The sequence below is a fragment of the Triturus cristatus genome, chromosome 8 (assembly GCF_964204655.1).
Source record: "Triturus cristatus chromosome 8, aTriCri1.1, whole genome shotgun sequence".
Taxonomy (NCBI): Eukaryota; Metazoa; Chordata; class Amphibia; order Caudata; family Salamandridae; genus Triturus; species Triturus cristatus.
In genome coordinates, this window is record NC_140591.1 from 1341911573 (window position 1) to 1342199930 (window position 288358).

Sequence of the window (288358 nt, forward strand, 5' to 3'; positions counted from 1 at the left end):
CAGGGCCGGGTCGGGAGGAGTCCCAGACACCCAGCAGGCGTGGAGCCAGCTCTCAGGGAGGCCGGAGGGCCGATCGAAACCCATCGTCCCAGGGGAGTTCAGAGGTGCGACAGAAACTGCTCCTCCCTCTCTCATCCTCTGAAAGCGTGATGTCCTCCAGCCGGAGTGGCACCTCTAGGCCCGGGTCGCGCTGGGGCCGGGCGGCCATCTTGGTGCATGAAGTGGGCACGCGGGCCCGGGGTGGCCGAAGGGGGAGAGGCCATGGACGAGAATGTCCGGGTCGGGTGCGTGTGTTCTGGTGGAAAGGATCGGTTAGGCCGTGAGCTCGGGGTTGCAGGTACCAGGTGAGGTGGTGCGGGGACCAGTAGAGCCAGGCTACGAGGCCGGGTCCAACCGGAAACCTACCAAACCCATACATTTCTGAAAACTAGACACCCGGGGGCTTCCAGGGAAGCATGGCTTGCGTGGATCCCCCAACGTTTCCTTACCCAGAATGCCCTGCAAACCTCAAATTTAGCTGAAAAAATCACCTTTTTCACACATTTTTGTGTGGGAAAGTTGAGGCATCACCAGGCTGACACAAATTTCCTACCACCCAGCGTTCCCCCGGGTCTCCCGATAAAAACGGTGCCTCACTCGTGTGGGAGGCCCAAGTACCCGCGACAGGCAAGGGCCCAAAACGTATTGAGGCGACATGAAAATTGCCTACCTCAAAACGACCTGGTTTTGCAAGAGGGTCCCCTGGGTTTTTGGCCCGGTGCTCGGCGGCCACCTAGGGGAACCTAACAAACCCACACATTTCTGAAAACTAGACACCCGGGGGCTTCCAGGGAGGTATGGCTTGCGTGGATCCCCCAACGTTTCCTTACCAAGAATGCCCTGCAAACCTCAAATTTAGCTGAAAAAATCACCTTTTTCACACATTTTTGTGTGGGAAAGTTGAGGCATCACCGGGCTGACACAAATTTCCTACCACCCAGCGTTCCCCCGGGTCTCCCGATAAAAACGGTGCCTCACTCGTGTGGGAGACCCAAGTACCCGCGACAGGCAAGGGCCCAAAACGTATTGAGGCGACATGAAAATTGCCTACCTCAAAACGACCTGGTTTTGCAAGGGGGGACACCTGGGTTGTTGGCTCGGTGCTCGGCGGCCACCTAGGGGAACCTACCAAACCCACACATTTCTGAAAACTAGACACCCGGGGGATTCCAGGGAGGTATGGCTTGCGTGGATCCCCCTACGTTTCCTTACCCAGAATGCCCTGCAAACCTCAAATTTTGCTGAAAAAATCACCTTTTTCACACATTTTTGTGTGGGAAAGTTGAGGCATCACCGGGCTGACACAAATTTCCTACCACCCAGCGTTCCCCTGGGTGTCCCGATAAAAACGGTGCCTCACTCGTGTGGGAGGCCCAAGTACCCGTGACAGGCAAGGGCCTATAACGTATTGAGGCGACATGAAAATTGCCTACCTCAAAACGACCTGGTTTTGCAAGGGGGGTCACCTGGGTTTTTTGCCCGGTGCTCGGTGGCCACCTAGGGGAACCTACCAAACCCACACATTTCTGAAAACTAGACACCCGGGGGATTCCAGGGAGGTATGGCTTGCATGGATCGCCCAACGTTTCCTTACCCAGAATGCCCTGCAAACATCAAATTTAGCAGAAAAAATCACCTTGTTCACACATTTCTGTGTGGGAAAGTTGAGGCATCACCGGGCTGACACCAATTTCCTACCACCCAGCGTTCCCCCGGGTCTCCCGATAAAAACGGTGCCTCACTTGTGTGGGAGTCCCAAGTACCCGCGACAGGCAAGGGCCCAAAACGTAGTGAGGGGCAATAAATTTAGGACCCTTGCCTGTTGAGGCGCACTATGTTTTGGACCCTTGCCTGTCGCGGGTACTTGGGCCTCCCACACGAGTGAGACTGTGCATTATGGGAAGTGTAGTGCGTGTGTCATATGTTAAATGGCGAAGTGGGTTAGCGGTTCTGCACACCATTTCCGTTAAAGCCTCTGAAGAGAAGCATATGGTGCTTCGTAACGCGTCAGGCAAATCCACTACGGAGCTGCTACTACAAGCGGATCCCCGTCCTTACCTACACATAAATCAAGCTGTTGGTCGAGTGCTACTTACAGGTGGACAACTTTGGAGCAGAATATACATATATATATATTACCTACTGGCGGTCGCCAGTAGGTAGTTATAGTTAGGACCACGTTTCCATAGGAAAACCTCAACATTCTATTTTGAATAACTTTGGCGCCGGTCGACGAATCCTCGCGAATTTCTCAAAATAGGTGGGGCGCTACGCTCCGCTCCTACCCTGAAAGTCTCGGGGGGATCCGTCAAGCGGGGGCTGAGATAAAAGGGGGGTCCCAAAACGCGTTTTTCCCATGCATTTTTCCATAGGACCTTTAGAACGAGCTACAGCCCGAACGGCTGAACAGAATTACTCAAAATTTGGCAGAGAGGTAGTCCCTAGGTCAAGGAAGTGCCTTTTGTAGGTTTGGTGTAAATCTGTTCAGTAGATTCTGAGAAAATAGCCTTTAAATCAATATATATATCTAAGCCCGCTTACGGTACGCTTACCGTACGCTTACGGTAAGCGTACGGTGGCGTGCGCGAGCGCGATTCTGATTGGCTCTTAGATCTTAGTAAACATTCGAATCGGCCGAAACCAGGAAGCGGCGGCCGCCATTTTGTGTATTTCACTCTGAAAAAAAAGAGTGAAAACAAGGAAAGGGGGCAATGAGGAGAGTTACAGACCCCCTAACATTTGTAAGGGGGTCAAAGAAGGACAGAAAAGTACAAAGAAAACATTTATTGATTTTAAAAAAAATCACGGGGTACGCGTACGGTAAGCTTACGGTAAGCGTACGGTAGGAAAAAAAAAAAAAAAAATGAAAATCAGATTTAAGTGTTTAGATATTAGGGGGCTCTAAAAAGAGCCGTTGTGTTTATGAAATGATTTTTTAGTGGTACCTACAAGTAAGTACCGATGCAGAGTCTAAGGTTCAAGAGGAAGACTCTGTTCCCTTCATCATTGAAGTGCACACCATCTCCTCTATAAATGTCTTGCATGTCATAACGCAAGTTGTTGTGGTAAATGGCACCCATACCATAGTCACGGAGGAAAGCAGAAACAGATTTGTTGACGTGCTTTCTTGCTTTGTCATCGCACCGCGTGCCCACCGTGCGTGCACGGCACTAACTGCGTAAAGTGGGCGCGCGTTGCGCGAAGCGCACCGCGTGCTCACTGTGCGCGCACGGTGCGCGAAGCGCACCGTGCGCGCACGGAACGAACTGCATTAAGTGGGCACGCACGCCACGAATGGCGTAAAGTAACTTAGCATTTAAAAAACCGTTCAAATTCACTGAAAAAACCATAGGTTTCACACACGTTATAGTTAGGAATTAGCATTTAAAAAACCTTGCAAATTCACTGAAAAAACCATAGGTTTCACACATGTTATAGTTAGCGGAAATTTTACTGATAAAAAACCAATGAAATTCCCCCGTTATAGTTAGTGCAGGCAACTATAACTCACGCGACCGCAATCTTCTGCTGATGACATATGTGTCTTTATGAAAAAAAAATATTTGTAATATATGTATAGCTAAAAATGTATGGAAGAAGACATGGGCAAATAAGTGTCTAAATACAGTATTAGCATCAGCAGAGGATTGCGGTCGCGTGAGTTATAGTTGCCTGCACTAACTATAACGGGGGAATTTCATTGGTTTTTTATCAGTAAAATTTCCGCTAACTATAACATGTGTGAAACCTATGGTTTTTTCAGTGAATATATATATAGATATATATATTTGCAATCATGCTTGCTCTACAGATCCACTGCGGAGGGATATATCTATATATATATATGGAAAATTATGATGTGCATTTATTTATATTTTATATTTATTGGATGTGAAGATATTAATAGGCCATATTGCCTTTTATCTATCAGAATTTTTACATATGTATATTTAATATTTATTAGTATATATATGCTCTAGTTTGCACACAATAAAATGTATCAAAATTTTGGATAACTAGGTATACTATTATGAGACTCACCATATTGTGAGGAGAAGGGTTCAATGGTCTGAAACAGATGCGCATAAAGACTTTTCAAACATCTCACAGCAAAAACATATACCAATACCTAATGAGTAGCATATATCTGACTGCATAACGATTGAAAACCAGGAAATTACACCTTATGACCAAAAACATCGGAATTGGTTAAAGATTCCACCATTCAATCAGACCAAAGGAGTAATAATGTACTGCTCCAAATAAGTAACGCTCTCACGGAAAATACTCCCCTTTTTTATAATATTGCACATAGATGTACACATAGATAGCACACAGCACTTTGATAGTTACACAACATTGACTTGTTTACAGACAAAGAATGGGTCCAGTCATATAATTTATGCAATCAAAAGAGAGGGCATGAGATTTTAGATTGATCCAGAAATACAGATATTTATCCATTTTTAACAAGCAGATCACACTAATAAGGATAGCATCACTCTCATATATCAGAAGGAGAAAATGTGGTCTACGTCCTTCAAATGTGAAAAGTTTATTTATGTCATCTGCTGTTAATTAAATAACGATATATATTTTATTTTAACCATGTATTTGCAGCTCAAATGCACAAAGATACTTTCTATATATATGTATAACAAACATGAACACCAAATATATATGCTCTAAAGATGTTGTCTATGTCTATTTGAAGCTGCTATGACAAACGAATTATGTGGTATAATACGAACAAAGCACTGCCACTTTAAATAAGGTACTTTCCTTACTTGCCACTCTCATGTGATCAAGGCTAAAGCGAGTCGAAACGCATAATGGCGACGAATGAGGAATAAATGAATTTGCACAAACGCTTTGGGTCCGTGTCCATTCTTCAGGAGGAATTCTGACAAGTAAAACGGAAGGATACTTGTGATATATATATATATATATATATATATATATATATATATATATATATATATATATATATATATATATATATATATATTCAATGAAAAAACCAAAGGTTTCACACATGTTATAGTTAGCTGGACATTTCACTCGTAAAAAACCAATGAAATTCCCCCGTTATAGTTAGTTCAGCTAACTATATCTCGCGCGCCCGCAATGCACTACTGATGACGTCACATATTACATCACTCATGACATGGTCAGTGACATCACTCATGACATCACTGATGACATCTCAAATGACATCACTGATGACAACATCCAGTGAATGTGTGTTTTTCTGAAAATTAAATATGTTTTATATATGTATATCTCAAGGTCCATGGAAGAATAAATGAGTATATAAGTGTCTAAATTGATGATTTGTTTCTGAAAAATTGATTGTATAACTGACTGATTAAGTGTATCTTTTTGAATACATGGCTTAGTGAGTAATGTTTAAATGTGTAAATACCTGTATCAGTCTCTCACTTTGTATATAAGTGGCTGCATGGGTTGGTGAGTAGCTACATGAGTGTCTATATAGGTTAATAGTTGGTTTTTTGAGTATCAGTATGAGTGTCTGAGTGTCTTCATGGTGCGGTGGGGGGTATTACGTAGTGCATAGATGCATGAATGAGTGACTCACTGTTTGTATGTGTTGAAGACAGCATGTGTGCAGGACTGTATGGGTGGATGAGTGTGTGCATGGGTGTGTTAGTGAGTGAATGACTGTCTCAATAGTGTCTTCATAAGTAACTACATATGTTTTAAACAAGTATATGTGACTATTGGTGTATATAAGTGAGTATATGTGAGAGTGAGAGATTGGTAGACTTCCTGTATGAATAAGTATGTGTTTCTATAAGTGATTGTTCAAAAGACTAAGTATGTGTAAGTTTCTGTAAAAGTAAGTGTGTTGGTGTGTGTATAACTGTATATGCAAGTAAATGGATGTTTGATTCTTTATTAGCATGAGTGACTATGTGTGAGTAACTCTATGGATGAGTGGCATTGTGTAACAGGATTTATAGGTGTATGAGTACATATGATGTGTGAGTACATGTATGAGTGACTGTATAGGATTGTTGATGGATGAGTGGATGTGTATGTGGATCTTAGAATTACTGAATAGGTTGTTGTAACTGTTATTGGTATGTCCATTTTTTTGAAAATTTAAGTCTCTATTTTTGAATGTTTGTATCAAAGGTTATATTAGGGTGAGAGGAGGTCTACCACTCTGTCACAAGGATAATGTCATCAGTGATGTCATTTGAGATGTCATCAGTGATGTCATGAGTGATGTCACTGACCATGTCATGAGTGATGTAATATGTGACGTCATCAGTAGTGCATTGCGGGCGCGCGAGTTATAGTTAGCTGAACTAACTATAACGGGGGAATTTCATTGGTTTTTTACGAGTGAAATGTCCAGCTAACTATAACATGTGTGAAACCTTTGGTTTTTTCATTGAATTTCTAAGGTTTTTTAAATGCTAATTCCTAACTATAACGTGTGTGAAACCCATGGTTTTTTCAGTGAATTTCAAAGGTTTTTTAAATGCTAATTCCTAACTATAACGTGTGTGAAACCCATGGTTTTTTCAGTGAATTTGCAAGGTTTTTTAAATGCTAATTTTTTTTTTTTTTTTCTTTTTTGTTTTTTACATATTTTTATTTTAATTTTCTATCCTTTTTTAAAGACTATGGTTAAATTTTTAAAATTCTACAATATGTTTTTTTTTACATTTTTTATAAAATAAACAGGTAAAATTTATTAGCAATACATTTTTTCCTTTTTTTTTATTTTTTTTTAGTGCGCGTACGGTAAGCTTACGGTAAGCGTACGGTTTACGCAATGTCCGTAATTTATCTATGCTGTTTGCGTATAGTTACGCAATTTGCGTAGTCGTGCGTACTCCGCGTGGGGCGCGTACGCGTGTACGCTACACGTGTACGTTACGCGGAAGTGTCGGGGAGTGACTGTTATGCGCATGCGCGCGAGCGCGTGTCTTTTTTACGCGCATGCGTACTTTTGCCGTAAGCGTACCGTAAGCGTACGGTAGGTCATGTGATCATGAAACACAACTTTTGATTGGTTGAAACTACTTTCAGTTCTAGAACTCTCCTACACCACACCCATTCCCCTCATTTCTGCTTGTGATCCCTTAGGAGAAGGAGCTGGGTTGTCTTTGTGATACGATGGCAGAACAGCAGAGCTCTTCTGAGAGTGAGGCTAGCAGCACTACCTTGAGGCAGACAGCGAGGAAACAAAAGACCTCTTACGTATGGGAGTATTTTACTTTTCCAGAAGGCCAGCAAAAGGTAAATGCACCCTTAGTGACTTGCAAGCTGTGTAAGCGTGTACTTTCAAGAGGTAATCCTGACAGGAAGTATTCCTTTGGGAATCACACCATGATGAGACACCTTAAGGATGTACACAGAAGGACACATGCTCGACTTACTGAAGGTAACCCTTCAGTAAGTCAACCAAGCACATCCACAGCAGCTCAGCCTGGACCATCATCTGCAGGGCCGAGTCCTTCTTCTGCAGGTCAGGTGAGCCCTTCATCTGTGGGGGGAGCATCTCCTTTTTCTGGTCCTCTGGAAATTAACCCTCGGTTTGCGAGGGTTGAAGTACGGTGCGCCACTTGTCACGATCTAATTACTTATAGGCAGACCAGTATGTCCCTAGTGAACAATAAAATAGATCAGCACACTTGTCGTACCGTCTAATATTCCCAATCTTTCTTTCCTCTGTCCCTGCATGAACACAACGGCTCTTTTAAGAGCCAACCTTACCTTTCATCTATTTTTTATATATGTTTTTAAAAACTTTTTTTTTTTTTTTTTACCGTACGCGTAATTTTTTTTTTTTTTTTTTAAAAAACACTAAAAATCAATTATCATTTTACAAGGTCCTTGAGAGACTACAATTAAAAACTGAAAATGTGATTGTAGAGAAGTGGAAAAAAGGGACCATGACATTATTGACTTACCATACCCACTCAAAAAAAGGTTTATTCATTTAATTTTTTTTTTAATTGCTTTAAAAATGGTTCTAGTTTTCGAAAATTTTCTATCTCAATCTGAAAAAAAAGAAAAAAGTATTAATATTTAATAAAACATTTTATAATACAGTACACATATTTACATATTTTTCAAAAAATATTTTTGCCTTTTTTTTGCTGTTTTCAGAAAATATTGCATTTCACTATAAATTGTGAAAGCAATTGCATTCATCATTTAACAGCAGGCAAAAAAAAATTAACAATCTCAAAGATTGTTTTAAAAAAGCCCACAATCTCTTTTTGCATAAACATAACTTTTTAGAAATGCATAATATTCTTAAAAAATATCATCTAATATCAATACTTATTTCTTTAAAATACCGTCTGATATTTTTGTTTCAGAAGTATAATCACAATAATATATCTCAAATAACTCCACAATACATCTGGTTCCATTTCCTTTAGACCAAATAGTAATTTTAAAATTCTTTTTTTGTTTAATTTCCAATGGTAATCCAATAAAAATCTCAAGTTTAAATTGTACAGATGTCACCGATTCTCTGTAACATTTTGGTTTCCGAAAGATTAATTAATAATTAAATAAGTCCACAATAGAATTGTTTACTTTTCCGCATGGCCAAATAGTAATTTTAAAAATCTTTTTTGAAAAAATTTCCAATGGCAATCCAATAACATTCCAAAATTTAAATTGTGCAGATGTTACCGATTTTTTCTAAATTTTTGGTTTTCCAAAGTTTCCTTAAAAAATGGAAAAATTCCACATTACAATTGGTTACCTTTCCATTAGGCCAAATGATAATTTGTTAAAACTTTTTATTTGTAAATTCCAAATGGTAATCCAATAAAATGGTAAAATTGTTTTGTCCAGATGTTGTCAAATCTCTCTAAAATTTAGGTTTCAGGAAGATTAGATAGGAATTTGCTAAATCAAAAGGCAAACATTGCTTAAAAATCAATTGGGAATCATTACACAGTGTCCAGCCTTTTTCACATTTAAGATAAACTGTGTAATGACCAGAAGTTACAGTAGGTCCATCATGGAAAATTATTGCAACTGTTACAAAAGTTTTTCCTGAAATTGATAATTGCTGTCCTGTAAACTTCTTTATTAAAGTATCCAATTTTGAACCATCAGCTCTACATCGTTGCATCATTAAAATTACATACTGTCTGTATTCCTTTAAAATTAATGTTGAAAACATGTCAGATTTACACTCACCGCAATACATGCTATGATTAGCATCTTTAACTAATTTTGCAAAAGTGACTGTTTTACTCTCTGGCAATGTTAAATAAATAAACCTTTCAGAATCAACATTAGAGCCACATACATTATAACAGTTTTCACAACTATGTTCCCATTTATAAGAGAGACCAAACATATTTTCAATGGGAAACCCTTCTTCTTCCAGTACCTGAAGAAAATAAATCAAGAATTCCTGTGCGTCTTGCTGTACATTTTGAGAAAACTGTGTTCGTCCTGAACATACATCTAAAACTTTTCTAATTTCAGTAGCACTTTCTATTTGAGTTTTATCATTACTCAGCTTTTCAAAAAGGAAACTCAGCACAGAACAGAATCTTTTTCCCTGATTTACTATTATCTGCTCTTGCAAACTTTCCAGATAAAATGCAACATTCAGCACTACATTAGCGTAGCAGTTGACACCAGAGCTATTTTCAAAATAACATCCTACAACCTGTTCTTCATTTTCCTTATTCTTTTTGCTTGCAATTACATCACTCCTCTTTTTTTTCCTCCTCTCTACATCTTCATTACAGATATTCTCATTTCTCCTTTTACGAGAAACTACACGTTTCTCCAACACAGGATACTGACCTAAATGAGGAGCATAGCTTCTTCTTAATCTATTATACTCCTTTACACAATTTGTATCAGCACTCACTTTTGAATCATCAAAGTCTATCATGAATAAACCTGATAATGTTTTCACTCGTGACAAAGCAACATATGCCATACCTTCTTTGAACACAGTTGAACCAATGTTCACAAATGCACAATCTACAGTCAATCCTTGAGACTTGTGAATAGTTACAGCATATGCTAGCGATAACGGAAACTGCTTCCTACGTACATATAAGTCTTTCACAAGCATGAAACGAACTGAACAACGACAAATGTCTTTAACTTCTTCTATCTGATCAAATTTTATTTTTAAACATTCAATTCCATCTTTTTTCTGATAATTAATAAAACCCACAACTCTTCCCATAGCTCCATTAACTAAACCTTTTTCAACATCCAAATTTCTCCTTAAAAATACTCTACAGTTCATGCAAACATATAGATTTTTTTCTAATCCAGCTGTTTTGGAAATCTTCTTCTCTAGTGAATCCAATTTTCTTTTTCAGTGTGCCTGTTAATGTGACAGTAATTCTTCCATCCTCAATTTTGTCCACTGCTTCCAATTTCCTGATATCTTCCTTTTCCAATTTCAAAAGCTCCTCATTGATTATTGAGCATTCACGTAGAGTTGGCATTAAGCAGATGACACTTTTGTTTTCTGCAATGTTCTTGTATATCTTCTCTGCAACTATTTCTTCCTTTGGAAATAAATTATGTAGCAGCCGACTCTGTAATGCTTTTTTGCCAGCTTCTGTGAGTAGTCCAATCCTGATATCTTTCAGAATACTTCCATATTCTTCATCGTTTGCTTGCCTCATATTAGTTGTAAGTTCCTTGTACTCAAAGAAGGACCAAATATTTGTATTACCGATGCTTCCCAATGACTTCTTCGTGTCTTCATGTGTCACAGTATTAAACACTGGTTGTCCTTTAACTGGAGTAAGTTGCAAAAGATCTCCAAAAACTATGACGTGTTTTCCTCCAAATAACACGTCATAGTCTGTCTTCAGAATTTGCTGCATTCTTAAATGCACAAAGGCAAGCATTAAGTTTGATACCATGCTCACCTCATCAATAATGAGAACTTGCATCTTCTTCAATACTCTTGAAACTTCCAAGCATGCTTCTCCAGTTAGCTTGTTGTATTGTATTTTGTTCTCATGCTCCACTGGTAACATTAGCAAACGATGTAAAGTGATTCCTTTTATGTTATATGCTGCTAACCCAGTTGGAGCAGTAACCACACAAGACAAAGTAGAATCCGTTTTTTGCTGTAGGTAGCTTCTGATGACTTTTATTAGGAAACTTTTTCCAGTTCCAGCTTGTCCGCTTACATACATCCTGATTGGATGAAATGATGTGCATGAGCACTCTTTTTTTTCATGTAGAAATCCGTGATCAATTTTTTTTCTGATCTCTTCATAAATTTGTTGCTGCTCTTCGTTCAGTTGTCTTTCCAAATTTTGTAAGTCTATAAATTCTCCTTGAGCTTGATTCATAGCCGTTTCCACTTCATTCATGGCTATTGATGCTTCATTTTCAACGATTGGTTGTCCTAGGGGATCTTGACTGAGTGTTCCTGAACTTTGGCTGTCCTGAGAACTGTCTCTAGCTATTTCTGCTGCAATTGTAGTTTCCTGTTCAATTTCTTCATTTAACATTTGCAGATAAGTTGTGAATGTATTGCATTGTATGCTGTCTTTGCAAACATTAAAAGAATCTTCATAGCTTTGAAATTCTCCCAGTAGTTCATCCTCTGTACGCCATGGTTTAAACAGCTGTAAAAGAGCCAAGTAGTAAAATTCCTTTTTGTCAGTAGTGTCACAACTCAGCTTCCGGTGATTTATCAAACTTCCTTTTGTTTGCTTCACCAAACATCCTTCCTCACCAATGACTTTATATTTTCCATTGTTGATGTCTTCTGCGGCTTTCCGTGAATAAATGTAGTTCTGCAGCACTTCATAGAGACACATGTTCTCCAGATGATGACTTCTCTTGGGATAATATGTGCCCAACATGTTTGATTTCAAAATATCTGTACTTTCTGGGTCATTCTCGGCCAAATATTCAATTTCTCCAACAGATTTCAGTACCCGATTTCTCATTGCTGCAAGGCCTAAACTTGCCCAAATTATTCTTCTTGATTTCGAGTAGAGACTTGCAGAAGATAACCTATCTGAACATTCGTAGGATCCAATTTCTCGATGCGATAACATCTTCAAACTGAAACTGTACAGCTTCTTACTGACAGTTTTCTCGTGAGAAATCTCTTACCACATTTCCTTCAAATCTGTTTTTTCTGATTTCGTAATGTAAGACGTTACATATCGAGCAACAGCAATGGAATTGTCAGCTACATACTGTATATCCATGTTAGCGTTCCACATGGATAAAATCACTGGGTTGTAGTCATTTATATTTTTTGATTCTTCTTTTCTTTTAAGGTTGTAGGTATTCTTAGGTGATTTTCTTGTGATAGTATGTCTCACAGATGACATAAAACTGTTAACTCTTCCATTTGAAAGAACAGGTCTAGGAAATCCAAATCGACATTTAGTGTAGTATTTATCTTTGCTCTTGTATTTCCGTCGACAGTATTTTCCACACCGATGACTTTGGAAACGTAAAACTTGCTCCTTTAACTTTTTCTCTTCTGTGCTTTTTGGTATAGCACATGTTGCATATTCTTCAATGTAAGATAACACTGCTTCATCAGCATCTGTTCCAAACTTTGGGGCATCCTTAATCCACAACAGCATATGAATATGAGGAGCACCTCTTGCCTGGTACTCTTTTCTCCAAAAGAAATCCACTACTTCTCCTAGAGGTGGATTTTTTTTATTGCAGATGAAGGACATCATAGCCTCAAATCTATGATTGAAATATCTGCAAACATTAACCGGATCCAATGAGCACAGTTCTCCTGCTGTCTTGTATTAGATGTTTTTAATGTTTGAATTTGCCTCTCGTAGAAAATCCAGTAAATCATCCCAAACGTACTCCGCACAGCTTAGGGTAAGGAACCATGTTGGTGTTCCTAAATTCCGTAACATGCATTTTAATTCACCATGGCGTCGGTACCAATATTCATTTGTCCCACGCTGACAAGCCATCAGATTGATCAGTTGTGTTTCCAAATGATCATCTTGGTGCTGCACTTTCTCCATAAAATCCTTAGCAGACACATTTTGTAAATGTACTCCACTTTTTAAAATGTGATTTACTGCATAAGACAGTGCAGACAAGTCGCTTTCAAATAAAAGATGGAACAAATAAGGAATACTTTGTCGAAATCTGGGATCTTCAGCATATAGTCTTGTAGTCCGATACTCAGAAGCTGGAATCTGTTCCGGACGTTCATCGTATTGTCCTCCTTTTCCTTTAGGAAACAGCTGGGGAAAACATCGAGCTTCCAAGCTCTCCTCCCATACACTCACGGGAGTTCCTTTTGCTTTCTTCATCTGAAACAGATCAATATTGTCTCCCATAACTTCTTTTGAATGAAGAGGATGTATACTAAAATGTTCATAAATTTCTTCTTCCTTTGACTTGTCCACTTTTTCAATTTGTCCAGTTGGTGTTTCTGTGTCTTCTTGTAAATCTTCTTCTTCTTATTCTTCTATATAAATTGATTCATACCATTTGTTATTCCTTTTCAAATACAAATTTGCTCTTTGTACTTTCCGTACATCTACCAGCTCCTGCCTAATCTTCTTATTCTTTGTAGGTACACCATTAACCAGAATAATTAATGGTTCAGTTTCCAAAGTATCCGCATCAATAGTTTCCATATTTTTTTTCAAATCCAAGGGCAAATACACCACTCTACCTTTTAAACCTCTCAGTAAATCTGAAGGAGGTAATTTACCACTTTTGGGCTCCATACGTACTATGGTCTGGAACGGATGAACACATTGAATGAGTATAGACACATATGTATTTAATTCAGAAAGTTCAGCAGGAATAGCATCCAATTCTAAATTATTATGTACAGCTCTGGTCGGCATTCTATTTTCCTCTAACTTGTTGTAACAGTATTTACAAATACGCTGAACTTCACCCAATTCAAAACAATTTTCAAGAAATATATATGTGGCAAAATCCTTCCACTTATAATTATCTTCATTTTCACTCTTTCTGAAGAGATCAACATACCTGGTTTGTTTTCTATAATGAGTTCTGCGGCAACAAATACAAGTAACATTTGGTCTTTCATTAGAGATTATTTCAAATTTTGTTATGTGATCATTAAATGTCTTACTTACAGAGGGTTCTACATTCTCTTCCACTTCTTCCTCATTTACTGTGTCCTTCTCTGCAATGTTTTGTTCAGGACCAAAGTAACAAAACTGAATTTCATCAACAACCTTCTCTACATCTGATACCGTTCCACGGAACAGAGCCCTATTCAATTCATCTAACTTTATTGCTGGACTTTTAGCAAAATACAACCGTCTCACAAACTTTCTCATTTCAGTATGATGAACAGCCAGCATCCTAAAATGATGGAAAACACTATTACACACTTTTCTAGATAGACAAGCCAGAGAATGACCCTGCAAACCAGTATTCTCTCTCACTCTGCATGGATCCAAACTTTGAAGCACCTTAATCTTCTGTTTTACACTTTTTTTGCTATATTCTCTTAGAAACTCACGAAATTTATCAATAGATTCCTGACGCACAGTGCAAATACTACTACAATTCCAAGTGTACACTGGGGCTTTAGGACGTCTCCCCATAGCCTCATCCGCTATCACTTGTACCTCATCTCTTGGAACCATTATCTCCTTCTCCATTATGCAACCATTTTTCACTTCATAAGCACGACCTCTGGTGTCAACTGCATGCAGCAAACTATTACTTTGAAAATAACTCTCTTCATTAAAAAAAGGTTCACTACTTGAACTATGCATCCATTTTCCTAAAAACACTTTACAAAAGTTTGTTCTGTTCACTACTCTTTTCCTTTTGCTATGTGATTTCAGTACATTAACCATTTTGTCTAATGTACGCATCCTATTCAAAACTAAAATGAATAGTTTCCTTTTTAATTCTAATGCCTTTGCTGCAATGGCTTCAATTTCTTTTTTTCTCATATAAAACTTTGCCTTTTGCTTATATTTCTTCACATCCTTTATCAAATTGGACATAACTCTTTTCTGAAACATTTTTCTACGTATCTCTTTAAACGCTGTTTTTCTGTTTAAGTTTATCTTTTTAGTTGCAGAAGGTATATTTGCATTAACTAAATTCTCAATTTTTTCCTGTGCTTTTCGATTGAAATCATTCTTTCCAGTACAGACATTTTGTACATTTTTCCTTTTTTTGAATATGTTCCTTAGAAATTTTTTTGTCTGCTTACCAGAAGATTTTTTCTTCTTCCCAACATGAACATCTTCAACTAACTTAGGTCCTCCAGTTGTCTTCAAATATAGGTTTTTTTTGTGGTCTTTTTTTACTCTGGATTTTGTAGGCATCTTAAATTTTGTTCACTGCTCTTCAGCAATACCTGAAAAAAACTAAAAAAAAATTCCTTTATTTTAATTAAATATATTACTACATTTGTTTTTACATTAGTCACAAAACGAAATTTCTTTGCCAATTTGAAAGCACACTTACTGCTCTTTTTTTTGGCAAGTGATAATCACTTTTACAGACTGACACATTATGAATCCACTTTTCAGATTTTTTAAAAAGCACATGTCCAAACTGCTTTTTCAGACCAGCACCATTTGTAACCTGGGTGACTGCCTACACTCCAGCAAGGGCAACCAGCCTTAGTGATGCTGAATGTATTTGCATTACTGACTGAAACCTCAAACCCCACTCGCTTGTGAATACTGTGCATGATTCCACATGGTAAGCAGCTGGGTGTGTGCTAAGAGTCTGCTTCTGCACCAAAAAACTGGCTCCCCCTTTCCTTCTAATGCAACTGTGAAATCACCAGAGCAATACGCAATAAATCTCTGCCTGTAATTCCTATTTGCACACAGAGTCATGTTTTCACATTAGTCACAAAACGAAATTGCTTTGCCAATTTGAAAGCACACTTACTGCTCTTTTTTTTGGCAAGTGATAAACACTTTTACAGACTGACACATTATGAATCCACTTTTCAGATTTTTTAAAAAGCACATGTCCAAACTGCTTTTTCAGACCAGCACCATTTGTAACCTGGGTGACTGCCTACACTCCAGCAAGGGCAAACAGCCTTAGTGATGCTGAATGTATTTGCATTACTGACTGAAACCTCAAACCCCACTCGCTTGTGAATACTGTCCATGATTCCACATGGTAAGCAGCTGGGTGTGTGCTAAGAGTCTGCTTCTGCACCAAAAAATGGCTCCCCCTTTCCATCTAATGCAACTGTGAAATCACCAGAGCAATACGCAATAAATCTCTGCCTGTAATTCCTATTTGCACACAGAGTCATGTTTTCACATTAGGCCCTTAAACGAAATTTCTTTGCCAATTTAAAAGCACACTTACTGCTCTTTTTTTTGGCAAGTGATAAACACTTTTACAGACTGACACATTATGAATCCACTTTTCAGATTTTTTAAAAAGCACATGTCCAAACTGCTTTTTCAGACCAGCACCATTTGTAACCTGGGTGACTGCCTACACTCCAGCAAGGGCAAACAGCCTTAGTGATGCTGAATGTATTTGCATTACTGACTGAAACCTCAAACCCCACTCGCTTGTGAATACTGTCCATGATTCCACATAGTAAGCAGCTGGGTGTGTGCTAAGAGTCTGCTTCTGCACCAAAAAATGGCTCCCCCTTTCCATCTAATGCAACTGTGAAATCACCAGAGCAATACGCAATAAATCTCTGTCTGTAATTCCTATTTGCACACAGAGTCATGTTTTCACATTCGGCCCTTAAACGAAATTTCTTTGCCAATTTGAAAGCACACTTACTGCTCTTTTTTTTGGCAAGTGATAAACACTTTTACAGACTGACACATTATGAATCCACTTTTCAGATTTTTTTAAAAGCACATGTCCAAACTGCTTTTTCAGACCAGCACCATTTGTAACCTGGGTGACTGCCTACACTCCAGCAAGGGCAAACAGCCTTAGTGATGCTGAATGTGTTTGCATTACTGACTGAAACCTCAAACCCCACTCGCTTGTGAATACTGTGCATGATTCCACATGGTAAGCAGCTGGGTGTGTGCTAAGAGTCTGCTTCTGCACCAAAAAACTGGCTCCCCCTTTCCTTCTAATGCAACTGTGAAATCACCAGAGCAATACACAATAAATCTCTGCCTGTAATTCCTATTTGCACACAGAGTCATGTTTTCACATTAGGCACAAAACGAAATTTCTTTGCCAATTTGAAAGCACACTTATTGCTCTTTTTTTTGGCAAGTGATAAACACTTTTACAGACTGACACATTATGAATCCACTTTTCAGATTTTTTAAAAAGCACATGTCCAAACTGCTTTTTCAGACCAGCACCATTTGTAACCTGGGTGACTGCCTACACTCCAGCAAGGGCAACCAGCCTTAGTGATGCTGAATGTATTTGCATTACTGACTGAAACCTCAAACCCCACTCGCTTGTGAATACTGTGCATGATTCCACATAGTAAGCAGCTAGGTGTGTGCTAAGAGTCTGCTTCTGCACCAAAAAATGGCTCCCCCTTTCCATCTAAAGCAACTGTGAAATCACCAGAGCAATACGCAATAAATCTCTGCCTGTAATTCCTATTTACACACAGAGTCATGTTTTCACATTAGTCACAAAACGAAATTTCTTTGCCAATTTGAAAGCACACTTACTGCTCTTTTTTTTTGCAAGTGATAAACATTTTTACAGACTGACACATTATGAATCCACTTTTCAGATTTTTTAAAAAGCACATGTCCAAACTGCTTTTTCAGACCAGCACCATTTGTAACCTGGGTGACTGCCTACACTCCAGCAAGGGCAACCAGCCTTAGTGATGCTGAATGTATTTGCATTACTGACTGAAACCTCAAACCCCACTCGCTTGTGAATACTGTGCATGATTCCACATGGTAAGCAGCTGGGTGTGTGCTAAGAGTCTGCTTCTGCACCAAAAAATGGCTCCCTCCTATTTGCACACAGAGTCATGTTTTCACATTAGTCACAAAACGAAATTTCTTTGCCAATTTGAAAGCACACTTACTGCTCTTTTTTTTGGCAAGTGATAAACACTTTTACAGACTGACACATTATGAATCCACTTTTCAGATTTTTTAAAAAGCACATGTCCAAACTGCTTTTTCAGACCAGCACCATGTGTAACCTGGTTGACTGCCTACACTCCAGCAAGGGCAACCAGCCTTAGTGATGCTGAATGTATTTGCATTACTGACTGAAACCTCAAACCCCACTCGCTTGTGAATACTGTGCATGATTCCACATAGTAAGCAGCTAGGTGTGTGCTAAGAGTCTGCTTCTGCACCAAAAAATGGCTCCCCCTTTCCATCTAATGCAACTGTGAAATCACCAGAGCAATACGCAATAAATCTCTGCCTGTAATTCCTATTTGCACACAGAGTCATGTTTTCACATTAGTCACAAAACGAAATTTCTTTGCCAATTTGAAAGCACACTTACTGCTCTTTTTTTTTGCAAGTGATAAACATTTTTACAGACTGACACATTATGAATCCACTTTTCAGATTTTTTAAAAAGCACATGTCCAAACTGCTTTTTCAGACCAGCACCATTTGTAACCTGGGTGACTGCCTACACTCCATCAAGGGCAACCAGCCTTAGTGATGCTGAATGTATTTGCATTACTGAGTCCGACCTCAAACCCTTAAACTATTCTTTTATTATACCAGTACACCTTAATTTATTGTGAAAACATAGTCCATATTATTTTACTTGTTCCTCACATTTAAATTTCTCCCAAAACAGAAAATAATAAACACAACTTCAACAAAAAGAATTGCATTTCTATTATTCATTTCTTAATTTACCATATACATCCCCTCTCAAACTCTAAACTCACCTTTAAAATTAGTTAGTTGTGAAAGAAATGTGGCACTCAAACAGCAGATTATCAGAGCCAGGATCTCTGTTCTTTACACCTCTCTCCTCTCAGCAGAACCAGATAATGGCAAACTTTCCCTCTCTTTTTCCACACATATACATGTTAGTTTCAAATCTCAGTGCTTGCCCCTTTTTTTCAAATGTAATCACACATTTCTATTGGTTGAAAACCAACCCTTTTCCAAAAGTACCCTTCCCCCAACTTGACTTCTGCCTAGTACCCTTCCCCCAACTTGACTTCTGCCTGCTACCATAGCAACAGTTCATGGAACACTGCTGTGTGGAGTTAGGTCAGAAGTTCACCAAACAATGTTTCAATTCCACAGAGCAAGAGTGCTTGACTTTTCAAACCTAACAGCAAATCCATAGTACTGTTCTTTGGTAACACATTTTTCTGTACCAATACAAAACATGCTTCTATTAATTTACACATACAGCCTAGTTTTTATTCTAGAATGGTATGAAACAGCCAATCAGTTCTTTTTTTAAAAAAAAATATGTATGCCTCCATTTCCAAATTGTCTTTCTTTTCATATTGCCATTCTACTGAAAGACACCTCCTGAGTGCATCCAGTTCTCCTTTGAAGATGTTCACAGTGTGGATTGTAGGGCACAGCTATGTCTTCTGGAGTGAAAAGTATGCAGAGAAAACAGATATGGTGAGAGACCTTGCTTTGCCAAATGTAGACATTAAATGGATTGGTCAGAGAGGGTTAAAGTGGCACCAATTGATGCCATTGGTGAAATCCTTCATGCACATCCAACACCCTGACCTCATAATAGTGCACTGTGGTGGCAATGACCTAGGCACTTTGACTGGGGTAGGTCTGGAAATGCTTATGAAGGACACCTTTGCACAACTGTTTTCACTTTTCCCTAAAACTGCCTTTGTGTTTTCTAACATATGCCAAATGCAAAAATGGAACTGGTCCAATCATTTCTGTCCGCAGATTGACAAAGCAAGAAAGCACGTCAACAAATCTGTTTCTGCTTTCCTCCGTGACTATGGTATGGGTTCCATTTACCACAACAACTTGCGTTATGACATGCAAGACATTTATAGAAGAGATGGTGTGCACTTCAATGATGAAGGGAACAGAGTCTTCCTCTTGAACCTTAGACTCTGCATCGGTACTTACTTGTAGGTACCGAAAAACACTTCATAAACACAACGGCTCTTTTTAGAGCCCCCTAATATCTAAACACTTAAATCTGATTTTCATTTCTTCTTTTATTTTTTTTTTACCGTACGCTTACCGTACGCGTACCCCGCGATTTTTTTTAAAATCAATAAATGTTTTCTTTGTACTTTTCTGTCCTTCTTTGACCCCCTTACAAATGTTAGGGGGTCTGTAACTCTCCTCCTTGCCCCCTTTTCAAGATATCACTCTTTTTTTTCTGAGTGAAACACACAAAATGGCGGCCGCCGCTTCCTGGTTTCGACCGATTCGAATGTTTACTAAGATCTAAGAGCCAATCAGAATCGCGCTCGCGCACGCCACCGTACGCATACGGTAAGCGTACCGTAAGTGCACCGTAAGCTGGCTCAGATATATATATTGATTTAAAGGCTATTTTCTCAGAATCTACTGAACAGATTTACACCAAACCTACAAAAGGCACTTCCTTGACCTGAGGACTACCTCTCTGCCAAATTTCTAGTAATTCTGTTCAGACGTTCGGGCTGTAGCCCTGTCTAAAGGTCCTATGGAAAAATGCATGGGAAAAACGCGTTTTGGGACCCCCCTTTTATCTCAGCCCCCGCTTGACGAATCCCCCGAGACTTTCAGGGAAGGAGCGGAGCGGAGCGTAGCGCCCCACCTATTTTGAAAAATTCGCGAGGATTCATCGACCGGCGCCAAAGTTATTCAAAATAGAATGTTGCGGATTTCCTATGGAAACGTGGTCCTAACTATAACTACCTACTGGCGACCGCCAGTAGGTAATATATATATATATATATATATATATATATATTCACTAAAAAAGCCATAGGTTTCAGGGGCGTTTGCAGAGTGCTGCAAGGAGGGGGCGTGGCCTCCGGCGCGATGCCGGTCTTTTATTTATTTATTTTTAAGAAGGAGGGCTGTGTGGCCCCCTTTCTTTTTCTAATTTACTAGCCCTGGGGACCCCATCCCCCAGGGCCTGCACCCTCATTTTTTTTGTTGAAAGAAAATAATTTGGCCCTCCCAAGGCCTTAATCGGCCCCGGGGACCCCAACCCCCAGGTCATGGCCTTTTTAAAAAAAATGTATTCTTTAGGAGGGGGGCTGTGTTGCCCCGCTCCTCAGGCCACTTATGGCCCCGGGGACCCCATCCCCCAGGGCCGGCCTTTGTTTTTTATTTTTAAAAAAATATATATATTTATAGAAACACCTAGGACATGCTGGACAAACCGTATGTACCTATCACCATGACGATTTGCGTGATATTCATTAAAAGGCGACTATGCATACAATGAATCCACGTAGAATGTATTCACACGGCTAGTGAAGCTCTGACATGTCTGACACCCTACCGTGCCTAATCCCGGCGCCCCCGCTGGTGGGTACTCTCCAAGTAGACACCCTTGTCGTTTATTTATACAAACATGGGTAGCTATTGACGGGCACATTTAATACACATGCACACCAAGCCATTCAAAGGGGATTCGACAAAAATTCGACCAAACTATGCAAGAAACCCCCTCACGGTTAATAAAACACACATCCACCGCCGGATGTGTAATACTTTTTGTTTTACTCTCTGGAAAGGAGACAAACCTCACTTGAGAGTCACAGCGTGCTCCTGGCTGAGCCCAATGCTGTGTTACACCCACCAGTGCCCACCGAGTGCCACACACCTCTGTGTTGTATTCCACCAGCTAGTGCGTATGCTATGACACTATCTAGCCCATGTGCACTGTAACACCACCCCGTGAATATGTCATGCCACACTTGCCTTCGCACGGGTTATATTGCCCCATCTAACGTGCCTTCCTCGATGCCTATGTTGTAAAGCACAGCGCTATGCCATACATATTACAATCTGGGATCCATATCTTTGTCACTGTGCATATGCAATGTTACACTACCCAGCACATATTTTATACTACAACTTTAGAGACTACTTAGGTTACACAACACTGCCCTGTGCATATTACACTTGCTATGTACATATCACATAGCAAGCGCTAGTGCCTGTGCTATCTCGCGCTCTCCAATGAATCTGTCATTGCGCACAATGTATTTCATATTATATATCACGCCCCGGTTCATCTTATATCACACTTTTTGGTGCATAGTTTATACCATATACTATATCTAGTTTTCATTTTCAATCGTGCTCTCAGGACTATGTTCTATATAACACTGCGTCCACCTACCCTTTTCACGGGCATTACATTTTGCGATGGGGGGTGGAGGGTCAGGGGATGTTTCTGCCAAGTGAGCCTGGAGTCACAGTCCCAAACGTCCTCTTCTTCCTGAATAAAAGTGAGATTATGCTGCATACCTGTTCATATTTTAAGTAGTTCACAAAGACACACATTTTAAAAACAATAAAGTTCCTAATACCCACCTTCTATGAACAGTTAGCTGCCCCATCCACCTCCTCCCTATCATCTGTTGTCTGAATCCATGGACTAGCCTCCTCCCTCCTGCCATGCATGGTCTGATGTGCTGCCACTGCCCTGCATGTAGCATGATGTACCAGTCCACTCATCCTGCCCTCCATTGTCCAATTTTATGGCCCATCATTGACCTCCTGCTTAGCCTCTGTGCTTTGCTTGCTGCGCCTATTCTTCTTCCCCCTGCCCTCCGATGTCTTTGTGCATGCCCCTGCTCCATACTTTTTGACCACCATGTTCCATGGACCTGCCACTCCTATCTACTCTGAGTGTTCTGTTGAGCTGCCACTCCCCTACCACCTGCCTAGCATTGTCAGATGACTGTAACCTGTCCCTGCCACCTCCACCCTGCCTGTCCACATGCCATGCCCCTATCCCCTTCCTCCTGTCCTCCATGGTCCATTTTAGTGCCACACCCTTCTGCCCTCCCTGGTCTGTTGTGCTGCAACTGCTCCTCCTGCCCGCCCCGCGCGGTCTGTTGTGAGGCCCCTTCCCCTGAACTCTCTTGTCTGTGCCCAGGTCCTGACCCTCCCTTCTATCCTCCATGGTCCTTTGTGCATGCCCCTGCACCCTTCTTCTTGCCCATCATAGCCATTGTGCTGCCACTAACCCTCCCGCTTGCCATGCATGGTCTTCTGTGCTGCATTGGCCCCTCCCACCTTCCCTGTGTGGTCAGCTAGCTGCTCCTGACCCCCTCCCACCTTCCCTCCATGGTCTCTGTGTATGCCGTCATAGTCTTACTGTTGCTCTCCATGGTGTGTCTTGTTTCTAGTGCCCATCCTGCCTGACCTCCATGGTCATCTTGCTGCTCCTGCCCTGCCCCCTTGCCCCCAGCCCTCTGTTTCCATGTGCAGACCCCTATTCCCTCCCTCCTGGCTTGTCGGTTCCATTGTAATGCCCCTGATCCGTCCCTCCTGCCCTTTATGGTCTGTTATGCTGCAGCTTTATCTCCTGTCTGTCCATTATGGTCAGCTAGCTACCATTGCCTCTTTCCCCTCTGTTGTCTGTTGTCCATGTGCATGGTCCTGTCCCCTCCCTATTGCTTTCTATGTATTGTTGTGCTGCACTCCCATCCTGCATGCCCTGTGTGGTGTATTGTGCTGCTGCAAACCCTGATGCCTGCCCTGTAGGGTCAGTTTGGTGCACCTCTCAATGTCCCTCCTGTCCTCTGTTATCCGAGTCCATGTCCCTACCCCAATTCCTCCTGCCTACCATGATCCAATGTACCATACTTGCGAACATTTTGAACTTGGTAAGAGGGAGATTTTGAAAGAAAACTGGGGTATTGATTTTCCCCTTTGAGTTACATTGAAAAAGAGAAGATTGTAGACAGGAAACAGATCAAGTAAAGCCCATTTGAGCTTAAAAACATTGGACGTTTCCTGGCTGAAACGGGTCTGTTGGCATGTATGGTTGTATGACCACTGCCTCTTCCTTCTGCCCACAATGGTCTATTATATTGCCACAGCCTCTCTTGCCAGTCCTGTATTGTTGGTTTGTTGCCCCTGCCCCCCTTTCCACTGCCCTCCATAGTCTGTTGTGCTGCCACTGCCCTTCCTGCCTGCCTAGTGTGGTCAAATTGTTGCCTCTGCACTCTCCTACCTGCCTTCAATTTTCAGAGTCCGTGCCCCTGGCCTCTGCCTCTCAACAGTATCCCAATGAACAACTAGATTGCTAACATTCTATATTTATTACAAAAGTGTGGAATTCGTGATGTCATCTTGATGTAATCAAAACTGTAATGCCTAGAGCATTTCCTTTAGAAATTACATATATGAGAGGGTCTTATTTGCATCAAAATTATGGTTAGTGCTCTAAAAAACTAAAATGAGGACATTTTTTCTGAGTTTTCAAATAGCGACAAAGAACTTTTAAATTATTTGTAATCTTAGCTTTTTTTGTCCAGTTGACCACTTGATTAAATGTTGCATCCAAGGGGAGAGGGTGTGGTGTTACTTCCAGAGCTGCAGACTTTGCAACTGGGGAACCAGGTTGGACTTTCTGCTTCAGCTCAACATTCTGTGATTCTGGTCAAATCACTTAATCTCACCATGTCTACAACAAAATGAATTTGATCTTGTGTGATGTAACCAATGTTCATGTAAAGCACTCCAATACCTGACAAGTCTGCACTATATAAAACTGCAAATACACAAAAAATAAGTGTTTTGCACACTTCTGTCATTGGGCTACATTTGGACTACATCTGGGTGATAAATGGGGCTACATTTGGGCTCTTTTGTCTCTGGTGGCCATCTTGGGAGATTTATTTGTTATGAAGTTTCCTAATTTCCTCATTTACTGCAGTCTCCTCAGTAGGAAATGCTTTCAGTTTTTTACTTTGATTCCATCAAGAAGGTATTCAGATATGTCACACATTTGCCATAAATTCTGAATGTTAGCACTCTAGTTGCTCATTAGATCACTGTAGTAAAGCTACTGCTCACCACAAAAGTCTGCTGCTGGTATTAAAAGTGCATGTTTCAGTCTGCATGTCAGAATAATTTTATGAAATAAAAGAGGATTTCAGAAGTCAAAATGTGCCCTAGTTTTTCTTTCTGCAGCACTAATCATAATTTATATGGCAAAATGAACCCCCTCATTTTGTTCCTTAATAAATTAAATGTTTTAAGTGTTACCACTTTATTCCAATCAAGATGGCTTCAGGTGTGCCATACTTTTGTCATAAGTAAGACTGTTAGCGCTCTAGTTGTTCTTAAGAACACTCTGGGACATTCTGTCATTGGGCTATACTTGGGCTACATCTGGGTGATATTTGGGCTACATTTGGGCTCTTTTGTCTCTGGTGGCCATCTTTGGAGATTTATTTATTATGAAGTTTCCTAATTTACTCATTTACTGCAGTCTCCTCAGTAGGAAATACTTTCAGTTTTTTACTTTGATTCCATCAAGAAGGCATTCAGATGTGTCACACATTTTCCATAAATTCTGAATGTTAGCACTCTAGTTGCTCATTAGATCACTGTAGTAAAGCTACTACTCACCAGGCAAGTCTGCTGCTGGTATTCAAAGTGCATGTTTCAGTCTGCATGTCAGAATGTTTTTATGAAACAAAAGAGGATTTCAGAAGTCAAAATGTGCCCTAGTTTTTCTTTCTGCAGCACTAATCATAATTGATATGGCAAAATGAACCCCCTCATGTTGTTCCTTTGTAAATTAAATGTTTTAAGTGTTACCACTTTATTCCAATCAAGATGGCTTCAGGTGTGCCATACTTTTGTCATAGGTAAGACTGTTAGCGCTCTAGTTGTTCTTTAGAGCACTCTGGGAAGCTGCAGTAGAACACAAAGGAATCAACTGACAGTCTCTGCCCTTGTTGGATGTACATGTTTTACTGAGAATGTCAGACTTCATTCTTACATGACTGAGAAAGATAATGTGAATTTACAGAAAATATGCTCTCAGTTTAGCTTATAGATCACCTTCCAAACCTCTGTGGGAAAAGTATGAGAAAATAGTTTTCTCTCAAACATGGTTCGTGATATCACAGCAGAAGGCTTTTTCACATGGTAAAATCACCTTAGAACACACCACAATTCCTAAAATTAGTATGGTACCATCAACAAATGATGTATAATGTAACTAAAGTCTTAAAACCTTCTATTAACTGCAATGCTTTTTAATGAGGTGCTATCATGTATATTGGTCCCAAGATGGCTGCCAACACTTCTTGGATGAAGTACTGACAGCCAATCAGATCTCACGATGAGATGTGTGGTTAGGCTCCGCCCAGATATGTATGTGATTTTACTTTTGATTTTCTCAGGAACTACTGAACAGATTGACACCATATATGCAAAAGGCACATGCCTGACCTGAGGACTACCTCTTTGCCAAATTTCAAGCTATTCTGTTCAGCCGTTCGGGCTGTACCTTGGACTAAAGGTCCCTATGGAAAATTGCATGGGGAAAACGCGTTTTGGGACCCCCTTTTTTTCTTATCCCCTGCTTGACGAATCCCCCCCGAGACTTTCAGGGTAGGAGCGGAGCGGAGCGCCCCACCTATTTTGAAAATTTCGCGAGGATTCGTTAACCAGCGCCAAAGTTATTCCAAATAGAATGTTGCGGATTTCCTATGGAAAGACGGACTTAACTATAACTATCTACTGGCGACCGCCAGTAGATAATATAAATATATATATGTATGTATATATATGTATATTACCTACTGGCGGTCGCCAGTAGGTAGTTATAGTTAGGACCTATTTCCCATAGAAAATCCGCAACATTCTATTCCCAATAAGTCTGGAGCCGGTTGACGAATCTTCGCGAAATTTTCCAAACTTTAGGCCAGCTCGGGTCCGCTCCTATCCTGAGAGTTTCGCGGTGATTCGTCAAGCGGGGGTGGAGAAAAAAGGGGGGTCCCAAAACACGCTTTCCCCATGCAATTTCCCATAGGACCTGTTGACGCAGCTACAGCCCGAACTGCTGAACGGAATTACACCAAATTTGGCGAAGAGGTAGTCCTCAGTTCAGACTCATGCCTTTTGCATAAATGGTGTAGGTCTGTTCAGTAGTTCCTGAGAAAATTAGAGTAAAAAAGATAGATATATCTGTGGCCTCGGAGGATCCGCGCACCATATGCGCACCCTAAGCGCACCCTCTGCGAACCAAGCATGCACCCTCCCGATCACGCGCTGAATGCTAATTGGCTGTCAAGTGTCTGTCTACATTCGAAGCCAGGAACTGTTGGCAACCATTTTGTGCCTCGGTAGAAGCGAGGCTGATTAAGTAAGGGAAATAAGTGTTTGTTTTTTTAAACGACGAAATGCGTACAGGGTGCGCGGATCTGGACGAATTTTTTTTAAAAAACGAAGCGCGGGCTTCCACGCTTCGTTAATAATTAGCCCCCGGGTGGTCCAAATCCCGGGGGCAAAATATTTATAAATTAATGGGGGAGGGGGGCTGCGTGGCCCCCCTCCTGGATCCCTCGATGGCCCTGGGGTCCGCCATCCCGAGGGCCGGCTCGTACAGTGTCCTGGGGTGCCCACCCCCAGGACACTGTTGTTTGCTATGAGAGGGCGGGAGTATCCCGCCCTCCCATAGCAAACTTTGTTAGGATTTTGAAAGAGGGAGCAGGGAAACCTGCTCTCTCTTTCAAAATCCAAACGATATTGCTTTTCCACACGGGGAGCTGCATGTCAGCAGCTCCCCATGTGGAAAAGCAATGCCGGCTCCCGAAGGACGCGGAAGCCGGCTGGGACCGGGGGGGGGGTGTTGGAGCTCCCCCCACAGTCTCCAATGTTTTATTATAAGCCCCGGGGGATGGGGTCCCTGGGGATAATGGTGATAGGGGCTATTTTTTTTTTAAGGTAAAATTAGGAGTCGCGCATCCTAACGCGTTGGGTGCACGGTTTCTCTCACGTTGGGTGCGCGGTTCCTAACGCGTTGGGTGTGCAGATCCAAGGACAAAAAACTGACATTTCTGGGAGATAAACATCAAGCTTAAGTGTTTTGTTCTTGAGTGGCTCTAAAAAGAGCCGTTGTGTTCATTGAGAGTTTTTGGTACTTATAAGTAAGAGCCTACACAGAGTCTAAAGTTGTTGAGGAAGACTCTGTTTCCTTCATCAGTAAAGTGTACTCCATCTCTCCTATACATCTCTTGCATATGAAAGCGCAGATTGTTATTGTAAATGAACCCCATTCTATAGTCTCGGAGAAAAGCAGAAACAGATTTATTCACATGTTTCCTAGCTTTCTCAATTTGTGGACAAAAATGATTGGACCAGTTCCATTTCTGCCTTTGGCATATGTTAGAATACACAAAGGCAGTTTTTGGAAAAAGTGAAATCAATTCTGCAAAGGTGTCCTTCCTAAGCATTTCCAGACCTACCCCAGTCAAAGTGCCTAGGTCATTGCCACCACAGTGCACTATTATGAGGTCAGGATATTGGATATGCATAAAGGATTTTACCAATGGCATCAATTGGTGCCACTTTAACCCTCTCTGTCCAATCCATTTAATGTCTACCTTTGGCAAACCTAGGTCTTTGTGAATGCCTTTGTTTTCTACATACATTTGGCTCCAGAAAATATAGCTGTGTCCCACAATCCACACTCTAAGCATCTTGAAGGGAGGTCTGGATGCACTCAGATGGTTTCTGTAAATGAAATGGCAGTTTGAAAAGTTAGATTTTTCTAAAATGGTGGCTAAGATGCAGTTTTGAACAACCTTCTACACTGAAAGGTAGGGTGCATGTTTCTGTTTTTTAAACGCATGATTCTTATTGGTTAACAAAAACTTATTGAAAGGAACATTATATATGATAAGCTGATATGTTGAAAAGTCAAGCACTCTTGCTGTTTTGATTAGCAACATTGTGTGCTGAACTTGTGACCTGTGTGCTCAGTTCAGTGTTTCATGACCTGTTTCTATGGTAACAGGCAGAAGGCAGATTGGGGGAAGGGTTCACATTTATGTAATTTGGAAAGGGTTGAAATGTTTAACCAATAGAAATGTGTGTTAGCTTTTGAATTTATGTGGGAAGGAATGTGATTTGATGTGGAAAATGAGAGGGAATCTTTGCCATTCTTTGGTTTTGCTGACAGGTGCACAGTGCAGAGATTCTGTATAAGAAAATCTGGTGTGTGACTGATATACTTCTTAATCTACAAAACAACTTGAAAGGTGAGTGTTTTAATTGTGAGGGGATGTATGTGGTCTATTTTGATTTTAATCAGACTAATGTATTTCTCCTGCTAAAGTGCAGGGAGTACTTTTTTGTCTAACATCCTATTGATAGTGTGTGTGCATGTAGAAATCATTCTGTGATAAGCATTTGTGTTTTTCATGTGTTTGCAGACAGATAACTGTGCTGTTTTTATATTTTGGTACGATTAGAAATCAGTCATTGTTTATGAATTTGCAAAATAAGTCATGTTTCTACACTAAAATGTAGTATTCGTAGATTAAGAAATGTGTTTTGGTATAGTGCATGGGATAGTGTTGTTTGTCTAGAATTACACAGTGAATCTGTGCGCATTTAGGAATCATTTTGAGAGAAACATTTTGGTACTAATCTGTAGTAGTAGATTTTCTGCAATGTGTGCAGTCACCTTAGATCTTGTGGACTAGTAGATGTATTTTGTACAAGGGATAGTTGTCTGTGTACAATCACACGGTGAGTCTGTGTGTATTTGGGTAAGCATTGTGAGAGAAGCATTTGGTAAAATTATGTATTTGGTTGCAGATAATTGTTTTAAAACCTGTCATGTTGTCAAGTTTTAGTAGCATTAAAAGCCAGTCTTTGCTTTTGCATTGATAAAAGGAGTCAGCCTTTGACACTAAAGTGTAGTACGTATATATGTAGATTGTGTGCAGTCTCCTTACCTCTTCCACAGTAGTGAATGAGTTTTGGTAAAGTCCTAGTGATAGTGTTGCTTGTCTAGAATCACACTGTGAGTCTGTGTGCATTTGGGAACCACTGTGAGAGAAGCATTTGGTAAGATCATGTATTTGCTGACAGATAACTATTTTAAAACCTGTCATGTTGTCAAGTTTTAGCAGCATTAGAAGCCAGTCATTGCTTATGCATTGATAAAATGAGTCAGGCATTGACAGTAAAGTGCAGTACTGAAATATGTAGATTGTGTGCAGTCCCCTTACCCCTTCCACAGTAGTGAATGAGTTTTGGTAAACTCCTAGGGATAGTGTTGCTTGTCTAGAATCACACTGTGAGTCTGTGTACATTTGGGAACCACTGTGAGAGAAGCATTTGGGTACTTCATATCTTTGCATACGCATAACTGCTTAAAAACTTTCCTGTTCTCAAGTTTTGGTAGAATTAGAAGGCAGTCATTGCTTACGTATTCACCCAGAAACTGTCCTTGCAATACTGTAAACATTCAGTTAATTTTCAAGTGGTAACGGAGTGAGGCAGGCCTTAGCACATGCATTGATTCAAATGCTTATCCACTATGCATGCAGTCCTCTAACCATCTACACAGTTCTCTTTCACACCCTTAATTCCACAGTCAGTATCCATACACTTCCAGCAAACACCCTGTCACTCCCCATGTACTCCTCTAGTGACCCATTCAGCACCATGTACTAATCCATTCACTGTGCCAAACCCCAAACACTTATAAATTCACCCAGGCACTCTCTTTGCAGTACTCTAATCATTCAGTCAGTATCCAAGTACACATGCAGTGAGCCAGGCCTTACAACATGGCCTGCTTCAAACCCCTATCCAGTATGCATACAGGCCTCTAGTCACCTACACACTTGTCTTTCACTTCTTTAATTAATTAGTCAGTATCTATATACTTCAACAAACATCCTGTCACTCATCTTTCACTCATCCAGTGACTGATCCAGTACCATGTACTAATCTCTTCACTGCACCAAAACTGAAAAACTTAAAAGTTTTACCCAGGCACTCTCCTAGCAGTAGTCTAATGATTCAGTCAGTTTCCAGGTACTCATGTAGTGAACCATGCATTACCACATAGACTGCTTCAAATGTCTATACAGTATGCATGCAGTCTTCTAACATACTATGCACTTGTCTTTAACAGCTTCAATTCCCCAGTCAGTATCCATGTACTTCCAGAAAACATGCTGTCACTCCCCTTGCACTGTTCCAGTGACTTATTCAGCACCATGTAGTAATGCATTCACTGCGCCAAAACTGAAACACTTATAAATTCACCCAGGTACGCTTCTTGCAATAGTCTAATCATTCAGTCAGTACCTAAGTACTAATGGAGTGAGGCAGGCCTTAGCACATGGATTGATTCAAACGTGTTTCTACTATGCATGGAGGCCTCTAACTACCAACACAATTGCCTTTCAGACCTTCAATTTCTCTTTCTGTATCTATAAACTCCAATAAACACTCTGTCACTTTAATTGCACACCTCCACTGACTTATTTGGCAGTAAACACTAATCTATTCACTGCAATAGAATCCAAAATCTTGAAAAGATTCACCCAGTCACTATTTTTGTAGTACTCTAATGATTCAGTCAGTACTCAGGTAGTTTTGCAGTGATCCAAGTGTTACTCTATGGACTGTTTCAAACGTCTATCCACTATGCATGTAGGTCTCTAGCCACCTACATACTTGTCTTTCACACCTTCAATATCCCAGACACTATTCATACAGTTCCTGCAAAAACTCTGTCACTCTCCTTATACTTTTCCAGTGACTTATTCAGCACCATGTACTAATGTATTTACTGCACCAAAATACAAATACTTATAAATTCATCCTGGCACTCTCCTTGCAATACTGAAAACATTAAGTCAGTATCCAAGTACTATTGGACTGAGACAGGCCTTAACATATGGACGGATTCAAACACGTATCCACTATGCATGTAGGTCTCTAATCACCTCCACACTTGTCTTTCACACCATCAATATTCATGTCAGTATTCATACACTTCTAGCAAACACCCTGTCACTCACCCAGTGGGTCTCCTTAAAGTACTGCAATCATTCAGTCAGTTAGTATGTAGTGTTTTAGTGAGGCAGGCTTTAGGGCATGAACTGCTTCAATGTAGTATGCACTATGAATGTAGTGTTTTAACAATCTTCACACGTGTGCTTCAGGGCTATAGTTTCTTAGTCAGTTTTTATATAAAATGTGTTTCTACAGTAATAGAATAGTATAAATTTGAAAGTTATTAATATACATTTATTTGCGATTCTTTTTTACAGATACTGTTTTTCAACGTTAAAATAGGGAAATCATACAAGAAAAAAAAGAAAAAGAAAAGAACAGAGACAGGAGAATTACTTGAAGAAACATCAAACACAAGTATTGAATGTACAACATAATGTTGCTAATGAGAAAAAAACTTCTGGTAAGATCACAAAGGAATGTTTTAAAAAAATTTGTAGGACCAAACAGAATGTACAGAATGCTGAAACTACTGAGAATGCATCAACTAGAAAAAAAAATCAAAATAAGAGGAAAAGCAAAAAAGCAAATGGTCGGTCAAAGGAGACAAAGTATGGTAAAAGAAGGCAAAATCAGTATAATGAATTACGCAAAAAAATATTTTACAAGAAAGTAGTACATAATTTGCTGAAAGATGTGAAGAAATATAAAAAGATAGCTCTATTTTATAAAAAGAAGAAGCATATTGAAAACATTGTTGAAAAGGCTTTTGAAGTAAAAAGGAAACTATTCATTATAGTATTAAACAGAATTCGATCACTAGATAAACCAATCCATTTAATGAAGGCCAAAAGTAGGAGGAAAAGTGTAATTAATGGAAAAAAAATGTGATTTTATGGGGGGAGAATGGAAACACAGTTCCAGTTCAGAGCCTTTCTTTAATGAAGAGAGTTATTTACTGAGCAAAAAATTATTGTATGCAGGTTACACCAGTGGTAGAGGTTATGAGGTTAGAGATGGTTGTCCAATTGAGAAAGAGAAAATGGTTGAAAGAAATGCAGAAGAAGTGATAGCTGATGAAGTTCTAGGGAGACGTCCTAATCACCCTGTGTACACTTGGGATTGCAGTAGTATTTGTAGTGTACAACAGGAATCTATTGATAAATTATGTAGTTCTTTACGAGTATATAGTAAAAAAAGTGTTGAACAAAAGATTAAGGTGTTGCAAGGACTAGACCCTTGCAGAGTGAAAAATATACTGGTTTGCAAGGTCATTCTCTGGCTTGTTTTTCTAGGACAGTTTGTCAAAGTGTTTTTTACCATTTCAGGATGCTGGTAGTACATCATACTCAAATGCAGAAGTTAGTGAGAAGATTGTATTTTGCAAAAAGTCCAGCACTAAAGTTAAATGAGTTGAACAGTGCTCTTTTGCATGGGTCAGTATCAGATTTGAAGAAGGTTTGTGATGATATTGAGTTTTGTTACTTTGGTCCTCAGCAAGAGACACATTAGTAGAACAAAATGTTGAAGACAATGTAGAACCCGTAATTACAGAAAAATTTGAGGATGAAATCACAAAGTTTAAGGTAATTTCAGGTGAAAGACCAAATGTTTCTTGTATTTGTTGTTGGTGAAGTCACTATAAAAAACAGACTAGGGGTGTCAATCTGTATTTAAAAAGTGAAATAGAAGATAATGATAAGTGGATGGAATTTGCAACTTATTTGTTGGTAGAGGATTGTTTTGATTTGGGATCTGAGCAGCGTATTTGCAAATATTGTTATAACAAATTAGATGAGAATAAAATGCCTGCTAGAGCTGTTCATGATAATCTAGAGTTGGTTGCTATGCCTCCAGAGCTGATAGATTTAAATACGTATGAGTCTATTCTCATTCAATGTGTTCACCCGCTTCAGGCTCTTGTTTGTATGGAGCCTAAAACAGGTAACTTACCTCCATCAGAGTTGCAAAGAGGATTGAAAGGAAGAGTTGTGTATTTACCGTTAGATTTAAGGAAAAATATTAAACTATTGGTGTAGACCATGCAGAAAATGAGCCACTAGTCATTCTAGGTAATAGTGTTCCTATTAAGAATAAGAAAATCTGGCAAGAGTTAGTGGATGTTACAAAAGTGCAAAAGGCATCATTGTATCTGTTAAAAAATAATGAGTACTATAGAAATGTGTTTGTAGTAAAAGAAGAAATAGATTTAGCAGAAGATACTGAAACAGTAAGGGGCCGATTCCGATCCGGGTCGGAAAGCACTCCGACCGAGTCGGATCCAGAGTGTTTTCCGACCGAGCCGGACCCCTACAGTCTGACCGAGCGAGTATGATGCGCACATATGCTGTCGGACTCGGTTCGGTCGGACTCCCATAGAAGTCAATGGGAGCCGGTCGTATGACGCGTACATGGGCTCCCATTGACTGAATGGGTACGTCTCGAACAAGTGCGCCCCCTACAGTGGGTACGCGTCGGTGCCACCCGCACCGTACATGCCTGTGTTGGGGAGACCCATAGGTCTCCCCATGTGTCCGAGTCGTAGGGCTGCGGGTGTCAGGGGGTCCGACACGGACCCCTAAAGTCCAACTCCGGGAGCTTTTGCGAGCCGGACACTCCGGCTCGCACAGGCTGTCCGACGCATGCATCATACTGGCTCGGTTGTAAATCGCATCCATTGCACGCCACGGTTAGCTTCCGACCGGGACGTACGGAGCGGTTCGGACCCAGAAACGACTCGGTCAGTGAATTTCATGTAGCTCGCATCGTACTTGCTCGCTCATACACCTGTACGAGTCGGCCGGAAAACACACGTAAGGCTCGGTGTTTTTCCAGCCGAACCCGATTCAGTGCCCTTCCGACCGAGATCGGAATCGGCCCCTAAGTGGACAAATAGAAAAAGTGGACATGTCCAGATGTGAAGAAATCTATGAACATTACAGTGTACATTCACTTCATTCCAAAGAGGTGATGGGGAATACGATTGAGTTGTTTCAAATGAAAAAAGCAACAGGAAGTCCCATGAGTGTATGGGAAGAGAGCTTGGAAGCTCGTTGTTTCCCGCTGTTGTTTCCAAAAGGAAAAGGTGGACGATATGAGGAACGTCCTGTGCAGATTCCTGCATCTGAATATCGGACAACAAGAATATATGCAGAAGATCCAAGATTTTGACAATGTATCCCTTACATGTTTCATCTTCTGTTTGAAAGTGACTTGTCTGGACTTTCATATGCAGTAAATCACATTTTAAAAACTGGAATGCATCTGCAAAATGTAACTGCAAAGGATTTTATGGATAAAGTGCATCAGAGAGATGATCATTTAGAATCTCAGTTGATTAATCTGATGGCATGTCAGCGTGGGACTAATGAATATTGGTACCGTCGTCATGGAGAACTGAAATTTATGCTACGGAACTTGGGAACACCTACATGGTTTGCTACACTAAGCTGTGCTGAGTATGCTTGGGATGATTTACTTAGAGGCAAAATATTGAATACAAGACACCTGGAGAATTGTGCTCCTTGGATCCTGTTAATGTATGCAGATATTTCAATCATAGATTTGAAGCTATGCTGTCTTTCATCTGCAATAAAAAGAATCCTCCTCTTGGAGAAGTTGTGGATTCCTTTTGGAGAAAGGAGTATCAAGCAAGAGGTGCTCCTCATATACATATGTTGTTATTGATCAAGGACGCCCCCAAATTTGGAACAGATTTAGATGAATCTGTTTTGTCTTTCGTTGAAGATTATGCCACATGTGCTGCACCCAATAGCAGAGAAGATAAAAACTTAAAACAACAAGTCTTACGATTCCAAAGCCATAGGTGTGGAAAATACTGTCGACGAAAGTACAAGTCAAAGGATAAGTTCTATACCAAATGTTGTTTTGGATTTCCACATCCTGTATTATCCAAAGGAAGAGTGAACAGTTTTATGTCAGCTATGCGACATACCATCACAAGAGAGTCTCCGAAAAATACCTACAACTTAAGAAGAAGCGAAGAATCGAAATACATAAATGACTACAATCCAGTTATTTTATCCATGTGAAACGCTAACATGGATATTCAGTATGTTGCGGACAGTTCCATTGCTGTTGCTCGATATGTAACGTCCTACATTACTAAATCAGAAAAGACTGAATTGAAAGAAATGTGGGAAGAGATTTCTCATGAGAAGACTCTAAGTAAGAAATTATACAGTTTCAGTTTGAATATGTTATTGCATCGTGAAATTGGAGCATATGAATGTTCAGATCGGTTATCATCTGCAAGTCTATATTCCAAAAGTAGAAGAATCATTTGGGTGAGTCTAGGTCTTGCAGGAATACGAAATCGGGTACTGAAATCTGTTCAAGAAATTAAATATTTAGCAGAAAAAGAACCAGAAAGTACAGATATTTTGAAAACGAAAATGTTGGACACATATTACCAAAATAGAAGTCATCATCTTGAGAACATGTGTCTCTATGAAGTGCTGCAAAACTACACTTTTAAACTGAATACTACAGAGAACATCAATGATGGAAAATATGCAGTGATTGGTTCCGAAGGATGTCTGGTGAAACAAAGGAAAGGAAATTTAATTCATCACAGGAAACTGAGTTGCGACACTGCGGACAAAAGGGAATTTGACTATTTAGCCCTTTTGCAAATGTTAAAAACTGTGGCGTTCAGAATTGGAATTACTTGGAGATTATCAGTGCAATGAGGATTCATTTAATGCTTGTAAAGATAGCATACAATGCAGTGCTTTTGCAAATTATGTGAAAATGTTGAATGATGAAATTGATCAAGAAGCTACAATTGCAGCTGTGATTGCTAGAGACAGTTCTCAAAACAGTCAAAGTTCTGCTGCACTGAGTCAAGATCCACTTGGACAACCAATTGTTGAAAATGAAGCAGTGACTGCCATGAATGAGGTGGAAACAGCAATGTATCAAGCTCAAGAAGATGTAATACAGTTAGGAAACTTGGAAGAGCAACTAAATGTTGAACAGAAACAAATATATCAACAAGTGAAAGAGCACATTGACCATGTATTACTTCATGAAAAGTAAGGGTGCTCATGTACATCATTTCAACCTATCCGAATGTATGTGAGTGGTCAAGCTGGAACAGGAAAAAGTTTCTTAATTAAAGTAATTACAAGTTATCTGCAGAAAACAACTGAGTCGCATTTGTCTTGTGTTGTCACTGCTCCAACTGGGTTGGCAGCACAAAACATTAAAGAATTACTTAACATCTTTTACTAATGCTACCAGTAGAGCATGAGAACAAATTGGAATACCACAAGCTATCTGGAGAAGCGTGTTGTGAAGTTTCAAGAGTCCTGAAGAAAATTAAACTTCTCATTATTGATGAGGTGAGCATGGTCTCAAACTTGATGCTTGCCTTTGTGCATTTAAGAATGCAGCAAATTCTTAAAACAGAGTATGACGTGTTATTTGGAGGAAACCATGTCATAGTTTTTGGAGATCTACTGCAACTGACTCCGGTAAAAGGACAACCGGTATTTAAAACACTTGCACATGAAGATACCAGAAAGTCTCTTGGTAGTGTTGGTAATGTGAACATTTGGACTTATTTTGAATACAAGGAACTGACAACAAATATGCGACAGGCAAATGATGCTGAATATGGAAGTATTCTTCAAGATATAAGAATTGGAATTCTTACAAAACATGGCAAACAAGCTTTGGAGAGTCGATTACTTTGCAATGTGTTTCCAAATGAAAATGTAGGTCCTGCTAAAGTGTACATGAAAATTGCTGAAAATAAATCAATGATCTGCTTAATGCCAACACTGCTCGAGTGTTCCATATTCAACGAAGAACTATTGAAACTGGAAAATGAAGAAATTATAAAAATGGAAGCTATCGATAAAATAGAGCATGAAGGAATCACTATTATTTTGACGGGAAAGTTGAAAACAAAACTGGACTCTTAAGAAAAAAAAATATCTAAAACAGCTGGTTTAGAAAAGACACTATGGTGCTGATTCCGATCCATTAAAAAAAATTACCGTACGACTGGTATCCGTATTTTTTTACGTACGAGTCGCACAAGTACCGTACAAACGGCCAAGTACGATTCGTACGTGAAAAACATCTACAAGTAGCGTCGGGAAAAGTCTACGAGAGTGCGTCGGAAAGTTTTTACGTCCGAATATCGTCGGGAAAAGTGTACGAGAGTGAGCTGGACATTTTTACGTGCAAATCGTAAAACACAAGTCCGAGCGCGCAAGTACGATACCGACCGTCCGTCCAAATACACAATCGCACGGAAAATGGCCCGTACGGAGATAACGCAGTAGCACACATGTACACGGGTAAACCCATGCCCATGTACGAGCCGTACAGCCCTCCCACCCCCAAATCTGTCAGCACCGTACACCACCCTGTCCGCACTGTACCCCAGCCCCGCAACTGTACGCGCCTTACCCCCATGTACTCGCATCACCCCCACATGTACGTGCCGTACCTCCGCATGTACGTGCCGTACCCCAGGGCTGCACGTGTACGCACCGTACCCCCACCGCATGTACGCACTGTACCCCCAGCCCCCCACCGCATGTACGCACCGTACCCCAGCACCGCATGTACACACCGAACCCCCTGCCCCCCCACCGCATGTATGCACCGCATCCCCCCATGTACGCGCCATCCCCCCCTGTACGCGCCGTACCTCCGCATGTACGCGCCGTACCCCAGGGCCGCACATGTACGCACTGTACCCCCACCGCATGTACGCGCCGCACTCCAACACCGTACCCCAGCACCCTCACCCAGCATCGCGTATGTACGGATCGTACCTACGCGAAAAAGACTCATACAGAACCAGGACACTGTAAAACAGCACAAGGAAGGTCAATTCGACTCGCATAACACCACAAAACACGTCTACAAGACAAAATACATCTCAATGACTGACCTGGCACATCCAAACAGGCAAACAGAGGCCCCAAATCACAACCACCTCTTATAACACATCCACCAAAATTCAAACACAGCCACACCCAAAAATTGACCAATAAAAAGGGCCCAAACACACAACCCATGAGCCTTTGCAACAGACCCACTGCTGCCAGACCCCACAGAGAAACAACTCCACATTACTCATACCTTCACTACACCTTCACTCACACACCTTCACACAACCTCCTCCACAAACATCCCCCTCTTCACATTCACTCACACACACTCACATTCACACCCACACACCCACAACCATCCACACCCACACCCACACCCCACACCATGCCCACAGACAAGAATCCAAAGTTCACAACGGCGGAGCTGGACCTCCTTGTCAACAAAGTCATCAGAGTCGAGCCACAGCTGTTTGGAACATTGGTCAGACAGATCAGCATATCTGAAAAATCTGCCATGTGGCAGAGGATTGTCGATAAGGTGAATGCTGTTGCGCCCATCCGAAGGACCAGGCATGAATGCCAAGCCAGGTGGTACGATCTGCGCCGGGCGGTCAAGAGGAAAATGAATGAAGAATATGGCCAGAGTAACATCACTGGAGGTGGGAACCCCGCAGACCCGTACACTACCATCCCTGGGAGGAGAAGGTGATGGCCCTGCTACCGCCGGTGGGAGTACACGGAGTTGAAGGAGTCGCAGAGCCTGGTGAGTACACAAACAACTTACATAACATGGGGCAATGGGGTCCACACCACATATACACCAAATGCACGCAACTTCCCCCAAGCACTCACCGCACACAACCACACTCAAATACCATGCTCATGCCACTAACGTCTCCATGCACCCTTCACAAATCAAGGCAAGGCCATGTCCAAGGCTACAACAACCACAAACACAAGAATGGATGTCCAGGAGGCTGGGAGGGTGGGCCCCACACAACACATTGTGGAAATGAGATGCAGACAACAATTCCCTCAGCCCATATGGCATAGGTACATACCCATGCACAATGCACAGGGACTGGCAAACTGCTGACAAGGTAGCTGATACTGGGCCCTGCTGTATGCAGCACAAGGCCCTCCTGGGACCACTGTACACTCAAACACCAACTCCACAAGCACAGGTATCTAGCACAGGAACTCACACTCACTGTCATGCCAGCATGCACCATGAGGGGACAGACACATCACCTGGGAGACCCAATGACAACTCACACTACACACAACAGCACGCCCGGTCACCCCCCCCAACACAAGCACACACCCCCGGGGCAGGCAAGAGATTTACACACTCCCACAACGGACATGTGACACAACAAGACCAATCCAGAGCCAAATAAGCATCAGAGCCAACAATCTACAGGTCAAACACTCAGGAGAACATCCCAATCTGTCCCCCGCAACATGCCCATCCCCAAGTGGACATTGGGAGGAATGCTAGGGACATCCAACTACCTGGAGGAACTGTGTCAACTTGAATATGTATGAAACATACATGTGGCATGAAACACCATTAACATTGTCTCTCTCTCACACACAGGGCAACGTCGTCGATCTCCCCCCAACACTGGGGGGGAAGAATCACAGTCCCAGGCTCCGCGTGAAGACGATCCCACTGGCAGCGACGACTCTCCCCACTCCGTGGATGACCCCGACCAACCTGGACCCTCTGGTGCCCAAGCCCCTGCAGCACCTGCGTCAGGTACATCTGTGCCAACCACCACCCCTATTCCTGCCACATCCCAGGACACACCCAGGAGCCCTGCTCACACTGAACAACAGAGCCAGTCTGACCAGGAGGGACAAGGTTCTCTGGGCACCCAGGAGGAGGCAGGCAACCCTGCAAATGCCATCCCTCAGGGGTCCCGTAGACCCGATGTGCCCACAAGGGCAGGCCAGCCTCAAGTGGGCAGGGCTGGTGGGAGTGGAGGCAGGCGGAGGCGCGAACCTGACCAGCCAGCTCAGGACACCGGTATGTCACACATACGCAACATCCTGGACTCATACCGGCGTGACACCAGAGGCATCAACCCGGTCGTGTCAAGACTCTCCGAGATGCAGGGGACCCTCGATGAGATTAAGAACCCGCAGGTCGAGCATCATGCCAGTCATCAACAACACCTAGGACGGATGGAGGCAAGACTGGCTGAACTCCTGGCGGTGCACAGGGACGTGAGCCAATCACTCCGTCAGATCGCCCAAAGCATCAGCAACCCTCCCTGTGCCACCAGGTGTAGACCAGCACCAGACACAGGGAGGGAGGAGGAGGAGGAGGAGGATTCGTCTGACGGAGCGTCCCAAGCATTGTCAAGGCCTGCATCTGAGGGTCCCCGGAGGAAGGTGGGTCGTCCACGGAAAAGACCGTCAGAGTCAGCGGACCATCCACATCTCCCAGGTCACCTGGCCTGGCACCTGGCCCTCTGGCACAACAGCAGCACCTCATCCAATGACATTCTCTGCCACATGGACTTGCTGGTCACAGTCTGACCAATGATGACCAACACTGTGCTCTGGACTATGATGACTCCAACTGACAAGGATGCCATCTCCCCCTGTGAACTTCGGATTCTATGCACCCGGTAGAGCACCTTAGCACATCTACCAAAAGAGTCACCCCACCAAAAATAAAATCTTTTTTTCTTCTCATGAGATGTTGCTGTCATTTGGCATTATTCAACGACATATGTGTGTGGAAATGTCTAACTATGCCTGAGTGTTGAACTAACTGCAGCCATCCATACCCTGGGATCAGAGTCTGGTACAGGACACACATGGGTCACGAGGTATCATACAATGTAGGCATGGAGCACAACATTCACCTGTGATGGCCTCTGGCTGCTGAGGGGGTGCTTGCTAAACTGTGCGGAGAGACCTATTTGGGAGATTATCATCAAGGTGTAGAGGTCATGGCTCATGTGGAGGTTCCCGGGGAGGGAGTCCCAGGTATGTGTGGCCAGGTGGGAGAACAATGTCCTGTATTCTGGAGTACGGTGGATGTGAAGAACGGTGGCCAGGGCAAGGTTGGATGCACAGAGATGGCCCAACGGGATCTAGGATGACAGACGTACAAGGTTGGTGTGGGGTCGGGTTTGTGGACTGCCTCCTGAGTGTGGGTGGGGAGTGTGGAGGTCATCCTGCAGCAGACAGTGATCCATTGCAGCTATCTATGGTGGACGGTGAGGTGGCTGGGGCGCATGGTGTTGAAGCTGAGGTGTGCAGTTGCCCCCTGGAAGTAGACCAGTTTCCTGGGAGTTTGGATGTACTTGCTCCGTAGAGGGCAGGGCAGTATTTGAGACGGATGTTGTCATGGACCTGGGGGATGGTCTGTCTTTACTTGGAGTGGATCCATCTGTGGATCATGTGCATAATGCAGAGGGCGTTGCAGAGTGAGGTACAGATGCTGTGGACTAGCATGGCATATGTGAGCGAGCCAAACATGATGCACACCATCTTGTGTGTGTGGCCACTGGGTGCTTGTGCGGGGCTCTTGCGGGTGGGACACAGGCACTTGACCCAGCTGGAAGGGGGCAATCCTCAGATGCTCACCTCAGCCCTGTCCAAGTCCAGCCTCAGGTGGCTCGTGTTCAGCCATTCATCAATGGATCTCATGCATACTTGAATGATGGAACTGCGAATGTCTGTGTCTTTGTTGAGGGTGAGGAGCACCTGGCTGTCAATGGCATATGAGCTGATGATGAGATGCTGTGCGCATGTGATGGTGGAGAGGGGGGTCCTGGACACTCTGTAGATTGACATGCTGAGAGATGATACCTGTGCCATGTCCCAGACGATGACACCATACTACATGCTGAAGCCTTGAGTCCCACTCCTACTCCCATGCCCTTGCTGGGGTACAGAGCCTGTGGGGAGTATTAGGGACGTGACCAGGTTGGTGTGACAGGGCCTGGAAGGCGGGGCAGCGCAGTGTAGGCAGTTGGAGTTGCACACTCAGCATGCAAAGATGTCGTGTGTGTGCCCAGGGTATGTCTGACAGCAGGCGTTAGATGTGCGGATGGACATAGCTCGGAGTGTGGCTGATACATCAGACTGTAGTGTGATGTGGGTTATGCAAGGACAGGATGGTGGTGCAATGTGCACCTTGCATGTGCTGATGGTTCAGCCTTTGGCACCGCGTGGCGGCAACAGTGGCATAGACAAGCTGAGGACAGCCAAATGAATGGGTGGAGGGAGGAAGTGAGGAGCATATTGGAGGCGTGTCTGTTGCCAAACCTGGATACTCCATGGGCCCTTGCTGCAGGGGCCGCAGCAGCAGGCGGCATCTCCTTGCAAAATGACAGAATTTGCACACAAAGACTAGGATGTCAGAAGGACAACTGCAACAAGCGCGTGTGGAAAGTAAGGAGTGTCCATTGTCACATGGCACACCCAGAGACAATGCATGCACAATCACCAAAGAAGCATGACACCGGGTCATGAAACTGAAGGCCGACCTGCGCACAGGAGACACACCCTCAGCAGCTGTTGATGGCCCATTGTGTGGACCAACATGCCAAAATACATACACGACCATGTACTTCATGCCCAATAGGGAGCCTAATCCATGAGCTACTGCATGCATGTTGCTAAACTACACATGGACTCCTATGCATAATCTTCCACAACTATGCCAGATATGCTGCATGCAAAGTGGCAAGAGACCTGCATTGACAGAGATAAGGCACCTTGGAGTGTGACGAACACCTTTATTACACAGCCTCACACTAATGCAAATGTATCCATTGGAACAGACTCACAGGTCATTTGGCTGACCATGTGTGACCTACACTGGACACCCCCTTCAACACACAGATATGGTAAATCCTACTGAGCTGGCACACAAGTGAAGGGGTTGAGCCTAACACCCCTTGCTGCACACGGAGAGTCTGAAATTCCCCATTGAGCCTCATTTGGGGATGTCCCACACTATGTCCACCATTAGCATCCCGTATGTGCCTGAGGGACGTTATACACACATTGATGCCTTCATCAGAATCCACAAACCATGACAGATGACTGTCAGGAAGGGTGACCATCAATTCATGGGAGCCATGCAACACGTCATGTGGCCCATGGTGACTCGACATGTATGCATGGTAACACTACATGCACAGGAGCAGTTCCCACATATCACAAACATGTACCACCCACAAAATGCCTTGCTGCACTCCTTACCCCAAATGACTTTTTACCATGTCTGTGCATGTAACTCCGATCAAGCACACGTTGCAATACTCATGAGGAATAGCAGGAGGGCAATGATGACATGAGCAGACGACAGCCGCAAGAACCTGGGGAGGACAGACACACAACAAATCAGCGAAGAGCTAGTAATCCACAGACATGTACATGTACTCTACAGGAATGATGTTGTCACCATGCCCTTAATAAATTTAGTGTCCCAGCTAAAATGTGTGGACTGACATCATCACTTGAATGACACATCAGAACACACCTCCAAGTCACTTAGCACACAGTCAGCTCGACACACACATTGCAACACATGCCACACAAGGCTCAAAGCGTGCACACTCAGACATAGGGACTCACCATCATGAGAAGAAGTTGCGGATAAGCTGACTCCGGATGTCCTCATCCTCATCCTCATCCTCATCCTCACTTGCCCCGTGCCCGAGGCCTTCATCCTCCACGGGTGGATGATCCTGATCATCCGGATCAAGGATGAGTGGCACGGCTTTCTCCACTGCCATGTTGTGCAGCATGCAACACAAAATGAAGATTTTGCAGGCCTTCACCGGGGCATATGGGAGGGCGCCGCCGGTCTTGTGGAGACACCGGAATCTGCTCTTCAGGAGTCCAAATGTCCTCTCAATCACGTGCCTCATCTGCCCATGGGTGTCGTTGTACCGGTGTTCTGCGGCTCTTCTGGGGTTGCGGAGAGGCGTCATCAGCCATGGCATGTTGGGATAGCCAGAGTCCCCTACATGGAAACATCATGTGAAGAAGTGGGTCAGGAGATGCCGTAAGATACAAAGATAGCGCTGAACACAGGACCAACAGAGTATACCCACCAACAAGACATGCTCGTTCCCCGTGCAGCTGCAGCATCATTTCTGGCACCCTGCTACGCCTCATGATGTATGCATCGTGTGCGGACCCTGGAAAACGGGCACAGACATGGGAAATCAGCATGTTAGCAAGACACACCACAAGGGCATTAATGGAGTGGTAATATTTTCTGTTTCTATAGGCTACCTCCTGTGCCTGTGGTGGTACCAAAGCCACATGTGTCCCATCAATGACCCCAATTGCATGAGGCATCCCTCCCAGGGCATAGAACTCACCCTTGACACCTGTCAACTGCTCACGAGTGGGGAAATGGATGAAGTCATCCAGGTGCACCAACATGGCTTCTATAACATCATGCAGGACACGGCTGAACATTGTCTGGGACATGCCACCGACATCACTTATGGTCAATTGAAACGTGCCGGTGGCAAAAAAATGTAGGGCTGCCATCACCTTCATCTTGGGGGTCAGAGCTGTAGGATACCTGTGTTGTGGTTGGAGGTGTGGTGCAAGCCGGCAGGTCAAGTCCTCTATCAACTCTTGGGAGAAGCGGTATCTGCGTATGCAGTCATGTTCACGCATGGCATCCAGGTCTGGCAGTCGTCTGGGGAGAGGCGGTGCCCTGCAGAGATTTGGAAGGAATAACGAAGAGTGAGTACATTACCACACCAATTTCACTGAGGGGAGCACATGTTCAACATCTAATACACATCTGCTTAATACAGAGTCTGTGCTGTGCAATACATCCAGGACACGTAGGCCAGCCAGGTGATACTCCTACGAAGAGCCAGCCACAATAGTTGCATGGCAATGTTGACGTGACATGCCATTAAAATAGCTGTGGGCCAGTATAAGTGAAAAGCCAGACATACTACATGAGTGACAGACATCCACATATCAGCATTTGAAGGATGTCATCTCATACAGACAGCTGGCGGTAGTCTAGTCGCACAGGTCACATGTAATCTTGAAAAGGACAGATAACACACATTTCCATGAAGGGGTACATGTCAAAAACTGATGACACAGACATTGAGAGAATGCAGATATTGCCTCATGTCAGGAAGTCATCTTCGAACCATCATGACCCATGTAACGTGTGAGTCCACATGTGGCATGGTGTGCGTATATGTTGGATGCTGCAACAGCAGATGGATTTGACGGAACACCAACGGAAAGCTCATGGGAACACATTTATTTATTTTATTTATTTTATTTACGTAATTTTTATAGCGCAACAAATACCCTGGGGTGTCTCGGCGCTGTGGAGCTACTGGGGTCAGTCATCCTCTCACTGGTTAAATAACCACGTTTTTAAGAGCCTGCGGAAGCTCATCAGATTCGGGGCAGTTTTGATGGAATGTGGCAAAAGATTCCAGAGTTTTGGGGTGGCCACCAAGAAACGTCTATCTCCCCAGGTGGCCGTTCTTGTGCGTGGAACAGTGAGGAGGTTGGTATTGGCCGATCTTAATTGCCGTCTAGGAGTGTATGGCTGAAAGGCTTCCGTCAGGAACCTGGGTCCTATGCCGTGTACTGCCTTATATGCAATGCAGAGGGCCTTGAATTTAATGCGGCTCTCTACTCTCAGCCAGTGGAGTTGACGAATGCCAAGAGTGGTGGAGTTGCGGCGAGGAATGCTTAGGAGAATCCTGGCTGCCGCATTCTGGATGGATTGCAGCTTTGTTATGACACGCTTCTGGGTATGGAGAAAGAGAGCGTTTCCATAATCCATTTTGGAGAAGACTAAGGTAGAGACCAGAGTCTTCCCAGCTGAGGGAGGGAGATAAGGGAGCAGCTTCTTAATCTTTTTCAGAATAAAGAATGAAGACGACACAACCTTGTTTGTATGAAGGTCAAATACCAACTTGCTGTCAAAAATGACTCCAAGGTTTCTGGCTTTTTCTACTGGGAAAGGTGGATGGCCGAGCTTTTCCGGCCACCAGTTAGAAGACCATTCTGGAGAGAGTTTTCCAAAGGTCATAACCTTGGTCTTGTCCGAGTTGAGCCTAAGACAATTAGAGGCCATCCAGGTACTGACCTCAAGCATAGCTCTCTGGAAGTTGGCTGCCACAGTGCAGCCGTCCTTATGGATGCCCAGGACCAGCTGGGTGTCATCTGCATAGGATGTTAGCCGTACTCCATGTGCCTTTATTACCCTCGCTAAGTCCGCTACATAAATGTTAAATAGCATGGGACTTAGCAAGGAACCTTGTGGAACTCCACAAGGGAGTGCAGAGGTGGGTGAATAGAAATCTCCCAGACTTACAGTCTGAGTACGGTCTGCCAGGAAAGATGAAATGAGATCCTTGGCCAGACCGCTTATGCCCAGAGCTGTGACACGGTCGACTAAGGTGGCATGGTCGACCGTGTCAAAGGCCGCTGACAAATCCAAAAGGATGAGGACAGCCGCCCCCCCCTGATCCATGATTGCCCTGATCTCGTCAGAGGCCTTAATCAGGGCGGTCTCTGTCCCATGCCCTTTCCTAAAGCCAAACTGCGTTTCATCGAGAAGTTGGTGGGTCTCGACGAACTGTGAAAGCTGTCTATTCATCATGGATTCGCATACTTTGGCGGCAAAGGGTAGACACGCAATGGGTCTATAGCTGGCGACGGCTGTGGGGTCTAGGGAGGGTTTTTTCAGAAGGGGTTTTATAACAGCCTTCTTCCATATACTAGGAAATTGGCCTGTCTGAAATGCAGTGTTGCAGATCTCCATAAGGGGGCTTGAAATCACCTCTGTGAGTTTTTGCATCACAGAAGGAGGGCAAGGGTCCAAAGGGGAACCCGATTTAGTGGATGAGATGAGGGTGATAACGTCATCAAGTGAGGCAGGTGAAAAACATAAGAAAGAGTCATAATTATGATGAGAAGGTACCTCATTCACACTACCGCCTCTGTGTTCAGTTTTGGTATCCCCTTCAAATGAAGCATATATATCTGCCACCTTTGTGGTGAAGAAGGTGGATAAGTATTGCAGGAAACAGTGGTCCCTGAAAACAAACGATAGAGCAAGAAATGAATATAGTCAAAATTGGAACTATATTATAGCCAATGTCCAGCCGGGCATGGCAACTTTAATAAGTAGAAATTATTGACAGTAAACAAGGAAATGTAAGTAGAAATTCGGTGGGACACAAGCCTGTATCCTCTGACTTACATACCAAGTAGACAGAAAATGACAAAACACATTCAGGCAATTACAGTGATGTTTCTTTGAGAAATAATGAATAGCGAAACATCTGATATTCAGATTGCCACCTTCACACTATATTACATACAGCAATATTTAAGGTGTAGGGTGGGCAACAGAGTCGACGGCGTTTCGATCCTTATGAGAAAGATACAGGATCATCATCAGGACTAATTTAGTTAAATTGCCCTTATTTTGAATGCCTCATGTTGCCATGGAGGCAACGGAAAAGATGCCGATTCACGAAAAGGTAACGTTGAGTTAAGGTTTACGGTAGGACAATGCCTACGCACAATTCTTCCGGGAGGAAGGACACGGATAGGTCTCAATCAACTTGCAGAAATGGGTTCCGTGGCCATGCAGTGTGTACGGACGATGCCGGATCAACTGTGAAGAAGGTGGATAAATCATTACAAAAGGTCTGTGAGGGCTCTACCCCAGGGCCAGAGGGGGGGGTGGACAGGGTCGTAACAACGGAGAACAGCTCTCTGGCAGAGTTGGCAGCGGTTTCAATTTGTGCCGAAAAAAAGACTGTTTTTTGGGCCACAATTGCCTTTTTGTAAATCATAAGGGCATCTTTATAAATTTGTCTGGCTGTGGGGCAGTAAGCTTTTCTCCATCGCCTTTCTAAATTCCTACAGTGTTGGCGATGGAGTCTTAAATCTTCATTATACCAGGCAGCCGAAGGAGATGCTCTGTTAGGTCTTGTGAGTTTTTCTGGGGCCACTAGATCGGCGGCACTTCGGATCCAATCTTGGAAATCTATAGCTGATAATGCTGAAGAATTTCCTCCCTGAGGATGGGAGGAGGCAAGGGAGTCTAGCATCTGAGGAATGTCAGCGTTTTTCCAAGCACGTGTCCCCACCCTAGTTCGGGGTCTCGGAAGAGAAGAATGTAGGGCCCGTATATTTTGCTGAAATATAATAGCCCTGTGGTCTGACCACGTGATGGGAATAATGTCCAACACAGAGATGTCAGGATCATTGGTGAACAGACCATCAAGGGTATGTCCAGCTTGATGTGTAATGCCCTTGACTAATTAGTGAAGTCCTAAATTAGCGAGGTCAGTCGTTAGTTGAATTGTATCAAGATTATCCTTTTCTTCCAAATGAAAATTAAAGTCTCCAAGTATCGTGTAATTTTCTGAGCCGACAACATTGTCATTTAGGTCAGAGAGAGTGGAGAGGAAGGCGCTACAAGGGCCAGGGGGTCGGTATAATATTATACCCTTTAGGGCTTGTTTGGGGTTAATGCTGATCGCAAAGGCAGCTGACTCACAATTAGCAGAGTTTATAGGATCGAGTGTGGTCCGGTATTTGTCCTTGTAGATAATTGCAAGGCCACCGCCTCTTCCTATGGGCCTATCATGTCTAGCAACGCTATATCCATCTGTGATAGCGTCGCAAAAATCCGGACCAGAGCCGGCATCTGCCCATGTCTCAGTAGCGAACAGTACATCTAGGTTATGAGCACTGATAAACTCCTTGATGTGAAAACTGTGGCAAGGAAGTGAGCGCGTGTTCATAAGTGCGGCTCGACATCCATGCGAAGGAGCATTGTCTGGAACGTGTGACGAGATATAATTAGGATCTAGATGGGCTAGAGGGTGGGAATGAGGAAGTTGGTAGCCACAGCCTGGACATGGGGGGTGGCTAGTGTCCCTCCCAACAGTGAGAGGGACGGGGGTACAATCCTTATGAGTTTTACCAGGATTCAGCTCTCTTAAGTACAGAGATGAGTACAGCAGTCGGGGACCAGGGGTTATGGCCCTGGGCCGTGTCCGGCCGCGGACGGGCGCAGACGGGCTTGGCTTTGGCGCGGCTTCGGCGCGCGCCCGCTGCGCCAGCCCGTTGCGCCGTCTGTTATTAGTGCCCATTTATAGGCTGTGAGGAGGGTGGGAGGCCAGCGCGACTAGAGCGCAGCCCCAGCCCTCACCCAAGATGGCGCCCGCCGCCGCCTGCAATCAATGAAAGCGGCTGGCTAGCGAAGGAAAGGTAGGATAGCGTGGAGAGGGGTGTTAGAGTGCCTCTGACTAATTCCCAGTTAATCTAATACAATAAAAATGCCCCAGAAAGATTTTCAGCACGATTTAAAAATGATGATAAAAACGAGTGCAATCACGTTTAAAAGCAGCAATGACAGGTACTGGTCTCAGGTAGCTCGCAGCCCTAGTGCTCACACAGGGAGAGCTCACACACTTGACATAGTCACATCGTGGCACGCTGGGAGTCACATGTCAGGTGTAATTATCCGTGTACCTGGCATCAGGGGACAGTTGCGGGTGTTGCTGACTGTGCCATACCAGTGATGCAGTGCTTGACACGTGTGTCGTACATGCACATATGTGCAAAGTGTGAATGGGAAGTGTGCGACGTAGTGCCCCATCACACATGACATGTGTAAACAGCTCATCACACACCTATTGCGCCACAACATGAGGAGACATGTGCCACATCACTGTCTGACACACCTAGGCCCTGCACATGAAGGACTGCACTGACAATGACTTGATGTACAGCCTTGTGCGAGTCTGACGCCTCCATTCATTTCGTGTGCGCCTCCTATCACCAGTGTAAGCTGTGAAAGGCAGTACACACGCTCTGAGGGTGTGTGTAGGGCCCGTACTCACGCGAGTATGGCCCGTACACGCGTGAGTATGTGCCTATCACTATAGGAGGGGGTACCGTAGGTCCTAGTGATACGGCCCGTACTCACGTGTGTACGGCCCGTACACGCGTGAGTACATGCCTATCACTATAGTTGGGGGTACCAGAGGTCCTAGTGATACGGCCCGTACTCACGCGTGTACGGCCCGTACACGCGTGAGTATGTGCCTATCCCTATAGTTGGGGGTACCGTAGGTCCTAGTGATACGGCCCGTACTCACGCGTGTACGGCCCGTATCACTAGGACCTACGGTACTCCCAACTATAGTGATAGGCACGTACTCACACGTGTACGGCCCGTACACGCGTGAGTACGTGCCTATCACTATAGTTGGGGGTACCGTAGGTCCTAGTGATATGGCCCGTACTCACGCGTGTACGGCCTGTATCACTAGGACCTACGGTACCCCCAACTATAGTGATAGGCATGTACTCACGCGTGTACGGCCCGTACACGCGTGAGTACGGGCCGTATCACTAGGACCTACGGTACCCCCAACTATAGTGATAGGCACGTACTCACGCGTGTACGGGCCGTACACGTGTGAGTATGGCCCGTATCACTGTGGTGATGGTGCCCTAGGGGTACGTGTGAAACGCGCCGTACCTGTGTGGGGATTTAAGAATTACAATGGGGACACATGAGGGACAAGTATTAGGGCCTAAATGCATGCTGGTTGTCATGGATACCGAGTTTCACGTTCAAAATTTAACATCATGTGGTCTGGAAAAAGCAGTTGGCCACATTTAACATTGTTGCAAAGTGGTTGTTGACTTGACATGATGCTGCAAAATCGAAAGATGCAAAGGCTGTCACTGGTGTATGTTTAAAGGGATTGGAGGAAACGTAGGATGTAAATGAGTCTGACCAATCACTCTGTACTCCTGTAAAGGAAATAGGCCAGCAAGGCAGATATAAGGCAGCCAGAACCCAGGAGAGGGCACTTGCCTGCACAACATGTCAGTCGATACCACTGCTGCTGTATTGTCTCCCTCTGGCACCATGTCAAGGACTGTGGAGAGGGCCCAGCCTTTCACCCAGGAGGAGAACCAGGCCCTGCTGGATGTGATCCTCCCACAGTACCCTATGCTCTATGGTCGACCAGGGGAGCAGGTGAGTGCTGACTCCACTACCTTTGCCTGTGCAGCTTTCTTGTGTCTGTCACTTCTGGCATTGTGGCCAGGTGTGACAGACATGCAATGTTGGTTGGAGTGGGTCCCAGGGGGGGGGATGGCTTATGTCTCTCACGCAGGGCTTGATGTAGTTCATGTGTGCACTCCTCACTTGCATTCTGCTTACTGTGACATTCACTGCATAGTGCATGGCACATTCCGCCTGCCTAATCCTCTTGGGCATAATTGTTCTATTGTCCTGCGGTGATTCAGTGGTCACCCCGGTGTGACAGGTGACTGCACCCACAGATGTGTGTGAGAGTTGAGTGGAGCTGTGGTGAGAGTGGTGAGAGTGTCCAAATGATGTGTACGCCCCCTGGACATTGATGTGTGTGAATGTTTCTTGTCATGTGCATGAGTGTCTATGTGGAGTGTTGCACCACAGCTGCATGGAGGAGGCAACTGCTCAATCCATCTGATGTGTGATGTAAGCCGTGCTGTGTGTCTGACTTGCTGAGCTCGCCCCACACCTGTGATCCCCCCTGGCAAGAGGCACATGTGCAGAGTGAGGTGTGCATCCGCAGTTGGCAATGGCAGGTGATTGATGTGTGCCAGTGTGTGTCTGTGTACTCTGCTGAGGTTTTGTCAGTGTCCTGGGGCATGTGACTGATTTTCGTTGCTGTCCATCAGCCTTGTGTTGCTTGGGATGCACAGTGTGTGCCATGATCAGGGATTGTTTCGCACCCCTCATGCCACCTGTGCACTTACTATGCCATGTTGTACATTGGTGCGCCCACAGTGGAAAAAGTCCCTATGACTAAGGTGCTATTACTTGCCAGCATGCTATGCCCTGTTCAACAAATCAAAGATGTTCAAATGTAGTGATGTTGTCCCACTTTGTCATACACACAAGTATCCCCCTACCACAAGGGGAAGATCTGGAAGGATGTCGTCAAGGCCGTGCAATCGGTGGAGGGTCGCAGGCGGAGCCTGCCACAAGTGAGGAAGAGATGGCAGGACATCCGGTGCTGGACCTGGAGGATCGCCCGGGTCATGCTGAAGGACTCACCTCCTCGCAAGCATGGCGGGCGCCGGCGCCTGACCCACCAGATGCGGCGTGTCCTGGCGGTGGTCTTCCCTGACCTGGATGGGTGGATACAGGAGTTACAGCAGCAGGAAGGGGGTAGGTACATGTGTGTTTGATGTGTGTCGCCAGCTTTTGGATCTGCTCAGTCGCCTGCATACACAGCCAGGCTATATATGTGCAGTGCATATCCTGTTCCCCAAAGTCAACCTGTGCTGTTCTTCCTCCCTTCCCCTCGTTGACATGTGTTACCTGGTCTGTGTGCCATCACTATTGCACATGGTCATCTAGTCTGCCAGTTTATCAAGGTGCACACTGCTTTCAGCATCATGTGTGGGGGTGGTCTGCCTGTGCCCTGTCCTGTTCGGTCATTTGGGGGTGCTTAATTGTTGGCACTGATGCTGAGTCTCAACATAGGTGTGTGAGGGTTAAAATGAACAGACTTGCAGCATGCATTACCAATGTTGTGGCCTCAGACATGATGTGCATGAGTGGGACATATGCATAGTGCCAGGATGGTTGCTCCTGTAACAGTCAGCTCCTTCCAGGACCATGGAGCAGTGTGCACACTACAGTCCCCTAACACAGCCTGCCCTCCTACTCATGTGTGTCATCCATTAGCTTATTCGTTGTCCTGGGTGTGGACATGTGTGCCACTCCAGATGACAGTCAGTAGGTCATATGTGTAGCCAACTGTGTAATCAGGTGACGGATAGCCATGTGACAAATGACATTATTCAAGTTGTTACTCAGAGAAATTGTCCCTTGGCAATCACTACACCTGTCAACATCTCTCAATGTTTCATATGCTTGACCTTGTTGTTGTGTTGTGAAGGACAATAATGTGCCTGCATGACAGATGTCTCCCAAGGAAGTGCACAAGACACCACCTTTACACTTTCCTGGGAGCCGCTGGCACATTTTAAAGAAAGGCACAGTTTGAACAAAACTTGTTTGGAGTTCATACATATCCATGTTCCCACAGTGTGGTTGCATTTGGGTTAGTCCTTAGTTGTTGCCGATACCAACTTACGAGTGTCAAGTCATCCAGACCACCGTGGTGCCATGTATATGTACTTACTGATACCCCATTTCTGGCTAACAGTGACTTATTTGAATGAGTCTGGCAGCTCAGACAATGACTGTGTACATGTAGTTTGGTGTGCACCTGCTTGTGTGACTTCTGTTATACAGACACATGTGTTCTGTTCACAAAGTGGCACATTCACACATTCGAGACATGTTCATTGTGTAAAGGGTTGTGATTCTCCAGGAATCACAATGTATTCCTTTGGGGTTTCCTAAGTACTCACAGGTCTCAGAGTGTGGGGACACCTTCTGCATTGGCATGTGGTATTTGGCCTTGGGTGCGCCATTACTGTTGGGTTCACAGTGAAGAAGAGGTGGCATGCCTTCATAATCTTGCTGTGCTCAACTGATCCCAGACACTCGCTTCTCAGGATCTTGGTATTTCAAGTTCTTTGCTGTTGTGTCCTAATGTTCTTTTTTTACAAGGGGCATGGTGGGTCAACCAACTGGGGAGTGCAGGGCTTACATATGTGGGGGGTATTCTAGATGTTACTCATGATGCCTTTCCTGTTATGCACTGTTGCCTATTTTGTTTGGACTCATGTGTCAGATGTATACAGGTGACTGATTTTTTCCTGTCTCTTCACCTTGCCCACAGCATCATTGGAGGACACCGAGGGAGACACTGGCATGGATGTGGAGGAGGGATCGAGCACTGGTGCCACCACTGCTGAGGAGTCGGTGGAATCTAGTGGCACGGAGGGCGAGGGGAGTGAGGCGGAGGACCTGCCCAGTACCAACACTGACTACGAGGCAGACGGGTCCGAGGCTGAGCTCCCAGAGGGGGCGGATGCTGCTCCCACAGCTGAAAACAGCAGTACATCTCTCGCCGCCCCCTCCATTCCCATCACCGCCCTCCCACTTGCTCGGGTCCCTTCTGTCCGTGCTAGGCCACACCGTGTCTCCTTCGTGCCAGGCACCGCACCCCCTGCCCCTGTCCCCCCTGCTGCCCTCACTGCCGAGTCTGTGGACATTCAGCGGCAGTTGCAAGTTGGGCAGACATCGATACTGACTGTCCTCCATGGCCACACCAGACTGCTGACCCAGATGGTGTCGTACATGGAAGGCATGTCATCAGCGATGTCTGACCAACGAATGTTGCTGAGGTCCCTGGACTCAACACTGACGGCAGTAGCGAGTCACCTGCAGCGCTGCATCCCCCCCTACCCCTGCCCCATCCACAAGTCCCACACCCATGCCTGTCCCAGGCACACCAAGACATCCACACACACGCACCCCACCAGACAGTAGCAGCACACCACCACATAAGGGCAAGCGCACTTCTCCTGACACGCACACTCAGGGGGAAGCAGGCACACCCACTGGGTCTGGGGCACACAGGCAGGCACGCAGCCACAGTCCTCGTCCACATGACTCACTCCCCAGGCCCTCCGATCTCACACCCCTTGGCTCCCCTGCCCCAGATTCGGAGAAGGAGACCCACTTTGCTGGGCCTCAGCCCCACTAGTTCACCTGGACGCAAACGGTCAAGGCACTCCACGGGTAGGGGAGTTAAGTCCCCCGGCCCGTCCACCACCTCCCCCAGTAGTGCTGCAACCCATCCCTCCGACCCCCCCTCCCTGGGGCCTGTTGTTTCTCTGGGTGCAGGGGAGACACTTGAAGAACTGGCAGAAGTGTGCAGCGCCGAGCTCGCCTCCACCTTTGGCGCTGCCCCACCCCCTGTGGTGGAGTCATCCGTCCCTGCACCCACCACACCTACCCTTCCTCCTCCTGTCCCTGCGGTGCCTGGTCCTTCCCCACATGATGCCCCCCCAGTCGATGACACAGTCTTGTGATGTGCAGGCAAGCTAGGGGAGACGCATGGCCTTATGTCCCCCCCCAAGGACTGATGATATGGACTGGCCATTGGCCTTTGTGAATAGTCTTGTTTACACATTCTTATTTTCATGCTGAATAAAGCATTTTCTTTTTCGTTTGCAAAGTCTTGCATTTCAGGTATTGATGTTGATGCTGATGCTACAGGAGTTGGGGTTGTGGGCATGTGTTATGTTTCAGGGAAATGTTGTACTCTGCTGCTCATGGGGTGGAACCTGGTATCTGCGTGCCATCACAAGGTCTCTGCAAAGATTCTTTGTCGTGTATGCTCTTTGTGTTTGGAGACATTGTCCCAAGGAGTGTTCTTTCCTCAGTGTCACCTGACATCTCCCCTGCAGAGAGTTGCACAATTGTTGTGTTGCCCTGTGTCTACATTTCCTTTGCTGGTGATGGATCCCTTCAACTCTGGCCATGCCTGCTCAGCAATGTGTCCGGCTGCATAGTCTGTGCCATCCTTGGTACTCACTGTACTTGTGTATAGAGTGTTTTGCCATGCCTTCATGGAGACATTGTCCCTTTTCCGCACAATGCATGTGTGTAATCCCAGCCTAGTACACATATGGTACTTGTTCTGCTGGGTATTTGAACACCTGACTCACAATTGTGGCCTTTGTATCTGTGGGAGCTCCACCCGATTCCTTCCGTGACAGACAACATCTTGGTGGCTAGCCCAGCACCTGGGCATTCCTATTAGTCCTGGGATGTGCGTGTCAGTGTGTGTTCTCTTTGGCTCTCTTAGTTTATTAGGCAGTGGCATGACTATACAGTCTTGTGGCATGATCTCAGTGTGTGTATTGTGCTGCATCTGCCAGGGGTGGTTATGCATGTGTTATTTGTCCTCACACCCACTTGTGGTGTGTCATGCAGTGGGGAAAAGACATCCATTCTCCTGGGAGAGGGACACTGCTGTCAGTGATGTGTTGTTATGGCACTATCATCATTGTCCTAAGTTAGGGATATGTACATTCACCCATGGAGCTGTGGTCATCTGATAATGATGTACACCCCCCCATTTCTCTGTCCACTGCTGGGAGTACTCTGCACCCACACCCATGTCTCTGTCCACTGCTGGGAGTCCTCTGCACCCACCCCCATTTCTCTGTCCACTGCTGGGAGTGATGGGCACCCACCCCTCCCATGTCCCTGTCCACTGGTGGTATTCCTCTGCACCCACCCCATGTCTCTGTCCACTGCTGGGTGTCCTCTGCACCCACCCCTCATATGTCTGGGCACTGCTGGGAGTGATAGGCACCCACCCCCATATGTCTGGGCACTGCTGGGAGTCCTCTGCACCCATTCCTCATATGTCTGGGCACTGCTGGGGGTCCTCTGCACCCACCACTCATATGTCTGGGCACTGCTGGGGGTCCTCTGCACCCACCCCTCATATGTCTGGGCACTGCTGGGGGTCCTCTGCACCCACACCTCATATGTCTGGGCACTGCTTGGAGTCCTCTGCACCCACCCCTCATATGGCTGGGCACTGCTGGTAGTGATAGGCACCCACCACTCATATGTCTGGGCACTGCTGGGAGTGATAGGCACCCACCCCTCATATGTCTGGGCACTGCTGGGGGTCCTCTGCACCCACCCCTCATATGTCTGGGCACTGCTGGGGGTCCTCTGCACCCACCCCTCATATGTCTGGGCACTGCTGGGGGTCCTCTGCACCCACCCCTCATATGTCTGGGCACTGCTGGGAGTGATAGGCACCCAGCCTTCATATGTTTGGGCACTGCTGGGAGTGATAGGCACCCACCCCTCATATGTCTGGGCACTGCTGGGAGTCCTCTGCACCCACCCCTCATATGTCTGGTCACTGCTGGGGGTCCTCTGCACCCACCCCTCATATGTCTGGGCACTGCTGGGGGTCCTCTGCACCCACCCCTCATATGTCTGGGCACTGCTGGGAGTGATAGGCACCCACCTCTCATATGTCTGGGCACTGCTGGGAGTGATAGGCACCCACCCCTCATATGTCTGGGCACTGCTGGGGGTCCTCTGCACCCACCCCTCATATGTCTGGGCACTGCTGGGAGTGATAGGCACCCACCCCTCATATGTCTGGGCACTGCTGGGGGTCCTCTTCACCCACCACTCATATGTCTGGGCACTGCTGGGGGTCCTCTGCACCCACCCCTCATATGTCTGGGCACTGCTGGGAGTGATAGGCACCCACCCCTCATATGTCTGGGCACTGCTGGGAGTGATAGGCACCCACCCTTCATGTGTCTGGGCACTGCTGGGGGTCCTCTGCACCCACCCCTCATATGTCTGGGCACTGCTGGGAGTCATAGGCACCCACCCCTCATATGTCTGGGCACTACTGGTATTCCTCTGCACCCACCCACCCACTTGCGACCTTGCTGTGGTACACTGCTGTCCTGGCCATACACCACCCCCAATTTACAGCTGATGTACTGCACCAAGCCGTACACCTGCATCCGTGGCGTGTGAACGCCTTGTATCCATCATGTAATGGGGCTGTAGGGGTACACGTGGTACGGCCCGTACCCACGCTCTGAGGGCTTGGGAACGGTCCGTACATGCGAACCCCTACATCACCACTACAATGGTGGTACGGACAGTACCCACGCTCTGGGGGGCGTGTGTATGGTCCGTACCACCATTGTAGTGGTGATGTAGGGGTATGCGTGTACGGACCATACCCATGCTCTGGGGGCGTGTGTACGGTCCGTACCACCATTGTAGTGGTGATGTAGGGGTACGTGTGTACGGACCGTACCTACGCTCTGGGGGGCGTGTGTATGGTCCGTACCACCATTGTAGTGGTGATGTAGGGGTACGCGTGTACGGACTGTACCCATGCTCTGGGGGCGTGGGTACGGTCCGTACCACCATTGTAGTAGTGATGTAGGGGTATGCGTGTACGGACCGTACCGACGCTCTGGGGGCGTGGGTACGGTCCATACCACCATTGTAGTGGTGATGTGGGGGTACGTGTGTACGGACCGTACCCACGCTCTGGGGGCGTGGGTACGGGCCATACACGCGTACCCCTACATCACCACTACAATGGTGGTACGGACCGTACCCACGCTCTGAGGGGCGTGGGTAAGTCCCGTACCACCATTATGGTGGTGACGGATACGTGTCCACGTCCACTTCTGTTGTGGCGGGACGTGGGATTGGTGGACACGCCCCCCGAAGTGACCAGACCATGGAGGTAATTAATGTGCAGGTTGTATTTGTATTTTGTGGGGTGTGGGTTATGTTTCCTGCCCCTTGCACACCCCCCCTTTTTGCCCCTGGGGGTTGTTCTGACCTTCTGCGGCGACTGCGTCGGTTTCTGAACACGAGGTCGTAGGCTATGAGGGCCATGATGACGCGTAGGTTGGGGTCCATCGCTGTCCGTCGCGTACCGGTGCTCCTTGTTCACGTCGTCCTCAATTTCCCGGCAGTTTTTGGCTCCCGTAAAAAATACTATGTTCGGAGTGACGTAGGCACGAATCGTACTTGCTGGTCCGTAAAACGCTGCCTGACTCAGTCCGGACGTCGCGTATGCGCCGTCCAGAATCAGATTTGTATGTATTTTTTTGCCGGTCGGTGTTTTTTACGACTCGTACGGAAATGGTATTTCTGTGCGAATCGTACTTGCGAGTTTGTAAGGTGTTTTTCCCAGGTACGAGTCGGACGGAGAAAACGCTCCGTACGACCATTTGTACCCGGGTTTTACCGGATTGGAATCGGCACATATATGCGTGTGTAAACTGTCGAGTAATTTTAAGGCGTAATTTGGATGTAGAAAAAGGTTTAGTTAATGGCGCATTGGGTAAAGTGGTGGATTTTGTTAATTATCAGAAAAAAGAAGGAATTGAATTTTTAAAAATTAAATGTGATCAGATTAAAGAAGTTAAAGAAATTGGTTGTTGTTCAGTTTGTTTTTTGCTTGTTAACCTCTTCTGTGCCCATGACGAGATAGTCTCGTCATGGAGCATGGTTGCGCTGTGCCCATGACGAGACTATCTCGTCATGAACCCCGCCCGCTAATGTAACGCCCGGCACAGGAGGGGGAAAGGGCGGGGCACTGAAGGGGTTAAAGATTTATATGTCCGTAGGAAACAATTTCCATTTTCTCTGGCATATGCAGTGACTATTCATAAATCTCAAGGATTAAGTGTAGACAGTGCATTGGTGAACATTGGATCTACTGTATTTAAAGAGGGTATGGCATATGTTGCTTTGTCGCGAGTCAAAACATTATCTGGTTTGTTTTTGATTGATTTTGATGAGACAAAGGTTACTGCAGATGCAAACTGTGTAAAAGAGTATAATAGGTTAAGAAGGGTGTATGCTCCAAATTTAGGTCAATATCCTGTATTTGAAAAGCATGTGGTTGGTCAAAAAAGAAGGTTTCTGAAGGTGTCGAGAAGGGAAAAGAACAAAATAATGTTGTGATTGCAAGTAAAAAGAAATCGGACACTGTTGAAGAGATTGTTGGTTATCAGTTTGAAAATAGTTCAGGTGTCAACTGCTATGCTAATGTAGTGGTCAATGTTGTTTTTTATCTTGAAGGTTTGCAAGAACAAATTATGCAGAATTGGGAAAAAAGATTTTGTTCTCTGTTGCATTCTGTTTATGAAAAATTGACAACAGATACAAGTAAAATACAATCTGTTTCAGATGTTCGTAATCTTTTGGATGCGTGTTCTGGTTCTACACAATTTACACAAAATATCCAACAAGATGCTCAGGAATTTTTAATGTATATGCTTACCATTTTTGAATATGAAGGTGTAGAAATAGAAAATATTTTTGGCCTTTCTTACAAATGGGAACATCATTGTGAATATTGCATGTATACATGTACCACTAATGTAGACACTGAAAGATTTCTGTATTTAACAATACCAGACTGTAAATCAGTGTCTTTCAATAAATTAGTTATAGGTGCAAATCAAAACATGGAGTGTAGCCAATGTAAATCAGAAATGTTATCCACATTATTTTTCACAAAATATGGACAATACATCATTTTAATGATGCAACGTTGCACAGCTGATGGAAGAAAATTGGATACTTTAATAAAGCAATTTGTAGCAACACAACTATCAATATCAGGAAGGACTTTTGTAGCAATTGCAATAATTTTCCATGATGGTCCTTCCACCACATCTGGACATTACACTGCCTATCTAAAATGTGACAAAGGCTGGACACTTTGTAATGATTCCCAGTTGGTTTTCAAACAACGTTTGCCTAGGGAATTACCAAATTCCTACCTAATATTTTTAAAGTCAAAGTTTTAGGAAGATATTTCACTCTCTGAGTATTTTATTATTATAATTTAATAGGACTACCATTGGACAATTTATATAAAAAGGAGTGCATAAATATCATTCGGCCGCAAGGAAAGGTGTATGTTTGAATTATGGACTTTTTTGTGCTCATTGATTCGGTGAATATTTTAAAGCGACAACATTTACAGTTTTCATAAGTTAAAGTTATAAAATTGTGTTAGCCATAAGCATTTCATATATGTGTGATTTGTATTTTGTGGTATTTTACTGAGAATAGCATGTTGGGTTTTTTTAAACAATCTTTTTGATTGGTTTTTTTTTGCCCGCTGTTAAGTGATGAGTACAATTGAAATCCCTATTTCTAGTGAAATTCAATATATTCTGAAAATAGCAAAAAAGGCAAACAAATTAATTTGTTGAAATTATGCTGTTTTGTAAAAAATTTAATATTACATGTTACAGCTATTTTTCTTTTCTTTCACAGATCCTAATTCTAAAATAAGCAATTTACATCAATTTACATTGCAAAACAAATCTGAAAAAAAATTATACCATTTTTGCTTTCTATTACTGTGAAGGTAAGTTTAACTAAGTATTAATATGCAGAATGGGCAGATCTGCAAGAAGCTTCAAAGATTGAACAAGTTTTTAAAAACACTCTGTTTATACCTATGTAGTTTTGAAAACTCTCTGTTATCGGATATCATGTGACCTCCAAAAAAACAGATTTGAGTGGTTCATAATAATTCCCATTGTACCTATTGAAGGACCGCAATCATTTCAATCATTCTTCTTTGAGCATTTCTGCAGACAAAACTCTGTGCTTACCTTCCATCATTCGGAAGCAATTTTAAAACAGAAATATGTCACTTTTTGTAACATAGTTATTGCACAAGACACTCTTTTATATTTACAAAGAGAGGAAAAGGCACTCTGTGTACTTTTTCTACTCCATGTAGATACAACCTCATCATACACACCACTTTGCGCTGAAAGGGTGTTCTATAAGTGTTGTTGTGCATGATTGCACTGAATACTCATAGAACAAGACACCTCTCCAGATTTATCATAAATCATAAATCTCGATATGTGTGTGAATGCTGCACCATTCTCCAATTGGTGTACAAAAGCACAACAAGGAGAATTGTTTTCATTTCTCCTCATTTTTAAATCTTCAATGCATGCAAAAATGTTCAGCATACATTGAAGGAGAAAAATGTGTTTACTGATTGTTTTTGTGCAGGAAGGTGTGTCTTTCTGCACAAAAACAAACAGCACATGACACAGATATCCTTGCACTATGGTGCAAGGGTGCCTGTGTCACCACATGGCTGCAATTTAAGCAGCCGTGCAGAGAGAAGCATAGATTTTCAACATATTTATGTACATATTTTGCATCCCTGTGCTTCGGAAGTACTACAGCACACTGCAGTTAAAGAGGTTACTGTGTGATGCTGCAGCACTTCCTCATAGTTCTGCACTTCTACATTCACCATACACTACTAATGCATTAATTCAGTCAATTACATACTACACATACATTCATCTAAACTTTCACACACTAACAAACAAATATAGCTCTTTTTTTAAACCAGGAAAGTTAGTTCTTAGAAGAACTTTTTTTTTTCTTCTTTTTTCTTTTATATATTTTTTTTGTTTTTTTCAACGATTTTGTGATTTTTTTTTTTAAACAAAAAAAGGGAACATGAAGATCAAAAAAGTGAACTTTAGGAAAAAAATAAAATAATTAACAGTGATGGTTTCTCTGCGCCCTGCAGATAAGCTCAATACACTGCTCACCGTAACACAGCAGTTTGTTGCATTTAATGCAACTAATTTTAAGTTGTCCCAATTCGGGACGTATATCCGGGTGAACAACAGTTGGCAGTGCTGTAGATGTCCTTGCCACTGCTGGCGGAGGGTTGTGACGCATTCTTCTGCATTCTTCCCTTGCCAGGTTGATGGGGTGGAGAGTCCTGAGGTGTTTCATTATGCTTGCGGTCCCGCAAGAGTATTTTTTAGTTGGATCTCCCCTTGATAGGACTCTCTGGCAAATTTTGCACGTCACCTTCGTTGCATTTGTCTTGTTTCTCCATCAGGAAAGGCATACCACTGAACTATATCGTTGAGGGCGAGGAGCTTCTGGAAGAAACCCATCATCTGAAGAATGTTCTGAATCAGATGGTGCTTGCTGTCCAGAAGCCATTTTCTTTAGAATAAAAAGAATGGTAGCTGTGGAAATCTCCCCCAAAAAGTTCTTCTCTGCAGAGAGATGCTCCTCCAAAGAAGGTCAAAGAAGAATGATTGAAATGGGTGGGGTCTTACAATAGTTAGAAAAGGAAGTGTAGTGAACCAATCAAATCTCTTTTTTTCAGGTCACATGGGATCCGCGCACTGTGTGCTTATGCAGCACACACCCAGCGCGCATCCGCGAAATTGAATTTAAAAGGAATATAGGATTAGAAGTAAAAATACATTACTTTTAAGAGTAGTTTAGAGTTTGTCTTCAATTAATATTCACATGAAATACATATATATATGTTTTTTCAAAAGTAAAATATTTCGCGGGATTAGCGCACCCACCGCGTCATACACGCACATGACGTATCGCGGAAGCGCGCAAGCGTTGCATAACATGCATCATATTTGTGTCGCGTATAGGCTTGGAGTCGCGTACCGGTCGCATTGCAATCGCGCACCAAACACATACCCAATGCATACCGTACGTGGATGCTTTCACGCAGGGATCAAGAAAGGTGTATATAGGGTGCGCGAATCCCCCCAAAAAAAGAAAAACAAAAATTTAAAATAAAGTTTTGAAAATATCGATTAAAAAATATTTTAAAAAATATTAAAAAATATTTACGTTTTTTTTACAATTTTTAAAAAAAAACAAATAATATTTTTTTTATTTTTAAAAGAATTAATTGAAAAAATAAGTTTAAAAAATGGTGATAAAAAAGTATTTAAAAAAACATAATTAAATGAATTGACAAACTGAAATAGAAAAATTTAGAAATCCAATGAAAATCATTAAACATCATAGCTTTAGAGAAAAGTTATACATGGGAATTAGCATTTAAAAAACCTTTGAAATTCACTGAAAAAAAACAGGCTTCATGCACGTTATAGTTAGGAATTGGCATTTAAAAAACCTTAGAAATTCACAAAAAAAATCATAGGTTTCAGAGGCGTTATAGTTAGCTGGACATTTCCCTCGTACAAAACCCTAGAAATTCCCCTGTTATAGTTAGTTCAGCTAACTATAACACGCACCCCCGCAATGCACTGCTGATGACGTCACATATTACATCACTCATGACATGGTCAGTGACATCACTGATGACATCACTGATGACATCTCAAATGAAATCACTGATGACATCATCCATGTGATAAATTAGTGCATCTTCTCACACCCTAATATAACCTTTGATACACCGACTCAAAATTTCAGACGACCATTCTCAAAACCATAGATACTCCAATACCAATAACTACATACCCACTCATTGACTCTTAGGTCTACACACACATCAACTCACTCACCTGTACAGTCACTCATACTTACAGTCACTTAGTACAGGACTATCTTATGCATTTATACACCTATATAGACACTCACACACCGCTAATCATCCATAGAGGTACTCACACACATAGTCAGTCATACAAATAATTAATCATGCTCCCGTTTACTCACTTATACAATTATACACACAAAAGTTCACTTACTCATAAAAATAGTACCACATTCTTACGCTCTTATACAATTACTGATACAAGCACACACTCATCCATACGGCCGTCACACACTCTCACATATAGCCAGTTATATACTCTTACACATATATATACTGCCTTTCACATATGTAGTTACTCACACATGTACCACTGAGATATACATTCAATCACTAACACACCCATACATACACTCACCTAACCATACAGTCCATTACAGATACACTCTTAAAACCATGCACCCATATATTCACCCACTCACACATCTATGCACAGTCACATACACCCCACCCACACAAACACTCAGGCACCCATACAGATACTCAGACAACCAATCAATAAACCATATAGACACTCATATAGCTATTCACAAAACCATGCAGCCACTTATACACCAACAGACAGACAGATACAGACATTCACACAGTTTAGTCACTAGTCTGCAGTAAGATACGTTTAATGACACACTTATAGAGTCAGTCACGCACCTACAAAATCATCCATTCACACACTTATACACCCACTCATTATTCCATAGGTCTTTCCCTATATATATTAAACATATTTAAACTTTACAGAAACACAGACTCACTGGATGACGTCATCAGTGATGTCATCAGTGATGTCATATGAAATGTCATCAGTGATGTCATGAGTGATGTCACTGACCATGTCATGAGTGATGTAATATGAGATGTTATCAGCAGTGCATTGTGGGGGCGCGAGTTATAGTTAGCTGAACTAATTATAACGGGGGAATTTCTAGGGTTTTGCACGAGGGAAATGTCCAGCTAACTTTAACGCCCCTGAAACCTATGTTTTTTTTGTGAATATATATATATATATATATATATATAAATATATACAACGCTCCACTGCTGTTTGCACAAGCAGAAAGGACCAGCACTCCCGTTGGCGTTTAATCCAATTTAGGATTTATTCGGTGCAAGCTTAACAAACAGACGCGTTTCAGCCGTAGCCTTCGTCAGTGTCGGCTAACGTCTTTCGTCAAGGTGGGTGCTCTGTTCAATTACTCCCCAATTCTGCCTTGCAGGTATATATATATATTACCTACTGGCAGTGGCCAGTAGGTAGTTATAGTTAGGACCTATTTACCATAGGAAATCCGCAACATTCTATTTGGAATATCGTTGGCGCCGACTGACAAATCTTCACAGAATTTTCCAAACTTTTGGCCAGCTCCGGTCCGCTCCAATCCTGAAAATTTCACGGTGATTCGTCATGCGAGGGCCGAGAACAAAGGGAAGTCCCAAAACGCGTTTTCCCCATGCATGTTCCCATAGGACCTGTTGACTCAGCTACAGCCCGAACTGCTGAACGGAATTACACCAAATATGGCAAAAATGTAGTCCTCAGTTCAGACTCGTGCCTTTTGCTTAAATGATGTAAATCCGTTCAGTAGTTCCTGAGAAAATTAGAGTTAAAAGATAGATATATCTGGGCGGAGCCTAACCACACATCTCATCGTGAGATCTGATTGGCTGTCAGTACTTCATCCAAGAAGTGTTGGCAGCCATCTTGGGACCAATATACATGATAGCACCTCATTAAAAAGCATTGCAGTTAAAAGAAGGTTTTAAGACTTTAGTTACATTATAAATCATTTGTTGATGGTACCATACTCATTTTAGGAATTGTGGTGTGTTCTAAGGTGATTTTACCATGTGAAAAAGCCTTCTGCTGTGATATCATGAATCATGTTTGAGAGAAAACTATGTTCTCATGCTTTTCCCACAGAGGTTTGGAAGGTGATCTATAAGCTGAACTGAGAGCATATTTTCTGTAAATTCACATTATCTTTCTCAGTCATGTGAGAATGAAGTCTGGCATTCTCAGTAAAACATGTACATCCAACAAGGGCAGAGATTGTCAGTTGATTCCTTTGTGTTCTACTGCAGCTTCCCAGAGTATTCTAAAGAACAACTAGAGCGCTAACAGTCTTACTTATGACAAAAGTATGGCACACCTGAAGCCATCTTGATTGGAATAAAGTGGTAACACTTAAAACATTTAATTTACAAAGGAGCAACATGAGGGGGTTCATTTTGCCATAGAAATTATGATTAGTGCTGCAGAAAGAAAAATTAGGGCACATTTTGACTTCTCCAATCCTCTTCTATTTCATAAAAGAATTCTGACATGCAGACTGAAACATGCATTTTAATTCCAGCAGCAGACTTCCCTGTTGAGCAGTAGCTTTACTACAGTGATTCTAATGAGCAACTAGAGTGCTAACATTCAGAATTTATGGCAAATGTGTGACACATCTGAATGCCTTCTTGATGGAACCAAAGTAAAAAACTAAAAGTATTTCCTACTGAGGAGACTGCAGTAAATGAGGAAATTAGGAAACTTCATAACAAATAAATCTCCCAAGATGGCCACCAGAGACAAAAGAGCCCAAATATAGCCCAAATATCACCCAGATGTAGCCCAAGAATAGCCCAATGACAGAATGTCCCAGAGTGTTCTTAAGAACAACTAGAGCGCTTACTGTCTTACTTCTGACAAAAGTATGGCATACCTGAAGCCATCTTGATTGGAATAAACTGGTAACACTTAAAAAATTTAATTGAAAAAGGAACACAATGAGGGGATCATTTTGCCATAGAAATTATGATTAGTGCTGAAGAAAGAAAAATTAGGGCACATTTTGAGTGACTTCTCAAATCCTCTTCTATTTCATTAAAAAATTCTGATATGCAGACTGAAACATGCACTTTTAATACCAGCAGCAGACTTCCGTGGTGAGCAGTAGCTTTACTACAGTGATCTAATGAGCAACTAGAGTGCGAACATTCAGAATTTATGGCAAATGTGTGACATATCTGAATACCTTCGGGATGGAATCAAAGTAAAAAACTGAAAGCATTTCCTACTGAGGAGACAGCAGTAAATGAGGAAATTAGGGAACTTCATAACAAATAAATCTCCCAAGACGGCCACCAGAGACAAAACAGCCCAAATGCAGCACAAATATCACCCAGATGTAGCCCACATGTAGCCCAATGACAGAAGTGTGCAAAACACTTATTTTTTGTGTATTTGCAGTTTTATATAGTGCAGACTTGTCAGGTATTGGAGTGCTTTACATGAGCATTGGTTACATCACACAAGATCAAATTCATTTTGGTTGTAGACATGGGGAGATTAAGTGATTTGACCAGAATCATAGAATGTTGAGCTGAAGCAGAAACTCCAACCTGGTTCCCCAGTTGCAAAGTCTGCAGCTCTGGAAGTAACACCACATCCTGTCCCCTAAGTGCAACATTTAATCAAGTGGTCAACTGGATAAAAAAACATAAAGATTACAAATAATTTAAAAGTTCTTTATCGCTATTTGAAAACTCAGAAAATATGTCCTCATTTTAGTTTTTTAGAGCACTAACCATAATTTTGATGCAAATAAGACCCTCTCATATATGTAATTTCTAAAGGAAATGCTCTAGGTATTACAGTTTTGATTACATCAAGATGACGTCAGGGGTTCCACACTTTTGTAATAAATATAGAATGTCAGCAATCTAGTTGTTCATTGGGATACTGTTGAGAGGCAGAGGCCAGGAGCACGGACTCTGAAAATTGAAGGCAGGTAGGAGAGGGCAGAGGCAACAATTTGACCACACTGGGCAGGCAGGAAGGGCAGTGGCAGCATAACAGACTATGGAGGGCAGTGGAAAGGGGGGCAGGGGCAACAAACCAACAATACGGGACTGGCAAGACAGGCTGTGGCAATATAATAGACCATTGTGTGCAGAAGGAAGAGGCAGTGGTAGTACAACCATACATGCCAACAGACCCGTTTCAGCCAGGAAACCTCCAATGTTTTTAAGCTCAAATGGGCTTTATTTGATCTGTCTCTTGTCTACAATCTCCTCTTTTTCAATGTAGCTCAAAGGGGAAAATCAATACCCCAGTTGTTTTTCAAAATCTCCCTCTTACCAAGTTCAAAATGTTCGCAAGTATGGTACATTGGATCATGGTAGGCATGAGGAATTGGGGTAGGGACATGGTCTCGGATAACAGAGGACAGGAGGGACATGGAGAGGTGCACCAAACTGATCCTACAGGGCAGGCATCAGGGTTTGCAGCAGCACAATACACCACACAGGGCATGTGGGTCGGGAGAGCAGCACAACATTCCATAGAAAGCAATAGGGAGGGGACAGGACCATGCACATGGACAACAGAGAACAGAGGGGAAAGAGGCAATGGTAGCCAGCTGACCATAATGGACAGACAGGAGAGAAAGCTGCAGCATAACAGACCATAAAGGGCAGGAAGGATGGATCAGGGGCATTACAATGGAACAGACAAGCCTGGAGGGAGGGAATAGGGGTCTGCACATGGAAACAGAGGGCTGGGGGCAAGGGGGGAGGGCAGGAGCAGCAAGATGGCCATGGAGGTCAGGCAGGATGGGCACTAGAAACGAGACACACCATGGAGAGCAACAGTGAGACTATGATGGCATACACACAGACCATGGAGGGAAGGTGGGAGGGGGTCAGGGGCAGCTAGCTGACCACACAGGGAAGGTGGGAGGGGCTATGGCAGCACAGAAGACCATGCATGGCAAGCGGGAGGGTTAGTGGCAGCACAATGGCTATGATGGGCAAGGAGGAGGGTGCAGGGGCATGCAAAAAGGACCATGGGGGATAGAAGGGAGGGTCAGGACCTGGGCACAGACAAGAGAGTTCAGGGGAATGGGCCTCACAACAGACTGCGCGGGACAGGCAGGAGGAGCAGTTGCAGCACAACAGACCAGGGAGGGCAGAAGGGTGTGGCACTAAAATGGACAATGGAGGACAGGAGGAAGGGGATAGGGGCATGGCATGTGGACAGGCAGGGTGGAGGTGGCAGGGACAGGTTACAGTCATCTGACAATTATAGTCAGGTGGGAGGGGAGTGGCACCTCAACAGAACACTCAGAGTAGATAGGAGTGGCAGGCCCATGGAACATGGTGGGCAAAAAGGATGGAGCAGGGGCATGCACAAAGACATCGGAGAGCAGGGGAAATGAGAATAGGGGCAGCAAGCTAAGCACAGAGGTCAAGCAGGAGGTCAATGATGGGCCATAGAATTGGGCAATGGAGGGCAGGAGGAGTGGACTGGTACATCATGCTAAATGGAGGGCAGTGGCAGCACATCAGACCATGCATGGCAGGAGGGAGGAGCCTAGTACATAGATTCAGACAATCGCGGATAGGGAGGAGGTGGATGGGGCAGCAAGCTAACTGTTCGAGGAAGGTGGATATTAGGAACTTTAATGTTTTTAAAATGTGTGTCTGTGCGAACTACTTAATAATCTCACTTTTATTCAGGAAGAAGAGGACGTTTGTGACTGTGACTCTGGGCTCACTTGGCAGAAACTTCCCCTGACCCTCCACCCCCATCGCAAAATGTAATGCCTGTGAAAAGGGTAGGTGGATGCAGTGTTATATAGAACATAGTCCTGAGAGCACGATTGAAAATGAAAACTAGATATATTATATGGTATAAACTATGCACCAAAAAGTGTGATATAAGATGAACCGGGGCGTGAAATATAATATGCAATACATTGTGCGCAATGACAGATTCATTGGAGAGCGCGAGATAGCACAGGCACTAGCGCGTGCTATGCGATATGCGCCTTGGAGTGTAATACACTCAGGGCAGTGTTGTGTAACCTAACTAGTCTCTAAAGTTGTAATATAAAATATGTGCTGGGGAGTGACAAAGATATGGATCCCATATTGTAATATGTATGGCATAGCACTGTGCGTTATAACATAGGCATCGAGGAAGGCACGTTAGATGGGGCAATATAACCCGTGCGAAGGCAAGTGTGGCATGACATATTCACGGGGTGGTGTTACAGTGCACATGGGTTAGAGAGTGTCATAGCATACGCACTAGCTGGTGAATACAACACAGAGGTGTGTGGCCCTCGGGGGGCACTGGTGGGTGTAACACAGCATTGGGCTCAGCCAGGAGCACGCTGTGACTCTCAAGTGAGGTTCGTCTCCTTTCCAGAGAGTAAAATAAAAAGTATTACACATCCGGCGGTGGATGTGTGTTTTATTAACCGTGAGGGGGGTTTCTTGCATAGTTTGGTCGAATTTTTGTCGAATCCCCTTTGAATGGCTTGGTGTGCGTGTGTATTAAATGTGCCCGTCAATAGCTACCCATGTTTGTATAAATAAACAATAAGGGTGTCTACTTGGAGAGACCCACCGGCGGGGGCGCCGGGATTAGGCACGGAAGGGTGTCAGACACGTCAGAGCTTCACTAGCGGTGGAAATACATTCCACGTGGATTCATTGTATGCATAGTCGCCTTTTAATGAATATCACGCAAATCGTCATGGTGATAGGTACATACGGTTTGTCCAGCATGTCTGTTGGACAGGCCACACAGAGGGCTTGCTCCCTCCCCGCACGACAGGGCCCGAGCTCCGGCCCCCCCAGGCATACCCCCGTGACAAACCCCTGTACTCCGTCTCCCGACGGACCCTCTGCCCTCGGACCCCTACTCATCACGGGGTCCAGCCCCACCGGCGTCCCCGGCCGGGTCAAGCCGCCATCTTGGGCCCTGCACCACGCGGCCGCGTGGCCTCACCTCGACCCTAACCCCGGGCCTGGCCGGCCCCGACATCCCGGCACCACCATCCACCCAGGAGGTGAGCGGACCACTTGGCAGGTCAATGGGAGAACGAAGTGTCAAGAGCTCTTCCCCCGCCAGGTGCCGATCGACTCCAGCTCCCCCAGGCGCTGGCTCCACCCCCTGCTGGGTGTCTGGACACCTTCATCCCGGACCCTCCGACCTCCAAGTGCGAGGGTCCGGACATCAAAGGGCACCAGCCCTATAACTGGGGCAGCTCCGGAGCAGGAAGGCAGTTGTATCCTGGAGTCGAGAGACACCGAGTGAACTCAACCCTGACGGTCTACTGGCGCTGCCGTAGCCCGCTCTTGTGAACTATCGTCCTGCCTGCTGGCGCTGCCGCGGCCTTCTGCAACCTTCATCTTCCTGGGACCTGCTGGCGCCGCCGCGGCCCGTTGTAACGACCATCCTCACCGGGACCTGCTGGCGCTGCCGCGGACCGTCATCTTCCTGGGACCTGCTGGCGCTGCCGCGGCCCGTTGTAACGACCATCCTCACCGGGACCTGCTGGCGCTGCCGCGGACCGTACATCTTCCGGGGACCTGCTGGCGCTGCCGCGGCCCGTTGTATCGACCATCCTTACCGGGACCTGCTGGCGCTGCCGCGGACCGTACCACCTAACCACCAAGCTCGAGGATTGTGAGCTCATCATCATCTCATCCGAACTACCTGATTGGTAAATAGACTGACCCGCTACCCCCTTCCCTACCTTACGAGACTCTAATCGAGGGGACCCCTGCGTCCAGACCTCCTTGTACCATTCTACCGTATCATAACTAAGTACCTATAAAGAACACTGAACCTTATCCGTGTGTGGTATCTGTCTGTGGGGGGGAAGTTACTTGTCTGTACGATCGCTAGAGACGGCTCTCCCCGGAGACCTCTCCCCCTGACCCCGGCCGGCCCTCCCGGTCCGTCTACCTTTTCTAACATTGGTGGCCAGCGGCGCGATCCGAATCAACGCGTAATCGTACAGAAAGTAGCTCACCCCACGACATAAGCACGATGTCGACCAAAGATAGCAGCTCCACCGAGAAATTCCAAATGGAGAAATTAGAAGAATACAACCACCGCGAACTGAGACAATTTTGCATAGAACTTGGCATTGCTACCACCGGCCTGAGTACCAAGGATGATCTAAAGCGCGCTCTGGAGTCATGGACAGAAACGGGGGTCACAGGACCCTCCGACCAAAGCAGCGTCACACCAGACCAAACCAGCATCACACCAGAGGGGAACGCCACGACTCCCGAGGAGCGGGGAACGGGCCTCCCGCAAGAGGAGATCCGAGAAAGAGACAGAGTCAGATTACACGAGTTGGAGATGGCACGACTCAAGATGGATGGGGAACTCAAGTTAGCTGAACAGAAACTCAACCTCGAGCATATGCGGCTTCGAGAGGAACGAGAAGAAAAGCAGAGACAGAGAGAGCTGGAAGAGAAAAAAATAACGCTCGAGCACGAGCGCCGACTAGCGGAAATAGAACTGCGCAAACAGAATAAGGAACTGGGGGTGCCTGAGCGACCACACACCCCGGGGCCAAGTGAGAAGAAAGTTCACATCCCCAAGGATGTTGTCCGCGAATATGTCCGAGAAGACGACATACAACAGTGGTTTAAAGCCTATGAGATCGCCATGACCTCCCACCGGATCGACCGGAGTGATTGGGGAGCCGGACTTTGGGGGAGATTCATCAACGAGGGTCGCGATGCCCTGCTGCAGCTCCCCGATCACCAAATGTCGTCCTACGACCACATGAAGGCTGCCCTCCTCACCCGCTACGGCCTCACGCCCGAGATGTACCGCCAGAGGTTCAGAGATTGCACCAGGATCCCAGGTACAACTTGGGTAGAATACGTGAACTATTTCAGCCGGGCATTCGAAGGTTGGATCAAGGGAAGTCAGGTCACCACGTACGAACAACTCTTCAACCTTATGGTATGGGAGCACCTGTCAAACAACTGTTTCGTCGAGCTCAGGCAGCACCTACTCGACAGTAAGCTGACCGACCCCCGGCAGCTCGCCGCCGAAGCTGACCGGTGGGAAAGCACCCGAGTGGGCCGGAGAGGGCCCCACGACCAGAACAGAGGCAACCAAGGCCAGCACCGTCCTCGGGGAGGAGGAGGGGGCCAGGGGCGAGGGAGAGACGCCTTACCAGCAACACCCGTGGCCAGCACCCCGCCTCCGGCCGGCCGGGGCAACCCCCCGTTGCGGCCTGGGTACCGAGCCAACGTCACGTGCCAGCGACTAGGCCACTACGCCAATGACCCGAACTGCCCGTTGAATCAAACACCCAAGCCCCGCCAGGTAGCGGCCGCTGCCCTAGGGGAAGAACAATCATCGGAGGGACCCGAAGAGTACGAGCCGGCCCAGCAAGGGTGGGAACCGGCCGCCATGGTCCTGGCATGCCTAGGGGGAAGAGACATGGTTCCGCGGGCTCCCCTACCCGCCAACACCAGAAAATACGGTCAGTGGGTGACCATTAATGGACAGAGAGCCGAGGCCTTGCGTGACACCGGCGCCAGCGTGACGGCCGTCCGCTGTCATCTGGTGAAGCCCGAGCAGATCCTGCCGAACATTCTCTGCCCCGTCCGCTCGGCAGATAACTCTGAGAGTATGTGTAAGATGGCCTGCGTCCCGTTTGAATGGGGAGGGGTCTCCGGCCTACTGAAGGTGACGGTCCGGGACGATGCCCCCGTGGACTGCCTCCTGGGGAATGACCTCGAGAGTTCCCCGTGGGCCACCGTCGAGAAAAGAGAGCACCTGGGAATGCTGGGCCTCCCGGACTGGGCCTGCATAACCACCCGGTCCATGGCCGCCCGTGCCACCCCCCGATCAGAAGAAACCGAATGGCCAGAACCTCCGCCCCCGGTTGCCCCCGTCGAGGACAACGGCGAGTCCGACCTCCCGGACCCGACTATCGAAGCAGACGCGCAACACCCGGACCTTCCGGATCTGGCTTAGTGGCGTCAAGAGGGGGGGCCCACCCAAGAACAGTTCCGCCAGGAACAAAAGACCTGTCCCTCCCTCGAGGGACTCCGCCAACAAGCCGATACCCAAAACACAGGGGACACCACCGGAACCCACTGGGTCTACTGGGACAACTACCTGCTCTACAGCGAGCAAAGAATCGCCGAGCTGGGGGCCGGTCGAGTTCTGGTGGTACCGCTCCGCTTCCGAGACTTTCTGCTCAACCTGGCCCACGATGTCCCCCTGGCTGGACACCTGGGCCAGGACAAAACATACAGTCGCCTGGTGACCCACTTTTTCTGGCCAAAAATGAGGAATGACGTCCTGAACCACTGCCGATCTTGCCCCACGTGCCAAGCCAGCGGGAAGAGTGGTCGGAAGCTGAAGGCCCCTCTACAACCCTTCCCTGTGGTCACCACCCCGTTCGAGAGGGTGGGGATAGACATTGTGGGGCCTCTGGACCCCCGCACGGCACAAGGACACAGGTTCATCTTGGTACTAGTGGACCATGCCACCCGCTACCCCGAGGCGGTGCCCCTACGGACAGTGACAGCTCCGGTGGTTGGCCGGGCCCTGATGGGGATCTTCTCCAGGGTAGGCTTCCCCCGAGAAGTCGTCAGCGACCGAGGTACGAATTTCATATCTAAATACATGAAGTCCCTCTGGCAACAATGCGGGGTCACCTACAGATTCACGACCCCCTATCACCCCCAAGGGAACGGACTAGTGGAGCGTTTTAACCGCACTCTCAAGGGGATGATTGGGGGATTGGAAGAGCCTCTCCGTCGCCAGTGGGATGTGCTGCTCCCGTGCCTCCTCTTCGCCTACCGAGAAGTCCCCCAGAAGTCCCTCGGCTTTAGCCCTTTCGAACTCTTGTACGGGCACCCTGTGCGAGGGCCCCTCAGCCTAGTCAAGGAAGGTTGGGAGATGGCCCCCTTAACGACCCCTCCCGACGTCTTCAAATACATCCTGGCCCTACGAAACCAGACCCGGCGCTTCAGGGAGATGGCCAAGGCGAACCTCGAGACCAGTCAGGAGGACATGAAGAGGTGGTATGATCACAATGCCTCCTCCGTTGAATTCGAGCCTGGGCAGCAAGTATGGGTGATGTCCCCCACTGAACCATGTGCCCTGCAAGACAAGTGGACGGGGCCCTTCAAAGTGGTCGAGCGTAAAAGCCCCGTCACTTACCTCATCGACATGGGGTCCACCCGGAACCCCCTGCGGGTCCTCCACACCAACCGGCTCAAACCACACTTTGTGCGCTCCGAACTAAGCCTCCTGATGGCGACAGACAGTGGTACAGAGGAAGACTCCGAGCCCCTCCCGGATCTCTTAAAGACTCAGGAGAAGGACGGCTCCGTGGATGGGGTCCGGCTCTCTGACGCCCTCACTTCGGAGCAACGCCAGGACTGCCGGGACCTCCTGCTGCAGTTCGCTGCCCTGTTCTCCCTCACCCCCGGGGTCACCCCTTGGTGTTTGCACGACGTAGACACCGGGGACAGTCCCCCTGTCCGGCACCGGGCCTACCGCGTACCAGATCGGGTACGGGCCTGCATACAGGAGGAGGTGGCCAAGATGCTCACGATCGGGGTCATCGAGCCCTCGGACAGTCCCTGGGCCAGTCCGGTTGTATTAGTTCCCAAGGCCGCTGCCCCCGGCACCGCCCCTGAACTGAGATTCTGCGTCGACTACCGGGGCTTGAACGCTGTCACCCGGACCGACGCTCATCCCATCCCCCGAGCAGACGAGCTGATCGACCGGCTGGGGGCCGCCCGCTACCTTAGTATCTTCGACCTAACGGCGGGCTACTGGCAGATCGGCCTCACACCCAGGGCTCAGGAACGGTCAGCCTTCTCCACCCCCGATGGCCACTATCAATTTAAGGTCATGCCCTTTGGCATGAAGAATGCCCCCGCCACGTTCCAACGTCTTGTGAACCAGGTCTTGGCAGGGCTCGAAGAATTCAGCGCTGCCTACCTGGACGATATCGCTGTATACAGCCGCCACTGGTCCGACCACCTCCGTCACCTCCAAGAGGTCCTCCAAGCCCTCCAGCGGGCCGGCCTCACCATTAAGGCCGGCAAGTGCCAAATTGGCCAAGGGTCTGTGACCTACCTTGGGCACCAAGTGGGAAGCGGGCTGGTGGCCCCACTACAACTTAAGATTGCTGCCATCCAGTCCTGGCAGCCCCCCGTCACCCAGACCGAGGTCCGAGCCTTCTTGGGGCTCACCGGCTACTACCGGCGGTTCGTGAAGGACTACGGCAGCATCGTGGGGCCCCTCACGGGACTCACATCCAAGAATCAACCGAAGCGGGTCCACTGGACTCCTGATTGTCAAGCGGCCTTCGAGGAGCTGAAGGCCGCCCTGTGCACCGCCCCGGTGCTCCAGGCCCCCGATTACAGTCGGGAATTTGTGGTGCAGACCGACGCCTCCGACCACGGCATCGGGGCCGTCCTCTCCCAGCTGAACCCCGAAGGTCATGACCAGCCGGTGGCCTTCATCAGTCGACGTCTCCTGGCCCGAGAACAGCGTTGGAGCACCATCGAGAGGGAGGCATTTGCAGTAGTGTGGGCCCTCAAAAAGCTCCGACCCTATCTCTTCGGTACCCACTTCCGGGTACAAACCGACCATCGACCCCTGCAATGGCTGATGCAGATGCGGGGGGAGAACCCAAACTCTTGCGCTGGTCCATTTCCCTGCAGGGAATGGACTTCACTGTGGAGCACCGACCAGGCCAAGACCACGCCAACGCGGATGGCCTGTCCCGCTTTTTCCGCCTCGACGAAGAGAGTCCCCAAGGAGATGGGTGACTCTCCCCGCCTTCAGCTGGGGGGGACGCATGTTGGACAGGCCACACAGAGGGCTTGCTCCCTCCCCGCACGACAGGGCCCGAGCTCCGGCCCCCCCAGGCATACCCCCGTGACAAACCCCTGTACTCCGTCTCCCGACGGACCCTCTGCCCTCGGACCCCTACTCATCACGGGGTCCAGCCCCACCGGCGTCCCCGGCCGGGTCAAGCCGCCATCTTGGGCCCTGCACCACGCGGCCGCGTGGCTTCACCTCGACCCTAACCCCGGGCCTGGCCGGCCCCGACATCCCGGCACCACCATCCACCCAGGAGGTGAGCGGACCACTTGGCAGGTCAATGGGAGAACGAAGTGTCAAGAGCTCTTCCCCCGCCAGGTGCCGATCGCCTCCAGCTCCCCCAGGCGCTGGCTCCACCCCCTGCTGGGTGTCTGGACACCTTCATCCCGGACCCTCCGACCTCCAAGTGCGAGGGTCCGGACATCAAAGGGCACCAGCCCTATAACTGGGGCAGCTCCGGAGCAGGAAGGCAGTTGTATCCTGGAGTCGAGAGACACCGAGTGAACTCAACCCTGACGGTCTACTGGCGCTGCCGTAGCCCGCTCTTGTGAACTATCGTCCTGCCTGCTGGCGCTGCCGCGGCCTTCTGCAACCTTCATCTTCCTGGGACCTGCTGGCGCCGCCGCGGCCCGTTGTAACGACCATCCTCACCGGGACCTGCTGGCGCTGCCGCGGACCGTCATCTTCCTGGGACCTGCTGGCGCTGCCGCGGCCCGTTGTAACGACCATCCTCACCGGGACCTGCTGGCGCTGCCGCGGACCGTACATCTTCCGGGGACCTGCTGGCGCTGCCGCGGCCCGTTGTATCGACCATCCTTACCGGGACCTGCTGGCGCTGCCGCGGACCGTACCACCTAACCACCAAGCTCGAGGATTGTGAGCTCATCATCATCTCATCCGAACTACCTGATTGGTAAATAGACTGACCCGCTACCCCCTTCCCTACCTTACGAGACTCTAATCGAGGGGACCCCTGCGTCCAGACCTCCTTGTACCATTCTACCGTATCATAACTAAGTACCTATAAAGAACACTGAACCTTATCCGTGTGTGGTATCTGTCTGTGGGGGGGAAGTTACTTGTCTGTACGATCGCTGGAGACGGCTCTCCCCGGAGACCTCTCCCCCTGACCCCGGCCGGCCCTCCCGGTCCGTCTACCTTTTCTAACAATGTCCTAGGTGTTTCTATAAATATATATTTTTTTTAAATAATCAAAAACAAAGGCCAGCCCCGAGGGATGGGGTCCCTGGGGCCATAAGTGGCCTGAGGATGGGGGCAACACAGCCCCCCTCCTAAAGAATTTTTTTTTAAAAAGGCCATGACCCAGGGGTTGGGGTCCCCGGGGCCGATTAAGGCCTTGGGAGGGGGGCCACGCGGCCCCCTTCCAAATTAATTTTTTTCAACCGAAAAAATTAGGGTGCAGGCCCTGGGGGATGGGGTCCCCAGGGCCAATAAATTAGAAAAAGAAGGGGGGCCACACAGCCCTCCTCCTTAAAAAAATAAAATAATGATAAGACCGGCATCGCGCCGGAGGCCACGCCCCCTCCTTGCAGCACTCTGCAAATGCGCCCCCTGGTCAGTTGTAAGTTGGGGAATCAATTCCCCTTCAACGCTGAGGGTCCCTGAGGGCCAACTAGCCCAACAGGTATCTCCAGTATGCGCCAGGGAGCTGCGTTGCAGGCAGGTGTTCTAGGCCACGCCCCTTTTTACACCTCTATGCAATGCAGCTCTGTGGCGCTTACTGGAGGTACCTAGTTTGACCCTAGGTACCCTTAGGATTCAAGGGGACTTAATCTCTCAACTTAGAACGGCCACAGGGTGCGTTTACACAGTGGTGAAGGGAGGGGACGGGGCCTGAGGTGACGTGTGCAAACACGCCCTGTGGCGCGTTTTAGGTTGGGGAAATAATTCCCTTTCAATCCTGAGGGACCCTGGGTGCCAACTAGCCCACCAGGTGCTTCCAGTAAGCGCCACTGCTCTGCGTTGCAGAGAGGTGATGCAGGCTGTACCCATTTTTACACCTCTCTGCAATGGCGCTTACTGGACGTACCTAGTGGGCTATTTTGCCCCTAGGGACCCTCAGGATTCAAGGGGACTTAATCTCCCAACTTAAAACGGCCACAGGGCGTGTTTACACAGTGGGGAAGGGAGGGAACGGGGCCTGAGGTGACGTGTGCAAACTCGCCCTATGGCGCGTTTTAAGTTGGGGAAATAATTCCCCTTCAATCCTAAGGGCCCCTGGGGGCTAACTAGCCCACCAGGTGCTTCCAGTAAGCACCACTGAGCTGCGTTGTAGAGAGGTGGTCCAGGCCGTGCCACTTTTTACACCTCTCTGCAACGCAGCTCTGTGGCGCTTACTGGAGCTACCTAGTGGGCTAGTTGGACCCTAGGGACCCTCAGGATTCAAATGAACTTAATCTCCCAACTAAAAACGCCCACAGGGCGTGTTTACACAGTGTTGAAGGGAGGGGACGGGGCCTGAGTTAACGTGTGCAAACATGCCCTGTGGCGCGTTTTAATTTGGGGAAATAATTCCCCTTCAATCCTGAGGGACCCTGGGGGCCAACAATCCCACCAGGTGCTTCCAGTAAGCGTCACTGCGCTGCGTTGCAGAGAGGTGGTCTAGGCTGTGCCCCTTTTTACATCTCTCTGCAACGCAGCTCTGTGGCTCTTACTGGAGGTACCTAGTGGTCTAGTTGGACCCTAGGGACCCTCAGGATTAAAGGGGACTTAATCTCCCAACTTAAAACGGCCAGAGGGCGTGTTTACACAGTGGGGAAGGGAAGGGATGGGGCCTGAGGTGAAGTGTGCAAACACGCCCTGTGGCACGTTTTAAGAGGTAGTTTTAATCCCCTGCCATATTATATACTAGGGGCTTACAGAGGAGGTAATGCTAATCACAGGGGGACCCCAATGCATAGTGTTCCCTAGTGTATGTAGGTGTTTTCACTGTATTCTGAGTGTCTTTTAACATAGCACTGGCTCTAGGACTGGTTAGTCAGACTCAGTTACCACCAGTATCCGTCTGAAAAAGTTGAGGGTACAGGATGATTTTGCAACAAGGCTTCTTTCTGCTCTTCTGTTTGTTGTTTCTGCACGTTATCCTTCTTCCTGCACTTTTCTTCTTCTTTGAGGACTTCTGTTGCTTCTTTCTGCATTTCTTTTTTTTCTTTCTGTGTGTTTTTTCTTCTTTCTTCACATGTCCTATCTCTGTAGGCATAGTTAGAAATTAGCATTTAAAAAACCTTTGAAATTCACTGAAAAAACCATAGGTTTCAGGCACGTTATAGTTAGGAATTAGTATTTAAAAAAACCTTAAAAATTCACTGAAAAAAACATAGGTTTCAGGGGCGTTATAGTTAGCTGGACTTTTCACTCGTACAAAATCATTGAAATTCCCTCATTATAGTTAGTTCAGCTAACTATAACTCGCGTGCCCGCAATGCACTGCTGATGACGTCACATATTACATCACTCATGACATGGTCAATGACATCACTCATGACATCACTCATGACGTCTCAAATGACATCACTCATGACATCACTCCTGACATCTCAAATGACATCACTCATGACATCACTGATGACATCATCCTTGTGATACTTTGGCAGACCTCCTCTCCCACTAATATAACCTTTGATACACACATTCAAAAATAGAAACTAACATTTTCAAAACAATGGACATACCAATACCAGTTACAACAACCTATTCAGTAATTCTAAGATCCACATACACATCCACTCATTCACCAACAGTCCTATACAGTCACTCATACATGAACTCACTCATCATATGTACTCATACACCTATACATCCTGTTACACAACGCCACTCATCCATAGAGTTACTCACACACATAGTCGCTCATGCTAATAAAGAATCAAACATCCATTTACTTGCATATACAGTTATACACACACCACCACACTTACTTCTACAGAAACTTACACATACTTAGTCTTTTAAACAATCACTTATAGAAACACATACTTATTCATACAGGAACTCTTCCAATCTCTCACTCTCACATATACTCACTTATATACACCAATAGTCACATATACTAGTTTACAACATATGTAGTTACTCATAACGACACTATTGAGACAGTCATTCACTCACTAACACACCCATGCACACACTCATCCACCCATACAGTCCTGCACACATGCTGTCTTCAACACATACAAACAGTGAGTCACTCATTCATGCGCCTATGCACTACGTAATACCCCTCACCGAACCATACAGAAACTCAGATACTCATACTGATACTCAAAAAACGAACTAATAACCTATATAGACACTCATGCAGCTAATCACCAACCCATGCAGCCACTTATACACAAAGTGAGAGACTGATACAGATATTTACATATTTAAACATTACTCACTAAGCCATGTGTTCACTAAGATACACTTAATCAGTCAGTTATACAATCAATTTTTCAAAAACAAATCATCCATTTAGACACTTATATACCCATTTATTCTTCCATCGACCTTGAGATATACATATATAAAACATATGTAATTTTCAGAAAAACACACATTCACTGGATGATGTCATCAGTGATGTCATTTGAGATGTCATCAGTGATGTCATGAGTGATGTCAGTGACCATGTCATTAGTGATGTAATATGTGACGTCATCAGCAGTGCATAGCCGGCGCGCGATTTATAGTTAGCTGAACTAACTATAACGGGGGAATTTCAATGGTTTTGTACGAGTGAAAAGTCCAGCTAACTATAACGCTCCTGAAACCTATGTTTTTTTCAGTGAATGTATACATATATATATATATATTTCTTCCAAAAACACCCAAAGTTGAAAATGCACTCAAAGAACAGGCCGACCCAGCTGTTACTTGCAAAGTCTTTATTTCATTATCAACCGGCAGAGATCTTGGTACAATAGTCCAGCCCTACGCGTTTCAAAGCTAAATGCTCCTTGTTCACGGGCAAAGTGGAAAAGGGGGAAGGGAGCACCTTGCGTCAATGATTTAAATATCGCCTCCAGGTGGATTTGTCCCCAGTGCCTCATGGGACATGTAGTGCTCGTGTACCTTTTTCAACCCGAGATTTCCGCCGACCACACAAAAATAAAACTCTGAATGGGTCCCAATTGCTTCCGAAGGTTAATATATATATGTCATCAGTGATGTCACTGACCATGTCATGAATGATGTAATATGTGACATCATCAGCAGGTCATTGCGGGCACGCGAGTTATAGTTAGCAGAACTAACTATAATGGAGGAATTTCTATGGTTTTGTATGAGTGAAATGTCCAGCTAACTATAACGTCCCTGAAACCTATGGTTTTTTCAATGAATTTCTAAGGTTTTTTACATACTAATTCCTAACTATAACGTGTCTGAAATCTATGGTCCTTTCAGTGAATATATATAAATATAAAATGCATAGGCCTACTTTTATCTAGGCCTGGGCGAAAATTTCGTTCCGTTCGCGGAAATTGCGATAATTTGACATTTTCGCATTTCGCGTAGAGCGCGAAAATGTCAAAATTTCCGGTTTCCGCAGCTTGGCGATAATTTGTTTCTTGCTCGCGCTGTAAATCAATACATTCACGCGCGCGCGCGATCGCCTTACCTGAATCCCTGCATTCGCCGACAAGTTTTCTTGATCCGGTCGCGTTCTCCATGAGATGTTGTATTGTTTTTAGCCATTTGCGCTGTCTCGCGACAGTTCGCGCCCGCAGTGACGTCATGCGTCGCGCGATCACGTCTTTCTTCTCGCGATCATGCACTGCGAGACAACTCAAAACAAGATGGCCGCGCCCGCAAGCAACAACATGGGTAAGTTGGCGACCCGCAACCATGCAGAAAATCTCGCGAACATGCCGGAAAAAAACTTCCGCATCTTCGCGATATTTCCGCTTGTTTGCGATAATTTTAAACATTTTCGCGATAATTTGCGAAAGTTAATTTCGCAAATTCCGCCCACCCCTACTTTTATCCTGGGATAATAAAATAATTAACTAAAAGGATGTTACTAAATCGGAGCTATGCCGCTTGTCTTTTTGGGTCCCCCTAACGGAACTTGGAAGGCAGGACTCAGAGTGCAACATCTGAGATATATATATATAAATTAACAGTCACCAGTAGGTAGTTATGGTTAGGACCTAGTTACCATAGGAAAAGCGTTTTTTGTGTTCCCAATAACTTTGGTGCCGATTGACAAATCTTTGCAAAATTTTCAAAACTAGTGAGCTGCTCCGGTCAGCGCCTGTCTTGAAAGTTTTGGGGTGATTCTCCAAGCGGGGGCCGAGAAATAAGGGGGGTCCCAAAATATGTTTTCCCCATGTTATTTTCCATAGGAAACTTTAGACAAGGCAACAGCCCTAACTGCTGAACGGAATTACACCAAAGTTTAAATTGGCGTGAATCCGTTCAGTAGTTGCTGAGAAATTTAAAAAATAAAAGTTTTGATATCTAGGGCAGCGGTGGATTCGCAAACCCTAACGACCACGAGCTTCATTGTGATTGGCAGCCAACACTCCAAACCAGGAAGTGTTGGCAGCCATCTTGTGACTCGGTAGAACTGAGTCACAAGAAAACAGTGAAACAAAGATAAAAAACAAGAAAAGGGGGCAGAATAGAAACACCCTGACCCCCTAGGCCTGCTCAGGGGTTCCCACAAGGACCCTCAGGGCCAAAAAAAGCATTTTTTTGTTTATAATTTAGGTGGAATTCGTGCTGGGGTCGCAGATTCTGACGAAAGTATTTTAAAAAATGAACCGTGGGTGAGGCCCCCGGGTGGGCCAGGTCCCAGGGGCATTGCCCAATTCATAATTTAAAAATGAATGCTTAACTGAGCACATCTATCCTTGTGCATTCACTTGGGAACTAGGGACGTGCACACAGGTGCACTTCACAGAGTCTTTGTCAGCCTGCATTCTGCATACCTGGCACTTGGCGCAGGCGCACAGTACAGTCAGTCCACGTCTCACTGCAAGTTAGTCCATGACCAGCAGCTGAGTGGATGTTGGTTGTGTTCACGTCAGCAGAGATTTGGAGACGGTCCTTCACCAATTATTAGATTTTCCATGAGCAGAGCTCAGTACTTCAGTGGTCACAGCATACTGATATGAACACAGGGCGTCAGTCGCGTGTAGTATATTGAGATTTTAATCAGAATTCGTAAATGCCATAGAAGTCACGTGCGAGTTTGTGATCATAGAGCGTGGGGGTCGGACACACTGTCTACCAAACAACAGAGGTTGTTTGGTAAGCACTAGGCCGAGTGATCTTCACGAGTTTCTAAACTGTAGCCAGGGTGCATGCATGGGAGGTCTTACGCCTTATTCACCCCACCTCAACACGGGAAGCAAAATAAACTCACTTGAGGTCGAAATGGAAACCAGAACCTGGGTGATGCTTTGCAACTGAAATGTGCACGGTTCGTACCCTAAATTCATATTTAATGTAACTAAACATGTAAAAAAAAACAACTGGTCATTTTACCAGTAGAACCACACGTTGAATTATTCTGCAATAGTCCCATCGACATCTTACTAAAGGACACATGAGCAAAAGAGAATGTTATTTGAGGCAATTCACAAACATTCATACTTTATTCGGGACCCCAATGCTCCCCTCAGCTGCACAGTGTTTTTACACTGAAAATGACTCGGACTAGTATTACTAGTCATTATGTGAAATGAATGGTTTAAGCAGCGATTACTAGTACAGCCTACATCACAAACTAAAAGATGTCCCAATGCCAAAATAATGGGTCGGGTTGCGGGTACTTCTTTTTTAGGGTGGTAGCCACGCATTGACCTTTGAAGGATGAACGTCTGAGTGGCCTGTCGGGGTTTCATCAGTGCCGATCGGAGGCAGGCATGTGCTAATCACACTGGACTCCCTTCTGGTGTATGCACTTAGTAAGGGCAAACACCCGGTTCCCGGACACTCACTGGAAGGTGTTCCGGTCTCTGGAATGTCACGTGACATTGACTACAGTACCAGTGCTGATATAGGTGGGGTGTGTAGAGAGGGCGTGCTCTGCCCCTAACACCTCAGTTCTGGGACAGCCCCGGGCTGTCCGAGTGGTAATTGGTCCCTGACTTTGGAAGGAGACCCAGGTGGCCCTGCTCTTCTGCAGGCTGTGAGATACCCCCTTGCCATGGAGGGCTCTGTGGGAGGGTTGAGTGGGCTACCTCCGTGCGGCATTCCACTTGAAGCATCTCTGCAGCTGAACCCGCTGCTTCTCAGCGGGATGACCCGGGCCCCTACCACACTCGGTTCTATATATGTCAGGGCTGAGTCAGGAACCGTGCTCAAGGAGTACTGCGTGTAACACACATGACGCATCCTGGGGGTTGGTCACGGGCATCTGTTACTACACTTGGTGCCCACATACCACCACCAGGTAGGGTTTACACTATAGGTTTAATTGTGCTTATATACAATAATAACGTTTTTTTTTTATGAGCGCTTTAAATAGCTCACTGACTATCCTGCTGGCTATATAGTGACATTTATGTACATGGTAAAACGTGATGGTTGCCATAAAATTGCAGATTACAAACTACTGGTGCCTACTCACTCTGCCTAGAAGTTCACGGGCATGGGGTGCCACCTGTCGTACGTACCAGTGTGGCATGGCCACGGCTGTGGTTTGACATGTTAAAGCCCAAGTGTGGCACGTGCCCTTCTCCACACGCCCTGCAGCAGTGCAGTAAGTTGGTCACTTACTCTCTTTCGGATTTGCAATGGGCTCCATCGTAGCTAAAGTCATACTTCCGACAATCAGCAGCCTGGTCTTCCTCCCCACCATCAGCATCGCAGCCAAGAGGCGTTTCCACATGGAGTCCGTGGTTTATTTCTTCACCATGTTCTTTATTGCGATAAGACCCACTCTACTCTTCTATGGGGCGAGGGGGAGTTGGGGGGGTGGGTCTGGGTGGTAGGGATGGGATCACGGCCAGTCCGCTCTGCCAGAGCAGTGTCCTTGCTGTGATCGGGATATCTTCTCTCATTCTCTCTTTGTTTTGAAATCCTGTTTAGACTTTTTAGCATTACAGGCAGCAAGGCGTGCGGTTCCCCGCGGCGCGCGCATGCGCTTCTTGGCATTTGGAGATGTGGTTTTCCAGTGTAATAATAGAGCGTCTGCGCTCAAAAATGTGTCTCCATTGTTCCTCTGCTGGCAACACGATGAAACATAAAATGCATGAAAGAAAGAATGTTCAGACGTCCAGTTCCAGTAGCCACACAGCGTGAAGTGTCCCACTGGAAACAGCAATCGACAGGTAAATAAATCTACACTCCATGCGCGCTTTCCGGCCAGTGCCGGGTCTCTGTGTCACCGTCGTCTTCAGAGTTTTAAGGATGCAGTTCCGGAGTAAAACCTTCTGTTGCAGACATGGAAAGAACACACAACAACAACAAAGATTGGCACACTAAGTCAAAGCATCCCATTGTTTAGGGGTCCATGCCAAATCAGCTGTGCATAGTGCTCCACACAGTTAACAGGGAAAGGTGATTTGAAGGTGAAATGCGTGTTTTAACACCAATGACCAATTCTGTGTCTTTTATTAGGGGGTTCCCCTTGTTGGTGGGTCCTTGTTCCAACAGGCCTGCTTTAATTCACATTCTTCATTCTCCGCCTGTTTAGGGTCAGTGTTTACTTTTCCTGAATGGCCATTTATCTATGGCTGCCAATTTGACCCATCAACCCTTTGCCACTCTTTTGCTTGTTTACTCTGTATATATATCTCTTCCTTCAATTTAGTGGTCAACTTCTGGTGCTATTTCCTGCCTGGTTCGTCTTACGTCAGCCCAAGTCCCTCCCACTGTGGTTCCAGGTATTGATGACCTGAGCTCTGGCAGATAACCGGCCTATGGCAGCTCTCCATGAGGTGGGTGGAGCGATGTCCATAGACCCTCACACACTGCCGAGGTCTTCCTAATGACCCCAGGCAGGGCTGGACTTGTCCTATGGGGCAAAGGGGGAACTCCAGGGAGACTGAGGACCGCAGCGGTGGTTTTAGGCAAAAACAGCCCTGAGGTAAAGTGCAGCTTCTTTTTTCTAGACACATACATAATTTACCCTCCAAATTCAACTTCGAGTTGACTGGACACAATCATTGCTCTCACTCAGTACAATTTGGGGCCCATGTGGACAAACATTTCAGGGAGCATTCAGCTCCCAGTCCACCCCTGCAGGCAGAGCCAGAAGAAGGTGGTCAGAAATAGCCCAGATACCTGCATTGTACATCTGCTGGCTGACCCTATGTCTCATCGGTAAGCTTTGGTATTCCAGCCAACAGCACTAGCCATGCTGGGACATGTAATTTCACTTTTCTCATATTAAACTTTGACCTACTTGACTCAGCAACCAGGACCAACTGTAAGTTAGGCTTAAGACGCAGAACTAACCCACAGGCATTATTTCAGGCACCAGTCTGTTGGTCCACACTTTCACCAGTAGTGGTCCGTGGACGGAGTTCGGTGGGGCAGTGAGGCTGGCGGGGGAGGGGCAGAGTGGGGAAATGTAAACACCGGAATATGGATGAACGGAGGTAAGTACACATTTAAATAAATAAAACAAATTTTGCAGTGCAGCGCGCGCAAAGGAATTTGTTTTATTTATATAAATGTGTACTTACCTCCGGTTTCTGGCTCTCCCAGGCGACCGAACAACTGTCATCTGTGAACAAATTAAGGAGATGGTAACATTTGTCGAGGCACTGCTAGGCAAGCCGTCCTTGTTTTCATGTGGGTAGACAACAGGGGGCCAGGCAGCTGGGCCATCCTTCCTGACCCCAGTGTGCTCTGGGTTCCAACCTGCACCTCACACCGTCAGGCGCCCAACTCCACCTGTTCTGTTCAACCAACCTCAGCCACAGAGTCATGTCGGCTGTACACATCTGTCTACTGTGAGCCAGGGCTACTCTTAAAAATGTTCCCATGGGACTCACTTCCTGGTGTCCCTTTAAACAGGGGGGACATGATTAAGAGGGTCGTATACGGGTAACGTAATTTGCAGAAAAGGGGAATAAAGAGGTGTTGCAATTCTTGCAATGCCACAACGGTAGGTTGTGGCTGTCTGTTTTCAATGGAAGAAAGGAAGAATAGAAGCTAGAAAAAATAGCAACATAATATAGCTACTTCCACCACCACTACAATGCCCAATAATATTTATATCCAGTAAAAATATTAATATTTATTATTAGCTCCCGGGTATAACATGGGAAGCTGGCAAACAAATGACGATGCTTCCCCTGCCGGCTACAGCTACCATTAAAAGCCTGCAAAAGTGGCATTTTGTGGCTGCAACCTCACTGCTTCCATCGTTATCTCCAAGATTTCGAGGGCCCTAGGCAAGACCTACTTTAGGGGTCCCTTTTCAAAATAAATGTTATTTCTAATTTTCTGCTAATTAAAGCCCCACAATGCCAAGCAATACTGAATAATCTGTTCAAAGTTGATATAAACAGATGTGAGATAGTGAGAGAAAGTTCACTTTCCCAAGTGGTACCCATAGTTAAATGCCCACATTGCCCATGCCTTATAACATCTCTGCCTGCTCCTCCAGCGTGCCTTGTCTTGCTGGCCACAACTCACACTCATTCCAAGGACTTGGATAGTAGCATCTGGGGAAATTAAAGCCCAAACAGCACTATCCTTGCAGTACTCTAATCATCTAGTCACTACCCATGTACTTATGCAATGACCCAGGCACTAACACATGCACTGCTACAATCCCCTGTGCACTACCCACACAGACCTCTAACCACCTATACAGTACTGATTCACTCCTGCAATTATCCAGGTAGTACCCATGCAGTCCAACCATCGCCCTGTCACTACCCATGCACTCCTCCAATCACCAAGCCAGCACCATGTACTTATCCAATCACTCTGCCAACATCCAAATCACCATGCACTCTCCTTGCAGCACTCTAATCATCCAGTCACTATTCATGTACTCATGCAATGACCCAGGCATTAACTCATGGCAAATACAGAGGAGGTCATGCTAATCACAGAGGTATCCCAATGCATAGTGTTCCCTAGTGTATTTAGGTGTTTTCACTGTATTCCAAGTGTCTTTTAGCATAGTATTGTCTCTAGGCCTGGTTAATCAGAGTCAGTTACCACCAGTACCCGTCAGCAAAAAGTTGGGGGCACAGGAGGACTTTCTGCTCCTCTGTTGGTTCTTTCTGCACATCTCTTGCTTCTTCCTGCAATTTTCTTTGTCTTTGTGGACTTCTGTTGCCTCTTTCTGCATTTGTCTTACTTCTTCCTGCGCTTTTCTTCCTCTTTCTTCACATGTCCTACCTTTGTAGCCATAGTTAGAATTTAGCATTTAAAAAACTTTGACATTCACTGAAATAACCATAGGTTTCAGGGACGTTAGAAATTAACCTTTAAAAAACCTTTGAAATTCACTGAAAAAAACATAGGTTTCAGGGACATTATAGTTAGAAATGAGCATTTAAAAACTCTTAGAAATTCACAGAAAAAAATAACAGGTTTCAGGGACGTTATAGTAAGTTGGACATTTCACTCGTACAAAACCAGAGAAATTCAGCCGTTATAGTTAGTACAGCTAACTATAACTCACGACCCCGCAATGCACTGCTGATGACGTCACATATTACTTAATTCATGACATGGTCAGTGACATCACTGATGACATCACTGATGACATCTCAAATGACATCACTGATGACATCATCCATGTGATAATCTGATGCACCTCCTCATACCCTAATATAACCTTTGATACACTCACTCTAAAATACAGACTACCATTTTCGAAACCATAGACATACCAATACCAGTTAGTATATACCCACTCGCTAATTCCTAGCTCTACACACACATCCACTCATTCACCCATACAGTCACTCATACATGCAGTCAACCATCAATACAGCATTATCATATGCACTTACATATCTATACAGAGACTCACACAACGCTACTCATCCATAGAGTTACTCAGAAACCTAGTCAGTCATGCAAAGAATCAATCACACTCCCATTTACTCACTTATACAGTTAAACACACACCACCTCACTTATTCAAACATATACTAACCCATACTTACACTCTTATACAATAACTAGTACAAGCACACACTGATCCATACAGCCACTCTCACAATCACTCACTCTCACATATACTCATTTATACACTCCAACACTCACATATACTGCATTTCACATATGCAGTTACTCACACATGTACCACTGAGGCATCCATTTACTCACCAACACACCCATACACATACTCACCCACCCATACAGCACTTCACAGATGCACGCTTGAATGCATACACCCAGTGAATCATCCACTCACATATCTATATACAGAGTCAAATACCCCCAGCCACCCACACAGACACTCAGGCACCTATACAGATACTCAGACAACCAATCAATAACCCATATAGATCCTCATTTAGCTACTCACCAACCCATGCAACCGCTTACACACCAGCTGACAAATTAAACTGTGTGAATGTCTGTATCAGTCACTAACCCATGCATTCAGTAAGACACATTTAATCACTTACTTATACACTCAGTCACGCACCAACTAAATCATCCATCCAGACACTTATACACCCACTCATTCTTTCATACACCTTGGCATATATATAAAACATATTTAAACTTTATAGAAACACAGTCACTAGATGGTGTAATCAGTGATGTCATCAGTGATGTCAGTTGAGACGTCATCAGTGATGTCATCAGTGATGTCACTGACCAGATCATGAATGATGTAATATGTGACGTTATCAGCAGGGCATTGCGGGGGCGCAAGTTATAGTTAGCTGAACTAACTATAACGGCCGAATTTCTCTGGTTTTGTACGAGTGAAATGTCCAACTAACTACAACGTCCTTGAAACCTGTGTTTTTTTCAGTGAATATATATATATAGCTAAAGGTATATATCTATTAATAGATAGATAGATAGATAGATAGATAGATAGATAGATAGATAGATAGATAGATAGATAGATAGATAGATAGATAGATAGATAGATAGATAGATAGATAGATAGATAGATAGATAGATAGATAGATAGATAGATAGATAGATAGATAGATAGATAGATAGATAGATAGATAGATAGATAGATAGATAGATAGATAGATAGATAGATAGATAGATAGATAGATAGATAGATAGATACAATCTACTGGCAGTCAACACTAGGTAGTTATAGTTAGGACCTTGTTTACTGCAAGGGTAAAGGAAAGCTATGTAAGGGGCAGCAGAAAGGCATCCTGTCCCCCTACGTCTAGAGAGGACTTGTCCAAGGGAATTGTACCAATTATTTTGATCTCTGGAATGCCTCCCATGAGGTGCTTTCAATCCCACCTCCTCTTGTTTAATTTGCTTGGTAAATTACTAGGCCTGTCATAAAGTTTTTGTGTGATCCCACTGGAGTTCCACAATATCATATTGGGAGAAGTAAAAATAGGGCCAAGGCTCAGCTACTAGTTGCCATTCTTCTGACATGGTTGAAGAATTGATGTGATGTGATTGAGTGGAGAACCAGAGGTAGCTCAGTTTGTCCTTGGTGCTTCGGAGGAAAAGGAAATCGGTTTGAGTTGTACTCACCAGAACTAAAATTATGTGAGCTGAAAGAGACTGGTGTGTTTATCTGCATTTAAGTCCAAGTTCAGGAATTCGATAATATATTTTATAAACTTTGCTGTGAATTGTCAGCAAGTGTACTCATGTTGGTAAACTTATTCTATTGTATGTTTACAGAGTGAAAGGCTGTTTGGAGATGTGTAGTTGTGTTACTATAGCTTCTGAGAGGTATGCATTACAATGTAGAGAGATGTAAGCAAGTTTGCAAATTGTGTTAAAAATTATGTTTTTCATCTGTATATATTTGGCAGTAAAGTAATTATAAAAGAAAGAATAAAATGATACAACTCTATGAACCTCATTAAATGTATATTTTAACACTATGAGCTGTTTGAGTGGTGAATTTGCTATTTATAGAGTGAACACTGGTGAGTGTTACCAAAGGTGTGACAAGATGATTGTATTACAGTAGAAACTGTGTTGGAAGCAGAGTTCATGGCATGTTGTAATTTTTTGCAAAAATGTGTAAATAGACCGGTTAACCCCTTCGGTGCTCATGACGGAATGGTTCCGTCATGACCCACGGTTGAGCTGTGCTCATGACGGAACCATTCCGTCATGACCACGCCCGCGCAAGATTCCGTCAGCACAGCGGCGGAATCTGCGCAGCATCGAAGGGGTTAAGGGTGTGGTATTTTTCAGGAGAAAGGAATAACAAGTTAATGGCGCATTAGATGTAAATATATGATCGTGCGTGAAAAATGTAGAACGGTTTAGAAAATATACTTCTGTATCACTCTTATCAATTATTGACCTGTATGTAAGTTCTATCTGTTTGTTCATTTGGAAATTTGACTCTGGGGAAATAATTCTCTGCTTACATAAGCAGCAAAGAAGAGTCTTGTTAACAAACACAGGATTATTGTGTTCTTCAACAATTACTACCTCTTGAAGCATAGTGTATTCAAGTTGGAAGGATGTGACCATGACTGACCAGTTGTGCTGTTCAGCTGCATGAGTTAACTCTGCACGAGTTAGGCTTTCTGAACTGCAATATATATTTATGGTGCTTTGCTGAAACTTTCTTGCCACCCAGCCTGCTGATATATACTTAAAGCTAAACACTGAACAAGAATTGCTACATGGATCAAAATCCATTAGGCAAATAAAGCAAAAAAAGGACATTGGCTCCTGTTGACAAGTGTTGAAAAAATTAAGTTATATAGGGGCATATCAGCAAGGGCCGGCTATAATTATCGCTCAGCGCTCTTAGCGTGCGGATAATTATCGCTGGCCAACTCTGAATTTTATCGCGGAGATAGCCTGCTACCAGCAACGCTTATCTCCAAAGCGATAAAAGTCAGAGCACAAGCTGCCAATTGTGAGATTATCGCCGGAAATACAGCGATAATCCCACAAGGTTTGGCGATAGCTTGCTGATAGGGACAGACATACTTAGCCATGATACCCACCTTACATAGGATATCATGGCTAAGTCAGAAAAATACCAGACGTAAAAAAGCAGCGTTAACCGTGGTTAGCGCTGCTTTTTTAAAAATCTCTAACAGGGTTAGCGATATCCTTGATAATAGGAGATCTAAGCGACATTTCTCCTATTATTTTACTCTGGAACGCCCCCTTTGCAACTCATTAGAGATTCAAGGGGACGCGTAGAGTAAAAGGGTGCTAATATGCAAATTTGCGTGTTAGAACCCTGTTGCTGATAGGGTGCTAGTTTTATCTCTACTTTTTTGGCTTTTAAAGCCAAAAAAGAAGAGATAAAGCCCTTGTTGATATGTCCCATAGTTTTTTCTTTTGTTTGTTTAATAGTTGTTCATAAAGTTGTTCATATAGTTGTAGTTCTGTACTGTAACTAAATTGTTTTGTTGTAATAAAAAGTTTAAAGTTACTTTTGATTCTTTTGCTTATTATATTGCAATATTCACCCAAACTCTCAGTTCCATCTTGAGGTACTGTAAATATTCTGCTGCATGTATATGTATCTCTATGGTAGTGTGCACATCTTTTCTTCTAGGGACTCTTAGTATTAGAGAAGGCAGCTATTTTTTTATGCAGCTATAATGACTTGTCATGCAACAATAGAGAAGTCAGTACCTGGAACTCCCTCCCCGCACACCTGCAAATGACCCAGGACCATCTCAACTTCAGGAAACACCTCAAAACCTGGCTCTTTGAACAGTAGCAGCACCCCCCCCCCTTTCTTCCCGTCCAGCGCCTTGAGACCCCCACGGGTGAGTAGCGCGCTCTATAAATGCTTGATTGGTTGATTGTTCAAGCTGTAGTATAGGTACCTCTGATAGAAGAGGAATGTGATTTGAGATGTCATCATCGATGTCATGACTGATGTCACTGACCATGCCATGAGTCATGTAATATTTGAGGGCATAAGCAGTGTATTGCAGAGGTGTAAATTATACGTCACTCAAGTAAGTATAACTGCTGAATTTCACTGGTTTTGTATGAGTGAAATATGAACCTAACAATAACATCCTTGTAACCTTTATTGTTTAGTGAATTTCTAGTTTTTATTTAACATCAAGTAAGATGCCCATCCCAATGCATGGTAGAGAGGATTAGAAACAAGGCTAGGCCTGGCATTGTGCTGCCCCTACCCTAGCTGGCTGCTCTGTTTCCCTCCTCCTTGCAATCCATTGTCCAAGTCCATGCTCCTGCTCCCTCATTACAGCTCTGTGTGGCTGTTGTTCTGCCACTTTCTTACCTGCCTGCCATGCATAGTTAGATTTATATTCCATCTGCCTGTGTTGTCTGAGTCCATGCACCATCCTCCTCCCTCCTACCCTGCATGGTCCGATATGCTGCCATTGCACTCCTATTAGGTTGATGTCCCTGCTCACATCTCCTACCCTCTGTTGCACTACATGGAGACCCAGCATCCTACAGTGCCCGTGTGGATCTGTGAGTGGAGGTGTGTCTGAGTGGGTCTATAAGTGAGTGCATGAGTGTCTGAGAGGGTCTGTGACTGGATGCATGAGTGTATGAGTAGGTCAGTGAGTTAGTGCATACGTGTCTGAGTGGGTGGGTGAGTAAGTGCATCAGTCTCTGTCTGGGTGTGTGAGTCAGTGCATGATTGAGTTTGAAGGTTTATGAGTGTGCGGATGAGTCTCTGAGTGGGTGAGTGAGAGTGTGAGTGACTATCTGAGTGGGTCTGTGAGTGGTTGTGTGAGTCTCTGAATAGGTCTGTGAGTGGGTGAGTGAGTATCTGAGTGGGCTAGTCAGAGGGTGCATGAGCCTATGAGTGGGTCTGTGAGTAAGTGTGTGAGTTTCTGACTGGGTCTCTGAATGAGTGGATGACTATCTGAATGGGTCTGTCAATTGGTGGTTGTATTTCAGTCAGCCCGTGATTGGGTGCATAAGTCTCCAATTGGGTCCGTAAGTGGGTGCATGAGTCTGTGAATAGGTGTGTGAGTCTCTCAGTGTATCTGTGAGTGGGTGCATGAGTGCTTGATAGATCTCTGAGTGGGTATATGAGTGTCTGTCAGTGGGTGTGTGAGCCTCTCAGTGGGTCTGTGAGTGGGTGCATGAGTGTGCAAGTTGGTCTGTGAGTGGGTGCATGAGTGTATGAGTGGGTCTGTCAGTGGGTGTGCGGTAAAATAGTAGGAAGACACAGTGGAATAGGCCCCCTTGCCAGCTCTCCCTGAGACGGTCATCCTTGTCCAGCCTGCCCACAGTCCGCTACCCTGTGCTGCCTTTGGTTCTGTGCCTCCTCTGCTCATTTTTCTGCCTCTTTTCGGATCACATCTGACCTCTATTTTCCTTCTTTACGCTCGTTCTGCCCATTATTTTTACTCTTTCTGCTCACTCCTGATCTTTATTCTGCTTCTTGCTGCTTGTTTGCAACCTCTAGTTTGCCTCTTGCTGCTCATTTCGTACCTCTTTTTTGCCTCTTTCTGCTCATTCTGCATGTTATTGTGCATCTTTCTGCTTGCTCATGTGTGTTATTATGCCTCTTTCTACTTGTTTCTGACCTTATTCTGAATCTTACTGCTGGTTTCTGACCTCAATTTTGCCTCTTTCTGCTAGTTTCTGACCTTTACTCAGCCTCTTTCTGCTCCCTTCTGCCTTTATTTGCCTCTTTCTGAGAGCTCTGGCCTTTATTCTGTCTGTTTATGCTTGTGTCTGACTTTATTTTGCCCCTTTCTGCTTATTTCTGACCTTTAATCTGCCTCTTTCTGACAGTTTCTGACCTTTATACTACCTCTTTTTGCTAATTTCTGACCTTTATTCTGCCTCCTGTTGCTCATTTCTCGTCTTTGTTGTGCATCTTTCTGCTTGCTTCTGACCTTTATTCTGCCACTTTCTGCTTGTTTCTCACCTTTATTCTGCCTCTTTCTGCTCATTGTTGACCTTTATTCTGCCTCTTTCTGCTCGTTTCTCTCCTTTATTCTGCCTCTTTCCCCTCATTTCTGAACTTTATTTTGCCTCTTTCTGTGGTGAGTTTCCTACCTTTAATTTGCCTCTTTCTACTTCTGAGGCCCACTGGAACCAGAGTATTTGATTTTGCCTGGTGGGAACTGTCACAGCTCATTGCAAGCAAATGCACAACAGTTATGTCCTAGGGATGGGCACTCCGGGACATAGCAGGAGCCGGCCCTGGGGGATGGTGGTCCCCAGGGCCATTATAGGCTCCAGGAACATTGCCACACGGTCTCTCCTCCTTTGATGATCTTCACTGGCTGGCCTCAGAGAAGCGGTGGTCCCAGAGGCTATATATGGCCCAGAACAGGGGGTATGTGTTACACCCCTCCCACTTCCACTTATTTTGTAGGCCTCAGGAGGTGGAAGTCCTTAGGGTGTGGGGGTCCACGTGAACCCCTTTAAATGTTTTTACTTTGTGCTGGGGAGTTGGTGGTCCCTGGGGCATCAAACAGCTCCAGGAGGGGGGCCCGTAAGGGCCCCCCTTCTTTTTAAAAATAAAGTTCCAGGTAGGTTAGGTCCTCAGGGTTTGCTTGAGTCCGTGGAGGGGGGTCTGTGTGGCCCCCCTCCATTATATTCATAAAGTCTCCTAATAAGACCCTAGGTGGTGGTCCTGTGCACCAACCTCCTGTTCTTGCTTAATGCCCGCATGCCTCTGGGACCTGGCCCAACCAGGGGCTATAGTGTAAACAAGCATTGGAGACCCTGCTTGTTTTTTTTTTCTCAATTTTGCAACATATTCATTTATCCACCCATTAATTTGTGGCAAAATTGTAAGAAAAAATATTATTAATCTACGGCGTGATCCCTGGGGGCCCCCACCACCACACCTAGTGGGTCAGGTTATTGTTACCCTGCCCTCATGTCTTTATTTTAAATATTTTTTAAGGGGCTTGGCTGAAGCTGAATTCCAAGATGGATGGGAACACTTTCAGGTTGCGTTGTTAGCAGTTAATCAGATTTCAGCTCAGAGACTGTTGGATCTGTGGAGGCTCCGCACCCCAAGATATAAAAATTTGGATTTTGCTTATTATCTGTAAAATTACTGAATGTATTGACACTAAACTACTCAAAGGCACTACTCTGAACCAAAATTAAGCTATCTGTTACATTTGGTGTAATTCCATTTAGTGGTTCGGGCTATAATCCTCTTCAAATCCTTATGGGAATTAACATGGGGAAAATGCATTTTGGGACCTCCGGTTTTCTCGGCCCCTACTTCACAGATCGCCCTGAAACTTAACAGGCTGCAGGTGATGTGAGCTTCAAATTTCATGCAGATTTATGAACCGGCACCAAGGATATAGGCAAGTCAAAAAAACACTTTTCCTATGAAAATTAGGTCCTAACGATAACTACCTACTGGTGACCACCAGTAGTTAAAAAACATGTACATATATGTGTGTATGTCACTAGGAAGAGGTCTTTCAACACATCCAGGTACTGCTTACTGATATAGATGGACAGCATACGTTGTGGAACTTCTTCTGTTGTCGATAATCGCTTCTCATATGTCACTACACGTTTTGCCATTTCTTAATCACTACCAAAATATACAATTTTCATCAGAAACCTTTGCATTTTGCATGTGTAAGTCAGTCTTATGTGTTTAATGATTTTGTACAAGGCCTACAGACATTTGCCAAAGAAAATGTATCTGTGTAAATTGGCAGCACAAGCCTTAAGAGAAAATCACACTCTTTAGGGAAATACCAGAACCTATACATTCATTTATGTCAAGTTATCATTCCAATTACAGAGATAAATGTTACTTATCAACATCTCGGTTCTGCTAAAAACAATCAAATTGCAAAAAAAAGGTCATTTTATAAAAGTTATTGTTAGGTGTACCTTGTGAACAGGTGCTTAAAATATATGTCTGCTTCGTCTCAGTTCAATAATATTCTCAGAATCTGAAGTCATGCTGGTAGCAGACCAAAGAGAAATAATGACTAAAGGTGTTTTAATGATGTTGAAATCCCAGGCCACCCTTTGAAGTCCTAGTTTTGAAATCCCTTAAGCCAATGTCATTATTTCTAAATAGTTTTTTCAGCATCATTGGCCTGGTTCAAATACAATCATCTATATTTTAATGTGTTGTCTATTATAATGACATTATTCACATCTAAACTACAGAATGAATAGAGCTGCAAATTGACTCTCATTTCTAGCATATAAAACGTGTCTTTGGAATTGACTCATTATCTATTGCTTCATAAATGCATGAGCTTAATCAAAATTCCAGTGAAAAGTAGTTCAGAAAGTAAATCAGAACTGCAAATCAGTTAATATTCGAAAATTAAACTTATAGCTAACAGCCTAGGTATGAAGAATGCATTTTAGATAATTTTCAGATTCTGTGTCCCATGGTGTAAATGCTTCAGCTCAATACAAAATGGCTTACAAACTTGCACTTCCCATAAAACAGGTACACTATATTGATATGGATTTTGCATTTATTTTGATTGCAAATGGTTTTATTGTTGTCACTGAACTTATGCAACAATGCGTGTGTATGAAGCACCGCAGTGTTCTTGTTTATGGTCACAAGGCAAGACTTAGGGGAGAGACATAAAGATAGGTAGAGCAACATTCAGATTTCAGTGTTTTGGCTATATCCTTTGATTTCTGAAAGAAATAGGAAATCAACAAGACAAAAGGAAATGAGACATTTCACTAACCATTCTTTCAAGAAGGTGGAGCAATTTCCATTGATAGCTACTCCTCAAAGTGATAGAACTTTCTCAAGATGTTGCTGGATTCTCAGCTCACTGATCTTAAATCAGAGCCTTAGAAAATAGTTTGAGACATGTCCCATATGCATACACCTGGGAATCTCAGAAATCCACATATTATCATTAGTTTCTGTCATCTTGACAAACACACAGGCAAGAAGCTTAAGTAGAATTCAGAGAACCTTTCAAATGGAAAGGATATCAAGATAACAAGGGTAGTTGAGAGAAGAAAAAAAAAAGAGAAACGCTTGTCAGAAATACATCATAGTGTTTTGATCGAGAACACCATTTGAGATAGATATTTGTAAAACAACATTAAGGAAGAGGAGAAAGGGAAAAGGAGCAATTTTGCGCATTGTTGGAGAGGATTGTACAAAACATTGAGGTACACATGCCTATTCAATTTTATTTTGCAGGCGGATGGGCACTGGAAAGAACGTAATATGTACATTAAGCAAGGAAAGATTACTCAAGAGATATTTTCAACATGTACTTTAAGAAAAAAGAAAACAATTTAATGGTAGGGATAGGCTAGAACTTTTATACATTTTTTGACAGCATATAATGCAACACCCATTGCTTTTAATGTAATAAATGGATGTAGTATTACAAACAACATTTGGAGTAGTTTCATGATCAAGCAAAAAACGTCTGGATTTTCGTGAAATTCAATGACCCAAACATTTCACTAAATTATTTCACATTCTTGCTAATATGTTTGTATGTCACAAATATGTGTGTTGACAACAAAGACAATAAATATGCTGGTAGTTAGATAGATTATGTCATTGAAATATTTGGAAAATGATGGCACGATTTAGCAGTTTGGCAGGCATTCCGCTGTCTGCCAGGGGAGTGCAGGTAGTAACATTTGCTACCCTGGTAGACTGGTGTCCATCATATTTGCTTGGTGGAAATCTCTTTGCCGTCAGAGGACTTCACCTCGGAAGGCATTGAAAATTTGCTGAATATTGAATATTTGCTGATCGGCTGCCATGTTTCATGTGGCCATACACTGCCAAAGTGGGAGTCTATTTCTGTAAAAAAAAAAATCATGACTATGAGCCTCTGGGAGATTTGTTCCAGAATGTGGAGGTCATTTTCCGTTTAGGTTTCGCCTACACAGCACTTGTGCAGTGCTTCTAAAATCTATTGTAGTAAATATATCTTAAAAGGGACTTACAGCCCACCTTCACTTCTTATCGGTTCTTGACATTTTAATTTTCTAAATTTCTATTGGTTGTAGGTGTTCTCTTTTCTGTTCTTCTGTATGTTTCTCTTATCAGTTTCCCATCTGCAAAGTACTGTGTTCATGTGATTTGATGGAACTTCTTTTAAGCATCTCAAGCAACGATCCGTAAAACAATATTAAACCTAACAAGAGCTACACTCCTGCTTTAAAGTTACAGCGCTGCTCTGCCGTGGGCTCAGTGTGCTGTTATCTTGGTAGAGGCTGTTGTTTGATGATTAGAGCAGACTCATACTCTTCCTCAGATGACTTTAACTCTGTGTTGAATGATTCCTTCTCCTACCATGGTACCTGCCAGCTGACTTACCCATTGCACACTTCTCCGCAGGTGAGCTTTAAACACCCCTACCTAATCTACTCCTAAAGTGCGTTATGACCCCTCCAACTTTAAGTAAATGTGTCATCCTCACTCCCACAAACCCCATTTATGCCCCCCAACCCAATTTTATGCAGTCAGCAAACATTGTTGAAACAAAACAGCAGGCAAAATTAATAATTTTTAGAATTGACTTTTGGCATTAGTGTGGTCCGTCATTCAGGAAAGTGCAATTGAATGCATTTACTCCCACTAGCTTGCAAACATTTAACTGTGTTCATGCTAGAGCCTTAAGGGGTATCCCTCAGCTTGTGCTCATCTAGACACTGTCACCCTCCCAAAATTCGAAATGCTTTCCACAGACTACAGTGGGGAACATCTGTTTTCCAAATCTCATGCAACCTCTAACACTTCTAAAAAATGATTAATCTATTTACTTTAATCAGATTGTCTGCCACAAATGCTTGATTTCACCTTCTGTGAGTGTAGTAAATTTAGGCGGACCACCCCACTGTAGTTTACTGCAGTCACAGTATTTCATACATGCCAACATTTTAGAGCATGCTTCCGGGAAATAAAAAAAATAGTAGATAAAATGTATTTTCCCCATTGGCTTAGCTTGATAATTGATTGGACTCCGATTACAGATGTAAGGATTATCGGTCTTTCTCAGCTTGACTGCCACGGTGTCTGCTCTGATAGGGTGATTAACCCAAGGGGAAAAGGCATAATTATGCTTGAAGTGTATCTGAGCTATTTTGTTTATGAAGTTTTATAAAGAGCATGTCACATCAATGCCAACAATAATGCTTTACAAGGAAGAAGCCATACATACAATCATTTTAAAACAAAATGTGTTAGGGTCAACTTGTATTAAAAATAAGATGGTAGATTCAATATGTTACAGAGTGCGTGCACAATTTGTTATTCATGTACCAAAAGTCAATAACAATTTTGCTATTAAAAAAGCAGGTAGAAGAAAAGGAATCATGGAATATACATTGAACATCTTAAATCATATCCTAGCTGAAGGTCATTATTCAGGGCCACTAGAATAAAGCAGCAGGAGAGGACCAAATTTAGCAACAGGTTTGACTTAATAAGGTGGCACGAAAACGCAAACTATTTTGTGTAATGCAGCACATTTCAGTTCTTGAAAGAGCACAGTTTTGGTGGCATCTGTAGATTATTGGCATGTGTTTAGAGAACTTTCAATATATGTGCATTTGTAGTTGACATTTTGTATTTTTTATATCTTTCACTAGTTTCAGAGTAATGTCGTAAATGGTAATCAATCCAGACTTTCAGTGTGATGCAGCTTTTCTGTGGTGTTTATTGGAACCAGGTCAGTGTAACTTTGAGGCAGAATAGGAGGGGATCTATTATTGAGAGCACATGATCCATGAATGTATTGGGATTTTGGGAAGGCTGTGAAGGTCAGTCCAAAATATTGTATTCCACATTCGTCAAATAGTAAGTCGACACGCGGATGTTTCTTAAGCATTTTCAGTTCGTCTTGGTAGTTACATTGTACATGTTTTAAACTACTTTTTATATTGCTTTTCCATGCATGCCTCTTCATCATTTAAAAGTAACATAGGCAAAACCTAATGCATTTACCAATGCTTGTTTCTCTTTGGGACCACCAGACTTTCCCTGGCGGTCGCAAAGAGGAAAACATAGTGCATCATACCATCTGTTTGAACAGGGCAGACATCTTATGTGCTTACACCAACGGCCCCAAGTCCACCAGGCCATTGATGTAACATTTCCATTGCCGGAGTCAGTGGGGGCACTGCCAAGCAGAAACATGATAATATGCATGTTGGACTTGGTCCTTTTTGCAGGGCACTCCCAGAACCTTTTTGCCTTCCTCTGGTATTTTTTCTGACCTGTTGCTGGTGGTTTTAGGACTCTGGCCACTTTATCACTGATGTTCAGTGCTAAAGTGCAAGTGCTTCCTATGCAAAACTTGGTGAGATTGGTCTACACCTGTTTGACATATTTAATTTACCTATCAGTCCCTTGTAAAGTGGTATCTCATATACCCAGGGCCAGTAAATTACATGCTACTGATGGGCTTGCAGTGTGCTTGCGCCACCCACCAAAGTAGCCTTTTAAACTTTTCTCAGGCCGCTGCCACTGCAGGGCTTGCATGCACAGTTTACTGCCGCTGTGACGTAGCACATACAGTGGTTGCCGCGTCTGTGACTCCCCTTTTACTACCTATCAGTCACACCTAAGGTAGGCCCTAGCGAGTCCTATGGGCAGGGTGCGGTGTAGGAAAAAAGGATAGAACATGTGCCTTAACTTTGTGGCATATCCTGGCAGTCACAAACAGCCTATTTGGTTTCTCTCTGCTGTGAGGCTGCCCTCTCATAGGAATTCATTGGGGATTCCCTGATATGTGCTTAAGTGGTAATTCCTATGCTAAAACGAACAGTGGTCCCATACAAGTTGGATAAGTACAATATCACAATTTAGTAATCAAAAATTGGAATTGTATTGATGTGACAGGGTAAAGGGAAATCAGCCTATTTCCTTACCACAAGCAAGTGACTTAAAAAGTGACTTTTCAATTTGTGAAGATACAGGTAAGCAGAAATCCACAATCAGAGTTACATCTCATACTCCACAGTAGGATACAAATATAGTATAGAGTTGAAGATGTATGTGTCAACGACGTTTCAATCCCAATTGAGGTATAGGGATCTCATCAGACTAAGCGGTAAAACAAGTGCCTGGGAAGATGGCTGGATAAGAGTAAAAGATGGGGAAGGGTTGGAGAAAAAGGGGAAGCAAAAGGGTTAAGGGAGAAGCAGATAAAGAGAGTTTAGCATGGGTACATGGTCAAGAGGATTCATATCTGGCTATCGCGATATGGGGTACCAAAAATTAGGGATTGGCAGATGACCCCAGATAGGTCTCAATCGCGAAACGTATGTCGATATTATTTAATAAGTGCGAGGAAAGGAGGAGTGAGCATAAAGGGTGCCGGCTGGATGGTGTGGCCTGATTAAAGAACATAAGAAAGGATGGCAGGCACAAGTGGTACAAACAGTAGTGTATGGATAGCGCAAGTGATTCCGGATAAGGGCATGCATGCAGGCAATATGGATGATTAGGGGAAGGTTGGTGAAGTGAACCCGTCCGGAGAGAGCTTGGGAATAGCTATGTAGCTAAGTCCAGGCAGGAGCCGTGAAGATAGCCGGAAACACAGTGGAAGCTTAATGTGATTCACGGAGTATAGCTGCATGTAAAGTTACGCAAGTGAGTCGATCATGCGGGCAATGCAAGGGTCGGTGAGTGTGGCTCGGTGCGCTAATTATGCTTAGCAGAGGATGTAGAGGTAGGACATGAAAAGGAGGACTTACTGATGGGGTAGGCAACAAGGGCCTCGGAACCCCCGGAAAACAAGGGCAGCGGTAGGGTGGGCAGCCTGGGGATGAAGGGACAAGTGTTAATGGCAATGCGTAGGCTACAATTATGGAAGTAATGAGGTAGCGTGGTATGAAGCTTATCGGAGATGAAAGTTTTCAATTCTGCATTGGTAGAGGAATAAGGGACGTTCCCAGCCGGGAACAACCAAAATGGAGCAATAGCGTGTACGGGCCTGAAATAGAAAGGGAAGGGTTATGTAACGGGAGACCGTTGACGCTCAAATATAGAAAATGCACTCATCCATTGAGTGCGCTTACCTGATAAGGCGCCGTGTCAAGAATGGGAGGCAGCAGCAAGCGGGGAAATCAAGGTAGTACTGCCACGGTAGAGGAACGGCTAATGCCTGCAATCCAAACACCTCAGAGGTTGCGAGTGCTACACGAACCTAGGGGCACTGTATTTAAAGGGTGGCCGGATATGACGTAATCTACATGCGCAGTTCAACCTGAGTACAAGGAAGAAACGGGTGGCCATATTGGAAGGGAGTAGTGTGTAAGGGTGGTAGATGGTCCCAGGTGATGGAAGGGTATATTGAACCACAGTGCAGGGCGCGCATCAGCAAGGACCAAAGGGAATGGAATATAGAGGCAACTGGAGGTGAGCATACTAGTGATATAGAGTAAAACCGGTGAATTAGGAAGGGGGAGAATACTGAGAGCAGTTAAATAACGAGAATGGAGTAATATATGGTTGGAAAAGGAGTAATGATACAAATGGTTAAGACATTAAAGATATGAGAATATGGCAAGATAAGGAAAACGGAAAAGGAGATAGATGGTTTAAGGCTTACTAGTCATAAATAGTCTAATGCTAGAGAACAAGTGAGTGTACAGGGATTAATATAATACAAAAAGAACAATCCACAGGTGCATAGATATTTAAGTTATGCAGAAGTTAGATAATGGCTCAATTAGAGAGTAACAGGATTGAGCACAACACCAATTCAAAAGGACAAGAATTGAAAACTTTCATCTCCAGTAAGCTTCATTCCACGCTACCTCATTCCTTCCGTAATTCTAGCCCACGCATTGCCATTAACACTTGTCCCTTCATCTGCAGGCTGCCCGCCCTACCGCTGCCCTTATTTTCCGGTGTTACCTAGGCCCTTGTCGCCTACCCTATCAGTAAGTCCTCCTTTTCATGTCCTACCTCTACAGCCCCTACTAAGCATAATTAGTAAGGGTGGGCGTAGTTCGCGAAGTAGCACTTCGCGAAGCTACGCAAAGTGAAGTTCGCACTACGCGAGCTACGCGTAGCACTTCGCGAACTGCGAAGTAACATGTTCGCACTGTGCAAGATGTTGTTTTCAATGATTGCACAGTGCGGACAAGCAACCGGCACTGTGCAATCATTGAAAATGGCATCTTGCACAGTGCGAGCTGTAGTTTTCTGCTGCTCGAGTAGATTTTTACTCGAGCTGCAGCTTTCTCAACGCGAACTGGTAGTTTCTCATCGCGAGCGGTCGCGAGCATACGCGACCCCTCGCAATGAGAAACCTGACCTTCTCGCGTTGGGAATCTCGCCGGGAGGTTTATTTTCCATGCTCGCGATCGCGAACAAGGAAAAAGTCTCGCCAGGATGTCATTTTGCTTGCTCGCGGTCGCCAACGTGACGTTGAGGACCGCGAGCAAGCAAAAAATGACCGCAGCACTACGCAACACTACGCTACGCGTGTTCGCACTGTGCTACGTGCAGTTCGCGTAGCGCGAAGTAGCGCGAACTTCGCAAACTACGCGAGCGTAGCGTAGTGCTTCGCCCAGGCCTAATAATTAGCGCACCGAGCCACTTTCACCGACCCTCGCATTGCTCACATGATCGACTCACTTGCATAAATTTACACGCTGCTATACTCCGTGAATCTCATTAAGCTTCCACTGTATTTCCGGCAATTTTCATGGCTCCTGCCTGGACTTAGCTACATAGCTATTCCCAAGCTTTCTTCGGATGGGTTCACTTTACCAACCTTCCCGTAATCATCCATATTGCCCACAAGCATGCCCTTATCTGGAATCACTTGCGCTATCCACACACTACTGTTTGTACCACTTGCATCTGCCATCCTTTCTTACGTACTTTAATCAGGCCACACCATCCAACACGCACCCTTTATGCTCACTCTTCCTTGCCTCGCGCTTATTACATAATATCGGCATACGTTTTGCGATTGAGACCTATCTGGGGTCATCTGCCAATCCCTAATTTTGGACACACCATAATGCGATAGCCAGATATTAATCATCTTAACCATGTACCCTTGCTATACTACTCTTTATCTGCTTCTCCCTTAACCCTTTTGCTTCCCCTTTTTCTCCAATCCTGCCCCATCCCCTTCCTTTCTTTTACTCTTATCCAGTCAACTTCTCAGGCACTTGTTTTACCGCTTAGTCCTGATGAGATCCCTTTACCTCAATTGGGATTGAAACATCGTTGACACATACATTTTCAACTCTATATTCTATTTGATTCCTACTCTGGAGTATGAGATGTTACTCTTATTGTGGCTTTCTGCTTACCTGCATCTTCACAAATTGAAAAGTCACTTTTTAAGTCACTTGCCTGTGGTAAGGAAATTGGCTGATTCCCCTTTACCCTGTCATGTCCTGCTCACTCACCTTTTTTGTATATTATCCTTGCGTTTAACTCAATTGTTAATTAAAACCGTAATTGTAATTCCAATTTTTGATTATTAAATTGTGATACTGTACTTATCCAACTTGTAAGGGACCACTGTTCACTTTAGCATACGTCCACCCTTGGTCCCCTCAGACTTTTAGGGTCTCCTTGTTCCTTCTTTGAACTCAGTGGTAATTCCTTACATGAGAGGAGTAGCGTGATCAAATTTGGTATGTTTGGAATAGTGGTGAGAAATGCTGTGTAATGGTGATCGCAGAATTATTATCACTATTTTCTAAATGCCACTTTTAGAAGTAGGCATTTTTGTGTGCTATGTGTCTTTGTGCCTGCCTGCTGTGTATTGACTGGCTGGCCCTGGAGTGACAAGGGCTGGGGAGATGCAGTGGCTCCAGAGAGTCTAGCTGAGTCAGCGCTATGCTGAACAGGCCTGATCTGCATTTAGAGTGGTGGGGGGAGTAGCACCTGAACCTGAATAGGGCTGTGCCTGCCTTCCACAATGATGGTTCTGCGCCCCTGTGGTGTGTCTGGGGCCAGGTTCTACACTGACAATGGAGGTTGTGGTGCACTTTAAAAGAGCTGAAAGGACTGCCCTCTGCTACAGGGCCCTGCATGCTGGCCTGCCTGTGCCCTTTGCCTCTGCCCCTGTGCTGGGGGAAATTATAGTGCTGGTAAGCGCTTTTTCAATCCTGCTGCCCAAAGAGTGGGCTTAGGCAGAGCTGACTGAAAGCGGAGCGCTTCGTTGGTTTGCACTCAAGAGCACTGTGGCCTGCCTTCCACTTTTATTGGAAGAAGTTGCCTCTTTCTTCGAGCGTGGCTTCCAAACCCCCAAGTGGGTTGCTGTAGCAACAAGGGAGCCATGAGAGGAGCCACCAGAAGCCAGAAGAGGAAACAGGAAGTCAGGCAAAGGACGCCTGGCTATGAGCGGGGCTCCCGTAAGGAAGGGAAGTTCCCTGCTTGTCTTCTGGTCCTGCTGTGTGCGGGACCGGTGGTGAGAGTAAGACGGAGCCTTGTGGGCTCACCGGGCAGCCAGAAGAAGGACAGGGACCTCCATACTTGGGGTGGCAGTCCACCATCTGCCTCAATACAACTTTGAAAGTCATTGCACGGTGAACCACTGGCTGCAACAGGAAACAGTTGTTCCCTGGCGGTGGTGCATTGGAGTCACAATGTAAGATGCTCAGCAGGACTGGCGAAGAACCGCTGAGCATATTACGAGTCCTGCTACCGCCAGCCATTTCATGGAAACGGCTCCTGTTCGCGTTTGTACATGGTCACTACAGGAGGCTGCTGTGGTAAACCCTCTGTTGCGACTCCTTTGCTTTAGGAAAACGTTTATTGCAGCTTCAAGGTGGGGTGAAAAGAAACAGTCTTCTTAGTCTGTCGAAGTCCGCTCATCTGCTTACCCGAGGACGGTAATTGAACTATTGGGAGTGGCTCGAGCGGCAAGACGCTGCTGCAGGAGCAGGTGCTACTGCTCTGGGAACGCTATTGCTCGGGAAACGCTATTACCAAACTGACAGAGATTTGAACTCTTCGGATTCATACACAGGTACAAAATGCACTTTTGTGATCCAGCCAGCAGCAGAGAAAAAGCCTAAAATTGGTAAGGTTAACCTACTTTGCATAATATTAAAATGTGCTGTGAACCAAATGAGTGGAATTTGGTCCAGTGATCTTGTCACATCCGGCGCTGACCCCCTGTTTGTGAAGCCCGAGCGGTGGAACAGAGCTTCTCGCCAGGCTATGGCTGGGAGCTGTGGGTGCTGCCTGTGATGTTAGGCCCTAGGCCCGCATGCTGGGTATAATGATGGACACCAGACACATAGTTGGGGTAGTGGGTAATGGCCACGAGCATGTGCACTCGGCCTTTTTATTGACCTCGTCACCTGACCCAGTGACGTAGGTGGTGGGTGGGTGTACAGTGTAATACATACAGTTGGAACACTAGAACGTGTCCATGCTCGGACACTACATTCCTCCCAATCTTTAATGAAAAAACCCAAAGTCAAAATTCAACCTGTGAGATATACACATATACAATACAGTGACCAAACTTCTGCAGAGTCTCTTAAACCTCAGCTGCTTGGAGTCACAGACGATGTCCTTTCCGCCGTGGAGACCAACAGTTCGCTGTGGCACCAGCCATGGGGGCTCGATGGATCCAGTCTGTTGACGGCTCTGCCTTGAAGTTGTCCTCACAGTCTTTTCTTCAACTTGCTTCCGTGGCGACAAACGCAGTCAGAATTCTTGTGGTTCACCGCTAGATGTTGCCGTTCGTCTTTCAGTCCTGTCCTCTTCCTCGTTGGTGGCGTGTGTTCTGTTTTGGCAAAAGATGGAGTGGTTGCAGGACACCCCTCTCACCATGATGCCCCTCTCGCAGGTGTTCCCCTGCCACGGGATATCCGTTGAGGCCCTCTCTCTCGGACTTGTCCTGGGCTGGGTGTACGGTATCGTGTTGCTCGCATGCCGATCAGTGTGGGTGCAGAGGAGACGACACGTCTCACCTCAGATTCCGCAGTCAGACCTGGAGGGTAGCTATCGGCTCCTGTCTTCGCGCGCGATGTCTTCATCCTCCTGGGACCTTTGCTGGAGGGCGGCTGATGACCATCTCTCATTGCGGGGATGCTCTCTAACTGACATCAGTGAGGCCTTTGCCCCTGAGTCACCTGGCTGGCGTCGTCCAGTGACCGTGTGACCCCAAAGGTGGATGTTCCGAACGGTCCGGCTGGCTAACCTCTGCAGCACCCAGGTGTGCTGAAAGCACCGCCAAGCAGATGGTCTTTCTCTCTGTGCCACGGATGTTCTCAGGACTTGCTCTCCATGTTCTGGCACTTGTCGCCTTCCTTATCTTCGAGGAGTGAGTAGTCTTGCCACACTCCTCTCTCCTTCCTCGGTTCTAATCTCCGTGAGGGTGTCGAGTCACTCTGACTTCTCCTACCACTCTTAACAGTGGCCAACGTGCCACGGATCTATTTCCTTCTTCTCCTCTTGCAGTGGCACCTGTGCCACTCCGATCTCTTCTTCCTTCTTTCCTTGCAGTGGCAAACGTGCCACTCCGATCTCTTCTTTCTCCTTTTCTTGTAGTGGCAAACGTGCCACTCCAATCTCTTCTTTCTTCTTTGGCTTGTGGTGGCAAACGTGCCACTCTGCTCTCTTCATCCCTTTGCTTCACGACCTACTCTGGACCGTTTCTGTTCTCCTTTTGGTCTGGCCAGGCTTCTCCATGCAGCGCGCGCACTCTGCACATGTTCCCCCTGGTCTTGTCCTCGTCCGAGGACACTCTCTCCATCTTCCTCAGCATTCCGAGTTAGGGTCGTGACCTTCTCTTCGTCTTCTCCTTTTTACCAGCTACTTTGGTTGTTGAAGTTCGTGGGGCCATACTCTTGGTCCTCTTCGTTCTTCTCCTTTTCACCAGTTACTTTGGTTGTTGAAGTTCGTGGGGCCATACTTTTGGTCCTCTTCGTTCTTGAGCTTCGTGGACCACTTGACGGTCCACCCTGCCTGTCACTGGCAGGATACCTTCGGTCTTTCGTCAGACCTCTTGTTCCGTAGTTTCACTGACCCGTGCGTCGATCACCTCCTTTTGCCCCCTGGCGGGTTGGCTTCTGTGGTGCGACCATGTGGCTGGTCAGCTTCACGAGTGGCGTCACGTCGTGTGACTCCCTGTGTCTTCTGACTTGTCGGGCGCCGGTGCGTGCTTCTCTTCGTACCGTCTTGGTATATCTTCAGTGTAGCTTTGCTCCTTGCGCCGTGATCTCTTGATGTGGTGGCTTCTTGCTGCCACTGGGTGTGCCTCTGCATCCTTGCCCTTCAGTGTCGTTGGATACGTGCTGCGCACATCTTCTTCCGTGTAGTTCCTCTCTGGTAGGCGCTGCTGTGTACTTTCCGCTTCCGGGGTACATCTGCGCTGAGTCCTTTGGCTCTCTCGAGGGGTCACTCCACTTGATGCGGCGACAGCGCAGTCCTTGCTGGGGTGGATGTGGCTTGACCCTTTTCTTCTTCCTTGTCCTGCAGGTTCCTGTCGCTGTATCCCGTTCCCTGCTGGTTACTTGCTTCCTGCGCTTCTGTCGCGTTCCTGCGCTTCTGGCGTGGTCCTGCACCGAACCTCTTCAGTGATTTTTCGCCTCCGTCGCCTAGCCGCGTTCCAGTGCGCTCACCATAGCGCATCAGTCTGACCTTGCGGTACATGCCTTGCTGCCTCTTCTCTACCCTTTCTATTCTTGTCTCCTGCAGCTGGTGCACTACAGCCCTCCGGCCACTAGATGGCAGTGCAGGGAATGCTTTTCCCTTCTCTCAGCAGCAACCTTCTTTGCTGCCAGAACTTTCTGCTGTGTTGTCTTCTCTCTCTCCAGGCCTCACTCGGGCCATGGAGGGGAGCCGGAGCCACAGCAGAACACTTGGAAGCAGGACACGGGGCTAGACAGCAGGTAAGTCTCTTTTGCATGTTCATGCTGTGTGTGGGGGACTTTTGTTGCTGTGGGTGAGTGTCCAGTCACTGGGGCGCATGTAGTTTGTCGTGGGCTTAGCAGCCCTCTTCCCTACTCCGGTTCACTGTGGAGACCGCCTGGGGACACTTGTTTAATTTCGCTGCAATGCGACTCTGATTTACCGCCTGCCACTGCTGATTGTCCTTTATTCTTCCCAGCGCCTGTCTCATCATCCGTTTACACGGCCACGGGCCGTCCGCTGTCTCCGCTTCGCTCACCCCGCCCACGGCCGCCTCACACAGCCCACCTGCTGCACGGGGAGCGGGCGGAGGAGGTGGGATCGCTGTGCAATGCTGCGGGTGGGCTCCGCTCTCCAGCGGTGAGCCGCTTTTCAGTCACATCTCTCCCGTACCTCGTCACGGGGCTCACCTTCTGCCCGGCTGGGCTTCCTCTAACGCGGGTGGGCTCCGCTTGGTTCCCTCATGTACGGGGTCACGGCGGCAAACTCGGGGTGGGCACCTGACTTCCTCTTCACTCTGGGCAGCTTGCGCGCCCGCAGGCCTTCGCGGTGGTGCTGGGTGGGCTCCCGATCACCGCTCACGCCCGGGCTCTCTCAAAGGCGCAGGTCGCGGATGCCGGTAGGCCAACGCCACCATTGCGGGTAGGCTCCGCTGCGAGAATCGCCGTTATCCCTCCGGCGCTGCTGGTCCTGTTGGTGCGGGGTGGGCTCCCGGTCGCCACCGGATACGCTGCGGGCACTGCCTCGCCCCGCAGGCATCTCGGCGCATCGCGCCTTCATGCACCGGGGGGTGTCCCCACTGGGGGCAGTCCTCTCCCCCTCTTTGTTTTCTGTGTCCCGTAGCGCAGATCGGGGGTTGCACATGCGGGTAGAAGTACCCGCCTCGTCGCCAGTGTGATGTTGGGCCCTAGGCCCGCATGCTGGTTATAATGATGGATACCAGACACATAGTTGGGGTAGTGGGTAATGGGCACGAGCACGTGCGCTCGGCCTTTTTATTGACCTCGTCACCTGACCCAGTGACGTAGGTGGTGGGTGGATGTACAGTGTAATACATACAGTTGGAACACTAGAACGTGTCCATGCTCAGACACTACACTGCCAAGGTCACACTAATTACAGGCGGTTGTCACATTTTCGCCGCATATGGATATATAGGCTGAGATGGGCTCGCGATCCCGCAGTTACATGCCTTCACTCCTGAAATTCCCTTCTGGGTCATGCGCGAAATGGCTAAGTAGCACTGGTTATCAAAGTTATCAAGCTTTAAGGGTTGCCGGCTGCCTTCTGGACTATAGAGCTCGAACTGTGAGGGGGCCCACGACTACCAGCCTTCAGAGTGGCTTCCTGCCGCCAGTGTCATCACCAATGCCCTCTGACCAGCTCCAGCGCCTTGTGGTCTTGAAAACGTCCTGTGTGTATGACCTTCCAGCCAGGTTTGTCTCCCTGTACTGACTTGTTTCCATCACCCGCTGCTAATCCGCTCCTCACGACTATCATAGAAGCTGACTCTAGCTGGCGTGACCCAGGGACCTGAAGCCCAGCTGTGTGACTGACTGTTGGCGATTGCTCACTGTTTATTTATCTTGTTTTTTAATACAGCCTATCTACTGCATTTAATATTTTTTTGTCTATTTAACATTAACATTTAACATTGTTTGAGGGGCCACTTCCGATCCTAGCGGGAATGGTCAAAAAGAAGCATTTCGGGGGGCAACAAAATCCCCAAAAGCGACCCGGCCGTCTTCCTCAATCTTGAATTACATTACGGGCGCAATGGGGCATTGGAACCACAAATTACTAGTGTTGAAGAATTCTTAACCAACTGCGCCAATAACATTCCTGGTAGTAACTTCGTCAGTATATTTAGTCCCTGTTGCCCGCATTGTAACTCTTCCTGGTGCCCCTGGTAGCCCATTATCAAGTCCCCCTGACAAGCACACATTGAAATCACCACCCATTGTAATAACAAACACCCAACCTCCGAGAAAACGTTTTAAAACTCCTTCCACCACTAATCCTCAGGCTTCTTCCTTTTTACTCGGGGCGGGGGTGGGGGGGGACGTTCAAAGAAAGCATCATCTGCAAGGGAAACCTAAACACCTTGGCTATCAAACCCCCTAAATTATCAGTTGCCAACAGCACCCATAATATGCTGCTCCAATTGCTTCACTACAGACCTTTACTCTCACACTTACAACGGCACTTGGCTCTTTAACAGAGCAACTAAAAGGTTTCGAGAGAAATGTCCTATCCCGTCTAGATAAGCTGGGAATGACTCTGCCAAAATCAGCCTGTTCCCCAACTTGTAGGGAACCTCCAGTTCCGATTCCACATGCCCACTCGTTGGAATCTGCACAAACCCCTCATGGTATTTACTATCCACCCACAGTTTTGCCAAGGGCTGACGACACGAGTAATGCTCTGTGCCTTTTCCAAAAGGTTGCAATCGCCTTCTTCCAATTGCCAAGGAGAGGGCGGGTTCTAGAAATAAACCTTTTGCGACCAGTATTCATCCTGTTCCACTGCCTATGCCACCCCAAGCAGGTTCCAGAAATTCTTCATTTATACCACCCACTGACCAGTGGCAGCTCGCAGAGAGAGTGCTGCTGACGGTGGGCAGGGAGGGGCAGGTTGGGAGAGTGGTGGACTCCTACATACGGCAGAAGGGAGTAAACTGAGTAAATAAATAAATGAAACAATTTAAGTTGCTCGCGCTGCATCTCCAACTCGGCGATGCAGCTCGCACAAGGTAAATAGTGGTATTTATTTATTTACTTTATTTACTCCGTTCCACCGTATGCCAGAGTACACTACCGCCCCACCCTGCCCCTCCCCCACCTCGTCTCACCACCCTGCAGCACCACATCTACGAGCCGCCACTGCCACTGACTTGCAATTCCCCATCTATTCAAAGTATGCTACTTCAGAGCCACCACCCGTCTTCCCTACATCCAAAATGTATTGCCTGGAGCTTTTGCCAGCAGCTACTCCCTACGTGATAATTCTAGTCAACGTTTCTTGCTTAGTATCTGAATCCTGGGAGACCCTCCGGAATTAATCCTTGAACTGGCTTAACACAAGGGTAGGCTTTGGTAATGCACTCTTTGCTGACTTAAAAATGATTAGGAGATTCAAGTGGGTGGGATCAGGTTGCAAAACTCTGGAGGTAGAGTGTGTGGTGCTCTCATTTACATCTCCTAACTTAGTAAAGTTAACATTAGAGAGAGCTAGTTTGCCATCTCTTACGACTAAGCATATTGTTGTTTTACCTCTTGGTTTTTTCTATCAGCCACCAGTTCCTTCCTCTCTAGAAGTCCTGCCACAACACCAGATGCCCTTTCCTGCGTTACAATTTCCCTTGATAAATATTTCCAACAGATTCAACCCCCTCTCCACCCTATGTGGTGTAGATTGACTTAGGGATTCTAACCGGCCCTGCGGTGACGAACCGTGTAAACTTACCACACCTCTAGAATGTGCAGAGAGCTCTAGCCTGGACTCTGAGGAGATCCAAAAGTTCCACAAGCTGTGTCCTCCTCGGGCACAACATCTCAACACTGTTGTTTCCCCCACTATACTGACATCACCACACACTGTCACTGAGACTCCCATGGAAGCCAAAACGGTTTTATATTGGAATGTTGCTGGCCTACGCAATAAAAGCGTCATGAGGGAGTGGCTCGATTTTATTACCAAATTTCATATTTTATGTTTCCAGGAAGCTTGGTCTGTGAATCCAGTACTCTTAAATGGTTTTAGAACATATCACTGCCCGGTAATTCATCCTAATAGCGGACGTCCTAAAGGGGGCCTGTCTATTTATGAATCAAATTTACAGTCTCCCTTGAATACAACTGTAATTGCTACCAGTTCATTTGACCATAATGTCACTTTACAAATGTCTGCACACTCTTTCATTGCTATTGTGAATTTCTATAGCAATGCCTGAGGCCAGGAAATTACTGCTGTTCTCAATTGTTTGGACCATGACTTAGAAATAGCCTTCCCAGCCAACTGTAAGAACTCCCTAATCCTCTGGGGCAGCGATTTTAATTTACGTGCATGCCCGCATTCCTCTAACAAGATTTGTGGCATGACGTCCCCAGATAATAGTGGTATTACCCATTTTTCCCACACAGCTTACGGGGATTGTTCAAATGACATGCTTTGTAAGCATAACCTGTCTTTCTGCAACAAGCTTACTAGCCCATGGTTCCAGTGCGCTGCACCTATAACGGCAGAGGTGAGAACAGCGTGAAACATTTCTTACTGTTCTACCACCACCACTTTAATTTAGTACAAGAATTTACATTACACGACACTGCCATCAGCGACCACTTTCCTCAAAGTGTTACACTGAATATTAATCTCCTGGTCCAGAGGGGAGATGCACATAGAGCCAGAACTCTGAAGAATATTGATATCTCCCGCCGCAATGGGTATGCTCTAGGATGGTCTCTGGTGGATTCGTCTAACTTCCTAGCAACATTATTTCAAGAAAACAGGGAGGCTTTTGAACCATGTCTTAACGAAAACACCGAGGCTGATGAGTTTATCCAAGCATTTAACCTTATGAAAGAGGGCATCTGCGAAGGGCTCTATGTCCTGCACAATAATACTAGGACACCCCATCCTGGCTGGTTTGATGCGACATGCTCCAGAACACATACAATGCTAAAACGTGCCTTAGCTAGAAAACCGCGCCAGGTCCTGGAGGTACGGGAATGCAGAAAGGCATATAACGGCCATTAAGAAGAGGAAAAAATCCTTAAAGGAATGTGAGTGCCTACCAGGACATAATAGAGGAATTGGTAACATCGAGTCTAATTTCCCCACAAATTCCTTATTTTGCCCGGCACTTACACCCTCTGCGTGGAGGCTAAGACCCCCACCATGTCCCAGTGGATCTCATAATTGCAATGATGCCATTAACTGACGATACCTGACCCAATCATAATATGGAGGCAACTCCTAATCAGGACCTAAATCAGATTTAAGATTATGTATGTATTTCCTCAGCGGCATTCTGATCATTCTGGTGCGTTTTACATATCAATGTCTTGTGGCTTTCATTCAAATCAAATCATTTCCTCTGTCTTCCCATAGCGATTCGGTTTAATTGTTCATAAGCCTGTCCATCGAATGCCCCCATCTAAATGGATTGTAGTTTGCAAGTATTTGACTGAGGATGATGTGAATTTTTTGAATGTATCCCGATTGTGTGCCATGATCCGTGATTGCACTTTTTTTCACCTGTTTTGCCAATGTAAATCAGATCACCGGGGCATAGAATGGTGTACAATACATGCTGTGAGCTACAATTTCTTAATTCCATGTGTTTGAACTGCACAACCTTTACAGGAGGTATGGATCCTATTTCAGTGTAGCTAATTCAAGGATATTTCAGCCACCTATTTCTTGCTTGAGGTAGTTACCTTTCGCCCCAAACAAGCAGCCTCAAGGATCAAAACACAATGGATAAACCAATATAAAGAGGTATAAGTGCTCCTGAAACTATGGTTTTAAAGTAAGACAAATTCATGATGTTTTTCATAATTTGTATCATATGTAAAGGCATGAAAGGCGCAGTGTCTCGACAATTGAACAGTGGCGGCTCCTCCATAGGGGCGTTTGGGCGTCGCCCACTGTTTTCTCGCAATGCGAGAAAGCAGAAGTGCCTGGTTGGGGGTGGGAGAGTGGGCGGTCCTGCTCGAGGACAGGGGCGGAGTGGCTTACCCACTGTTGTGGGTACTGACTGTTTGGTCGGCCCCTGGAGCCGACCAAACAGTCAGTACCCACAACAGTGGGTAAGCCACTCCCCCCTGCCCTCAAGCACGACCGCCCACTCTCCCTTTCTCTCTATGTTGGAGAAAATGGCGTGGCTGGGGCGCTCTCCCCTGCGCCTCGCCGCGTTGTGATTGGCGAGGGGAGGCTGCCTTTCCGGATCACGAGGAGAGCTGCAGGACGGCGGGAGTCGGACCTATCTAGAAGCGGAGTAAGTTATTTGATATTTTTATTTCATTAAACCCCGTCCGCCTCCCCTGTGACGATCCCCATTTCCACCCCCCAACCGCCCGTAATGCCGGCCGCGACTGAGCACACCACAATCTGGCCTCAAGAGGTAGGTAAGCAGAACAACCTGAGGAGCCTTTAGACACACAGTGCTCACGGGGGCTGCAAATCAGTAATCACAGATTTTAGGGGGGGGCTATCCACTCATTCCAGTCAGGCCAAAGACTTGAGGCAATGCAGGCAAAACGACTTCCAGCATGATGGGCCCACTCAGGAGCCCTGGCCGGTCGGTCACTTCAATGGCAGGAGGCCCACCCGGTCAAACAATCCGCCCGTAGAGTACAGGACCGAAAGAGGGACGCAGGCCAGACGTAACCCCCGCTCTCTCGGGTGTCTCCGGACCTTTAATGAGGTGTGTCTGTGGGGCCTTCACAAGCAGGCCGGGCTTGTACTAAAACAACATGCGTCACGGGAGAGAGTGTAGCAGAATGACGGGTCATCGTTACCTCTAGATCCTCCTTTGATGTAAGTTCCTTCCAGACATCTGTACCGCTCAGTTCCAGACCTCCTTAAATATTTGGCCGCTTTAAAGTGCCGATTCTGGGGCTGGTGAAGTGCCCTCGGAGTCTGAATAGCCTGGTCTGTGTCTCGAGGACTGTGGCTAGAGTAAAAGTGATGTTCTGCCATCGTCAGTGTTTGAGTAAAAATTGTTTCATAGGGCCCATGTGATTGCCACAGCTAAGTGCCGCAGTCTCGATTACGTCAAGATCGGATGTATAGTACAGTGGTTGCTGCCTAGCCATTGCCAGAGTTATTCAGGGATGTTCAAAGGTGAAGAAAAGTGCCCTGTGTCTCGTCATATTTTTGCCTTTGCGTCTTTAACTTTGTATATTAACTTTTCATATGCATCCATTGTATGCTTATCTGAAAGCAATGTGCGGTAGGGGGCTACCATGTAAGCTTTCTAGTGGTTTAGTATTTCTACTTTCGCCTCCGTCAAAGCCGTGGACAACCAGCCATAGCTCTTTACATTTGTCTGAAGAGAAAGCCTACAGTACACTTTATACAGCCATGCCCTTTAGCTGTGTGAAATAAATTATTATAGCTTTGATGAGAAACTTGTACAAGCAAAATAATCTAGCCGGCAGTCCTATAAAACAGTTTCTTAACAAAAATAATCGACGGCACAAAATCTTTTATCTATAAAGTGAAATATGAAGATAAGAGTATTTTGTTTTGTTCCCCCCCTCCTCCCCCCCCCCCCCTCTGCGATGTTGGGATGTACTTTTTGAAATAACCCCCTTATGTATCATTCGCAGTACAAAAATCTTCTGTTTGTGTAAACCACTTATTGCTCTGTTCGTGTTGTTAAATTGTGCCTCAATTTGACTGTTCCAAAATCAATCTTTCATCAGTCATATCCAGTGACCGGAGTTCCCAGCAGGCAGAGAGTTGGAAATTATATTTCCTTTCAGGCTAACCTCTCGCCCGAACTTTGTGTGATTTGTGATCCAAATGTAAATTCATCATATATAAGAAACCCTTCCACAAATCTATTCCATATGTTCACCGACAGGAATAGCCCTCCATATATCAAGAAATAGCGCCGTGTGTGCCTAGACACTGAATGAGGGAGAGGATAGGAAACATGTTTGCGTGCATATCTGCCTTGCAAAGGACTGGAAATTGCCCTACTTTGTATGAAAAATAACTCTGTGTGTGCCTAAAGATATCCTGTCTGTAATTCGGAATAGTTGTGTGTAGAAAATGGGGGGTGACTTTGAGGCCCTGCTGCCATGGTGGAGTACGTTGTTGGTTTGGGCAGCCTTTGAGGCCCTGACTGCCGGCGCACACTGATAGGATATTAAAAGATAAAAATGGTGAAGCATGCAAACCTTTCATTGTGTATTTTAAACTAATAAAAAGTGCTGGAGACGTTTTATAGTTTAAAATCTTCTTTAGCGTTTAATATCCTATCAGTGTGCGCTGGCAGGCAGGGCCTCAAGCTGAGAATGCCAGGCACGGGAAACACAATTCGTGCACCTGCAGAATTCTAAAATTGTCTGTTATTTTAATGCATAATTGTTTTAGGCTAACAACTTCAAGTCTTGCACTTACGTTTTTGAGCTTAGCAGATATGCACATTATGTATTGCAACGCCACACTGGATTATGTATGCAGTAGGTATGTATGTCATCCAGGTACCATCCATTAAGTTACCCTAAGCAACTCCATGTGCCAATCTCATCAAGACTGAGACTGACGTTTGCTGCCTAGAGCATAAACAGAAGTGTGTCCGGCCACCATTAAGCTCCCACATTATGCATCATTGACAATCTGGTTTACCTCTTCACAGTTGCATCTGTATTCATTTGGGTGAAATACTGTTTTTGATGTGGCAAACCAATACTGAAGTATTCAATTATTTTAACTACAAAGGTAAAAAAAAAAACACACACATATTGATTTCACTAGACTCCCTCTTTTGCACTTGACCCACCCTAAGCCACCCTTCTGTCTGATCCCCAGTTCTAGACAATCACATCAGCGCACACTGCCCATTCAGCATGGCAGCTTGACTCCAATATGTGTGTTGCACCTAAGCACAGCGAGGACTGACTGCCTCCAGCGCAGTGACGCATGCCTACGCTCCCAGGCACATAAAGTAAGTAAACATGTCTGGGTTGTGAATGGGTCACTTCTCTCACCCCAGTGTAATTTTTCAACTTCGCTTTTGAAGTCATCTCACACAGGTATTGGATTGGATTTTTTCAATGTACAGTATAGAGGCTCTACAGTCTCGTTGAAATGCAGCTTGTTTGCAAATATATTTACAACATGACATGATTACAAACGGCTACATCAAAGACCGGAATATTCCAAATCAAAGCATACATCTACACTGTAAAATGTAAAATAATTTGTGAGTTCTCGTCCAGGAAACGTCCTGATGCCCAAAACAAATTCATATATTTGTCTGTCTTGATTTTATTAATGGGGCGTGTGTGTCTGTATGTGTACGACTATGCACTCTCAAGAACCACATAATTGAGCATGGATAGGGTTTAGCATCATATGGAAAAGAAAAAGGAGGCAAAATATGTAATATCTACCGCTGGAGTTACTTCCGTCACACAGATCGCAGAGGAAACTACAGAGGCAAAACGCACACATGCTAATTCATCTCAAGATATTGCATAAAGGTGATCCAGGTATGTAACTACGAAAAGTCGTATTCATTTTTTAATGTAGAGGGCCTTCACTCTCAAAATGTAGTTTTCCAAATCAGTTATTCATAAAAATGCTATGTTTGGATCCCCTTTTTTTTCAACAATTTGCAGTAAATATAGGGTGTAAAAACCACCATTTGAATACATTTTTTTCAAAACCTTTCTTGCACCCGCATCATCCTTTTGCAGTTCGGGCTCGCTCACTTTGCTCGATCGCTTATTACATTAGGGTACAATATTTTTCACCCCACCACTTTCAAAATCCACCAGCCACCACTGCAATTGAATACTTCAGATTATAATTAAAACATCTATTTATTTATTTAAACGCAACCACGATTGAATGGTATTTAATATTCAAAAACAAAACGCTCCCCCATTTGTGTGAGGATGGAACTCTCTTTCCTTTATAGGTTAAAATCTGTCAGTATCACATGAGGGTGCCCATCCCAATCCTGCCACAAAGTTCACAATCTGCAATGGAAACCTAATATTTATTGTTAATTTGCACAAGTTACGTGTCTGAGAAACAGTACCATCAGGACTGAATAGCAAATAAATGTGTTTTCTGTGATGGCTTGCACCACCAAGAATATCTCCTGTCTACCAGGTAGCACAAATTTGATCTGTGAATAGATCTGAAAATTACATGAATGTCAGCTCTTCTGCTGGTAGCTGCCAAACTGCAGCGCTGTGGTCCATTTCATAATCAGTAAGTGTCACTTTTCTTGGAAATCTGTGCAAATAGTTAGTATCAAGTGGAATAATGACCAAAACTTGTACAATAAAAAGATATCCAACAGTGGCCCAATAATGTGACATCTCATTGCCTCATCGATAATGGAGAGGAGGCGGTAATAAATGAAACATGATAGGTGGCTCCCTGAATGATGAACAGGTGAATTATTTGCAGTATCATACAAAATTGAAAGCTTATAGCTAGCTCTGACAATCATGGGGTATTCTAAGTCTCAGGCTCATTAGAGAAATAGGTGCTCATGATTACTAAAACCAACTAGTGATTCTGGCGAAAGGGTATACTACAGGCCTCTGGAAATAGACTGGTTTACACTTGAATTGACAACCACACACGCAGAGTTCACAATCTAGAAACAGGGACTGTAGTAAGGGCGTGACTTTTATCAGAACTCCTCTTTGGGTGGACACATTTTCCATTAAATATTCACGAAGAAAGTATAATGCCATAGATAGTTTGGGAGTTGGTGACATGATGACTCTTGCTTAGCAGGATGTCATAGTCACCCTAAATTGAATAAACTGATTTTGTCCTAGGGATTGAACCCTACACCTCCTTCACGTTATGTTAATACAAAACTGCAAAACCATAGATTATATATGATGGCTGATATCTGACATTTATAATGACCACTTACACTGTTAGTCTGACACTGCTGGAACATATTAATAAAACATGATTAGCCTAATTAATTGGAGATAAAACAACCAAAAATGGACAGGAATATAAGTTCAGCTAAAAACACACGTAGATGAGCTAGATGTGAATGAGCTAGTCGGTGTGGTGTACTGCTGTCTCTAATTTATGCAGATATGTGCACAATGACAATGATTATAAATGTAGATAAGCTGTTGATATCATTACAATCAATCAATCAATCAAAGGCATTTATAGCGCGCACTACTCACCCGGAGGGTCTCAAGGCGCTTGGGGGGGGGGGGGGGGTCCGCTACTGCTCGAACAGCCAGGTCTTGAGCTTCTTCCTGAAGGAGAGGTGGTCTTGGGTCAGGCGTAGGGAGGGAGGGAGGGAGTTCCAGGTCTTGGCGGCCAGGTGGGAGAAGGACCTTCCTCCTGTTGTCGCTCTTCGGATGCGGGGGACGGCGGCGAGGACGTGACTGGTCGATCGGAGATGGCGTTTGGGAGCGTAGAAGTTGAGGCGGCTGTTGAGGTAACTCGGGCCTTGGTTGTGTAGGGCTTTGTGTGCATGGGTGAGGAGCCGGAAGGTAATTCTCTTGTTGACCGGGAGCCAGTGCAGGTCTCTCAGGTGTCTGGAGATGTGGCTGTGTCTGGGGATGTCGAGGATGAGTCTCGCTGAGGCGTTCTGGATCCGCTGGAGTCTCTTCTGGAGCTTGGCGGTGGTTCCGTCGTAGAGGGTGTTGCCGTAGTCCAGACGGCTGGTGATGAGGGCCTGGGTGACCGTCTTCCTGGTCTCGGTGGGGATCCACCGGAAGATCTTACGTAGCATGCGCAGGATGTTGAAACAAGACGAGGAGACGGCGTTGACTTGTCTGGTCATGGAGAGGAAGGAGTCCAGGATGAAGCCCAGGTTGCGTGCGTGGTCTGTCGGTTTGGGTGCGGTGCCCAGGGCGGGGGGCCACCAGGAGTTGTCCCAGGCGGAGGGCGAGGAGCCAAGGATGAGGACTTCCGTCTTGTACTTAACCTTTCCTGTAATGCAATACCTAATTTTTACTACCTTTAGCTAGTCATAAAATCTGAGAACAAAGTTATTTGTTTCATTTCATTACATTTATTTGAAATTGATCTAGACCGCTACTGAGATTTACAACACAGTGCAATACAATGGATAACTAATTGATGGGAGGTGGCTTCTATTAGGTGCAGGTATGTACTTGCAGCTAGTAATAACATCACAATCACAAATAAGGTCCAGTCAAGCTCTCAATAAATGAATCCTTGAGCAACCCTTAGTATCTTGTATATGAGCAGACAAGCTAAACTTAGGAGACAAGTGTGTAAAGCATTTAAAAACAACAATACATTAAATGAGTAATAGACAACGCGCAATAAAAATCCAACACCCATTTATAAAAATAGGAAATCATTTTATGATTAGAAATACACAAAAACTAACAAAATCCAATGTACGGAACCAGAGATATGACATTTTTTAGATTAAAAGTATAACTACCGCTTAGAAGGAAATAGTGCTCAAAGGGTAAAAAAAAGGTTGCACAAGACCGGGACCAAGTCAACAGTCCAGCCTGCCAGCAATGTAACACTTTTGCACTTACTTCCAGAAGTATTGCTTGATGCAGGAAAGTGGTACTCAGCACCAGACAAAGGTTCAGAAGCTCTGGTTTGCCTCCTGGGTTCTGGGATTACAACTCCCGCAAAGCACCTCGTCAAACCAACTAAAATCCAGGTGAAGTTTGTCAGCTGGAGTTGTCCTAGTTGTTGATGATGTAGGTAGCCTTTCCAGCACTATTCCACCTGTTGCTGACCAGGGAATTCACTCCTTATCCTTTAAGACAGGCAAAATCATTTTGTTATAAAGCCTTTTGAGTGCAGCAGGTGCATTCCTTATGAGTGCAGTCCTCTCTTTACCAGTCCAAGGGTCGAGCAAGTCAGTCTTTCTTCTTCAGATGTTTCCTATGGGGTTTTGAGGGTCCACAACACCAATCCAATATAAGACCCACAAAGCACCTGGCCAAATCCTTAAAAGTCCACTGAACGCTATCCACCTGAATCCTCCTTGGTGGATATAACGCAGGAGGAGCTCTTGTAACCTGTTGCTTTCAGGAGTTCACTCCTTCAGCTTTCAGAGCAAGGCAAAGTCCTTTCTGGGCTATAGACCAAAGTGTACAGCATTGGCAGCCCTTATGAGTGCAGTTCTTATGAGTGCAGTCCTCGCTTGTGCAGTCCAAGAGTCCATCAGGGCAGTCCTTCTTCTTGCAGTTTCAAAGCAGGGATCTAAGTTGCTGGCCATCCCTCCCATATGTATCAAGTGTTTTGGTTGACAATTGGGGGGCACCTCTGACCAAGGAAGTACAGGGTGCCACCCAGAAGTATGACAGCTTCCTCCAAAGTGTGGCATATTCTTTTCACAGAAAGTACTGTTCTTTAAAATCTAAAATGGAGAAACTCTCTCCTGGAGGTTAAGATCTGGCTAATGCAACCTACTGGCATGGCTAAATTTCCTTACCACTCCCCTTCCAGCTCCTCTGCTAATTCAATAACCGGGGCTTTGCGCTATACATTTGCCCTCTGAATAATGTATACAGTTACTGAGCAAGCCATATTTTGAAGAGCAAGAGAACAATTGTGTTGATTATCATTTTACAAAACAGGTATTTCTTGATTTAATTTGTTTATAGCCTCATAAGGAACCAGAATATCTCTGGTGGGCTTTGTTAGGGAAAGGACAGGGAACACATCAAATCAATTTTTTCTAGAAAAGTTGTCAGTACTCAAGAATATTTGGCTTTTACTTTAGTGAGATTTAAAGTTTTTATCATAGAGCAATACCATTTTAATCTCTGCACATGGCGAGGATTTAAGCAAAGATAACATATTCAGCGAATTCAGTAGTCTTGACCCTATTAAAGGTCCAGAGTCCACTGAAAACCATTCTCTAAACTTCAGCATATGGGAGGTAGCAATTTTTAATGGAATTAATGTTGGCCTTCCATTTCAGTTAACAAATGATTGATTTCAAATTCACATGCTAGAGGGTTTAGATTTGAGCAAACATTTGGTGTATCTTTTCCATTTTCAGGTGAAATATTCTGGTATGATTTCCCACTCCCTACATTAACTACCTCCAGGGACTGATTGTTGCCTGCGGAAGATGATATATTTTCATCACAAATAGATTAATTATTTTCTCTGATTTGTTCTGTTCCCTGCACAAACATAGCAAAAACAAGGAGATGATGGACAGAGCACTGACACTTTTCAGACACTCACCCCCAGTCATAGATCTGGGTTGAATCCATCATCGTTCTTTAACTCACTTTGCCACCCTAGATCAGACACAGCTATATGCATATCAGTCTTGACCTTTGCCTCATTGGAACAGTCCAGCCCGAACTGCCAAGCCATGTCTTCCCTGGATCGGAAACAGGCATCCTGGGACCGGTTTCGGGCTAACAGCCCTCATAAGCCAGGCTAACTTGAATCCAGTGTCACATTGAGCAAGGGACCCATGTCTGGGCATAGCCTGCCAACTTAGGGTGCACAAAGCAAATACAAGGAGATGATGGACGGACCGCTGAAACTTTCCAGACACTCACCCCCAGTCACAGATCTGGGTTGAATCCATCATTGTTGTTTAGCTCACTTTGCCATCCCAGTTCAGACACAGCTATATGCAAATCAGTCTTGACCCTGTGCCTCATGGGAACAGTCCAGCCTATACTGCCAAGCCATGTCTTCCCTGGACCAGAAACAAGCATTCTGGGAGCAGTTTTGGGCTTACAGCCCTAATCAGCCAGGCTAGCTTGAATCCAGTGGCAAAGTGAGCAAGGGATCCACGTCTGGGCATACCCTGCCAACTTAGGGAGAACAAAGCAAACACAAGGAGCTGATGGATGGAGCGCTGAAACTTTTCAGACACTCACACCTAGTCACAGATCTGGGTTGAATCCATCATTGATGTTTAGCTCACTTTGCCACCCCAGTTCAGACACAGCTATATGCAAATCAGTCTTGACCCTGTGACTCATGAGAACAGTCCAGCCTATACTGCCAAGCCATGTCTTCCCTGGACCAGAAACAAGCATTCTTAGAGCAGTTTTGGGCTTACAGCCCTCATCAGCCAGGCTAACTTGATTCCAGTGTCGAATTGACCAAGAGACCCATGTCTGGGCGTAGCCTGCCAACTTAGGGTGAACAAAGCAAATACAAGGAGATGATGGACGGACCGCTGAAACTTTCCAGACACTCACCCCCAGTCACAGATCTGGGTTGAATCCATCATTGTTGTTTAGCTCACTTTGCCACCCCAGTTCAGACACAGATATATGCAAATCAGTCTTGACCCTGTGCCTCACGGGAACAGAACAGCATATACTGCCAAGCCATGTCTTCCCTGGACCAGAAACAAGCATTCTGGGAGAAGTTTTGGGCTTACAGCCCTCATCAGCCAGGCTAGCCTGAATCCAGTGGCAAAGTGAGCAAGGGACCCAAGTCTGGGCATACCCTGCCAACTTAGTGAGAACAAAGCAAACACAAGGAGATGATGGATGGAGCGCTGAAACCTTTCAGATACTCATCCCCAGTCACAGATCTGAGTTAAATCCATCATTTTTCTTTAGCTCACTTTGCCACCCCAGTTCAGAAACAGCTATATGCAAATCAGTTTTGACCCTGTGCCTCATGGGAACACTCCAGGACGAACTGCCATGCCATGTCTTTCCTGGACCGGTGAAAACAAGCATTCTGGGGCCAGTTTTGGGCTAACAGCCCTCGTCAGCCAGGCTAGCTAGAATCCATTGAGCAAGGGACCCACATCTGGTCATACCCTGCCAACTTAGGGCGAAAAAAGCAAACACAAGGAGATGATGGACGGAGCGCTGGAACTTTTTTGACACTCACCCCCCAGTCACAGATCAGGGTTGAATCTATCAGCGTTCTTTAGCTCACGTCGCCACCCCAGTTCAGACACAGCTATGTGCAAATCAGTCTTGACCCTGTGCCTCATGGGAACAGTCCAACACAAGCCATGTCTTCCCTGGACCTTAAATAAGCATTCTGGGACCGGTTTCAGGATAACAGCCCTCATCAGCCAGGCTAGTTTGAATCCCAATCTTATTCACCTTCCTCCTTTTTTTTTGTTATTTAACTTTTTTGCATTTTCTCCTTCTTCAATTGTTTCTTTGTCTTTTTTCTAGAGACATAATTCTCCCAGCCTCTTGTGTGTTCTTCCGGATTATCTGAACATGATTAGTATACAACTGGAGGTTTTCTTGTTAAATAAGGGGTGCAGAGAAATACATTCATTAGTTTATCCTCCCTTTTCTTCTGGAATTTTCTGTTAATTTCTCAGCCAGGGTTTACCCTATTGGATTGCCATGGTTCCTATTTTCGGATACTGGACTGGCCTTTTTTGATTCTAATAACATTTCCAGAGATGTTTTTGCCAATGATCCCTTCTGCTGTGTTTACCCCAGGCAGTTGTGAGAAGGAGGATGGATAAAAGAGTTTCCAGAATGTGATCAGAATTAAGAGCTTTTTACCTAGACGCTTTAAGATTGACTCCAAAACACTTTGTAATGCAAGAGGAGCTTCTGACACAAATGTATTCCCCTGAGAAATGTGCACTAGAATTTAGTTGAACATCTGGTGTATTTTAAAGTTTCTGTAATTGGAGGCGACTGCTATCAAAAGACCCAGGGCCCTTGTTGGAGTAGGACATTTTTCAAGTGGTTCTAGAACCTGCTTTTGTTCTTTGTTTGAAGTTTAATGAGATAGGCAGTCTAGATCAATATCCGGTAACATAATGTCCACAGAAGATGGTAGGGGAGGAGACCCCCTCAAGTCTCTCTTCTGTTTCATTGTTTTCAGGTGACATGATCTTATGACAAAACATTTCAGTGATAGAAGATCTGAATAATGGACTCATGTCTTGAGGGACTATTGCGATTCCTTCCATAACCTGTTTTCTCCAGAAATTACGGTCACACAATTTTTAGGTATTGTCTTTCCTGCTATTTTTCGAAAAAAATGTCAGATAGATATTTGTGGTGAACTGACCAGAGAACAAGTATGGGGAGGTGTATATCCAGCTTAGACTGAGCAGGTCATCCCTTCGTTACTGAGAGTGCTCAGTCTTACTTTCTGATGGGTATATGGGAGGGCACCTTGGACTCAATTGTGATGTTCCTGGTAAGTTAACAAGATTTCGAAATACTGATAAGGTCTATATGTAGCTGAAACTGCAGCCTCAGTGTATGTGTGAAATGTCTGTGAATTAGTATCGTCTTCAGGAAAAGCAACCGGGATAACAAATTTCACATTTAAACATTTTGTGAGCCTCAACTGCAAAGGTAACATCACCACTGCCATTGGCGAGCCCATATCTATTTAAATGATTAGTTACTACTTGTCTACAATAATAGCAATATTCACTTGTTGTGCTGCTGTACTAATGAACGGAAATCAAAGAAAGGAAACACTACACGGGACTACCCTTTTAAAAGATCAAGCTGGGTGAACCATCAGAAATAAATGGGTGCTTCTTATCTCCATATAAAGGCAATAAAGGACCGTTCTGTACACTTAATAAACAACGCGGGAGACCCATTAGATAGGTACCAAACCTAAAAAGTTGGGGGCTCCATATTATACATTACTACAAATTTAGAAGGACTGAGGATTGGATCAACAAATCTTCATATTATAGGGACTGAGTCTTCTTATATCATCAGTAAATGTTGGTATGGCTAGCTCACAGTACAGCAATTAAACTCCTAAACCTTCCTTGTTGTATATGCTGTTAGAAACCTTGAACATGACCACTTTTATTCCCAAGGTGTTTGTGGAACCAGATCTAACCCTTATCACTTTTACATGCCCAAGGTTTCACAAAGAGAAGATACAATAATACATTTTCAAAATGTTTCGAAAAGGTCTAATCCTTACAAGTAAAACTTGAAATGTGATTATTAGACAGATGAGACACACAATTGCTATAAGCTTTATTAGAATAGTGAAAAGTTCAAACAATTCAACTATGTTGATTATACTTAATATTACTCCTACCTATCACTAATACCCCTAACCCAGTGAGTAGATTGTGGGAGTAGCCTTCTGCCAGACCCAGTTGGAATGACCAAATGCCAAACCTTGGTGTAATGTCTCAGAAAGCCGGCCTGAGTATATTAACAAATGCACTCCACATCAGTGTGCAAGCCTGCACACATCTACCTGCACAGCTATCTCCCTTCTTAGGATGAATATTGGGCCTATGGAGCTGCATTTCAATCACAGCTCTCAGCAGCTTCCTTGATAACTCCGGTGTGAAGTGCCTCTCACTGAATTCAAAATGGAGCAGTTTAAATAATAAAACACTATCCTTATCTCATTCTGCAAGAAGCACAGAAAAATAGCTAGTATTGGCAGAGGGCAGGGACCCTCATCTCCATTACACAATGCCTAAGAGGAGTGGGACTCTCCTGCCGCTGGAAGAAGGCTAGGGGCTACTTGGTTGAGGGATTCTGTGATACTTTTCCATAAATTAAGAAAAAAAGTGCTAAAAGGTAGGTGGAAATTCTGTGAGAAAGTAGTCAGGATTGGTGTAGGAAAGTTCCGAGTCACTGACTGTTGGACTAACTAAGACGACCAACTCACCTCCTCAGAACCATCCTAGACCTGAGAAGGCAATACCTGTAAAATAAAGATTCTGCCTAAAAGCTGGGTGAAAGAAAGCCTGAGGCTTTCTATCTCCTGCTGTTACCCAGGGACTAGAATGCTCTCCAACACCAAATGGATAGTCTCCTGTTACCTGCTACAGGCGCACAAAAAACAGAAGAACTCCTGACTTCAAGAAGGTCCATTTGACAAATATGGACCTAACCATGCAGGAGTCTTGGGTACAAAGAGATAGGGGCCTAGAAAACCACTCTGGGGATCTCAGGTTTGCCAGAGTTACCAGAAGAAAACTTTGCAACCCATTGGAAAAATTTGGGATTTTTTTTACCTCCAGAGCACCATGACATGGTGGGAAGGAGTCTCAGAGAGTCCCCACCCCTTTGGGAAAGAAATCCAGGTTTTTACCATAACTAAAAGCAGTTTCAGAGAAACCTTGCGGTAAAAATATTTGGCCCTGCCTTGTGAAAGCTTCTAGACTTGCTCCATTAAAAGGATTCAAGCAAACAAAAGAGATTAAGTCTGAGGATAAAATGTTGGCAAGGCGACAAATCTACACAAATGTTGAAGTGACTTCAGTGGTTATAAAAATCCTGCAAAGTTCTTCTCGATGGCCCAAATTCTGAATGCTTTGAGGAACTTCAACAGTATTTGTCTTTGAGGGACCAATTACAAAAGGAGGAAGGAGCACACTGCCTGGCATACCAACACACAGTTAGCCCAGATGCATTGTGGTAAATGCAGTTCATGATAACACTCACTTCAGTTGAAAGTCTTCAGAATTCCCCATTGTTGGTGCAGCTAGTGCTGTGTATCTCTACACGTGTTTCAGTATCGGTGTCCTTCAGTAGAGAGTAACCAGTGAAATGTGTTGAAAGTCTTTAGTATTCATCACACGTGTCTAGAGATACACTCACTAGCTGACTGGATACATTTATACATTATAATTGAATCACCAAAGACACACTATTACCCAGTCAAATGTTGGACAGAGACAGGAAGCAATTTTTCATTTGAAACAATGTGTTAACAGGCCTTGTTTTAGTCCAGTGTGTTCATCTACTTTTTCACAATTCTGAAATATGGCAGAAGTTAAGCATTTAGACATTGCTGCATGAATCGCCCAGTTACAGCACACACACTCTAACTATATAATTTCCAACTTTCTAATGCAGCGCCAAAACCGAGCTCAAGCACTTAAAAATGTGTGGACTGCATTATGGCTACTCACTGCCCGCATGGATCACAGCCTGACATCTCAAGATGGAACCACAGGTCATCATTTGCAAAATATTGGCATAGGCCAGAGCCACAAGTATTTTTGCTGCAATGCCCAACGCCAGTTTGAAAGAGCAGGAATGCACCGTATTTACGAGATACGGTGCATTCCTGTCCTTTCAGCCAGTGCTGGTGCAAAATGTGGTGCCTAGCGCCAACGTGTCTGCATTGTTGGCAGGATAGTTTTTGTTCAGGAAGAAGCACCTTCATTTGTAAAAACAATCCTGAGATGTGTTTCCTCATTCTCTGTGTGCGGCAGAATGAAGCGCACATGGTAAGAAAAAAAAGAGGCAAATGCAAGATATTTCTCCTTGTTACGCTTGCTCTGTGAAGGTGTAAGCATTTGGTGCTGCTCCAGGTTTACGTGATACCCTGAGGCAGCATCAACATCCATGGGTTTTGCATAGGAATACCCACTGCAATGCCCATAAAACACCTCCTTGATGCAGAGTAAGGCAAAGGAGCACTTTGTACTGCCTTGCCGTACTCCATTTCTATGAGACTATGCAAAGCTACTCAGGGTGGTTTTGCTTCACCTCAGATATGATTGAGAGGCCTGCATCACCAAAGTGTCAAAAAAAGAGATGCTCCAGTGCTGCATGTCTCTTGTAAATAAGCTGCACACTGTATAATCTCCAGCTCTACCAATACAATCATTTTCAACAGTATTCTTTCAGACAATGACACTGAGTGGCAGGCAGTTATAAGATGATATTCTCCTACATTGAGTTGAAGACAGGTGGTCAAATAAAAGACGTGTTTCCTTGGAAGCCTACTGGCAAAAGCTATCTTGAAGATTATGGCAAGGTTGCACATGTAGGTGAACCTGCCACACTGAGTTGCTACGATCGAATTAAAACATATATTGTACAGGCACTCGCTGAATGTTAAACCTACTTTTTGGAAGAAGTGTCTCTGACTCTTTGGAAACTATCATGGAATTCTTACTTTAGCCATTTGGTGCCTGCTGCCTGCTTCTGATAAACATCTGGGAAGGGTGACAGCTGTGCTTTTTGTTTTCCCCCACAGACAATAGGAGCTTAGGTGTGACTTGATGAGTCATCCTGCAAATGCAAAAACAACAATTGATGGACAGAATGCAGAACAATGTCATACATTCACCCCAGTACAGAGATCTGGGCCTAAATCCATCGTTTTTTTGCTCACCATGCCATTCCAGTTTGAACCCAGCCATATGCAAATCAGTCTTGACCCTGTGCCTCATGGGAACAGTCCAGCCCGAACTGCCAAGCCAGGTCCTCCCTGGACTGGAACCAAGCATCCTAGGACCGGTTTCGGGGTTTCACCCCTCTTCAGCCAGGATAGCTTGATTCCAGTGGCATGGAGAGCACGGGACTCACGTCTGAGCATACCCGTCCCACTCGGGGTGACAAATGCAAAAACAACAATTGATGGACAGAATGCAGAACAATGTCATACATTCACCCCAGTACAGAGATCTGGGCCTAAATCCATCGTTTTTTTGCTCACCATGCCATTCCAGTTTGAACCCAGCCATATGCAAATCAGTCTTGACCCTGTGCCTCATGGGAACAGTCCAGCCCGAACTGCCAAGCCAGGTCCTCCCTGGACTGGAACCAAGCATCCTAGGACCGGTTTCGGGGTTTCACCCCTCTTCAGCCAGGATAGCTTGATTCCAGTGGCATGGAGAGCACGGGACTCACGTCTGAGCATACCCATCCCACTCGGGGTGACAAATGCAAAAACAACAATTGATGGACAGAATGCAGAACAATGTCATACATTCACCCCAGTACAGAGATCTGGGCCTAAATCCATCGTTTTTTTGCTCACCATGCCATTCCAGTTTGAACCCAGCCATATGCAAATCAGTCTTGACCCTGTGCCTCATGGGAACAGTCCAGCCCGAACTGCCAAGCCAGGTCCTCCCTGGACTGGAACCAAGCATCCTAGGACCGGTTTCGGGGTTTCACCCCTCTTCAGCCAGGATAGCTTGATTCCAGTGGCATGGAGAGCACGGGACTCACGTCTGAGCATACCCGTCCCACTCGGGGTGACAAATGCAAAAACAACAATTGATGGACAGAATGCAGAACAATGTCATACATTCACCCCAGTACAGAGATCTGGGCCTAAATCCATCGTTTTTTTGCTCACCATGCCATTCCAGTTTGAACCCAGCCATATGCAAATCAGTCTTGACCCTGTGCCTCATGGGAACAGTCCAGCCCGAACTGCCAAGCCAGGTCCTCCCTGGACTGGAACCAAGCATCCTAGGACCGGTTTCGGGGTTTCACCCCTCTTCAGCCAGGATAGCTTGATTCCAGTGGCATGGAGAGCACGGGACTCACATCTGAGCATACCCGTCCCACTCGGGGTGACAAATGCAAAAACAACAATTGATGGACAGAATGCAGAACAATGTCATACATTCACCCCAGTACAGAGATCTGGGCCTAGATCCATCGTTTTTTTGCTCACCATGCCATTCCAGTTTGAACCCAGCCATATGCAAATCAGTCTTGACCCTGTGCCTCATGGGAACAGTCCAGCCCGAACTGCCAAGCCAGGTCCTCCCTGGACTGGAACCAAGCATCCTAGGACCGGTTTCGGGGTTTCACCCCTCTTCAGCCAGGATAGCTTGATTCCAGTGGCATGGAGAGCACGGGACTCACGTCTGAGCATACCCGTCCCACTCGGGGTGACAAATGCAAAAACAACAATTGATGGACAGAATGCAGAACAATGTCATACATTCACCCCAGTACAGAGATCTGGGCCTGAATCCATCATTTTTTTGCTCACCATGCCATTCCAGTTTGAACCCAGCCATATGCAAATCAGTCTTGACCCTGTGCCTCATGGGAACAGTCCAGCCCGAACTGCCAAGCCAGGTCCTCCCTGGACTGGAACCAAGCATCCTAGGACCGGTTTCGGGGTTTCACCCCTCTTCAGCCAGGATAGCTTGATTCCAGTGGCATGGAGAGCACGGGACTCACGTCTGAGCATACCCGTCCCACTCGGGGTGACAAATGCAAAAACAACAATTGATGGACAGAATGCAGAACAATGTCATACATTCACCCCAGTACAGAGATCTGGGCCTAAATCCATCGTTTTTTTGCTCACCATGCCATTCCAGTTTGAACCCAGCCATATGCAAATCAGTCTTGACCCTGTGCCTCATGGGAACAGTCCAGCCCGAACTGCCAAGCCAGGTCCTCCCTGGACTGGAACCAAGCATCCTAGGACCGGTTTCGGGGTTTCACCCCTCTTCAGCCAGGATAGCTTGATTCCAGTGGCATGGAGAGCACGGGACTCACGTCTGAGCATACCCGTCCCACTCGGGGTGACAAATGCAAAAACAACAATTGATGTACAGAATGCAGAACAATGTCATACATTCACCCCAGTACAGAGATCTGGGCCTAAATCCATCGTTTTTTTGCTCACCATGCCATTCCAGTTTGAACCCAGCCATATGCAAATCAGTCTTGACCCTGTGCCTCATGGGAACAGTCCAGCCCGAACTGCCAAGCCAGGTCCTCCCTGGACTGGAACCAAGCATCCTAGGACCGGTTTCGGGGTTTCACCCCTCTTCAGCCAGGATAGCTTGATTCCAGTGGCATGGAGAGCACGGGACTCACATCTGAGCATACCCATCCCACTCGGGGTGACAAATGCAAAAACAACAATTGATGGACAGAATGCAGAACAATGTCATACATTCACCCCAGTACAGAGATCTGGGCCTAAATCCATCGTTTTTTTGCTCACCATGCCATTCCAGTTTTAACCCAGCCATATGCAAATCAGTCTTGACCCTGTGCCTCATGGGAACAGTCCAGCCCGAACTGCCAAGCCAGGTCCTTCCTGGACTGGAACCAAGCATCCTAGGACCGGTTTCGGGGTTTCACCCCTCTTCAGCCAGGATAGCTTGATTCCAGTGGCATGGAGAGCACGGGACTCACGTCTGAGCATACCCGTCCCACTCGGGGTGACAAATGCAAAAACAACAATTGATGGACAGAATGCAGAACAATGTCATACATTCACCCCAGTACAGAGATCTGGGCCTAAATCCATCGTTTTTTTGCTCACCATGCCATTCCAGTTTGAACCCAGCCATATGCAAATCAGTCTTGACCCTGTGCCTCATGGGAACAGTCCAGCCCGAACTGCCAAGCCAGGTCCTCCCTGGACTGGAACCAAGCATCCTAGGACCGGTTTCGGGGTTTCACCCCTCTTCAGCCAGGATAGCTTGATTCCAGTGGCATGGAGAGCACGGGACTCACGTCTGAGCATACCCATCCCACTCGGGGTGACAAATGCAAAAACAACAATTGATGGACAGAATGCAGAACAATGTCATACATTCACCCCAGTACAGAGATCTGGGCCTAAATCCATCGTTTTTTTGCTCACCATGCCATTCCAGTTTGAACCCAGCCATATGCAAATCAGTCTTGACCCTGTGCCTCATGGGAACAGTCCAGCCCGAACTGCCAAGCCAGGTCCTCCCTGGACTGGAACCAAGCATCCTAGGACCGGTTTCGGGGTTTCACCCCTCTTCAGCCAGGATAGCTTGATTCCAGTGGCATGGAGAGCACGGGACTCACGTCTGAGCATACCCATCCCACTCGGGGTGACAAATGCAAAAACAACAATTGATGGACAGAATGCAGAACAATGTCATACATTCACCCCAGTACAGAGATCTGGGCCTAAATCCATCGTTTTTTTGCTCACCATGCCATTCCAGTTTTAACCCAGCCATATGCAAATCAGTCTTGACCCTGTGCCTCATGGGAACAGTCCAGCCCGAACTGCCAAGCCAGGTCCTTCCTGGACTGGAACCAAGCATCCTAGGACCGGTTTCGGGGTTTCACCCCTCTTCAGCCAGGATAGCTTGATTCCAGTGGCATGGAGAGCACGGGACTCACGTCTGAGCATACCCGTCCCACTCGGGGTGACAAATGCAAAAACAACAATTGATGGACAGAATGCAGAACAATGTCATACATTCACCCCAGTACAGAGATCTGGGCCTAAATCCATCGTTTTTTTGCTCACCATGCCATTCCAGTTTGAACCCAGCCATATGCAAATCAGTCTTGACCCTGTGCCTCATGGGAACAGTCCAGCCCGAACTGCCAAGCCAGGTCCTCCCTGGACTGGAACCAAGCATCCTAGGACCGGTTTCGGGGTTTCACCCCTCTTCAGCCAGGATAGCTTGATTCCAGTGGCATGGAGAGCACGGGACTCACGTCTGAGCATACCCATCCCACTCGGGGTGACAAATGCAAAAACAACAATTGATGGACAGAATGCAGAACAATGTCATACATTCACCCCAGTACAGAGATCTGGGCCTAAATCCATCGTTTTTTTGCTCACCATGCCATTCCAGTTTGAACCCAGCCATATGCAAATCAGTCTTGACCCTGTGCCTCATGGGAACAGTCCAGCCCGAACTGCCAAGCCAGGTCCTCCCTGGACTGGAACCAAGCATCCTAGGACCGGTTTCGGGGTTTCACCCCTCTTCAGCCAGGATAGCTTGATTCCAGTGGCATGGAGAGCACGGGACTCACGTCTGAGCATACCCGTCCCACTCGGGGTGACAAATGCAAAAACAACAATTGATGGACAGAATGCAGAACAATGTCATACATTCACCCCAGTACAGAGATCTGGGCCTGAATCCATCGTTTTTTTGCTCACCATGCCATTCCAGTTTGAACCCAGCCATATGCAAATCAGTCTTGACCCTGTGCCCCATGGGAACAGTCCAGCCCGAACTGCCAAGCCAGGTCCTCCCTGGACTGGAAACAAGCATCCTAGGACCGGTTTCGGGCATTTCAGCCGTCTTCAGCCAGGCTTGCTTGAATCCAGTGGCAAAGTGAGCAAGGGACTCACGTCTGAGCATACCCTGCCAACTTATGGCGAACAAAGCGGTACAAAAGGGGTGGTGATGGACGGAGCATCAGAACCAATCAAACACTCACACCCAGTCAACAGATCTGGCCATGTCTGAACTGGGGTGGCAGAGTGGGCTAAAGAACGGTGATGGATCAAACCCAGATCTGTTGACTGGGTGTGAGTTTTTGATTGGTTCTGATGCTCCGTCCATCACCACCCCCTTTTGTACCCCTTTGCTCGCCACAAGTTGGCAGGGTATGCTCAGACGTGAGTCCCTTGCTCACTTTGCCACTGGATTCAAGCAAGCCTGGCTGAAGACGGCTGAAATGCCAGAAACCGGTCCTAGGAAGCTTGTTTCCGGTCCAGGGAAGGCATGGCTTGGCAGTTCGGGCTGGACTGTTCCCATGAGGCACAGGGTCAGACTGATTTGCATATGGCCATGTCTGAACTGGGGTGGCAGAGTGGGCTAAAGAACGGTGATGGATCAAACCCAGATCTGTTGACTGGGTGTGAGTTTTTGATTGGTTCTGATGCTCCGTCCATCACCACCCCCTTTTGTACCCCTTTGTTCACCACAAGTTGGCAGGGTATGCTCAGACGTGAGTCCCTTGCTCACTTTGCCACTGGATTCAAGCAAGCCTGGCTGAAGACGGCTGAAATGCCAGAAACCGGTCCTAGGAAGCTTGTTTCCGGTCTTGTTTGATGAGTCATCCTGGCAGGATGGGAGGGAAGAGCTGGACCCAGCCTCACTTACAGCTGGATAGGCTGTTTCCTGTCCCGAGACATAGGACTGCATACTCCCCTGCAGTAAGTCTAGTGTTAGGGCAGGAAAGGGAGGACTTCTGTGCACTTGACTTTGAGGTCTCCCCACTTCAGTCACAACTGGGTATAGGTACTGGACCTCTGACACCACCACGTCATTACACTTCTGGACCTGTGAAGATTCCACCAAGAAGAAGGACTGTTGTGCTGCTGAAGAACTGCCACTGTTTAATGGCCCATCAGGCACACTTAAGCTCTCTTTGTGTGTGGCTGTCTAGAGGAAATGCACAAACTGTAGCTGTAACCCACACTAGATGTGTATTCAGAGACAGGCAGAGGCATAGAATGGTTTAGATAAGAAAATGCCAACTTTCTAAAAGACTTCCTGTAGGAAAGTAGGATCTGCTTTTTTTGGTTACCCCCACCTTTTTGCTAAAATGTGATACTGTTTTTGACTAATCTGACTGGGATCCTGCTAATTAGGACCCCAGACTATCTGCTTTCTCCTTAAACTGTTATGCTATGTACTTAGGTACACTCCAGATTGGATACCGGGGTACCTTTGTCAGTCTCTCGTATATGGTACCCTTGTACCCAGGGCATAGGTACCCCAGAGGCCTCCCATGGGCGGAAGCATATATTATGTCACCCATGAGAGGCCATGCAAAATGGAACTACAGGCCTGTCATTGAAGCCTGTGTAAGTTGGTGCATGCACCACTTACTTAAGATATAGGTTTACTGTATCTAAGGGTCACTGCACTTAAATCCAATAAGTCGCAGGTCTTTACAATCCTGTAGGCAGGGTGTTTGGTTTTAAGTGAGAGGGTGCCACTGCATGAGCAGAGGACCCCTGCAGCCTACGGAGTCCATTCTCCCAGGTTGTCAGTGAAACCGCCATTTACGACATATAGAGTGGCATTGTGTGACCACAAGATGACCAACTCTAAAACGGCTGAAATAACCCTATCATGTTTGGTGTCAGACATGATTCTACCCCTCAGAAACAAGCCTTGTGGGGTCCCTGGTGTTTCCAGTACCAGCCTTCCAGCCCCAGACAGCACCAAAATGGTTCCTGCCGACCAGAGACATATTTCTGCCCTCTTGCTGCTGACTCAAGCTCGAGCAGGGAAAGGTAGAATAATAGGCATCCTGTCACAGGGAGGTGTGACCACCTCCCAGACAATATTTAGTGTATTAGAGCTGGGTGGGTGTGCTTGCAAGCAACTGAAAGTCTGCTTAGGGGCACATTTGGTGTCCCTGTGCATATTCCAGTTCAAACCAGTCCTGGGAGCTATTGGCTCCTGCCCTGGCTTGAAACTGGACAAAGGACATGGGAGTAACCTCCCCACTGTCCAGACCCTCCCCTAGGAGGGTCCCCTGAATCTTGTCAACCCTCTTCCTTGGGTAAATAAGGGTTTACATGGCTGTAGGACCTTAGATTCGACATGGACAAGATTCTGAACCAGAAACCACTGAACTTCGACCATCTGGACACTCTGGACTTTGCTGGACTTCGTTTGGGACCGACTTCATCTTTCTCTCAGTCTGAAGCATCATCTGTGCCTGTATACAATACAGGATCCATGCAGGATCCATGCAGGACCTGTGGAGCATCAAGGACCAGAAGGGGGTTGGCTCAGCCCTTTTGAACGTCTGTTTGGGCACCAAGTTAGGGGTCCTCTGTGTTTGGTGAAGGAGGGATGGAAGTTACCTCTCAAACCTCCTAAACAAGACATTGTGGACTATGTTCTTCGTCTCCACTCTAGGATGGCTGAGTACATGAAGCAGGCCAGCAAAAACCTTGAGGCAAGTCAAAAATTACAGAAAGCTTGGCATGATCAAAAATCTGTTCTGGCTGTTTATCAGCCAGGGCAGAAGGTGTTGGTGTTGTCCCCAGCAGCTCTCCAAGACAAATGAAGTGGACGCCGTACTATAATTGAGCAGAAAGGTTAGGTCACTTACCTGGTGGACTTTGGCACTCCTAGGAGCCCCCACAGGGTGCTCCATGTAAACAGGCTCAAACCTTTTGTAGACAGGGCTGACATGGGCTTGCTTATGGCAACTAATGAGGGACAGGAAGAAGAGAGTGACCCTCTCCCTGATCTCCTCTCTCAGAACCCTGATGATGGGTCAGTGGATGGTGTAGCTTTGGCAGGCAGCCTCACTGACCAACAGCAGATTGATTCCAGGAAATCATCAATCAATACAGGCAGTAGGCACATGTTCTCTCTGACTCCTAATCAGACCACCTGGTGTACCCATGAAGCGGACACAGGTGAGAAGTCAGAGTTTGCATCAGGACAGAGGTCCAAAAGATGCTGGAGTTGGGAGTAACTGAGCCCTCAGATAGCACTTGTGCTAGTCCAGTGGTCCTGGTACCCAAACCTTGCACCGAGGGTGGTAAAAGAGAGATGAGGTTTTGTGTGGACAACAGGGCACTCAATGCAGTCACTAGGACTGATGCTCATCCAATTCCTAGGGCAAATGAGCTTATCGATACTTTGGCATCAGCCAAGTTCTTGGGCACATTTGACCTCACTGCTGGCTATTGGCAAATCAGACTAGCTGAGGATGCCAATCCAAAAACTGCATTTTAGACCCCTAGTGGGCATTATCAATGTATTGTAATGCCCTTTGGATTGAAGAATGCACTGCCATATTCCAAAGGCTGGTGAACAAAGTCCTTCCAGGACTGGAAGCCTATAGTGCAACATATCTTGAAGTATAGCTGTCTTTAGCTCCACCTGGGAGGATCACCTGGTCCACCTAAAGAATGTTTTGGAGGCTCTGCAGAAAGCAGGCCTCACTATCAAGGCTAATAAGTACCAGTTAGGGCAGAGCAAGGTTGTGTACCTGGGCCACCTTGTGTGCATAGACCAGGTTCAACCATTACAGAGCAAAAATTCAGATCATAATGGACTGGGTTGCTACCACTACCAAGACTCAGGTCAGAGCTTTTGTGGGCTTGATTGGGTACTACAGAAGATGTGTGAAAGGATATGGGTTTATATTGACTCCCTTGAATAATCTCCCATCATAAAGAATGCCCAAGAAGATTCAGTAGACAGTTAGCTGTCAGCAGACATTTAATGATCTCAAGCAGGCCATGTGCACTGCTCCCATCCTACAAACTCCTGACTACTCCAAGCAATTTATTGTCCAAACAAATGCATCTGAGTTGCGGGTAGGGGCTGTGTTGTCACAACTTAATGCAGAGGGTCAGGATCAACCTTTGCTGTGGTCTGGGCGCTGAAGAAGTTGAGGCCATACCTGCTTGGCCCTCACTTCATTGTTCAAACAGACCATAAGCCCCTACTATAGCTAAAACAGATGAAGGTTGAAAACCCCAAGCTTTTGAGGTGGTTCCATTTCCCTACAAGGAATGGACTATACAGTGGAACATAGACCTGGGAGTAACCATGCCAATGCAGATAGACTCTCCAGATATTTCCTCTTAGAAAATGAAGACTCAACTGGGCAAGGTTAGTGTCATCTCCTTACGTTTGGGGGGCTGTGTAGGTAAGTAGGATCTGCTTTTTATGGTTACCCCCACTTTTTGCTAAAATGTGATACTGTTTTTGACAAGTCTGACTGGGTTCCTGCTAATCAGGACCCCAGTCTATCTGTTTTCTCCTTAAACTGTTATGCTATTTACTTAGGTACACTCCAGATTGGATACTGGGATACCCTTGTCAGTCCCTAGTATATGGACCCCATGTACCCAGGACATAGGTACCCCAGAGGCCTCCCATGGGCTGAAGCATGTATTATGCCACCCATGAGAGGCCATTAAAAATGGAACTACAGGCATGCCATTGCAGCATGTGTAAGTTGGTGCATGCACCACTTACTTAAGATATAGGTTTACAATATGTAAGGGTCACTGCACCTATGGCACCCCTCTTTCAGGCCTTTACAATCCTGAAGGCAGGGTGCTTTATTCTAAGTGAGAGGGTTCCACTGCATGAGCAGAGCCCCCCTGCAGCCTACCGAGTCCATCGTCCTGGGTTTTCAGTGAGAAAGCCATTCACGACATAGAGAGGGGCATTATGTGACAGCGTGATGACCAACTCTAAAACGGCTGAAACTAACACTATTGTGTTTGGTGTCAAACATGTTGGAATCATTCCCCCACACCAGTAACAGGCATGGGAGGTTTGATTCCACCCCTCATAAGCAAGCTTTGTGGGGTCCCTGATGTTCCCGGTACCAGCCTTCTAGTCCCGGCCAGCACAAAATGGTTGCTTTTGACCAGAGACACATTTCTGCCCTTCTGCTGCTGAGTCAAGCTCAAGCAGGGGAAGGCAGAACAATAGGGATCCTGTCACATGGAGGTGTGTCCACCTCCCAGACAAGATTTAGTGTATTAGGGCTGGGTGGGTGCGCTTGCAAGCGACTGAAAGTCTGCATGAGGGGCACATTTGGTGTCCATGTGCATAGTCCAGTTCAAAACAGTCCTGGGAGCCATTGGCATAAAACTGGACAAAGGACATGGGAGTAACCTCCCCACTGTCCAGATCCTCCTCTGGGAGGGTCCCCTGAATCTTGCCAACCCTCTTCCATGGATACGTAAGGGCTTACCTGGCTGTAGGACCTTAGATTCGATGTGGACAAGATTCTGAACCAGAATCCACTGAATTTCGACCGTCTGTACACTCCGGACTTCGCTGGACTTCGTTTGGGCCCAACTTCGTCTCCCTCTCAGTCTGAAGCATCGTCTGTGCCGCACAACATACAGGATCTGTGCAGGACCTGTTGAGCATCAAGGACAACCAAAGATATCTCCCTTGGAGTGAAGGAGTAAGGCACCACCACACTGCTGTCTGGACTGCTGACCCTGAGCTCCAAAGGGTGCAGTAACACAGGAGGTGGGTTTTCATGTCCCTCAAGGTCCAAGCTGCCCTCTCACCAAGTTGGAGGTAAGAATCTTTTGTGGGGGCTGCAATACTCGAACCCCTTTGCACCGGGTACATTTGCATGCATATGCTTGTTGGCATTTCCTGAACAAGTGCATTGGGTGCCAAGTAGCCTCAACCTCTGGCACCATTTCCTACCAAGAACTTTGGCATCCGTGTACCGAGTGCTCTGTGGGCTACTGTTTGGTGAAATTGCCTGAGGTCCTCTCACAACTCCTGTGCCTCCTGCTTGTAAGTCCACTTGAGGGTCAACTTTTCTTTTCTTGATCTCCCCTAGTTGCTCCAGACCTCCCCTGACCCCCCCCCCCTTACTGTGGTGAGTCTCCTGGACCTTGCTGGTCCGAACCGTACACATCTTTGACCTTCTGCCCAGGTTGCCATTGCAAAGGTTTGTTAGTGCTCCCACTGGACACCGAGCCCTCAGCACTCAACATCCTTTGTGGGACAGCACATATCCGGCTCCGAGTTGTTCTCAACATCTCCTGTTCCCTGTAGCTGCAGAGTCATGGACTCCACCAATGAACCTGAAGCACCCAACATCAGTGGGCATTCGTCTACCAAGACCCTGGTCACTCCTGAGTCACCCTGACTCTGTCCCCTCTGCTTTTAGGTACTCTTCGACAAGAATCCACCTTTGAATTCCAACGGACACTCTTCTTCCTTCCAGCAGCAGTTCTTCTTCGAAGTCCCCTAATGTGTTTGACGGCGTTTTCCGATGCAACATCAGACCTATGCACCAGGCTTCCCTGGGATAGATAACTTGGGTACCTCGGTATCTATGGGTGGGTTGGCTCTCTAACCTCCTATCTTTCACGGGGTTTCTTCGAAGTCGACTGAGGGGCCCTTAAACTCTAAAAATTCAACTGCGTCTTTCCCATTGAATTGTATGGAGCACCATGTAATGTTCCCGCACTGCACCCATCCTCCATGGGGTCCCTACTTACTCGCCTTGGGTGGTTCCTTGGGGTCCCAATGATTCTACATCCTCTTGACACTGTCTTGACTCGAGTCGTGGTTCTTATTAGGGGTGGGCGGAATTTGCGTAATCGCGTTACGCAAATCTCCGCGAAACGGTAAAAATCTCCGCGAACACGCAGAAATTCCGCGAACACGCGGAATTGCTTGTTCGCGATACTTTTTTCCTGTTCGCGATCGCTGTTTGCGTGCTCGGGGTGAAATATCTCGCGAACACGCATATTGAGAACGCGAACAAGCCAAAAATTTCGCAAAGTCGCGGAACGCAGATTTTTGGTCAATTTCGCGTTCTCCGCGAAACGCGAAATTACTCAAATTCCGCAAATTCCGCGAGCGGAACGGATTTTACCGCCCAGGCCTAGTTCTTATACCACTTTCTTAGTATATGGTTTGGTCCCCCCCAGGGCCCACCGTGTATTAGTGCTATTTACTGTCATTTCTGTGCTTTAGTATTGTGTGCTTTGTGATTATCTCCATGTAAGAGATACTGTGTTGTACTAGATAGTGTTATATTAATAAATACATATTTTTAGAACTACTGTGTGGTTCTCCTTTCATTTAACCAATACTATAAGGTTGCATTCTGGTAAAACAAGCTGCTTAACATTCCTTCAAGACTAAGCCTGAAGGCTGCTCTTCACATCTCCCACTTGGATAGCTTTCTCAGGTTATCTTTGAGCTCTTAAATCACCATAAGGGTTGTTTGGACTGGTGCAAGGTGCCCACTTTAATTAGTGGACAGCATTAAGGGTGGGTGGAAATTGCGTATTTAAGGGTGGGTGGAAATTGCGTAAGGGGTCTATGCGGAGAGGCACGGAGATGGAACCAATCTCTGCACTCTCCGCATCACTCTGTTATGCGCCGCCCACCTCCCGCCCGCAGTATTAACAGTTTCCAAAACATTATGAATACCAATACTGCGGGCGGGAGGCGGCCGGGTGGGAGGCCAACTCAGATTCCGCCCGAGTGTGAGGAGATTTGCCTTGTTTGTCCGCCTACATCGTGGAAGGCATAAGGGGCAAATCTCTGCACATTCCGTGGGCAGAACGAAGTTGTCCGCCCACCCCTAGAAAGCATATACCAGGCTAACTCCTCACGCTTACAACTTAAAATCCAACTTTACCATAAGTGGTGATTTTAAATTGTGGGTCCAAAGACATCAAACTCAAAATAGCTATCTTTTCACAATTGAAAATTGCACTTGAAATATACAATTAGGTAGTTCCAAGGTTAACCTATAGAGGGATAGGTCATGCAGTAATGAAGAATGAATTTTTGAGTTTTTCACTATCTGGTCATGTAAAAATTAAAAGTGCATGCCCAACGTTTTAAATACCCTGCACCCTGCCCTTGGGGCTGTCCATGCCTACCTTTGGGTTGACAGATGAATTAAAAAGGAAGGGTTGGGCCTAGCAAGACATGAGACAATTTTAAAGGGCAACTTGAGTGGGTAGCACGGCCAGTGCTGCAGTCCCACTAGTATCATTTAATTTACAGGTGCAGAGCACATGTAGTGCACTTTAATTGGGACTTATAAGTAAATTAAATATACCAATTGTGGATAAGCCATTGTGACCACATTTTTGGGAGAGGACACATGCACTTTAGCACTGATTAGCAGAGTTACTGTGCCTAGAGTCCTAAAGCCAACAAACATGATTTCAGCAAAAAGGGGAGGAGGAATGCAAAAGATTTGGGGGACCCGCAGAAAGGGCCATTTCCAACACCTGCCAAGCGGTGCCAACCCAGTCCTGGACCGTTGGAAGTCATGCCTAAAGTGCTTGCTTCAACAAATCCTGAGCATCCTCTGTCGAACAGGTGCATCAGCGATGTTGTGGGGATGAGAAATGGTGCATCACCCCTGTTGCATGGATCAGAACCTGTGCATTGCTCCTGTTGCGGAGACCGGAACCAGCACATTGCTCCTGTTGCGTTACCAGAACTGGAGTATCGCCTCTGCTGCATGGATCGGCTTGATGCATTGCCTTTGAAACAACTTCTGCACAAGTTCTCATATCTCCATCAATGCCATGCTTGACAATGACGATGAATCTCCACATCACAGATCTTGGCTGGCTCAACACTGATGCATCACTTTGGCTTTGATCTCGACACAGCGAGGATCAAGGTACTTTAGTTCAGCAGGACTCACTGGTTCCCTGTATCTGGCCAGTGCTCCATCACGATCAGCCTGAACATTTGTCGTTGTGCCAGTCCAGCACGACCAGATATCCCAAGTAAGCGCTCATTGTATTGCATTTATTTTAAGTTCATTTAAATAGCACTTACTACCACTGACGCAGTGTCAAAGCACTTTTTCAGCAACTGGCACGCTACTCTGGAACCCATAAAGGATTAGTGGTGAATTAGTATAGCAAAATATCAAATGAGTTTGAGCTGTGGATATGTTAGTCTGTAATTTGGATTGAGAAGGATAGTGGAGGGATAGAAGAGGGGAAAGGGGTACTTGCTACCCCTGATGAGGTGTTGAAGAGCTCTCAGGCAAGTAACACACTCATCAGAAACCAAAAATAAATTGTGGACAATTAGTCTGCGGAAATAGGAAAATTATTTGAGCGGTTGACAAGTTAGTCTGTTATTTGGATTGAAAAGGACAATGGAGGGATAGAAGAGGAAAGGGTCTAGAAAGTTTTGTGGGTTTCTTTTAGGTCTAACCACACATTTACAATTTTAACAAAATATGCCTATAATGAAGCCTGCATTAAAATCTGGGCTTGGCAGACAACAGTGTCATACCCCAGGGGACAACCTTCTTTACATCTTGCTATCAGAACCACACCCACATCTGTAATCTAGTGAGTATTTTGGAAACAGTGGAACCAGGGGAACGTTTTTTAATCCTGGTCACCGAATGGGACTAAGTTGTGTAATCTTAGACATTCATTTTCTGTCTTTGGTTATCTTTACAAGATTGGACAAATTTAGAATTCCGCTTAGAGTTTGTAGAAGTGTGTGATAATAAAACTGGATTGGAACTCAACACATGCTCTTTGAATATTATATCTTTGAAGAATGAACCCAGTCTTTTGGTTCACTCATCAAAATGTAGTGGGAAAGCCAAGATCCTGAGAACAAGTAACAATGTTAGTTTCGGTTCTTCAGCTTCACCAAACTGTCTGATCTTGTGCAGATATGAAGAAAGGTGTATAAACATTTTTATGCTTCCCAACAGTCCAAATAGCAGTGTACGCCCGCAGAAACGTTTTTTGCTATTTACTAAACCTATTTTTGCACTTATTAATATTTTAACGGCTTTTAAATGGGTTTGGACTTCATATCGATTCATTACTTGGAAGGTCATATTGGGAATGTTCCTTTCAAAAGCTCAATTGATATGAGTTCAGCCCCATTTACTTTAACCCGTTCACTGCGTTCGTCGGCCAAGGGCTGTTGCGAGCAGTACCCCCGTTGTGCTGCGCACGTTCGTTGGCCGAAGCGGCCCTGCCTGCGCACGGAAACACACCCACCGCAGCGGATTTTACGCTGTGGTTAAAAGGTTAAGGAAAATGGGCTGATTTAAAAAAATATATAGAATAATAATACTTATCCTCATTTGAAAAACTATCAGAGACCCTTGCATATTATTATCCCTTTGATTGTGTCCAATCGAATCGAGTTGCTATTTGTGACCTATCTCATGCATATTAATTTTGACTCATTCAGATTTGGAATTTGTACATAGTTTAGTTCCACACAGGCAGGAAAAATACTGGTCGCAAATTGAGACTACTTTATGCAATGTAATAGTACACCTGACCCTTAGTTATCCCAATGTCTTTGCTCCTTTATCGTTTGATGAGAAGTTTGAGACAGGCTCACTACCAAATTTGGGTACAGTTTTAAAATCAGGCATGTTTAGAATGTTCTTTTTTATGGCTAAAATAGAACTAATGGCAGGTAATGACTATCTGGTACACCACGGTCCCTGGATAAAGAATCACCATGTGTAAGAAGGAGCCCTTTCTGCATGGTTGCCCCCTAAACTATTTGTCAGCTACCTCATGCAATTTGACTGAATGTGCCCTGGGTTCCTGCCAATCAGGTTCCCAGGGCCTGTGTTCTTTCCCTAACCTGTACCATTGTTTCTGCAACTGGAACAACACTAGCCTACCTGCAAGGACGTTCTAAGGGGTACCTGTGGATCGAAGCGCATGGTAGCCACAGTATGGCCCCTGAGGGTTGCAGCATGTATGATGCCACCCTCAGAGACTTCTCACCAAAAACAGGCACCACTGCCATTGTAGCCTGTGTATTCTGGGTCAGCTAGAAGTAAAGAGTCGACATGGCACACATCCCTGTGTGCCAGGCCTGCCCAGTTCTGCATGAGGCCTAGGTAAGTCACCCTTAAGGCTGGGTGCCCCTATACCTCATGTGAGGACCTATCTGCACGAGCAGACAGGTCCCTATAATATAAAAGGCCATTGTTAGATATTATAAGTGTGCAGTAAAGCCATCCTGAGTATATGTTCTAGAATCTGGTCATTACGAGTTTCATAGCACCATAATGACTTTACTGAATTCTGGGATGTTTGGTATCAAACATCTCAGAATGATAAATCTGCACTGGTTTCAGTGTCAGATGTATTATTCCATGCACTCAGGGGTACCTTCTAGAGGGGACCCATGAGCCAAACCAACAGCTGGTGGGTTTCTGACTGGTGAACACCAGGCTGCCACCACAAGAAAGATTTGTGGACAACTGGAGTGGGAGCCTTCGCTCCCTGGGCCCAGAAACAACACCTTTGCTGGGTGGAGGGTTCACACCTACCCAGGTCAGGTAGAGCCATCTGTGGCAGGGAAGCTTCAAAGGCCTTGCCACCTTTGCAACATGACCCCCAGCCTCTCCTGCTATCAGGAGAAGGCCCCCTTCCTGTCTCATCCCCTTTTCGGTGGGAAGACAGCGGGAAAAAACAGAACAGGCCAGCAGGTGTGCCCACCTCTGCCAACCCCACCCCTCAGGTGGGGGAGGTGAGGTGAATCCCACTCGTCAGTGCCCGTCATTTTGTAGATGGCAATCAGCCTTAAATCAGGGTCAGGCATTGTGCCCACTCCATCATGTGGGGTGAGCACACTAAGGGTGTATTCATCCTAAGGAAAGTAGCCCATTGGTTACTACCTCGAGAACCCTATAAATGATAGAAATGTGTCATACTAATTACTCATAAACAGACAGAAAATTTTAAATAGCATTATAAAAGAAGAGAAGATGTTTACATTGGAAGGAAAATAGTTGAGTTCCTTATCCCAACTGATCCTCACCTTGAGTATTGATGGCACTTGAAGTCAGTGTCAGTGAAATCCAATCAGGAGCTTCAGGTATACTTATCTCTGGGGGTTTTTTCTAAGCATTATTTTACTCTTTATTATTTAAAAATTCATAACTCAAGCTCTACTTATTCACTTTTTGTACTTTTGATCTTCTTTTAAGTATTAAATTAAGTTCTATTTTCTAACTTGGTATGGCATTTTTTGTATGTGGTGTTTTCACGGCATTACTGTTTGAAGTGTTGCACAAATACTTACACATTTTCTCAAGTTAAGCCTGGCTGCTCTGTGCCAAGGTACCAGAGGGTGAGCACAGGTGAATTTAGGATTTGCCTGCTTCTGACACTGATTAGGATTGTAATTGCTGCCTCACTTGGTCTCATACCCTAGTCAACCAACATCCCAGGGCCCCATTTATGGGAATTTGGCGTAGGGAAGCACAGCAAGTCACCTTGCTGCACTGCCCTACATCAAAGTGTACCTTTACCTTTACCTTACAGTGGCAGGAATGCACAGTATTTATCTGATAGAGTGCATTCCTATCCTTTCCCTCTGTGCAGGCACCATTTTGGCATCCTAGTGCTAATGAAGGCACACTTACATCATGGTGCAAGGGTGCCTGTGTTGTCATCAGGATTGTTTATGTGCGGGAAGGGGCACTTTCCTGAACAAAAGCAAACCTGGGAGGCTTGTTCCTCTCTTCATGTGTGCTGCAGAATGCAACACACATTAAAAGAGGAAAAAAAAGGAGTAATGTAGTTATATCTCCTCTTTGAGCCTCCCCTGGGGAGGCCTACGGTTTTTGTACATCCTCAGGTTTACATGTTTTGTAAATCTGGGGAGGCATCAACATTCATGGGTGTTGCATAGGAACATCCACTGCAACACCCATAATACGCATCCCTTTCACAGTGTAAGGCAACACTGCCTTGCCTTACTGCATATTCATGATGCTATTCAAAGCCATGCAAAGTGAGTTTGCTTGACCTTCTAAATATGATTTTAGAGTTTGCACCGCCGTAGCCTCACAAAAGTAACTCTACCTCGGAGCACGGGGCCCATATATATGCCCCCACCCCAATTCTAACAGTTACAATTTGGAATTAATGTGTAGAAGTAGCAAATGCATTGCTTCATCTGATATTTGATAAAGGAAAGTGATGAGTCAGCCCAGGAATTTCTTAATATTCAATCCAGTTTTCATCTGTCACACCTGGCAGAAAACAATGCAGACTTAATTCGTATTCAGTTTCGAATCGAGTGTGCAAGAACAGGTATATAACGTTTGAATATTGTTTTGACATTGCTCTTTCATTATGCACTTTATTTGTTACTTCTTGTTGTCTTTGTGTGCATTTTTATAATTCTTTGAGGTATCAGCATAGAAGCATTAAGAAGAAAAATCCTCGTTTAGCTTTCGTCATCAATCCATGAAAGACATGTAATGATATTCACCTATAAGCTTTCACTTAACGTCTGCGACTCTTCACCTCATTAATTGTATTTCCATTTGGAGCAACGTTGGTCAGCCAATTGAATAAAGCAGAAGGGAGAACGTTGATAACAAATGAGACTTAGTCAACACATTAATCCTCGGATGCTTTAAATGTATATTATGCAAACAACAAATGTATCTAAGGACCCATGTAACGTACATGCCACTACCCTCTGTGCTTCTAATTGATTGCTCCATGTATTTTACTAAAGGAGTTGTTGCCGGAGCAACCGGTATATGACGTCATACGGCCATTAATAAACTGCAAATTTAAGGTAAAGGAGCGAAAATAATGTTCTAAAATAAGTTTGTGTCTAGCAGCAAATGGAGATAGTTAGAGGTACTTGGATTTATATTGACAGTTATTTAATAAATTAGTTCTCAGCCGTGGTATATTGTATTGAAGGATTAACACAAAAGATTTATAACACTGAATTCAAGAAACGATATGACAACGAAACGAAAAGTAATTAACAAATTAAGTAAAGAGTGTGTTATGGAACACTGATTGATGGGAAAAGAGATGTGCAGATGCAAAAGGGAAAAGAAATGTATTTTTATGACATGTAGGTTCTAAATAGTAAACAAAAAACTGGATGACTCTAGATGTGTTTTTTCGTGCACCCTGCGAAAACCAGCTCAATAAATTCAGAGGTAGTTTAAGACATAAAGGGGGATATTCACAAAGACTTATCTCTGATTTATCTCCACCTTAACGCATCAAAAGTGGAGATAGATTTAACACCCCATTCACAAGCTGGTGCAAACTGCAGACATCGCCAGTATTACCGCGATAACTGCCCCCCAATTTATCACCACGGCGGACACCATCAACTAACCCTAATGAGATGCAGAGTAGGCGTTCCCGGGCAAAAACACATGAAAAAACCACAACACCACTTTCACAACGATCTGCCAGATCCTCGATGCGAACCAAAAACAGACGATAAGCTGCAGTAGCCGCAGGTATTTAACATCTGCCTCAACCAGGTGTAAAGACAGACGACTACCTTCAGTAGGCAACACAGCCACACCAGAAGAACAAACAACACCATGGAGCTACTCATCATGAAGCTCGGAGCCCCAACAGGGCCACAACACCTACCGCCACCCCCCCAGGACTGCCACCACCCCAGGACCCGGACCCAGCCCCCCAGACCACCACAGAGGCAGCGCAGAGTGAGATAGCGGACCTACCGAAAAAGCACCACTCTCACAGACCTAACGCCCGAGGAAGTCATTGCCCAAAACTGGCTCAAAAGGCAACCATCCTCCGCATCATGACCCACATCACCCACAGGCTGACGGTCCCAACATAGGGGAGAACCAACATCCCTCCGCATACAAAGCTGCTGGCTGTGCTGCACCTGTTGGCCTCTGGTACCTTCCAACCAACAACTGTCAGAGTCTGAGGGGTCTCACAGCCAGCCCTATCAAAGTTCATCACACCTGTCCTGGATGCCATCCTCAACTTCATACCCCAGTACCTTCACTTCCCCACACTGCGCATGAATAGCTGGACACAAAGCAAGGCTTCTACGCCATAGCCGAATTCCCGGCCGTGTTGGGGGCAATCGACTGCACACATGTTCCACTTGTGCCCACTGCAGATACTGCACACCACTACCGCAACAGAAAGCATCAGCATTCCATCACTGTTCAGGCAATAGTGGACCACCGACGACTCTTCATCAATGTTGTCGCCAACTACCCAGGCAGTGTGCATGATTCCTTCATCTTCCGACTGTCCATCATCAACCAGCGCTTCCAGGATGGCACATATGGAACGGGACTGCTCGTTGGTAAGTGCCAAATCAACACATCACACACCCAAAGCTACCAACACACAACACACAACTGTGGGAATGCACACGTGACCAAACCACATACAACATGTCAAACTAAACAACCACCTACCAAACATAACAACACCACTCCAAGGCCATCCTAGGCTACCCCAGCACCCAACACAGACATTCCATGGCACCACAGCCACACAAAAGCTGAGCGTGTGGAGAAGTGGAATGCAGCCATGTGCGAGGATGCGACTGAGCCATGACTGGGAATGTACACAATGAGAAGTGAGGCGTGGGTGTGCAGGACAGACATGGGAATGCAAACAACTGATATGTCCATGCAGACCACAACTGCTGGTGACTGGAGAGTACTGAGCAGTGGACGCAACCATATCATTGCAGGCCGTGGGTCAGATAGCGGAAGTGTCGCAAAGCTGTGTCCCCCCCTGTGTGTGTGAGCGTAGAAGGTTGGCCATGAGTACGCCAGGGCTGCAAAGGGGTGTGGTGACAAACCCCGTTGCGCAGGAAGTGGTCCACTCCCGGGAAGGCCAATGTCACTGACAGTGCGGCCCCACGTGGCCTGCCACGAGGTCGACACCATGAGCAGCGGGGCCTGCGACCCTGTGCGCCTGCTGCACCCCAGGACGCTGATGCACAGACCAGGCCTGCCCGCCCCAGTGCACCTGTGCCACACTGCTCACCTGCCGACAACGTTGTGTGTCAACGAGGGCCCAACATGTGCCGGTGCAAGCACCAAGCCCCAGTCCCGCAACCTCTACAGCCTCCGCTGACCATCGCTGGCCCCCCGACGCTGGTCCACAGCACTCCTTACTCATTTACATGCCCCACCGGCGTGCTCTTCGGACCAGTAGGTCCCACATGTGGAACAGTGTCCTGAGTCCTGAATGGCAGTGAACCCAAATCATTGGCAGTGACCACAGCACAAGACTCCCACCGATCAGTGAGGCATAATTCCATATGACAGGCCTGCGACATATGGTGCCACTAACCCTGTGCGCCATGAGTGACCGTCATTCTCCGGCAGAACGTCGTTAGTGTCTGAGCCTGTGGCCTGGGGGTAATCATCAGCAATGGACAGGCACGGACTTGGTGTCTGGCCTGGGTCCGTGGCATTCAAATCCACCATGATGCTGGACACAGCTGGCATGACTCCCCTGCATCATGCCCTGGGGGTAGGCCTCCCATTCTCTCCAGTGACACTCGGTGAAAGGCACCCATGACACTTGTGAGGCCCTGCTCTGCCCTCATGACCTTAGGCCAGTCTCCCGCAGGTCACCCTCCCGTGGCGGTGGGCCCATGTCGGCCGCTGTGCATCCGGGGCCACTAGCCCTGGTGACTCGTGTCATTCCCCCTTGTTATACTAAAATTGCATTTCTGAGTGCCTGATGACTGTTGGAGTTGTTGCCAGCACCAGCTACTCCCTGAGGGCTGGCTTACACTCACCCCACACACAGCCATCACAGGCGTCACTGTATTAGTGGGCCTGCCATCACATCCTGCTGAACTAAGTATTGACTCTTTTCTCCCTGCAATGTCACAGGTGATCAGGATATGCACTCTGCCCTTGGATGATGACACCCCTCCGAGACCCAAACACACCCACCCAGAGGCAGCACAATGCGGCCCACATACGGTATACCCAGACGTGGGTCCCGTGCTCTCCATGCCACTGGAATCAAGCTATCCTGGCTGAAGAGGGGTGAAACCCCCAAACCGATCCCAGGATGCTTGTTTCCAGTCCAGGGAGGACCGGGCTTGGCAGTTCGGGCTGGACTGTTCCCATGACAGAGGCACAGGGTCAAGACTGATTTGCATATGGCTGGTTTCAAACTGGAAAGGCATGGTGAGAAAAAAAACAATGGATTGAGGCCCATATTTCTGTACTGGGGTGAATGTATGACATTGTTCTGCATTCTGTCCATCAACTGTTATTTTTGTATTTGTCACCCCGAGTGGGATGGGTATAACAAGACGTGGGTCCCGTGCTCTCCATGTCACTGGACTCAAGCTATCCTGGCTGAAGAGGGGAGAAACCCCGAAACTGACCCTAGGATGCTTGTTTCCAGTCCAGGGATGACCTGGCTTGGCAGCTCGGGCTGGACTGTTTCCATGAGGCACAGGGTCAAGACTGATTTGCATACGGCTGGTTTCAAACTGGAAAGGCATAGTGAGCAAAAAAACGATGGATTTAGGCCTGTATCTCTGTACTGGGGTGATTGTATGACATTGTTCTGCATTCTGTCCATCAACTGTTATTTTCACATACGCACCAGGGGCATCGTTGAACGCACATTTGGCGTGTTGAAGTCACGTTTTAGGTGCCTGGACGGCACAGCTGGTAAGCTCCTGTACAGCCCAGACATCGTGTGCAAGAGGATCGTTGCATGTTGTGTGTTGCACCACATCTGAGATTGCACCAATGCCCCATGGATCCCACTTCCAGAGGTACCGGACTATGATGGTGATGATGGGGCAGGTGGCCCACATCCCACTGCAGCTGCAGCAGGAATGGCCTGTAGGAACTCCATCATTGACACTTCTCATGAGCATGTCACATTTTGGCCGTCCATGGCACTCATGGGACAATTGAAGATGTCCAATTGCACTGCATGTGTGATTAAAACATATTTGCATGTTACAAGTTGTACTTGTACATTGTCATGTTACATTTTCATGTGGTTTCAGGTGTCATTTGCCATGATGTGCACATTTGCGGAACCGGTTGTGTCCTGTGTGGAGGGTTTGCTGTTTGTACCGGGATGTTGTCAATGTTAAGGTGCACTCCTGCTTATGTGTTGTAAAATTCAAGTAAATGGGTGATGAGGAGACTCCAAACGGTGAAAGTAAAGATTAAGTTTATTCCAGCAAAGTGATCCCATCCATCCAGCAAGAGATGTCAGGTGCAACTGACCATTAACAGTAGAGGCATCACTACACCAGGTTCTATCACCATGGTGCACATTCAAGCATAAGCAACATGACTGCAATATGAACAACATAAAAGAAACTTATGAATTTAAGGATATTACACACCTTTCCCCTATATACAGAACGGAGAAAATATATTTATATAAAAAAACACAACAAGAAAAAAAAAGAGCAAAGAGAAAAAAAAAATCATTACATCTGAAAATCATCAAACCTCGCTGGTAACCTGGAGGTCCTTTTATCCCTTGAATGGCTTTCCTTTCTGCGATCCACATCAGGACTGACTCTGGAAGTAACTGAAGATGGTTTATCATTGTTGACATTCAATTTACTGTTATTAATAATTACCACTCTGTTCAGATTCCAAACACGGGAATCTTCAGTCTTGATAGCATTAGTGAACACTTTGATAACTCTATGAGGCTTCTGAAACAAGTCAGATCCTTTCCTAGCAATAGGAGCTCTAATCATAACTAAGTCACCAACCTTGACTTTTGTGATTTTCAGAGCTTTTCTTTGATCATAATACATTTTCCGTGCTTTATTTTTGTCACTCTCTTTGAGTTTCCAATCATCATTAGAACTCACCGAACCTTTCTTGCATTGAATGTCATTGACCCAAAAAGGAGTCCGACCAGTTATGGCATGAGGAGTACCTCTGTAAATTTCAACCTTTCTAATGACCTCCTTTTTCTAATCCAAACTATTCAGTTTAGTTAAGTCAATAGTCGCTTTTAGAACACGGTTAAAGCGTTCCACCATTCCATTGCTTCCTGGGTGATATAATGCACACTTCTTGTGTTTAATGGAACACTTCAACAAGAAATCCTCCCTATCAGATGAGACCAATTGCGTACCATTATCGGTCAATATAACACAAGGTAATCCTTCTCTCCCAAAAATCTCCTTAAGAAATTCAATCACATGCAAAGTATCAATGGACTTAGTGATCCTCACTTCTGGCCACCTGGAATATAAATCAACCAAGACAAAGACATAACACTCACTACCATTTCCACGAATGGGTCCTAAAATATCAAAGGACAAGTCTTCCCATGGATTCTTCGGTTTTTCTCTGATTACCATGGGTTGGACCCTTGGTTTCTGACACTTTTCACTCATGCAACAAGGTATGCAATCTCTCACAAGTCGTTCAACTTGTATGTCCATTCCTGGCCACCAAAAATTAAGTCATAACCTCTCCTTAGTCTTGCACATTCCAAGATGACCCTCATGTGCTATAACAAGATGTTCTTCACGCATTGAGGTGGGTGGAACTAACCTAGTACCTCTAAAAATAAGTCCTTCACTTTCAGCTAACTCATCCCTTACCAGCCAATACTTATCACACTCGCCCTTCACTTTCTATTCCCAACCATTTTTAAGAAGGGATATTAACTCAACAAAAACTTTATCTTTAGCACAATCATCTCACCATCTATTTTCTTTAAGCCTCAATAGTGCAAACCCATTCATTAATATGATCCTCCTCTAGTTCATCCTTATCATTACTTTGTACAACCAATCTCGACAAAGTGTCAGCAACACTGTTCTTCTCACCTGGTAAGTACTCAAACTTAAAGTTATAACCTTGAAGAGCTACCACCCATTTCGAAATCCTTCCTGAGATGGCATCTATACCTTTTTTGTTAAAAACCTGACATAGTGGTTTGTGATCTGTCCTTACATCCAATTTCACACCCCAGAGCAAGTTCTTGAGTTTCTTTATCGCCCAGTGTAGAGCTAGTTCTTCTCTTTCTATCACAGAGTAATGTAATTCTGCACCTCTGACACTTCGAGATAGGAACAGAATGATATTCTCTGAATTACCATCATTTTGTTGTAAAATACCACCCAAACCTTTCATGCTGGCATCGGTGTTGAGTACAATTCTTTTGGTTGGATCAAAACTTTTTAACTGTGGAGTTTTCTCAATCATGCTCTTAACAGCAAGAAATTATTTTTCACAATCATTTGACCAAATAAAATTGACACACTTACACAACAATTTCCACATATTCACACACATTCCAGCAAAGTCCTTTATGGATTTGCTATAATATTCTGCCATTCTAAGAAACTTCATCAATTCCTCCTTATTGGATGGAGAAGCTAGACTCTGAATGGCACTTACAAGTTCAGCCTTGGGTTGCAGACCTTGACCTGAAATTGTGTGTCCAATGTAACACAATTGATGACTTTTTGAATTTACATTTGTCAATCCTCACAGTAAGATTGTGTTCCTGAAATTTCTTAAAAACTTCTCTGAGTATCTTGTCATGTTCTTCTTCATTCCTCCCGTATACAAGCACATCATCTTGATAATTTTTTACACCCATTACGCCTTTCAAAATCCTTTCCAAAGCTCTCTGGAATACAGATGCTGCAGACACCAGTCCAAATGGAAGCCTAACAAATCTGTAGGTCCCAAAGGGTGTGATGAATGCTGTGAGGTCTTTGGACTCATCTTCCAATTTGATCTGGTGATAAGCAGATTTTAAGTCCACAGTAGAAAAAACACTTGCCCATGTAAAAGCATTAACATATCAGATATTTTTGGCAAAGGATATTTATCAATAATGACCTGTTTGTTCAATTCTCTTAAATCAATACAAAGACACAAATTTCCGTTATATTTTCATGCGGCTACAACTGGCACTAACCACCTAGTGCCCCCTATTTCCTCAATTATGCCATCTTTCTTTAACTTCTCCAGCTCCCCTTTCATCCCATCTCTCGCCAATAAAGGGACACTGCGTACTTTGCAGGCTATGGGAACTGCTCCAGTTAGTAATCTTATGTTGTGAGCATAGCCTCTCATACACCCTAATTCATCTTTAAAGACGTTAGGAAACTCTCTCTTCAAAAATGTGGTAAAATGACTTTCTCCATTTTGAACTAATACATCGTTAACTTGAAAATATTCTCTTAATAAAATGGGGGGATCGCTGTTGGGGTCTAACATCACCCCAAGATCTTTCTGATGAAATCATCTGAGGATGCTGTCTTCTTTATGTGAAACATATATCTTCCCCGTGGAAAGCCTACGTTTGTATTCTATCAATCCAGTGATGTACCCTAGCAATTTTATGGGCTCATCTCCATATCCAGTAGGACTTATGTCAGTTTTGATGAGCTTTACTCCTTTAGTAAGCTTTTTCATGAAGAATTTTCTAGAAATTATGTTGATCTTCGCCCCTGAATCAAACAAAACTCTAGTTGCCTCGCCTTCTACTTTTCTGTAATCTATTGGACCCCTTTTATGATTATCAAAAATTTTTGAAACAACTTGTCCGCAAAAACAATCGGACTCATCGTCACTATCACTGTCACTTTTGTTTGCTACACTAAGAACTTTACCCTTGTTTTTCTTAACATTGCAAGCAGAGGTGAAGTGCCCTACCTTTTTACAAATTGAACAAGTTTCCTTAAGTCCAGGACACTTCCCATCATTGGCTAGATGATTTTTACTGCCGCATCTGTAACATTTAAGTTTTAAATCTCGCCTGTTCTTTTTCTGAACCCTTCCTATGGAGCTTTTCTTAATGTCTTTTTCTTTGGAGCTCGTTTTTACTGACTGAATGGCATTATCTTTGTTCTCACGTTTTGTAATTATATCCAAACACTTCAAGGAATGTTCAATCTGTTTGGCAATAGACAAAACCTCATCAAGAGTGGGTTCATCTTTTTGCCAAAGATCACTTCTGACCTTTTCAACGTTACACCCCAGCATGAATTGGTCCCTAATTCTTTCTTCTAGAAGGGCACCAAATTTGCACGATGACGCTAACTTCCTAAGTGTGGGGACATCATTTTCAACTGATTCTCCTTCAATTTGTGTCCTTCTACACACATGGTACCGTTCTAAAATGGTACTCACCTTAGGTAGATATTGCTTATCAAGTTTCACAATGCAAGTCTCATATTGTATGCTGCGCGGTAGGCGAGTCGCTCCTGTGGCTCTGATTTGTCTGCCTCTGGTCTCTTTCATGCAGTGTGCCTGTCGGTTCTGTTCTTCCACAGTGCTTGGATGTTGTGGTGTACATGTTGTCCTCTGCAGTCGGTCAGGGTGCATCCATGGTACTCCGCTGTTGATGTATTTTTTTATTTGGCATTTTCCGTATGCTGTTCTTGTGCTTTTTCCCGCATTATGCCTTGGTATTGCTGCCCTCGTGCTGGTTGTCACTGTTTTCTTATCGCACTTTGGCCCATCACAGGTTTTTTGGCATTGGGGTTTGTGTTTTTATCTCCGTCGAGGTGGTTGTATCACGGGCATTGGCCGCGGTTTAGGCATACTATCGCATGGGGCCGCCTTGTTGTGAATTCCAAGTTGACACGGGGTTATTTTCCCGTGATGGGCTGCGATGTTGAGAGTTGTGTTAAGGTTCTCTTGCGGTAGTTATCACACGTTCTTGTGAATATACCCCAAAGTCCCAGGAGTAAAGGCTTCGAGTCCACTGAGTAAGCAGAGTGAGCAAAAGTTTTCATAAAATAATATGGTGCCTGATTTAGAGTTTGGTGAACGGTTACTCTACCAGAAACTTGATCAAGAGCCTGTCTTCTACATTATGCATGTGTAACAAGGCGGACTAGATACCTGTCAGGTTTGTGAGGAGCATACTTCCGTCAACCTCAGAATCAGGCTCATAGTTTTTTTGTAGATTTATATAGTGCAAACTCGACCTGAAGGCATTGGAGCGCTTTACATGAGCACCAGTTACGTTACACAAGGATATAATAATTTTTTAGTAGGCATGGGGAGATTACGTGTTTTGCCCAGAATCACAGGAAGCTGACCCGATGCTGAGACTCAAACCTGATACCCCAGCTCAAAAGTGGGCAGCTCTGGCCCTTTGTCCACAACCTCTCCCCAGTGCCACCCTTTTGAGGGAGTTTGCATACTGCGTTCAGTCATTCTGAAAAGTCTGAATTATCCCTGAGATCGTAATAGTGGGAGAAGTTCCAGCATCATTTTTTGAGTACTTGGTACCACTGCCCTGAGACTGCCATTTTGGGTGGATCTATAACCACTACACCATATTCGGATGATTCTGCACGCCATACAGTTAACCCTTTTTATGTGAGTGTATGTCCTGGTCCACGACTATATCCAGTGTGAGAAATGTGTGTTGTGCTAGAATGTGACCACCTACCAGACAAGACAACACCCCTCCAAAGTGATCCTGGGCTACCCCTGCACCCAACACAGACATTCCAAGGCGCCACAGCCACACAACAGCTGAACGTGTGGAAAAGTGGAATGCAGCCATGTATGAGGATGCGAATGACCCATGAGTGGGAATGTACACAACGAGAAGTGAGGCATGGATGTGCAGGACAGACATGGCAATGCAAACAACTGTTATGTCCATATAGACCACAACTGCTGGTGCCTGGAGAGTACTGAGCAGTGGACGCAACCATATCACTGCAAGCTGTGGGTCAGATAGCGGAAGTGTCGCAATGCTGCGTCCCCCCGTGTGTGTGAGCGTAGTAGGTTGGCCCTGAGTACGCCAGGGCTGCAAAGGAGTGTGGTGACAAACCCCGTTGCGCAGGAAGTGGCTGATTCCCGGGAAGGCCAATGTCCCTGACAGTGCGGCCCGCATGGCTTGCCACAAGGCCGACACTGTGAGCAGCGGGGCCTGCGACCCTGTGTGCCTGCTGCACCCCAGGACGCTGATGCACAGACCAGGCCTGCCCGCCCCAGTGCACCTGTGCCACACTGCTCACCTGCCGACACCGTTGTGTGTCAACAAGGGCCCAACATGTGTTGTTGCAAGCACCAAGCCCCAGTCCCGCGACCTCTACAGCCTCCGCTGACCATCGCTGGCCCCCCGACGCTGGTCCACATCACTCCTTACTAATTTATATGCCCCACCGGCGTCCTCTTCGGCCTAGTAGGTGCCACATGTGGAACAGTGTCCTGAGTCCTGAATGGCAGTGACCCCAAATCCTTGGCAGCGACCACAGAACAAGACTCCCAACAATCAGTGAGGCATAATTCCATATTGCAGGCCTGCGACATGTGGTGCCACTAACCCTGTGCGCCATGAGTGGCTGTCATTCTCCAGCGGAACATCGTTGGTGTCTGAGCCTGTGGCCTGGGGGCTATCATCAGCAATGAACAGGCACAGACTTGGTGCCTGGCCTGGGTCTGTGGCATTCAAATCCACCATATTGCTGGACACAGCAGGCATGAGCCCCCTGCATCATGCCCTGGGGGTAGGCCTCCCATTCTCTCCTGTGACACTCAGCGAAAGGCACCCATCACACATGTGAGGCCCTGCTCTGCCCTCATGAATCTAGGCCAGTCTCCCGCAGGTCACCGTCCCGTGGCGGTGGGCCCATGTCGGCCGCTGTGCATCCGGGGCCACTAGCCCTAGTGACTCGCGTCATTCCCCCTTGTTATACTGACATTGCATTTCTGAGTGCCTGATGACTGTTAGAGTTGTTTCCAGCACCAGCCACTCCCTGAGGGCTGGCTTACACTCACCCCACACACAGCCAGCACAGGCGTCACTGTATTAGTGGGCCTGCCATCACATCCTGCTGAACCAAGTATTGACACTTTTCTCCCTGCACTGTCACAAGTGATCAAGGATATGCACTCTGCCCTTGGATAATGACACCCCTCCGAGACCCAAACACACCCGCCCAGAGGCAGTACAATGTGGCCCACACATGGTATACCCAGACATGGGTCCCGTGCTCTCCATGCCACTGGAATCAAGCTATCCTGGCTGAAGAGGGGTGAAACCCCGAAACCGGTCCTAGGATGCTTGTTTCCAGTCCAGGGAGGACCTGGCTTGGCAGTTTGGGCTTGACTGTTCCCATGAGGCACAGGGTCAAAACTGATTTGCATACGGCTGGTTTCAAACTGGAAAGGCATGGTGAGCAAAAAAACAATGGATTTAGGCCCAAATTTCTGTACTGGGTGAACGTATGACATTGTTCTGCATTCTGTCCATCAACTGTTATTATTGCATTTGTCACCCCGAGTGAGATGGGTATACCCAGACGTGGGTCCCGTGCTCTCCATGTCACTGGAATCAAGCTATCCTGGCTGAAGAGGGGGAAAGCCCAAAACCGGCCCTAGGATGCTTGCTTCCAGTCCATGGAGGACCTGGCTTGGCAGTTCGGGCTGGACTGGTCCCATGAGGCACAGGGTCAAGACTGATTTGCATATGGCTGGTTTCAAACTGGTAAGGCATGGTGAGCAGAAAACGATGGATTTAGGCCCATATCTCTGTACTGGGGTGAATGTATGACATTGTTCTGCATTCTGTCCATCATCTGTTATTTTTGCATTTGTCACCCCAAGTGGGATGGGTATACCCAGATGTGGATCCCGTGCTCTCCATGTCACTGGAATCAAGCTATCCTGGCTGAAGAGGGGTGAAACCCCGGAAATGGCCCTGGGATGCTTGTTTCCAGTCCAAGGAGGACCTGGCTTGGCAGTTCGGGCTGGACTGTTCCCATGAGGCACAGGGTCAAGACTGATTTGCATATGGCTGGGTTCAAACTGGAAAGGCATGGTGAGCAAACAAACTATGGATTTAGGCCCAGATCTCTGTACTGGGGTGAATGTATGGCATTGTTCTGCATTCTGTCAATCAACTGTTATTTTTACATATGCACCAGGGGCATCGTTGAATGCACATTTGGCGTGTTGAAGTCACGTTTCAGGTGCCTGGTGGTAAGCTCCTGTACGGCCCGGACATCGTGTGCAAGAGGATCGTTGCATGTTGTGTGATGCACCACATCTGAGATCGCACCAATGCCCCATGGATCCCACTTCCAGAGGTACCGGATGATGATGGTGATGATGGCGCAGGTGGCCCACATCCCACTGCAGCTGCCGCAGGAATGGCCTGTAGGATCTCCATCATTGACACTTCTCATGAGCATGCCACATTTTGGCCGTCCATGGCACTCATGGAACAATTGAAGATGTCCAATTACACTGCATGTGTGATGAAAACATATTTGCAGGTTGCAGGTTGTACTTGTACATTGTTATGTTACATTTTCATGTGGTTTCAGATGTCATTTGCCATGATGTGCACATTTGCGGAACCGGTTGTATCCTGTGTGGAGGGGTTGCTGTTTGTACCGGGATGTTGTCAATGTCAAGGTGCAATCCTGCTTATGTGCTGTAAAATTCAAGTAAATGGATGATGAGGAGACTCCAAATGGTGAAAGTAAAGATTAAGTTTATTCCAGTAAAGTGATCCCATCCATCCAGCAAGAGATGTCAGGTGCAACTTTCCATTAACAGTAGAGGCATCACTACACCAGGGTCTATCACCATGGTGCACATTCAAGCATAAGCAACATGACTGCAATATGAAGAACATAAAAGAAACTTATGAATTTAAGGATATTACACACCTTTCCCCTACATACAGAACATAGAAAATATATTTATATAAAAAAACAACAAGAAAAAAAAAGAGCAAAGAGAAAAAAAAAACGTCATTACATCTGAAAATCATCAAACCTCGCTGGTAACCTGAAGGTCCTTTTATCCCTTGAATGGCTTTTCATTCTGCAATCCACCTCAGGACTGACTCTGGAAGTAACTGAAGATGGTTTATCATTGTAGACATTCAATTTACTGTTATTAATAATTACCACTCTGTTCAGATTCCAAACATGGGAATCTTCAGTCTTGATAGCATTAGTGAACACTTTGATAACTCTATGAGGCTTCTGAAACAAGTCAGATCCTTTCCTAGCAATAGGAGCTCTAATCATAACTAAGTCACCAACCTTGACTTTTGTGATTTTCAGAGCTTTTGTTTGATCATAATACATTTTCCGTGCTATAATTTTGTCACTCTCTTTGAGTTTCCAATCATCATTAGAATTCACCGAACCTTTCTTGCATTGAATGTCATTGACCCAAAAAGGGGTCCGACCAGTTATGGCAAGAGGATTAACTCTATAAATTTCAACCTTTCTAATGACCTCCTTTTTCAAATCCAAACTATTCTGTTTAGCTAAGTCAATGGTCTCTTTTAGAACACGGTTAAAGCGTTCCACCATTCCATTGCTTTCTGGGTGATATAATGCACACTTCTTGTGTTTAATGGAACACTTCAACAAGAAATCCTCCATATCAGATGAGACCAATTGCGTACCATTATCGGTCAATATAACACCAGGTAATCCTTCTCTCCCAAAAATCTCCTTAAGAAATTCAATCACATGCAAAGTATCAATGGACTTAGTGATCCTCACTTCTGGCCACCTGGAATATAAATCAACCAAGACAAAGACATAACACTCACTACCATTTCCACGAATGGGTCCTAAAATATCAAAGGACAACTCTTCCCATGGATTCTTCGGTTTTTCAGTGATTACCATGGGTTGGACCCTTGGTTTTGGACACTTTTCACTCATTCAGCAAGGTATGCAATCTCTCACAAGTCGTTCAACTTGGATGTCCATTCCTGGCAACCAATAATTAAGTCATAACCTCTCCTTAGTCTTGCACATTCCAAGATGACCCTCATGTGCTATAACAAGAAGTTCTTCACGCAGTGAGGTGGGTAGAACTAACCTAGTACCTCTAAAAATAAGTCCTTCACTTTCAGCTAACTCATCCCTCACCAGCCAATACGTTTCCCCAACCATTTTTAAGAAGGGATATTAACTCAACAAAAACATTATCTTTAGCACAATCATCTCACCATCTATTTTCTTTAGGCCTCAATGATGCAAACCCATTCATTATTATGATCCTTCTCTAGTTCATCCTTATCATTACTTTGTACAACCAATCTCGACAAAGTGTCAGCAACACTGTTCTTCGCACCTGGTAAGTACTCAACCTTAAAGTTATAACCTTGAAGAGCTGCGACCCATTTGGAAATCCTTCCTGAGATGGCATCAATACCTTTTTTGTTAAAAACCAGACATAGTGGTTTGTGATCTGTCCTTACATCAAATTTCACACCCCAGAGCAAGTTCTTGAGTTTCTTTATCGCCCAGTGTACAGCTAGTGCTTCTCTTTCTATCACAGAGTAACGTAATTCTGCACCTCTGACACTTTGCGATAGGAACAGAATGATATTCTCTGAATTACCATCATGTTGTTGTAAAATACCACCCAAACCTTTCATGCTGGCATTGGTAATGAGTACAGTCCTTTTGGTTGGATCAAAACTTTTTAACTGTGGAGTTTTCTCAAGAATGCTCTTAACAGCAAGAAATTCTTTTTCACAATCATTTGACCAAATAAAATTGACACCCTTACACAACAATTTCCACATATTCACACACATTCCAGCAAAGTCCTTTATGAATTTGCAATACTATTCTGCCATTCTAAGAAACTTCATCAAATCCTCCTTATTGGATGGAGAAGCTAGACTCTGAATGGCACTTACAAGTTCAGCCTTGGGTTGCAGACCTTGACCTGAAATTGTGTGTCCAATGTAACACAATTGATGACCTTTTGAATTTACATTTGTCTATCCTCACAGTAAGATTATATTCCTGAAATTTCTTAAAAACTTCTCTGAGTATCTTGTCATGTTCTTCTTCATTCCTCCCATATACAAGCACACCATCTTGATACATTTTTACACCCATTACACCTTTCAAAACCCTTTCCAAAGCTCTCTGGAATACAGATGCTGCAGACACCAGTCCAAATGGAAGCCTAACAAATCTGTAGGTCCCAAAGGGCGTGATGAATGCTGCAAGGTCTTTGGACTCATCTTCCAATTTGATCTGGTGATAAGAAGATTTTAAGTCCACAGTAGAAAAAACACTTGCCCCATGTAAAAGCATTAACATGTCAGATATTTTTGGCAAAGGATATTTATCAATAATGACCTGTTTATTCAATTCTCTTAAATCAATACAAAGATGCAAATTTCCGTTCGATTTTCGTGCGGCTACAACTGGCGCCACCCACCTAGTGCCCTCTATTTCCTCAATTATGCCATCTTTCTTTAACTTCTCCAGCTCCCTTTTCATCTCATCTCTCACCTATAAAGGGACACTGCATACTTTGCAGGCTATGGGAACTGCTCCAGTAAGTAATCTTATGTTGTGAGCATAGCCTCTCAAACACCCTAATTCAACTTTAAAGATGTTAGGAAACTCCCTCTTCAAAAATGTGGTAAAATCACTTTCTCCATTTTGAACTAATACGTCATTAACTTGAAAATCTTCTCTTAATAAAATGGGGGGATCGCTGTTGGGGTCTAACATCACCCCAAGATCTTTCTGATGAAACCATCTGAGGATGCTATCCTCTTTATGTAAAACATATATCTTCCCCGTGGAAAGCCTACGTTTGTATTCTATCATTCCAGTGAAATACACTAGCAATTTTATGGGCTCACCTCCATATCCAGTAGGACTTATGTTATTTTTGATAAGCTTTACTCCTTTAGCAAGCTTTTTCATGAAGAATTTTCTAGAAATGATGCTGATCTTCGCCCCTGAATCAAACAAAACTCTAGTCACCTCTCCTTCAACTTTTCTGTAATCTATTGGACCCCTTTTATGATTATCAGAAATTTGTGAAACAACTTGTCCGCAAAAACAATCGGACTCATCGGCACTATCACTGTCACTTTTGTTTGCTACACCAAGAACTTTACCCTTGTTTTTCTTAACATTGCAAGCAGAGGTGAAGTGCCCTACTTTTTTACAAATTGAACAAGTTTCCTTAAGTCCAGGACACTTCCTATCATTGGCTAGATGATTTTTACTGCCTCATCTGTAACATTTAAGTTTTAAATCTCACCCATTCTTTTTCTGAACCCTTCCTATGGAGCTTTTCTGAAAGTCTTTTTCTTTAGAGCTCCTTTTTACTGACTGAATGCCATTAACTTTGTTCTCACGTTTTGTAATTATATCCACACACTTCAAGGAATGTTCAATCTGTTTGGCAATAGACAAAACCTCATCAAGAGTGGGTTCATCTTTTTGCCAAAGATCACTTCTGACCTTTTTAACGTTACACACCAGCATGAATTGGTCCCTAATTCTTTCTTCTAGAAGGGCACCAAATTTGCACGATGACGCTAACTTCCTAAGTGCGGTGACATAATTTTCAACTGATTCTCCTTCAATTTGTGTCCTTCTACCAAAATGGTACCATTCTAAAATGGTACTCACCTTAGGTAGATAATGCTTATCAAGTTTCACAATGCAAGTCTCACATTGTATGCTGCACGGTAGGTGAGTCGCTCCTGCGGCTCTGATTTGTCTGCCACTGGTCTCTTTCATGCAGTGTGCCTGTCGGTTCTGTTCTTCCACGGTGCTTGGATGTTGTGGTGTACATGTTGTCCTCTGCAGTCGGTCAGGGTGCCTCCATGGTACTCCGCTGTTGATGTATTTTTTTATTTGGCATTTTCCGTATGCTGTTCTTGTGCTTTTTCCCGCATTACGCCTTGGTATTGCTGCCCTTGTGCTGGTTGTCACTGTTTTCTTATCGCACTTTGACCCATCACAGGTTTTTTGGCGTTGGGGTTTGTGTTTTTATCTCCGTCGAGGTGGTTGTATCACGGGCATTGACCGCGGTTTAGGCATACTATCGCATGGGGCCGCCTTGTTGTGAATCCCACGTTGACACAGGGTTATTTTCCCGTGATGGGCTGCGATGTTGAGAGTTGCGTTAAGCTACTCCTGCGGTAGTTATCACACGTTCTTGTGAATATACCCCAAAGTCCCAGGAGAAAAGGCTTTGAGTCCACTGAGTAAGCAGAGTGAGCAAAAGTTTTCGTAAAATGATATGGTGCCTGATTTCGAGTTTGGTGAACGTTTACTCTACCACAAACTTGATCAAGAGCCTGTCTTCTACATTATGCATGTGTAACAAGGTGGACTAGATATCTGTCAGGTTTGTGAGGAGCATCCTTCCGTCAAGCTCAGAAACAGGCTCCTAGTTTTTTTTTTGTAGATGTATATAGCGCAAACTCGACCCGAAGGCATAGGAGCGCTTTACATGAGCACCAGTTATGTTACACAAGGATATATTAATTTTTTAGTAGGCATGGGGAGATTACGTATTTTGCCCAGAATCAGAGGAAGCTGAGCCGATGCCTAGACTCAAACCTGATTCCCCAGCTCAAAAGTGAGCAGCTCTGGCCCTTTGTCCACAACCTCTCCCCAGTCCCACCCTTTTGAGAGAGTTTACATACTGCATTCAGTCATTCTGAAAAGTCTGAATTATCCCTGAGATCGTAATAGTGGGAGAAGTTCCAGCATAATTTTTTGAGTACTTGGTACCACTGCCCAGAGACTGCCATTTTGGGTGGATCTATAACCACTAGACCATATTCGGATGATTCTGCACGCCATACAGTTAGCCCTTTTTATGTGAGTGTATGTCCTGGTCCACGACTATATCCAGTGTGAGAAATGTGTGTTGTGCTAGAATGTGACCCTGAACGGAAAACAATCAATTTATGCTAATCTGATCGGTACTTTCTTATGTCAAGATTAAAGCAGCAAATAAAAGGCAACTAAACTGGAAGAATGTTAGATGACACCAGTTCATCATTTATGACTTGAGTCAAAGAATGGTTTGAATATGAACTATCAAAGCTGTTAATGCCATCTTTTCTTATATATTTTGAAGGTAGGATACTCACTCATTGGTTATCTTCAACCCATTTTGAAATGTGTCAATTTAATGATTTGATGTTGTGTAGCTATGTTTTTTTTAATTCTATTTGAAACGCAATGTATGTTTCATGTACCTCAAATTCTTAATTTTTTGCTCACTGGCCTTTCTTTGCTTCTGTCCTTCATTCTGTCTTTTTTTCTTTCTTTGTTTTCTTTTAATTTTTAATTTGCATACTAGATTCCACTTAAAAAATGTGCCTTTTTTGACCTAATGTAAACAGTAAATAATTTGCCACATGATCTTTTAAAGATGCAGATAATGACCATTATCTCTAGAATAAAAGCAGGAGACCACAAACATGAGAAGCAGCACAGAGGTTTGTGAAGTGTTGCAGAGGGTGCTCACTGGTCATGTAGCACATGAAGAACAAAAACCTACTTTTATTATCACCTCATATTAGACTCCTGGGGCTGCAAACAGCGCACTTTTACTGTTTACGCCATGGCGCCCCTTTCAGAAGGTGCGCTGGGCACCATCTGGAACAGTGCACTGTACTACAAAGAATTTGCTGCCCTTAGGGCAGTCACAAACTGTTGTTTTGCTGGGGGCAATGTGTTTCCCAGTGAAGGCTGCATGCTGCCTGTCCTTTGAAGAGGAGAGAAACATCCCCTTGCAGACGGGTGCTGTGACTGCAGAGGGATCAATGGGACCCCCTTTCTCTTCTTCAGAGGGCTGCCTTTTGAGGCACAGTGCAGCACCTTTTTTGGGCCGCACTTTCAGTGCACCTCCTAAGTGCATGTTTGCTTCTGACCCAACGTCCAATAATATGGCGCAGGCAGAAATGTTATTTCATGAGTGATGTAATATGTGACGTCATCAGCAGCACATTGCAGGGGTGTGAGTTATAGTTAGCTCAGCAAACTATAACGGCTGAATTTCTGTGGTTTTGTTCAAGTGAAATGTCAGCCTAACTATAACTTCTTTGTAACCTTTGTTTTTTTCCATGAATTTCTAAGGTTTTTAAATACTAATTCCTAACTATAATGTCCCTGAAACCTGTGGGTTTTTTCAGTGAATTTCTAAGGTTTTTTAACTAGCTGTCACATTTGTAAAGTGGTGAAGAAAGGGGTCTGGGCCTCCGCTCAGCTCTCGGGAATTCCAATGCGTAGGACTTGCAGGAGGTACAATTTCTTTCTTAGTGCTTCAAAGTCCCATCAATCACCTTTTAACCTCATGTCAAAAACTAGACTGGAAAGAAATTTTACTCCTTCAGCTGCAGAACCGGCATATGCACTGAAATCAGCTTTTAAAACAATATTATTCACAGTACTCCTGCCTTTTAAGTTCACTTAAGAACACCTATCATATAAATTTATATATTTTATCTTACTGCTCAAAAATAGTGCATCATCTATGTTGATTGATTTTAAAATATAAAAAGAAGAACGAACATGGCGCACCTCAGATTGAAAAATGCAACGTTACTGCCGAAATGAATCTCTCTGATGTTGCAGTGCCTTGTGTGACCTGACTGAATAAACAGGATGCAAATCACTGATTTGGAGTACAAGCTCCCTCTCTCATAATGGAGTTTGGGGTGATTTCTTGGATATTTTAAGCGCTTGTGGTGGCACTGATTATCCGTGTACCACCAGTAAACCGCAAACCTTTCTTTTGGATATATAAGTTGCATATATATATATATATATATATATTTCAGTCAAGGCTCCTGGTCAGGAAAAAATCCACACGCACTCCCTGGTATGGTGCAGTTCCAATTCAATTTAATAGCATCCCAGACATGGCAAGCAGGTTTACAAAACCCAACGCGTTTCAGTCAACTTTGACCTTGCTCACGGGTAACAGTTATTTTTCACTCTTCTATTTTTATACTGGTCACATGATATTACCATTTGCTTAGCCTTATGGTCCTTGTAGTGTAGCGACCATCGTAGGATTGTTATTAACCAATTTATCAGGTGTCAATTCATGTGTTAAATACGTTTATATCACCAATCAAAACAATATAAATATAGGTGCATGTACCAATACAGCTATTTAATAATCAAATCGTCATATTGACTAATGTTAGTAATCAACTTGTACTTTGCTCCTTCGCCCTCTGGTGGGCCATGAATGAATATATCCATACACTTATTCTCTCTGGTGAGTGATATACTTTTAAACAATTTACTTTAGAGTTTTAACACCTGATTATGTGAAAATGAAACAATAAAATATATAACCATTTTTTTCAGTTACTTCAAAGAAAAAAAGAGAAGGAAAATTTCAGATGGAAAAAAGGGGTACGAAAATCATAATGGGGCATGTTTGCCTGTGTCCAGATCATTTCATTCTTTCATAAATGTGAGTGCATCTCCTCGTCTTTATTCAAACCGTACGGGGTCAAAGTCCTGAACCCTAGGATGTGGCGTGATTCTTTCTGTCTAAGTGTCTTTTCACGGTTGCCACCTCTCACATGACAACCCACCATTTCAACAGCATAGAAATTCAATTGTTTCCAGTCACTTGAATGATATTTTTCCATGTGTTCCGCTACTGCATAGCTGCGGTCTTTATTGATCGTTGCTCTCACGTGTTCTAAAATACGTTTTTTCAGTTCGCAGACTGTGCTTCCTATGTATTTCAGCTTACATGGACATTCGATAATGTATACTACATATTGCCTTTTACAGTTGATCATTTGATTGATTGTCCATTTCTTTTTATTTGCCATTCTGATCACTTTAGTGTTTTGTGCGATCTGACATACTTTGCACGTCGAGCATTTATAAAACCCTTTCAGTTGTAGCCAAGTTGGTTGTTTTGCTGTTGTTACAAAGTGACTGTGTACCAGTTCGTCCTTTAGATTTTTAGCTCGCCTGTATGTTATTTTTGGGTGATTTCCCACTATTTTTGCCATCGTAGGGTCCAGTGTTAGTATATTCCAGTGTTTCCGTAGAATCTGTTCGATTTGTTTTGATTGAGTTGATAATGTGGTGATCAAACGAATCGGATTCTCTTCCTGTTTCTCACAAGAGTTTTTGTCCTTGATAATATCTTCTCTGTTTTGTTTTTCTGTTCTTTTAAGACAGTCTGATAAGATACATTGATGATCTCCTTATAATCTGGAACGGATCGGAACAGGAATTTGAATCATACTTTAACATCTTGGCAAAGATCAGAATGGCAAATAAAAAGAAATGGACAATCAATCAAATGATCAACTGTAAAAGCCAATATGTAGTATACATTATCGAATGTCCATGTAAGCTGAAATACATAGGAAGCACAGTCTGAATTGAATTTCTATGCTGTTGAAATGGTGGGTTGTCATGTGAGAGGTGGCAACCGTGAAAAGACACTTAGACAGAAAGAATCACGCCACATCCTAGGGTTCAGGACTTTGACCTCGTACGGTTTGAATAAAGACGAGGAGATGCACTCACATTTATGAAAGAATGAAATGATCTGGACACAGGCAAACATGGCCCATTATGATTTTCGTACCCCTTTTTTCCATCTGAAATTTTCCTTCTCTTTTTTTCTTTGAAGTAACTGAAAAAAATGGTTATATATTTTATTGTTTAATTTTCACATAATCAGGTGTTAAAACTCTAAAGTAAATTGTTTAAAAGTATATCACTCACCAGAGAGATTAAGTGTATGGATATATTCATTCATGGCCCACCAGAGGGCGAAGGAGCAAAGTACAAGTTGATTACTAACATTAGTCAATATGACGATTTGATTATTAAATAGCTGTATTGGTACATGCACCTATATTTATATTGTTTTGATTGGTGATATAAACGTATTTAACACATGAATTGACACCTGATAAATTGGTTAATAACAATCCTACGATGGTCGCTACACTACAAGGACCATAAGGCTAAGCAAATGGTAATATCATGTGACCAGTATAAAAATAGAAGAGTGAAAAATAACTGTTACCCGTGAGCAAGGTCAAAGTTGACTGAAACGCGTTGGGTTTTGTAAACCTGCTTGCCATGTCTGGGATGCTATTAAATTGAATTGGAACTGCACCATACCAGGGAGTGCGTGTGGATTTTTTCCTGACCAGGAGCCTTGACTGAAATTCACAACGGCTGACTCTGCCGTCTCCACATTTCTCGCACCGCCAAGAGCGCCGAATGCCGTCAGTAACGAGTCCTCGCTGTGGAAATATATATATATATATATATATATTGAACCAATCCTGAACTGCAGGCATACGAAGACAGGCGCTGACACCGTGGGACGATATATCAAAGAAATATTTATTTCCAAAGGATGCCCTGACGCGTTTCGACGGATACAACCGTCTTCTTCACTACATCAGGTCCCTCTATAGTGTCTACTTATATACGAAAAACAAGGCACAATCCACCGTGGTTGTCACAGCAACACTAGTCATAGACATAAAAGAAATTTCAGTTGTGTCTGTGTTGTATAGCGACAATTAAGGAACAGTGATTTGAAAATGTGCTAAAAGAACACTGTGGTTTCAACCAAATGAAAAACAATTAATACATTGTGGCATAATCAAACCAAGACCTGCTGAAGAAACTGAAATGGTACACTAGTGTGTAGACGTTATACAGTTAAAGCTTTGGCTTTCATATGAAAATAATTGCAAACAGTGTATTATCAATGCAGGTTAACAATTAAACAGTTCGTCAAAAGATACAATATGCCATATTTATAAAATGTTCGTTAATTGAGCCCAAGTGGGCCGACATACAGAGTGTTCCAAAGAGATAAAAGGAGAAATTAACAGGTGTGGGTGCCATAGAGATAAGAAAAAGGTTATACAAAAAAGGAAGGAAGGAACCAATGTTTCGGATCAGAATACAAGAGCGAGATACAAGTCAAGTCAAGAAAGCTTTATTCGACGATTGTCATAAAAGCATACAAAATTTATATATATACACAGTTTACAAATAACATATTAAAAAAATAATTTAAGACAATAAATAAAGGCATTTGCAGAAAGATTGACATTACAGAATATCGGGATGATTATCCCGCCAGCATTTTATTCCTGATCACCCATGCCCTGCCTAAAAACTTGGCAACAGATATGTAAACAAATGGGATTTCAGCAGAACGCATAATACGCACTGCCACCTTAGCATTTCTGGTACCTAGCTGTCGGCACATTGATTTTAACCAGAACTTGCGGGGAATTACATAGGATGGACATTGGAACAGAAAATGATTGACCGATTCAATAGGTGCGGTACAGCCAGGACAGTTAAGCACATTAGACACGGCCCATCTAGCAGTAAACTCTCTAACTGGGAGACTGCCAACCCTAAATTGAAAGTACAGCTTCCTGTCCAAAGGATTTGTAATGTCATCCCAAAAAGGTGCCAGAGAAATAGTATCCTTAAAATCAAGAAAGATACCAGACAATGAAAGCGGGGCTGTGGAACAAAAAACTCGGGTTGCTACCTTTTCCCAATATAGAGCCTTCAATACTTGTTTAGGCGGGAAGCTAGCATTTAGTGGATCCTCCCACAAGTTTTTTAGGCCCAGGTCTTGGAGCGAATCACGCAAGAGCGAGATACATACACAGCAGGTAGACATTTGTAGTGATTTTCTAAAGATGTACATTTAACGCTTCGTCAGCGTTCATCCCATTGGGGATCTTGCTATCCAGAAGTATGATATATCTGGATTCTAATCGTCTCAGACATAATTGTCTGTTCCCTCCCCTTATGTTTTTAGGAATGCTGTCAATGACAAAATAGGATAGGTCATCTATTTTGCCATCGTGCTGTAAGTTGATATGTCTCGCTACCGGATATGTCTGGTCATCATTAGTGATGGCCCTTAGATGTTGCAGTATCCGGACATGTACAGGATGTATCGTACTCCCTACATATGTTTTGTTGCAGGTACAGCGAAGGACATATACTGCAAAATCTGTTTTGCAAGAAAAACTACCCCGGATTTCAAAAGGGGTTTTTCTGAAAGGAAGAGAGATGGATCTAGTGTTCACACCGTGTTTACAGGCTTTGCATTTAGAACATTTCTGAAAGCCTCTCTGTGGTTTAAGCCAAGTACCTCCCTTAGTGAGTGTGGGTGCATTGGTGACCAGTTCCTGTTGCATACTTTTTGCTCTTCTGAAAGTCAATTGGGGAAATTTTTGGCACGTGGGACCTATTGTAGGGTCATCACGCACTAGAGGCCAGTGTCTGTGTAGAATCTTTCTCAGATTCATGTGGTAGGTATTATAACCCGTAATGAGTCGGGGAGTGTTGTCAACTGTTTTGTGTGACGATTTTTGGCTGTCCTTGAAGATCAAATCTTCCCTTTTAAATTTTTCACACTTGTGTTTGGCCGAACTTAATGTTGTGGTGTTATAACCCCTGTTTTTTAGGCGTTGAAACAGACTGTCTATAGATCTCTTAAGACTGTCTTGGGTGCTGCAGTTAAGTTTCATCCTTATGCATTCAGCGTAAGGGATGCTATTGATAAGACTACGTGGGTGAAAACTGCAGGCATGAAGGATGGCATTGCCAGAAGTGGGTTTCCTGAATGTTCTTGATTGTATATGTTGATTATCTATATACAATTCCAAGTCTAGAAAACAAATGGACTCATTACTGGTGGCACACGTAAACTTCAGGTTTAGCGAGTTCTCATTAATAACAGACACAAAGTCAATAGCGCTCTGTTCAGTGCCTTTCCATAAAATAAAAATGTCATCTATATATCTTTTGTATAGAATGACATTATTCATGAAAATACTTTCGTGCCTTTTCCTGAGTACCTGCTCCTCCCACCAGCCCATATGCAAATTAGCATAGCTGGGGGCAAAGCAGGTACCCATGGCAGTTCCCTGTACTTGTTTATACAGTAGCCTGTCAAAAATGAATATATTGTTCTCCAGACACCACTCAGCCATATGTAAAAGCATGAGTTTATGGTGATGTAACCCTATGGGTCTGGTGCCTAAATAATGATTGAGTGCATTCAGGCCGTCTTTGTGTCTGATACTCGTGTACAAACTTGTACATCGAGAGTCATAAGTATATAGTCGTCATGCCAGGCTAGGTCATACATTTTTGCTAGGAAATCGCCCGTGTCTTGGATATAGGCTGGGAGTTCTCTAACAAAAGGTTGCAAGAAATGGTCTATAAATCTGCTGGTATTTTCAAATAGGCTGCCAATTGCAGATATAATCGGCCTGCCTGGGGGGGTCTGAGCATTCTTATGGATCTTGGGAAGGAGGTACAGTTGGGGCATGACGGGGTAATCATTTTTCAAAAAATCAAATTCCACTTTCGAAATGAGTCCGCCACATCTCCAATCATATAAACACTTGTGGTATTTCTCTTTTACACTAATTATACCTGTGGTGCTAATACGAGTATAACATTCTTTATCATGCAATTGAGATAGTGCCTCCTTGTTATACATTTCAATGGGCCAAAGAACCACGTTTCCCCCTTTATCGGAACAACGTACAACAATGTCAGTTCTGTCTTTGATTTTCTTCATGACATTAGCATATTCAATCCTGATGTTGTGCTTCGTTTTGATGAAATCACTGCTGCTCATTACAGCCAAATCTTTTAGATATTTGATTACCCTTTCTGCGAAAATATCAATGCCGTCCTTAGGCATGAGTGGCGTGAATACAGACTTGGGTTTGAAAGGTGTTGGAGCAGATTCGAAAATATTTAAGTCAGAACTGATTGCCGCCTGTGTTGTAGTAATGGGGCAAGTTTCTTGATCATATGCCAATTCTGTGATGTCTTTGAGGATGGTCATGTCAGCTACATTAAGTCCTTCAGATCGTGAGGTGCTGGATGTCTCATTGGATACTTCAGTAGTGGTATTAGTACTGGTGAAGAAGTATTTACGTAATTTTAATGACCGTGTAAAGTTATATAGATCAATCCTGGTTTGTGTGTAATCAAAGTTTGTGTTGGTACAAAATGATAAACCAAGGGAAAGAATACTTTCTTCTTCTTTAGTTAGCGTCATGTTAGTGAGATTGATAACTGTGCTGCGGTTATCGCTGTTCATGTCTATCTGCGTCTGTTCCTCCTGTACGACGGTTTGCCTGTTCTTTGCGGAGCGCTTGCCCCATCTCCTGTCTTTCCTTCGTCTCCTTTTTGGCTTTGTGTTCTTGGTATTTGGTCTTGGCACATAGGTCTTGGTCGTAGACTCATTATGCGCTCCATACGTAAAAAAACAAATTCCTCTACAGGTGTTGGCGCGTTGCAGGTGTTGGTGATGTTGCTCATAGCTTCAGTGTCAGATTCTAGTTCTGAACTCAGTTCAGATTCACTGGGTACCACTGGTCTGGTTGTGCTGGTGCTTGCTGATGACATTTGTTGACGGCGAATATTATCAAACTTTCTCGAGAAAGTATAGATCCTTCCCTGCAGATAGTCATTTCTGTCACGTTGGAACTTCACGGCTTTGCGCTCTTTGATGACTTGTTCATGTTTCATTACTCTTACTTTAATTTCTTCAAGATTTTTGTTGACTTCCTCCTGGTCCAATTTCTTTAATTCATTGAGGATTTCTTCAATTCTGACCATTATTTTCTCTCTATCGGTGGTGGCATACTTAATTAGGATTTGTAACATGTTCCTAGAGGATTGCGCGTTATTTTCTGCCCATTCCTGTAGCATTGCTGGATCTGGATTTTCATATGTGGGTGCTACTAGGATCCTCAGCCCCCTGGGGATACGGCCCACATCGAGGTAACGTTTCAGAGATGTGCATTCCCACCATTTGGAAACTTCGTGTTTACGTAGTTTTTCAAGTTCAGCTGTAAGTTTCTTGAGGTCGCTGCCTGTCGGTGTTATCGGTACGCCGCTTGTATTGGGCTGTACTGTAGCGTTGGATGTATCGCTGAAAATGTCCACTGCTGCAGCCTCTCGCTCTTTTATCCAATCCTCGGAAATAGTGATTCTCTTTGATTCCCACAGCCCGTATTTCAATATATATATATATTTTTTTATTTTATTTTTTTATTTTGTCGGGTGTTTGTTTTGTTTGTGGCAAAGAAATCTACTAAAATATATATCTCCTGGTGTGCGCCTCAATTAAGGTCCTTGAGAGGAATCATTGAATGGGAATATATTAGCTACTGGCGCTCGCCAGTAGATAGAGTTAGGACCGAGTTCCCATAGGAAATCTGAAAATTCTATTTTGAATAACTTTGGCGCTGGTTGACTTATCTTCGTGAAATTTTCAAAACTAATGGGGCGCTCCGCTCAGCTCCTACCCTGAAAGTCTCGGAGTGATTTGTCAAGCGGGGGCTGAGAAAAAATGGGGGTCTCAAAACACGTTTTCCCCATGCATTTTCCCATAGGACCTTTAGTCAAAGGTACAGCCCGAACGGCTGAACAGAATTACTTGAAATTTGGCAAAGAGGTAGTCCTCAGGTCAGGCATGTGCCTTTTGCATATATGGTGTCAATCTGTTCAGTAGTTCCTGAGAAAATCAAAAGTAAAATCACATATATATCTGGGCGGAGCCTAACCACACATCTCATCGTGAGATCTGATTGGCTGTCAGCACTTCATTCAAGAAGTGTTGGCAGCCATCTTGGGACAAATATACATGATAGCACCTCATTAAAAAGCATTGCAGTTAATAGAAGGTTTTAAGACATTAGTTACATTATAAATAATTTGTTGATGGTACCATACTCATTTTAGGAATTGTGGTGTGTTCTAAGGGGATTTTACCATGTGAAAAAGCCTTCTGCTGTGATATCATGAATCATGTTTGAGAGAAAAGTATTTTCTCATGCTTTTCCCACAGAGGTTTTTAAGGTGATCTATAAGCTAAACTGAGAGCATATTTTCTGTAAATTCACATTATGTTTCTCAGTCATGTGAGAATGAAGTCTGACATTCTCAGTAAAACATGTACATCCAACAAGGGCAGAGACTGTCAGTTGATTCCTTTGTGTTCTACTGCAGCTTCCCAGAGTGTTCTAAAGAACAACTAGAGCGCTAACAGTCCTACTTATGACAAACGTATGGCACACCTGAAGCCATCTTGGTTGGAATAAAGTGGTAACTCTTAAAACATTTAATTTAAAAAGGAACAAAATGAGGGGGTTCATTTTGCCATAGAAAGTATGATTAGTGGTGCAGAAAGAAAAAGTAGGGCACATTTTGAGTGACTTCTCAAATCCTCTTCTATTTCATTAAAAAATTCTGACATGCAGACTGAAACATGCACTTTCAATACCAGCAGCAGACTTCCCTGGTGAGCAGTAGCTTTACTACAATGATCTAATGAGCAACTAGAGTGCTAACATTCGGAATTTATGGCAAATGTGTGACACATCTGAATGCCTTCTTGATGGAATCAAAGTAAAAAACTGAAAGCATTTCCTACTGAGGAGACTGCAGTAAATGAGGAAATTAGGAAACTTCATAACAAATAAATCTCCCAAGATGGCCACCAGAGACAAAAGTGCCCAAATGCAGCACAAATATCACCCAGATGTAGCCCACATGTAGCCCAATGACAGAAGTGTGCAAAACACTTATTTTTTGTGTATTTGCAGTTTTATATAGCGCAGACTTGTCAGCTATTGGAGTGCTTTATATGAGCATTGGTTACATCACACGAGATCAAATTAATTTTGGTTGTAGACATGGGGAGATTAAGTGATTTGACCAGAATCACAGAATGTTGAGCTGAAGCAGAAACTCCAACCTGGTTCCCCAGTTGCAAAATCTGCAGCTCTGGAAGTAACAAAACATCCTCTCCCTAGGTGCAACATTTAATCAAGTGGTCAACTGGATAAAAAAACATAAAGATTACAAATAATTTAAAAGTTCTTTGTCACTATTTGAAAACTCAGAAAATATGTCCTCATTTTAGTTTTTTAGAGCACTAACCATAATTTTGATACAAATAAGACCCTCTCATATATGTAATTTCTAAAGGAAATACTGTAGGTATTACAGTTTTGATTACATCAAGACGTTCCACACTTTTGTAATAAATATAGAATGTTAGCAATTTAGTTGTTCATTTGGATACTGTTGAGAGGCAGAGGCCAGGGGCACGGACTCTGAAAATTAAAGGCAGGTAGGAGAGTGCAGATGCAACAATTTGACCACACTGGGCAGGCAGGAAGGGCAGTGGCAGCACAACAGACTATGGAGGGCAGTGGAAAGGGGGGCAGGGGCAACAAACCAACAATACAGGACTGGCAAGAGAGGCTGTGGCAATATAGTAGCCCATTGTGGGCAGAAGGAAGAGGCAGTGGTAGTCCAACCATACATGCCAACAGACCCATGTCAGCCAGGAAACGTCCAATGTTTTTAAGCTCAAATGGGCTTTATTTTATGTGTCTCCTATCTACAATCTCCTATTTTTCAATGTAACTCAAAGGGGAAAATCAATACCCCAGTTTTTTTTCAAAATCTCCCTCTTACCAAGTTCAAAATGTTCGCAAGTATGGTACATTGGATCATGGTAGGCAGGAGGAATTGGGGTAGGGACATGGACTCAGATAACAGAGGACAGGAGGGACATGGAGAGGTGCAACAAACTGACCCTACAGGGCAGGCATCAGGGTTTGCAGCAGCACAATACACCACACAGTACATGCGGGACGGGAGTGCAGCACAGCAATCCATATAAAGCAATAGGGAGGGGACAGGACCATGCACATGGACAACAGAGAACAGAGGGGAAAGAGGCAATGGTAGCTAGCTGACCATAATGGACAGACAGGAGAGAAAGCTGCATCACGACAGACCATAAAGGGCAGGAGGGACGGATCAGGGGCTTTACAATGGAACAGACAAGCCAGGAGGGAGGGAATAGGGGTCTGCACATGGGTGGGGGCAAGGGGGCAGGGCAGGAGCAGCAAGATGACCATGGAGGCCATGCAGGATGGGCACTAGAAACAAGACACACCATGGAGAGCAACAAGGAGACTATGGTGGCATACACACAGACCATGGAGGGAAGGTGGGAGGGGGTCAGGGGCAGCTAGCTGACCACACAGGGAAGGTGGGAGGGGCCATGGCAGCACAGAAGACAATGCATGGCAAGCGGGAGGGTTGGTGGCAGCACAATGGCTATGATGGGCAAGAAGGAGGGTGCAGGGGCATGCACAAAGGACCATGGAGGATAGAAGGGAGGGTCAGGACCTGGGCACAGACAAGAGAGTTCAGGGAAAGGGGCCTCTCAACAGACCGCGTGAGGCAGGCAGGAGGAGTAATTGCAGCACAACAGACCAGGGAGGGCAGAAGGGTGTGGCAGTAAAATGGACCATGGAGGACAGGAGGAAGGGGATAGGGGCATGGCATGTGGACAGGCAGGGTGGAGGTGGCAGGGACAGGTTACAGTCATCTGACAATGCTAGGCAGGTGGGAGGGGAGTGGCAGCTCAACAGGACACTCAGAGTAGATAGGAGTGGCAGGTCCAGGGAACATGGTGGGCAAAAAGGATGGAGCAGGGGCATGCACAAAGACATCGGAGGGCAGGGGGAAGGAGAATAGGGGCAGCAAGCTAAGCACAGAGGCTAAGCAGGAGGTCAATGATGGGCCATAGAATTGGGCAATGGAGGGCAGGAGGAGTGGACCGGTCCATCATGCTAAATGGAGGGCAGTGGCATCACATCAGACCATGCATGGCAGGAGGGAGGAGGCTAGTCCATGGATTCAGACAACAGAGGATAGGGAGGAGGTGGATGGGGCAGCAAGCTAACTGTTCAGAGAAGGTGGGTATTAGGAACTTTATTGTTTTTAAAATGTGTGTCTGTGCGAACTACTTAAAATATGAACAAGTATGCAGCATAATCTCACTTTTATTCAGGAAGAAGAAGACGTTTGTGACTGTGACTCCGGGCTCACTTGGCAGAAACATCCCCTGACCCTCCACCCCCCATCGCAAAATGTCATGCCCATGAAAAGGGTAGGTGGACGCAGTGTTATATAGAACATAGTCCTGAGAGCACGATTGAAAATGAAAACTAGATATAGTATATGGTATAAACTATGCACCGAAAAGTGTGATGTAAGATGAACTGGGGCGTGAAATATAATATGCAATACATTGTGCGCAATGACAGATTCATTGGAGAGCGCGAGATAGCACAGGCACTAGCGCGTGCTATGCGATATGCGCCTTGGAGTGTAATATGCACAGGGCAGTGTTGTGTAACCTAACTAGTCTCTAAAGTTGTAATATAAAATATGTGCTGGGGAGTGTAACGTTGCATATGCACTGTGACATAGATACAGATCCCAGATTGTAATATGTATGGCATAGCGCTGTGCGTTATAACATAGGCTTCGAGGAAGGCACGTTAGATGGGGTAATATAACCCGTGAGAAGGCAAATGTGGCATGACATATTCACAGGGCGGAGTTACAGTGCACATGGGCTAGAGAGTGTCATAGCATACGCACTAGCTGGTGGAATACAACACAGAGGTGAGAGGCACTCGGTGGGCACTGGTGGGTGTAACACATCACTGGGCTCAGCCAGGAGCACTCTGTGACTCTCAAGTGAAGTTTGTCTCCTTTCCAGAGAGTAAAATAAAAAGTATTACACATCCGGTGGTGGATGTGTGTTTTATTAACCGTGAGGTGGGTTTCTTGCATAGTTTAGTCAAATTTTTGTTGAATCCCCTTTGAATGGCTTGGTGTGCGTGTATATTAAATGTGCCCGTCAATAGCTACCCATGTTTGTATAAATAAACGACATTGGTGTCTACTTGGAGAGTCCCCACCGGCGGAGGCGCCGGGATTAGGCACGGTAGGGCGTCAGACACGTCAGAGCTTCACTAGCGGTGTAAATACATTCCATGTGGATTCATTCTATGCATAGTCGCCTTTTAATGAATATCACGCAAATCGTCATGGTTATAGGTACATACGGTTTGTCCAGCATGTCCTAGGTTTTTCTATAAATATATATTTTTTTAAAATATTAAAAAACAAAGGCCGGCCCCGGGGGATGGGGTCCCTGGGGCCATAAGTGGCCTGAGGAGGGGGGCAACGCAGCCCCCTCCTAAAGAATAAAAAAAAAAAGGCCATGACCCAAGTGTTGGGGTCCCCGGGACCGATTAAGTCCTTGGGGCGGGCCAAATTTTTTTTTTTTAAGAAAACAAATTAGGGTGCAGGCCCTGGGGGATGGGGTCCCCAGGGCCAGTAAATTAGAAAAAGAAGGGGGGCCACACAGCCCTCCTTCTTAAAAAAATATAATAAATAAAAGACCGGCATCGCGCCGGAGGCCACGCCCCCTCCTTGCAGCACTCTGCAAATGCGCCCCCTGGCCAGTTGTAAGTTGGGGAATTAATTCCCCTTCAATACTGAGGGTCCCTGAGGGCCAACTAGCCCAACAGATATCTCCAGTATGCGCCAGGGAGCTGCGTTGCAGACAGGTGTTCTGAGGCCACGCCCCTTTTTACACCTCTATGCAACGCAGCTCTGTGACGCTTACTGGAGGTACCTAGTGGGCTAGTTTGACCCTAGGGACCCTTAGGATTCAAGGGGACTAAATCTCAACTTAGAACGGCCACAGGGTGCGTTTACACAGTGGTGAAGGGAGGGGACGGGGCCTGAGGTGACGTGTGCAAACACGCCCTGTGGCGCGTTTTAAGTTGGGGAAATAATTCCCTTTCAATCCTGAGGGACCCTGGCGGCCAACTAGCCCACCAGGTGCTTCCAGTAAGTGCCACTGCTCTGCGTTGCAGAGAGGTGGTGCAGGCCGTGCCCCTTTTTACACCTCTCTGCAATGGCGCTTACTGGACGTACCTAGTGGGCTATTTTGCCCCTAGGGATCCTCAGGATTCAAGGGGACTTAAGCTCCCAACTTAAAAAACGGCCACAGGGCGTGTTTACACAGTGGGGAAGGGGCCTGAGGTGACGTGTGCAAACCCGCCCTATGGCACGTTTTAAGTTGGGGAAATAATTTCCTTTCAACCTGAGGGACCCCGGAGGCCAACTAGCCCACCAGGTGCTTCCAGTAAGCGCCACTGCTCTGCGTTGCATAGAGGTGGTGCAGACCGTGCCTCTTTTTACACCTCTCTGCAATGGCGCTTACTGGACGTACCTAATGGGCTATTTTGCCCCTAGGGACCCTCAGGATTCAAATTAACTTAATCTCCCAACTAAAAACGGCCACAGGGCGTTTACACAGTGGTGAAGGGAGGGGATGGGGCCTGAGTTAACGTGTGCAAACAGGCCCTGTGGCGCGTTTTAAGTTGGGGAAATAATTCCTCTTCAATCCTGAGGGACCCTGGGGGCCAACAAGCCCACCAGGTGCTTCCAGTAAGCGCAGCTCTGTGGCACTTACTGGAGGTACCTAGTGGTCTAGTTGGACCCTAGGGACCCTCAGGATTCAAGGGGACTTAATCTCCCAGTGGGAAGTGAGGGGACGGGGCCTGAGGTGACGTGTGCAAACACGACCTGTGGTGCGTTTTAAGAGGTAGTTGTAATCCCCTGCCCTATTATATACTAGGGGCTTACAGAGGAGGTCATGGTGATCACAGGGGGACCCCAACGTACAGTGTTCCCTAGTGTATGTAGGTGTTTTCACTGTATTCTGAGTGTCTTTTAACATAGCACTGGCTCTAGGACTGGTTAGTCAGACTCAGTTACCACCAGTATCCGTCTGAAAAAGTTGAGGGTACAGGATGATTTTGCAACAAGGCTTCTTTCTGCTCTTCTGTTTGTTCTTTCTGCACGTTATCCTTCTTCCTGCACTTTTCTTCGTCTTTGTGGACTTCTGTTGCTTCTTTCTGCATTTCTTTTTTTTCTTTCAGTGTGTTCTTTCTTCTTTCTTCACATGTCCTATCTCTGTAGGCATAGTTAGAAATTAGCATTTAAAAAACCTTTGAAATTCACTGAAAAAACCATAGGTTTCAGGCACATTATAGTTAGGAATTAGCATTTAAAAAACCTTAAAAATTCACTGAAAAAACCATAGGTTTCACACACGTTATAGTTAGGAATTAGCATTTAAAAAACCTTGCAAATTCACTGAAAAAACCATAGGTTTCACACACGTTATAGTTAGGAATTAGCATTTAAAAAACCTTGCAAATTCACTGAAAAAACCATAGGTTTCACACATGTTATAGTTGGCTGGACATTCCGCTCGTACAAAACCATTGAAATTCCCCCGTTATAGTTAGTTCAGCTAACTATAACTCGCACGCCTGCAATCCACTGCTGATGACGTCACATATTACATCACTCATGACATGGTCAGTGACATCATTCATGACATCACTGATGACATCTCAAATGACATCACTGATGACATCACTGATGACGTCATCCATGTGATAAATTACCACATCTTCTCACACCCTAATATAACCTTTGATACACCGACTCAAAATTTCAGAGTTCCATTCTCAAAACCATACATACTGCAATACCAATAACTACATACCCACTTATTAACTCTTAGGTCTACATACACCTCCACTCATTCACCTGTACAGTCACTCATACTTACAGACACTCCATACAAGACTATCATATGCATTTATACACCTATATAGACACTCACACACCTCCAATCATCCATAGAAGTACTCTCACACCTAGTCAGTCATGCAAATAATCACACTCCCATTTACTCACCTATGCGGTTATACACACTCAAGTTCAGTTACTCATAAAAATAGTACCACATTCTTACGCTCTTATAGAATCATTGATACAAGCACACACTCATCCATACAGTCACTCTCACAATCACACACTCTCACATCTACCCACTTATATACTCTTACACGCATATATACTGCCTTTCACATATGTAGTTAGTCACAAATGTACCACTGAGATATACATTCAATCCCTAACACACCCATACATACACTCACTCAACCATACAGTCCATCACAGATGCACTCTTAAAACCATGCACCCATAGAATCACCCACTCACACATCTATGCATAGAGTCACACACACCCTACCCACACAAACACTCAGGAACCCATACAGATACTGAGACAAGCAATCAATAACTCATATAGACACTCATATAGCTATTCACAAAACCATGCAGCCACTTATACACCAACATACAGACACATACAAACATTTACACAGTTTAGTCACTAGTCTGCAGTAAGATACATTTAATGACTCACTTATAGAGTCAGTTACGCACCACAGAAAATCATCCATTTACACACTTGTACACCCACTTATTCTTCAACAGGCCTTTCCCTATATATATAGAACACATTAAAATTGTTCAGAAACGCATACTCAATGGATGATGTCATCAGTGATGTCATCAGTGATGTCATTTGAGATGTCATCAGTGATGTCATGAGTGATGTCACTGAACATGTCATGAGTGATGTAATATGTGACGTCATCAGCAGTGGATTGCTGGCGCGCGAGTTATAGTTAGCTGAACTAACTATAACGGGGGAATTTCAATGGTTTTGTACGAGTGAAATGTCCAGCTAACTATAACATGTGTGAAACCTATGTTTTTTTCAGTGAATATATATATAGCAGCGTGATCAAGGCGAAAGCTGAAACATGTTGCTGTGCAGCCTGAATAAACTTATTGCTGCAACAATCACCGATGTGTCCGTGATACTTCTGGAATTTGAGAGTTGTTTAATAATATATATATATATATATATATATATATATATATATATTACCTACTGGCGGTCGCCAGTAGGTAGTTATAGTTAGGACCACGTTTCCATAGGAAAACCTCAACATTCTATTTTGAATAACTTTGGCGCCGGTCGACGAATCCTCGCGAATTTCTCAAAATAGGTGGGGCGCTACGCTCCGCTCCTACCCTGAAAGTCTCGGGGGGATCCGTCAAGCGGGGGCTGAGATAAAAGGGGGGTCCCAAAACGCGTTTTTCCCATGCATTTTTCCATAGGACCTTTAGAACGAGCTACAGCCCGAACGGCTGAACAGAATTACTCAAAATTTGGCAGAGAGGTAGTCCCTAGGTCAAGGAAGTGCCTTTTGTAGGTTTGGTGTAAATCTGTTCAGTAGATTCTGAGAAAATAGCCTTTAAATCAATATATATATCTGAGCCCGCTTACGGTACGCTTACCGTACGCTTACGGTAAGCGTACGGTGGCGTGCGCGAGCGCGATTCTGATTGGCTCTTAGATCTTAGTAAACATTCGAATCAGCCGAAACCAGGAAGCGGCGGCCGCCATTTTGTGTATTTCACTCTGAAAAAAAAGAGTGAAAACAAGGAAAGGGGGCAATGAGGAGAGTTACAGACCCCCTAACATTTGTAAGGGGGTCAAAGAAGGACAGAAAAGTACAAAGAAAACATTTATTAAAATCACGGGGTACGCGTACGGTAAGCTTACGGTAAGCGTACAGTAGGAAAAAAAAAAAAAAAAATGAAAATCAGATTTAAGTGTTTAGATATTAGGGGGCTCTAAAAAGAGCCGTTGTGTTTATGAAATGATTTTTTAGTGGTACCTACAAGTAAGTACCGATGCAGAGTCTAAGGTTCAAGAGGAAGACTCTGTTCCCTTCATCATTGAAGTGCACACCATCTCCTCTATAAATGTCTTGCATGTCATAACGCAAGTTGTTGTGGTAAATGGCACCCATACCATAGTCACGGAGGAAAGCAGAAACAGATTTGTTGACGTGCTTTCTTGCTTTGTCATCGCACCGCGTGCCCACCGTGCGTGCGCGGCACTAACTGCGTAAAGTGGGCGCGCACGCCACGAATGGCGTAAAGTAACTTAGCATTTAAAAAACCGTACAAATTCACTGAAAAAACCATAGGTTTCACACACGTTATAGTTAGGAATTAGCATTTAAAAAACCTTGCAAATTCACTGAAAAAACCATAGGTTTCACACATGTTATAGTTAGCGGAAATTTTACTGATAAAAAACCAATGAAATTCCCCCGTTATAGTTAGTGCAGGCGACTATAACTCACGCGACCGCAATCTTCTGCTGATGACATATGTGTCTTTATGAAAAAAAAATATTTGTAATATATGTATAGCTAAAAATGTATGGAAGAAGACATGGGCAAATAAGTGTCTAAATACAGTATTAGCATCAGCAGAGGATTGCGGTCGCGTGAGTTATAGTTGCCTGCACTAACTATAACGGGGGAATTTCATTGGTTTTTTATCAGTAAAATTTCCGCTAACTATAACATGTGTGAAACCTATGGTTTTTTCAGTGTATATATATAAGTGACCTAGAGGGAGATCCAACTGAAGCAAGAACAAAGCGCTCTTTTTTAGGGGAAATGAGACTGGCCCTGCAACAAAAGAATTGGGAAAAGACAACGGGAGGACCATCCCCCAATCGAGGAAGAGGCAGGGGATGTGGCAACGCCCGCAGAAACCAACAAGGAGAGGCAAGCGAAAGTACAAAACAAAGTTTCAGCGCAAACCGAGTGGGAACGATGACACGGAGCATGCGACAGAAATGGACCTAAAAAATCTTGATAATACTGTCACCAAGGACACAAATGAATTACAAGTCATCAACCTCTCAAAAAAAGTCCTGACGGAAACCGAAATGGAACTCCTTAAACGTGGCTTCAATTTTTGTCCCACTAGTGGCCTGGACCTAGCGGAAACAAGAATAGATCTATACAAATTTATCAGAAAAATCAAACTAGCGAAATTGTTCACTGAAAACCCAAAAATGGCCAAACTCAGTAGAACCACTACAACACCGAATATGGATCTAATTGCACAGGATGCAGAACACTTCATCACCCTAATGGAATTGGATAAAAACCCTGAAGAAGAGAGAGGGGACCTACAAGCTTATTGTGACCAACTGGGAGCAGGAACCAGTCGGAAGAAATCGCAATCTAAATTCTATCCGCAATTGCCACACGGAAATAAAATTGATTTGTTTCATGAATGTGTGATACGAGATCTTTACAAACTCAACCACTCAAAAAAACGAGACAATTTGACACATGAAGAACGAAAAGCGCTGTCCGTTCTAAAAAATGATGATACCATCGAAATAAAAATGGCAGATAAGGGAGGAAACGTCATTGTTTTAGACAAAGAGGCTTATATGAAAGAAGCATACTCACAACTCAGAAATGAAGAATACTATGAAAAATTGAAAACCAACCCTACTAAGAAATGGAAAGAAGAACTTGATATCAAATTGGACACATGGAGCAAGCAGGGATTATTGGATGAGGACGAAGTAAAATATCTTAGAACGGAATATCCCAAAATGGCCACAATTTATTTTCTGCCGAAAATACATAAGAACTCAAAACACCCTCCAGGCAGACCAATAATTTCAGCTAAGGATGCTTTATTGGAACCAATGGCCAACTTTCTGGATGTGTTCCTTTTACCATTTGTCAAGGGCCTCCCCTCATATCTTCAAGACACAGGAGACTTATTGAGACACCTACTAGACACCCCATGGCACTCGACATACAAACTCATAACTATGGATGTTATATCACTATACTCTAACATCCAGAACGACATTGGACTTAATGCGTGCAAACACTTCTTGTCGGAGAGAAACATTCATTTTTCCAACCATAACAAGATGTTGTTAGAAATGATCCAGATGTGTCTGGAACAGAACTCGTTCATGTTTGGAGAGGAAATCTATCGCCAACGCAAGGGTACCGCTATGGGATTTTCCTTTAGTCCATCATACGCTTGCCTAACCATGGGACAATGGGAGAAAACCTGGGCATGGAGTATGGAAAATGATATCTTTGTCAACAAAACCATAGCCTGGTTTAGATATATCGACGACTTGTTGATTGTCTGGGAAGGAACTGAGCAGGAATTTGCGGATTACTTTGAAATCTTGAATAACTCATATTTCAATTTAAAGTTCACATATACCATCAGTGACCAGAGAGTGGTATTCCTAGACACTGAAATCTATATCTCGGAAAACATTGTCCACACTACCTTGCACCGTAAAAACACAGCGACCAATGCAGTTCTTCACGCTGGGAGTTTTCACCAAAAAAGTTTAATTGACAACATTCCTTACGGCGAGTTCCTGAGGATCAAAAGAATTTGCTCTAAAGAGGAGGAGTGGGTTAAACATCGAAATCAAGCCATATCAAGATTCAAACAAAGAAATTACAGCACCAAGACGATTCAAACCTCATTGCTAAAAACGACCAACATCATCAGGCAGGACCTGTTGAAAGAAAAACCCAAAGAAACAAACGAAGAAAACAAAATAAGATTCATTACTACCCACTCCACGGAAAATTCAAAAGTGATGCAAATACTTCGCAAAAACTGGCATATCCTCCATATGCACACTACAACAGCTACATTAATGGGGGATCACCCAAACATCACGTACAGAAGGGCTAAAAACCTAAGAGATCAACTGGTTCACAGTCATTTTAGAAATCCTAGAAAACAAGACACTTGGCTCAAACCCAAAGGATTTTTTAAATGCACAAGCTGCAAAGTATGTACTATCGCACAAAACACTAAGGAAGTAATGATGGCAAACAAACGTACATGGCAAATTCAACAGCTGATTAACTGTAAGACCCAATTTGTAATCTACATCATAGAATGTCCCTGCTCTATGAAATATGTAGGGAGCACAAAATGCGAATTGAAAAAACGCATTTTGGAACACGTAAGGGCCACCATTAATATCGACAGGAGCAATGCGGTGGCCAAACATATGGAGAAGGTACATAAAGGAAACTGGAAAGATCTGAAATTTTATGCCATCGAAGCAGTGGGGACACATCCCAGAGGAGGAGACCGTGAAAGAGTGATGAGGCAAAAAGAATCGAAGCACATCCTTAATTTCAGAACTTTGACCCCTGACGGTCTAAATCAAGACGAGGAACTCCACTACCATCTATAAAATGCAGAACTATTTTTCACCATGAGTGACATTCTCTGTAACTGTCAGCAAATTGTGCTGTTTTAATTTTTAATTTGATTTTTGATTGTTTATTTTCATCACAGTTTGGGTAGACTCGGGAGCACTGGGCAGAATAGTATTAATCTTAACAAAAACAAGAATCGAAAAACAAACTGGGAAGAAATTTAGTTATAAAACAATGTGTTACAAATAAGGGCCCACCAGAGGGCGAATTCGACACCCAGCTAATTTAATTATGAGTGTATTACTTTAGCCAAAAAGGATGACCCACCAGAGGGCTTTATTTTCACACTAATGAATTAGTATTTCAGTTATATTATTGAATTATTCACTAAGGCTGTCGTAATCATGTGCATATAACCATTTTGCCTCCTTATTCAAAGGGTTAGAATCCCAGTACTTGTTTTGTTTAATTTAATGGGTGACAGTATGAACTCTTTAGTTAAAACTGTTTGAGCTTCATGAACCAGAATGCCTAGCTCCGGAATAGGAAGTGATGTCACTGTTGATTGTAGAGGTGGATTTAAAACAAACAAAAAAAGTCTGAGCAAAGACCAGTCTCGTGAACAAGGTCCCTGGTGGGACTGAAACGCGTAGAGTTTTTTATAACTGGCATGCTGTAAATAAAGAAAGAAACCTGACAAACTGATTTGGTGACGATCTGTTCTTTCTGGGAGTGCGCGAGAACCCAGCCCTACGGGGAAACGAATGAACAATTTAATCACGGCCTGACCCTGCCGTCTCTGAACGCACCGCCTGAGAGCGCCCAGTGATTTCTGAAGTGTGTCGCTTTGCAGAAAAAAAAAAAAATATATATATATATATATATACATATATTTATATATATATTTTTTTTCATCATAGTGCTCTTGCGCTCTTGAGAGGGCACTCATGGCATCCCAGCAGTTCAGCTTACTCGACTCTCTCAGCTCTCATGCCCTTTCTCCAAGCATGTATCCCAATTCCCGATGCGTTTCGAGGCGATTCCGCCTCTTCATCTGGGGACAAACACAGAAGCAGACAGGAAACTCGCCTCTTGTTTCCATTACTTTTTATTGGAAATCACCGCCCTGAGTGGGCGTGGCTCGCCATGTTCACCATCAAGCATGATGGTATACGTAGTCCCTGAGGTGAGTTGTAAGTCTCCCTATAGTAGGTTGTATGTTTCTGTGTTGAATTACAGTCTATTTTGAAGCCTTTAGTAGGAAAGGAAAAACGGGCAGTTGAGCTGTTTATTAGAAACGGAACGTCGTATCCGAGGGTGATGAGCAGTTCTCCACCACGGTCTCTCTGCTAGCAGTATCGTCTTCTGCAAACAGAGCGGTGCACCTCTCCACGGCCAAGGGCAGCCGTGTAAATATTTTTCATCAAATTGCTCTTGCGCTCTTGAGAGGGCACTCACGGCATCCCAGCAGTTCAGCTTACTCGCCTCTCTCAGCTCTCATGCCCTTTCTCCAAGCATGTATCCCAATTCCCGACGCGTTTCGAGGCCATTCCGCCTCTTCATCTGGGGACAAACACAGAAGCAGACAGGAAACTCGCCTCTTGTTTCCATTACTTTTTATTGGAAATCACCGCCCTGAGTGGGCGTGGCTCGCCATGTTCACCATCAAGCATGATGGTATACATAGTCCCTGAGGTGAGTTGTAAGTTTCCCTATAGTAGGTTGTATGTTTCTGTGTTGAATTACAGTCTATTTTGAAGCCTTTAGTAGGAAAAGAAAAACGGGAAGTTGAGCTGTTTATTAGAAACGGAACGTCGTATCCGAGGGTGATGAGCAGTTCTCCACCACGGTCTCTCTGCTAGCAGTATCGTCTTCTGCAAACAGAGCGGTGCACCTCTCCACGGCCAAGGGCAGCCGTGTAAATATTTTTCATCAAATTGCTCTTGCGCTCTTGAGAGGGCACTCACGGCATCCCAGCAGTTCAGCTTACTCGCCTCTCTCGGCTCTCATGCCCTTTCTCCACTCAGGGCGGTGATTTCCAATAAAAAGTAATGGAAACAAGAGGCGAGTTTCCTGTCTGCTTCTGTGTTTGTCCCCAGATGAAGAGGCAGAATGGCCTCGAAACGCGTCGGGAATTGGGATACATGCTTGGAGAAAGGGCATGAGAGCTGAGAGAGGCGAGTGAGCTGAACTGCTGGGATGCCGTGAGTGCCCTCTCAAGAGCGCAAGAGCACTTTGATGAAAAATATTTACACGGCTGCCCTTGGCCGTGGAGAGGTGCACCGCTCTGTTTGCAGAAGACGATACTGCTAGCAGAGAGACCGTGGTGGAGAACTGCTCATCACCCTCGGATACGACGTTCCGTTTCTAATAAACAGCTCAACTGCCCCGCTTTTCCTTTCCTACTAAAGGCTTCAAAATAGACTGTAATTGAACACAGAAACATACAACCTACTATAGGGAGACTTACAAATCACCTCAGGGACTACGTATACCATCATGCTTGATGGTGAACATGGCGAGCCATGCCCACTCAGGGCGGTGATTTCCAATCAAAAGTAATGGAAACAAGAGGCGAGTTTCCTGTCTGCTTCTGTGTTTGTCCCCAGATGAAGAGGCGGAATGGCCTCGAAACGCGTCAGGAATTGGGATACATGCTTGGAGAAAGGGCATGAGAGCTGAGAGAGGCGAGTAAGCTGAACTGCTGGGATGCCGTGAGTGCCCTCTCAAGAGCGCAAGAGCACTTTGATGAAAAATATTTACACAGCTGCCTTTGGCCGTGGAGGGGTGCACCGCTCTGTTTGCAGAAGACGATACTGCTAGCAGAAAGACCGTGGTGGAGAACTGCACATCACCCTCGGATACGACGTTCCGTTTCTAATAAACAGCTCAACTGCCCCGTTTTTCCTTTCCTACTAAAGGCTTCAAAATAGACTGTAATTGAACACAGAAACATACAACCTACTATAGGGAGACTTACAAATCACCTCAGGGACTACGTATACCATCATGCTTGATGGTGAACATGGCGAGCTACACCCACTCAGGGCAGTGATTTCCAATAAAAAGTAATGGGAACAAGAGGCGAGTTTCCTGTCTGCTTCTGTGTTTGTCCCCAGATGAAGAGGCGGAATGGCCTTGAAACGCATCGGGAATTGGGATACATGCTTGGAGAAAGGGCATGAGAGCTGAGAGAGGCGAGTAAGCTGAACTGCTGGGATGTCATGAGTGCCCTCTCAAGAGCGCAAGAGCACTTTGATGAAAAATATTTACACGGCTGCCCTTGGCCGTGGAGAGGTGCACCGCTCTGTTTGCAGAAGACGATACTGCTAGCAGAGAGACCGTGGTGGAGAACTGCTCATCACCCTCGGACACGATGTTCCGTTTCTAATAAACAGCTCAACTGCCCCGTTTTTCCTTTCCTACTAAAGGCTTCAAAATAGACTGTAATTGAACACAGAAACATACAACCTACTATAGGGAGACTTACAACTCACCTCAGGGACTACGTATACCATCATGCTTGATGGTGAACATGGCGAGCCACGCCCACTCATGGCGGTGATTTCCAGTAAAAAGTAATGGAAACAAGAGGCGAGTTTCCTGTCTGCTTCTGTGTTTGTCCCCAGATGAAGAGGCGGAATGGCCTCGAAACGTGTCGGGAATTGGGATACATGCTTGGAGAAAGGGCATGAGAGCTGAGAGAGGCGAGTAAGCTGAACTGCTGGGATGCCGTGAGTGCCCTCTCAAGAGCGCAAGAGCATTTTGATGAAAAATATTTACACGGCTGCCCTTGGCCGTGGAGAGGTGCACCGCTCTGTTTGCAGAAGACGATACTGCTAGCTGAGAGACTGTGGTGGAGAACTGCTCATCACCCTCGGATACGACGTTCCGTTTCTAATAAACAGCTCAACTTCCCCGTTTTTCCTTTCCTACTAAAGGCTTCAAAATAGACTGTAATTGAACACAGAAACATACAACCTACTATAGGGAGACTTACAAATCACCTCAGGGACTACGTATACCATCATGCTTGATGGTGAACATGGCGAGCTACGCCCACTCAGGGCAGTGATTTCCAATAAAAAGTAATGGGAACAAGAGGCGAGTTTCCTGTCTGCTTCTGTGTTTGTCCCCAGATGAAGAGGCGGAATGGCCTTGAAACGCATCGGGAATTGGGATACATGCTTGGAGAAAGGGCATGAGAGCTGAGAGAGGCGAGTAAGCTGAACTGCTGGGATGCCGTGAGTGCCCTCTCAAGAGCGCAAGAGCACTTTGATGAAAAATATTTACACAGCTGCCCTTGGCCGTGGAGGGGTGCACCGCTCTGTTTGCAGAAGACGATACTGCTAGCAGAAAGACCGTGGTGGAGAACTGCACATCACCCTCGGATACGACGTTCCGTTTCTAATAAACAGCTCAACTGCCCCGTTTTTCCTTTCCTACTAAAGGCTTCAAAATAGACTGTAATTGAACACAGAAACATACAACCTACTATAGGGAGACTTACAAATCACCTCAGGGACTACGTATACCATCATGCTTGATGGTGAACATGGCGAGCTACGCCCACTCAGGGCAGTGATTTCCAATAAAAAGTAATGGGAACAAGAGGCGAGTTTCCTGTCTGCTTCTGTGTTTGTCCCCAGATGAAGAGGCGGAATGGCCTTGAAACGCATCGGGAATTGGGATACATGCTTGGAGAAAGGGCATGAGAGCTGAGAGAGGCGAGTAAGCTGAACTGCTGGGATGTCGTGAGTGCCCTCTCAAGAGCGCAAGAGCACTTTGATGAAAAATATTTACACGGCTGCCCTTGGCCGTGGAGAGGTGCACCGCTCTGTTTGCAGAAGACGATACTGCTAGCAGAGAGACCGTGGTGGAGAACTGCTCATCACCCTCGGACACGATGTTCCGTTTCTAATAAACAGCTCAACTGCCCCGTTTTTCCTTTCCTACTAAAGGCTTCAAAATAGACTGTAATTGAACACAGAAACATACAACCTACTATAGGGAGACTTACAACTCACCTCAGGGACTACGTATACCATCATGCTTGATGGTGAACATGGCGAGCCACGCCCACTCATGGCGGTGATTTCCAGTAAAAAGTAATGGAAACAAGAGGCGAGTTTCCTGTCTGCTTCTGTGTTTGTCCCCAGATGAAGAGGCGGAATGGCCTCGAAACGTGTCGGGAATTGGGATACATGCTTGGAGAAAGGGCATGAGAGCTGAGAGAGGCGAGTAAGCTGAACTGCTGGGATGCCGTGAGTGCCCTCTCAAGAGCGCAAGAGCATTTTGATGAAAAATATTTACACGGCTGCCCTTGGCCGTGGAGAGGTGCACCGCTCTGTTTGCAGAAGACGATACTGCTAGCTGAGAGACTGTGGTGGAGAACTGCTCATCACCCTCGGATACGACGTTCCGTTTCTAATAAACAGCTCAACTTCCCCGTTTTTCCTTTCCTACTAAAGGCTTCAAAATAGACTGTAATTGAACACAGAAACATACAACCTACTATAGGGAGACTTACAACTCACCTCAGGGACTATGTATACCATCATGCTTGATGGTGAACATGGCGAGCCACGCCCACTCAGGGCGGTGATTTCCAATAAAAAGTAATGGAAACAAGAGGCGAGTTTCCTGTCTGCTTCTGTGTTTGTCCCCAGATGAAGAGGCGGAATGGCCTCGAAACGCGTCGGGAATTGGGATACATGCTTGGAGAAAGGGCATGAGAGCTGAGAGAGGCGAGTAAGCTGAACTGCTGGGATGCCGTGAGTGCCCTCTCAAGAGCGCAAGAGCACTTTGATGAAAAATATTTACACGGCTGCCCTTGGCCGTGGAGAGGTGCACCGCTCTGTTTGCAGAAGACGATACTGCTAGCAGAGAGACCGTGGTGGAGAACTGCTCATCACCCTCGGATACGACGTTCCGTTTCTAATTAACAGCTCAACTGCCCCGTTTTTCCTTTCCTACTAAAGGCTTCAAAATAGACTGTAATTGAACACAGAAACATACAACCTACTATAGGGAGACTTACAACTCACCTCAGGGACTACGTATACCATCATGCTTGATGGTGAACATGGCGAGCCACGCCCACTCAGGGCGGTGATTTCCAATAAAAAGTAATGGAAACAAGAGGCGAGTTTCCTGTCTGCTTTTGTGTTTGTCCCCAGATGAAGAGGCGGAATGGCCTCGAAACACGTTGGGAATTGGGATACATGCTTGGAGAAAGGGCATGAGAGCTGAGAGAGGCGAGTAAGCTGAACCGCTGGGATGCCGTGAGTGCCCTCTCAAGAGCACAAGAGCACTTTGATGAACAAAAAAAAATATATATATATTATATATATATATATATATATATTCAGTGAAAAAACAATAGGTTTCACACACGTTATAGTTAGGAATTAGCATTTAAAAAACCTTAGAAATTCAGTGAAAAAACCATAGGTTTCACACATGTTATAGTTAGCTGGACATTTTACTCGTAAAAAACCAATGAAATTCCCCCGTTATAGTTAGTTCAGCTAACTATAACTCGCGCGCCCGCAATGCACTGCTGATGACGTCACATATTACATCACTCATGACATGGTCAGTGACATCACTCATGACATCACTGATGACATCTCAAATGACATCACTGATGACATCACTGATGACATCATCCAGTGAATGTGTGTTTTTCTGAAAATTAAATATGTTTTATATATGTATATCTCAAGGTTGATAGAAGAATAAATGGGTATATTACTGTCTAAATGGATGATTTCTTTTTGAAAAATTGATTGTGTAACTGACTGATTAAGTGTATCATAGTGAATACATGGCTAAGGGCCTCATTTAGGTAAATAAATTTTACCGGTTCTTAAATACCGAGCCGTACCGAATCGGTAAATTAGAATCGGTAAGTTATATGTAGGTAAAAATTCGGTAACAGTTACCGATTCGGTAACAGTCGGTAAATACGAATCGGAATTCACCGAATCGGTAAATACCGAGGTGATAATTACCGATTCGGAAAATACCGAGGTGGTATCTACCGAATCGGAAAATACCGAGGTGGTATCTACCGAATCGGAAAATACCGAATCGGTACGTACGGATTCGGTAAATAACATCACATGACTTGACGAAACAGCTAATCCTGTGCAACGACAGCCCACCCAACCAGGAACTGCCCACACCCAGGCAGGTGTACACAATTAGCCGAAGTGGCCACACCCAGGCAGGTGTACATAATTAGCCGACCCTGGAGAGGCTTGGAGTGCAGAGGAGAGGCAGGGAGCAGTTGCATGTGCGAGCGGGAAACGAACAGCATGTCCAGCCAGAGCACACAGAAAGACGGAGGGGAAAGGAGGAGGAAGCTCAAATTCAGCCCCAAGGAACTCCAGGTGCTGGTGGAGGAGGTGGTGAAGCAGCACCAGAAGCTGTTTGGGAGGCAATCCCTGCAAGTGCCTGAGGCCGAAAAGCGCAACATATGGCTGGCCATCCAGGCGCAGGTCAATGCTGTGGGAGTGACCCACAGGGAAATTGAGGTCCTCAAAAAGCGCTGGTATGACCTGAGGATTGTGACCAAGAGGAAGATGGGCGACATCCAGAAGGAGGCCAGCCAGACCGGAGGTGGAACCAACAGGGCACCTGCCCTCACCGAACTGGAGGAGCTGGTGGCGGCCACACTCGAGCAAGAGAGCGTCGTGGGTCTTGGGGACGCCGACAGCTCTGCCAGAGCCGCAACACACCAAGGTAAGACGAAAGCACAGCAATGTAGCCGCCCCTACCCCTATCCCACATCCCCCATTGTGAAACGAGAATCACACTGCAGTCCACACGTGTCAGTGCAGACAGGCAATGCATTCCGGGAGATGTAGTCAGGGCAACACTAACCATGACGTAAATGTCACAGGGCAACAAGGCATGTCACGCACTCGAGGCACAAGGAGACAGAGGACAGATTGGAATGTGAAATGATTTATTGTGACGCTTGCAATGCAGCCCTTCGGGGACACTGAGCCAATGTTGTTTTTCTGTCCACAGATGTGACATCATGCAGTACAGGGCATGCTGCAGGGGGGACGGCACACCGGCCACAAAAATCACCTCTAGCCAGCACGAGTTCAGACCAGGGAGCAGGCCCACTTTCAGCCGCACCACCTACGCAGCCAGCCGCGCCGCACACAGAGCCACCATCACCTCACCGAGAGCCAGCATCACCACCACCAGAGCCAGCATCGCCACTCATGTTCGATTCACCGGCCACATCTCCGCTTGCAGGTGTGAGAATGAGGAGGCGTCCAGCAGCCAGGCTACGAGCCTTAGACACCTCGTCAGACGACAGCATGGGCCCAGAAGACCGCACCGGGCCCCAGGAAGGGAGCCATCCCACTGTGCCCCACACCTCACAGGCAGCACAGACGGGAGCAAGAGGGCGCCGCAGGTCGCGTGTCCAGAGTCCACCAGCACCCACTGACGGCCATGGTGTCTTCTTGGGGCTCGAGGGCCAAATGTTGAAGCAACAGCGCCTGCAATCAAAGGCAGTAATGTCAGTCCAGAGGCACATGCGGGTGATGAGGACAAGCTTAGTCAACATGGACACAAACATTGGCGGCATGGCTGCGGGCATTCGGGACATGTCCCAGTCAATCCAGCAGTTGTGCAGCAAATTAGATGCTGACATCGAAGCACGGCGCCGGGAACGCCAGAGAAGGGACACTACCAGCAGGGCACTCAACCGTCTGGCAACTGCGACTTCCCTACTTTGCCGGCGCTCTGTGACGATGCAGGAGGGCCTAACACAGTGCTGCAGCGACCTGTCACGGGGGATGGTGCAGGTGACAAGTGCACTAGGGGTGCTATTGACTAGTCAGGCGTCGACAACTGCTGCAGGGGATGCTGCGGAGAGCATCGACACCAGCAGCAGCATCACACCCCCCGTCCCAGAAGCACGCAGGAGCAGCAGGCGGCTTGGGGTTGGCTCTAGTGAGGATGCACAGGCCGTGCAATCCACCACTACAGCGCGTATGCGCAAACATTGATGTGGCCCTGCTTATCCACTTGCCATTGGGTGACGTAACCCTGGACATACTCATTGTATAGATGGCATATTGCCAGATTGGCCTGTTCATGTGTTCATGGCGTGGTGCCACATTAAACTACGTCATGACTTCTCACGACTCGCTGTGTCCCCTCACTTACTCAGAAATAGTTGCAGGTGATCTCTGCCCGTCTCTCTCTCCCATCGATTGCAGTTGGCACTCTAGCTGCGCTGCCCTCTGGCTGGCCTGACTCATCCTCGTTGTCCTCAAAATATGTTAGTTCCACATCTGTACCTTTTTTCGTGGCAAGGTTGTGCAGCATTGCACAAGTGGCAATTATCTTGCAGCAGGTGATGGGTTTGTACTGGCGTGCGCCTCCGCTCTTGTGGAGGCAGCGGAACCTGCTCTTCAGCAGTCCAAACGTGCGCTCCACCACATTGCGTGTAGATTTGTGGGCCACGTTGTATCGTCTCTCACTCTGGGTTGCTGGGTGTAGGTAGGGAGTGAGGATGAATGAACGGCATGCATATGCACTGTCTCCTGGATGAGTAAAAGGGAACCATCAGTTACATGCCTCTATACACTCTGATTTGCAGGTTTCAAGGGGCGTCACTGTTACTTACCCAGCAGGTATCCCTCTCCGAATTCTCCGGCTCTCAGTCGTGTGTAGATCCCACTATTCTGGAAGATGTAAGAGTCGTGGGTGCTCCCAGGAAACTTTGCAACAATATCTGTGATGATGTTCCCTGCATCACAGATCACCTGCACATTGATGGAGTGGGTGGACTTCCTGTTCCTGTAGATGTGCTCTGTGTCAGCTGGAGGACAGATTGGGATGTGTGTACCATCAATACAGCCGATGACATGGGGGAACTGTGCCATGTGATAAAAGTCTGTTTTTGTTTTCTGCAGTGCAGCCTGTGTGTTTGGGAAGCTTATGTAGTGGTGCATTCTCTGCATCATGGCATCCAGGAACTTCCTGAAGAAACGTGACAGGCAACTCTGGGATACCCCACCCACCGCAGCTATCACCACCTGATAACTGCCGGATGCCAACAGATGTAGGCTGCAGAGCACCTGCACATGTGGGGGTATGGCGTGCGCCCTTCTTATTGGCTGCTCCAGGAGTGGGTGAAGGTCCCTGATTAAGTCCATGATGGTTTCGGGGTGTAGCCTGTACCTCTCATGTATCTCTGCATCAGTCAGCTGGAATAGTGTGATGCGCTGTCTGTAGATTTGTTCCTCCCGTCGCCACACCCTCAGTCCTGCTGCCTGTAGACGTAGGCGCCTTGCAATGACGTACATGGCGGCCATGTTGTCCACGCAGTTGCATTTTGGGATTGCTTATGTGCATTGTTGATGGTTACCACCTGCTTTCCATCCGTGTTAATTACCGACTCTTATTTACCGATTTTCCTGGATTTCTTAATTACCGACTGCTCCTACATGTCATTTTAAATTTTTACCACTTCATATTTACCACTTCATATTTACCGATTCGTTAATAATGTATTCGGTAAATATGAATCGGTATTTTAGAATTCGGTAACTATGAATCGGTATTTACCGCCTCATATTTACCGAAAAGTGGTTTTTGGACTCCTACATCTCACTTGTCTGAATACCGGTCGGTAACGGCATATTTACCGAAAATCGGCCGTTACCGACCGGTATTTGGCTACCTACATGAGGCCCTTAGTGAGTAATATTTAAATATGTAAATATCTGTATCATTTTTTCACTTTGTGTATAAGTGGCTGCATGGGTTGGTGAGTAGCTACATGGGTGTCTATATAGGTTATTAGTTGGTTTTTTGAGTATTAGTCTGAGTGTCTGCATGGTTCGGTGGGGGGTATGACATAGTGCATAGGTGCATGAATGAGTGACTCACTGTTTGTATGTGTTGAACAGAGCATGTGTGCAGGACTGCATGGGTGGATGCGTGTGTGTATGGGTGTGTTAGTGAGTGAATGACTGTCTCAATAGTGTCTTTATGAGTAACTACATATGTTTAAAACTAGTATATGTGACTATTGGTTTATATATGTGAGTATATGTGAGAGTGAGAGATTGAAAGAGTTCCTGTATGAATAAGTATGTATTTCTATAAGTGATTGTTTAAAAGACTAAGTATGTGTAAGTTTCGGTAGAAGTAAGTGTGGTGGTGTGTGTATAACTGTATATGCAAGTAAATGTATGTTTGATTCTTTATTAGCATGAGTGACTATGTTTGTGAGTAGCTCTATGGATGAGTGGCATTGTGTAACAGGATGTATAGGTGTATGAGTACATATGATAAGTGAGTACATGTATGAGTGACTGTATAGGACTGTTGGTGAATGAGTGGATGTGTATGTGGATCTTAGAATTACTGAAGAGGTTGTTGTAACTGTTATTGGTATGTCCTTTGTTTTGAAAATTTTAGTCTCTATATTTGAATGCGTGTATCAAAGGTTTTATTAGGGTGAGAGGAGGTCTGCCACTCTATCACAAGGATGATGTCATCAGTGATGTCATCAGTGATGTCATTTGAGATGTCATCAGTGATGTCATGAGTGATGTCACTGACCATGTCATGAGTGATGTAATATGTGACGTCATCAGCAGTGCATTGCGGGCGCGCGAGTTATAGTTAGCTGAACTAACTATAACGGGGGAATTTCATTGGTTTTTTACGAGTAAAATGTCCAGCTAACTATAACATGTGTGAAACCTATGGTTTTTTCACTGAATTTCTAAGGTTTTTTAAATGCTAATTCCTAACTATAACGTGTGTGAAACCTATGGTTTTTTCACTGAATTTCTAAGGTTTTTTAAATGCTAATTCCTAACTATAACGTGTGTGAAACCCATGGTTTTTTCAGTGAATTTGCAAGGTTTTTTAAATGCTAATTGTTTTTTTTTTCTTCTATTTTTTTTAACTTATTTTTATTTTATTTTTCTTACCTTTTATAAAGATTATGGCTAAATTTTTAAAATTCTTTAATATGTTTTTTTTAAATATATTTTTTAAAATAAACATGTAAAATTTATTTGCAGTACTTTTTTTTTTTTTTATTATTTTTTTAGTACGCGTACCGTAAGCTTACGGTAAGCGTACGGTTTTCGCAACGCTCATAATTTTTCTACGCTGCTTGCGTATAGTTACGCAATTTGCGTAGCCGCGCGTACTCCGCGTGGGACGCGTGCGCGCGTACGCTACACGCGCACGTTGCGCGGAAGTGTCGGGTAGTGTCTGTTATGCGCATGCGCGCAAGCGCGTGTCTTTTTTACGCGCATGCGCACTTTTGACGTAAGCGTACCGTAAGCGCACCGTAAGCGTACGGTAGGTCATGTGATCATGAAACACAACTTTTGATTGGTTGAAACTACTTTCAGTTCTAGAACTCTCCTACACCACACCCATTCCCCTCATTTCTGCTTGTGATCCCTTAGGAGAAGGAGCTGGGTTGTCTTTGTGATACGATGGCAGAACAGCAGAGCTCTTCTGAGAGTGAGGCTAGCACTAGCAGCACTGTTTTGAGGCAGAGAGCGAGGAAACAAAAGCCCTCTTATGTATGGGATTATTTTACTTTTCCTGAAGGCCAGCAAAAGGTGAATGCACCCTTAGTAACTTGCAAGCTGTGTCAGCGTGTACTTTCAAGAGGTAATCCTGACAGGAAGTATCCCTTTGGGAATCATACCATGAAGAGACACCTCAAGGATGTACACAAAAGGACACATGGTCATCTTTTTGGAGGTAACTCTTCAGAAAGACAAGCAAGTACATCCACAGCAGCTCAGCCTGGACCATCATCTGTAGAGCTGACTCCTTCTTCTGCAGGTCAGGTGAGCCCTTCATCTGTGGGGGGAGCATCTCCTTTTGCTGGCCCTCTGGAAATGAACCCTCGATTTCGGAGGGTTGATATTCGATGCGCCTTTTGTCAAGATCTAATTTGCCACAGGGAGACCAGTGTTTCCCTAGTGAACAACAAAATAGATCAGCACACTTGTCGCTTTGAATAATTTTCCCATTCTTTCTTTCCTCTGTCCCTGCATGAACACAACGGTTCTTTTAAGAGCCAACCTTATCTTTCATCTTTATTTTAAATATGTTTTTAAAAACTTTTTTTTTTTTTTTTTTACCGTACGCGTACTTTTTTTTTTTTTTTTTTTAAAACACTAAAAATCAATATTCACATTACAAGGTCCTTGAGAGACTACAATTATTATTATTGACTTACCATACCCACTCAAAAAAATATTTATTCATTTGTTTTTTAAAAAAATAGCTTTAAAAATGGTTCTAGTTTTCGAAATTTTTCTATATCAATCTGAAAAAAAAGAAAAAAGTATTAATATTTTTAAAACATTTTATAATACAGTACACATATTTACATATTTTTCAAAAAATATTTTTGCCTTATTTTTGCTGTTTTCAGAATATATTGCATTTCACTATAAATTGTGAAAGCAATTGCATTCATCATTTTACAGCGGGCAAAAAAAAATAACAATCACAAAGATTGTATTAAAAAAGCCCAGAATCTCTTTTTACTTAAACTTAACATTATAGAAATGCATAATTATCTAAAAAAATATCATCTAATACCAATACTTATTTCTTTAAAATACCGTCTGATATTTTTGTTTCAGAAGTATAATCACAATATTATATCTCAAATAACTCCACAATACATCTGATTCCATTTCCTTTAGGCCAAATAGTAATTTTAAATTTTTTTGGGGAATAAATTTCCAACGGTAATCCAATAAAATTCTAAAGTTTAATTTGTTCAGATCTCACTGATTCTCTGAAACATTTTGGTTCACGAAAATTTTTTGAATAATTTATTAAGTCCACAATAGAATTGGTTACTTTTCCACATGGCCAAATAGTAAATTTTTTTAATCATTTTTGAAAAAATTTCCAATGGCAGTCGAATAACATTCCAAAATTTAAATTGTGCAGATGTTACCGATTATCTCTAAATTATTGGTTTTTGAAAGTTTCATTAAAAATTAAAAAAGTCCACATTACAATTGGTTATCTTTCCATTAGGCCAAATGATAATTTAAAAAATCTTTTTTTTACAAAATTGCAATGGTAATCCAGTAAAATGGTAAAATTATTTTGTCCAGATCTTGCCAAATCTCTCTAAAATTTAGGTTTCAGGAAGATTAGATAGGAATTTGCTAAATCAAAAGGCAAACGTTGCTTGAAAATCAATTGGGAATCATTACACAGTGTCCAGCCTTTTTCACATTTTAGATAAACTGTGTAATGTCCAGAAGTAACAGTAGGTCCATCATGGAAAATTATTGCAACAGTTACAAAAGTTTTTCCTGAAATTGATAATTGCTGTCCTGTAAACTTCTTTATTAAAGTATCCAATTTTGAACCATCAGTTCTACATCGTTGCATCATTAAAATTACATACTGTCCGTATTCCTTTAAAATTAACGTTGAAAACATGTCAGATTTACACTCACCACATTTCATGCTATGATTAGCATCTTTAACTAATTTTGCAAAAGTGACTGTTTTACTCTCTGGCAATGTCAAATAAATAAACCTTTCATTATCAACATTAGAGCCACATATATTATAACAATTTTCACAACTATGTTCCCATTTATAAGAGAGACCAAAAAAAATTTCAATGGGAACTCCTTCTTCTTCCACTACCTGAAGAAAATACATCAAAAATTCGTGTGCATCTTGCTGTTCATTTTGAGAAAACTGTGTTCGTCCTGAACATATATCTAAAAGTTTTCTAATTTCAGTAGCACTTTCTATTTGAGTTTTATCTTTACTCAGCTTTTGGAAAAGGAGACTCAGCTCTGAACAGAATCTTTTTCCCTGATTTACTATTATCTGCTCTTGCAAACTTTCCAGATAAAATGCAACATTCAGCACTACATTTGCGTAGCAGTTGACACCAGAGCTATTTTCAAAATGACATCCTACAACCTGTTCTTCATTTTCCTTTTTCGTTTTGCTTGCAATTACATCACTCCTCTTTTTTTTCCTCTTCTCTACATCTTCATTACAGATATTCTCATTTTTTCTTTTACGAGAAACTACACGTTTCTCCAACACAGGATACTGACCTAAATGAGGAGCATAGCTTCTTCTTAATCTATTATACTCCTTTACACAGTTTGTATCAGCACTAACTTTTGAATCATCAAAGTCTATCATGAATAAACCTGATAATGTTTTCACTCGTGACAAAGCAACATATGCCATACCTTCTTTGAACACAGTTGAACCAATGTTCACAAAAGCACAATCTACAGTCAATCCTTGAGACTTGTGAATAGTTACAGCATATGCTAGAGAAAACGGAAACTGCTTCCTACGTACATATAAGTCTTTCACAAGCATGAAACGAACTGTACAACGACAAATATCTTTAACTTCTTCTATCTGATCAAATTTTATTTTTAAACATTCAATTCCTTCTTTTTTCTGATAATTAATAAAACCCACAACTCTTCCCATAGCTCCATTAACTAAACCTTTTTCAACATCCAAATTTCTTCTTAAAAATACTCTACAGTTCATGCAAACATATAGATTTTTTTCTAATCCAGCTGTTTTGGAGATGTTCTTCTCTAGTGAGTCCAATTTATTTTTCAGTTTGCCTGTTACTGTGACAGTAATTCTTCCATCCTCAATTTTGTCCACTGCTTCCAATTTCCTGATCTCTTCCTTTTCCAATTTCAAAAGCTCCTCATTAAATATTGAGCATTCACGTAGAGTTGGCATTAAGCAGATGACACTTTTGTTTTCTGCAATATTCTTGTATATTTTCTCTGCAACTATTTCTTCCTTTGGAAATAAATTATGTAGCAGCCGACTCTGTAATGCTTTTTTGCCAACTTCTGTGAGTAGTCCAATTCTGATATCTTTCAGAATACTTCCATATTCTTCATCGCTTGCTTGCCTCATATTAGTAGTAAGTTCCTTGTACTCAAAGAAGGACCAAATATTTGTATTTCCGATGCTTCCCAATGACTTCTTCGTGTCTTCATGTGTGACAGTATTAAATACTGGTTGTCCTTTAACTGGAGTAAGCTGCAGAAGATCTCCAAAAACTATGACGTGTTTTCCACCAAATAACATGTCATAGTCTGTCTTCAAAATTTGCTGCATTCTTAAATGCACAAAGGCAAGCATTAAGTTTGATACCATGCTCACCTCATCAATATTGAGAACTTGCATCTTCTTCAATACTCTTGAAACTTCCAAGGATGCTTCTCCAGTTAGCTTGTTGTATTGTATTTTGTTCTCATGCTCCACTGGTAACATTAGCAAACGATGTAAAGTGATTCCTTTTATGTTATATGCTGCTAACCCAGTTGGAGCAGTAACCACACAAGACAAAGTAGAATCCGTTTTTTGCTGTAGGTAGCTTCTGATGACTTTTATTAGGAAACTTTTTCCAGTTCCAGCGTGTCCGCTTACATACATCCTGATTGGATGAAATGATGTGCATGAGCACTCTTTTTTTTCATGTAGAAATCCGTGATCAATTTTGTTTTTGATCTCTTCATAAATTTGTTGCTGCTCTTGATTCAGTTGTCTTTCCAAATTTTCTAAGTCTATAAATTCTTCTTGAGCTTGATTCATAGCCGTTTCCACTTCATTCATGGCTATTGATGCTTCATTTTCAACGATTGGTTGTCCTAGGGGATCTTGACTGAGTGTGCTGTGTGTGAATTGCTGCTCTGCTCACTCGTGGACGCATTGGGGGCTAGTACTGCTGCGGAGCATCTTCATTAGCATATCCTGAGACCTGGGAGCACATCGGCTCGGTCACCTCGGCAGGGGGAGAGCCTGGACTACAATCTGCCGTGGGAGCGCGACTGCGAGGTCCAGAAGTGCTAGCGCCGTCCACCGCGCGCACCTGGTTCCTCTTCCCGCCCCCTTCTCCCTCCGACCTGCTTGACAACCTTCATAACTCCTCGCGGCCCCCGCTGGCGCGGGTGCCGCTCGCGCTGTGTGTGAATTGCTGCTCTGCTCACTCGTGGACGCATTGGGGGCTAGTACTGCTGCGGAGCATCTTCATTAGCATATCCTGAGACCTGGGAGCACATCGGCTCGGTCACCTCGGCAGGGGGAGAGCCTGGACTACAATCTGCCGTGGGAGCGGGACTGCGAGGTCCAGAAGTGCTAGTGCCGTCCACCGCGCGCACCTGGTTCCTCTTCCCGCCCCCTTCTCTCCTCCTCTATTTCAACCACGCCTGGAACGCGTACGCGGGACGCGCGCGGACGAAGAAGCGGGCGAAGACCGGGCCAAGAGCGGGCCCGTTTGTGCCCGTTCGTGACCGGTAGTGACCGGACCGGGCTACCCCCCTGTACCCCCCTGAATCCTCCTGCTGCCTGATTTCCTGTGGATCATGGTCGGACGCGAAACCAGGAGCAAATCCCTGTTGGCTGGAGGATCACAATCTGCCGCAGGAGGTATGGAGAAGTTTCTTACTAGGGCTAACAATATTATTGACAAAGAAATTGTCACACTGGAGAAACGATTGTCCAAGGAACTAATGTCTTTCAAACGTTCCAGTATGGGCCCTTTTGCTAATGCTAAAACCCCTGAAAGACCTACTGACTGCTTGCCTGTGGTGGATGCCCAACTTTTACTTTCCGATTCTGCCCCCCAGCTAAGTGTAGACTCTGTTGTTATATCTAATCCCTCCATCGTCATTGCTGATTCTAGCCATGTCTCCGATTGTGCAAATGTTTCTCTTATCTCTGTAAATGATGGAAATTCTACCCTTCTTACAACTCAGGGGGGAATAGAAGGGGCTATTAAGAAACGGAAGAGTCAGTATTACAATAAAGGTAAAAATAACGGGAGGGCATCTAAAACAGCTAGAATAGATCGAGTATCTGCATTGTTGAATTCCGAAGGTGGAGGGAGTTTACCTAGTAACGATATCTCCATGGATAAAATAGCAACCCTACTAAAATCGATTATTTTTCCTTTAGAGGCCAAACTAGATAGGCTTGATTTTAGAATGTCTAATATAGAGAAATCAACCGCTATACTTTTAGCTAACTCCTCCAAGCCTAATAGTTCTGGTCTCCCTCCTAGCATGTTCAACAAAAGGAAGGAGAGTGAAAGGTGGGCTATTTTTAACGAGGTCCTACACATAGGCCCTAAGTAACTGTATCAACAAGAGATGTGTAGTTCCTGCAGGACAGGAAGTCGACAGGGAATAAAGTATTCCAATTCAGACTTCAACCTAACGAAAGAAAGTGCACAAGGGAAGGGGATCCCTTCAGGGTGGAACTAGAACCCTCACACACCCAGCAAGCTAGGTGTCATGCTTCATCATCTGGGTTCTGCTCCTCGTCGGGTCGGCGGTGCAATACCCGACGGGCACCCATACAGGGGCTCTTTGTCGGAGATCTTTTGTTCCCTGCCGTATGGTGCATGCGTGTGAGGGCCCGGGAGTGTAGATGTAGGTGATTAAAAAGGTTGGTTAATCTGAAATTGAAGTTTATTGGCTCAGTCAACCACCTAGTTAAAAAAGGGGAGTGAGTGGCGTAAAAGCTATCTATGCTCACAACGGATGAGTGGCTAGCTACGCTCGACTCTTATGGTCAACATGTTTCGCGCGCATTGAGTCAGGAGGATCTCGTGGCGCTTCGTCAGGACCTTTAATGAAGTGAAGTGTGCTCGAAAAAAACTATCTACAGTGTGGTGAGAAAAACAAGGGTGAGAACAATTATGTCGGTCAACCCTTAATAGGCGCCCCTACCTTATGTATTGATTTAAGAGGGGGTCACCTAGAGAAAGGAAACAATCAACAAAATATATATGAGAACCCAAAGCCACCCTTGGAATTGTAGGCATTATAACACAAAAGTTGAGTCGAACACCACTCGTGCAGTAAAGTGGTGATCATATTCATATAATCCAGATTATCAATTATACTGGATGCCTACCAGTTATCTGATCAGTTAATCATTACATGACATGAGACAAGGTAGGGCAAGGTAAAAAACGGTTAAAACAAGTAGCACAGTCAGGTTCTGGTTGGAAGTACAGCCCTTTATAAAAGGAAAGAAGTCATGGTTACGTCAGGACTCACCAATTCATGTTAAAAAGAGCTCCTCATCAGGTGCATGGCGCGTCCACAGGGGGAGAAACACATTCGTTCCCTAAAGTATAATGGTGTTATGGGGAAAGGTAGAGGCATAGGAAGATATCATAAACATGAAGTCATAGGAGAGAGATCTCCACTATGTAACACGAGAACATATTGAAATGAGCGTGTGACACCTCTCATGTGCACTGGTACTCTGATAGTAAATGTGGTTACCCAGGTGCAGTTAACCGGGGATGGGACTGAGATGTGCAAGTCCCGGATGGTGAAAAGTCTAAGTTTAAAAAGTAATGAATCGTAGTGACGGATTCTAACTTATTGTGAGCTTAAGTTAGGAATCAGCATTTCTTCGCTGCTGAGCCCAGTGTAATTTGGGCGTGTCGAAGTGCTCACATGCAAGCTATACAACCGTGTACCGATGGTGGGCAGTGATCCGGAAACCTGCGTTTATTTTATAAGTGTCTAGAGCGCCCAAGGTCTGCCCAGGTATTAGGAAACCACCCTCCAAATTGCGCGCCGGTATGTACTTACTATACAGACATCCCCTGGAGGTTATTCAACCTGCCCGCGTCGCCGAACCCGGAAGCTGGATAGTGGGTCGGTTACGCATACATTTATTCAGGTCAGGATTGGATAAGAGCCCGACACGTGACTGCAAGCGGACCAATCACGGTCTTGATGACACATCTCGTTGGCCAATTGTATGGGTTGGTATGGCGTTGATGTGTCTCTAGCATTCAATGTGAGATGGAGGCACGTACATAATAGCGGATATAGAGAGGTTTTATGTGGTGGGCGCCATGTTGGCACGGGCAAAAAGTGGAGCGTATCATGTGTTTGAAATGTAATGTTTCCCCATGTGGGGGATACGTCTAAAACAATCTCCACAAAAAATGAGATCGAGACGTCGCTCTTCATGATCGCCATGTGGTGACCGGCAAAAAGTGGTCCTCTAATACTTTATGGGATTGAAAGACGACAGTCATGTGTGTGTGCTGTGGATGACTAACGTATCTCACACCCCACAGTTACTGTTCTTAGTAAGTGGTTCTTCACCCACGTGCTGAGTCGGGGTAGTAAACTCGGGGGCCATGATGTAATGGTGTTGGTCTACAGAACCAAGATGGTTAATAAATCACGGGCAAAAATGATAATGTATATAAGAAATATATACAGTAAAGCGGGTCCTTGAAGATTATATCCCTGGTATGTCGTACAGAGGTGGGTTTAAGTCGAAGACCAAGTATCAGTAGGTACCTAGGGTAGTGTGAGTATTATCCTGCCCCCTCATCTATATCGGAAGACCCGTATCCTATCGGTTAGATATCATTGACCAGGGTATATCATCGTTGAGGCCAAGTCTATCCAACGAAAGGCGATGTACCCAGCGTTGTTCGAGCCTGAGTAGGGCATGTTGAGACATAACCGGTTGGCTCTCAAGGACAATCCAACGTAGATCAGTCGGGCTGTGTTTGCATGCAAAACAATGACTGTAGAGTTTTGTGGTGGTTTTACCGCATCTAATGTTGCTCTTATGTTCGGTGATGCGTGTTTTCACAGCTCGTGTCGTCATCCCTATATAGTGGAGGTCACAAGGGCAAATTAGTAAATAGACACAGTTCGTAGAATTACAATTAGTGTGTCTTTTGAGGGCCCATTCGAAAGAGTCAGTGAGGCGAATAGATTTGGCCACAATTGTTTGCCCACAGCAGGAGCACCCTCCACAAGTGTAATGCCCCTGTACAGGTGGAAGGTTCCAGAGGGTATTGTGTGCTGGATTTGTTTGTTTTTTCGGTCTCGTGTGTATCAGGGTGTCCTTCAAATTGTTAGTCCTTTTGAAAGCGAAACGTGGAGGGGGAATCGTGAGTGTGCCTGCAGATAGTATTCCCCAGTGTTTCTTTATCACTTTCTTAAGGTTGTTGGACTCTGGTGTGAAGGATGTGACACATGTGATGATCTCTCTGGTGTCTTTTGGTCTTACTTCCAGAAGTGCCTCACGGTTGTTATTTCTTGCTCGTTTCATTGAGTTGTAAACCACTCGGGGAGGATAGCCTCTTTGAGTCAAGTTCCCTGACAAGATGTTGGCCTCAATTTTGTAGTCTGTGATAGAACTACAATTTCTCCTAAGTCGAAGGAATTGGCCGAACGGCAAATTGTCGCGCAGGGCTTTGGGGTGATGACTGTTATAGAGGAGTAAACTGTTCTTATCAGTGGGTTTTCTGTAGAGAGTAGTGCTTAACCCTGTGGGTGTCAATCTGATGTTCAAGTCCAGGAAGGGGATATCTGAGTTAGAGATATGACTAGTGAATTTTAAAAACTGATTTTTGGTGTTGATCCATTCACAGAATTCGTGACAGGTAGTTAAATCACCTTTCCATAGAATCATGACATCATCGATGTATCTTTTCCACAGGGTTAGATTAGGTCCAAAGGGGTTGTCCTCGTTCATTATTACTGTCTCTTCAAATGCTGCCATGTACAGGCAGGCCACACTGGGGGCAAAGGTACTCCCCATCGATGTACCTTGGGACTGATGGTAAAGGTTGTCTTTAAATGCAAAATAGTTCTCGGTGAGAGCTAATGTTGCCAGATCCATGATAAATGTTATGGGAGTAGGAGATGTCCATTCCTTTTTCCGTAGGGCCGCCTCTATCACCGTCAGAGTAATCTAACCCTGTGGAAAAGATACATCGATGATGTCATGATTCTATGGAAAGGTGATTTAACTACCTAGTCATATCTCTAACTCAGATATCCCCTTCCTGGACTTGAACATCAGATTGACACCCACAGGGTTAAGCACTACTCTCTACAGAAAACCCACTGATAAGAACAGTTTACTCCTCTATAACAGTCATCACCCCAAAGCCCTGCGCGACAATTTGCCGTTCGGCCAATTCCTTCGACTTAGGAGAAATTGTAGTTCTATCACAGACTACAAAATTGAGGCCAACATCTTGTCAGGGAACTTGACTCAAAGAGGCTATCCTCCCCGAGTGGTTTACAACTCAATGAAACGAGCAAGAAATAACAACCGTGAGGCACTTCTGGAAGTAAGACCAAAAGACACCAGAGAGATCATCACATGTGTCACATCCTTCACACCAGAGTCCAACAACCTTAAGAAAGTGATAAAGAAACACTGGGGAATACTATCTGCAGGCACACTCACGATTCCCCCTCCACGTTTCTCTTTCAAAAGGACTAACACTTTGAAGGACACCCTGATACACACGAGACCGAAAAAACAAACAAATCCAGCACACAATACCCTCTGGAACCTTCCACCTGTACAGGGGCATTACACTTGTGGAGGGTGCTCCTGCTGTGGGCAAACAATTGTGGCCAAATCTATTCGCCTCACTGACTCTTTCGAATGGGCCCTCAAAAGACACACTAATTGTAATTCTACGAACTGTGTCTATTTACTAATTTGCCCTTGTGACCTCCACTATATAGGGATGACGACACGAGCTGTGAAAACACGCATCACCGAACATAAGAGCAACATTAGATGCGGTAAAACCACCACAAAACTCTACAGTCATTGTTTTGCATGCAAACACAGCCCGACTGATCTACGTTGGATTGTCCTTGAGAGCCAACCGGTTATGTCTCAACATGCCCTACTCAGGCTCGAACAACGCTGGGTACATCGCCTTTCGTTGGATAGACTTGGCCTCAACGATGATATACCCTGGTCAATGATATCTAACCGATAGGATACGGGTCTTCCGATATAGCTGAGGGGGCAGGATAATACTCACACTACCCTAGGTACCTACTGATACTTGGTCTTCGACTTAAACCCACCTCTGTACGACATACCAGGGATATAATCTTCAAGGACCCGCTTTACTGTATATATTTCTTATATACATTATCATTTCTGCCCGTGATTTATTAACCATCTTGGTTCTGTAGACCAACACCATTACATCATGGCCCCCGAGTTTACTACCCCGACTCAGCACGTGGGTGAAGAACCACTTACTAAGAACAGTAACTGTGGGGTGTGAGATACGTTAGTCATCCACAGCACACACACATGACTGTCGTCTTTCAATCCCATTAAGTATTAGAGGACCACTTTTTGCCGGTCACCACATGGCGATCATGAAGAGCGACGTCTCGATCTCATTTTTTGTGGAGATTGTTTTAGACGTATCCCCCACATGGGGAAACATTACATTTCAAACACATGATACGCTCCACTTTTTGCCCGTGCCAACATGGCGCCCACCACATAAAACCTCTCTATATCCGCTATTATGTACGTGCCTCCATCTCACATTGAATGCTAGAGACACATCAACGCCATACCAACCCATACAATTGGCCAACGAGATGTGTCATCAAGACCGTGATTGGTCCGCTTGCAGTCACGTGTCGGGCTCTTATCCAATCCTGACCTGAATAAATGTATGCGTAACCGACCCACTATCCAGCTTCCGGGTTCGGCGACGCGGGCAGGTTGAATAACCTCCAGGGGATGTCTGTATAGTAAGTACATACCGGCGCGCGATTTGGAGGGTGGTTTCCTAATACCTGGGCAGACCTTGGGCGCTCTAGACACTTATAAAATAAACGCAGGTTTCCGGATCACTGCCCACCATCGGTACACGGTTGTATAGCTTGCATGTGAGCACTTCGACACGCCCAAATTACACTGGGCTCAGCAGCGAAGAAATGCTGATTCCTAACTTAAGCTCACAATAAGTTAGAATCCGTCACTACGATTCATTACTTTTTAAACTTAGACTTTTCACCATCCGGGACTTGCACATCTCAGTCCCATCCCCGGTTAACTGCACCTGGGTAACCACATTTACTATCAGAGTACCAGTGCACATGAGAGGTGTCACACGCTCATTTCAATATGTTCTCGTGTTACATAGTGGAGATCTCTCTCCTATGACTTCATGTTTATGATATCTTCCTATGCCTCTACCTTTCCCCATAACACCATTATACTTTAGGGAACGAATGTGTTTCTCCCCCTGTGGACGCGCCATGCACCTGATGAGGAGCTCTTTTTAACATGAATTGGTGAGTCCTGACGTAACCATGACTTCTTTCCTTTTATAAAGGGCTGTACTTCCAACCAGAACCTGACTGTGCTACTTGTTTTAACCGTTTTTTACCTTGCCCTACCTTGTCTCATGTCATGTAATGATTAACTGATCAGATAACTGGTAGGCATCCAGTATAATTGATAATCTGGATTATATGAATATGATCACCACTTTACTGCACGAGTGGTGTTCGACTCAACTTTTGTGTTATAATGCCTACAATTCCAAGGGTGGCTTTGGGTTCTCATATATATTTTGTTGATTGTTTCCTTTCTCTAGGTGACCCCCTCTTAAATCAATACATAAGGTAGGGGCGCCTATTAAGGGTTGACCGACATAATTGTTCTCACCCTTGTTTTTCTCACCACACTGTAGATAGTTTTTTTCGAGCACACTTCACTTCATTAAAGGTCCTGACGAAGCGCCACGAGATCCTCCTGACTCAATGCGCGCGAAACATGTTGACCATAAGAGTCGAGCGTAGCTAGCCACTCATCCGTTGTGAGCATAGATAGCTTTTACGCCACTCACTCCCCTTTTTTAACTAGGTGGTTGACTGAGCCAATAAACTTCAATTTCAGATTAACCAACCTTTTTAATCACCTACATCTACACTCCCGGGCCCTCACACGCATGCACCATACGGCAGGGAACAAAAGATCTCCGACAAAGAGCCCCTGTATGGGTGCCCGTCGGGTATTGCACCGCCGACCCGACGAGGAGCAGAACCCAGATGATGAAGCATGACACCTAGCTTGCTGGGTGTGTGAGGGTTCTAGTTCCACCCTGAAGGGATCCCCTTCCCTTGTGCACTTTCTTTCGTTAGGTTGAAGTCTGAATTGGAATACTTTATTCCCTGTCGACTTCCTGTCCTGCAGGAACTACACATCTCTTGTTGATACACTCCCTCCTAGCATGCCTGCCCCCCAAATTATCCCTCCTACTACTGTGCCCCAAATTCCTGTTTCAACGTCCACAAGCATCCAACATGATCCCCAAGTTCCTAGCTCTGTTAGCCTAGTTGCCTCTCAGAATATCCAAGCCCCCCCCCCAGGTTCGCATATCCCACCCGCACTTTTGTCTATCGATACCCAAGGGCCCCCACCCGAAGACCTCAAAACTCCAAGAACTAGACGGCCTGACCTACCACCGGAGGCCAACCGGTTCATGGTAATTCTGGCAGGAGCACCTCCATTAGATAGGGGTGAAACCGAAACTTTTAACTCCCTTAAAAACCAAGTCATAAAATGGCTTAATTGGAACCGACCCTTACCGGCACACCTGCACAATGAAGTCATCATGGTGAGGAGGGTACCATGGATTGGTAAAACCCCTAAATCCATTAAGGGAGACTGTATCACTGTCAGTTTTAGAGACCCACGTACTGTGTCTTACATATGTGCGGGTGTTAATAGGTCATTAGATTCCACTATCCAGACTCTCCCTGTCTCCTTTTTCTTCCCCCCACCCATTAACCCCATGTACTATGATGAAAGCAATGAATGGACTATGGTTGAACGTAGGGGAAGGCCTTTTCGCCCAAGTTACCCCAGATTGCCCCCATTTCAGCCCCCGCAGATCACCTTCTGGGATTATAATCGATATAGTTGTCTCGATGGGCTAGAGGGAGTCGACTGACTACCCAGTGCTTCCACCACTGTTCCCCCTCTACCCATCGAGACTAATCCTGCCGATAGCGGGGCTACTGTGGAGTATTATACCTTACCAGTAACGGTTGGCAAAATAACTTCTGATCTACTCGATCTGACCCCCTTAACTCTCGATAAACCAACTGAAGTCCACCTTTCACCACTCGATGAGGCTATTGCTGATAGGGGATGTACAATGATTTCTCCCTTGGAAGAGATATCTACCCCAAGTGATCAAGGGTATTCCATGGTGAGCTGGAATATAGCTGGCTGGCGTCAGAGAGCTTCGGCTCTAGGGTGGAGGGAACTTATCCTTGGGTTTGATATTCTATGTTTACAGGAAACATGGTCCACTTTAGACATTCATTTTGATGGTTTTGTTTCTTATAACTGTGTTGCCCAGGAATCTGCTATGGGGAGGGCTAAAGGGGGTCTGCTTGTTCTTATATCAGTTGATCTCCCGATAACTGTAGGTTCGTATTCTACTGTTGGCACACATTCACAAATCCTGGAATTACAATCCAAAAAGGGTAGGAACACTTTACTGATCAATCATTACAATAACACATTTGATCCGACCAGCACCCTGGTTGTGGACGAACTGGAAGCCTTCCTAAATAAAATCTGTAATAAATCCCACACATCTTATGACATCATATGGGGAGGGGATTTCAATATCAGAACGTGCCTGCACTCTCAAACCCCAGTTTGTGGGTTTGATGGGGATTCGGGGGAGTATTTAGCACATTTTCAACACACCCCATATGGGACTTCCCTTAATGGTCTTCTGTTAAAATTTGATTTAGTTATTCACCAACCAGCTCTTGATAAAAAGGGCAACATTGTTCCAACGTTCAAAGGGAGGGATACTGAGTCGGTTATTGACCATTTGTTGATTTCAACCCATTTGATGCCATTCTGCACAGTGCCAATAATTAAGGACTATTGTCTGAGCGATCATAATGCCCTAACTATGTCTATTCTTATCTGGGGCCCCAGAATTACGCCTACAGGCAGGGTTGTTGACAATATTGTCCCAAGTAGGCCTAATGGAACCCGGATAAAGTGGTGCACAGAAAAATCAGAAAAACTACATAGTGCAGTTGTGGTAGGTGGTTCCAGGCAGATATTTCGCTGTCTGGAAGTCAATGCCCTCCCTAAGGGTATTATAGCGGATTTTGAGGATCTAGGCACTATTATTAATAGAATTTTTACTAACAATAAGATGAATTCTAGACGGGATAAGGTTGGCTGGTTCGACCAAGCCTGTACAACAGCGCTAAAAACCCTTAAGCAAGCACTATCCAATCTTCCAAGAGACAGGGAAGTGATTAAAACCTTGCGGTCCAATTATAACATTGAACTTAAACGCAGGAAAAACGAACTCCGGGAACAAGCCTGGGACAATCTGGATTGTGCCGCAGCTCTCCGGGATTGTAAATTGTTTTGGAGTACGATTAATGCCCCATTCCTCCAGAAAGAAGATTTCCCAGTACTTACCGCATTAGTAAGCGAAGATAGCTGCGTCCGATATTTTTCAGGAATATTTGACCCCCCTGAGGAGTCTTATGATAAAATCTGTATGAATCCCCAGCTGACCCCGCAGACTTTGGGAATCACCATCCGAGAAGTAGTCACGGCAATTAATTCTAGTAAAGGAGGTAAAGCCCCGGGACCTGACGGGGTCCCGATAGATCTTTACAAACATGATCTGGCCCTTTGGAGCCCCCTATTGACCCAGGTCTTTAATGCTGCCACTGATCTCTCCACCCCGGCAACCTGGAGTGAATCCGTTATTATCCCGATTTATAAGAAGGGAGATAGAGGGGAGGCCAAAAACTACCGTCCCATCTCCCTTTTAGACTCCTCCCTTAAAATCATGAGCCGGGTACTACTACTACGCCTGGAGGAGTGGGCGACCAATAACAATATCCTGGCACAATCCCAATATGGCTTTAGAAAGGGTTTGGGGACCATTGACCAGTGCATTAACCTCAACCTTTTAATAGGTAAATATACCAAGGTCAAATCGGGCTCCTTATTTCTTTGCTTTGCGGACCTCTCTAGTGCCTTCGACCTGGTGAACCATTCCCTGTTGTGGACAACCCTTCTCGATATGGGAGCTCCCTCAGCCATTATCCATTTCTTAGCTAGGTTATATTCCAACCTTACCACTCAGATACGATATGGACCAGCAGGAGAGTGTACGAGAAAGATTATGGTAAAATCAGGCATTAGGCAGGGGTGCGTATTGGCCCCCTTGCTTTTCTCCCTTTTTATTAATTCTATGGAACAAGAATTAAAACAGGTCCAAGCAGATGCACCACAAGCAGGTGGCCTACCAATTCCAGTGTTGTTATATGCGGACGACACCGTTTTATTATCTAGAACCCCAATCGGCCTACAGCGGCTAATGAACTGTTTTTATGATTTTATCCAGGGCAAGAAACTCAAAATTAACAATTCTAAAACATTCATTATGGTCTGTGGCAAAAAGGTGAATCACCCCAAGTCTTTCTATTTTAAAGATAACAGAATTGAGGTTGTAGATAACTTCTGTTATCTGGGCATTACTTTTAACAGTCGGGGCTCATGGACACCTGAACACATTAACATAAAAGCCAGGTTGGGGAAGGCTACACTAGGTGTCTTCCGATTTGCCAACAAACTGGGTAGCCGACGGATTCCAGCAATGCTAAATATTTATAGACACAGATGTTCATCAATAGCACTTTATGGTTCAGGGGTATGGGGGTACGGATGTAACGAAGACTTACAAATTCTGGAAAATTTGTTTTTGAAACGGCTACTTTGTTTACCCTCATCGGCATCTAACTACCTGGTCCACGAGGAACTAAGGTTGGACCATATAGCCGATTTAATCGAATTGAGACCCCTCCTGGTATGGAGGTCTATTTGGCTGAAGGACGAAACAAGTTTCAAAAAGAGCATTATCAAAGATTGTCTGTCTTTGGATAATTTCAAGAATATACCATGGATAAAGTATGTGACCACTACTTTTAGAGAACTCTTTGATTTGGATGTACGCAAAGATCCCGAGATTGTAACCACTTTATCCAAAAAGGAGGTGAAAGAGGAATTTATGAGGGTAAAATTCGTTAAACGGAAAGCAGACACAAGTAACTACTCAACCCATGCTTTCTATTCCTCCAATGCAAACGAGGGTCCTGGTTTGCCTATCTATCTCAAAATAATCTACAGGCAATCTCACCAATTCGTCCTATCCAGACTTAGACTTGGTATTGTCCACAACCTTGTGGCCTTTCCAAAAATGAAATATTATACAACATCTGCCTGTCCATGTGATGAACTAACCAAGCAAAGTACCCTTCATTTTATGTTAATCTGCCCCCTTTATAAAGCCCTACGTATTGTTTACTTGAAACCGCTATTTAAAAAATATTCCGTGTCTTCTACTTCAAATGCCATGAAATTGTTATTTTCACTTGCTAGCCCGGATTTGTGTTTTTTTATAGCAACTTTTATCCTGAAATCTGTTGCTGCAAGAAAAAGTATGGTTTTTTAGCTATTTCTTTTTTTTTTTTTTTTTTTTTTTTTGTACTGCTGACTTCTGTATGCCCTGAAAACAACCCATGATGATATGTACTTTCCCTGTGTAATGTCACATGTATGATTTTATCTGTGTACTTTTATGACGTTTTTTAAACTGTCGAATAAAGTTTATGACTATGACTATGACTGAGTGTTCCTGAACTTTGGCTGTCCTGAGAACTGTCTCTAGCTATTTCTGCTGCAATTGTAGTTTCCTGTTCAATTTCTTCATTTAACATTTGCAGATAAGTTGAGAATGTACTGCATTGTATGCTGTCTTTGCAAGCATTAAAAGAATCTTCATAGCTTTGAAATTCTCCCAGTAGTTCATCCTCTGTACGCCATGGTTTAAACAACTGTAAAAGAGCCAAGTAGTAAAATTCCTTCTTGTCAGTAGTGTCACAACTCAGCTTCCGGTGATTTATCAAACTTCCTTTTGTTTGCTTCACCAAACATCCTTCTTCACCAACGACTTTATAATTTCCATTGTTGATGTCTTCTGCGGCTTTCCGTGAATAAATGTAGTTCTGCAGCACTTCATAGAGACACATGTTCTCCAGATGATGACTTCTCTTGGGATAATAAGTGTCTAACATGTTTGTTTTCAAAATATCTGTACTTTCTGGGTCATTCTCAGCCAAATATTCAATTTCTCCTACAGATTTCAGTACCCGATTTCTCATTGCTGCAAGGCCTAAACTTGCCCAAATTATTCTTCTTGACTTCGAGTAGAGACTTGCAGAAGATAACCTATCTGAACATTCGTAGGATCCAATTTCTCGATGCGATAACATCTTCAAACTGAAACTGTACAGCTTCTTACTGACAGTCTTCTCGTGAGAAATCTCTTCCCACATTTCCTTCAATTCAGTTTTTTCTGATTTCGTAATGTAAGACGTTACATATCGAGCAACAGCAATGGAATTGTCAGCTACATACTGTATATCCATGTTAGCGTTCCACATGGATAAAATGACTGGGTTGTAGTCATTTATATTTTTTGATTCTTCTTTTCTTTTAAGGTTGTAGGTATTCTTAGGTGATTTTCTTGTGATAGTATGTCTCACAGCTGACATAAAACTGTTAACTCTTCCATTTGAAAGAACAGGTCTAGGAAATCCAAATCGACATTTAGTGTAGTATTTTTCTTTGCTCTTGTATTTCCGTCGACAGTATTTTCCACACCGATGACTTTGGAAACGTAAAACTTGCTCCTTTAACTTTTTCTCTTCTGTGCTTTTTGGTATAGCACATGTTGCATATTCTTCAATGTAAGATAACACTGCTTCATCAGTATCTGTTCCAAACTTTGGGGCATCCTTGATCCACAACAGCATATGAATATGAGGAGCACCTCTTGCCTGGTACTCTTTTCTCCAAAAGAAATCCACTACTTCTCCAAGAGGTGGATTTTTTTTATTGCAGATGAAGGACATCATAGCCTCAAATCTATGATTGAAATATCTGCAAACATTAACCGGATCCAATGAGCACAGTTCTCCTGCTGTCTTGTATTCGATGTTTTTAATGTTTGAATTTGCCTCTCGTAGAAAATCCAGTAAATCATCCCAAGCGTACTCGGCACAGCTTAGGGTAAGGAACCATGTTGGAGTTCCTAAATTCCGTAACATGCATTTTAATTCACCATGACGTCGGTACCAATATTCATTTGTCCCACGCTGACAAGCCATCAGATTGATCAGTTGTGTTTCCAAATGATCATCTCGGTGCTGCACTTTCTCCATAAAATCCTTAGCAGACACATTTTGCAAATGTACTCCACTTTTTAAAATGTGATTTACTGCATAAGACAGTCGCTTTCAAATAAAAGATGGAACAAATAAGGAATACTTTGTCGAAATCTGGGATCTTCAGCATATAGTCTTGTAGTCCGATATTCAGAAGCTGGAATCTGTTCTGGACGTTCATCGTATCATCCTCCTTTTCCTTTAGGAAACAGCTGGGGAAAACATCGAGCTTCCAAACTCTCCTCCCATACACTCACGGGAGTTCCTTTTGCTTTCTTCATCTGAAAGAGATCAATATTGTCTCCCATAACTTCTTTTGAATGAAGAGGATGTATGCTAAAATGTTCATAAATTTCTTCTTCCTTTGACTTGTCCACTTTTTCAATTTGTCCAGTTGGTGTTTCTGTGTCTTCTTGTAAATATTCTTCTTCTTCTTCTTCTATATAAATTGATTCATACCATTTGTTATTCCTTTTCAAATACAAATTTGCTCTTTGTACTTTCCGTACATCTACCAGCTCCTGCCAAATCTTCTTATTCTTTGTAGGTACACCATTAACCAGAATAACTAATGGTTCAGTTTCCAAAGTATCCGCATCAATAGTTTCCATATTTTTTTTCAAATCCAAGGGCAAATACACCACTCTACCTTTTAAACCTCTCAGTAAATCAGAAGGAGGCAATTTACCAGTTTTGGGCTCCATACGTACTATGGTCTGGAACGGATGAACACATTGAATGAGTATAGACTCATAAGTATTTAATTCAGAAAGTTCAGCAGGAATAGCATCCATTTCTAAATTATTATGTACAGCTCTGGTCGGCATTCTATTTTCCTCTAACTTGTTGTAACAGTATTTACAAATACGCTGAACTTCACCCAATTCAAAACAATTTTCAAGAAATATATATGTGGCAGAATCCTTCCACTTATAATTATCTTCATTTTCACTCTTTCTGTACAGATCAACATACCTGGTTTGTTTTCTATAATGAGTTCTGCGGCAACAAATACAAGTAATATTTGGTTTTCCATTAGAGATTTTTTCAAATTTTGTTATGTGATCATTAAATGTCTTACTTACAAATGGTTCTACATTCTCTTCCACTTGTTCCTCATTTAGTGTGTCCTTCTCTGCACTGTTTTGTTCAGGACCAAAGTAACAAAACTGAATTTCATCAACAACCTTCTCTACATCTGATACCGTTCCTCGGAACAGAGCCCTATTCAATTCATCTAACTTTATTGCTGGACTTTTAGCAAAATACAACCGTCTCACAAACTTTCTCATTTCAGTATGATGAACAGCCAGCATCCTAAAATGATGGAAAACACTATTGCACACTTTTCTAGATAGACAAGCCAGAGAATGACCCTGCAAACCAGTATTCTCTCTCACTCTGCATGGATCCAGACGTTGAAGCACCTTAATCTTCTGTTTTATACTTTTTTTACTATATTCTCTTAGAAACTCTCGAAATTTGTCAATAGATTCCTGACGCACAGTGCAAATACTACTACAATTCCAAGTGTACACTGGGGCTTTAGGACGTCTCCCCATTGCCTCATCTGCCATCACTTGTACCTCATCTCTTGGAACCATTATCTCCTTCTCCATTATGCAACCATTTTTTACTTCGTAAGAACGACCTCTGGTGTCAACTGCATGCAGCAAACTATTACTTTGAAAATAGCTCTCTTCATTAAAAAAAGGTTCACTACTTGAACTATGCATCCACTTTCCTAAAAACACTTTACAAAAGTTTGTTCTGTTCACTACTCTTTTCCTTTTGCTATGTGATTTCAGTACATTAACCATTTTGTCTAATGTACGCATCCTATTCAAAATTAATATGAATAGTTTCCTTTTTAATTCTAATGCCTTTGCTGCAATGGCTTCTATTTCTGTTTTTCTTTTATAAAACTTTGTCTTTTTCTTATATTTCTTCACATCCTTCATCAAATTAGACATAACTCTTCTCTGAAACATTTTTCTACGTATCTCTTTAAACGCTGTTTTTCTATTTATATAAATCTTTTCAGTTGCTGAAGGTATATTTGCATTAACTAAATTGTCAATTTTTTCCTCTTCTTTTTTTTTAAAAACATCCTTTCGAGTACAGACATTTTGTACATTTTTCATTCTTTTGAATATATTTTTAAGAAATTGTTTTTTTTGCTTACCAGAAGATTTTTTCTTTTTCCCAACATCAGCATCTTCTACTAACTTTGGTCCTCTAGTTGTCTTCAAATATAGGTTTTTTTTTAGCGTTTTTTGAACTCTGGATTTTGTAGGCATCTTAAATTTTGTTCACTGCTCTTCAGCAATACCTGAAAAAAACTAAAAAAAAAATTCCTTTATTTTATTTAAATATATTACTACATTTCTTTTCACAATAGTCACAAAACGAAATTTCTTTGCCAATTTGAATGCACACTTACTGCTCTTTTTTTTTGGCAAGTGAAAATCACTTTTACGGACTGACACATTATGAAACCACTTTTTTGATTTTTTTAAATGCACATGTCCAAACTGCTTTTTTCAGACCACCACCATGTGTAACCTGGGTGGCTGCCTACATTCCAGCAAGGGCAACCAGCCTTAGTGATGCTGAATGTATTTGCATTACAGACTGAAACCTGAAAACCCCACTCGCTTGTAAATACTGTGCATGATTATACATGGCAAGCAGATGGGTGTGTGCTAAGAGTCTGCTTCTTCCCCCAAAAAATCGCTCCCCCTTTTTCCTACTAATGCAACTGTGAAATCACCAGAAAAAAACGCAATAAATCTCTGCCTGTAATTCCTATTTCCACACAGAGTCATGTTTTCACATTAGTCCCAAAACGAAATTTCTTTGCCAATTTGAAAGCACACTTACTGCTCTTTTTTTTTGGCAAGTGAAAATCACTTTTACAGACTGACACATTATGAAACCACTTTTTTGATTTTTTTAAATGCACATGTCCAAACTGCTTTTTCAGACCACCACCATGTGTAACCTGGGTGGCTGCCTACATTCCAGCAAGGGCAACCAGCCTTAGTGATGCTGAATGTATTTGCATTACAGACTGAAACCTGAAAACCCCACTCGCTTGTAAATACTGTGCATGATTCCACAGGGAAAGCAGATGGGTGTGTGCTAAGAGTCAGCTTCTGCACCAAAAAATCGCTCCCCCTTTTTCCTACTAATGCAACTCTGAAATCACCAGAAAAAAACGCAATAAATCTCTGTCTGTAATTCCTATTTCCACACAGAGTCATGTTTTCACATTAGTCCCAAAACAAAATTTCTTTGCCAATTTAAATGCACACTTACTGCTCTTTTTTTTTGGCAAGTGAAAATCACTTTTACAGACTGACACATTATGAAACCACTTTTTTGATTTTTTTAAATGCACATGTCTAAACTGCTTTTTCAGACCACCACCATGTGTAACCTGGGTGGCTGCCTACATTCCAGCAAGGGCAACCAGCCTTAGTGATGCTGAATGTATTTGCATTACAGACTGAAACCTGAAAACCCCACTCGCTTGTAAATACTGTGCATGATTATACATGGAAAGGAGCTCGGTGTGTGCTAAGAGTCTGCTTCTTCCCCCAAAAAATCGCTCCCCCTTTTTCCTACTAATGCAACTGTGAAATCACCAGAGCAAAACGCATTAAATCTCTGCCTGTAATTCCTATTTCCACACAGAGTCATGTTTTCACATTAGTCCCAAAACGAAATTTCTTTGCCAATTTGAATGCACACTTACTGCTCTTTTTTTTTGGCAAGTGAAAATCACTTTTACAGACTGACACATTATGAAACCACTTTTCAGTTTTTTTAAAAAGCCCATGTCCAAACTGCTTTTTCAGACCACCACCATGTGTAACCTGGGTGGCTGCCTACATTCCAGCAAGGGCAACCAGCCTTAGTGATGCTGAATGTATTTGCATTACAGACTGAAACCTGAAAACCCCACTCGCTTGTAAATACTGTGCATGATTCCACAGGGAAAGCAGATGGGTGTGTGCTAAGAGTCAGCTTCTGCACCAAAAAATCGCTCCCCCTTTTTCCTACTAATGCAACTGTGAAATCACCAGAAAAAAACGCAATAAATCTCTGCCTGTAATTCCTATTTCCACACAGAGTCATGTTTTCACATTAGTCCCAAAACGAAATTTCTTTGCCAATTTAAATGCACACTTACTGCTTTTTTTTTTGGCAAGTGAAAATCACTTTTACAGACTGACACATTATGAAACCACTTTTTTGATTTTTTTAAATGCACATGTCCAAACTGCTTTTTCAGACCACCACCATGTGTAACCTGGGTGGCTGCCTACATTCCAGCAAGGGCAACCAGCCTTAGTGATGCTGAATGTATTTGCATTACAGACTGAAACCTGAAAACCCCACTCGCTTGTAAATACTGTGCATGATTATACATGGAAAGGAGCTGGGTGTGTGCTAAGAGTCTGCTTCTTCCCCCAAAAAATCGCTCCCCCTTTTTCCTACTAATGCAACTGTGAAATCACCAGAGCAAAACGCATTAAATCTCTGCCTGTAATTCCTATTTCCACACAGAGTCATGTTTTCACATTAGTCCCAAAACGAAATTTCTTTGCCAATTTGAATGCACACTTACTGCTCTTTTTTTTGGCAAGTGAAAATCACTTTTACAGACTGACACATTATGAAACCACTTTTCAGTTTTTTTAAAAAGCCCATGTCCAAACTGCTTTTTCAGACCACCACCATGTGTAACCTGGGTGGCTGCCTACATTCCAGCAAGGGCAACCAGCCTTAGTGATGCTGAATGTATTTGCATTACAGACTGAAACCTGAAAACCCCACTCGCTTGTAAATACTGTGCATGATTATACATGGCAAGCAGATGGGTGTGTGCTAAGAGTCTGCTTCTTCCCCCAAAAAATCGCACCCCTTTTTCCTACTAATGCAACTGTGAAATCACCAGAAAAAAACGCAATAAATCTCTGCCTGTAATTCCTATTTCCACACAGAGTCATGTTTTCACATTAGTCCCAAAACGAAATTTCTTTGCCAATTTGAATGCACACTTACTGCTCTTTTTTTTTGGCAAGTGAAAATCACTTTTACAGACTGACACATTATGAAACCACTTTTTTGATTTTTTTAAATGCACATGTCCAAACAGCTTTTTCAGACCACCACCATGTGTAACCTGGGTGGCTGCCTACATTCCAGCAAGGGCAACCAGCCTTAGTGATGCTGAATGTATTTGCATTACAGACTGAAACCTGAAAACCCCACTCGTTTGTAAATACTGTGCATGATTATACATGGCAAGCAGATGGGTGTGTGCTAAGAGTCTGCTTCTTCCCCAAAAAAATCGCTCCCCCTTTTTCCTACTAATGCAACTGTGAAATCACCAGAAAAAAACGCAATAAATCTCTGCCTGTAATTCCTATTTCCACACAGAGTCATGTTTTCACATTAGTCCCAAAACGAAATTTCTTTGCCAATTTGAATGCACACTTACTGCTCTTTTTTTTTGGCAAGTGAAAATCACTTTTACAGACTGACACATTATGAAACCACTTTTTTGATTTTTTTAAATGCACATGTCCAAACTGCTTTTTCAGACCACCACCATGTGTAACCTGGGTGGCTGCCTACATTCCAGCAAGGGCAACCAGCCTTAGTGATGCTGAATGTATTTGCATTACTGAGTCCAACCTCAAACCCTTAAACTATTCTTTTTTTTTCCAGTACACCTTAATTTATCGTGAAAACATAGTCCATATTATTTTACATGTTCCTCACATTTAAATTTCTCCCAAAACAGAAAATGATAAACGCAACTTCAACAAAAAGAATTTCCATTTCTATTATTCATTTCTTAATTTACTATATACATCTCCTCTCAAACTCTAACCTCACCTTTAAAATTAGTTAGTTGTGAAAGAAATGTGGCACTCAAACAGCAGATTATCAGAGCCAGGATCTCTGTTCTGTTCACCTCTCTCCTCTCAGCAGAACCAGATAATGGCAAACTTTCCCTCTATTTTTCCACACATATACATGTAAGTTTCAAATCTCAGTGCTTCCCCCTTTTTTTCAAATGTAATCACACATTTCTATTGGTTGAAAACCAACCCTTTTCCAAAAGTACCCTGCCCCCAACTTGACTTCTGCCTAGTACCCTTCCCCCAACTTGACTTCTGCCTGCTACCATAGCAACAGCTCATGGAACACTGCTGTGTGGAGTTAGGTCAGAAGTTCGCCACACAATGTTTCAATTCCACAGAGCAAGAGTGCTTGACTTTTCAAACCTAACAGCAAATCCATAGTACTGTTCTTTGGTAACACATTTTTTTGTACCAATACAAAACATGCTTCTATTAATTTACACATACAGCCTAGTTTTTATTCTAGAATGGTATGAAACAGCCAATCAGTTCTTTTTGTTTTGTAAAAAATATGTATGCCTCCATTTCCAAACTGTCTTTCTTTTCATATTGCCATTCTACTGAAAGACACCTCCTGAGTGCATCCAGTTCTCCTTTGAAGATGTTCACAGTGTGGATTGTAGGGCACAGCTATGTCTTCTGGAGTGAAAAGTTTGCAGAGAAAACAGATATGGTGAGAGACCTTGCTTTGCCAAATGTAGACATTAAATGGATTGGTCAGAGAGGGTTAAAGTGGCACCAATTGATGCCATTGGTGAAATCCTTCATGCAAATCCAACACCCTGACCTCATAATAGTGCACTGTGGTGGCAATGACCTAGGCACTTTGACTGGGGTAGGTCTGGAAATGCTTATGAAGGACACCTTTGCACAACTGTTTTCACTTTTCCCTAAAACTGCCTTTGTGTTTTCCAACATATGCCAAAGGCAAAAATGGAACTGGTCCAATCATTTCTGTCCGCAGATTGACAAAGCAAGAAAGCACGTCAACAAATCTGTTTCTGCTTTCCTCCGTGACTATGGTATGGGTGCCATTTACCACAACAACTTGCGTTATGACATGCAAGACATTTATAGAGGAGATGGTGTGCACTTCAATGATGAAGGGAACAGAGTCTTCCTCTTGAACCTTAGACTCTGCATCGGTACTTACTTGTAGGTACCACTAAAAAATCATTTCATAAACACAACGGCTCTTTTTAGAGGCCCCTAATATCTAAACACTTAAATCTGAATTTCATTTATTTTTTTATTTTTTTTTTCTACCGTACGCTTACCGTAAGCTTACCGTACGCGTACCCCGTGATTTTTTTTAAAATCCATAAATGTTTTCTTTTTACTTTACAGTCCTTCTTTGACCCCCTCACAAATGTAAGGGGGTCTGTAACTCTCCTCATTGCCCCCTTTTCTTGTTTTCACTCTTTTTTTTCTGAGTGAAACACACAAAATGGCGGCCGCCGCTTCCTGGTTTCGGCCGATTCGAATGTTTACTAAGATCTAACAGCCAATCAGAATCGCGCTCGCGCACGCCACCGTACGCGTACCGTAAGCGCACCGTAAGCGTACGGTAAGCGTACCGTAAGCGGGCTCAGATATATATATTGATTTAAAGGCTATTTTCTCAGAATCTACTGAACAGATTTACACCAAACCTACAAAAGGCACTTCCTTGACATAGGGACTACCTCTCTGCCAAATTTCTAGTAATTCTGTTCAGCCATTCGGGCTGTAGCTCGTTCTAAAGGTCCTATGGAAAAATGCATGGGAAAAACGCGTTTTGGGACCCCCCTTTTATCTCAGCCCCCGCTTGACGTATCCCCCCGAGACTTTCAGGGTAGGAGCGGAGCGTAGCGCCCCACCTATTTTGAGAAATTCGCGAGGATTCATCGACGGGCGCCAAAGTTATTCAAAATAGAATGTTGCGGATTTCCTATGGAAAGGGGTCCTAACTATAACTACCTACTGGCGACCGCCAGTAGGTAATATATATATATATATATATATATATATATATATATATATATATATATATATATATATATATATATATATGTATATATATATATATATATATATATATATATATATATATATATATATATATATTACCTACTGGCGGTCGCCAGTAGGTAGTTATAGTTAGGACCACGTTTCCATAGGAAAACCTCAACATTCTATTTTGAATAACTTTGGCGCCGGTCGACGAATCCTCGCGAATTTCTCAAAATAGGTGGGGTGCTACGCTCCGCTCCTACCCTGAAAGTCTCGGGGGGATCCGTCAAGCGGGGGCTGAGATAAAAGGGGGGTCCCAAAACGCGTTTTTCCCATGCATTTTTCCATAGGACCTTTAGAACGAGCTACAGCCCGAACGGCTGAACAGAATTACTCAAAATTTGGCAGAGAGGTAGTCCCTAGGTCAAGGAAGTGCCTTTTGTAGGTTTGGTGTAAATCTGTTCAGTAGATTCTGAGAAAATAGCCTTTAAATCAATATATATATCTGAGCCCGCTTACGGTACGCTTACCGTACGCTTACGGTAAGCGTATGGCGGCGTGCGCGAGCGCGATTCTGATTGGCTGTTAGATCTTAGTAAACATTCGAATCGGCCGAAACCAGGAAGCGGCGGCCGCCATTTTGTGTATTTCACTCTGAAAAAAAAGAGTGAAAACAAGGAAAGGGGGCAATGAGGAGAGTTACAGACCCCCTAACATTTGTAAGGGGGTCAAAGAAGGACAGAAATGTACAAAAAAAACATTTATTGATTTTAAAAAAAATCACGGGGTACGCGTACGGTAAGCTTACGGTAAGCGTACGGTAAAAAAATAAAAATAGATAAATGAAAAGCAGATTTAAGAGTTTAGAAATTAGGGAGCTCTAAAAAGAGCTGTTGTGTTTATGAAGTCATTTTTTTAGTGGTACCTACAAGTAAGTACCGATGCAGAGTCTAAGGTTCAAGAGGAAGACTCTGTTCCCTTCATCATTGAAGTGCACACCATCTCCTCTATAAATGTCTTGCATGTCATAACGCAAGTTGTTGTGGTAAATGGCACCCATACCATAGTCACGGAGGAAAGCAGAAACAGATTTGTTGACGTGCTTTCTTGCTTTGTCAATCTGTGGACAGAAATGATTGGACCAGTTCAATTTTTGCCTTTGGCATATGTTGGAAAACACAAAGGCAGTTTTAGGGAAAAGTGTAAACAGTTGTGCAAAGGTGTCCTTCATAAGCATTTCCAGACCTACCCCAGTCAAAGTGCCTAGGTCATTGCCACCACAGTGCACTATTATGAGGTCAGGGTGTTGGATTTGAATGAAGGATTTCACCAATGGCATCAATTGGTGCCACTTTAACCCTCTCTGACCAATCCATTTAATGTCTACATTTGGCAAAGCAAGGTCTCTCACCATATCTGTTTTCTCTGCAAACTTTTCACTCCAGAAGACATAGCTGTGCCCTACAATCCACACTGTGAACATCTTCAAAGGAGAACTGGATGCACTCAGGAGGTGTCTTTCAGTAGAATGGCAATATGAAAAGAAAGACAGTTTGGAAATGGAGGCATACATATGTTTTTAAAACAAAAAGAACTGATTGGCTGTTTCATACCATTCTAGAATAAAAACTAGGCTGTATGTGAAAATTAATAGAAGCATGTTTTGTATTGGTACAAAAAAATGTGTAACCAAAGAACAGTACTATGGATTTGCTGTTAGGTTTGAAAAGTCAAGCACTCTTGCTCTGTGGAATTGAAACATTGTGTGTCGAACTTCTGACCTAACTCCACACAGCAGTGTTCCATGAGCTGTTGCTATGGTAGCAGGCAGAAGTCAAGTTGGGGGAAGGGTACTAGGCAGAAGTCAAGTTGGGGGCAGGGTACTTTTGGAAAAGGGTTGGTTTTCAACCAATAGAAATGTGTGATTACATTTGAAAAAAAGGGGGAAGCACTGAGATTTGAAACTTACATGTATATGTGTGGAAAAATAGAGGGAAAGTTTGCCATTATCTGGTTCTGCTGAGAGGAGAGAGGTGAACACAACAGAGATCCTGGCTCTGATAATCTGCTGTTTGAGTGTCACATTTCTTTCACAACTAACTAATTTTAAAGGTGAGTTTACAGTTTGAGAGGGTATGTATGTGGTAACTTAAGAAATGAATAATAGAAATGGGAATTGTTTTTGTTGTAGTTACACATGGTGGTTTCATAATGTGTCAGTGTGTAAAAGTGATTTACACTTGCCCCGAAAAAAAAAAGAGCAGTAAGTGTGCTTTCAAATTGGCAAAGAAATTTCGTTTTGGGACTAATGTGAAAACATGACTCTGTGTGCATAGAAGAATTATAGGCAGAGATTTATTGCGTCTTGCTCTGGTGATTTCACAGTTGCATTAGATGGAAAGGGGGAGCGAATTTTTTGGGGAAGAAGCAGAGGCTTAGCACACACCCATGTGCTTGCCATGTATAGTCATGCACAGTATTTAGAAGCCAGTGGGGTTTTCAGGTTTAAGTCTGTAATGCAAATACATTCAGCATCACTAAGGCTGGTTGCCCTTGCTGGAGTGTAGGCAGACACAGAGAATACACATGGTGTTGGTCTGAAAAAAAAACAGCTTGGACACGTGCAATTAAATAAATCAAAAATAGTGGTTTCATAATGTGTCAGTCTGTAAAAGTGATTTCAAATTGTAAAAAGAGATTTTCACTTGGCCCTAAAAAAAAAGAGCAGTAAGTGTGCTTTCAAATTGGCAAAGAAATTTCGTTTTAGGACTAATGTGAAAACATGACTCTGTGTGCATAGAAGAATTATAGGCAGAGATTTATTGCGTCTTGCTCTGGTGATTTCACAGTTGCATTAGATGGAAAGGGGGAGCGAATTTTTTGGGGGAAGAAGCAGAGGCTTAGCACACACCCATGTGCTTGCCGTGTATAGTCATGCACAGTATTTAGAAGCCAGTGGGGTTTTCAGGTTTAAGTCTGTAATGCAAATACATTCAGCATCAGTAAGGCTGGTTGCCCTTGGTGGAGTGTAGGCAGTCACAGAGAATGCACATGGTGGTGGTCTGAAAAAACAGCTTGGACATGTGCATTTAAATAAAAGAAAAAAAAGTGGTTTCATAATGTGTCAGTCTGTAAAAGTGATTTCAAATTGTAAAAAGAGATTTTCACTTGGCCCGAAAAAAAAAGAGCAGTAAGTGTGCTTTCAAATTGGCAAAGAAATTTCGTTTTGGGACTAATGTGAAAACATGACTCTGTGTGCATAGAGGAATTATAGGCAGAGATTTATTGCGTCTTGCTCTGGTGATTTCACAGTTGCATTAGATGGAAAGGGGGAGCAAATTTTTGGGGGAAGAAGCAGAGGCTTAGCACACACCCATGTGCTTGCCGTGTATAGTCATGCACAGTATTTAGAAGCCAGTGGGGTTTTCAGGTTTAAGTCTGTAATGCAAATACATTCAGCATCACTAAGGCTGGTTGCCCTTGCTGGAGTGTAGGCAGACACAGAGAATACACATGGTGGTGGTCTGAAAAAAAAAACAGCTTGGACATGTGCAATTAAATAAATTTTTAAAAAAGGTTTCATAATGTGTCAGTCTGTAAAAGTGATTTTCACTCGGCCCGAAAAAAAAAGAGCAGTAAGTGTGCTTTCAAAATGGCAAAGAAATTTCGTTTTGGGACTAATGTGAAAACATGACTCTGTGTGCATAGAGGAATTATAGGCAGAGATTTATTGCGTCTTGCTCTGGTGATTTCACAGTTGCATTAGATGGAAAGGGGGAGCGAATTTTTTGGGGAAGAAGCAGAGGCTTAGCACACACCCATGTGCTTGCCATGTATAGTCATGCACAGTATTTAGAAGCCAGTGAGGTTTTCAGGTTTAAGTCTGTAATGCAAATACATTCAGCATCACTAAGGCTGGTTGCCCTTGCTGGAGTGTAGGCAGACACAGAGAATACACATGGTGGTGGTCTGAAAAAAAAACAGCTTGGACATGTGCAATTAAATAAATTTTTAAAAAAGGTTTCATAATGTGTCAGTCTGTAAAAGTGATTTTCACTCGGCCCGAAAAAAAAAGAGCAGTAAGTGTGCTTTCAAAATGGCAAAGAAATTTCGTTTTGGGACTAATGTGAAAACATGACTCTGTGTGCATAGAGGAATTATAGGCAGAGATTTATTGCGTCTTGCTCTGGTGATTTCACAGTTGCATTAGATGGAAAGGGGGAGCGAATTTTTTGGGGAAGAAGCAGAGGCTTAGCACACACCCATGTGCTTGCCATGTATAGTCATGCACAGTATTTAGAAGCCAGTGGGGTTTTCAGGTTTAAGTCTGTAATGCAAATACATTCAGCATCACTAAGGCTGGTTGCCCTTGCTGGAGTGTAGGCAGACACAGAGAATACACATGGTGTTGGTCTGAAAAAAAAACAGCTTGGACACGTGCAATTAAATAAATCAAAAATAGTGGTTTCATAATGTGTCAGTCTGTAAAAGTGATTTCAAATTGTAAAAAGAGATTTTCACTTGGCCCTAAAAAAAAAGAGCAGTAAGTGTGCTTTCAAATTGGCAAAGAAATTTCGTTTTAGGACTAATGTGAAAACATGACTCTGTGTGCATAGAGGAATTATAGGCAGAGATTTATTGCGTCTTGCTCTGGTGATTTCACAGTTGCATTAGATGGAAAGGGGGAGCGAATTTTTTGGGGAAGAAGCAGAGGCTTAGCACACACCCATGTGCTTGCCATGTATAGTCATGCACAGTATTTAGAAGCCAGTGAGGTTTTCAGGTTTAAGTCTGTAATGCAAATACATTCAGCATCACTAAGGCTGGTTGCCCTTGCTGGAGTGTAGGCAGACACAGAGAATACACATGGTGGTGGTCTGAAAAAAAAACAGCTTGGACATGTGCAATTAAATAAATTTTTAAAAAAGGTTTCATAATGTGTCAGTCTGTAAAAGTGATTTTCACTTGGCCCTAAAAAAAAAGAGCAGTAAGTGTGCTTTCAAAATGGCAAAGAAATTTCGTTTTGGGACTAATGTGAAAACATGACTCTGTGTGCATAGAGGAATTATAGGCAGAGATTTATTGCGTCTTGCTCTGGTGATTTCACAGTTGCATTAGATGGAAAGGGGGAGCGAATTTTTTGGGGAAGAAGCAGAGGCTTAGCACACACCCATGTGCTTGCCATGTATAGTCATGCACAGTATTTAGAAGCCAGTGGGGTTTTCAGGTTTAAGTCTGTAATGCAAATACATTCAGCATCACTAAGGCTGGTTGCCCTTGGTGGAGTGTAGGCAGTCACAGAGAATGCACATGGTGGTGGTCTGAAAAAACAGCTTGGACATGTGCATTTAAATAAAAGAAAAAAAAGTGGTTTCATAATGTGTCTGTCTGTAAAAGTGATTTCAAATTGTAAAAAGAGATTTTCACTTGGCCCAAAAAAAAAAGAGCAGTAAGTGTGCTTTCAAATTGGCAAAGAAATTTCGTTTTAGGACTAATGTGAAAACATGACTCTGTGTGCATAGAGGAATTATAGGCAGAGATTTATTGCGTCTTGCTCTGGTGATTTCACAGTTGCATTAGATGGAAAGGGGGAGCGAATTTTTGGGGGAAGAAGCAGAGGCTTAGCACACACCCATGTGCTTGCCATGTATAGTCATGCACAGTATTTAGAAGCCAGTGGGGTTTTCAGGTTTAAGTCTGTAATGCAAATACATTCAGCATCACTAAGGCTGGTTGCCCTTGCTGGAGTGTAGGCAGACACAGAGAATACACATGGTGTTGGTCTGAAAAAAAAACAGCTTGGACACGTGCAATTAAATAAATCAAAAATAGTGGTTTCATAATGTGTCAGTCTGTAAAAGTGATTTCAAATTGTAAAAAGAGATTTTCACTTGGCCCTAAAAAAAAAGAGCAGTAAGTGTGCTTTCAAATTGGCAAAGAAATTTCGTTTTAGGACTAATGTGAAAACATGACTCTGTGTGCATAGAGGAATTATAGGCAGAGATTTATTGCGTCTTGCTCTGGTGATTTCACAGTTGCATTAGATGGAAAGGGGGAGCGAATTTTTTGGGGAAGAAGCAGAGGCTTAGCACACACCCATGTGCTTGCCATGTATAGTCATGCACAGTATTTAGAAGCCAGTGAGGTTTTCAGGTTTAAGTCTGTAATGCAAATACATTCAGCATCACTAAGGCTGGTTGCCCTTGCTGGAGTGTAGGCAGACACAGAGAATACACATGGTGGTGGTCTGAAAAAAAAACAGCTTGGACATGTGCAATTAAATAAATTTTTAAAAAAGGTTTCATAATGTGTCAGTCTGTAAAAGTGATTTTCACTCGGCCCGAAAAAAAAAGAGCAGTAAGTGTGCTTTCAAAATGGCAAAGAAATTTCGTTTTGGGACTAATGTGAAAACATGACTCTGTGTGCATAGAGGAATTATAGGCAGAGATTTATTGCGTCTTGCTCTGGTGATTTCACAGTTGCATTAGATGGAAAGGGGGAGCGAATTTTTTGGGGAAGAAGCAGAGGCTTAGCACACACCCATGTGCTTGCCATGTATAGTCATGCACAGTATTTAGAAGCCAGTGAGGTTTTCAGGTTTAAGTCTGTAATGCAAATACATTCAGCATCACTAAGGCTGGTTGCCCTTGCTGGAGTGTAGGCAGACACAGAGAATACACATGGTGGTGGTCTGAAAAAAAAACAGCTTGGACATGTGCAATTAAATAAATTTTTAAAAAAGGTTTCATAATGTGTCAGTCTGTAAAAGTGATTTTCACTCGGCCCGAAAAAAAAAGAGCAGTAAGTGTGCTTTCAAAATGGCAAAGAAATTTCGTTTTGGGACTAATGTGAAAAAATGACTCTGTGTGCATAGAGGAATTATAGGCAGAGATTTATTGCGTCTTGCTCTGGTGATTTCACAGTTGCATTAGATGGAAAGGGGGAGCGAATTTTTTGGGGAAGAAGCAGAGGCTTAGCACACACCCATGTGCTTGCCATGTATAGTCATGCACAGTATTTAGAAGCCAGTGAGGTTTTCAGGTTTAAGTCTGTAATGAAAATACATTCAGCATCACTAAGGCTGGTTGCCCTTGCTGGAGTGTAGGCAGACACAGAGAATACACATGGTGGTGGTCTGAAAAAAAAACAGCTTGGACATGTGCAATTAAATAAATTTTTAAAAAAGGTTTCATAATGTGTCAGTCTGTAAAAGTGATTTTCACTCGGCCCGAAAAAAAAAGAGCAGTAAGTGTGCTTTCAAAATGGCAAAGAAATTTCGTTTTGGGACTAATGTGAAAACATGACTCTGTGTGCATAGAGGAATTATAGGCAGAGATTTATTGCGTTTTTATTTGGTGATTTCACAGTTGCATTAGATGGAAAGGGGGAGCGAATTTTTGGGGGAAGAAGCAGAGTCTTAGCACACACCCATGTGCTTGCCGTGTATAGTCATGCAAAGTATTTACAAGCGAGTGGGGTTTTCAGGTTTCAGTCTGTAATGCAAATACATTGAGCTTCACTAAGGCTGGTTGCCCTTGCTGGAGTGTAGCACTGTGGACATGGGCTTTTTAAAAAATCTGAAAAGTGGTTTCATAATGTGACAGTTTGTAAAAGAGATTTTCACTTGCCCAAAAAAAAGAGCAGTTTGTGTGCATTCAAATTGGCAAAGAAATTTTGTTTTATGACTATTGTGAAAACAAATGTAGTAATATATTTAAATACAATAAAGGATTTTTTTTTTAGTTTTTTTCAGGTATTGCTGAAGAACAGTGAACAAAATTTAAGATGCCTACAAAATCTCGAGTTCAAAAAACGCTAAAAAAAAAACTATATTTGAAGACAACTGGAGGACCAAAGTTAGTAGAAGATGCTCATGTTGGGAAAAAGAAAAAATCTTCTGGTAAGCAGAAAAAACAATTTCTTAACAAAATATTCAAAACAAAGAAAAATGTACAAAATGTCTGTCCTCGGAAAAATGTAACAAAACATAGAGAACAGCAAAAAATTGAGAATTTAGTTAATGCAAATATACCTTCTGCAATTGAAAAGTTTAACATAAACAGAAAAACAGCGTTTAAAGAGATACGTAGAAAAATGTTTCAGAGAAGAGTTATGTCCAATTTGATAAAGGATGTAAAGAAATATAAGCAAAAGGCAAAATATTACAAGAGAAAAAAAGAAATTGAAGCCATTGCAGCAAAAGCATTAGAATTAAAAAGGAAACTATTCATATTAATTTTGAATAGGATGCGTACATTAGATAAAATGGTTAATGTACTGAAATCACAAAGCAAAAGCAAAAGAGTAGTGAACAGAACAAACTTTTGTAAAGTGTTTTTAGGAAAGTGGATGCATAGTTCAAGTAGTGAACCTTTTTTTAATGAAGAGAGCTATTTTCAAAGTAATAGTTTGCTGCATGCAGTTGACACCAGAGGTCGTTCATACGAAGTAAAAAATGGTTGCATAATGGAGAAGGAGATAATGGTTCCAAGAGATGAGGTACAAGTGATGGCAGATGAGGCAATGGGGAGACGTCCTAAAGCCCCAGTGTACACTTGGAATTGTAGTAGTATTTGCACTGTGCGTCAGGAATCTATTGACAGATTTCGAGAGTTTCTAAGAGAATATAGTAAAAAAAGTGTAAAACAAAAGATTAAGGTGCTTCAAAGTCTGGATCCATGCAGAGTGAGAGAGAATACTGGTTTGCAGGGTCATTCTCTTGCTTGTCTATCTAGAAAAGTGTGCAATAGTGTTTTCCATCATTTTAGGATGCTGGCTGTTCATCATACTGAAATGAGAAAGTTTGTGAGACGGTTGTATTTTGCCAAAAGTCCAGCAATAAAGTTAAATGAATTGAATAGGGCTCTGTTCCGAGGAACGGTATCAGATGTAGAGAAGGTTGTTGATGAAATTCAGTTTTGTTACTTTGGTCCTGAACAAAAACAGTGCAGAGAAGGACACAGTAAATGAGGCAGAAGTGGAAGAGAATGTAGAACCCTCTGTAAGTAACACATTTAATGATCACATAACAAAATTTGCAATAGTCTCTAATGAAAGACCAAATGTTACTTGTATTTGTTGCCGCAGAACTCATTATAGAAAACAAACTAGGAATGTTGATCTCTACAGAAAGAGTGAAAATGAAGATAATTATAAGTGGATGGATTTTGCCACATATATATTTCTTGAAAATTGTTTTGAATTGGGTGAAGATCAGCGTATTTGTAAATACTGTTACAACAAGTTAGAGGAAAATAGAATGCCGACCAGAGCTGTACATAATAATTTAGAATTGGATGCTATTCCTGCTGAACTTTCTGAATTAAATACATATGAGTCTATACTCATTCAATGTGTTCATCCGTTCCAGACCATAGTACGTATGGAGCCCAAAACTGGTAAATTACCTCCTTCAGATTTACTGAGAGGTTTAAAAGGTAGAGTGGTGTATTTGCCCTTGGATTTGAAAAAAAATATGGAAACTATTGATGCGGATACTTTGGAAACTGAACCATTAATTATTCTGGTTAATGGTGTACCTACAAAGAATAAGAAGATTTGGCAGGAGCTGGTAGATGTGCGGAAAGTACAAAGAGCAAATTTGTATTTGAAAAAAAATAACAAATGGTATGAATCAATTTATATAGAAGAAGAAGAAGAAGAAGATTTTCAAGAACACACAGAAACACCAACTGGACAAATTGAAAAAGTGGACAAGTCAAAGGAAGAAGAAATTTATGAACATTTTAGCATACATCCTCTCCATTCGAAAGAAGTTATGGGAGACAATATTGATCTCTTTCAGATGAAGAAAGCAAAAGGAAATCCCGTGAGTGTATGGGAGGAGAGCTTGGAAGCTCGATGTTTTCCCCAGCTGTTTCCTAAAGGAAAAGGAGGACGATACGATGAACGTCCAGAACAGATTCCAGCTTCAGAGTATCGGACTACAAGACTATATGCTGAAGATCCCAGATTTCGACAAAGTATTCCTTATTTGTTCCATCTTTTATTTGAAAGCGACTTGTCTGCACTGTCTTATGCAGTAAATCACATTTTAAAAAGTGGAGTACATTTACAAAATGTGTCTGCTAAGGATTTTATGGAGAAAGTGCAGCACCGAGATGATCATTTGGAAACACAACTGATCAATCTGATGGCTTGTCAGCGTGGGACAAATGAATATTGGTACCGACGCCATGGTGAACTAAAATGCATGTTACGCAATTTAGGAACACCAACATGGTTCCTTACCCTAAGCTGTGCCGAGTACGCTTGGGATGATTTACTGGATTTTCTACGAGAGGCCAATTCAAACATTAAAAACATCGAATACAAGACAGCAGGAGAACTGTGCTCATTGGATCCGGTTAATGTTTGCAGATATTTCAATCATAGATTTGAGGCTATGATGTCCTTCATCTGCAATAAAAAAAATCCACCCCTTGGAGAAGTAGTGGATTTCTTTTGGAGAAAAGAGTACCAGGCAAGAGGTGCTCCTCATATTCATATGCTGCTGTGGATCAAGGATGCCCCAAAGTTTGGAACAGATACTGATGAAGCAGTGTTATCTTACATTGAAGAATATGCAACATGTGGTATACCAAAAAGCACAGAAGAGAACAAGTTAAAGGAGCAAGTTCTATGTTTCCAAAGTCATCGGTGTGGAAAATACTGTCGACGGAAATACAAGAGCAAAGAAAAATACTACACTAAATGTCGATTTGGATTTCCTAGACCTGTTCTTTCAAATGGGAGAGTCAACAGTTTTATGTCAGCTGTGAGACATACTATCACAAGAAAATCACCTAAGAATACCTACAACCTTAAAAGAAAAGAAGAATCAAAAAATATAAATGACTACAACCCAGTCATTTTATCCGTGTGGAACGCTAACATGGATATACAGTATGTAGCTGACAATTCCATTGCTGTTGCACGATATGTAACGTCTTACATTACGAAATCAGAAAAAACAGAATTGAAGGAAATGTGGGAAGAGATTTCTCACGAGAAGACTGTCAGTAAGAAGCTGTACAGTTTCAGTTTGAAGATGTTATCGCATCGAGAAATTGGATCCTACGAATGTTCAGATAGGTTATCTTCTGCAAGTCTCTACTCGAAGTCAAGAAGAATAATTTGGGCAAGTTTAGGCCTTGCAGCAATGAGAAATCGGGTACTGAAATCTGTTGGAGAAATTGAATATTTGGCTGAGAATGACCCAGAAAGTACAGATATATTGAAAACAAACATGTTGGACACATATTATCCCAAGAGAAGTCATCATCTGGAGAACATGTGTCTCTATGAAGTGTTGCAGAACTACATTTATTCACGGAAAGCTGCAGAAGACATCAACAGTGGAAAATATAAAGTTGTTGGTGAAGAAGGATGTTTGGTGAAGCAAACCAAAGGAAGTTTGATAAATCACCGGAAGCTGAGTTGCGACACTACCGACAAGAAAGAATTTTACTACTTGGCTCTTTTACAGTTGTTTAAACCATGGCGTACAGAGGATGAACTACTGGGAGAATTCCAGAGCTATGAAGATTCTTTTAATGCTTGCAAAGACAGCATACAATGCAGTACATTCTCAACTTATCTGCAAATGTTAAATGAAGAAATTGAACAGGAAACTACAATTGCAGCAGAAATAGCTAGAGACAGTTCTCAGGACAGCCAAAGTTCAGGAACATACAGTCAAGATCCCCTAGGACAACCAATCGTTGAAAATGAAGCATCAATAGCCATGAATGAAGTGGAAACGGCTATGAATCAAGCTCAAGAAGAATTTATAGACTTACAAAATTTGGAAAGACAACTGAATCAAGAGCAGCAACACATTTATGAAGAGATCAAAAACAAAATTGATCACGGATTTCTACATATAAAAAAAGAGTGCTCATGCACATCATTTCATCCAATCAGGATGTATGTAAGCGGACAAGCTGGCACTGGAAAAAGTTTCCTAATTAAAGTCATCAGAAGCTACCTAAAGCAAAAAACGGATTCTACTTTGTCTTGTGTGGTTACTGCTCCAACTGGGTTAGCAGCATATAACATAAAAGGAATCACCTTACATCGTTTGCTAATGTTACCAGTGGAGCATGAGAACAAAATACAATTCAACAAGCTAACTGGAGAAGCATCCTTGGAAGTTTCAAGAGTATTGAAGAAGATGCAAGTTCTCATTATTGATGAGGTGAGCATGGTATCAAACTTAATGCTTGCCTTTGTGCATTTAAGAATGCAGCAAATTTTGAAGACAGACTATGACGTGTTATTTGGTGGAAAACACGTCATAGTTTTTGGGGATCTTTTGCAACTTACTCCAGTTAAAGGACAACCAGTGTTTAATACTGTGACACATGAAGACACGAAGAAGTCATTGGGAAGCATTGGAAATACAAATATTTGGTCCTTCTTTGAGTACAAGGAACTTACAACTAATATGAGGCAAGCAAACGATGAAGAATATGGAAGTATTCTGAAAGATATCAGAATTGGACTACTCACAGAAGTTGGGAAAAAAGCATTACAGAGTCGGCTGCTACATAATTTATTTCCAAAGGAAGAAATAGTTGCAGAGAAAATATACAAGAATATTGCAGAAAACAAAAGTGTCATCTGCTTAATGCCAACTCTACGTGAATGCTCAATATTTAATGAGGAGCTTTTGAAATTGGAAAAGGAAGAGATCAGGAAATTGGAAGCAGTGGACAAAATTGAGGATGGAAGAATTACTGTCACAGTAACAGGCAAACTGAAAAATAAATTGGACTCACTAGAGAAGAACATCTCCAAAACAGCAGGATTGGAAAAAAATCTATATGTTTGCATGAACTGTAGAGTATTTTTAAGGAGAAATTTGGATGTTGAGAAAGGCTTAGTGAATGGAGCGATGGGAAGAGTTGTGGGTTTTATTAATTATCAGAAAAAAGAAGGAATTGAATGTTTACAGATAAAATTTGATCAGATAGATGAAGTTAAAGATATTTGTCGTTGTACAGTTCGTTTTATGCTTGTGAAAGACTTATATGTACGTAGGAAGCAGTTTCCGTTTTCTCTAGCATATGCTGTAACTATCCACAAGTCTCAAGGATTGACTGTAGATTGTGCATTTGTGAACATTGGTTCAACTGTGTTCAAAGAAGGTATGGCATATGTAGCTTTGTCACGAGTCAAAACATTATCAGGTTTATTCATGATAGACTTTGATGACTCAAAAGTTAGTGCTGATACAAACTGTGTAAAGGAGTATAATAGATTAAGAAGAAGCTATGCTCCTCATTTAGGTCAGTATCCTGTGTTGGAGAAACGTGTAGTTTCTCGTAAAAGGAGAAATGAGAATATCTGTAATGAAGATATAGAGAAGAGGAAAAAAAAGAGGAGTGATGTAATTGCAAGCAAAAAGAAAAAGGACAATGAAGAACAGGTTGTAGGATGTCATTTTGAAAATAGCTCTGGTGTCAACTGCTACGCTAATGTAGTGCTGAATGTTGCATTTTATCTGGAAAGTTTGCAAGAGCAGATAATAGTAAATCAGGGAAAAAGATTCTGTTCAGAGCTGAGTCTCCTTTTTCAAAAGCTGAGTAAAGATAAAACTCAAATAGAAAGTGCTACTGATATTAGAAAACTTTTAGATGTATGTTCAGGACGAACACAGTTTTCTCAAAATGAACAGCAAGATGCACACGAATTTTTGATGTATTTTCTTCAGGTAGTGGAAGAAGAAGGAGTTCCCATTGACATTTTTTTTGGTCTCTCTTATAAATGGGAACATAGTTGTGATAATTGTTATAATATATGTGGCTCTATTGTTGATAATGAAAGGTTTATTTATTTGACATTGCCAGAGAGTAAAACAGTCACTTTTGCAAAATTAGTTAAAGATGCTAATCATAGCATGAAATGTGGTGAGTGTAATTCTGACATGTTTTCAACATTAATTTTAAGGGAATACGGACAGTATGTAATTTTAATGATGCAACGATGTAGAGCTGATGGTTCAAAATTGGATACTTTAATAAAGAAGTTTACAGGACAGCAATTATCAATTTCAGGAAAAACTTTTGTAACTGTTGCAATAATTTTCCATGATGGACCTACTGTTACTTCTGGACATTACACAGTTTATCTAAAATGTGAAAAAGGCTGGACACTGTGTAATGATTCCCAATTGATTTTCAAACAACGTTTGCCTTTTGATTTAGCAAATTCCTATCTAATCTTCCTGAAACCTAAATTTTAGAGAGACTTGGCAAGATCTGGACAAAATAATTTTACCATTTTACTGGATTACCATTGCAATTTTGTAGAAAAAATATTTTTAAAATTATCATTTGGCCTAAAGGAAAGATAACCAATTGTAATGTGGACTTTTTTAATTTTTAATGCAATTTTGAAAAACCAATAATTTAGAGATAATCGGTAACTTCTGCACATTTTAAATTTTGGAATGCTATTGGACTGCCATTGGAAATTTTTTCAAAAATGATTTAAAAAATTACTATTTGGCCATGTGGAAAAGTAAGCAATTCTATTGTGGACTAAATAAATTATTCAAAAAATTTTCGTGAACCAAAATGTTACAGAGAATCGGTGAGATCTGGACAGATTAAACTTTAGAATTTTAATGGATTTCCCTTGGAAATTTATTCCAAAAAAAAAAATAAAAATACTATTTGGCCTAAAGGAAATGAAATCAGATGTATTTTGGAGTTATTTGAGATATAATATTGTGATTATACTTCTGAAACAAACATATCAGACGGTATTTTAAAGAAATAAGTATTGTTTTTAGATGATATTTTTTTAGAATAATATGCATTTCTGTAATGATAAGTTTAAGTGAGAAGAGATTCTGGGCTTTTTTAATACAATCTTTGAGATTGTTATTTTTTTTTGCCCGCTGTAAAATGATGAATGCAATTGCTTTCACAATTTATAGTGAAATGCAATATATTCTGAAAACAGCAAAAATAAGGCAAAAATATTTTTTGGAAAAAAATGTAAATATGTATACTGTATTATAAATTGTTAAAAAAATATTAATACTTTTTTCTTTTTTTTCAGATCGATATAGAAAATTTTCGAAAACTACAACCATTTTTAAAACTATTTTTTAAAAAAACAAATGAATAAATATTTTTTTGAGTGAGTATGGTAAGTCAATAATAATAATTGTAGTCTCTCAAGGACCTTGTAATGTGATAATTGATTTGTAGTGTTTTTTAAAAAAAATAAAAAAAAGGTACGCGCACCGTACGCGTACGGTAAAAAAAAAAAAAATAAAGGTTTTAAAAAACATATGTAAAAAAAAGATGAAAGATAAGGTTGGCTCTTAAAAGAACCGTTGTGTTCATGCAGGGACAGAGGAAAGGAAGCATGGGAAAATTAGTCTCTGTGACAAGTGTGCTGATCTATTTTGAGGTTCACTAGGGAAACACTGGTCTCCCTATGACAAATTAGATCATGACAAGAGGCACATCGAATATCAACCCTCAGAAATCGAGGGTTAATTTCCAGAGGGCCAGCAGAAGGAGATGCTCCCCCCACAGATGAAGGGCTCACCTGACCTGCAGAGGAAGGAGTCAGCCCTGCAGATGATGGTCCAGGCTGAGCTGCTGTGGATGTACTGGCTCGTCTTTCTGAAGAGTTACCTCCAAAAAGATGACCATGTGTCCTTCCGTGTACATCCTGGAGGTGCCTCTTCATGGTGTGATTCCCAAAGGAATACTTCCTGTCAGGATTACCTCTAGAAAGTACACGCTTACACAGACAGCAAGTAACTAAGGGTGCATTCACCTTTTGCTGGCCTTCTGGAAAAGTAAAATAATCCCAAACATAAGAAGGCTTTTGTTTCCTCGATCTCTGCCTCAAGACAGTGCTGCTGGTGCTAGCCTCACTCTCAGAAGAGCTCTGCTGTTCTGCCATCGTATCCCAAAGACAAACCAGCTCCTTCTCCCAAGGGATCACAAGCAGAAATGAGGGGAATGGGTGTGGTGTAGGAGAGTTCTAGAACTGAAAGTAGTTTCAACCAATCAAAAGTTGTGTTTCAAGATCACATGACCTACCGTACGCTTACGGTACGCTTACGGCAAAAAGTACGCATGCGCGTAAAAAAGACACTCGCTTGCGCGCATGCGCATAACAGTCACTCCCCGGCACTTCCGCGTAACGTGCGCGTGTGGCGTAAGCGCGCACGCGTCCCACGCGCAGTACGCGCGGCTACGCAAAGTACGTAACTATACGCAAGCAGCGTAGATAGATTACGGACGTTGCGTAAACCGTACGCTTACCGTGAGCTTACGGTACGCGTACTATAAAAAAAAAATAAAAAAAAAAAATCTGGTAATAAATTTTACATGTTTATTTTAAAAAATATATTAAAAAAAATATTTAAGGATTTTAAAAATTTAAGCATAGTCTTTATAAAATGAAAGAAAATTAAATTAAAAATATGTTTGAAAAAAATGAAGAATAAAAAAAAAAATTAGCATTTAAAAAACCTTGCAAATTCACTGAAAAAACCATGGGTTACACACACGTTATAGTTAGGAATTAGCATTTAAAAAACCTTGCAAATTCACTGAAAAAACCATGGGTTTCACACACGTTATAGTTAGGAATTAGCATTTAAAAAACCTTAGAAATTCACTGAAAAAACCATAGGTTTCACACACGTTATAGTTAGGAATTAGCATTTAAAAAACCTTAGAAATTCAGTGAAAAAACCATAGGTTTCACACATGTTATAGTTAGCTGGACATTTTACTCGTAAAAAACCAATGAAATTGCCCCGTTATAGTTAGTTCAGCTAACTATAACTCACGCGCCCGCAATGCACTGCTGATGACGTCACATATTACATCACTCATGACATGGTCAGTGACATCACTCATGACATCACTGATGACATCTCAAATGACATCACTGATGACATCACTGATGACATCATCCTTGTGATAGAGTGGCAGACCTCCTCTCACCTTAATATAAGCTTTGATACACACATTCAAAAATAGAGACTAAAATTTTCAAAACAATGGACATACCAATACCAGTTACAACAACCTCTTCAGTAATTCTAAGATCCACATACACATCCACTCATTCACCAACAGTCCTATACAGTCACTCATACATGTACTCACTCATCATATGTACTCATACACCTATACATCCTGTTACATAATGCCACTCATCCATAGAGTTACTCACACACATAGTCACTCATGCTAATAAAGAATCAAACATACATTCACCTGCATATACAGTTAGACACACACCACCACACTTACTTCTACGGAAACTTACACATACTTAGTCTTTTAAACAATCACTTATAGAAACACATACTTATTCATACAGGAACTCTTTCAATCTCTCCCTCTCACATATACTCACATATATACACCAATAGTCACATATACTAGTTTAAAACATATGTAGTTACTCCTGAAGACACTATTGGGACAGTCATTCACTCACTAACACACCCATACACACACTCATCCACCCATACAGTCCTGCACACATGCTGTCTTCAACACATACAAACAGTGAGTCACTCATTCATGCACCTATGCACTACGTAATACCCCCCACCGAACCATACAGACACTCAGACTGATACTCAAAAAAACAACTACTAACCTATATAGACACCCATGTAGCTACTCACCAACCCATGCAGCCACTTATACACAAAGTGAGAGATACACTTAATCAGTCAGTTACACAATCAATTTTTCAAAAACAAATCATCCATTTAGACACTTATATACCCATTTATTCTTCCATCGACCTTGAGATATACATATATAAAACATATTTAATTTTCAGAAAAACACACATTCACTGGATGATGTCATCAGTGAGGTCATCAGTGATGTCATTTGAGATGTCATCAGTGATGTCATGAGTGATGTCACTGACCATGTCATGAGTGATGTAATATGTGACGTCATCAGCAGTGCATTGCGGCGCGTGAGTTATAGTTAGCTGAACTAACTATAACGGGGCAATTTCATTGGTTTTTTACGAGTAAAATGTCCAGCTAACTATAACATGTGTGAAACCTATGGTTTTTTCACTGAATATATATATATATATATATATACGCCATGGTGTATTCAAAGAATGAGTGGATGTGTGAGTGTCTGTATGGATGGTTTGTTGAGTGCATGACTGACTGTATGAGTGAGTGTTTAAAAATGTCTTAGTGAATGTATGGGTGTGTGACTATTCTATGTAAATGTGTGTATCAGTCTTTTAGTTGGTGTGTAAGTGACTGCATGGGTTGGTGAGTAGGTACATGAGTGTTTATATGGGTTATTGATTAGCTGTGTGAGTTCCTGTATGGGTGCCTGGGTGTCTGTGTGGGTGGGTGAGGGGCTGTGTGACTGCCTGCATGGATGTATGAGTGGGTGATTCCCTGGGTGTATGGGTTCATGAATGCATCTGGGAGGGATGGTGTGGTTAATTGAGTGTGTGTATGGCTGTGTCGGTGAGTGTATGGATGTCTCAGTGGTATATGGGTGAGTAAATGCAATGTGAAAGGCAGTATATTTGAGTGTTGGAGTATATAAGTGACTGTATGTATGAGTGTGTGTGTGTGGTTATATGGGTGAGTGTGTGCTTGTGTCAGTGATTGTTGAAGAAAATAAGTATGTGTTAATATCTGTATGAATAAATGAGGTGGTGTGTGTATAACTGTATAGGTAAGTAAATGCAGTGTGATTGATTCTTTTGTTGACTGACTAGGTGTGTGAGTAACTCTATGAGTGAGTGGCAGTGTGTGATTGTCTGTATGGGTGTATGAGTTTATTTATCAGTGGCTGTGTTGATGAGTGACTGCATGTATGAATAACTGTATGGGTGAGTGAGTAGATGTATGTAAAGACCTATGAATCAGTGAGTCGTATGTACTAACTGGTTTTGGTGTGTCTATGATTCAAAAAAGGTAGTCTGTATTTTAGAGTGGGTGTATGAAAGGTTATATTAGGGTGTGAGGAGGTGCACCAGATAATAAGTGGACGATGTCATTGATGTCATTTGAGATGTCATCAGTGACGTAAAATGTGAAGTCATCAGCAGTGCCTTGCGGTGGTGTGAGTTATAGTTCAGCTAACAATAACGGCTGAATTTCTCTGGTTTTGTACGAGTAAAATGTCAGCCTAAATTTAACTTCCCTGAAACTTGTGGATTTTTCAGTGAATATCTAAGGTTTTTTTTAATGCTAATTTCTAACTATAACACCCCTGAAATCTGAGTTTTTTCCAATGAATTTCTAAGGCTTTTTAAATGCTAATTACTAACTATAACGTCCCCGAAACCTGTGTTTTTTCAGTGAATTTCTAAGGTTTTTTAAATGCTAATTTATAACTATGCCTACATAGGTAGAACATGTACAGGAAGAGAAAGAAAGGCGCAGAAAAAAGCAAGAGATTTGCAGAAAGAGGGAAGCGAGGTGCAGAAAGAGGAAGAAATGTGCAGAAAGAAGCAAGACAAAGGCAGAAAGAGACAACAGAAGTCCTGAAACATGAAGAAATGTGGAGAAAAAAGCATGAGAGATGCAGAAAGAAGCAACAGAGGTGCAGAAAGAGGACTACTTTGACTGTACCTTTCCACAGACTCATAAAAAGTAGCCTAATCACTAATCCTTCTCCCAGGATGTCTTAAACCTCACCTTTCTCTTGAAGGTTCATTATTCTTCGACTGCTCAGAATGTTAGGCCTACCAAATATAAAACAGCAATCCTAACCATATCACTGTTGTAAGTCTGACCAGGTTTGTGAAGGTATGCATGTGTGTGTCTGTGCTTTTACCTAGTGACATGTTACATAAAAATAAACATACAAATACTTGAATACCTGTGTTTCAAACAGCATACTCTGTAAATGTGTGTACAAAAAGGTGTATGTATTTCTTTCTGCTCATAATACAGGGCACATGGGTATTCAATAGTATATTTGAGGGCCTCTATCACACCTATATACATAAGACATGTCTGCCAGTGCAACCGAATGACAAAGCAGAACTAAGAAGATTTGACCACCTATAAGAAAAGCTAACCGCTTTTTAAGCTACCATCTTCAAATGCATAACACATGTGAGAATAAATGAACAAGTAGACATATACCTCAGTCACGAGAGCACGCAGACTTTTAAAATTGACAGCTTGCACTTCCCATTTGAATATAAAAACAGGCGAGAGCAGTACAGAAAGAAGCATGAGAAAGGCAGAAAAAAACAAGTGAGGCACATAAAAGCAAGAAATGTGCTGAAAGAGGCAAGGGAAGTGTTAAAAGAGGCAAGGGGACTACAGAAAGAGGCAAGAGAGGAGCAATAAGAGGCAAGAGAGGTGTAGAAAGAGGTAAGTGAGGTACAGAAAGAGGCAAGAGAATTACAGAAAGAGGCAAGAGAAGCGCAGAAGAGGCAAGAGAGGTACAAAAAGGCAAGAGAGGTACAGAAAGGGAAGAAGGATACAGAAAGAAGCAGGAGAGGTACAGAAAGAAACAAGAGAAGTGAAGAATGAAGCAACAGGGGTGCAGAAAGAGGCAAGGTGAGTGTAGAAAGAGGAATGAGAAGTGCAGAAAAAAGCAAATGAGGTACAGAAGGAGGCAAGAGGGGTACAGACAGAGGCAAGAACAGTGAAGAAAGGACCAACAGAGGTGCAGAAAGAGGAAAAAGGGGTGCAGAAAGAGGCAAGAGAAGTACAGAAAGAAGCAACTGAGGTGCAAAAGGAGGCAAGAGAACTGCAGAAAGATGCAGGAGAGTTGCAGAATCAGGCACAAGAGGTACAGAAAGATGGAACGGGGTGCAGACAGAAGCAAGTGAGGTGCAGAAAGGGGAAGAGGGGTATAGAAAGAGGCAAGAGGGGTACAGACATTTGCAAGAGAGGTGCAGAAAGAAGCAAGAGTAGTACAGAAAGAACTAACAGAGGTGCAGAAAGAGGCAAAAGGGGTACAGAAGGAGGCAAGAGAAGTGCAGAAAGAAGCAACAGAGGTTCAGAAGGAGGCAAGAGAACTGCAGAAAGAGGCAAGAGAGGTGCAGAAACAGGCAAGGGATGTGCAGAAAGATGGAACATGGGTGCATACATAGGCAAGAGAGGTGCAGAAAGAGGGAAGAGGGTTGTAGAAACAGGCAAGAGAGGTGCAGAAAGAGGCAAGTTAGGTACTGAAAGAGGGAAGAAGGGTACAGACAGAAGCAAGAGAGGTGCAGAAAGAGGCAAGAAGGACACAGAAAAAAGCAAAAGAGGTGCAGATAGAGGAAAGAGAGGTGTAGAAACAAGCAAGAAAAGTGCAGAATGTGGCAATAGGAGTGCTGAAAGAAGTAACAAAGGTGCAGAAAGAAGCAAGAGAAGTGATGCAAGAGACAAGAGTGTTGAAGAAAGAAACACGAGTGGTGCAGAAAAAAGCAAGAGAAGTATAGAAAGAGGCAAGTGAGGTGAAATTTGCTATTTATTTTATTTATTTGATTTAGTTCTCTGCTGAGTACAACAAATAAGATGATTAAAAACGATAAGATTATATTTTAGAAGAATTGTGAACGTTCATCCTAATACAAGTTTATAAAAAAATTATACATTTAAACAGATTATAACATACAAGCTCATTGGGGGTGATTTAAGAAGAGAAATCAAACTCTGTACACTTGTAGAATAACACTTTGTTTGAATTGGTTTTAAAAACCGCTTTCTAGCAACAGCTACTGTGGAGGTAGGACAGACAAATAAAATGTGCATTAGGTCTTGAACTCCTCCTTTACAAAGGTCACATAAGCTACTGGCATTGTTATTTGTCCATTTAAAAGTAAAAGATTTGAAAGGGAGGATCGCAAGCCGAAGTAAAATCATGCATCGCCGGGCGGCGTGTCTTAAAGTAAAAGTAAGATATTGTTGCCTTTGTTTAAATTCAATTAAGTCAGCATATACCTTATAACATTACAATTTTGTACAGGAAATCAAGATCATAGCTTATCCTTGGAGTCAAATGTTTTAGAAAGAGTTTCAAATGTGCTGGGGTCCAGGTTTTCAGCAGATCAACTGTACATTCTGACAACTTCAGTGCAAATGCTAAATTTCGATGAAAGACGTATTTTGAGGATCCTTGGTCAAAGATTTCTGATTTTAGTAGAGCTCCTAAAGTACCTTGTTCAGCATGTAAGATGTTATACGCCCATCGAATAATGCTAGTGATTCCTCTAGCATATGTACTAGTTAGAGAAAACTCGAGGTGCAGGGCTTGTGTGAGTACAGCTTGAGGCACTTTGGTTAGTTTCCGAAGAATCTGGCTTTCTTTGAGTACTATTGGTTGCCATTGACATATAGGAATATGCAAAAGAGGGTATGAAAGAACAGGCGGAATCTTGATACTAAAAACCTGTAAAAGGGATGAAAAGTGCCAGTGCCCGGTAGAGGAGTATAATCATTGAAGCGCCCCAGTATGAACATCAGCTTTGTAGGCCAAGCGCTGCAGATGGGAATAATTTTTGAGAAAAAATATGACCTAAATAGGTGTATTTCTTCACTATTTCCAGCGGTTGATCCCTAAGGTCCAGTTATAATTTACGTATCTATGTCTTTGTCGAAAAGGAACTATTTTTGTTTTTGTTATGTTGGGGACTAAAAAATTTTGTTCTGTATATAACGTAAGTGCATGCAGGTTCCTTTGGAGGCCGAACGGAGTAAGATCAAGGATAATCACATCATCTGCATACATCAAGGTGTGAATTTTATGTAATGATATTTTCGGAGGGAAATTAATTACCTGCATAAAACAATCTGGGTGATCACTAAGGTAAAGGGAAAATAGTAGAGGAGCTAAAAGGGACCCTTGCCTTAGGCCATTCGATGTTTTAATTGGGGGTGTGAGGCCCCTCTCTTTCCCCAATATCACTTGGCACCAAGGTTTGGAGTGGAGTGACACAAGTATATGTAACAGGTTGTCCGGGATTCCCAGTTTTTTTAGCTAGCACCAGAGTGTTGGTCTGTCCACTCTGTCAAATGCTGTTGAAAAATCAACAGAGACAGAGTAGACGACATGTGATTATGAAACTACATATTTATCAATTATTGTTTGTAACATCGCTATATTGTCAGTTACAGAATGTTTTTTGCGGAACCCAGCTTGGTTTAATGGTATTGATTCAGTTGAAAAGGCCCACTCTTTAAGATGGTCCAAAACGCTTGCCGTGAAGATCTTCCCTGTTGCGTCGAGCAGGGTGATCTGTCGGTAGTTGCCAGGGTTGTTTGAAATCAAGAGGAGTGTGAGGAACTAGAGAAGCTAGTTCGCTTCCCCGAGGGATATGTAGTAATCAAAAAGAGCTAGCTACTCGGTAGTGTACGTGTTTATATGTGTTTGTTTTGGGAAAAATGCTTGGTTTTTTATGAAAAGCCCTCACCCATCAACCTAGTTGGTGGCATGCTTCATCATCGGGCCCCACCCGAGCCACCGAGTGTGCCTCAGGTGTGCTACGACGCCTGGTTACAGCGGAGCAGTTTTTGTGTCAAGTGAGTGTGCAGTGGGGGTGTATTGAGTGGGGTTTTAAAATACTGTCCTAGAGGTCCCAAAAGGTTACTTTTTTTGTGGGCCTTGGGCAGGGTTAAAAACAAGGCTTTTTTGGACATGGTTGGAGAGACTTATGGTCTCCCACATCCAGTGTGGTCTACGAGTTTCAGCCAGGCCTTATTTATTATAACTGGCTTTCTTCAGGACCTATGTGTGAGGGGGTGGAACAAGGGACTCACGTGTTGTCAGTGCCTTTATGTGAAGCACACGCTGAGGTGCTGTAATTGTAGGAGGAGGTCTTCCTCTCGGTTTGTACTTCCTAAATTCGGAGGACAAACTTCATGAGTCTCCGGCGGGGATCTGAGACTCCTATGCACTTTGGCGCTGTCTCTGGATCCTCTGGATCACCTGTAGTGTCCAGCCTGGAGCTCCGTGGTTGCCAGGGGACAGTCGAGAGCCCTTCTTGTGTATTGGGATAATTATACTTCCTTTCCAAGATTTGGGAATTTCGCCAGTAGCAAAGCAGTGGGAAAAGAGGGGGGCTAAACACAGGCTCCACTCCTTTGGATTCTTTTAGAGCACCTTTATTGGAATTTGATCTGGGCCCATTGCTGCAGATGTTCTTGCATTTCTTATATGAAGTTCAATTTGAAATGGTGAAGGAGCGGCATCGCAAGAGTAGTGACCCCTGTCTTGCCTGATGGTCGTATCATGATTTCTTTCCTCACATTTATCTTGTATAAGTTTGTTAAATACACTTCCCATTCCCTTTGGAGGGACTGGTGAGGCTTGTAAAGTTTTTTTTTGCCTGTTTCTTTCACAATAAGAGTCCAATATTCACGTATGTTTTTTGTTTAGCCGCAATCTGAATGTCCATCCATTTTATATCCTGTTGCACTTTTCTTTGCTTTTCTTTCGCCCTCCGGTAGCGATTTATAAGTGTTTTAAGTTCCTGTTGTCTACTGTCGGAGTGAGGTGCAGAAAAAGACAAGGGAGGTGCAGAAAGAGGCAAGAGAGGTGCAAAAAGATGCAAGTGAAGTGCAGAAACAGACAAGAGGGGTGCAGAAAGAGGCAATAGAATTGCAGAAAGAAGCAACAGATGTGCAGAAAGAAGCAAGAGAACTGCAGAATGAGGCATGAGGGTTCCAGAAATAGGCAAGAGATGTGTAGAAAAATTGAACAGGGGTGCAGAAAGAGGCAAAAGAGGGGCAGAGGAGGGAAGAGGGGTGCAGAAAGAAGCAAGAGGGGTGCATAAAAAAGAAAGAGAGGTGCAGAAAGAAGCAAGAGAAGTACAGAAAGAAACATTCAAGGTGCAGAAAGAGGCAAGAGGGGTGCAGAAAGAGGCAAGAGAAGTGCTGAAAGAAGCAACAGATGAAAAGAAAGAGGCAAGAGAAGTGCAGAAAGAAGGAAGAGAAATGCAGAAAGAGGGAAGAGAAGTGCAGAAAGAAGCAACAGAGGTGTAGAAAGAAGCAAGAGAACTGCAGAATGAGGCATGCGGGTTCCAGAAACAGGCAAGAGATGTGTAGAAAAATGGAACAGGGGTGCAGAAAGAACAAAAGAGGTGCATAGGAGGGAAGAGGGGTGGAGAAAGAGGCAAGAGGGGTGCAGAAAGAAGCAAAAGAGGTGCAGGAAGAAGCAAGAGAAGTACAGAAAGAAGCAACAGAGGTGTATAAAGAGGTAAGAGAGGAGCAGAAAGAGGCAAGAGAATTGCAGAAAGAAGGAACAGAAATGCAGAAAGAGGCAAGAGAAGTGCAGAAAGAAGCAACAAAGGTACAGAAAGTGGCAACAGAAGTGCAGAAAGAGGCACGAGAGGTGTACAAAGAGACAAAAGAGGTTCACAAAGAGACAAGAGAGGTGCAGAAAGAAGGAAGACAAGCACAGAAAGAGACAACAGGGGTGCAAGAAGAAGTAAGAGAGGTGCACAAAGAAGCAAGAGAAGTGCAGTAAGAAGCAATGAAGGTGCAGAAAGAGGCAAGAGAATTGCAGAAAGAGGCAAGAGAAGTGCAGAAAGCTGTAAGATGTGCAGAACGAGGCAAAAGAGGTACAGAAAGAGGGAAGAGGGATAAGGACAGAGGCAAGAGAGGTGCAGAAAGAGGAAAGTGGGGTACAGACAGAGGCAAGAGAGGTGCAGAAAGAGGCAAGAGGGGTACATAAAGAGGCAATATAGGTACAGAAAGAGGCAAGAGAGGTACACAAAGAGGCAAGAGAGGTGTGGGAATTTACAAGAGAGGTTCAGAAAGAAGCAATAGAGGGGTAGAAAGAAGCTGGAGAAGTATAGAAAGAAGCAAAAGAGGTGCAGCAAGAGGCAAGAGGGGTGAATTAAAAATCAATATAAGTGCAGAAAGAAGAAAGAGAGGTGCAGAAAGAGGCAAGAGAGGTGCAGAAAGAAGCAAGAGAAGTACAGAAAGAAGCAAATGAGGTACAGAAAGAGGCAAAAGGGGTGCAGAAAGAGGCAAGAGAAGTACAGAAAAAAGCAACAGAGATGCAGAAAGAGGCAAGAGAAGTCCAGAAAGAGGCAATAGAGTTGCAGAAACAGGCAAAAGAGGTGCTAAAGAGGGAACAGGGATGCAAGGGTAATATCTGGAGGCTTAGATCAGTGCATGGATAGAGCCTGGCTAAAATGCTGACTGCAAGAGTAATGCCTGGGTCATTGGATGAGTGCATGGGTAGTATCTGAGAGAATGGACAAGTGCATGGGTAGTGCCTGAGTGAATGGTTGAGTGCAAGAGTAGTGCATAAGTGATTGCATGAGTGTATGGGTAATGCCTGGGTGATTGCATAAGTGCAGGGGTACTGTCTGGGTGATACGATGAATGCATGGGTAGTGCCCAAGTGACTTCATGAGTGCAAGGGTAATGTGTGGGTGCTTAGATCAGTGTATGGGTAGTGCCTGAGTAAAAGGAGGACTGCAAGTGTAATGCCTTGGCCATTACATGAGTGCCTGGGTCATACCTGAAGGAATGGATGAGTGTATGGATAGTGCCTGAGTGATAGGTTGAGTGAAAGAGTAGTGCCCGAGTGATTGCATGAGTGCATGGGTAATATCAGGGTGATTGCAAAACTGCAGAGGTAGTGCCTAAGTGAATGGTTGAGTGCAAGAGTAGTACCTGAGTGAGTGCATGAATGCATGGGTAGTGCCTGGGTACTTGCATAAGTACAGGGGCACTGTCTGGGTGATTAGAGGAGTGCAAGGGTAGTACCTGAGTGACTTCATGAGTGCAAAGGTAATGTCAGTGTGCTTAGATCAGTGCATGGGTAGTGCCTAAGTAAAACCATGAATGAAAGAGTAATGCCTGGGTCATGGGATGAGTGTGTGGGTAGTGCCTGAGAGAATGGATGGGTGCATGGGTCATGCCCGAGTGAATGGTTGAGTGTAAAAGTAGTGCCGGATTGATTGCATCAGTACATGGGTAGTGTCTGGTGATTGCAGGACTGCAGGGGTGGTGCCTGGGTGATTGCATGAGTATATGGGAAGTACCTGAGTAAAAGTATGAGTGCAAGGCAAAGTCATTAGATGAGTTCATGGTCGGCCTGAGAGAATAGATGAGCGTAGAAAGAGGGAAGAGGTATGCAGAAAAAAGCAAGAGAGGTGCAGAAAGTGGCAAGAGGTGCAGAAAGAAGGAAGAGGGCTGCAGAAAGAGGGAAGAGGGGTGCAGAAAGAAGCATTAAAGATGCAGAAAGAAGCAACAGAAGTGCAGAATGAAGGAACAGAGGTTCAGGACAAGGCTGAGAGGTGCAGAAAAAGGCAAGAGAGGCACAGAAATAGTCAAGAGGGGTGCAGAAAGAAGCAACATAGGTGCAGAATGAGGAAAGAGAGGTGTAGAAACAGGCAAGAAAAGTACAGAAAAAAGGCAAAAGAACTGCTGAAAGAAGCAACAGAGGTGCAGAAAGAGGCATGATAAGTGCAGAAAGAAGCAACCGAGGTGCAGAAAAAGGCAACAGAAGTTCAGAAAGAGGCAAGAGAGGTACACAAAGAGACAATAGAGGTGCACAAAGAGACAAGAGAGGGGCAGAAAGAGGGAACACCAGTATAGTTAGAGGCTGCAGGGGTGAAGAAAGAAGTAAGAGAGGTACAGAAAGAAGCAAGAGAAGTGCAGAAAAAAGCAACAGAGGTACAGAAAGAGACAAGGGAAAGTGCAGGAAGAGGGAAGAGTGGTGAAGAAAGAGGCAAGAGGCGTGCAGAAAAGACAAGAGGGGGACAGAAAGAAGCAACAGAGATGCAGAAAGAGGCAAGAGAGGTCTAAGTGGCAACTTTACCAGTTTGAATAAAAAAACACAGAAATTTACCAGTTATTGTTAGCAGCCCTATCTCTAACTTGCTCCTCTGCCATGCACGGCTTATAACCTCACATATGACATCACTCATAACATGTTCGATGACATGAATTATGACATCACTTATGACATCATCCAATGAGTGTGTAAATGTGTTTTATAGTTTACATAACTCCGAGTAACTACCATATTAATTCTACGTAAGTTTGTTCAGCTTGGTTCAGCTAATGGGTGAAGGTGTTCGCAAAACGAGGGTGCTCCTAATAAACCATAGCTGTGTCGAGGTATTGAACACATTATGATGTTTACATTCAAGAGTAGCTCTGTGTACAAGTAACAGTTGACTTGTATTCATTATGCTCCACACATTTTTTGGTTCAGCAGAAAAATATTCCATCATTAGAAAGATTCTACAATATACATATTAACTTTTGTAAGCAGCCTTGAGTTATTAGAGAGAATTGTTTCAGTGAGATAATTTATACTTAACATGAAAGAGTGTGTGCACAGGTAATAACCTATACAGGTGTGCTTGTTCTGTTTCAGAAGAAGGGCTAGCTGTAAAGTTTTCACCACACTATGAAGGGTGCAGGTAATATGATCTTTAGCACTTTCAGATCTTGTTTATTTTTAGCAAATAGTGTATTATTTTATAACTATTGCATAAAATGCACACTGTTATCAGTAGATTATTTTGAATACTCTGAGGTGAATTTCTCATGAGAGGTTCACTGTTTGTAAACAGTGTGTTCTAGAATGAACTCTCTCACTAGAGTATGCACTGTTTCCAATTGTCAGTTCTCTACTGATATCAACCTCATTTCTTAATGCAAATTCAGTGTGTATCAGGAGTTTGATTCAGATAAAAGCTTTCCATATAAGGGCTTTTTTTAATTGGCATTCACTATTTTGGCCTTCTCTGCGCAGATGTATACTGATTGAATACCGTACTCAATGACAGTTTGCCATATATCTGTCGTTGATTGTTAATGTGAACTATTCTACTGCAAAGCAATAGCAATTTATACAGCAATATGTGGGAAAACGAAGTGTGGATAATGTCATCAGTATTGTCATAAATTATGCCATAGAACATTTCATGACATGTGATGTCATAAGTTACAGTTACAACTATAACTGGTTAATTTCTGTGGTTTTTGTAGCTCAAAACATTAACGTTGTCACTGCAAAATTCACCTACCTAAAATGTTACTTTAACACATTTTTATTACCCCTAACTACACCATTACTTTAACCTTTGTTTTTGCTGCTGAATTTGAAGAGTTTAAAAAAAATGTAATATATTTTAAAATACATAGAAATGAACTACTCCAAGAATGATTATGCTCAAAATGTTTATGTTAATGTTCAATTTCTTATTTTTTGAAACTCACATATACCGAAATATTTCAGCATATTTTTAATACTCTTTGTATGTGTATTTACATAAACTTTATATTTACACTTCCAAAAGATACTGATCAGTTTTTCCTTTACTGTAAACTATGTGTTTTCACTATGTACATCCATTTTTAGGTCTATGATTACTCTCGCGGAAGGCTTGAGGGTGGCTCTCGGGAAACTTGTGAGATCGTAGAGTTATAAAGTTAGTTCTAATCTTTTGTACAGAGATTGTTTTCATGTGGTGAGTTATTATTGAATGCTAATCTTTAATAATAAGAGGGGCATAGGAGGGAAGAGGGGTGCAGAAAGAAGCAAGAGGGGTGCATAAAAAAGAAAGAGAGGTGCAGAAAGAAGCAAGAGAAGTACAGAAAGAAACATTCAAGGTGCAGAAAGAGGCAAGAGGGGTGCAGAAAGAGGCAAGAGAAGTGCTGAAAGAAGCAACAGATGAAAAGAAAGAGGCAAGAGAAGTGCAGAAAGAAGGAAGAGAAATGCAGAAAGAGGGAAGAGAAGTGCAGAAAGAAGCAACAGAGGTGTAGAAAGAAGCAAGAGAACTGCAGAATGAGGAATGCGGGTTCCAGAAACAGGCAAGAGATGTGTAGAAAAATGGAACAGGGGTGCAGAAAGAACAAAAGAGGTGCATAGGAGGGAAGAGGGGTGGAGAAAGAGGCAAGAGGGGTGCAGAAAGAAGCAAAAGAGGTGCAGGAAGAAGCAAGAGAAGTACAGAAAGAAGCAACAGAGGTGTATAAAGAGGTAAGAGAGGAGCAGAAAGAGGCAAGAGAATTGCAGAAAGAAGGAACAGAAATGCAGAAAGAAGCAAGAGAAGGGCAGAAAGAAGCAACAAAGGTACAGAAAGTGGCAACAGAAGTGCAGAAAGAGGCACGAGAGGTGTACAAAGAGACAAAAGAGGTTCACAAAGAGACAAGAGAGGTGCAGAAAGAAGGAAGACAAGCACAGAAAGAGACAACAGGGGTGCAAGAAGAAGTAAGAGAGGTGCACAAAGAAGCAAGAGAAGTGCAGTAAGAAGCAATGAAGGTGCAGAAAGAGGCAAGAGAATTGCAGAAAGAGGCAAGAGAAGTGCAGAAAGCTGTAAGATGTGCAGAACGAGGCAAAAGAGGTACAGAAAGAGGGAAGAGGGATAAGGACAGAGGCAAGAGAGGTGCAGAAAGAGGAAAGTGGGGTACAGACAGAGGCAAGAGAGGTGCAGAAAGAGGCAAGAGGGGTACAGAAAATGGCAAGATAGGTACAGAAAGAGGCAAGAGAGGTACACAAAGAGGCAAGAGAGGTGTGGGAATTTACAAGAGAGGTTCAGAAAGAAGCAATAGAGGTGTAGAAAGAAGCTGGAGAAGTATAGAAAGAAGCAAAAGAGGTGCAGCAAGAGGCAAGAGGGGTGAAGTAAAAATCAATATAAGTGCAGAAAGAAGAAAGAGAGGTGCAGAAAGAGGCAAGAGAGGTGCAGAAAGAAGCAAGAGAAGTACAGAAAGAAGCAAATGAGGTACAGAAAGAGGCAAAAGGGGTGCAGAAAGAGGCAAGAGAAGTACAGAAAAAAGCAACAGAGATGCAGAAAGAGGCAAGAGAAGTCCAGAAAGAGGCAATAGAGTTGCAGAAACAGGCAAAAGAGGTGCTAAAGAGGGAACAGGGATGCAAGGGTAATATCTGGAGGCTTAGATCAGTGCATGGATAGAGCCTGGCTAAAATGCTGACTGCAAGAGTAATGCCTGGGTCATTGGATGAGTGCATGGGTAGTATCTGAGAGAATGGACAAGTGCATGGGTAGTGCCTGAGTGAATGGTTGAGTGCAAGAGTAGTGCATAAGTGATTGCATGAGTGTATGGGTAATGCCTGGGTGATTGCATAAGTGCAGGGGTACTGTCTGGGTGATACGATGAATGCATGGGTAGTGCCCAAGTGACTTCATGAGTGCAAGGGTAATGTGTGGGTGCTTAGATCAGTGTATGGGTAGTGCCTGAGTAAAAGGAGGACTGCAAGTGTAATGCCTTGGCCATTACATGAGTGCCTGGGTCATACCTGAAGGAATGGATGAGTGTATGGATAGTGCCTGAGTGATAGGTTGAGTGAAAGAGTAGTGCCCGAGTGATTGCATGAGTGCATGGGTAATATCAGGGTGATTGCAAAACTGCAGAGGTAGTGCCTAAGTGAATGGTTGAGTGCAAGAGTAGTACCTGAGTGAGTGCATGAATGCATGGGTAGTGCCTGGGTACTTGCATAAGTACAGGGGCACTGTCTGGGTGATTAGAGGAGTGCAAGGGTAGTACCTGAGTGACTTCATGAGTGCAAAGGTAATGTCAGTGTGCTTAGATCAGTGCATGGGTAGTGCCTAAGTAAAACCATGAATGAAAGAGTAATGCCTGGGTCATGGGATGAGTGTGTGGGTAGTGCCTGAGAGAATGGATGGGTGCATGGGTCGTGCCCGAGTGAATGGTTGAGTGTAAAAGTAGTGCCGGATTGATTGCATCAGTACATGGGTAGTGTCTGGTGATTGCAGGACTGCAGGGGTGGTGCCTGGGTGATTGCATGAGTATATGGGAAGTACCTGAGTAAAAGTATGAGTGCAAGGCAAAGTCATTAGATGAGTTCATGGTCGGCCTGAGAGAATAGATGAGCGTAGAAAGAGGGAAGAGGTATGCAGAAAAAAGCAAGAGAGGTGCAGAAAGTGGCAAGAGGTGCAGAAAGAAGGAAGAGGGCTGCAGAAAGAGGGAAGAGGGGTGCAGAAAGAAGCATTAAAGATGCAGAAAGAAGCAACAGAAGTGCAGAATGAAGGAACAGAGGTTCAGGACAAGGCTGAGAGGTGCAGAAAAAGGCAAGAGAGGCACAGAAATAGTCAAGAGGGGTGCAGAAAGAAGCAACATAGGTGCAGAATGAGGAAAGAGAGGTGTAGAAACAGGCAAGAAAAGTACAGAAAAAAGGCAAAAGAACTGCTGAAAGAAGCAACAGAGGTGCAGAAAGAGGCATGATAAGTGCAGAAAGAAGCAACCGAGGTGCAGAAAAAGGCAACAGAAGTTCAGAAAGAGGCAAGAGAGGTACACAAAGAGACAATAGAGGTGCACAAAGAGACAAGAGAGGGGCAGAAAGAGGGAACACCAGTATAGTTAGAGGCTGCAGGGGTGAAGAAAGAAGTAAGAGAGGTACAGAAAGAAGCAAGAGAAGTGCAGAAAAAAGCAACAGAGGTACAGAAAGAGACAAGGGAAAGTGCAGGAAGAGGGAAGAGTGGTGAAGAAAGAGGCAAGAGGCGTGCAGAAAAGACAAGAGGGGGACAGAAAGAAGCAACAGAGATGCAGAAAGAGGCAAGAGAGGTCTAAGTGGCAACTTTACCAGTTTGAATAAAAAAACACAGAAATTTACCAGTTATTGTTAGCAGCCCTATCTCTAACTTGCTCCTCTGCCATGCACGGCTTATAACCTCACATATGACATCACTCATAACATGTTCGATGACATGAATTATGACATCACTTATGACATCATCCAATGAGTGTGTAAATGTGTTTTATAGTTTACATAACTCCGAGTAACTACCATATTAATTCTACGTAAGTTTGTTCAGCTTGGTTCAGCTAATGGGTGAAGGTGTTCGCAAAACGAGGGTGCTCCTAATAAACCATAGCTGTGTCGAGGTATTGAACACATTATGATGTTTACATTCAAGAGTAGCTCTGTGTACAAGTAACAGTTGACTTGTATTCATTATGCTCCACACATTTTTTGGTTCAGCAGAAAAATATTCCATCTTTAGAAAGATTCTACAATATACATATTAACTTTTGTAAGCAGCCTTGAGTTATTAGAGAGAATTGTTTCAGTGAGATAATTTATACTTAACATGAAAGAGTGTGTGCACAGGTAATAACCTATACAGGTGTGCTTGTTCTGTTTCAGAGGAAGGGCTAGCTGTAAAGTTTTCACCACACTATGAAGGGTGCAGGTAATATGATCTTTAGCACTTTCAGATCTTGTTTATTTTTAGCAAATAGTGTATTATTTTATAACTATTGCATAAAATGCACACTGTTATCAGTAGATTATTTTGAATACTCTGAGGTGCATTTCTCATGAGAGGTTCACTGTTTGTAAACAGTGTGTTCTAGAATGAACTCTCTCACTAGAGTATGCACTGTTTCCAATTGTCAGTTCTCTACTGATATCAACCTCATTTCTTAATGCAAATTCAGTGTGTATCAGGAGTTTGATTCAGATAAAAGCTTTCCATATAAGGGCTTTTTTTTAATTGGCATTCACTATTTTGGCCTTCTCTGCGCAGATGTATACTGATTGAATACCGTACTCAATGACAGTTTGCCATATATCTGTCGTTGATTGTTAATGTGAACTATTCTACTGCAAAGCAATAGCAATTTATACAGCAATATGTGGGAAAACGAAGTGTGGATAATGTCATCAGTATTGTCATAAATTATGCCATAGAACATGTCATGACATGTGATGTCATAAGTTACAGTTACAACTATAACTGGTTAATTTCTGTGGTTTTTGTAGCTCAAAACATTAACGTTGTCACTGCAAAATTCACCTACCTAAAATGTTACTTTAACACATTTTTATTACCCCTAACTACACCATTACTTTAACCTTTGTTTTTGCCGCTGAATTTGAAGAGTTTAAAAAAAATGTAATATATTTTAAAATACATAGAAATGAACTACTCCAAGAATGATTATGCTCAAAATGTTTATGTTAATGTTCAATTTCTTATTTTTTGAAACTCACATATACCGAAATATTTCAGCATATTTTTAATACTCTTTGTATGTGTATTTACATAAACTTTATATTTACACTTCCAAAAGATACTGATCAGTTTTTCCTTTACTGTAAACTATGTGTTTTCACTATGTACATCCATTTTTAGGTCTATGATTACTCTCGCGGAAGGCTTGAGGGTGGCTCTCGGGAAACTTGCGAGATCGTAGAGTTATAAAGTTAGTTCTAATCTTTTGTACAGAGATTGTTTTCATGTGGTGAGTTATTATTGAATGCTAATCTTTAATAATAAAATCAGTACAGTATGTACATTGTATTCATTATTTTGATTACAAACTTAGGGCCCTCGTGAGATGATCATGGGAGTCAAACACACAATCTCCTTCAAGGACTACGAGGGGGATGTATTTCCTTTCAGGCTCTTGCGATCGGCTCGCGACAACATACATTTGGAATTAAGTTCATAATAATGTATCTTTGATGTTTTGAAGAAAGTAAGACATGAGAAGTGATGCTTGAAGTAGAAAAACAATTAATGTATTATTGCATATGAGATCCCAAGAAAGTTCTCTCTTTTTACAATCTCAAGATTCCCAGACGATGCTAGAGAGAGGAAATAAATCCCAAGGAAGGATTGTGATTGATTCATATGGATGTCTTTATTTACGAAAAGAAAGATTCCTTACTTGTTGCTTCATTTACCTATTGTGATTAGCTGTGGTTAGACCTTTTTGGCTAGCTCTATGACATTGCAGATTTTCTGTCACCAGAATGCCATTCTCAGATTCAGATGAGTATCCTACTGCTGGTCCTGCAACTCAGCGACCTCAGCCACCCAAAAAAGCCTTAGTTTGGCAATTTTTATGGGAAAATTTTATTTGAGAAATATGTTATTTTTAAACTATATAAAAATGAGTTCACTAGGGGCAGCCAGAACAAGCAATTCAGTATGAGTACCACTGGGATGTTATGATATTTGAGGGCCATGCACCCTCAATTCCTTGCTCAGGCTGAATTAGCCCGTGCTGCAAAGGTTGATATCTCATCAGGGGTGTCCACATCTTTTCAAGCTGTGGACACTGAGCCTACCAAGGTAAACACTACTCAAGCATATAACAACCATGCTTGTCTTAACAAAGCCCTTTTTGCTTCCTATGCAAGCTGATCATTTCTTCTCCTGAGACAAGCAGGGTGCATGGGACAGGCTTGTCCATGATCATAAATGCCCATCTGGGCAGTAGTTTTATTTCCCTATTTTGTTCTCCGCTTACTGCAATGTTGTTTAAAGAAAATCATAGTTAAAAAAATACAGTTGTTAAAATATGTTAATTAAAAAGGCTGTTTTCAGAGCTATCCAATAATCCAATACTTATATTATGTATGTTGATCGCACTGTTTAACCTCGGTCTGTGCAGGTACTATGCCGAAGGGAAATGAAATAAATATTTAATTTTCCCTCTGCATCATTCCTCGAAATCCCCCCTTACCCGGCCCTACCACCCCACCGCTGTTACCTGCACAGACCGCGTCTGGTACTGTTACCCTTTTTGTTTCCTTGTTGATGACTTTCAGAAGGACACCAGCAAGAGCCATGATGTTCCCATGCATAGCGTGGTTGACTCTTGTGGGCCTCTCTTGAGAGCGTACTTTTATGAAAGAATTTGCATTTTCACTGAACATATCCTGTTGTAATAAATATAATTTATATTCACCAGAATTTGATACCCCTTTTAATACAATCCAGCAAGACTCTTGCAAGATCATAAAAATACTTTAGAGGAATAATCTATATTTTGCTTCATTACAATGTTTTTTCTCACAATGCCCACTACTAGACTATGTGAAGAGGATAGCCTCTCCACTATGAACTTGCATGAAGATAACTATTGTGTAGAGTTGGTCGTAAAGAGACACTGCCTCTCCATTCACATGTTCCCCAGGATCAGTAGTATGCATAATAGGGTGGGGCATGCTACTCACCTTACATGTAACACATCACTATCCCATACTAAGTATACCAAGTACTAGCCCACCCCTCCCCCACTGACACTTCTCCCCAGGGAAATAACCACATTTATTATTGTGTGGGAATAGATTTCCCAGGCCACTCACAGCTCTCCCCAGCATCACACATATATACAGTAGTATGTAGGGAAACATAGTCTTCTGCACTACCACCTATCTCCAGGACAACTTGGATGTACAGTACAGTATAGTGAACCAATGGCCTCTGTCTTCACACCTCTCCTTAGAACAACAGCAATATGCAGTGCTGTGTGGGAAGTGTTACAATTCTCTGCTAGTACATCCTACTAGGGTAAGAGGTATTTCTTGGGCCTGGGCGAAAATTTCCTTCCGTTCGTGGAAATTGCGATAATTTGACATTTTCGCGTTCCGCGGAGAGCGCGAAAATGTCAAAATTTCCGCATTCTGCAGCTTGGCGATAATTTGTTTCTTGCTCGCGCTGTAAAATAATACATTCTTGCGCATGCGCGATCGCCTTACCTGAATCCCTGCGTTCGCCAACAAGTTTTCTTGATCCGGTCGCGTTCTCCATGAGATGTTGTATTGTTTTTAGCCATTTGCGCTGTCTCGCGACAGTTCGCGCCCTCAGTGACGTCATGCGTCGCGCGATCATGTCTTTTTTCTCGTGATCATGCACCGAGAGACTACTGAAAACAAGATGGCCGCGTCCACGAGCAACCACATGGGTAAGTTGGCGAGCCACAACCATGCAGAAAATCTGGCGACCATGCGGGAAAAAAACTTCCGCATCTTCGCGATATTTCCTCGTGTTTGTGATACTTTTTAACATTTTCGCGATAATTTGCGAAAGTGGATTTCGCAAAATCCGCCCACCCCTAGTATCTCTAGTAGGGTTTGAGAGAAATGTATCTCTCTACTTATACCTTTTCTCATGCTGACAGCTTAGCATAGTAGCCTGTGGGGAGAAACTGCCCAGTTTCCTGACACAAGTTTCTTGTGTGATAACTCTACATAGTATAGTGTATGGAGAGATTGGCCTCTCCCCTGTGATTTGTTGCTTCTGTAATGCTTGTGCTAGTGGTCACACCTCATCCCAGTATGACATTTATGCTCAAAAGTATGTCTTATATACCATCTACAGAGACTATAATATGAAAAAACACTGCCCTCTCAGGTGAGACATTTCCCCAGAATACATGTGCACAGTAGACTGTAGGTAGAAACTGTTATCTCTGCACACACCGTTCTTCATACTTCATACAAAGTGGAGTATAAAATGAAGTACCCTCTCTGTTCAGAACTGTGTCTTGGATAACTTGTGCCCATATTTTATTGTGGAGATATACTTACCTGTGTTTCAATCACCTCCCAATGGCAACTTCCATACATAAAAAAGGTGTGTATTAGAGTATAAACATTAGGGGCGGGCGAGATTTTCATAGCCGCGCTACGCAAAGCTCTGCAAAACGGTAAAAAATCTCTGCGAGCACGCAGAAATACCACAAACATGTGGAATTGCTTGTTCGCGATGCTTTTTTCCTGTTCATGAACGCTGTTTGCGTGCTCGGGGGAAATATCTCGCGAACACGCATTTTGACAATGCGAACAACCCAAAAATTCCACGAAGCCGCGGAAGGCAGAATTTTGGCAATTCCACGTTCTAAGCGGAACGCAAAATTACCCAAATTCTGCAAATTTCGCAAGCGGAACGGAATTTACGGCCCAGGCCTAATAAACATGCACCTACCTCTGTGTGAAGATCCATTTCTTGCATTACATTTACCTATACTGCAGCATGCAACACCTCACTAATGCATGAAAACAAACCAGACCAGCATTGCAAAGAAATTGGCTCCTCTATTACCAACTGTCAATAGGATAAACAATGAGCATAGTACAATTAACATACATACCTACACATAATTTTGCAATGTTATAATAAACTTGAAAAAAGTATTAAGGAAAATAATCCAAAGTAAATTGAAATGTATTTATTTCAACAAAACAATTTAACAATACCAAACTACCCCAACTACATTAACAAACAATATGAACTACTATAACATGAAAATAACAACTTTAAAATAAATTAAAAAAATTCGGACTCTTTTGAAGTAGGTAGCACTTCTTTTGCAGTCTGTTCGCCATTTTAGCCTGTCAAAGAGTCTTTATATTTGTGCTATGTTATGGCAGACTAGGTGACAATAAAGTCTCATAAAGAAGCACATCTACATATTTACGGTTCGCAAAGTCTAGCTCGTCCAGAGTTAGCTCATTCTGCTGCAGTACTCAACTGTTCGGGCGACTCCACATCCTTCCATCCTGAAAAGACTGTGCCTAAAGACACAGTTATTGCTAAACAACAAAATAATCCTGCTTCTCTTAACAAGGCGGTTCTTTGCTACTTATGTAAGCAGATAAATATTTTCTCCACAACAAGTTTCCATTTTCCTCCTAAAAAAGACAAAATAACGAAAAAGATGAAAACTACATACAGGTCAATAATTGATAACAGTAATACATCAGTATATTTCATAAACAATTTTATGTTTTTCACTCACAGTCACATATTTATATCTAATGCACCAGTAACTTATTTTTCCTTTCTCCTGAAAAATTAAACACCCTCACCCAGTGCACTTTTTCGCAAATAAATAATACCACGCCATCAAACCATATTTCATAAAAGTTTGTAAAGTAACATATTCCTCTTTAGACACCTTTGCTAAAACTCCCTGCAGCTTTTCACTCTAGAATAGCAATATCACCACTCAAACATTTCATAGGGCTAAAGTATATGTACAATGAGGTTCATAAAAACAGTATAGCTTGTAATATTACATTCTTTGTTTTATCATTTGAGAAACACAGCTTCCTTTATTTATAGGTACACACAGTTTGTACATTTCTTTTTTTAGCACAATCTGCAAACCTTGTTCGCATCACTCTAAATTCCAATCTGAACCTCTCAAAATGTTTATTTACATATCTACAATTACACAAAGACATTTTACTCTGTAAACATACTGTAGAATGCGAGTCCTAACATCAGTGCACTTACCAACACTTCACAACAACATTTTTGAAATATATTGCAGACTACCTGAACTTGAAGTTCTTTCTTAAATGTAAATGACCACACCAGTCTCTTCCACTCTAGATAAATTACTTTCTGGTGATCAAAACTTAAAGAGACTTTCTTCTTCTCCAAAGCACCAAGGACAAAGTGAGCTATCTTGGGTTCTGCACCCAATCACATCACAGCACTTCTCCAAACATTTAAAAAGAATGGTAACTATTGGCTGAGCCTTAGCCCTTCTTTTCTACTTTTTCCCATTTTAATCTTGCAAAACTCTTGTGGTATCGTAAAACACCTCGTGGCATACTCAGTTATTTTCCTTCAGGTCTCACAAGCCTCTTGTGAGATTGCACATGTCCATACAGCAAGCTTTACTCCCTGAAGCTTGTTAGCTACACTCACGAGATAGTCGAGGGATTTCAACAAAATTGTAGGGAAATATTTGTATGTGGAACAAAGTGTCCTCTCTACTGAAACCACTCTCTATCATGACAGGTATGCATAGTAGGATGTGGGGAGAGACTGGCCTCTTCACACAGACCTCTATCTCAGATGACAGGTGTATGTAGTAGTGTGTGGAGAGACTGGCCTCTCCACCGAGACCCCTCTCTTGGGTGACAAGTGCCCGTAGTTAGATGTCTGGATGGACTGGCACCTCCACTATATCTCTCTCTTCCATTACAACTGTGCATTCTAAAGATTGGGAAGAGTCTGGCCCGTTTGCAGACACCTTTCTCTCGGATACACATTTGGATACAGGAAGAAATCGGCCTCTTTACTTAGACCTCTCTCTTAGATCACAGGTGTGTGTAGTAGAGGGTAGGGAGGTCCTGGTCTCTACAGTCAAATATTTTTCTTGGATGATGGTGTGCACAGACGGGTGTGTAGAGGGACTGGCCTTTCTGCTGAGACCTCTCTCAGTGATGATAGGTGGGTGTAGCTGGGTGTGGAGAAGGACTGGCCTCTCCTTTCAGACCTCTAGCTCAGATCACTGGTGTGCATAGTAGGGAGTGGGGAGGGACTGCCCTTTCCTTTCTAACCTATATCTCAAACAATGGGTGTGCGCAGTATGGTGTTTGGATGAGCCTTACCTCTACACACAATTCTTCTCAAATCAATGAGCATAAATAGTAAAGTCTGATAAACACCATCTCCAGTAGGACTCCTTCATACAATAGCTAGTGTGCGTAACAGATTGTATTCAAACATCACCTACTCCTTCCTAATTTTCATGATCCCGCTAGAATCTCGTGAGATTGTAACATTTAAAAAAAAAACATTCAACCTTCTAATCATCACAGTGTTTATCACTTACACACTTCCTCTCAACAACAACCACAATATGCATTCCTACTAATGGAGTGTATTATAAACTCATCTACTCCTTTTTACTATTCATGATCCTGTGAGAGTCACGCAAGATCATAAAAATCACTTAAAAGCAATATACATTTGTTTTCTTCACAGTAGTTATTCATTAGACACGTCCTCTCTAAATCTAGTGGGACAACATGCCTTTCTGTTTCCCCCTTATATAGCTTTTTAACTTAATTTTCATAACACCTTCAATTTTTCACAGTATACAGTAATGGTGGCCATTTAATTTCATTCCTAAGATTCCAACAGCAAGCCAATCAGAGTGCTTGCGGGAGCGAGAGGCACCTGTGAGAGCGTGAAGGCTCACGGGAAAAATGGGCCTCTTGACCAATCACAGGGCTCCATTTCATTTTTGATGTTGTGCTTTCATGGGAGGCTCACTGCCAAAATGTACAATGATTTTTCACCCTTAATATCTCAAAAACTACTGAACGGATTTACACCAATTCATCAAAAGTACAATCTACGTACCAAGATCTAGCTTCCTGCATAATGTGGTGTAATATCTTTTACCAGTTTTTGCTACAAAACTGCTGAATTCATATACACATAAAACACTGAGGCAGCAATTGAAATTGGAGGCCAAAAATGAATTGGTATCCCATACTTGATTTGTGCAAGCAGCTCAAGTACAGCAAACAGTAGTGTGGATGATTGGTGGTCTTAATTAAAGCACCACTATGCAATGACAAAAACAGAGGGTGCATTAGAAATCAGGAGCAGAAAATGCATTCTTTATATTTCAGATATGCATTGTCTTTTAGAAATACTCCATTTTAAATTATTCCCAATCTTCCTATTTATATTAATATTTTGATCTTTGTATATTTTTGTTCGTGAATTAAAGAATGTACTCATAATTTGAGATTGTGTTTGATGTATTCTTGTTTCTGCAGTTGTATGACTTTTGGGGGTTCAGATCATAGAAAGGACATGGCCTGGGTTCCTCAGCTTCCAGTATTGATTCAGTGGGCATCCATAAAAGTCAAAGAATTAAGAACTCATGACCTAATGTATACTCACATTTATTAAAATGTTTAGGTAATGTCTTCGAGCTGGTTGGTAGCAGGGCATTAGCCAAGACAAAGCAGATGACTCATCCACCCAGTTCCTGGACCTTTAGTGGTGGGGAAGAATTATTATTCTTCCAGCTGAGCCACAGTTGGCTCTGCATTGTAAAACAAGGTTTCCTATTTTGGTCAGGCATTTGAGGTTATGTCATAAGGCCTGAACAATGTCATCCATGATGTGCATTGTGACAAAGAGACTCTTTTGTGTGGTCATTTTTTTGTGCACTAAACAGGGCGAGTGAACACATAGCCAGACCTCCAATGCCCCTTACACCGTTGGGCCATCAGACGTTTATGTAAGCAGCGGAGACAGAATAGTCTCCATTGTCTACACACTCAAGTTCTGCCTGACTCTTTATGAGGCGGGCAGAACTTCGCTTTGGCATGGACATACTCTCTCACAACAGCTCCCTGTCAAACGCTAGATTGATGCAAAAACAACAATTGATAGACAGAATGCTGAACAATGTCAAACATTCATCCCAGTACAGATATCTGGACCTAAATCCATTGTTTTCTTGCTCTCCATTAACTTTCCAATTTAAACCTAGCCATATGCAAATCAGTCTTGACACTGTTGCCCATTCCCCAAACTGCCAGGCAGGTCTTCTTTAGACCAGAAACAAGAATCCTGGCACTGATATTGGGTTATTACCCCTCATCAGTCAGCTAGCTTGTGATCCAGCGAGTTACCAACCTCAGGTACACACTTACTATGCATTCACTTGGGCCCATAAACACACTCGTTCATGTAGGCTAGTAAATACCGCTGGGGTCAATTTATTTTGCTAATACCTGTAAGATGAATTTTATCTGATTAGATCTTACCAAACCTCTTGATCCAATGTATTTTCCTCTGGTCAATTGACCATTTAGTTAACTAAATAGGTGAAAGATTACATATAATAAACCTTTATTGAATAACCACAGACTCGGGAGAGTTTAAAATGTTTATCTAGTAAATTTGTGTGAGCCAAGAACTATAATACAGTTAGAACACTGTCTTCAACAAGAGAGGAAGAGAAAAGAATTCATTCAGAATAATCGTTAAACAGAATTATTACAATGACAGAACCTGTGTAGGGAGGAAGAGAGAGAGCAGTACATTGACATACTACACAGAATTATATGTACCTAGTGTGGTGTGGAAACCAACCCCTTGGTCAAGGAATTGGGAAGAGTCCTCTGGTAAAGATCAGGCGACCAAAGCTCAGGACAGGATTCAGGACAGGATAGATGACCTCTTCTAGATACGGCGCCTGCGCCGCACCCCTCCCTGACGCTATCTTCCTCCTCGATTCTTCCACGATGTTTTCTAATATGTGCCTCCTCGATTCTTCTGCGATGTTCTCTAATTAGGAGCCTCCTCCATTCTTCCGCGATGTTCTCTAATTAATTGGCTTAAAAGTTCCAAGTCTGGACTTGGATCTTCTTCAGTATGTTCTCAAATTTCGGACAGCATCTCAGTCTCTCAGCATTCTCAGTTTCTCTGTGGTAACTAATCTAACTAAACTACCTCTATTATACCTTTTAAATGGCATGTACCATCCCTGAATGTTTCGAATTTACAAAACTCCTAACTCTGATTGGTCAAGGAAAGGGGAGATGATCTTCACACGATGCTAAATTTAATACTTTTCTTTAAGCTCATTGTTCTATATTCCCTCCCCTTAATTTACTTTCCCATGCTTTATTTCCCACCCGTATTCACAAGTTAATCAATACAAAGTATACAGTTTTATTTAAAAAAATTCCATTCTCAGGACATCATGCTTGTTCTCAGGACATGTTACTTTTCTTCTTTTGGATGACATTCAAGGCTTTGCATCGCGGCTCTTGGGTTGTTTCATCTGCGCATGTGAATTGGTCACATCATGCGTAAGTTTCAGTCCTGCACGGAGGCCCAAATACAAACTAATAGAGAGGTCAAAGAAAGAGAGTATTAAAATCAAAAATAAATTATTTCACTGTATACCACTTATCTCTACTCTATTCCCATTTACTTATATAAATCTTACGCATTAGCATTTTAGTAAGCTTACATGGTTTAGTTTCAGCAAGACATGCACATTATCATGTGAGTCAAGTTGCCATTTTAAAGGCAACTGCGCAGCTGCAAAGGTTTTCCTCCAAGCGATAGTACGTCATAATGTGTAGATGCAGTAGCCGCATGCGCAATGCAGAATCCCGCGTTTAGCGGCCATTTTAGAGGCACACGGGTTACTTGTTAGTAATACAAATAGGCAAGCTTCCCCTAGATTCTGTGTGCGGATTTTTCTGATTCATTATTACTATTTGCGAACACACTTATTATGGTATTACAAGCTTTTTGAGAGGATTGCTTCAGAGCAAGTCTCTTTTGTACGAGTCCTTGCTCAATCACTTGACAACAGTGGCATGGAGAGCACGGTACCCATGTCTAGGCATACCGGTCCCACTTGGGGTGACAAATGCAAAAACATCAATTGATGGACAGAATGCAACAATGTCAAACATTCACCCCAGTACAGTGTCTTTTGCTTTCTCGCCCTAACTGCGCTGGTTATGCGCAGAAGTGGGTTCTGGGCTCACTATGTCCCTGGATTCAAGCTAGCCTTGCTGATGAGTGTTGATGCCCCGAATCCGGTCCCAGGATGCTTGTTTTGCTCTACATTCCGTCCATACTCTGTGTCTTTTGCTCTCCCGCCCTAAGTGTGCCTGGTATGCCCGGACGTGGTTCTAGGGCTCACTGTGTCAATGGACTTCAGCTAGCCTGGCTGATGAGGGGTGATGCCCCAAAACTGGCCCCAGGATGCTTGTTTTCAGTCCAGGGAGGACCTGACTTGGCAGTTCAGACTGGACTGTTCCCATGAGGAACAGGGTCAAGACTGATTTGCATATGGCTGGGTCTAAACTGGGGGTGAATTTTTGATTTGCTCTGCATTCCGTCCATCATCTGTGTGCCTTTTGCTTTAAAACTCTAAATTGAGACATAAGTCTAAAGGTAGAAATTTTGATTGGGCGAAAATGTCTAAAGTATTCAGCTGATGACTAGATTTCCCTAGCACTATATAGGAATTTGCTATAATTGGAGCTTTTCGATCAAAAACAGCAGCTTTACCAGGTCATCATCCAATGTCTATCTGACGTTGAAGAGCCCTCTTCAAAAAAAGCCTGCTGCCTTACCCCTCTTTTGTCTGTTTTTTGCCTTTGTGGATTGAGGCACTACTAACCAAGCCCAGGCTAATGTGCTCTGACCCCGAAAACATGTTGAGTTGACTAATACCTGATTCACATATTTAACTTTTCCATAAGTCCATAGTTTATGGTGTCCAAGTGTACCTGTGGCATGGAAAGTTCAATGCCACCCACGCATCACTGCACCACTGTGTCATCCACTAATGTGACCAGGTATATATGACTTCTTGCCTTCCACAGCAGCCTGGCAGATGCAATTTTAAACTGTGCAACTGAAGTGTCAAAATAACCCCTTTTTGAAATGAAAATAATCTTCCTTTTAAATATTATTAAGTCACAACTGTGAGAAACTGGATTGTTGGTTGGCTGGTGTATGAGCCCTGATCAAGCAACTCTAACAATCCCTGACAGAGTGAACCACAAAAGTCACTAAAATAACCTGTGCTTAATCCTGGCCACCTTGACACAAAAAGCAGTCAGGCTTAAATTAGAGCCAATGTGTAAAGTATTTATGCCGCACAAAACAGCAATAAAGTGAAAACACAACACAAGAAAAATCCCACACTAATTTAGAAATGTAGAGTAAAGTTGGAGAAATGATTTGCCACCAAAATGACAAGCATCCAATCAGTAGAACAATTGCTATGAATTTTTAAAGTTTTTTGTAAAAACTAGTGCTTAGAGATCAAAGTGCCAAGTGTGAACATCTAGTTGCACTAGACCGGATGAAAATCGAGAAAAATGGCTGACCACAATGGAGTGTGGTTTAGATACAAGAAGTGGATTAGGCTCGGTCAACACTTACCTTCAGACTTAGTGGAAACATTTTCTGAGAAGGTAAAGTTCAGTGGGCCAAGGTTGAAGATGTTGTCCCAGTGGAGAGAGTTGTTGTAGCCTCTAGATAATGGTGCAGTGAAGATTTCTACATTTGGATTTAGACACATTTTGAGAAGTTAAAAATCTCCAGCGAATGAAACAGGAGGCTGTAGCTGAAGACAAGTGCAGTACTTCGGATACCCCTTTGGTGAAGGACAACCAAACAGAATTTGCTGCTGTGGAGAAGAACGTAGCAGGAGCAGCCACAAATGTAGGCCAACTGGCAATGCACCATAGGCGGATCAGCTGGCAAGTTGGTCCCAGTCTTCCCTTGGTTCTCCTGGCAGTTTGAGCCAAAACTGTTTTAAGCCACCAGTTTTGGATTTTGTCTATCTAGGCACCTTTAACATAACCATCAAGGATCCAGGACTGCTGTGACACCACTTGGGGTGGAGGACTTACTAAGGCTGTATCCATGTGGAGGTTCAAGATGGCGGGAACCTTTTATGTTCCTGTAGCTCCAAACAGGAGGCCAGAAAAGTAGCCCCTGGAATCACTCTGGTACTCCTGGGTTCAGGTGACGATACAGGTCTCAAACAGCAAAGCTGGCCTCTGAAGGTCCAAGGGAGGCTTCATGTAGCAAAGCAGTCCTTCCAGGTGCAATAAAACAGTCTTGTGGAGTAAACAGCAGGCCACAGCAGCAGGCAGTTCTCTGAGAATCTTACACAGGTCCAGAAAGTGAACTCAAGAGTGGGTCTGACAGCCCTATTTTTATACCCGATGGCTCCTTTGAAGTTGGGAGAAATTCTGAGAGGTCTCTCTTTGAAGCATTTGGAATTCATACAAATTTTCTAAAAATTGCAATTTAAAATCTGACTAATCCATTAAAAGAGATTTTTAGTTACACTTTTAAAGCTACCAAACATGAAAAGAAAGCGTATCTGTCCTCAATCAAAAGTTAGCAATGATTAAATGTAATAAGGGAACCCAATGTTCTCATATAGGACAGATAGGCCTCACAGTAATGAAAAAAACAATTCAGGAGTTTCCACTACCAGGACATGCAGAACTTAAAAGTACATGTCTAACCATTTTAATTACAATACACCCTGCTGTATGGGTCTGCATAGTGCCTACTTTAGGGATGACTTATATGTAAAATTGGCAAGGGGGCTAAATTGCCAAGTCAAATTGGCACTTTAAAACTGCATTCAGGATGCAATGGCAGAATAAGGATATGTTTCAATAGGCTATGTTAATGGGTGGCACAATATGGGTTGCAGGCCCACTTTTAGTATTTAATTTATAGGCCCTAGGTATATGGGAATTAGATATGACAATCAGGTGTAAACCAATGTAACTATGTTTAGGGGAGTGAGCACAAGAATAGTAGAACTGGAAAGCAGTGCTAAAGTGCACAGAGTCCTGAGGCCAACAAAATGAATTTCAGCAACAAAAATGGGGGTAAATAGACAAAATGTTTGGAGGAAGACACCCCTTAGGCTGGCAGGTCGACCTATGTAGCTCTTGTAGCCCACAAAGCAGAGTGCATGGTATTTAAAAGTAAAAGATGCAAAAATTGAAGGTTAACATGTCTTTACAGTGAATTGCCCCGAAACGTTATTCTCACTGTAGGAAGGATGGCTGGCCTACTGAAAAACACTGGGAAGCATTATTGAATATTAACTTTGCTGTCTAGGGCTCGAGACCAGCTATGAAAAAAATTGCAAGACTATTTTTAATATATATTAAAAACCCAACTGAATGGTGAAGTATAAGTATTTAAAAATATTAAGAAAAAGGAACTTTTAGAAACTTACCTTTTCCTTGGATGAAGCTCCTGAATGCTAATTTGCAATTGTCACCCCAACTGGTGAATAACTCTGCTCAGGGATGAAAAATTCCTCAAAAGTAAAGACAAAGGCCTGGATGTGGGAAGGTATTTTGTTCTTCTGGCTGGAAGACAATGTGGCCAATGCCCTGGAACTTATTTTACTTCAAAGGGACCTCCACTGTCACACATAGGGTACCCGCGGAGCTGGTTTGGGGTGACCAAGGATAAATGGGCTCCTTATTACCCTGGCCACCCCTCTGGGTGGGCACACAGGTTTTACAAGCATTTCTCCATTTTCTGGTTAGTGAGTGAGGGGCAGTATGAGATTTTTTTGTATTAGGGCATAGATGAACTACTGCAACAGAAGGGAGGGTTACTCCAGGGAAATTATTTCCTATTGGCTAGGAAGGAGATAAGATTTACATCTACCAACAAACTAGTGCCAGGCAGGCATAAACATGGCACTACTAGGCAGCCTCTTCAGAACAAACTCGACCTGTGGAAGTAAAGAAGAAGGACTGCACCTGCTGTTTGCGACCTGTCATGAGACTTGAAGGTCATGACCTGCTTCCACATGTATTCAGGACAAAGTTGCAGACTCTAAGGGTCAGTTGAGGGATTTCCTATGATGGAGCAGGTATTACAAAATTGTGTATACCTCCCCTATTTTGCTTGAAAATGCTAATTGAATAATCTATTAACTATAATATTATTAAACGAGTTTGCATGATTATTAATCAACATTACTACCATTAAAAAAATATACGTGGGATTTGCATTTGCATGGCTAAAATAATGTTATTAATAAAAATCTCTACGCATATTAACAGTAGTATATGTGGTAACTAGAGTACTGCATGATATATGTTGCTTTTGTAAAGTTTTGTAATGTTGTAATGTTGCCCAGGAGGAGGATCAAAAAGGTGAATATAATGGCTTTAAATGTTGCTATACGCTAGATAAATACAAGCACATAAAGGGATTAGTAAGGGGTTAACAGTAGATTTATTATTGCTTTATATTAATTACTCTTTTGTGTTAGCGTTTGGGCCTAAAACCAAGATGGCCGCTGACACTACTTGACGAAGTGGCCACTGTTCCACGAGGTGCGGAGTGAGCTGCGCATGAGCGGGAAAATTCCTAAACCTTGTCACAACCTTTGGTTCAACATGTACCCAAGCAAGGACAGAGTAGGCAACCAGCCAAGCCTGAAGAACAATAGACCTTACAATAAATCCGGAAAAGACTGACTAGGGACGATCTCATGACATCACCCCTCGAACTGTACTAAGACTTTAAAACTGACATCGCACGATCTCAACCAACCAATCACAACTGTCCTAAAATATTAAATTGTATCTTCTTTGCTTCTTTCTATTATAAAAGTAGGGTAATAGAATAGAGAGGCGCTGACCTTCTTTCCTTTTTGCATGAGACTACGCATTATGTTACGGATGCTGCCTGATCATCTGATGACTGCGAACTTTTCCTAAAACCTACGAGTGATGACAGATGCTTGCACGTCTTTGGTCCTTTGCCGACCTTTGGGACTGTAACGTGCTGAGCAAAGAACTTTGAGCTTTGGCTTGCTTTCGGACGATCTATGACAAAGACTATGCAGAGCCAATGAATTAGAAGACCTAAATTGGTGATATTAGGTAAATATGAAGTTCTGCGAATTAAACGAAAATTTGATATAAAACTTTCTAAACTTTGACGAAACAAATGCTTCCTAAAGGTTTTTATGAAATGTAAATAATATAATTATTGATTAATCAGAAATAATGAGTTTGTGGTTTTTCATTAAGGAGTAAGGATTCTGAATCCTAAAATGTGTTTTAGCTGGTTCTAAAATCATCATCAACCAATCCAACTAATTTGGTCCATTGACTGAAGTGGGAGGAGTGCCTTGATGTTTTGGGATTGAGGATCTGTAGGCGATAGGGTGTTAATGTATATTTGTAAACTATTTTTCCTTCCCTATGGGTTATAAGGTGTATTTCCCACATGTCTGGCGCTTGAACCATTCATCCCTCCTGTGTGTAGACTCTTGACCGTTTGTGTGTGAGTTGGTGTTATGGGCCCCACCAATGAATGCATGTGCGAATGAATGTGTGAGCCTATGAGTCTACGACGTAGGGAGGATATCGGTAAAGGTTGTTCCCCGTTTTTCCCGGTCTTCCGCTGCAACAGTTTTTCTGGTAGCAGGATGATGGTTATTATTGTGTTGGTATGGTGATTATTACTTGTAAATTGCTTATTGATTATTGATCGTAGATAAGAATTGGCTTATGTATTAACACTCTATGTTGAGTTACGTTGAGTTCTATGTCGTTTGACGGCTTCTGGGATGTAGGAAGTCGGAAGTTTGTAACAGTTCCATAGTAGAGCAAAGGTAAGCGCTGCTCTCAGGAAAGACGGAATTGTTGTTGCCCTGTAGGTACACGGGGAAAACGTGTGACGATTGGAGTTGCACAACGCATTGTCTGGGTTTGATTCGGTCACATCGTCGTGTGTTCCCATTAGAGAAATTTTCTGTATGAAAGAAGTGTATGGTAGCGAAGGTCACCTGTGAAATTTTGGTCTTAGGTACCAGGAGTGCAGAGGGCACTCTGATTACGCTTATCACTGGAAAGCTAATTGGTGTTCCCTAAGCTTGCTAGAAGGATAAAGTAGAGAAGTGCTGCTTTATTAACGTGTGTCATAATTCTGTAGTAGGACAGACTGTTCGCTGTTCTCGGGAAAGACAGGATTCTGTGTGAATAAACTACATTTTCCGTATGAAAGTGAGTGAATGAAATAGCATTCAGGTTAATTGTGAAACTCTAGTTTTATTTCTCAGGCGCATTGGGTCTCCAACTAGGTGTCTTATTTCTGGAGAAATGGTTAGCTAATGCTTGTTAGAAGGGTAAGGTAGAGGGATGTGCTACTTTATCAACGGAAGTAACGATTCCGTAGTAGGGCAGAGGTAAGCGCTGCTCTCAGGAAAGACGGAAAAAGGTCATTAACTATACTTTGGTTTGCGAAACAGATAATGGTGGCGTGTTTATGTCGTTACTAACAGAACTTTAAGTAAAAAGTGAATGTAAAACGTTTGCAGATAAATTTTGTAAAGGAGGGGTCAGCAGGCGCAGGAGTAGCGAGAAAAGCTGACGTCAGAAAGACCGCCCTGGGATTGGTCAGTCAGTGAGAAACGTAGACGCTCCGGATTGGTGCGTTAGTGTGCGCCACGCTAGGAGTTGAGAATTACAGGGTGACGTAGACGCTCCTGATTGGTGCGTCAGTGTGAGTCGCGCTGGGATTGGAGAATTGCAGAGGTGACATAGACGTTTCTGATTGGTGCGTTAGTGAGAGTCGCGCTGGGATTGGAGAATTGCAGAGGTGACATAGACGTTTCTGATTGGTGCGTTAGTGAGAGTCGCGCTACGATTGGTTAGAACAACAGAATAGTCGTAGGGAAAATCTAGCGACAGTCGGAAGACAAAATTATGTATTACGATCCATCAGAAAAAGAGAAAAAGTCCTGGTTTGGGAAGATCAAGAGTTTTTTCAAAAGGACAAACCGATTGTGACTAGAGAGGGACAATTGCTTCCTCCACCGAAATCACCTGCATCCTTTATGGTTGCTAAATACGGATATCATACATGTATTAGGTTGGATAATTGGGCAAAGTATACAAAAGATGATGGAGTTTTAGCATTTCCAGAACATGGTTCATTTAATTTAGTGGTTTTGAGAAATTTGAGAGAAAGAATGATGAATATAGAACCAAGACCTAGACCAACACAATTTGAAGCATTGACAGAATGGGAAGATGAGATGCATGACAGAGCGAGACAGAGAAGTGGCAGAAGGTATAAATACATGTTTGGTAGATCATATGGACAGGAGAATCACGATGATAGTATGAGGAGATGGAAAAGTGCAAAATGGCTGATGGTTTGTTTCCGGTGAGACATACTGAAGAGGTTAGCAGAAGAAAGTGTGTGGAAAAGAGAAATAATTTTGAGTCGAAAGGATTTGGTGTGCTTGAATCGGAGGATGATGTTCTTGACTACATGTTTTATAAAAGTCCACCCCGTTACCGGTCAGATTCCACTATATTGAGACCAAGTGCCCCCATGGTAGAGACTTCACAGAATATAATATTTGAATCAGTATTACCAGAAACAGGAAGGAACAATCCTCTAAACGAACTAGAGCAAACACAACATGGAAAAATGGGAAATGAAAATTCCGCTGAACTAGCAAAAACCACTTTAGAACTAACTGAAAAGTTTAGGGAATTAACTAAAAATGTGGAAGCTGTAACTGTTCCAGTAACCATCGAACCAGTAATGCCTATTTCTGATAAACAAAAGGATAGTGAGCACTGTCTGATGATTCCTTATAATAGTAATAAACAAACAGAAAGGCTAGAGGAAAATATAGACAAGAATCCATGGAGGCAAACAACGAGAAATTCAGAACAGAGTACGCCTAACAATTTGACAGTAAATCAAAGTTTAATGGACAGAATAATAATGACAACAGAATCAGTTCCAGGAACCCCAGAGAGATTAGTACAACAAAACACTGAAAAAGATAGTGTAGGTCCTACTTCAGATTAATTAAGTGAATGGTTAAGGAGTTTGCAGCAAAAAGATAAAGAATCCCAGTCTATAGATGTGGCTAAACTGAAGATTGTTTTGGAAGAATTGATAGTAGGGACTATCCCCACGGAAAAGTTAAAAACCTATCAAGACGAAGAGTTACTATTTTTATGCAAAAGTATAACCTGGAGAGCAAGAAACTTACATGAAAGACTAGAAGAAGTGGCAAGTGAAATGGGCATAGACTTCGAAAAGGTAAAAGTCTTGCAACAACCATATAGAGTAGATTTTTCTGAGAAAGATATTGAAAATCTGAATACCACAGGAAGAACAACCCAGATCAAAGAAATAATTATGTTGTTAAGAAAATGGGAAGATTTAGAAAAATGGAGGAGTAGGTGGGTTCGAAAACGAGATGATGCCTCGGACAAACCATTTGCAGCTTTCCCCATAAGAGAAAAGGAAAAGGTAGTAACAAAATGTCCCATGAGAGAAATACCAGGAGGGGGATATGTACATGTCCCTTGGACTAGACAAGATATATTGTCATTTACCAATGATTTCCCTCGACTACGCGAAAAGCCAGTTGAGTGGTAAAGGCAAGTGGATAGATTCGTAAAATTATCAAAAGTTTTAAGGATTGATTTGAATAGTCTTTTTGACATAATAGTACCAGTAGATCTATGGACAGAATGTAAACTAATGATAAATTGGCCTACACAAGAATACCCTAGAGATCCAAAAACGGGAGCCCCTGATCCGGAAGTTATGAAAAAATATGACTGATTGGGTAAAAATCAACAGGACTCATCAGGAAGCTAAGGAATCAGAACACGCTTATTATGAGAGATTGATCCTCACCTTTAAGCAGTTTAGTGGTGATGAAAACTTGAGTGAAAAGGATTTAAGTCATTTTTATACAGATTTGTATATGGGCTGCGTCCAGAAATAAGTGAAATGATTAAACATCATACAGTAGATTGGCAAAATAAGAAAATAGATGAAGTACTGAGACATGCAAAGTATTTTAGTGATGAAATTGAAGCCAAACAGCGTAAGTTGAAAGAAAAGGCTATGTGGCCACAAGTCAAGGTAGCAGAAAGACAGGAAGCTCAATTGATTGAACAGGCAAATGGTACACGTATGAAACCAAAATTTAATAATGGAAAAGGAAAAGGACGGGCAAGATGGCGGCCGTATAGTTGCGGTCGTAAGCTGTATGTCACAAGGAGGATGAAGATCGATATCTGAGATCACCCAGGAGAAAACGGGATGGTGTTATGACGGTGTTATTCCGATCTGGAGGAGGACTGAGCTTGGGATGATTCTTTTGTTTCGTTGTGACTGTGGTGGTGGCGGTCCAGGCTGCAGCATACTCCCTGCATTGGTGGCTTCGGCTCAGCGCTCCTTCTACCGGTGTAGACCTGTGGTCAGCTGTGGGCGGAGACAGTGGTGGTGGTTGCGAAGGCAGCGGAGAACGCGAAAGCCGGCAGACGGAGACGGCTGTCTTCTGGAGGGGTCGCGGGATCTTCGTGGTGCGGACTGTGAGGACAATCCAGGCAGCTTGTGCCCCCCCTCGTTAAGACCTGACATCCGACGGTTAAATACCGATTCCGACATCATGCCCCCCAAAGGCTGCAACTCTAGAGCGGCCGGGGCTAAAAAGAAGGGCGAAACGGATGGTGGAACAGCGCCGCCGGAGCAGGCTAATAATCCGGTTGAGATTCCCGCCAGGAAACAACAACAAGCCGGTAAGACCCGCCAGGGCACTGATGCCCCAGCCACCACAGCTATTACAGCCCTCCCTATTGCTAGCATGTTTCTCAAATCCGGCAAGGAGAAGGGCACTAAAAGTACTCTGTTTTTGGATCCTACTTCTTCTGAACGAGGGAATACGCAGGCCACTGCTCTAATGACCCCCTCTGGGAAGATGGACGACATAATCGGTACAGTTGAGAGCCCTGAGGTTTCAGTTACCCCTATCTCTGATGGAGGGATTACGCTGGCTGTTAGTAAAGACTGTAGTATTAATATGCTGGGGGGAGCTCCAGCTACTTCGCTCTCTGATGGAGGGAATACGCAGGCAGTTGTCTCAACGACTATCGCTACCCCTATTGGGAAGCCTCCGGATGATATAGGGGAGATTTCCTTAACGGTAGGGAGTCCTAAAATGGGCCATCAGTTTAATGGAGGAGCACAGTTCGGTAAAGAGCTTTCGCATGAGACAGGCACTCTTGGGACTGCCCCTGCCCCTGCCCCTGGCGACGTAGAGTCGAGCACACTGGAAAAAGTCTCTAGCGAATGTTTTTTCTCAGTGTCCGAGTGGTCAGAGGATGACGAACATCGCTCTTCCTCAGATGGCAGCACACACGATACGGATAGTGATATTGAGCAGGAGCCTCCCATTACTGTGGTCCGGCAAGGTGCAATCTTAAAGGAGCAACCCAATCATGACAACAGCTGGGCTCACCCACCGGCCATGTCATCTCAAGCAAGCCCTTCTGGGGTCACCTCTCAGGTGGCCCTTCTGGAATCAATTCACCAGGAAATCATTTCTCATCGAGAGGATACACGCCAAGACAGTAAGAAGACACAAGCCGCAATAAGGAAATTGCAGGGGGCTGTGAGGAGGCTGTCAAAGGTTAGCGCCTCATTGGGGGACAGAGTATCAAATCTGGAGGAGAGGATTGTGTCCTCAGAAGCCTAGGCTGCGGATGCTGTAAGCAAAGCCGATGCCCAGTGTTCACAGGTGTCGGATATTCAATGGAAATTGGAGGACTTGGAGAACAGGCAAAGACGGAATAATCTTAGGGTCCTGGGGGTCCCAGAGGGGGCTGAAGGGTCGGACATCAGAGCCTTTATCTTTAAACTGTTTGCTCTAGCATTCCCGGAGCTTGCCTCTTGGAATTGGCAGTCCGAGATTCAGAGGGCTCACCGTACCCCCTTTAAGGTCCGTACAAATTCCAGAGCAGGGGACAAGCCGAGGGCAATCTTGATTTTCTTTGGTAATTTTACTTTAAGGCAACTTGTTGCGGAGAAAGCTAGACCTGACGCAAAGAGGACCGCCGAAGGAGTGTCGTTTTTTGTTCGCCCGGATTTTTCCCATGCCACGGTTGAAAGGAGGTGGAGGTTAAGGCAGCTTATAAAGCCTTTCCAGGACAAGAAGCTACAAGCTTATCTGATAAACCCGGCCCAGTTAAAAATTATCAAGGAAGGGAAATCATTTTATTTCACCTCTGAGATCAAGGCGAAGGAGTTTCTCGACTCTCTGGACAATTAGGTACTATGGTATATGTATGCGGGGGCACCCCCCTCAGCGGTTCCTCTTTATCTTCCTCCAGGTTTAATCTAGATGTTTTTTTTCTTTTTTTTTCTCTTTTGATCTGTTGGATCTATATGTGGGAATTCTTCTCTTTATTCCTCGTTCGTGACCTCTGCACACATCACATGCTCAGACTAGGTCTGAGCGCCTCATCTAAGGGGTTTGGGGAGCGGGAGGGGTGCTTGGGAGGGTTGGGGTGGGGGGGAGGTCACGGGGGCTGGTTTAGATTAGGGGGCTTAAAAAAAAAAAATCAGTCGATTAGGTGTTGTAGAATGATTTATAGCTTTGAAATTTGTTCTATTGTTGACATACGAAATGCCTGTTTAGGTAATGTTATCTTTTATAGGGTGTTTGGCTCTGGCTAGGCTGTGTAGAAAACTCCCATCAATATGAGCATGAGTATTAAAATTGGCACTATTAATGTTTGTGGTTTGAATGACTGGAAGAAGCGTCAAGGGCTTGAGTTTTTAGTTAAACAAAATAGGCTAGATATAATTTGTTTACAGGAGACCCACCTCCCCTGGGCGAAACGTAATCTGATGAATATAAGAGGGTATGAGTTGATCGCCTGTTTGTCACAGACCTCTACGATTAGGGGTGTGGCAGTGCTGGCTAGAACTTTACTAGGGGGTGTGAAAAGGGTTAAAAGTGACAGGGTAGGCCGCTGGGTCATTGCAGAGCTTGTTATAGGAGTTACAATTTGTTCTATTTATGGTTCAAACTGCGATGACCCAGATATCTTTGATTATTTGGAGGAAGAGCTGGCAGTTTGGCCAACTCCTCTTATACTCTGCGGGGACCTAAATATCTCTGCAGCTTGGCATAATTCGGCCGATTATCGAGGAAGGAAACCTAGGGTTTATCGAGCACTGTCCTCCCTTATTTCTACACATGGGCTCAAAGACGTCTGGGGCGAAAAGGAACCTCAGGACCCAGGGTTCACATATTTTTCAAACTGCACATATCCCCTGCCATATTCATTATTGTTTTGAGACTCTGCTCAGTTTTGGGAACCTCTCTTTATTGTAAGTTCTGTTCTGATCGATTACTGATTTTTTGGATATTGAGCTTAAGGCTTGATCTCTCTTTCTTTAGAACTTAATCTTTTTGTGGGTTCTTACTGATACCTTTCCATCCTATTCTTAGAAAAGGGATTTCTTTCTTTGTGGAACATGCTTAATGCATTTTAATATAATCAAATTATCCATTACTTTAATCAATTTCTGTAATTGGTTGATTATTGAAACTAATACGTATAAAACTAACAATTTTGAATAAAGATGATTTACTCAAAACAAAATATTAAAACCCTTAAAAACTTCAATTAACTCCCATTATTGACTAAACTTAATAACAAGTTTTGAATATTATTTATATGATGATTTGCTCCTGATCTTCTTAAATACCACGGCCAAGGTCCATTGACCTGCTGTACTGCAGTACAGTGGGGATTAGCCCTGTGTGTGATGGTAAACTGAGTTTATTTAAATTGATTCCCATTACAGCAGCCCTTACTATGTAAGGTCATCAGAGGTTTATGTAGGCAGCAGAGATAGAGTAGGCAGACAGAACTTTACTTTGGTGAAGAGGATACTGCATCACTATTGCGACAGTGTATCCTGTTTGCAAAGTCAAAATCTGGCCCTAAATCTAAATGTGGAAATCTTTACGGGGCGAAGGCGCCAATAGTATCCAGCTAGTGATAGGATTTACATGTGAGCAAAATTTGAATCTGCCCCAGTCTGAGCTTTGCCCACCAAAATCAACAACTTTGCTGGGACCTCGTCCAATGTCCATCTAACCTTACAGAGCCTTCTTTGAATACAGCCTGCTGCCCTGCCCAGCTGAAGGATTTTGACTTCAAGAAAAATACCAAGGGGCATATTTACGAGCGCCTTGCATAATGCTTGCAACAAGCAAAGTGGTACATGCATGACCCAAAGCCCTAAGTCATTTTTATGAAGCCACGCAAAGCTTCTTGTGTTTCTTTGAATGGCTTCACAAATATGGACTACTGCAATGCTGTGCAAATCACTGTGTTGCCTTACTCTGCACAAGGCCGCATTTCATGGGCTTTGCGGTGTCTGTTCCCACGTGACTTCCATGGTTTCTGTGATTTCTGAGGACTTGTAAACCTGGGAATGCAGCAAAATCTTATGTCTCCACAGGGGAGGGGTAGCGAGGAGTAACCATATTTATTTTTCCTCGTTTATTCATCTTTCTATGTGTTCTGCATTCTACAGCACACATAGAAAGAGGAAACACTTCTTTGGATTGTTTCTGTGCAGCAAGGTGCTCCTTCCTGCACAAAAACAATCCTGCAGACAATACAGGCACCCTTGCCTGCAATGACGCCAGACTGCCAAAATGGCATTAGTGCAGGGAGAAAGGACAGGAATGGACAGTATCTGGTAAATACAGTGCATTTCTGCCCTTTTCTTGTGGACCAGGGCAGCACAGCAAGGTAACTTGCTGTGCTGCCCTGCGCCAAAATTCCCATAAATATTCCAGTTTTTGTTAAAGTTGCTCCTAGTATGTCAGCAGAAGAGCTTTCAGAAAAAAGTTCCTCCCAACCAGGTAAGAAAGTCATATTATGTGTTTAGGGGCCTCGCTTAGTTGGTGGAGTGGTGTAATTATTGCCTGGTCTGCTACGGTCTGAATCTCCAATTAACACCATCCATATGTGTAGAAATAGTTCTCATTTTGAAATTTTGTCTTTGCTAGGTGGAGGATACGTGGCCCTTTTCATAAATATATGAGTGACTGAATCAATTAATAAAGAAAACAATGATATAATGCTCACAAAAGCCCCAATGCCACAATCCTTTTGTCCATTTTGACCTATTCTTAACTACCAATCGGAGGCTATGAAACTGATTGTTTGCACGTGAGCTGACAACATATGATGCATTGTAAAATTCTGATTATGTATTTGTGCACATGGTCTCCGAACACTTGTCGTCCTCTCACCAAGATGGCTGACAGAAACTGCAGGTGCAATTGAAGCTTTAACAATTTATCGCTCTAACGATCTTGTTGCAGAACTTCACACTCTAAGTGAAAAAGGTCAGTTATGGGATTTCATTGATGCAGACTTATTTACTGGAACGACATGTAGCTAAAAACAGGCTTGTTTCTCTTTCAGGCTCCAGGTGGATCTCCGAAAAGCAATGCACCTGGTATAGCGTGGAATGCATTCAGGGGCATATTTACGAGGAAGTGGTGGAGCAGGGTGTCAGCCTACTTGGCTTAACGCTGTGCTCTGCCACTTCTGAAATGCAGGGCTGCACCATGGATGTGGTGGAGCCCTGCGTTTCACCCTGCACTGGTGCTAATTTAGCTGCCTAGCGCCAACGCAGACACCCTTCCACTATAGTACACTGGTTCCTGAGTTGCAAGGGAGATGGTTTATGTGCAGGATGGTGTCCCTTCCTGCACAATCAATCTGAAATGGCGTTTGTAACTTCTATGTGTGCTGCATGAAGAAGTTGCAAGACGTCATCTTTTTAATGATTGTTTACGTGCAGTAAGAGACACCTTGCTGCATATTAACAATCAGAGCCCTTTTTCTGTTTCTATGTGTTCTGGACAACGTAGCACACATGGAAACAGCAAAAATGAGGTGAAATAAAATATATCTCCTCGTTGCGCCAGGGTAAGGCCAGGTTTTCCCTGGTCTTAATCTTGGCTCTGCTCCATATTAAAGCCACCCTTGTAAATATG